At 42.7% G+C, this 282844-nt stretch overlaps 3 protein-coding genes across 6 annotated transcripts; 1 reads left to right on the forward strand and 2 right to left on the reverse strand.

The window, feature by feature from the left end:
* Window positions 1-724: 724 nt before the first annotated feature.
* Window positions 725-79663, reverse strand: MRPS28 (mitochondrial ribosomal protein S28). The gene is made up of 3 exons (XM_062641579.1): window positions 79455-79663; window positions 63626-63807; window positions 725-1022 (listed from the first exon to the last, which is right to left on the reverse strand). The coding sequence occupies exons 1-3, from the start codon at window positions 79629-79631 to the stop codon at window positions 878-880; spliced, it is 504 nt and encodes a 167-aa protein (XP_062497563.1). The 5' UTR covers window positions 79632-79663; the 3' UTR covers window positions 725-877.
* A 1793-nt stretch (window positions 79664-81456) lies between these two features.
* On the reverse strand, window positions 81457-123215 carry TPD52 (tumor protein D52). Of its 4 annotated transcripts, none has more exons than XM_062641578.1 (8): window positions 123108-123215; window positions 93439-93554; window positions 91686-91834; window positions 90682-90783; window positions 89636-89662; window positions 84465-84506; window positions 82987-83035; window positions 81457-81862 (listed from the first exon to the last, which is right to left on the reverse strand). In XM_062641578.1, exons 1-8 carry the CDS (start codon window positions 123127-123129, stop codon window positions 81746-81748), a joined length of 624 nt encoding a protein of 207 aa, XP_062497562.1. In that variant the 5' UTR covers window positions 123130-123215; the 3' UTR covers window positions 81457-81745. The 4 variants fall into 4 exon arrangements, with proteins under 4 accessions (XP_062497562.1, XP_062497559.1, XP_062497560.1 ...); XM_062641575.1 differs by lacking the exon at window positions 123108-123215 and adding an exon at window positions 100321-100803; XM_062641576.1 differs by lacking the exons at window positions 89636-89662; window positions 123108-123215 and adding an exon at window positions 100321-100797.
* Window positions 123216-228327: 105112 nt separating this feature from the next.
* ZBTB10 (zinc finger and BTB domain containing 10) lies at window positions 228328-254831 on the forward strand. The gene is made up of 5 exons (XM_062641592.1): window positions 228328-229593; window positions 236625-237522; window positions 249253-249426; window positions 250839-251014; window positions 253573-254831. The coding sequence occupies exons 1-5, from the start codon at window positions 228667-228669 to the stop codon at window positions 253876-253878; spliced, it is 2481 nt and encodes an 826-aa protein (XP_062497576.1). The 5' UTR covers window positions 228328-228666; the 3' UTR covers window positions 253879-254831.
* Window positions 254832-282844: the final 28013 nt, after the last annotated feature.

The raw sequence follows: 282844 nt of genomic DNA on the forward strand, positions 1-282844 counted from the left end.
TCCCTTCCAATCTCTAGCATACTGTGTGATACTGTGATTAAACAGGCTTTCTTTTGTTATCTGGCGATATAAATAGCAAATTTCACTTAACCTCAGCACACTGCCAGAGACTAAGCAGATGGCAAATGACTGCAGAATTCAGATTCAGATATACCAGAAACCAAAAGAAATGCTCTGATGGCAAATGCTCCAAAAAGATACGGGAAACACTATAGCGTGACTGTTTGGTTGTGTGTTCAAACACCTATTATATTTATCTTAAATATATTTACAGAAACCTAACACCTACACTTAGCCTACTACATTGAAATACTTTCTTTATATTAATAACCAGAGAAAATTTATTAATATGCATTGCAAATGAAAGCTCCAATTAAAGCAAAAAAATAATCTCTAGTTCTTCATGCAGACGGAGATTGCACAATGTATTGTAACAGAGATTAAACCCAATATCTGCAGTAAGCATTCTGCACTGCAATTCAGAAATCAGGACCCCTGATGTTGTTATGTTTGAAACACAGTACTTGAAGGAACCCCATGATCGCAGCTTTGGACTTCCTCCATGGGAGTACAATCAACATCCCTTTGGGATGGAAAGACGAACTCTGGAATTCTTTATATAAGAATATGCAAACATTCAACGAATATTACCTGAATTAACCTTAATTCATATCTAAAGGCAAAGAGCTAAAAAGATAAGTGAGTAAATATGGAGGAGCAAGAATCAGGTGCAATGTGCTTATTGTCTTTTATTGATCTCATTATTTACATACCCAAGCTGACAGAAACTTTTCATGTAATTCCTGAGTAAACATTTCATCTGTACAATTTGATATAAAGCACAAATGCATTTATTTACATGAAATTTACTCTGCTTTTATTTTGTTTGCTTGCCTTCGACAACCCCTAAAAGCACGGCGTCAGCTTCCAGCAAGGTGGTGTCAGTTGTTGCACCCAAGAACCTAGATGTGAGTTCAAGATCCACCAGTCTCAGGCGTACTCGGGTTCCTCTCTGATATTTTCTGTGAAGAAAAGAGTGGGGGGAGACAAGGTAAGTTTTGTTAAGCTACGGTCTTGCATCTCCTAAGGCTGTTCTCCTGTCAGCAGACTGAAGTAGCAGCCCCACAGAAAACAAGGTGCTGAAACAGAAGTCCAAAATGGTTGCAATACATCAGCACTAAAACTGCTGAGACACTCTCTGTAACATCACAGAGCCAGTCTCTTGTTGGTACAATCCTGCCCATAGAAGAGCAGATAACACCAGACCCCGTTGACAGAATGCAGGCCTTATAAAGAAGCAGTTCATTATTCAGGAAATTGTCTCTTCCATTAAAATATTTTACTGTATCATCTGCTACCATGCACACAATTATTTGGAGGACAACATACCATTAAAAGGGAGGACAAGTCATCATTAGAGCACTGGTGACATTGCTATTATCAAAAAGTATAATGCCAGCTAACTATGGTTTATATTTCCAACTCTGGGCCTTAGGCAAGGAAGCTTTTCTTGTCTTATCCCCTTCTCCAAAGAGTGGTATAATCTGCAAGTTTTTCTTACATATAATTAAAAAGAAACCCAACAACTACTGTAATGAACCATTCTGCCTAAGAGGTCAAGTTTTATTGTTTTACATTTTCTTTGTTTTTCCTTTTAAGTCAGAAGATGCAATTGTTCAACATGTTTTAAAAATGTGTGTCAAGATGGCCCTGCCAAATGAGTGAGGATTTCTGAAATACTGGAATCTTCATAATGTACTGATCAAAGTCCAGCAATGAAAATGAGAATTATTCTTCTTTATAAAGTTCAAGCCATACTTTTGGTTTTTTTTTCTAGTCAAAGCATAAAGAGCGGAAGATGACTCAAACTTGGCCACCTTGAGCAAAAGCAAGATACAGTTTGAAACATCCTCCAGTTAGCAGCTGGAGCAAATGTATCAGAGAAGTCTAGCTGCACCAGATTTCCACCTTCAGCTTGGGCAGACAATCTTTACTGAATGACAACTGATTGCTAGTATGAAGCAAAACTGAACCAGGTTTCAACTTGCATATCAAACCAAGATCCTTTTGGAGAATTAAACATCTTACAGAAAAAGACCCTGGACTTGCACTTGTCTTTTTTTTCCTCCATTTTCTGTCAATTCTATCTTACATGAATTTCTTGTGGCTCTTGGTTAATCCTGGGTAATATACTTGGTGTTGTTACAAACTTCAAAAGAAGATCCTTTGATATCTCCACTCTGAACAAATAACTACACTGGATGCTCTGCCCAGCAAGGTTTCTACTGACATTCATCCTAACGAATCCTGTGATGATCTGCATGAAGCAACACAGTGGAAATACCACATTAAAAACATAAAAGTGAAGCCCTTCATCTGTCCAAAATGCAAGTAACTACTGTTGCAGTGAAGAGTACGGCACAGCTACCAGAGACAGACACCAGGTTATGTCTGATTGTTACTTGGATAGCTGGAGAGGATCAATTCTGCCCCTTTCTCTATGAAATATTTACATTTAAATGGAACAGTTTCACAAGAGATGACAGCTATTCACAGAAGCTAATGTGCAACATTTCAGAGGAGTAAGACAAGAGTAAAACAAAATTAAAAGACAATGCATAAGACCTTAAAAATAGGCAGTATCTTCCCAGATTTGTTCGGCTTATTGAAAATAGATAGTACCCCAGAGAAGTCAGGATGTTTTGAGATAAGAAGGGGGATGAAGAGGAAAGTTGCTCACTGAAGAACCTTAACTGAAGATATCTGTGGTTTTAGTCATTTGGATATATGGGAGAAATGTCCAGAAAATTATCTAGCATGAACAAAACCTTTACCTTACTGACAGCTGCTGGCATCCAACCATGAAGTTATCATTATCCTGAATATCACCTTTGGTATAAATAACCTGCCTTTTCTGCCTTTATCAATGAGAGTGAGAAGTGGATGAAGCATGAGAAAAGACAATTTTTTTTAAAGAGAGAAAGGTTACAGTTTGAGAGAAAGTAAAATAAGAGGAACAAAAGGAAATCTGAGAGAGAGAATGGTCTGTGGAAACAGAAAAGAGGGAGCAGACACACTATAATGAGAAAAAAGCATGCTTGGGAAGATATGAAAGAGGGGCTAAATGATAAAGCAAGTGACAAAAAGCACTGAAAACACTGGGCAAATAGTGTAGAAATGAAGGAAACTGTACACAGAGTAGAGCCACACTGAAAAGACTACATAAAACTATTAATGCTTGAGTGACACTGAACTCATACCTGTGAACTACAACATTCTGTGCTATTTTTACAAGATGGACACATTATTATCCTAATAGAACTTAATACTAAACCTAGTGGTTCTGTGACAAATTTTAAGGCCACCCATCCCTTTGCCTTTTTCTCCTCTCCTTCTTCCTAGCGAAACAGCTCACCGGTTACCTAAGGCAGGAGACTCGTTTGAAAACCAGCTCCAGGGTCCAACAAACTTTCTGCAAAAGACTGAACTGAACAAGGTTTAAATTCAATTAGAAATTCTCTCTCTGTTTGACAGCACAGTGTGGGAGAGACAATTGAGCTCCATCTTTGTAACTGAAATACAAAATACTGCTTCCATCATCCAGTGGTTCCTTTTTGGGGTGGTTGCTAGACTACAGTGGTGTCTGGCAAGTGAACAGATGAAACTTTATTTTCCAATCAAGCCTTTAAAAGTGGTATGTAGAACCAGGAAAATCCATGAAGAAAATATGTGAAGAAACTGTACTTCTCGTGATTAATACATCTAATTTAATAATGCATTAATAATCTTAAGTGCAACTCCCCCATTTTAGCATTATGAAGACTTTGCTCATATTTCCAGACACAACTTCAGCATATATTTGTAATGCAAAATTCAACCAACTGAATTTTCATACGCCCCCCCCAATTTTCAATGCTGCTTCAGCAACTCCAACAGATTCCAACGATTCTTTAATTGTACTTCATTATTAAAGAAGGTTTTTCAGTCACAGCACATCTGCTTACAAAGAGATCCTGAAGAACATCATTTTAAGGAGCTGACACAACTGCCAATTTGTATGAATATAAACATTAGGGTTTGTGACAGATGTTCCCTACAGCCAACACACTTTAGAATTAAATGAGAAGTGGAAGATGCAGAAAAAGTAGAAACAAAGACAATATGCAGTGGTGGTCTCTCCACCACATTTAGAGCAAGAAGCAATGATAGGTTGCTCTATGCTTAGTAAGCATATTCTATCCATGAAGTTCTTTATCCTTAAACCAGATAAAACTATCCTACGGTTAAAGCAGAAGCTTGAAACAGGACCCAGAAACAAAGCAGGCATTTTATGACTCTCAGGAACAGTGTTCTTGGAGACACAGGACACCAGTGAAAAAGGAAAGAAACCATTTACTCCATTCTGCAAAAGAAATTGCTTTATTTTTAAGGAATAATGCTGGTATACAAGATCACCCTATCTCATGACCATCATCAGGAACCATTAACCTTCACCCAACCACCAAGTACTGTGTTTGTCAGGGTTGCATGCGTTTTCCTCCTACCACTTCCTATTGCCAGGTAGAAGTATTAAATTCAGTTTGAAGTAGACTAAGGAAGTTTAGTTGCATATATAAGTGAAGACATAGGAATTACCTATATAGTCTATATACAGAACTTAATTATTTTGCAAGTAGAGCCAAAGTTTTCTCCACTTCTATAGAATCTATTTAAAAGAGCTACCAATTTTAACCCCTTGGGAACAGCAGTTTTGCATGGAAGGATTCTGCCTAACACCCAGCTCCAGAGGTAGGAATCCACCAGCTGCTGTTGCTGAGCCATGACCCCATGTCAGGACAGTGTCAACAGAGCACCAACTGAAGCATCCACCAGAAACCTTCACCTGAACATCAGCCAAGGATCAATAGGCTCAAAAAAACTTTCTCTAGCTTGAATGAATGCTTGCAGGCTTCTCTCCATCTCTTTTGGAGTGGGCAAAGCACTGCGTGCAGGTGTGTCTTTCCTCAAACATCTGCTTCTACAACATGACTTTAAGTTACTTCAGTGTTCTTTGCCATTTTTGGACTGTCATGGAAAAGAATTTGAAAAGAAGCAAGATGAAACCCCTTCTTATCTGAACCGTAAATCTGCACAACCATGCATCACCAATATAATACAGTATGCAAGAACACAGAGGAAGCATACAGCACAGCCTTGCTAATGCTGCTTAAAGAAACTTTAAAAGCAAATACAAAAATTAAAGTTTAGGCCCTCTTATTGCATTAAAACTAAGATATTTTAACTGCATGCAAACTACTGTGTCTTAACTTACATAAAGTAGGTCTTCTCCTTGCTAAATACACATGAATAGCACAGCATTTACTTCCAGACTGACTCTACCTCTTTTATTGTAATTTGGTCTCTATGCTAATCCTTTTACTCTTGCACTGAAGCTCTAAATCTCTGAAAACATTCATGATAAATTAAAGGAAAACCCCAAAACTCTTCAATCAAGATTGCTAACTTTCAATTTTTAAAATTTACTACATCCCTGTAGACTATATGAATAAACAACACTCCCACCCTCAATATTTTTACCTAATAAAATTGGACGGGAGGACATGGAATGATGAATTTCAGCTCTTGCTAATTTTCAAGAATGCTGGAGGGGAAATGTTCTTTTTTTAATTTAAAAGTCATTTCAGGTTACAGCTAAAGGTTTACAAAGGGAGTTAACTTGGAAAGCAATAAGCGTGTAAAAATAAGGAGGATATAACTAAAAGTGGAGTTTTGATCCTAATTATACCATTTGCTACCAAGAAAATGGGGCAGTAGTTTTGCAGGTGTGCAATTTCACATGAAGAAGCAGCATCCTCATTACTACATGGCAGTATGGACTTTATTCAAACTCTAAATTTTAGGCGTAGACTTTAAAGCATTTTGTTAAACTATCCAATATTTAAAACTGCATGTAATCACAAATTAGCAAGCAGTCCTTTTTCTATTAAAACTACTAAAGTTATTAGTTTAAAATTTAAAGCAACAAACCTATTCTTGGAAACAATGCAACAAAAATAACAATGCAATTACAGAAATGGTGGAGTCTCACCAGGTCTTGGCTAGTATTTCCCACACATGCATTTACAGATACCCTTTATTCCATACTATAAACCCACAGGACTGATATTTTGAGACAAATGGAATATTTTATCTTATATTCCCTCTCTTTTGCTACTGGTTTTCAGTTTCCATTGCCCCATTTTGGAATGATAACCTCTGCACTGCAAAGCTGAATCAACTACCTAGGGCTGGCTCGACCACGCACACCCACTGTTGACTCTTCTGTGCCATCTCTCCCATCCTGCATAAACATGCATTTCTGAATGGAGTAGGAAGGCAACTATTAAACTTGGGTTTTAATTCCTATACAGAGGGTGTCATTTAGAGAATTTAATTTGAATTTTTTTATATACTTTGCATCATTATTTTTTAACATCTCCCAACACATTCTAGTGATGGCTTTTAAAAACTGCAATAATAGGAATTCCTGGATTATCTCCCATACATCATAGATTAATATAAACCAGTCCACACACAGGGTTAGAGCTGAGCCATGGTACTCTCAGAGAATGCCATGAGAGGTCTTGATGTCTTTCAGTTTTGTAGTGTGAGAATTTCAGAATGTTTTTCAGATCTATTATTCAAGATGTTTTGTTTCAGTGCCTTAGCAGAGTACAGAACAGAACAGTTTACAAGATTCTTAACTTTTTTTTGTTGTTTTTTTTTTTAATTATGTGGAAGACATCATATTATCAACCTCAGAAAAAATACCACAGTAAGAAAGGTAATGAAATAATTTTGGCCATCACTTTTTCTCCACATATTTTGTTCACCATTTTACTCAAAATCACCCTGTAGCTCCCCGTCAGTAGTACTGATACTGTGATATATCTCTAGAAGCAAGCCCACCTCCAACTGCAGCTGCAGTGCAGCTGGGATGGAACGAAGCTGTGTGCAGAACAATTCATCTTTTTTTCTCAAAAATGTCTTGAAGCATTCACAGATACTCCCGAAGTCCACATTGGTCTCAACTTTCTCAGCCAAGGAAGGCCACACAGCTGGCTTAAGGAGCTATCCTGGCACAGACTGACATGATTTTGTGTAGGTCACCCTCTAATGCTCTACAGGGAAGGAGCTCACCACTTCCCAGCAACTGGTTGCCAGTATATATAAAATTCTTGTTCAGAAGAAACATGGATGAAATTAGCAGACTGTTGTCAAGTTGAAGGCCGCTTAGTTCTGTGTAGCCATCTACAACTTGCTGAAGCAGGTTTTTCCAGCAGAGGTTCACACTGCAAATATAGTGATGGGGGGACGGTGATCCTGCTTCCAGCAGCTTGATAAAGCAGTCATAACACACATACCCCTCAGTATGAGCTCTGAGGCAATGCTGGGGAAAAAAAAAATCCAAATCCTACCTTTGTTTGTACAAGCAAGAGGGCAGAAAGTGGCAGTAGAAAGGTAACAAATTCAGCACAGAGCAGAACACGGCATGTAGGAGAGATACCAGGAGACTGTGTAGTATCCCATTGCCTAAATTTCTTTAAAGGCTATTAAAGAGAGGACAAAGAACATGCATAGAACTGAATAACCTTGTAAAGATCTTGATCTGTTATTAGAAAGATTGAGTTGTCCAGACCTTTACAGAAAGAAAATCCTGGTATTAAAAGGTGCTTAAATCTATGTGGGAAAAGCATGTAATGGGCAGGAAAGGGAAGTCCAACAGATGCAAATGAGAATCACAATTTTGCCAATAATATTGACGAAGTACTAGGAAAAAAACTCCAAGCGCTGAGATTTTTCAGCCACTGATGGATTCAGCTAAAGAGATGTGAAAACAGATGTGTTAGTTCAGTTCAGGATAACCTGCCGAAATGTCATGTCTCGTGATACAGTGAAGTCCTGAGAGATGACCTGAAGGTCCCTTCTGGCTTAAATTTTATTCATCCATTATTTATTACTACTGCATCCTGTCAGTCAAATAAAGAATGGATGCTCAAAGTAGGATTTTCAAAGCATTTCTGTTCTCTACAATCAAACACAAAAAAATGCTCCAAGGTTGCTGGTTATATTCTGCCAGAAAATGCAATCTTTCTTCTTGGGACTCATCAACCCATTGCCACTTCAGCTGTATTTGTTTCCTGCTCAATTTGGTTTCCTCTTTCCATGAACTAAGCAAGAAACATGCTCTTATTTGTTCTGAAAATCTACCATCTGTGACACCCACCTAATAATCTTTCAGAATATTTCTGCTCCTTGTGTCAAAGCCATCCTTTTATAAGGAAAAAGGCTATATACTCTGCTAGATACAAGCAGAGATCTAGATACTCTGCTAGATAAAAGCCTCTCATATTCCTGGAAGCATTTAGCAGAATGCTGTAAGCATAAGTGAAACCATCAGCTTAAACAACAGTCATTGTCACTTTGTGTTTTCGAACAAGAGTGCATAAGTAGAGCCTAGTCCAAGCACTCGTAAAACCAACAGGTGCTCTGTGCACTAAAGCCAAACCCCACTTTGCTCTGACCACTGCTAAAGCAGAAATGTGAAATTAATACCAGAAAGAGATTGAGGATATTAGCTAGATCCTGATGTCAAAAACACCCTGAAGCCTTGAATATAACCCTGGCCAACTGGAGCTTACAAAGCAAGCATACATGCTGGTGAAGCCCTGGCATATTTATTCTGTGGGACCCAAGTTCAGGGACCTTGTCACTGTTCCCCGTGTTTCCACTGCTGGCAGGTGACCAACAGTGGCACAGACGTAAGAGAATGAAACATGGAAGTTTCAGTCTGGACATTTAGACTGATCAGAACTTCTCAGTTGTGAAAAACTTCTAAAAAGTAACCTGCTTGCCATTAATTAAACTCAAAGTATCCAATATTTACTAGAACAACCCAAAAAAATCTCGCTGTAATTTTTGTTCTAGTCTTTGCAAGAATCAATTTTCATTCACTAAGACTTTTGGGACAGGATTGCTCCCTTTTTTATAGAAGGAATCCAGAGAATAATCTATATTTTAAAATGACTTCATAGCGCATCAAAGATGAATGCTATAACCTTTTCTGTGTGGCACGGTAAGGTAAGCTTTGACAAACGAAACTTGCAATAGGTGGCTCCTGCCATCTAAGAACTTGTATCAGGTATAGTTATGTCATCATATAGTAATTTATGCCAGTTGCTTTCTCAGTCCATAACGTAAAACATATCCTTCAACTTGAGAGGAAACATGACTCTAAAATAAAAGAAATCTGAGCCATTAGTCCTAATTGTTGTATTTTTTCTGCTGTTTAAACTATGCAATGAACTATTTGGTTAAAAAAATTCCTTTGTAATTACAAAATGCTAAAAAATAAAGATTATAAACTTAAATATATTAAAAAATTAGCCATTATACTGGAAAAATTAAAAACCTCATAGCCCTTCATCATGCTTATGCACTAGAAGCTAGGCAAACTGCTCAAAAGATGTAAGAAAAATAGAAAAAAAAGCAATCAAATTCATGTAAAGCATGCTCTAGCTTATACTCTTCTGTCCGTCTTTCCATAAGTGATCTCTATTGCAGCTCCTGACCCTTCCCTTTCCCATGCTGGGACTGTGCCTCAGTGAAATACTTTTCATGCACACAGTCATAAACCTTCATCCCTCCAAATTTTAAACAGAGCTTAGACAATATCGTTCAAGTTTTAACACACATAGTCTCAATCTTACTCTCTTCCTCCACTTACTCCATTTCCCTAATCATAACTTCTCTGATCTCTCACTGGCTGCCTCAGATCTCTTACCAAGCTGTTTCCAGTTTTCTACCCCAGGAAAAGCTGTTAGACACTTTTTCTTGTCCTCTCTTACTTACTGCCTCCTCACCAATCCTCATCCCAGCCAACCTCATTCTCCTTTCAGTTTCTTACCCCATCACAGTTTTTTCTTTCACCAGTACCAACTAAGTTCAGTTGTCTTCTTTTCTTGCAGTGCTTCTCAGTCTTCTCACTCATCCTATTCCAGTCCCCTTGCACTAGCCATCCTGGCAGGGCTCATATATAATAAAGGATTTTATACATATATATGTGATTAAAAATAGCAGGTTTTGATAATCATGGTTATCACCAAAATTCAAATCAGACTGTTTCTGCCCCTTGCTGTCTGGGTAACGTCAGTACCTATGGGAAGAATGACAATAAATTTAAAAACCTGCCCAGCCTCAGTGCTCAACCCTCAAGCTTTGTACTGCTTGGAGAAGCTGTCACACAGGAAAAACTCCAGCAAACCAGGAGAATTCCCATACTGTCAGCAGGTTTTTGTAGACATGCCTTCTAATCCTACTCTGAAGTTCCCGTCTGTGCTGATGGTGAGTACTGTTCATGTCCTTTCTTTGCCTTTAAACTCTATTGTCACCTTATGTTTGATTTATTATTCTCTTAGGAGAGCTGGATGTAGAAGATGGGTAAGGTGGCTGAAACAGCTATTCCAGTGGCAGACAGTACTAGTAACCATGTTAATGTCAGGGCTGGCATATGCAGACAGACAGAAAATGGAGGTGCTGAACAGCTTAAGCAGATGCCTGAACTCTCAGTTGCATGTGAATCCAACAGGAGAGATGGCAAAGTTGCTAAAGATGGGGGAAGGCTGGGCACTAATGGTTTGGGATCCCAGAAAGAGACTGAGAGGAGAGCGGGGTCTGGAGGAGATACAGGGTGAAAAATGCAACTTTGGAGAATGTGGGTGAAGTCTATGGAGAATACTGGGTTGGTGAGAGTGGGCTTCAGTGAAGAGGAAGAAGAACTGGATGGGGCTCTAAGACAAGAGGATCTGGAGTTCTCCTTTATCAATCCACTAAAGCTGATGGAGGCCTGCTTCTTCCCAAAGGACTGCTGAAAAAAGTCTCTTCCCTGAACCTCTCTTCCCATTCTTTTCCCCAGTTCTCCTCTTGGCTGTTAGTGCCTATGCGAAAGCACTGCCTGTAATATCTGTCCACTGGCTTGCTCAGTCACTCTTACTGTTCACCTATGGTAAAATACATTTAAGTGGCAGTTGGTCTAGAAGACGCAGCATATGCAGGTTGCTCAGACAACTGTAAGACAGCGACGAAGTAAACAAAGATTTTAGCTAAAAATATCTGACAGTATCAACACTATGGTCTTACAGAGCTGAAAGAGGATAAAACGGGACCTTGCAGGGAAAAAGCACCACCGTAACAGCAGATTATAAACCTATTTCCAGTGCACTCAAATCACCCTGAAGCATCACTGAGTGTGCAAATCTACAATACACACCTGTATTTAAATACCAGAGAACATTATCCAACATTTTAAGATATGTCAAGTAATACTTCACAAAGTTTCAGTTTCTTGTTAGTGCCCATTCAATCTGAGTGTCCTAAGAACAATCTCAGCTACTTAGATTATGAATGAACAACACAGACTAATACTGAACAGACTTCTTGATGAAAAAAGAGGTCATGGTACTCCTGTAAAAGCGACATTCTCAGATTTGGTCAGGAACATTTCCTTGTCAGCTAACACTTGTGTTATTCATTCAAATGGCTTTCACAGTTAATAAAAGCCTATTCAGAGGCAACATGAAAATCTTATTGGGGAGTGGTGCCTTAAAAATACAACTGGTTTGATGTTGTCAGTTTGATTTTCAGAAACTGGCAAGGAAGCTTCACAGAAGCACAGAAGCACTTCTCTGCAGAATGCCATGCACCTGTCTCAGTAAACCCAGGATTTGATGGTTCCACTTTCTGCTGAAAGTAACTAATAATAAGAGATCTTAACTGGAGTCTGGAGAGGGGCAGTTGTGTAAAAAGTGCATTTCAGATTTAAAAACAATATGTGCTTCATGAAACAGGAAAACATCCAGAGAATATCCATGAAGAACACCGTGGGCCTAGGCAAGGGGGCAACAGTGAGACAGCTCACCTAGCAAGCCATTCACCTATTGCACCAATGATATGTCATAGAATCACAGAATGGTTTGGATTGGAGAGGACCTTAAGATCATTTAGTTCCAACCCGCTGCCATGGGCAGGGACACCTCACACTAAACCATGCCACCCTAGGCTCTGTCCAACATGGCCCTGAACACCGCCAGGGATGGAGTGCAGACTGCTCATGGCAGCTTTTAGAAATACTAAAGGGAGGGGAAAAGTGTACAAAATAGCATGAAACAAGAAACTACCAGATACTATAAAGGTATTAGAAAAGACAAAGGTTAACCTAATGCTATAGTGCCTGAGGTTAAGGAAATACAGACTATCACTGTATATAACTATCAAAAGGAATTTAGAAAGAATGTCAGAAAATTTCATTTTGGAGGCAATAAGGAAAAAATGTACAGTTTCTATCAAAAGAGATATGCAGGCAAAACTGACAACTGCAGGTTGGAAGTAGACCAGGAGGGACCTCCAGGGAAAGCTAGGAAAGAAGCTGCGCTTCTGGGTACAGCAGCAGAATATGTCCTGGGCTCCTGAAACCAAGGTAGCAGAAGGGTAGGAAGGGTTTCCAAAGGGAACTCTGTTCAGGAGACACTGACACAAAAGCAGAAGCATGCCTGGAGTTTTTAAAGGTGGAGTGAAAAAAATAATGAAAAGCTTGAGTAAGCACAATCTAAGCAATTCAGGGGAACTGGAGAGACAAACAAGAAACAGGCCTCAGGGATGAAAAAAGCTTATCTAAGAATAGCAAAAAGTAGGTGTATTCATGACAGCAGAACTGCACCCAGTACGTGGAATACACTGGAAATCAGCTTGCAACAATTGTTGTGATGACATACAAGGAGAATAACCATCTTCCCGATCTACTTGTTTGGTTTATGCCTTCTTTTATAACTGTTACATTGTCTTCTGATCAATAGAGAAACACTGATATGTTCTCACTAAACACAATACACAAACGTAGACTTAGAAAACATCCCAAACAAGGTTATGTTTTGGGTTTGGGTTTTTTTGTTTTCTAGATGAGGAAAGATGGAAACTCTACAGAAAATTAAATCATTTTCATCAGTCTTTCTCCACAGTGAGGAAAAGTAGAGATAAATAAAAATATTTGGGGAAAAAAGGAAGGAACAGAGCTCCTATCAATAGAGGACCAAACTGATAAATGAAATAATTAATGGTAACTTTCTCCTCTATAGTCTCAACTTCAAATTCTCCCTAGAAGCAGCTTCTTCAAGAAATTTTTCATCTAAAAGCTCTTTCTTGAGCCATACCTCACTTTCTCAATCTTAAACTGCACATTCTTTCAACTGGATCTACACAGGTAGATCTTTCACACTAGAACATATTTATTGTATGGGTATAAAACTGCCAACTGAAAGAGTTAAAGTCATGACAATCTGTGAATATTTCAGGAACGGAGATAAAAAATAACATGATATGGACAAAAAGATCTTAATCCAGACCCCAAATGACAGGTCTGTGTTTCTCTTGCTTGGTACCATGAACAACAGAAGAGTTGGATAGAGCTTCAGGCTGGCAACATCATAAACTGTGCCCAAAGAAGCACCAACGTTCTCTGACAGGATGCAGCACATGAAAAAAACTGAAAGGGCTACATCCTTTTCTGTATGAAAATTCAGGCAAACACCTAATGCTATTAGCTTCTAATTTTAAGCTGTTTCTTAACACCATTATATAGAAAACCTAAAACCAATGTCCTCAATATTATTTAGAAGAAGGCACATATCATACCAGATCTTCATTCAACTGAAAAATTAAGAGCTGAAAGTACAACAGCTCTATTTTCACAGACAGACCACTTCTGTTAGCTCACCAAACATGGCTGGTCAGACTTCCTACTCAAAGCAGCAGAACCACTGCACATGCCCAGGACAAACCCTGTGATCGTCCCAACTATGCCAACCATACCTTGTACAACTGCTTGCCAGGCTTGGCTCAAACAATTCACTGCCCACAAAGCTAATTTAATGTACTGTCTCTACTGGGGAATAAAAACACAGTAATCCAACAATACATTACGATACTTTCCCATCACTGCAGCAGTTCCCACCACAGGCAACACTTTATCTCCAACAAAGAAGCTTCACATTCCGTGCCTGCAAAAAAACCTATCCACACTGTAGGGATGCCAAGAGGAACATCTGTGTGCTCAGAAGGACACAAAACTGGCTTTTTGTGTGCATGTGTGTGCGCCTGGGTGAAAGAGATGGGGGTGGGGAGCTCACAGACAATAGCTTGTGTGACTGCCTGGTAAGGAAATGCTCTTTCATTCCCTTCCTCCTTTAATTTATTTTTTAATCTGAATAAGGAAGTCAAAGAGCTGCCGCAGTTACCAACTACTTCTCCAAGCCCAGTGAAAAGGGTTAAGCTTCTCCCACTATCTAACTTTAGCCTGGATTTGGTTTTACCCAGAAAGGATTTCTTTAGGTGCTAAACACATATATCCACTTTTCATAAAATAATCTTGAGGATTCTGGGTCTACTTAGAAGTTATGATGACTGTAATGCAGATCTTATTCATTAAATGCTGAACTACCGATAGTAAAATGTCTCCTACAAGATGGATGCATTCATGGGCTTTGATTATGAACAAAGTGAAGTTTAAGAAGGAGAAGAAAAAAAAAACAGACAAAAAGAAGTACAAATACTGCTGCCTTCCTGAATGTTGGGTCAATCACTTGGAGAGCAGCAAAAGAGAATGTGAACCAGGAACTTGCAGTACCATGAAATTAAAACAATAAAGCAATGAAAACCAGCCCAATGGAAGCAAGTGATTATAGAAAAACCCTCTATAGAGGTTGAAGTCCATCACTTACTGATGAGCATTTATATTTTGTTTTTGTAAGACCTACTTAACCAGCTGTTTAAATAATTCAACAATTCTTTACTGATGGATGAAAAAATGCTGTGGAGAAGTACTTTCTGGTGGTGTGACTACCCTGACTCAATGACACTTAAATATATTCAGGTTCCTGGCTATATACAAAAATCAGAAGAAACTCTTAAGTGTTTTTCTGGAACTATGCTTATTAACACCAAATTCACCTTTTCTTCCTGCCTATTCTCCAGCTGCTCCTTCCCAACCTCTGTGGTGCAATTTAATAATCTGGCAGAGACCATCAACTCGGGCTGCTTCATGCCTCGTCTTTAATGCCAGCAGTACTTCCGAAACTGGGAACAAGTGGCCAAGGGAATCAATTAGCAGCAACTTATCTGTTTCCCCAAATATTTGTAACTCTTTAACCAAAGGTCTGAAATTACATCCCCTTCCCTTTGGGGAAAACGGAGCCACGAGATGCAAATCTGCAACAGAACTCAGACTTTCAATCAGCCTCTCAAATGTTCGCCTTGCTGGGAACACGCTTGAGCAAAGCAGAGGTTTTGACATACCTGTTGCATGTCAGGCAAAGAATGTAACATTTCCTGCTCACAGTATGCAGTCCTAGTGTGCCTTCTCCAGAGAGGAAACTCAGTTACAGGAATTCCTACAGCTCCTGCCCACAGGGAACAAAACAGCCCTGTCATCTGGGAGGGGTGTCCATGGCATTTTACTCTGGATTTGGAGACCCCAGTCCAGCGCTCCCAGTTTAGGAGACTCGGTGCAGAGAGGGCTGAACCCGGGCATGCAGGGCTCAGCTGCAGCAGGGCTCCCTGTGTGTGGAAGTAGGCCAAGCACTTTTACTGGGCAGACCTTGACTACCAAACCATGCAGATCCAAACTGCTTCTCTGTGGTGCCAGATCTGATACACCAGACTCCCAACACCAGGAGCTCCAAAAGGCACAGTGAAAGTGACTTGTCAGACTGTCTGCTAAGGACAAGGAAAAATTTTTAGCTCCTGTTTAGCCCTGAGCCTGCCAAATCAAGGCTGGTTACACATTTCTGCACTGGGCTGCAACTTCCAGAAGGTCTTATTGACCCAACTATATAGCTACCTGCATGGGAAGAGTCAGCTCCAGTTCAGCATTGCACTTTAGCCAGTATATCCTGCTGGAACTCAGGACAGCAAGGACCACAACATAGCACTGCAAGAAACCAGCCCACATCTGAAGGACCTCAAGGTTAGCGGGTGCTAACATCTGCATAGAACCACTTGGATGTACTGCCAGTGCATCCCATCATAGCCATGAGATCCTAGCAAATGGAATAAATTGTATATCTCCACCCCAGTCACCTTGGAAAAGAGGTGACTGCAAAGCACAAAATCTAAATGAGGACTCTATTAGATAAAACACAACTAAATACTTGACTAGCTAGAGAATTTACTTGAGCCTAATACTGTGTGAAAAATATCTCACCTGTTCTATGCATGAATAAAAATTATCAGAAAATAACAATCATTTCTTTATACAATATATGGGCACACACAGAAAATATATTTTAATTCTCATTTTGCCATTTTCAGTGAAACCCATTGACGTGAATGCTCATGAAAACATGATTAAAATGGTGATGTCAGTCAAATGTAAGAAGCACATGTGATATTTACAGAATTTTCCTTTTTCCTCATTGGTATTGCCAAATCCTCAACCCAGTTTCAGAGCATGACTGTGCTGGGCTCTGTGCAAACATGTAAAGAGACAGCAAATCCTGAAATATCTGCTTGCATTCTCCAACAGTTCTGTTTCCACGTCACTGTCATGGATAAGCTTACTGATCTCTGTAGGACTACATACAGCTGTACAATCTGGCTGCACAAGTGGCTGCTGAATTTGGGCTAAAAAAGCCCAACCCAACTAACCGAGAACAGACAGAACGAAATAAGGAGGCAACATCTCTCATTTGCTGGAATATTTTCAGAGCAGTAATTCATCTTCATGAATGTAACACACTTCTATTCTACTTTCCACATTCTCCTCCAAACTTTATGCAGTCAAACTGGAATTCCCCATGTAACTTCCTTTGGTACCCCTCTTCTCTTCATCAGCATTTATTTCATTTTTAAAACATCACCACAAATTTCTGTAGCTGGTGTCACAGGATACAAGCATTCAGTGAGAACATCTGCTCCTAGCTAATGCTCCCACCAACTCCTAGAAGACCAAGCACCTCAGCCTATATCCTGTATTACTGGAGTGGAAAAGGGAAGCTGTTAAGATGCTGTGTCATTTTCTCTCTGTTACCTACCCCTGCTGAACATCCTACACCCAACCCTTGATAATATGCAAAAATACTCAAACCCTGTACCACAATCTCCTTAATTCATCACTGCAGTTCCTCTGTAGTGCTTCCAAGTCCTGATCTTCAAGCCCTACTGCTCAATACTGAAGAAAGTAAAAGTCCACATCTCCTCTGTATCCAGCAATTCTGCAAGGGTCTTCACGTGTTCAATCAGAATTTATTTGTACTGTGGCTCTGAAAGGTTTCCCCCTTTATCTGCAAATCACAGGAACAGACTTCAAGCCCCCTCCCTATTCTTCTTTTATATGCAAAATAATTCTGCTGAACATTTAAGTCTATATTCTTAAAAACACTAAAAAGATATTTTAAGACTCCAAAGATTTCAAATAGTTATAAAATGCACTTTGCCCTTTTACAAACACAGGAAACCATTCTACAGCAAATTGCAATCAGATGTTTGTTATGTCCACCTTGGGTTCTGACAGGTAAGAATGAGTTTTGTATTTTAGTAGGTTTTAAAGCTGTTCAGGAATAATAAACTAAACACATCCTGACAGTGAATTATGGCAGATTCCAAGTTCATCTGGCACACATGAACAAAACCAAGTGGTTAGGGAAATTTTTACGAAGAAGCCCAGCACATCCACCCATCACCCTTCAATGCACATCTCCAGGACACACGCCCTTTAGTTTTCCATTTTTAACCTTTTATTCTCTTTTTCTTTTCCCAAGCTTCCTTGAAAACCTCGACTGCTTACCTTACCACCCTCAGACTCTGAGGAACTATGTTGTAGGGAGCTGTGGTAGAGGCTGCTCGTGCACTGGCTTTGCTATGGTAAATTACCTCCAAAGAGCTGAAGGAAAAGGCTACACACATGCAGGGCAGAACAAAAATAAGAGCTGCAAATGAATCAGCAATGTGGGAGTCTGTGATGCTGGGTCATGCTCACCCAGTACAAACCTGAGCTGTTTAAAGGGCAGCCTGAGCCTTCTTCAGCCCTACCTGCCCACTCCTGATGCTGTCCTTGAGACAGGACAACCCCTCAGGCTGCCAACTTGACCAGGAATACATTTGAAGAATAATAAAAGAAAAAAACGCAGTTTTCTTCTGCACCGGCTCCCTGACCCAGCTCCAAATGCAGCTGCACAAGGGAGATAGCCAGTGAAGGGGCTGAGGACAATACCAGCGTGGACACTGCCTGCTTCTGCTCACAGAAGAAGACAAGGATATGATAATGATTTGCAACCCCTCCATCCCTTTGTCCACTGCTAACTGAGATCAAGAGGAACAAGTTAGATTGAGAACAGGACAAGTGACAGCAAGCTTTGCCTGTGTATTATATTATTTCATTAAAGCAAATGAAAGCCAAAAGAAAACTCAGTTTATAAGCCTGGAATCAAATGGGCACTCAAAATGTTAGAAACCAGTCTGTAGTAAAGGCAGCCCTTGGCTCAAATGCCAACTCTGTACTAAAGATTTAGCAATACTAATAAAACAAACAACAGTTTTGTCCCAATCAATGTTTAAATAAGCTTTGTCATTGAAAGGGAGCTGCTTATCACTTCCATCTATCTCAGAAGCCAGAGCCTGTGGTTATATTTGTTAGCAGAAGTAAGAGAGATCTCAAGACTGCTTCCGTACCTTTCACTTGTTAAGTATTTTCTTTCTGCCTATCGTTCAAGAATTTCAGCTCCTGCTATTGCTTTCCTTCTGGTGATGTAGGGCACGACGCAATTAATCATGATAACAAAATCCTCTTCTCGTTTGTGAGTAAAACTAATTGTAGTACAGTATTTCTTTTCCATCACCTTAGAAGGTGCCTTACAGCTTTCCCACAGTATCAAGTTCCTGATACATGCACACACCCACAGAGTGCCTAGGTGACGACTCATTCCAGCTTAACCTACCTTTTCAACCAAACTTCTCCAAACAATGTATTATCTGCATTTTAAACGGGGGGTGAAATTCTACCACTTGCTCTATAAAAAGGACAGGCAGGTTTATTGTACTTCACAAAAGATTTAAGGGAAGTATTGAAGGTCCAAGCAATCTGTAATACTCTTGGGGTGGAAAGAATAGTTCTGAAAGTTTTCTCATGCAGGGCAAGGGAAAAAAACTACACAAATGATTTTTACCTATCGATACATCAATTCCATTGAAGTTTTTTATCAACTCTGAAAGAATTTACTTATGTATTTGAAAGATTTACGCCTGCGGTAAAAAACTTCTGCAGCTGGTGGTATTAGTTATAACAGTAATGAGTATACAAGGCAAAACCAGGCACTCAGTCACCCAGGTTCAATCCAGTTTCTCTTATAGTTGGGAATAAACTCAAATATGTGGATGATAAAACACCCACAAAGCCCAGAGTATGGTTGAGCACCTGAAAGCAGGTATGGGTATTTTGCTATAGACTCATCTTTGGTACCTGCTTGGTCATTTATCACCTGTAGAAATTCAATCTTCAACCAGGACACACAGCATACATCCCTCCACAGACAGACAGACATTCAGCACTGCTATCATCACCACTTGTCTATCTACCAAGCTCTTTAAGCACGTTGCACTTGCACCCTCTCAGACCCTGTCTCGGCCACATCTCATCTGACCCATTTCAGCATTAACCACACTTAAGAACTTCATGAACTATTAGAAGAAACTTAGAAGAAAGTGCGCTGTTTAAGACGAAGTTATTCAACCTCAATACTGATGGCTGTGCACAACTAACGCACAAAGAAAATTATGTCAGTTAAAAAGTTACTATTTACTCCACACTGCAATTAAAAGGTCTTAAATGGAAATGTTTAAATACTTTTAACTTTAGTTTTACCATGTGATCAAATTATTTTAGCCTTTTGACCATGGGCAGAACATAGGTGTAATTAACTAACCCTTAAAATAGCACTTTTTGCATAGCAATCATTTTAATATGTGAAAAGTCATGTTGTTTATAATATGTAAATAAAACTTATATACAGATACTTAAAAGGTAATATATAAAAAGATTTAACATGATTTTAGAACTGTATCACACTTAACATCCAGAAAGCCAGCAAATAAAAGCAAAAACGATGGCTTTATGGCTTTACTTCATCAACTGCAGTAAAAATCAGAAAGAACAGAAATTTTATAGTTCAGCTAGCATTGCAATTACTGTTTGTTAGACAAGAGTTAGAAAGCCATGACAGGGGACTTAGATTTGTCTGTACATGGGATTCTCTGCCCCAAGAGCAATGTTTGTAGCCAAGAGACACAACAGCAGCATATCAGAATGGCAGCAGGAAACAGGAGGCTGGCTCACCCTGCAGAGCTGGGGTAATGGTAAGGCAGCAGCTATTGTAACATCACCGCTACAACTGTGATAGTGAAGTGGCTCTGGAAAGTTCAAGAGTTCCCTTTTGCTATGTGAACAGTTGACTCCTCACACTCTTGTCATGTAATGATGTAGAGAACAGATTTAGCTCACCATAATTATTTCACTGGTTTTCTACCAGCTTCATCAGGTGTGATTCCAGTGTTTCAACCTTACTTAAGAAACCAAATTAAATTTGCTGGAGGGACTGGAGAAGAGACTGGAGATTGGAATACCATCATCACAGTCTGCATGCCAAATACACGCTCAGCCATCTTTGCAATAGAAAAAGAACAAAACATAACACTCATGTCATTTGATATTGCAATATAAGCACCACTCTAGCTACAACCTACAATTTATGTTCAAACATAACAATTGCGAAGGTAACACTGGACTAAAAATGTCTTATACTACTATTACTCTAAAGAAATTTGAATAAAGTATTAAAAAAAACCCAAAACATAAAAAAAGTGAAGACTAATAAAATTAAATAATTTTATATTCAAACACCTGAGTTTTATACTTAGTTCATGCCTTGGATGTTGCAAGATAAATGCTTCACAGCAAACTGCTTTGAGTAGTAATTGCACAGGCTGTGCAGTAATCTGCAGGCTAGCAGTTTGGTATCAAACACAGGTAACTAAACTGCATCCATCAAAAGACTGAAAATACAGTCAGGGTAGCAGTATATCGGTCTGAAAGATGCTATCCTCCAACACATGAGTTATAGCAGTCTCAATCTCAAGCTGCTAGAGTGTGCCATAGTAAGTGACAGAAAATAACTGTAATTCCAAGTTAAGAACTCTTCAGCATTATCAACAGGTATTTCCCGATTTTGATATCCAAATAACTTGTATGAAATAACCGATACATTTGGCAATACCAAGGTACCTTCTTAAAAAATTTCCTTTTCAGGAGTACACTGGTTTATGCATGTGTCTGCAAGCAAGCAGTCAAGCAATGACAGATTTTAATTAAACTATAATGTGTGTGTAGGTTCGTATTAAATACTGCTATGTGATGGTGATACTGGATGTTCACGTTTTTCTTTCCCCTAACATTTTCTAGTTTGAAAACAATACAGGTGCAAAGCTGTAAGTGTTATATTAATTCTTCAATAGAAACAGTTTTCATAATAGCATAGGTGAGATAAACAGGAAATTAGAGGGACAGAAGCTGAGAAGGCAAGTCACGAGGTTATTTCTTGCTAAACAGTGCAAGCTCGCAGTGAGCCAGAAAAGACACTATGTACTCAAGTTACAGTTTAGCAAAGCCTGCTAGTAAACTGTTTTAGAGATAATGTTGTGTGATTGACCACCTCAGCTCCTTCGAGCACTTACCGAGCTAATGGAAAGTAATAAGAACTGACTGAAATGCAGAAAATGAAACCAAGGTGGCAGAATCAATTCTGGGTAAGAGCTCCATCAGTATTTCAGCCAAATGCTTCCCTGATTATTTCACGGTCATTTACAAAGGAAGTTGAGCAGATTACTACAAGATTGTATTTTTGAGTATTTCTCATCCAGCTGGGTCACTTATAAGGGAACTTAAAAGACTCTGTTTTAACACGCAGCATGCAGAAATGTTTACTGCAGAAATCTGGAAGTGTTTATTGGCACCTATTGTATTGGAAAGCTGGATTTTCTACTGCACTTGCTTAAAGGGTCTCAAAAACAAGTCTTTAGTGACCAGCCACTTTTTAAATGCTTGACTTAAATTAGAAAAATTAAAGGTGGGAGGAGGCTTCAAGTCTTCCCATTTACACTAAAGGAGGCTACCCCTGAAAATATTTATCTAACTTGTTTTTAAGAAACTTCTCTGAAGGAAAGATTTGTTTAAACAGCCCCTAGGTAAACCCTCTCAGAGTTTCACTGCCCTAACAGTGGTACTTGTTTACCTAATATCTAAGCTAATTGTTTAAGCTAATTGTGTAAACCAAGCCAACTTTCTTTTTGTTCTTCCTCCAGCAAAGATCAAAAGATATGACTGCATCACCTTCTATGAATCATTTTCTATAGTGAAAGTAGGTTTCAAATACAAGCACTAATTGTTTTCATGTTGAAATGATTAAAACACACACACAAAAAATGTAAAACACAAGACTTCCTTTAACACTTTTTAATTCCGGTATATATGACATGAAAGAAAGCTGAAAGAAAGTTAAGGTGACAAAAATAAGCTTTCTAAAGCTAAAGATGAAAAATAAGTTTCTTCAACAGTCCCTTAGGTATACATTCAAGGTATTCAACTTCACTGGTTTTACTGCTATAGGCTGCATATCATAAAGCAGAAAAAACAGGCTAAATTCTCTAAGTCCCAGTTTAGTTTTCTCTTCTTCCCCTGAGAACATCAGCACTACTACTAGCTGTTATTCTTGGCACTAGCAGCAATCATCCTGTGTAATCTCTCTATTATCCAACACAAAAAGTAATCCTTGATTCTTAATTATATGACTGGTGACTGGTACAGTGATCAAGGGACTGTGAAATGCAAAACATTCTTTTACTGTCCAGAAGAAATATAACAAGAAGTCTAGAAATCACCATTTCTTCTTGACTAATACACATTCTCTCTCATTGGGCTATAGCACATGAAAAGCTGTCAGCACTTAAGTTGCCTTTGGTCTGGCAGAAGAACCAGTAGACACTAATGGAGACTGAAAATAACATGAAGATGACCATTGCCCAGAGAAACTGATGAATTAAAAAATCCTCAATAGAAGCACCTACAAAATCTCTATGCATATACAAACACCTACTATCTTAGCTCAGTCTATGTGGATTAGGAAACAAGTAGCATGAGGCACCTCCCTGGTGAAGGCTACTCCAGTCAAATTTCAAGGATCTGCCCCAAAGCAGGGCAGGATAACGCTTCATTAAAAACATCCACAGCAATGTACTTCCAGAAATGCTTGAAACATTTCTGTAATGCAAAAGGCAAAACAAACAAACAGCAGAATCAAGGAAAAATAACTTAACGGATAACTTAATTCCAAGCATTCAAAATCTGACAGAATTCAGCATGACGAGTAACAGCAGGTATAGAACACAGTGTACAAGGCAAGCTCGTTTTGTTAGCACCACAATCAGTTTTGCCTACGTAGGATAAACAGATGTACACATTTAACAACTGCTTGCTAATAATGAACTGCACTGAAGAGTTGCTTTGCTATGGGAACAACTGTCCCACATCAAAAGAAGCTCATTTGTGTATCAAAGGAGAAATTAAGCTCAATAATAATGTTTCTTTGAACTGTCACCCAAAAATAATATAGGACAAACTAAACTTTTGGTCTGAAGACTTCTAAAGGGAGAAGAAATTTTCATTATAACCCCCCAAAAAACCACTTCCACTCTGCATACTGCAAATACCAAAGGAAAGAACAGAAACTAATTTTAACTATGAGGCATGAGGAGGTGGGTGTGAAAAAGGGGAAGACTACTTCTTACACGTACTCCAAAACCTGTCTGCAACATCAAAGGAAAGCATGCCACATTCTTCCAAGAGGTGTTTGTTTATGCTCCAAGAGCAGCTTATGGTGTGTGGGACTCCCAATTGCATGGAGGAACACGCTCCCATCAATACTGAGATCCTCTCACGCTTTCCTATTTACTCCTCAAACACCTCCTTTATTTCACTAGCTCTATATAAAAGCTTTCTAGAGACTCAAGAGGTGCACAGTATTGTGCCACTGAAGCCTTCTTTGCCCACTCAGAACAGAATATTAAGTATCACCTTGTTCACTCTCTCCCTGTTTTCCCCTTTCAAGAAACGCTATGGTGCTCCCTGCAGAATTCTGCTACTTCATTCAACGCTGTCCACAAAGCATGAAGTAGCTTAGTGGTGGGCTTCATGTCATTTACCGATGACGGCATGGCTTTGTCGCACACAGCACTTCCAGGCTTTTCACTAATCCCCGTTCTTCTTTTCTTCTAACCCATATGTTACTTGAGAATTTGACAGAAAGAAGTTTCATATGGACAAGGCCTTCCAAAACCAAGCTGATGCTGGCTGTTGATGACCAAATGAAATACAGCAGAGTAGAGCTTTCATCTGTCAAAAGCTGCATAAACTGTAATGCAAGCATTGATTCTTTTTCTCTAAAAAAGGGCAGAAGTAAAAGCTCAAGGTTCAAACTCATCTGGATCTTTAAACCCCACAAAAGTACTGTGAATAAATAGCCAAGTGCTACAAGGAAGGATGGCCATGCACTAGTTTCTGTTTTACCTGTGTGTACGGGAATCACAGAAAACCATTAAAATTTTTGTGAACAGATCCTAACACTAATTGTACAATTTAAAGAGATAGTGTTACATGATTTTAAAATCAGTATAGAATTTCAACTCATGTGGTTAATATTAAGCAATAAAACCACTTTTGCTTAAATAAAATAAAAATAAAGTTACACAGTAACTTTGTCACCAGTCTAAAACCCATAAAAAGCAGAAGAAAAAATGGTAACTTCAACGTACTCAATTACTTCCATTAATTGTTTACACTTCCTAATGAAATCAAACAGTTTTGCAGCCCTAAGCAATATAGCTTAGAGATGAAAAAGAGGGCCATACCCTCCTTGTTTTGGAGCCTCTCTCCACTCTTACCAGCTGTTCCTAGTAGGAAACACCCTTCCTCCAGCTGTAAGGACAGACGAGCAGCTGCCTTAATAAGCAATGCCAGCTTCACATATTAATACATAAAAGCAGCTGCCTGCCTGCCTGCCTATCCAGCTGGAGGCACAGGCCAGTATCTAATACTGGCACTGACTGCAAAGGCAGCTGCTTGATTCATACAGCTGCAGGAAGAGTGCTAGGTATCAAAGTCAGATGAGAAATAGAAGATAAAATGGCTCAAGGTGTGCAATTGCAATTCCCAGAATTTATAATAGATACTTGCATCCTTAACCTCTGATCCTGAGCTGCGCGTTTGCAAACTGGGATAAATATAGCATAAACATGCTTCTCTGCTCATAGGATCCTGAAAATATAATGATATCTTACCAATGTCAAGAAGAAACAGGGAACTCTCATCTTCTTTACAAACTATTCAAAGCATGGTATATCTGTTTATTACATAAATACCATTCGTTCTATGCAGTAAACAATATAAAGACTTAGAAAAATTGAAGACAAAAATTGACGATGGATAGGCAACTTAAGCACTCTCCAAATTCTGAGCACTACCTAGATTCTGGAAACAGCTATAAGAATCTCTTTGGTTGCTTTTCAGGAATGTTTGTGCATAAGAAAGGAGTGCACGAATATACAGCACATACATACCAGAGAAACATACCCTGCTTTCCCTGCTCCCTGACTCAGCAGGCTTATGTAGCAGTTCATACTTCACTGCATAACCTAAATACTGCACATAGCTTATACCACTTTTGGAAAAAGTGATCTCTGCTGATATTCTGCAGCTGACAAAAAACACTGAACATATTCACAGAATCATAGAATGGTTTGGGTTAGAAGGGACCTTAGAGACCACCTAGGTCCAACCCTTCTGCTGTGGGCAGGACCACCTTCTGCTACACAACAGGTTTCTCAAAGCCCCATCCAATCTGGCTTTCAGCACTGCCAGGGATGGGTCAGCCACAACTTCTCCTCTATCCATCTTTTGTCTTGCCTCAAAATTGAGGATATAACCATATATATTAAATGTACATTGAAATGACTGGTACCATTATGTATGCTTGCGCTGCACTGTTTTAATTCCAAATAAATTTTAACACTGGTATCAAATTGAGCAAACTTATGAGGACAACTTGTCATTGTGCTGGTGGCTGTGTTTTTCTGTTTCAGAACTGAAGCACACAGTAAGCAAACCACTCACACCTCTCATTACAGGTCTGATTATATATAAAACTCCAGCTGATAATTACTGCTTCCTGCCCAACTCCTGTCATTCACACAGCATTTCTAATGAAAGTGTGCGACATGCTGCATTTTATCAATACCCTATATACAAAGGTAAAATTAATTCACTACCAATAATGTTACCTTCCACTCAATTATGTTATCTTCCAGTGCTCTATCAGTGAAGAACTTCCCTGCCCACTCTCCAAGACTTTGGTAAATGAAGAGCCTCTTGTAATTTCTTCCCAAAACGGCAATGGCATTTTCCTTTTTCTGTGATACATCTGTTGTGCTGAACACTAATGTACACTGAAATAGCTGAAGAAATCAAGGAAGAACTTTCAAAATATCTCCCAAACCAAAGATTTAGAGCAGAAGAGGAATGGCAAGGTACACAATATAAAAGAAAACAGCAATGGTAATCAGCATGTCAAGGGATGTAATTCCACCCCTCTACTCTGCTCTCTTAAGACCACACAGTACTGTGTTCAGCTCTGGGGCCCCCAGCACAAGCAACATGGACTTGCTGAAGTGGGCCCAGAGGAGGGCTATGAAGATGATCAGAGACTGAAGCACCTCTACCATGGAGACAGGCTGAGAGAGTTGGAGTTGTTCATCCTGGAGAAGAGAAAGCTCTGGGGAGATCGTCTAACAGCCTTTCAGTAAATAAAGCAGGCTTATTAGAAAGATGGGGACAGACTTTTTACCAAGGCGGGTGGAAGTCTACACGGCCTACTGGAAGGTATCCCTGCCCATGGCAGAGGGGTTGGAACTAGATGATCTTTAAGGTCCCCTTTCAACCCAAACTATTCTGTGATTTGATGATTCCTCTAGCTGAAGACTAGATTCCTACCATGACACCCACACGACACCCAACACATACCAGTGCTATGGAAAAGAATGACTTCTATCATTCACCCAAAAATACCAGTGAAGGATCTGGAGATTTTAAGCAAGTTAGGGTTCTCTCTAGTTTAGCTAGGTTTAGAGAAATAATAACTACACCATCCTGCTGTTAGGCACTCTCCTGCTTTCCTCTACATTTGATTGCTATTAGACAGGTAGCAGACTATCGTATCTACAGTACCAGAGGCACAATGGGAAGAGCGGCTGATGTGTAACTGGAGGATGTACGAGATAGGCAATAAGAACAAAACCCTTCTGCCTTTCTCTGAAACAATGTCAGCAGAAAACACAGTCCTAAATAGTTAAATCTCACACAAGAAATACTCCCAGATGCATTGCAGAGACGGGCCAATCCCCAACAACAGAGTGCACAAGCAGTATGTACTCTGGAGAAGATAACAGTTTTAGCTCTATTCCTCTATTCATAGCATAATAACTACGCTGCTTCATACAAGTTGTTTTTGTTATATTCCACAAGTGGCAACTCCAGTTTGTACATGGGTTGGTTGAAAATTTGACTTTCTTCATTTTCTTTCTCTAGGTACTGCAAATTCCCACATATCTCAGAGGAATTCCACACTCTTATTTAGCCTTTACTTTTCTGAGATGAAATCAATTAAGGTATTAACATTTTCCCTACAAACAAGTCTTACATAGAAAAAGCTCAGCAAACAATTCCAGTAGACAATAAATAATGGGATTATAGCAAAATCCGTACTTTTTTTTCTAAAACATGCAATTCTCTATACATCCTTATCCAAAACATAAGAAAAAAACCTGTTTACAGGACCATGTGCATCATTTTTATCTCAGCATTCAGAAATGTCACATTAAGCAAAACATCAACGTTTAATTCTGGCAACTGGCTAAGAGATGATGTAACTACTTACTTTTATGTAGCAATTACATGTGTTACACTATTAACCCTCCTAATTTATTCTTACAAATCTCAAATAAGCAAAATAAGAATCTAAATACTAAGGAAGAAGGCAGTGTTGAGTTTTGTTTCTCACTGCAAAGCCAAGTAGAAGAATCCTGCTGATGCCTTCCATTACAGCACAGTTCTGCAAACTGGCACGAGTAGAGGTAGAGGCTTCACTAGCTCCAAGCTGCTCTGCAGTCTGACTGTCACAAAACTAGCTGCTGGGAAGCCATAGCAACATTTATGCCATTTATCAGAAGCATCCTTTCAATTATGATGTGAATAAAAGAATTTCAGCCAGGAAGAATAACATCTTCTGGTTAAAACACAGAAATAATACATTCAGTTACTTCCTAGCCCTGCCAAGAAAGTGTGCATTCATGGGTACCTTATATTTCCATGCTAAAATTCTTTTCTTTCCTAAAATGGGAATAATAGTTTATTACGGCAGTGGGATGTTGAAAAACATGTTTTATTAATATTTAAAACATATATTGAGGATCCCAAAGTCAGCAACAGAAATCGGTAATTTGATATGACAACTTGTACAGAGACACATCTTACTGACAGTTACTCACAAAAATTAGGATATCTACATGTGACAGGCTGTTTCCCCTATAATGTAATTACCCCTTCATATGAGCCCAAGATCATGAACAGGAACAGAACAGGCAAGATGATACAAATCCTACACTGAAAAGCCTACAACCCTGTTTTTAAGGAAAAATTAACTGAGCTTAAAACAGCAGGAGGGAAGGACAGGTAAAGATGAAAAACAGGCCACGAGGTTACTGAGGACATATTTTTAAAAGTACAGATCACAGAATCATAGAATATTTAGGGTTGGAAAGGACCTTAAGATAATCTAGTTCTAACTCTGCCATGGACAGGGACACCTCACACTAAACCATATCACCCAAGGCTCTGTCCTGCCAGGAATGGAAGCATTCACAACTTCCCTGGGCAACCCGTTCCAGTGCCTCACCACCCACACAGAAAAGAACTTCTTCCTTATATCTAATCTAAACTTCCCCTGTTTAACCCGTTACCCCTCATCCTGTCACTACAGTACCTAATGAAGAGTCCCTCCCAAGCATCCCTATGGGACCCCTTCAGATACTGGAAGGCTGCTATGCGGTCTCCACACAGCCTTCTCTTCTCCAGGCTGAACAGCCCCAACTTCCTCAGCCTATCTTCATACAGGAGGTGCTCCAGTCCCCTGATCATCCTCGTGGCCCTTCTCTGGATTTGTTCCAACAGTTCCATGTCCTTTTTATGTTGAGGACACCAGAACTGCACACAATACTCCAGGTGAGGTCTCACGAGAGCAGAGTAGAGGGGCAGGATCACCTCCTTTGACCTGCTGGTCACGCTCCTTTTGATGCAGCCCAGGATACGGTTGGCTTTCTGGGCTGCGAGCGCACACTGCCGGATCACGTTAAGTTTCTCATCGACCAACACCCCCAAGTCCTTCTCCGCAGGGCTGCTCTGAATCTCTTCTTTGCCCAACCTGTAGCTGTGCCTGGGATTGCTCTGACCCAGGTGTAGGAGCTTGCACTTGTCATGGTTAAACTTCATGAGGTTGGCATCAGCCCACTTCACAAGCGTGTCAGGGTCCCTCTGGATGGCATTCCTTCCCTCCAGGGTATCAACCGAACCACACAGCTTGGTGTCATTGGCAAACTTGCTGAGAGTGCTCAATCCCACTGTCCATGTCACTGACAAAGTTGTTGAACAAGAGTGGTCCCAACACCGATCCCTGAGGGACGCCACTCGTTACTGGTCTCCAGCTGGACATTGAGCCATTGACCACAACTCTTTGCATGCGGCCATCCAGCCAGTTCCTTATCCACTGAGTGGTCCATCCATCAAATTGATGTCTCTCCAATTTAGAGACAAGGATGTTGTGTGGGACAGTGTCGAACGCTTTGCACAAGTCCAGGTAGATGACATCAACTGCTCTACCCCTGTCCCATCAGTTCTGTAGCCCCATCATAGAAGGCCACCAAATTGGTCAGGCAGGATTTCCCCTTAGTGAAGCCATGCTGGCTGTCACCAAGAACCTTGTTGATTTTCATGTGCCTTAGCATGCCTTCCAGGAGAATCTGCTCCAAGATTTTGCCAGGCACAGAGGTGAGACTGACTGCTCTGTAATTCCCCGGGTCATCCATTTTCCCTTTCCTGAAAATGGGGGTTATATTACCCTTTTTCCAGTCGTCGGGAACTTCACCTGACTGCCACGATTTCTCAAATATGATGGCCAGCGGCTTCGCAACTTCATTTGCCAGATCATTATAATTTGGAACAATTTTAAACAAAATAAATAAGGACTGAAGTTCATTCTAGGGATTGTCTGTACCACAAGGAGGTTACAATTAAAATTACAGGAAAAATGTTCCTAAGAGCAGTCAATAAAAGAAAGGTAGAACAATACTGAGAGACAAGGATAGGAAAACAAACAAAAAACCCAAAACCATTTGTTCTGCAGACAGGGTAGCCAGGCATTTGTCCTTAGTGTTCCTATGAATGCCTACTCATGTATTTCTGTACTGCAATATCTGCTGGTCTAATGTGACCTAAATATTCAGCAACTCTACCAGGTAGGCCAATGAGCTCTCCTTAGCCTCTTTCTCAGCTTTCCTCCTGGTGGGAAAATACCCCTGAACAGGAGCACCACTTCTGTTTGGCCAAGTGGAAGCAGGGGCTCCAGGCTGCATCTCGTACACAGCAAGTGCTGCCACATTTCACCTCCTGCATCCCCTCTCCTACTGTAAGCCATGCAGGTAAACATTTAGGCAAATAAAAAAGATTCTGCCCTTCAAACGTGGGTTGCTCTCCTACAGAAAGCTTCCGAAGGAAAGGATGCCAATGCATTTTGTGCAGTTTTAAAAGCTATTCAGAAAATAACTGGGTTTTCAGGAGTATTTCAGGGTGTGATAGGAATCACCATTTACAGTGAGACACCACCAGTCACAGGGGAAGGCAGAAGAGATCCAATGCTTTTATCTATTACAAACTTGCTTGACTTGGCTTATGCTCTCAGTGTGCTGGTGAGGCGGGCTGGCTCTCCTCACAGAATGGCACTTGTGTCTTCCCAAGACTCCTCAAGTTCCCACCAACATCTTACTCTGTGGGCGAGAACAGCAGCGCACTTGTTCACTTCAACATACTTTTTCAGTAGAGAAGAAATGTTGATTTCAGGGGATGCCTCAAAAATAATTATGTAGAACAAAAGCATCTCTTCAGTTTGGGATTACTACCTATGCAAATTATAAATTTTACTTCCATATGCCAAAACACAGACCATGCAGAACTATGGTAACACCAGATACAACACTTACATTACAAATCAAATCATCAAAGTACATCTGTGAAAACAGCACCAGTTCCCTGCACACTTTATACTAGAATAAACTGAAATTTAAAAACTAAATATATAAACAAATACTAAAACACTCAATCACAAGATCAGAATCAAAGTGCATCAGCCTGTATAAAAAAAAATTTATTATATTTTTGGATGCACCCTCCACTAGCCCCCCTACTATGTCTTCTCCAATTCCAACATATGTTTGTGTCTCTGCTTGAGATAATTTTTGATAGTGGGCAAACTAATTAAACATTCTTTAGAAGCCACAGGGCTGAAGTCACTGTGTGGTGACTAAACACTGCAGCTGTCAGGAGAGGCAAAGTGGGTTCCCATCCTAATCCCACGCTGACCTTGGAGCCGAGCCTGAGAACCTGTCAGAAAGGTGCTCTCACAGCACAAGACAGCGAGCAGCAGCTGCTTACACTCAGCAGGTTGCAGCCAGTCTTTTTCTTCCTCTTTTCTCTTTTTTTTCCTCTCCCCCCTCCTTTTTCTTTACTGTCACTCTGGATACAGGCTGCATAACACTGGCGCGTGCACATCCCTGCTCCTGGTGAGAAGAAGCTGCCTGTAAGCTCTGTTTTTCACATGATACTCAAGCCCTGATCAACACGAAACCCAATGTCTTAGTCAAACTGCAGGCAGAAAACTTGCACCCACCCTGTGCGTGGAACAGGAAGCATGAAACATATGTAAAGGTATGTCAAAAGCAGGCATTTGACAATGTTAATTCTGTTATGCAATTAACAGAAGTATTAAGCTTTTTTTCCCTTGAAAGCAAAGGAAAATAATCTTCAAGGTACATCAATAATATAAGCAAAAGGGAAAGAAAGCTTCTTCAATTATACTAAATTAGCCACTAAAGCATAAATATATGGCAGAATCACAGAATAGTTTGGGTTGGAAGGGACCTTCAAAGGTCATCTAGTGCAACCCTCCTGCAATGACCAGGGAAATATCGAAACTATATTCAATCTGAAGGTGTGATTTTAATTTTTTTTTTTAAATATAAGGTAGAAAACAGAGAGCAAGCAAGCAAGCAAACTTTTTTATATATTTTAACTGAGATGGAAAGCAGGTATAATATTAACTCACAGTGAAACACATGACAAATAACAGACCCAACAGAGAAGGAAAATCTGAATAATGCCTTTGAACTACCATTCATTCAAACAAGCAAACAAACCTCAGCAATTCAACTAGGTATGGTCTGTTCACAAAGGCTCAAATTACCAAACTGACTGGAGGACAGCAATATTCTATCTGCAAATCTGTAAAGGAGGTGGTGTATCAGTAGTGACAATACTCTGGTCATCATACTTCTCATCCCAGTGAGCAACTCATGGCACCTTAGACCTGCCTAATTTTCTAAAACAAAAAAGAAAGCAAATGTGGTCACTGTTTATGGAAAGCTAATTCTGACACCAAGAGACTGGAAAAAGACACCTTCTTTTGGTATGAGCTACTAAAACACAGTTCAAAGAATAACTCAGCATCTCAGCATTACTCAGCACTGCCTCCTCAGTTTAGCGCACAGTTCACTGCAGGGTCTAGCTCAATGTAATCCGAAGACTTGTTCTCATCACAGGTATCAAAAATTTTCCCTTAGTGCCATGAGCCCATCTTTCCACCACCAATTAAACAACTCTGCAAATTTCCTCCAGTTCAAACCTTGCACACATAAGGAAATAACTGAACAAGCCCATAACGATTTCAAGCCAACTTCTGCAAATTTGACCCATGTGTTTCCTGGGTTTGTACCAGGGGGACATTTCCTGACTAGAAGAGCCAGGAAATTTTGGAGCAATGTAGAGATATCCCAGCCGCTCCAGCCAACGAGCTGGCTTCAGTTGGAGCTCGGCTCAGATGCCTCTATACAAATGCCTGCAGCATGGGGAACAAACAAGAGGAATTAGAGATGTGTGCACATCTACGGGGGTATGGTATAAGAGGCATCGCAGAAACATGGTGGGATGGCTCCTACAACTGGAGTGTTGGAATGGAAGGTTACAGGCTCTTTAGGAAGGACGGGCCTGGCAGGGGGGGAGGGGGAGTTGCCCTTTATGTTAGGGATAGGCTGGAGAGTATGGAACTCTGTCTGGGGACAGGTGAGCAGTCAGCGGAGAGTTTGTGGGTCAGGGTTAAAGGGAATATAGCTATGGGAGACATTACTGTGGAGATCTGTTACAGACCGCCTGATCAAGGAGAACCTGCGGATGAAGCACTCCATAGACAGATAGGAAAAGCCTCACGCTCGCAGGCCCTTGTTCTCATGGGTGACTTCAACCACCCTGACATCTGTTGGAAGGATGGTACGGCCCGGCACAAGCAATCCAGGAGGTTCCTCGATTGTGTGGAAGACAACTTCCTTCTGCAAGTAATAGAGGAGCTGACAAGGAGAGGTGCCATGCTTGACCTCATGCTCACCAACAGGGAAGGGCTGGTTGGAAATGTGATGCTCCAGGGCAGCCTTGGATGCAGCGATCACGAGATGCTCGAATTTGAGATCCTCAGGACAGTGAGAAGAGCGTGCAGCAAGCTCACTGCCCTGGGCTTCAAAAGAGCAGACTTTGGCCTCTTCAGGAACCTGCTTTGGAAGGTTCCATGGGATACAAGCCCTAGAGGGCAGGGGGGCCCAAGACTCTTGGTTGATATTCAAGGATCATCTGCTACAAGCTCAGGAGTGTTGCATCCCAACCAGAAGGAAGTGCAGCAGGAGAGCCAGGAGACCTCCTTGGATGGATAAGGAGCTCCTGAGGAAAATTCAAATGAAAAAAGAGGCTTATAATAAGTGGAAGCAAGGACAGGTGGCATGGGAAGAGTACAGGGATGCTGTCCAGGAAGCTAGGGACCAGGTTAGGAAAGCTAAGGCTCAGTTAGAATTAAACTAGCTAGAGGTATTGAAGATAACAGGAAGGGATTCTATAGGTACATAGCAAATAAAAAACAGACTAGGGAGAATGTAGCCCCCCTCAGACAGCTCTCAGGAGAACTGGCTACACAGGATTTGGAGAAGGCTGAGGTTCTGAATGACTTCTTTGCCTCGGTCTTCACTGGCAAAGGCTCTGACTGCACCACCCAAGTCTTGGAAGGCAGATGCAGGGACTGTGAGAATGAAGACCTTGCGCCCACTGTAGGAGAGGAACTGGTTTGAGACCATCTTAAAAATCTGAACGTGCACAAGTCCATGGGTCCTGATGAGATCCATGTGCGGGTCCTGAAGGAGCTCGCAAATGAAGTTGCGAAGCCACTGGCCATCATATTTGAGAAATCGTGGCAGTCAGGCGAAGTTACCGATGACTGGAAAAAGGGAAATATAACCCCCATTTTCAAGAAGGGGAAAATGGATGACCCGGGGAATTACAGACCAGCCAGTCTCACCTCTGTGCCTGGCAAAATCTTGGAGCAGATTCTCCTGGAAGGCATGCTAAGGCACATGAAAAACAACAAGGTGCTTGGTGACAGCCAGCATGGCTTCACTAAGGGGAAATCCTGCCTGACCAATTTGGTGGCCGTCTATGATGGGGCTACAGAACTGATGGACAGGGGTAGAACAGTTGATGTCATCTACCTGGACTTGTGTAAAGCATTTGACACTGTCCCACACAACATCCTTGTCTCTAAATTGGAGAGACATCAATTTGATGGATGGACCACTCGGTGGTTAAGGAACTGGCTGGATGGCCGCACACAAAGAGTTGTGGTCAATGGCTCAATGTCCAGCTGGAGACCAGCAACGAGTGGCGTCCCTCAGGGATCGGTGTTGGGACCGGTCTTGTTTAACATCTTTGTTGCTGACATGGACAGTGGGATTGAGTGCGCCCTCAGCAAGTTTGCCGATGACACCAAGCTGTGTGGTTCGGTTGATACGCTGGAGGGAAGGAATGCCATCCAGAGGGACCCTGACACACTTGTGAGGTGGGCTGATGCCAACCTCATGAAGTTTAACCATGACAAGTGCAAGGTCCTACACCTGGGTCAAAGCAATCCCAGGCACAGCTACAGGCTGGGCAGAGAAGAGATTCAGAGCAGCCCTGCGGAGAAGGAATTGGAGGTGTTGGTTGATGAGAAAATGAACATGAGCAGGCAGTGTGCGCTCGCAGCCCAGAAAGCCAACCGTATCCTGGGCTGCATCAAAAGGAGCGTGACCAGCAGGTCAAAGGAGGTGATCCTGCCCCTCTACTCTGCTCTCGTGAGACCTCACTTGGAGTATTGTGTGCAGTTCTGGTGTCCTCAACATAAAAAGGACATGGAACTGTTGGAACAAGTCCAGAGAAGGGCCACGAGGATGATCAGGGGACTGGAGCACCTCCCCTATGAAGACAGGCTGAGGAAGTTGGGGCTGTTCAGCCTGGAGAAGAGAAGGCTGCGTGGAGACCTCATAGCAGCCTTCCAGTATCTGAAGGGGGCCCATAGGGATGCTTGGGAGGGGCTCTTCATTAGGGACTGTAGTGACAGGATGAGGGGTAACGGGTTAAAACTTAAACAGAGGAAGTTTAGATTGGATATAAGGAGGGAATTCTTTCCTGTTAGGGGGGTGAGGCACTGGAACAGGTTGCCCAGGGAAGTTGTGAATGCTTCCATTCCTGGCAGTGTTCAAGACCAGGTTGGACGAGGCCTTGAGTGATATGATTTAGCGTAAGGTGTCCCTGCCCATGGCAGGGGGGGTGGAACTAGATGATCTTAAGGTCCTTTCCAACCCTAATTATTCTATGATTCTACGATTCTAAGAAAAATGATTACAGAAGTCCCACCTGCACTAAGGTCTCACGTAAAACTTAAAATACTACTTTGTGATATCCACAACCAGGTACTGAAAAAATAAACGTCGTATCATGATTGATGCTGACTTCAGAAATAAATACATCTTAAACTAGGCAAGCAGGGCAACTGCCTTCTTCTGAAGTTATTTTCTGACACTGCTTTCTGTTTCTCAGGAGTGCTCAAATAACAAAATGACCACACGTCCTCTAAGAGGTGGGAATTGAGGAAAACAATCATATTCCACCTTCTCCTGTCAACAGCATTTTCAACCACCCAAAAGACATCAAGCCACCCAAAGACTCAGTTTCCCAACTGTCAGGGCAATAGGACAGAGGTAAGTAACAGGCACTTGGACAACAGCATCATCACTTCTCCAGGCACCAAGTCATTCTTGAGGAAACAACAGCTGTAAGTTCCTTGACAAAACAGGTTACCAGGAACACATCAAAGCCCTCCCTTTGATCAACATACCGAGTTATATAACACTGGATTACAAGATCTTCATCCCTTGGCCTAAAGAGGTATTTCAAGACAAAGGGTGGGGATACACAAAAGATCTAGTGGGCAGATCTCTATTACTTAGCGGTATTTTTGAAGCTGAAGCATGTGGAGTTATTTATTCACAAACCTAAACTTAGATCTCCAAGACAGGCTCTGAAAAGAGTGCCTGCCTACATGAAAACCACCCCTTGGCACACCTTTGTGTTTCAAGTACAAGCTGCATTCCTTCAGCCAGGGCTCCTTCTAGGAAGCAAATTTAACAAACAAGATACTAACTGAAATCTGTAAAAACAAAATTCCATATGAAACTTTACCCTTGGGAAAAGGAAAGAGACACAAAGAGCAGATTGCATGCGACAGATGTTAGCCATGCCTCTCATGGCATTGCTGGAATGTGCACATGTACATGGCGATGGGAGCAGGAGAGGGGACATAACCAGAATAAAACTTCACTGCCCTAATCTACAGTAGGACATGGGTGAAAGTTTGTTTTTAATATTCAAAGTGCAGTTGGGACCACTATCCTTTCATTACATCAAGTAATGTTAAAAACAACTAAAACCTTAAAGGAATACTATAAACTATGAGAGGCTGAGCCTGGATACATATGAGGCCCACTGCTATGAACAGCCCATAAAATACTTCTTAAAACTCTACGGGAGAAGTTTAAGGCTTGATAACAAGAGTGAGCACAGATGAGCACTGCTGAACAAAAATATTTTCTTGTCGTAAGTGAGAATTCTAAGTAATTATGCAGACCATTTGTTTCCAACCATGAATTATTAACAGCTTCACTATTACCTGAGGTAAAAGCTGCTTTTCTCATGAATCAACATTTTTACTCTTTTACACTTTTTTTTTTACACTTTTTTATTATTATCCTAGAAGTCATCTGATTTATTGATATGAAAAATGGGGAAAGATTTTATACTTTTGTCAGCACATGTCATACAGTTCACTATATAATGAACGCTTTCTACGCTTCCTGCTATGATTAAAGCTGGCTACAAAGCAACCTTCTGTGAAGTGACTGAAAATTGTACTTTCAAATCAAGAAAGGAGGAGTACCAGAGTAGGAGATACTCTGTTAGGGAAATGACTGATTGATAAAATGGTATATCTGCTGTATTGCCAGCTGGTCCAGGTGTTTGCCTTCAGAGGCGAGACTATACCACTATTCATATAACTATAATCATGCGCTGATGTATACCTGACAGGTGCCAATTTCAAGCCTGGTTAAAACAAAAGCATTCCTAAGAGCAATACCTCTGTGATCACATCATCCTATCAGCTGCAGGATGTAAAAAGCTAAAATAAACAATCCAGGTAAAAGCTATCCATGCTGCGAGACTACATGTTACATGCATTTATTGCCAATTTGCACAGCCAGAAAGTTTTAAGTATATTAAATGTATCAAGGAAGAAAATAACTAACTGGGCACAGGGGGCATAGATGGGAGGAGAGGTGTCTTTCCAAAATGCAACCTTCTGATTTTCTATTCATGGTATTGATTGGCTACTTACTCTTTAACACTAGTTCAAACAACAGTCATTCTTCATATTCACATAGAAACAGAAGAGTGTTCTTTTTCTCCATCTGCTGTCTCTGCAGCAGTATTTGACCATGATTTCCAGAATATTCTATAAGGCAGTGAGGAAGAGCAAGGAACCAGATGCAAAAGTTTTACGCTGCACCCCTTGCTATTAATATTTGATGAAGTTGTGCCTATAATGAAATGAAAGCAGACATAACAGATCCAAAAATAATCTCAGAACCAATCAGACAGAAAATATGAAGGTCATGACCTTCATTTATGACTGCTAAGAATTCACTGCTTTAACCATATTCATTTCTCCTGAGTAAAGTTACTTTAGACTGGAGATCTGGTAAGAATGCTATTTCTTTTTATTTGCCGTATTATGATAATTGTGATCATCATTGATTTATATCACTGACATGACATTATTGATCTCACATCTTATACTGTACCATATCCTGGAGCCCTTCTACTTCATCCAAGTGTTAACAGTTACCTTCAAAGTAATCCCATACACTGAGCCTACCACGAGAGCTGGTATCCAATCTCTTATTGACAGTTTCTAATAACCAGTAAACCAAGCTCTTCTAAAAAACTAACAAGTTAGGAGTTACAGATTTATAATCGCACCCTTGCAAGCATATGAGACAGACATACTCCAGCACACATGCTAGCACAGAGGAGGATACTTTAGAAGACAGACTTCTGGACAAGCTCGCCTAAAATGGCATCCAGGCATTGAACACCATGGTTTCACTTATCCAACAACCTCTGATGTGCAGTATGATCAAACTTCCAGTGGAGTCAATGGGACAATTCCAAAGAAAGGCTTCTCCCAGACAGTCCCATATCACACAACATTGTTTAATCTGTGAACAACGGCCCAGGCACCAAGAAAAAAATTACTTTTAAAGAACACTGTAGTGATAGGACAAAGAGTAACGGGTTAAAACTTAAACGGGGAAGTTTAGGTTAGATATAAGAAGGAAGATTTTTACTGTGAGGGTGTTGAGACACTGGAACGGGTTGCCCAGGGAAGTCGTGAATGCTCCATCCCTGGCAGTGTTCAAGGCCAGCTTGGATAGAGCCTTGGGTGAGATGGTTTAGTGTGAGGTGTCCCTGCCCATGGCAGGGGGGCTGGAACTAGATGATCTTAATGTCCTTTCCAACCCTAACTGTTCTATGATTCTATGATTCTAACACAAGAGGTGACTTGCTAGCATTCCATTTATGTTCTTTTAAGTTTTCACATACCTCATTTCCCACTCGCTGCATTTACTTCAAATTTGGGGTTCTTCTTCCCTTAGCTGAGGGCACCGGCTACCTCATAAAACTAGCACAATCTGGTTCACATGGTGGACCAAGAGCCACTACAGCTTCTACAGGGAAGGAGAGGCAGCCCTTAGGTGCCCTCCTGCCTCACTTTTTATTGAGGAAACTAAAGAGACTATGTAACCGAGTCAGGTTGTTTGGTGCAAGGCTGAAAGGAGCCAAACTACAGACCTGTATAATTCCCAAATGGTTTACTTGAATTTCCAGAGGTTTTCAGAAGGTCCCTTCCAAGGAGATCATAAAAACTTTACCCTGCACAGAACACCAAGCTAAGCTGTCATGAGGTAAGAAGGATAATCATCACATCAATGAATGGGCTAAGACAGGAAATTAAATGAAGAATAAAGTGGTTAATTTTCTCAATAAAAGGAAATCATTAATCAAGTCCCACAGGGCTTGGGTTACAACTCTTTATGTTAGTAAAAAAGCCAGTCACAAAGAGCTGTGAATGGGTATAAACTGACAAATGAAATTCAGTACAGGTAAGTGTGAAGCACTTCACACTGAGAGAAAAATGCCCAAACTTTACATGCATAGTAAACTATTTTCTATTGCTCAGGAAAAACATTGTGGGGTTACAAGGAAATGATTTTGAAGAAAACATCTGCTTCAGACTCTGCTGTAGGCAAAAACCAAACTCAGTATTCAGATACAAAAGAGAACTAAACCAAAAATATTTAAAGCTGCTGTACAAAATAACAGCCTTAAGAAGTGCCCCCTTTATTCATTCTCCCTCTTGTAAAAGGATATAGTTAAACTTCCAAATGTTCAGAGAATAGTTGAAAAAATATCCAAGACTGTTCAGCCTCAAAAAAAAAATAAAGGACTGAACAGTGTGACCGGTATCCCCTGCTTCTGACCCCCAGTAAACTTGAAATTTGTGTGACAAACAGAAATATGTTGGAGTCTTGAATCATGGAAAGCATTCAGTGAGTCAAATAGTTCATTGCTGCTTCTAATGCAAGAATAAGTGGGTATTAAATAAAACTGGCTTGATAAGCTAAGAAAGAGTAACTTCATTTACCAGACAGACTATGATACTCTGTCATAGAATCATACAATAGTTAGGGCTGGAAAGGACCTTAAGATCATCAAGTTCCAACCCCCCTGCCACAGGCAGGGACACCTCACACTAGACCAGGTTGCCTAAGGCTCTGTCCAACCTGGCCTTGAACACTGCCAGGGATGGAGCATTCACAACTACCTTCGGCAACCCACTCCAGTGCCTCACCACCCTTACAGTAAAGAACTTCATTAGCTACTGCTGATCCTGAAACAGTTGACAGAAGTTCAAGAACTGTTTTACTGAGGCATGAGAGTTGCAAAGGGCTACTAACCACAAGGACACTACCTTTTGCTCAGGAAGCCCCTCCAGTCCCAAGCAGCAGGAAGCTGAACAAATGTGCCACTTCGCTATTGCCCTGTCCCATAAAGCTTCCCCAAGCGCTGACTACTGCTGGAGACCAAGTACTGCAAAAAGTATTGCTCTCTTACCCAAAATAGCTGTTCTTACACCCTTCTTTCTGGCATCAGAAGCCACAGGCAACCACAATGAGAGGCTCTGGGGGTAGGAGATCAGCTCCCAGGCAGGCTGGAGGGATGTGGATGCAAAAGGAATCTGGAGTCCTCAGCTGGTTAGTCCTTTATTTCCTTTCAATTCTGTGTTCTGCATTCATTCAAAACACCTTAAAAACCTCAATTACCTACAAATATCCCCAAACAAGAATTAAACAGTTGTGATTAGAGGGAAGTAAAGTCTTTAAAAGCTACCCTTATACTTAATCCAAAATACCCAAAGACAAGGAATCTCATGACTTACCTGGAAGTAAAACTTAAGTCACTAAAAAATGAAAACACAGGTGCCCTGGAAACTTTCTGTCATTCAAACAAACATAAAAAGGTTTTAAAAAAGACTGGTTTAAAAATACTGATGCAAAAAGTAAGTCTGAATGCAAAATGAAGGCAATTCAGCAAAAAAAGTCCTTTTTTTTCCATCAGGAATGCTACCTTGTTTTAATTGATTTAAATTTTTTCAAATGGCTTATTTTTTTTTATGCTTGTACAGCCTCTTTCACTTGAAGTAATAAAAACCTAGGATTTGCCTGAGAATTGCATGCTGAGCAAACTGCTATGTCTTCAGACCTATTAAAATGCATGCAACTGACTCAGCGCTTCTTTTAACATAATTTGATCAAAACAAGAGATCCTCCATTAAAAACATACACTTTCAATCCCTGAATAGCTGTAGGAACAAGTTTCTCCAGAACAAAATCCTTTTATATTGAGGGAAACCGTTCATAACACATACTTTGCTCACCAAAACCACACTGCGACTGACTTTGATCTGACATGGAAGGAGGTCATGCAGCCTGAAAGACCACAGTATGTCTTTTGACCAGGAAGTAACTGTCCCAGCCACAGGACACCACAACTGCAACCTGACAAGGGCAGCTATGGTGCTCGACTCACCAAAACCAAGGCAGGTCAATGCCACCTTCCCAATATAACACGTTTTATGACACCTAAGGATTTGTCCCATCATGAGGGACAACAAGAGGACAGACTCCCTGGTTTCTCACATGACCAGAGATGGACAGGGAGGATGAAGAGAAGGGAGCTGTATGGATTACAAACATGGGAAAGGTGAAAAAAATTACCATAGGACTCAGAATTCTTTACAATCTGCACTTACTATAAATTAAGAGAGATTACCCTTTTCAAGCTGAAGGTAACCCTTCCTCATGTAGTAAGACCTAGGCAGGTGGCGTTCCCTGCAACAAAGGTCATTCTCTTCTGAAGTAGCCTGTGCTATGACCAAATGCTATGGAAAAAGGTCTCTTTTTTCCCTTTACAGGATGGACTTTCACTGCTGGAAGGTTCTGATGGCTTCCTCTGAAGTGATACATAATCTCAGGCATAATGCCAAACTTGTGAGTAGAAAGAACAAATTGAGAGACAGTCTTTCCAGGGCCTGTACCATCTTTTTAAAGGTGGGGTTTTATCAGAGCAAACTGCAGACTGTAATTCACATCTGGTATTTTAGGTTTCTCCCATATAACCAAAGCCCACTCAGTGCAGAACAGGTCCATAATGGTACCTGCCAGCTGGCACACACAAAGCCAACACTAGCATTGCCACTCTGCTGTCACTAAATGGGCAAAGGTAGAGTTAGAAACTCAATAAATGCTCCAGTGAGGTGCTAAAGTAACAATCTTGTTATGTACAGAACTGGCATGGATTAAATGGTCATTCAGTACCTAATTAGCAGGACTTCCACTCTGCTGTGACCTGCAAGTCTCCTCTGATGGGATTTACTATGTCATGCAGAGTCCCACTGAACTGACTAGTGTCTACTTGGTGGACATTCAAATATACACAAGTATGTTTTTGATTCGATCTTGTTACTTATTATTAAATATTAATACCAGTAAAGACTATTTTTGGTATTGCGGATTTGTAAATTCAGACTGCAATGCATTATTGATGTTGTGCCTAAATGGAGATGACTTTCAGACCTTCACAGACTGGTTTTAGGTATTTAATTTCCACAGAAATTCAGCAAGAGATAGAAGAGCTTAACTCCTGCTGGTACCTCTGAAAACTCCCTCAAACTTACAACACATTTTTCTTCTTTTCAAACACATTTCAACATTCACACAGACCCCAAGATGCAGTCTTAAAAAAATCTGTTGTTTGCTGGGTTTGGAGGTTTTTTTAAAAAACACATTTCTTTCTACACATTTTACAAACATACCAGCTTAAAGAGTACCTACCCCACTGTCTCTCTGAATATGTGTCTCTACATACACAATGCTATTAGCTCAATTTTATCACAAGTCTGTATCTATTTCTCACTGTAAGATCCAGCAACTTACTCCTGAAATTATAACCAGTTTTACTGTTTCATTTTAAGCAGTAGGTTTGATGTTCTGCTTTACATTTGATCTGTAGCATCCATTCTGTGGCAATATATGATTAATTGGACAACTTGGTAATATGTTTTTCCCCATCAGGACGGTAAATAACTTTGGGAAAGCAGCATTTATTAATAATTCTTACAAGGAAATCATCCTTATTCTTCAAAAACATATAGTGATTCCCAATTTCAAAAGCATCACCCCAGGTCATCAACATTTTAAAATCTTCTCAGACTCAAACTTCAAATTCTCCCATTTTAAGGCAAATACTGTACCCGTTCTCTGCAGTGTACAAAACCAGATTTGCCCTGCAGTTTTAACTAGCCCCTCCTTCAACTGCAGGCTGCTATGTGCAGTGAGCCACTGCACAAACTACTTTTATTGACAGGTATCTCCCCCCTCTCTGCATCCCCACATCCTTTCTTTTTAAGGCTTCAATAGTGAAGCTGGGTGGGAAAAACCTCAGCTGCTTTGTTTCAGGTCTGGACAGCATCATGCTTTCCCACAACAGGTAGGCACAAGGAGAGAGCGCTGCTGAATGCACTAGACCTCACCAGAGGCTCAAACCACTAGTTACTGCTGCTGTCTCAGGCACAGAACATTTTCTACTGACCATGGCTCTCTGCCAAGTTCTAATTAAGACACTTCAGTATGTCAGACAGTTAACCCTCTGCTGCACCCACCTTCTCCAAAAGCAACCAAGGTACAAGCATCTTCTTGCTAGAAATACCTGAGCAGCTTTCCCATCACCAGTAATGTGAGGGCTCCAAGCCCCTTCTTTGCATTTTTATCTCACCAGTTCTATAAATCAAGACGAATTAACCAGGCAGTTGGCACTACTGACTTTGAGCAGAATTTCTAGAAGCAAGTAAGTATTTCTCCTGCATGAATCTGGTGTGTACTGCCATGTCTATTTTCCTTCAAAGAACAACAGACAGATCTCAGATTAGCCAAGAGCAGAAATTGCTTTACAAAAATAAAGCAAGAATAGACTGTCAAAAATTCTTTACTCTCCAAACAGCTTCCTGTTTCATTCTTAAAGGCTGCAGAGCAGTAATGTTGTCATGAGGGAAATGAAGAATTCTGATTCAGAGCTGTATTTGGATTTTACAAGAGATCTAATATAAACACGACATTTGCTGATCTACCAATACTATAAATACAACAAATATAAACACATTTGCTAATCTATCAATACTATCTATTGGTCTCACACACTGAATGAGGGGAAGCTGTGACAATAGTCAGAGGGGGTAAAAGGAAGCCCATGTCAAGGCTGACTTGTATTGATTGTAATCTATATTTTCGTATTCTAAAACCCTGTTTAACCACTGCATCCTGTCTATACATGGAAATCTCCCCTAATGAAAAGCAATATAAACCACAATGTGACTGAGATTAAATAACTTAATTTCATTCTAATAACCAGGGGAAAAAAAATAATCTTAACTTGAATATGAGAAGTGTCTACGTGCAATAAAACCAACAGGAAAAATCAAACTGTTTCAACTTTTAAAGTTACAAAACTAGAAAATGTAGTTGACTAGCCAGCTGCCCTCGTATTACAGAGTATAACAAGGCATTTGTAATGGAGGTTTGGATTACTTTGGGGCAATAAATCTAAATTTCACACAGTCTAAATGAGGTAATTTGTAAACCAACACTGCTTTCTTTGCTTTTACTGTGCATTAGCCCCCACTGCAAAGGGAACTATCTTCCAAAGCTATTACTGACCCTATCTTGGTTGTGGACAAGTTTTCCTTTTTTAAAGTGAATTTCTCTGCTTTCGATAGTATCTTAACAAATAAGATATTTGATCCTCCTTATAGGTGTGTTTCTGTAAAGCAACATCTGAGCTCTTCATTTCAACACATCCAGAAAACTACATTACACGAACATGCTCACAATAAGGGAAATGGTTAACATTCAGCTGCATTGCAAGTTCACAGAACTAGGAATCCCTTCCCATGGCTGTACAAAGACAAGTACTAAAAGGAGTAGTGGTGACATTTAAGCCTTCATCTATAGGTACTGTCCATTCCTATGCTTCACTGCTGTACATTCTTTATATATCCACAGACACTATGTATGGGAAAAGGGCTGTCCCACACTGTGCTATCTGAACCTTATTTCTCGTACTCAAAGGCTGCCCCGAATATATTTTTAGAAAGGTTATTTCAGGTTCCACAGAGTTCTTTTCAACCTGCAGCGGCAATGCATGCCAAGCATACTGTTGTTTCTACACACAGGTTATGACATCCTGAGGCTCTCTGTTGAAACAAGCCAACTAATTTCTCTTATAAACCTTTTTTTGACTCACACTTCATTCTCCTTCTAAGAAAGGTTACATGAACTATGCACACTGAGATTATGGCTACTAATGCTTCATATTTAGCGCTGACTTCATGAGTAAGTATACCATTTTCAGAAAGAATATTATACGTTTCCATTTCCACTGCATAGATAGATAATACTGTTGAATTATGATTACTACTACATAAAAAAAAGTAAAAAGATATATGCAAAAAAAAAGTGCATTTTTTGTAAATGTATAATTTCTATAATCGTTTTTCATGTGATACATGCTGCTACTGCAAAAGACAAAGATACTAAGCAATGATCAGAGATATCTTGTTCCCTATTTAACAGTAAGCATTCCAAGTACTATCACCTCCAAGGAAAAAAATAAATAAAGCCACACCATTATTAATGACAACTCAAATTCTTTATGCTTATTTGCCTTTTACTTCTGCAAGCTACTACTGCTTCAATAAAATGAATTACATAAATGAAGTAATTATGCATTTTTCATTCTGGGAAGCCCACACTGAAGTTGTTCTCTGTGAAGTGTAGGCCTGGATGTTGAGTACATACATCACATGTGCAGGTAGTCAGTTTTCAGCGCCTATCCAAGCAGTCTACGTTCTCTGCCCTCTCATTTTGTCTAGAACTGTAGGAAGTTTGTCTATAATGCCTTGTTTGCTGAAGCATTAAACTAAGCTACATATACCATGAAAGGTTTCCCCCCGATTACACTGATGTTACTACTTCAACACTCCAATTCACTGAGCAAATAATTATTTCTGCATCTAGTTTTCAACCTGCTTTTCATTATAAAGAGTCACCTTCCAAACAGACAAGAATGCTGCCATGGTTAATATCTATGTCAGTAAGTTGGGTGACATATCTAAAGACAAGAAATCCTCTTTCACAGAATCACAGAATGGTTAGGGTTGGAAGGGACCTTAAGGATTATCTAGTTCCATCCCCTGCCATAGGCAGGGACACCTTCCACTAGAGCAAGTTGCTCAAGGTGCCATCCAACTTGGCCTTGAACACTGCCAGAGACGGGGCAGCCACAGCTTCTCTGGGCACCCTGTTCCAGTGCCTCACCGGTCTCACAGTAAAGAATTTCTTCCTAATGACTAATCTAAATCTCCCTCTTTCAGTTTAAAGCCATTCCCCTTGTCCTATCGTTACATGACTCTGTAAAAAGTCCCTCTCTAGGTTTCTTGTAGGACCCTTTAGGTACTGGAAAGCAGCTATAAGGTCTCCCTAGAACCAATTCTCCAGGGTGAAGAAGTCCACCTCTCTCAGCCTGTCTTCAGAGGAGAGGTGCTTCAGCACTTTGAGCATCTTGGTGGCCCTCCTCTGAACTTGCTCAAGTAGGGCCACATCCCTCTTGTGTGCTCTAATGTTGCATAAACATGTTCTTTACCACTCTGAAAAATGTAATCTCATAACTCTTTTTGAATTACCTAAAGAGACACTCAGAATTACAGCTGAGACATCACGGGAAACACAAGGCATCAACACTGAGGTACCAGAGTTAAAAGTCTGTTCAAGTTTTACTTATTGGTAAGTAAGGAGAAAAAATAACTTAGCCCAGGAGGCTTCTTGATCTCTGCTGGAAATTCTCACTTCAAGTTCTTCATTACTTTTCAGATTTGGAGTAGAACAGGTTTTCTTACTTATAGAATTAAAGTATTTTAAAGACTGTAACACATTTACAGACTTCTATAGAATAACTCTTCAGTCTCATTCACATCCTCTACAGCTAACAGAGCTGAGGAAAACACTGTTTTAGGCAATTGAGTCCTTCAGATAAATATTATTCTTTGGTATTCCCTTTACAGTAGTAAAAACAGTAGGTGCTGAAGACAAAATACTCTATTTTGGGTATTTTCTTCTTATAAGCACAAAAATGGCTGAATGGTTTAGGAGACAGAGCTACGTAGGTGAGAAACAACAAATTCAGAAGACTATGTCATATTTTTATGAAGCTAATAAATCTATTGGGGAAGGCATAAACAGTATCTTCTGCATATTTGGAAAAAAATTTCTTGACACACAGGCAGCAAAGAGATTGTATATAGCCCTAGTATATCCTAGAGAAGTCCCTAAGGAAATATACTCCTTCCTACACCAGTAAGTATCGAAAAGCCACAGAATCAGACAATTTTGAACAAGTAATTCAATTGTCCTTTGCCGGTAAAGGGACTTCATTCTTCCTTGCTGTCGTCTGCCTGAAAAAGATGCTAATGCCAACATATTTGGGGATACATTTGAAATATTTTTGGATTTCGCTCTTTCACCCTTGCTTCTTGCATAATAGACTCAGTAAATTCTGTAGAGGCCTAAAAGGAGTAAGAAAAGGAGAAACCTATAGAAAAAGAGAAACCTACAGAAAAAGAGAAAAAAGCTACTTGTGTAACAGATGCCTGTACAAGACCATTTCAGAGATCCACAATATAAGCAGGTCCCCATAAGCGTGAGCAGACCAGCTTCTCTTCCTCCCTGATCCATGAGTGAAGAGCTAGTCCCCTGCTCCAAAACAGTGGACATGTCTTCGCAGGAGAAAGTTTCACACTTTTAGCAATTACAATCTTCCCATAACTATGAAGAATTATATATATATATATTTGCCATAACCTGTAGCACCAACTCTCCCTGTTGCATTACACTCCACAACTCTTCAGAATAACTGGCTCCTAAGGATCAGTGCTGGGATGCAAATGCAAGGAGAAGGAGCTAACCATTCATTCCTGCAAGAGATCACTTAGAGCAGGGATTCATCTGCTGGCTGCACTCCCCTCCTGCCCTGCAGCCAGGGCTGCCCAGCACTCAGTGTGCTCCCAGCTCTGATGTGCCATGAAAGTCACCCAGGGCCCTGGAATCCTGTCTCCTAATTTCCATAGTGGTTGTTGCCAATGAAAGTTCCTCAGGACAGAAAACCACACTCTTTTAATAATTATGTTACATGGAGACCTCCTCCCTCCTAGGAGGAGGGGGGAGCAGAAGGGAATGAGAGAGAGGATGTGTCAGACTAATTCACATGCAAATACTATGCCTCGGTTCCAAAGTACATTCAAAGAAAAAGCAGTTGCCCTAAAACAATTTATGGCCAGCCATGTTTTATTACCCCTGTACACTTACCACGAAGTTTTGAAATGCTGGCCTACAGATAATGAAAGTTTGTTATCTGGAAATCCTGGCAACCTGGCCTCCAGGGACCAGAGCCATTGTAAGCTGCTTGGTTTAAGAAAAAGAAATAAAATTAGTTAATGTGGTGGCTGTTTGCAGAGCTGTTCTGCACATTCTGCCAGACAGGATGAGAAAAGTATTCTGCAGCTTCCCCCTATCTAAAACCACTAAATAAGAACTGGATCTAGAGCCCAGCCAAGCTCACAGCTATGGGAAAAATCTGATGCATAAGGTAGCAGAAATACCCACGCAACTGCACTCGGACTTATTTCTGCCTACATGGATAAAGTATCCACCTTGTTGACCTGTCAGTCTCACTAATCCACCCTCTATTTTCAGTTAATATCATTAAAGTTCAGCGCTTGAGAGCCTGGAGGGAGAGGCGAGCACCCCATCCCCTTTTTCCACAGGGCGGTAACCAGATGTCAATGGCCGCAGCTGTGACTACATAATTACCTGCTTGCATGAACGCGGACCGCAGTTTAGATTTAATAGGTCAGACGACAATGCAGCAAAACGCATTTAGCCCACGATTACCCCTTTTCAAACATTCTCTTGCTCGCAACTTCGACCCTGGGAACATTGCGGGCACAGACTCGGGTCAATAAGAAACATTGGCTGGCACAATGGGGCTGGCCTCAAACAGCGCTGTTGACAGACACCGGCACAAAGGCGGTGAATAGAGTCCCCCTCAGTTCTCACACAGAGCGAAGAATGAGTCAGTGTACTGCCGCTTTAGTGCTCTGTTTGTACAGTGTATACAGCTTTTGTCCCCCACCACTGTTCACCACTCAATGGGGGCTAAAGAGCCGAGGAAGTGAAGGCGGAAGAATGGCTCCACGCTCGCCCTGGCAGCCAGCGGTGTATCCCCCTGCGCTTGACGGCTCCGGCGGGAAGCCTGGAGCCACCGGTCATGCGGCTCCCACAGGCCCACCGCACGGCAGCACGCTCCTCACTTCGGCCTCGCGCCATGATGGTGATGATGCAGCTATGGAGACAGTGTGGTAGTTTTAAGGAACATGTTATATCCCCTTCAAAAAAACAATAACCTGCACTGTCTTCCCTCCCACCATGAGCCAGCTCATGGCTGCAACTTCAGCCAAGGAGCACAGGAAGTGGAATTACAGCTACATTCCCTCAAAAGGCATGTCAAAGACAGTAACAACATAGTGATCATTTTCATCAAATCACAGAATGGTTTGGGTTGGAAAGGACCTTAAGGTCATCTACTTCCAACCTCCCTGCCACAGGCAGGGACATCTTCCTCTAGGCCAGGTTGCTCAAGAAAATCACCACTGCAACGACTTTTCAAGGAACTGTAAGAGAGACGTTCCTCTCTTAGCAGGATGAGAGAAGTAGCAAAAGACAATCACATCTCTATTTCACATAAAACATTTGGATTCTATGAATAAAGGGTCAGAGAAAATTTATCAGATATACATAATATTGCATATACACCTGGATATTAGTTACTGATTAGCAGAGGAAAAAAGCAACCAACCACCAACACTTCAGATAGATTACCATCCTTATATAACTTAGATTACCATCCTTATAAGCATGTTTAAGAAACAAAAGTAGCCCTCTAGCACAACATCAAATCTGTTACCTTCACCTCCTTCCTATACAAGAGCATAGAACAAAATATGGATACTTTATTCTAAGGAGTGAAGTCTTTGCTTGCAAAAGGTAACAGACCAGTGCTGTTTAACACCTTTGTCAGCAACAGTGACAGCGGGAATGAGCACACCCTCAGCAAGTTTGCCAGTGACACAAAGCTGCCCCCCAGGCGGGGGGGCTGGAACTAGATGATCTTTAAGGTCTCTTCTAACCCAAACCATTCTGTGATAAATCACTGCAAAATTCCTTTCCAGTTTTCTTTTCATTTTTTTTAATCTTAAATATCTGCTTAACAAGTTAAACCTAGCCTAACCTGCTCCAGCCATACATGATTCCTTGCCCCTGGCTTCCTGTAACTTAGTTTTACCTAAATGGACTGCTGGCATGTACACAAGGCCAAAGCTTAGCATACTCTTAGAACATTTTGCAGAACCAGAGGAGCATTTCACAAACCTTCACATTACAGCAATGTGTGATTCAAGTCACTGAAAGACCCAGAAAGGGATACTGAATGTGCTGCCACGCATCACCACTGCTCTGCATCCCCCCCCCCCCCCAAGGCTGGCAGCAGTGGCAGCGCTGCCTCCTGCCAAGCAGAGGATCACAGCTTTTTCACTGAGCTCTGTCTGGAGTAAGCAGAGTGTGTTTCAGTCTTCTCTCCAGCAGCCCTGTCAAGCCAGCTGCCAAGAACAGTCTTGAAAGGCTGCAGAAGGAGCAAAATCTAGTACTTAGGTGGTAAAGTAAGCTGGTCAGGCACCAGGGACCCACAGCTGAGTGAGGGGGAGCAGGCACTACTCAATCTGAAAGATTAAAACACTTTGGGGTAACTTCAAATGTACAAAGTCATAGGAAAAGAACTAATTGAACTCCCAAGTGGAAGGTCAGATCAGCAATCAATTTATAACTACCACTCAGATTAAGATCTCTACCTGAATACCTGAAGTTAATGGGTACAAACTGCTAATTTATTAAGCTTGTGTGCTACTCACATTTCCTTAAGTAAGAAAATGAATGTATGGAAAGGATGTATGGAAAAAACCCTGAAAAGTTTGACTGGGATTTCATGTTGCAGAATATTATAGCTTAAATACTTAAATTTCTAAAATTAACAGCCCATTTCCTCCAGAAGGTTTCAAAAAGGGTTAAACCTGGGCACTCCGTATTTCTATAAAGACATGCTTTATATGAGTTTATATGAACCATGAAACTGGTTTAGAAGATCTCACTGCCTCTGGAAGAGCCTGCTAACTACTATGAAAATAAAGAATAAGAGGTTTCACAGAGGACAAGAAAGCAATCCTTCACTCCTTCTAATGAAATCATTAATCAAACAAAAATTGCTTAAGCCCTTTTCCCCTACTAATGGGAAGTAACCAAACACCAGTAAGTGATAGGCTTTTCTCATTGTACGCAATAGTTGTTTCACTGCCTTTAGTGTCGTATCTCAGTTTCTTGGTTAAGGGGGTACATGCTCACGCAGCATGAGCACATTATGTGCACTTTTCCGTGTGATCAGAGCCTGCCAAGTCTCAAAGCAGACCATTTAAAATATAGCTTCAGTATTTTTCGGAACAATCCCTTCAGGGATTTGGAGCACTGGGAGGTGTTATTATTTCTTGCCCAAGCTGGGTGGCTGGATTTTGAGCTCTTTAGATAAAAAATAAATGGTTGTAAAAAGCTAAGAAAGGAAAATAGAAAATTTGTCTCTCTTGACAGCTATCACAAGAGGAAAAAGCAGAGTTTTGGCTTTGTTTAAAAAAAAGTTCCATGATTGGATATCATCATACTTCGTATTTCAGTGTCCATAAATCATGGCTATGCTCAGCAAGTTCACAAAGCAGCAGACATCTGCATCCCTGCTTGGCTGCTGTCATGCATAAAATGCTGACAGAGCCATGGAAGCAGTGACCACACACAAACTCCAAAATCTATTAAGGCAAGTTATAACAGCTACCGAATACTCTTAGAAGAGTAACACTTTTTTATTTCTTGCCTTTTCTTTTTTTCTTTTAAAATACCTAACTCTTCACTTTCACTGCAGCTCTTCCAGCACAACAGAAACACCTGCCTAGGATCTCAAATTTAACCTTGAAAATTTGAAGAAAATCAGGCAAGCAAATACAAGAGCAGGGACAGCATCATCAGATGCTCCTTACTCAATACAGGCAATTACACACAACCCAAGTGTTGCTTTACTTCTTCTAAAGCAACTTCTAAAAGTTCTTCTGTTGCCTCTGCTTCTTCCTCAAAAACATCTGATACAAAAATGATACTGAATTGCTATTCCCATCCTAATTCCACACAAGTGCATGCGAAAAGTTAAGTGGCAAGACCTGTGATGGTTTTGTTAGCATACCGATGAACAGAAAAGGAAAATAATCATGCAATAAAATAGTATTTATTTCTGTCTCAACACCTTTGTTTTTATTCAAATTTGCTGAGCTGCTTAATAGTAGCAAAGCAGCTGGATCCCCTACACAGCTCAAAGGCATTCTGCCTTAAAAGGCTTACCTTGCTTTGTAGGTATTTACCTGCTTTTATCCAACCACGTCCTGGCTGGATAACGGCATCTAAATAAGCTGACAAGAAGTTACAGAAAGCATCAGGGGAAGAACAGCATCTGTCAGGGGCTTGGTGTGTAGGAGTAACAACTCATTTTATCAATCTTTTGGGCCTATTCCAAGCAGCAGTCAACATCCACTCCTCCCTCTGATGAGCAATCTCTGTACGGACAGTTGACTGCAAATACAAATGCGTGACTAAATCATCAATGGCCACAGGCAGCTCGTAAGTATCTCCAAGGACAGACTCCACAACCTCCCTGGACAACCTGTGCCTGTGCTCGGTCACCCTCACACTGAAAAAGCATTCCAGAGGGAACCTCCTGTGTTTCAGTGTGTGCCCACTGCCTCTGGTCCTGTCACTGGGCACCACTGAAAAGGGCCTGGCTCCATCCTTTTTGCACCCTCTCTTCAGGTATTTCTACACATTGGTGAGATCCCCCTGAGCCTTCTCTTTCCCAGGCTGAACAGTCCCAGATCTATCAGCCTTTCCTCACTGGAAAGGTGCTCCAGTCCATCTTCTTAGGGACCCTTCACTTAGGGGTCTCTTGAACTGGGGAGTCCAAAATTGGACCCAGCACTCCAGATCTGAGCGGAGAAGGATCACCTCCCTCCACCTACTGTCAGTACCCTGTCTAATACAGCCCAGGACACCATTCGCCTTCTCTGTCAGAAGCGCATATTGCTGGCTCAAGGTCAGCCTATGTCCACAAGAGCCCCCACGGCCATTCTTGCCAACCTGCTTTCCAGCCAGGGGGCCCCAGCATGTACTGATGCTTGCGGCTGTTCCTCCCAGAGGACGGACTTTGCACTTCTTTGTTGAACTTCATGAGGCTCCCGTCAGCCCATTTCTTCAGCCTATTGAGGTCCCTCTGGATGGCAGCACAGCCACCCTGTGCAACAACTACTCTGAGTTTTGTACTCTGTGCAACTCTGCTGAGGGTGAATTCTGCCCCAGCTGAGGTCACTATGAAGACGCTAAACAGTACTAGACCCAGTACTGACCCCTGGGGTACACTGCTAGTTACTGGCCTCTAGCTTGAGTAATCAGTATTCTATAGCAGACGGAGAAGAATTATCAGTGAAAAAATTCCATACAACATCTGTAGCTTTGCTAACACTAACAAGTTTATCGTATCTTTCCAGTATTTAGTGTCTTAAAATGTTGGTTGCTGCAGTCACACAAGAAACTCAGCTGCCTTTAAAAAAAGTTGGTTTAATTAAAAATTCTTATTCTGCCAAGTTTTTTTCTAAAAAAAAAGGAACCCAAAGCCTAAAGAACGCAAAAGGAAACAAAACAAAAAATAAAACCAACTTTAATATCATGATCTGTGGGAGGCCTGACTCATGCTTTCTAAAGAGCTCAAGGTTGATGTATTACCTGCAGTATGTTTCCCTAGCTGTGTTAATTCCCTTCCCAGACTTGCTTACTGAAACTGCTCCAGAGTGATGAGTAATTACCACTCCATGGTTATATGATAGCATTAATTTTCCTGAGTTAGATCTATGCTATATGAAGACTTATAATTCACATTTGGTCCAAACCATCATTAATTCAGTTTCTCAACCCAGAAACTAAACAGCTTCTCTCTTTGGGCAAGTCTACACCTCTCTGCCATGCACTGCAAGAGCCATGGGCTAGTTGACACCAAGCTGGCTCCCAAACTGGAATCAAAGGCCACATCAGCAGCACTGCAGCTCAACTCATTATGCTAAGAAGAGGGTTTAATGCACAGTTACACCCAACCTAATAAAGCAGTTATACTGCTTTGGTAACCTGGACTGTTTTTCCATCTAGTCCTTACCTGCGTTACAGGAACAGGTCAAACTGACCAGACTTTAAGCCAGAAACATCTGCACCTTGCTCTGTGGGTTAATTAATATAGGTCCCTGTACCCCTGAAAAGTACCACACACCTGTATAACTGATATGTCCCTACCTCATCTGCTGTCACCCAGAGTCCTTGGTCAGTGAAACATGTTGGGAAACATTAGGATTTTCACTAAAATTCATGATCATATGCATCTGGAATGGCTGAAGTCCCTTGAGTCTTGTCTAGCTATTGAAGTAATTGGACTTTACTAGAAGTGAGAGAGCTCCTCACTGCACATGAACAGAACGGCTTTCTCAAAGTGTGGGTGTGGGGGGAGCTAGAACTTGCAAACACACTGTGTACACAGATTCAAGTCATTTATTCTCATCAAAACAAAACACTAGGCAGAAGAATTGAAACTGTTTCAAGCCATGACTTTATAATTATAGTTTCTAAAGTTGTTGACAGCCAATGCCTGGGTTAGAGAAAAAGAGAGTTAACTGACCTCATCCTTCTACAGACTCAAGTCTTCTACTGCAGTAATAAGTTTCCCAAGCCTTTTTTTTTTTTCTTATCGTGTATGTCTGCATGTCCACATATGAGAAAAAGTGTGGCTTAAAGAGTTATTTACAGACTTTGACATTGCCAAAAAATCTCCAGGCCACCTATGGACTGCTTTGTTCTCCCAAAATGTTTTATACAGCATATTCCATGTCCCATTCATCATGATGCCCTGGGAAGACAGAGCTGGCACAAAGGTTTCACTAGTAAATGCTACAAGTTTCGTGAGGTTTTTTCCTCCAAAGGTCATCAAATCCCATAACTCTCTGCTACTTTAAACTAACAACAGAAGTGAAAACAAAGACGAAAGATTACCAGGCTCGCATGCAGAGCTGTGGCTGTAATCCTAGGTCTATGCTGTATACTCTGTACCAAATGCTGTGTGGGATGCCTCTTTAAGATGGATTAATTGTACTTTTGATAACTGACACCTGTCCCATGGCATTATTACATTAACTAAACTTCAATGTATCTATCTAGGACAAAGAATTTGCAGTATAGTCCAAGAAAAATGTTTACAGACTGAGCTCCAGGAACCCTGGAAGTACAGTCTTGTGTGTATTACAGAGCCACACAAAGCCAACACCTCCATTTGTGGTTGAAAATAACCACTGAAGAACGATATACAGTGGGTGGCAAAAGCAGTCACAATTGTAAAGAAACCATGCAAATAATAAGCTATGTCCATAGGGGATAAAAATGCTGTAATTTCCAAAATGCATGCTGCTATAAATAAGTTAGAGGTTATTTGCTGAAGTACAAAGATTAAGTTTGCAATCACACAGCTATTCTGCATGCCTGCTTTTTAGAAAAGGGAGCTGAAATTGTTCAAGAGCAGACAGAGTGGCACCATGTGCATTGTTTGGGCTTGGAGCAATGGCCAATTGCACTAGGGCTCGGAGCAGTGGCCAATTGCACTATACGGAAGCTTTGTAGAAAAGAGAGCTCATGCCACCTCCTTGAATTTAGCCCTCTTCAACATAAACAATAAAACTTCCTTTTTAAGTTGCAACGTTGGTATGTGGGAACAGGACATCATCATCAGTCCTGCTTAGCATTTCTCCGTGGAATTTGGGCAATGTCTGAGACCAAAGGCTGATCAGAGTGCCAAACCCCAAGTTTGTTGATGACTACTGCAAACCAGCTTGGTCCTCGGAGAATTTCAACATGGCATTCTGGTAATTTTAATCTCCACAGTGTGGAGACCGGCTGTCTGATTATGTTTTCCATAAAAGATACAAACTGGAAGAGATTCAGGAATGTGTGTGTGTGTGTGCACACTTCCTTTTATACTTCAGCAAATTTGAACAGGTCATAATTGTTCAACATAAAAATAATATAATCTAAGTTCATCTTTGAAAATGCAGAGGAATTTTGCCCTCCAATAAGTAGCTGCTTACCTAATAGGTAAAACAACTTGGAAGCTAACAAGGGTGAGGAAGGAGCAGGGAAGTATAGAGACTGCTTTGATTTCAGATAGCTATTTAGTACTACAAACATATTAGTCAGCAACATGGCACTGATGGACATAAACCATGTGAAGTTATAGGCAGGAAGGAAATCATTGTTATGTAAACTTACCAAATTCTCCCAGGTTGCTTACTTATGCCACTAATATTGCTGGGGTTTTGATAGGCAAGAAGTTCTTTCCAAATAAGCAAATATGACACAGGAATAGAGCAAATCTTGTGTGGAAGGCCAGGTAAATGTTCATGCTGACTAAATGAGATTATGGTAATAGGCATTTTGTGTAAGTTATGTAATTTCTGCTTTAATTATGTATAAGTGAGCAAAAATCATTTAAAAAACTTTCCAAAAGCATTATTAGAAGGAACATACACACTGCTGCAATACTGGCAGCTCTAGAACATGCTGACTGCTTAAAAACACACACCAAAACTGCAAATTCTAATGGTTCAGTGGGATAACTTTGGTTAAAAGGTGAGCAACAATAAGTAAGCTAAAAGTGCTTAATAACATATAATAATGAATAGATGTAATATGAAACTGCAGTTAATTATGTATGTAACTACATTATATTTGTGTTTGATATTAGTATTAGCAATCAGTATTGGAAAAAAGAATACAGAAAACAAGCCTGGAAGGAGTACAAACAGTTAACAATGAAGCACATAAACAAGGCAATGGCAGCAAAAGATGATGGAAGGAAGAAAGATAATGAATTCTCTAAGACTGGTTCCATATTTTCTCCATCTTCTTATGAGATTTTTTTACAGTGAACACATAAATAGCATGAGAAAACACTGCTAGTATCTTACACTTACCAAAAGTGGAAGTTAAAGAAATTTTCCTCAGCAGACCTTGAGCCTTTTTTAAGCAAGAATACATTACAGAAATCAAAACCAATTTTGCACCCCAATCCAGCATGGTGGGCATTTTATCGGTACCTTCAACATGCATCATTAAAAGAATAAAAACAAACAAACAAACAAACAACAAAAAAAAAAACAACAAACCACCAACCAACTAAGCTTCTACAGGTTTTCAGTCTCTTTCATACGATCTTGTTTTTCTGCGTAAGTTTGAAAATTGTACTTGCAAAAGCATCATTTATCACTAGTATTGCTGCTTGGCAATTTCCTTCTTCCCCCCGCCCCCCGCCTTGAGAATTACATATTATCAATGGATGCTATTTTACTGGCAAAAAACAGTAAAAAGGAGGTAGAACACTATAAAAGCAAACATGTAAAACTAAAATAGGCAAGAAATGTTTCCTTAATACATCACATTAATTACCTTTTGTCGTGGTTTAAACCCAGTCAGGTAACTCGTTCACTCACTTCCCCCCCTTTCTTGCCCTCCCCCTGCTCTCGGAGGGACGGAGAGGAGAATCGAAAAGAATGCAACTCCCACGGGTTGAGATAAGAACAGTTTAGTAACTAAGGTATAACACAAATCACTACTGCTACCACCAACGATAACGATGATAAAGGAAATAACAAGGGAAGAGAATACATCATCTCACCACCAGCCGACCGATAACTCGCCCCCCAAGCCCGACCAAGCTCTGACCGATACCTCCTCCAACCCCGCAGTCTCCCAGCCCTTCCGGCTAACTCCCAGTTACATCCTGGGCATGATGTGCTGTGGTATGGAATACCTCTTTGGTCAGTTTGGGTCAGGTGTCCTGTCTCTACTTCCTCCTGGCTTCCCCTCCTCCCTGGCAGAGCATGAGGCTCACAAAGTCCTTGGCCAAACCTAAACATCACTATCAGCTCTGTTCCCAAGCTGAAAGTCAAAACACAGCACTGCACCAGCTACCAAGAAGGGGAAAAATGACTGCTACTGCTGAACCCAGGACACCTTTTCTTTTTTTTAGCAGTAATAGTTTCATCAACATTCAAAGGTTGACATGAAAGCTGTAGGATGTGCCAGACTGCCAGAACCACTGCAGCATCACTCCAGTCAGCAGCAGTACAGGATAGGGAAGAAATACATACTCTAAGGAAAAACAGCATTAAGCCTCTCCACTGCCACCAGATCTGTATCCTACAGGTGGCTCATACTGCTAGTCAGACACTTTGCTCCCAGTTAGTCACAGACATCAGGTTAAGTGTGAATCTGATGCCTCTAGCAATGAAATAGTGAAGGCCCCAGGGAAGGGAAAGGGGTGTTGGGTCTCTCTGCTGGGCCAGTCTCCTGCCTGTTGTCTGATCCTTATTTCATAGAATGGTTTGTGTTAGAAAGGACCTTAAAGGTCATTTAGTTCCAACCCCCTGCCAGGGGCAAGGACACCTTCCACTAGACCAGGTTGCTAAAAGCCCCATCCAACCTGGTCTTGAACACTGCCAGGGATGGAGTACCCACAGCTTCTCTGGGCAATCTCTTCCAGTGTCTCACCACAATTTAATTCTAAAAGGAAAGAGTTAGAAAGGTTATGTCTTTTATATGATCTCTTTAAATCTTTCCATAATAATCCTGCACCATTATATACACAACAGTCACAGAAATTAGGGTTCAGCAAGCAAAGGGTGAATTTACCACACACTCACATCTTTCCTCATGCAACTATCTTTGCTCACACTGACGGCAAGGTAGCTTACTCATTGCTGTATGTGAGGCAGCTCATTCTGGTTGAAAGATGCACTAATTATTCAAACAGCATATTCGTATGTCATCAAAATGGGGCAGTTAACTTCAAACTCACCCTCCAGCTTAACAGGCAGTGACTTTGTTTAATATGCAAACTGCAAGTAAACCAAATAGTGTCTTACTGAAATCCTCCCCCCTGCAAAGCGCCTCTCTCCATGCACCTTTTTTTCCAGAAATTGTTTTTTTTAATCTTACAAGACCTTTTAAATAATTTCACCTATCGCTATTACCTTAAATTTAAGACTATTTTAATAAATTGAATGTGCCAATAAACAGCCAGCCTTATTCACATTACCTGGTCTAAAAAGACACGTTATTTTTAATTGGATTCCATTCTGCCCTTATCTATAAAATATTTAAAAATAGAACAAAAAGAGAAGAATTTAGAATGTTTCCCAAATAAAACTTACCCTGGCAGCCATTCAAACAGCGTAAATATTTTGGTACAATTTACAGAAACAGCATTAGGTAATGTTTTATGATGCACATTAAGCTGTCATGTTCTAAATCACAACCGGTATCAAATGATTTTTTTCCGTTCTCTACTATTTAAGTTTGGCAAATATGCACTGTATAAAAGGTGTCAAGTAAAATTGCCACAGGATATACTGGAAATCCCTGCACCAGCTGCATACTCAAACATAAAGGAAGTGTCTTTCTGATCCTACAGCCTGATAATACTGAAGTTGATGGAATGTTACAGCAGTTTTTGAAAATAAAAGCTTCATTACACTGGCATGGAGAGGTGCAGTTTAATCTCTTTGGAAACTGGTCCCACAATCCTGTATTTTAGAAAATTGCTGAAAGCCATTGTGCTTTTGATGGGAATTGGTCATTAACAGTACAGGTGCAGACGATGCAACAGGCAGTGTCAGCACAACCCCTTCCCTCATTTTCTGGTTATTCGGAATTCCATCTGATAATGGCAGAAGCAGGTTGTAACAGCACCTTTTTGCCATGGATTAAGTTGTTGCTCATTCAGAGATCTAAGACACTTTCCTCTTTAAGAATTTATTTTCTCTGCATGTTAAAAGGAAAAAAAAAAAAAAAGGAAAAACACACCACTTGTTTCCTACAGCTGAAAAGTTACTTTACCTTTACTTTTCTACAGACCCTTTCTCATTTGTATAAACTCTAACTGCTTTACAGAACTGCTGTATGTTGTTAGCATCAAACAATGTAAATTTAACACAGCATTTAAGTCAAAGTGTACCTAGAGATGTGTTTTTACTAATTACAATATATATTTAATAAGTACAACATATGTTAAATGAGACCTGGAAATCATAAGGGTAATAAATGCCTCTGTCACATTAAATAAATCCCAAACAAGAAAATGCTGCTGATATTTATAACCAAATACATCTTTGCCTGACTCCAGTCTGGCCTCTAACTACACTGATGCATGCTTCCAATCTCAATACCATGAAATACATTTTTGCAGCTCTCTGACACAGTTTTCCCAAAGAGGATGGGAAGAAGGGGTATGGGGGTGCTAGCTGTTGCTAGCAGGTTCTCCAAATGTTTATTCAATTTCAATTTTGTATCATTACTGTTCTAAGGTTTCCTTTACTTGACAGTTTATGGTGTTTTGTTTGGGTTTTAATTATTTGTTTATTAATGTCTAAGTTTGCTTTAGAACAACTGACAGGGGAAAAAAAGTATTTACAGCTACTCCAGATTTTCCAAGTGAGGAACACTTCTTTCATTTCTAGTTGCTCTTTTACCCGACAGTCTTGAGGGTGGAATCCTTTCTTACTGCCACCTGGTGATAGCACTTACAGGGTCTTTCACTTGGACACGAAATCTCAACTTCTGGTATCAGGATTGAGCAGTTTAAGGGAACATGCTTTACAGATACAAACCTCTTGCTGGTTTTTTTTCAAGAATTTGTGTTTATTTTCAAGTAACTTCTAACACCGTCAAAGAGCAAAGAATATTACATAAGAAAAACAAAATATGATTTCAGTATCATGAAAATAGCTGAGTTCTGCTAAGAAAAAAAACCCACAACACAACAGACCAAGGAAATATCAAAAGCACATGTCCTCATGGAAATACCTCCTTATATAAATGGCAAGAGAAAGGGTGATTTTCCTTTAAAGATGCTAAACTAGTATTTTGAAGGAGTTGCCAAATACCTGAAAAGGCAACACTAAAACCAAAGCAGTGGGTTCAGCATTCACAAGGTGAATGAATCGTAGTCAGGGATTTGAAAACAATGCACAAAGCTGCCTGCTCCCCAAACCTGGGAGCAAACATGGGACCAGGAAAAGGGGGCTGCACTGGAAGCAAGTAAGGAGCATGACTTCATGGAAGCCTTGCTATGAACCATGCAAGGAGACAGTTGAGAGCTACAGGTCAGAGTAAGAGAGGAGACCAACAAAGACAGTATCAGGGTGGATGCCTGCTACGGGCTGTCTGGTCAGGATGAGGGACAGGATGAAGACTCATTCAACCAACCAGAAGTCACCCCATGATTGCAGGCTTTGATTCTCACAAGGGATTTCAAATACCCTCATGTCTGCTTAAGCAGAAACACACATAGAGGGAAGTAAGCAATTCTGAGTGAGTATCCCGGTGACAATTTTTTGCCAGAGATGCCAGACAGGGTCTTCTTCTGGACACATTACTCACAGGCAGAAAAGAACTGTTTGGGAACATGGTAGCTGATGGCAGCCTCAACTGATCACTGATGACAGAGCTTAAATACTGAAGCAAAGTGAGAAAGGCAAGTGGCAGAAGAGAAATCAGAACAGCAGACTTTGGTGTATACAGGGTAGACAAGAAACTGTCCTGATGTGCAAAGGTGCCCAGAAGAGGCTACTGATCTATCAGGATAAACTTCTCAATGCTCTTCACCAGCATGCAAAAAGTGAGCAGGCCTGGCAGAAGGCTACCTCAGTTGAACTGGGAACTTCGGTCTGAACTCCACCACAAAGCCAAAATGATTGGTCATAGATTGAGATGAACAGACAAACACTCCTCAAGCATACAAAACTGGGACTGGGAAAGGCAAAGCTCGTCTTCATTTAGAATTAGTAAGAGATGCAAAAAGCAGCATCAAGACTAAGAATAATCTTTGCCTGCTGCCAGATGTGACAGGCACAAAGGACTCAGTTCACCCTAGAATTCAAAAACATGGCATTTTGCCTACATATTAAAAACTAGGCATCAAAGCAACCTGGAGGCAAATTAAGTAAACAAGATATCTTTGAAGAATACATAATCATAAGGCACTAAAGACACTTTAGAAAGCTTATAAATACTATTTCCACTAGAAGTCATTGCTTTCTTATCTTTTAGTTCTAACTACTACATTCCCAATACAGCACAACTCTTCTAATTCAGAACACACACTGAAACTTGCCACCAAAATCTATAAGATCTTCTACAATGTGGACTATTTTGACCACTATTATGAACTATATTATCAAAAATACTGTGTGAACTCCCCATTACATCACCTCATGTATATATATTTAACATAGATAGCTCCTGCCCAAGGAAGCTTACCACTTACATGGGATTAAAGTTCCACATTCACAGAACTGCCAAGTATTTCAATAAACAGTACTTGTTTTAACAGCTCAGATGACAATGATTTGCCTTTTCCTCACTGACAAAACACCCAGTAACATCCCTTGGTCATCTTAAGTTGGAATAATGTAGATAGCAGTAGTGCAAGCTTGAAAAGGAATCTGCATTCAAGACGTCCGAGCTACACAGATCTGTTTGTGGTCATACTTTCATTCTGCACAATATGTTAACTACTACAACTCAAACCACAAAATTCATACGAACTATGCAAGTTCAGTCCAGAAGATGGTCAAGACCCATTAGCTACGCATTTGAGTATGTCACTCACATATATTACCATGCTTACCATGAGTTTATTACTTACTTTCCATCTACTTCTGGTCTCTTGCACACACAGTGAAACTTTCCACCAAAATCTATATAAAGATCATCTTCTACAATATGGAATATTTGACCAATGGCAATTTTATCTTTGGCAGGTCCCATCTGAATTAAAGGAGAGCGTCTCAACATGGATGCAAAGGATTCCGACTTCCCTGAAGGGACCTACAAATAAATAATAAAATAAATCAAAAAACATTTCACAAAACATTGTATCTGAAGGAAGAATTAAGTTAAACATGCAAAAAAGCCTTCCTCACTAAATTATAAGTAAAGATTTCATGTGTACAATGCATTTTTAGTAAAACTTCTAATGAGGCATCTGGTCCATTTCTCCAACCCAAGCATTGTACTTATTAAATGTAAAGCTTTCACTAATTCAGTCACACAAAAAACATAACACTTTGCATCTCCTGAAATCATCTGCCAATTGTACTATTGGTTAGGTAAGTCGATTTCAAAAATGCAGTCCCAATATTAGGAGACACTCCTGAAAAGAACGTCCCCCATCTCTTTGTTATCTCCTTAGTGAAAACCAGAACAGAATTAATATCTTGTAGCTATTCATGCAACTATTAAAAAATTAATAATACTTTATGTTTTATTTTAAAGAATAAACCCAATTTGCCAAAGCAGCTGAGGTAGAAAGCATGCATAGGACTAATCTAACACATTAAACAAAACTGAACCATCATTTCTCTCATTTTTCATCCTACAATATCAAAGTAAATACTTAAATTCTGTAACTAGATAAACAAAATGCCAATTTCTTCTCATAGAGCTTTGGGAATACGAGAAAACACAAATCCTCCTGCTCTTCTTCACGGAGACGTCTCTATCCTTTCACCTGAGAAAGCTGATGATCTCAGGCTTCCGATCATGCGCCAGGTGAAAACACCCAGCTATACCAAAGTGAGACTCATTCTTCACATAAGCTTTCCCTGATATACTAAATTTGACCACTTTTTAAGATTCCCATCCTTGAAATACAATCAGGAAGAAAAGCCTTCTTGCCAGCAACAAATGAAAGGGAAGATGCATTTTGGAAGCAGTATGTATCTGAAAGTGAATCTAAGGAAATTATTTTATAGATGGATAAACACATTCAGAAAAAAAGAAAGCCTATTAATTTTCCCATGCAGTTAGTGGTAAGTAACTCATATAATAATTACTTCATGAAAGATTTCAGACTAGTTTCAAGCCAGCAGAAGAACTAAAGAGAACAAAATAATCAAGCAATTATAGGTTTAGAGCTCTGTTGGCTTCAGAAACATACTTCCCCACTGACTACTTCAAGTGGATGCTAAAAACCTATCTATATTTTATGTAAACAGAGAATAATGCCACAATTTTCCACTTGTGCATTTGGAAGCTTATTTTTAAATTAAAACATGAGATAGTTCTAAATTCCAACTCTGCTGGAAGGCACTAACAGTATGGATTGTTCTGACATGACATCGCCTTAGGAATTCTAAGCTAGAGATCTGACACATGGTAAATGTGCTGCTTCAGAAATGAACTGTTAAATGCAACATCCCAAGGACAAGAGCTGAACAAAGTGCAACATGCACACACACGCATGCATACACACCACAAAAAGAAAAGGGCTGGTGATGGTAAACCTCAACAATAGGATTTTACACAGGAAAGTCAGTATCAGACAAAGCTCCAAACACAGGAATGTTTCAATTTCACAATGCAGTCTAAATTCAAATATATGAAAACTAACTGCACAGGATGCACCAGGAATAAATGCAAAATAGTGGAAGCAATAAGAGAATTTATTAATTCTATGAATTATATTTCTCATATGAATTAACAGAGCAGCAGCAATCTAAATGCAACTATAAATCAATGTACAAATCATGAACTAAAAGTAAATACTTCAAAATCAACATCCGCTCAAAATGACTCCATCTGGGCAAGATATTATAAATCAATCCTCACACCAAAATGCTAAAATCTGTTTTAAAGGAAACTGAGGTACACCAAAGTGCAAAATTCAGTAGTTTTCCACTGCTTTTCTCACTGGGAACTCTCTGGGGTTTGCAGAATCACTTGGTTGCCTTGGAATTCAACTGCTTGCCCCTAAGAAGTAACAAAACCACTTTCCCATCATCCTGTATGCTCACAAACATTGTTTTCAAAGATGATGTGTCTCATCTTAGTTATACCTTGTGATTCAACACAAAGTTAGAGCTGCCAAATAGAACAAAACTCTATGCATCGAGTTGACGGTTCAATTCCCTATTTCTCTAGCCAGTGTTAACTCATTTCTTCACCCTTCACTCCTGATCTAACTTGATTTGTTTAAGGAAGATGATGCCAATGAAAGCAATCATTCAGAAAGTGAGAGCAGGAATGAGTAAGAAGACAACAAAAAATCCCACAAAAGAAGGCAGATGTTATCATTCATAGGCTAACACACGAATATATATACATACACACTCCAAAGCTAAGTTCAGGTCTCAGGTAAAGAGCAGCTTTGTTTTCATATTTCAACAGGATGTGAGGATGTCCACCTATGTTTTGAATTAATTTAATTCATAGACTCATAGAATCATAGAATAGTTAAGGCTGGAAAGGACCTTACGATCATCTAGTTCCAACCCCCCTGCCATGGGCAGGGACACCTCACACTAAACCGTGTCACCCAAAGCCTCGTCCAACCTGGTCCTGAACACTGCCAGGGATGAAGCATTCACAACCTCCCTGGGCAACCCATTCCAGTGCCTCACCACCCTAATGGGAAAGAACTTCCTCCTTATATCCAATCCAATTAATGCTTGTGGAATCAGACACTACACTGAATGATCCATTTCCAACAACTGAACTGCCTTTTCTTCTATGTAGATCATATGGAAAAAGCTTGAACTAGTAGAACTTATAAGTTTGGTTTGAAGATTTTCCTATGCTACCTAGAAAGATGGCATTAGTAATGGCCATTGAATTGAGCAACACTGAGCTTTTCTTAAAGTAATGACACAATTCACAGTAAATTCATCCACCTCTGCAATCATACTCATTAAATAGCACTCATCCCATTCTTGTTGCCTTCATACAACATCACACACAGAGGTTCTCAACTGTAAAAAAACTCATTGCTTGTGAAATCTTCATCTCCACATCATGAAGATGGGTACACTAACATCCTATGGATTTTCCTGTCTTTATCACCTAAAAATGGTCTATTATGGGTAACATTCCTCCTGTTTACTTTCCTGGCAGGAAAAAATACAGATACAAAATTGCCTCTGTGAAATAATTCTGCCTGTGAAATAATCTCCATACACAACACGCAAGTGCTGGCTCTACGCACTGAGAGATGTGCTCATTCCTTACTATAATGGAGTCTAAACTCACTAAGATACAGATGCTAATGTACAAAGAAATACCTGGCCATTCTTCATTGTGGACAGTTTTTCAAGAAGCCACTGGGGGGGGAATAGGTTTGAATTCTATCACAGGACTACACGTCTGCAGCATTCCCCACTCTGCTGCCAGGACAGGAACTTCTAAAGAGCGCAAATATCTGATTTACGTATATAAGAATCCTCAGGAGGCTCCACTGGTTACTGCCATCAATAACTCTTTTACGGGCAGTCTAAAAACAGAGGGGGCTAAAATACAGTATTTTCTCCAGTTTTCTGCATAATCTAGAGGAGGTCTCATTAACAGTAATTTATCTCAAGCGTTTAAAGAGATTTAATGACATCTGAAGTACTTTCCTCCACAACTTCTAAAGCTTCTTAACTGGACTGCCCACAGTAATGTGACAGAAAAACAGTAAAACAGTAAGATAAAAAGGCAACATCCTTTATTAAGCATTCTACTTTTCTGATTCTTGGGGAGTGTTGGCCATGCAGTTGTGACAGATATATCAATAACACATCAAGTTGCAAAAAATGGAGAATATTACAAAACTCAGAAGCACAAAGGGAACTTTCTTTTCACGTAACTGAACTGTAAAGGCTTTTTCCCCTCCTCCTCAAATGGCTAACCTATTTCCTTCTAATTTCTAGGTTTTATAATTTTTTACAAATATTTGGATGCCTTTCACTTTCTGTACACCTAGTCCAACAAAAACAGTAGCTCTTGCAACAACAGAATACTCTGCAGGACAATAGATATTAACCAGAGACTGGAAAAAGTCATACATTTAAAACCCAGTAAGATCCAAATGAAAGTAGTAACTCCAGTGGAGGAATGTAACATACCATTTCTGGAGCAAAGCCTAAGACTATACAAAAGCCGGGTGGTCTATCCCACCCACTGAGCAATAGGCGTTTAAAACCCTAGCTAGGTGTTTTATGTTTGCTTGGAAAGGCAAGCAGCTTGCATGTTAGAATGTGAGAGATATGGATGAAACATGAAGAAGTGAGATGGGAGATTCGTAATCTGACTGCTACAATTAAGGGGTGACTAACATATTAACATCAAGCAGCATGCTACAAACACAACCTTCTCTAACTATCAAATTTGTTTTTCTCGGCACTATCACCAATAGCTAGAAATAGCTGTCCAAAGATAGATACACAAAATAACAAAATGGGAAAACTGACTTGCAATAATAAGTTAGTATGATGCCACAATAGCTAAAGGCCCAATGGTTTGGAGATTTTCAAAATTTGAGTGGAAAAGGACCTGAGCAACCTGAACCAAGTTTGTCCTGCCTGGAGTCTGAACAGATGATCTCCTGAGATCACTTTCAATGCATACTATTTTATTTATGAAAGAGAGAAGACTGGGAGCCTGCTATAAAGAGTATTAAACAAAAACTCAATACATTAAACTACTCTCTGACCAAGTATATATTGATAAGGCATGCACTTCAACCAGCAACCTAAACCAGAATTCACTATGTACTAGCCCACGAGACCTTAACTTCCCATACCTTGTAGCTACTACTCAAAGTGTGCCTTGTTGCTTAGATATAAATCGAAATCCCAGGAATATTTAAAAAGTTCGTTTAGGCATTACTAGGGTATAACACATCACAGTGATTCAGCTACCAAATTCCCCTTTAGCAGAGAGGAAAAAAAGCTCCCTGCACACTAAAGTTCTCCCAAGAAACAAGGGTGAAGCCTCAGGATGAGCACTGTGAGGACAGATGTACAGTGATTATAGTGACTGAAATTTCAACATAGAAGCATGCATGCAATTACAGCTCACAGTAATTTCTCTGGGTGATGCCTTCTTTTTATACATTAAACTATTTGGTCTCCCTTCTCCATTTCCATTCTATCACTTGGAAAAAAGACATTTGCAAAGATTATCAAATTACTTATTATCCTCTTATTTGTGACCAGCAGTTGTCTCAAGCAGCGTTAAAGATGTCAGTCTGCAAACTGCTAGCTAATAAACGTTATCCACACATGGAGATACATACCATAGACACCAGCTCGATGCTCCGGTGACTAAAAGATGCACAAGGCTATTTTGAAGCCTGATTGAAAGCCAAGGCAAATATTAAAATGCTGTTATTTAAAAACCCCAAATGTTTATGGATAAACCAGCCATGCGAAACTATGCATATAGTAGAAAACGGGGAGATTATTCTTAGACTGCTCTGTGTAATGCAAACTAGGACACAAGTTTTAGCTAGTATACAAGTAATTAAATACCACTGCCATGAAAATCATCTACTAAGGCTCACAAGTGACAGCACAACATCTTCCCATTTACAGCACACAGTTATAATCAAAAATGTAAACTCAACAGTTTGTTCTAAAGTCCACTGCCTGTTTTGCATTTCCTCCCCAGCATAATATAGATCTTTTTCTTTTTCCTCCCTCATTAGCAGCCTGAGGTTTTGTCCTATAAAAGAAATATAAAAACAACCGGAGTTCATACTGCTTCCCAAAAGATTCAACTTACAACCCAAACTGGACAACCACAAAGACAAGGAAGATATCCCCAGTTTCCTCTAAATAGGATACTTTTCCTTCTAATTCTATACAAATGGATAAAAGCGAAGAACTAATAAAAACTTCTGGCTAACAAAGGGTTTTAAAGATTAACTACTGTATAAAGCTGAAAGAAAAGCAAGATTTGGGTCATGTAATAAAACTACTGCAGGAAAATAATCCAAAGATAAAGCATAAAAGGAGGAGCTGTGATTCAACGCAGAAATAAAAGCAGTGATTTAGGGGAAATATCTAAGATTAATGACTGCAAAGTCAAAAAGGAGAGCTCTGAAAGCAGTCAAGGAGCAAGCTGGAAGCTTCCCTGATAGTAAACAAGGAGATAATTACAAAAGCTTCATATGAATCACTTCCTACAGATTGTTACAAGGCCCAATTTCTGTAAAGACAGCACTTGCACAACAGCTTATGCTATGATGACCTGAATTAAGGTAATTATTTTAGTTATAAGGGTTCTAATATACATTTAAAAGTAATTATTTAATATCTACAGTCCAATAGAAGAAGTATCAGTATAGCTAAAAATTCCAGCAGATACCATATTCATTAATTTCTGTCCATACCTGAGTAATGCTTTGAATTGCACCATCAAAAGCAGCAGACCTCAAATTGTATAGTGTTGGAATAAACACAGGTGTGTCTGTACCCATCTTTTTTAAAGGTAAGTTTTGAAGAAAGCAGGAGAGAAAGAAAACAGCATCACTGTTTTAATACAATATGGCACTACAAAACTGCTCTTCAAAAAGAGCACAGTGAGCAATGAAAGCTTCTCCTAGAATCACAGAACAGACTTTAAAGATCATCTAGTTCCAGTCCCCCACCATGGGCAGGGATACCTTCCAGTAGACCAGGTTGCTCAAACCCCAGATATTATGATAGGAAAAAGCAAAGGAAAACAGCTTTTTCTGCCTAGAAGAGGAGGAAGAAAATTGACTGATATATTTTTCATTTTTATCTTCATGATATCTGCATTAACTTTCAAAAACCTTGCATACTTCGGAGTTTAACTGTCCAGAGTTTTTTCCCATCAAGACCTTTAAGCTACAAGAACCCACAATGAACTGCCAGAAAATGAAGCAAACCTCTGCTGTTTCAACCAAAAGACAAGCATCCATATATTCTCCTCAGCACAGTGCAGAAATGTAGTTTTATTTTAGAAAGCAAAACAAACCAAACTCTTCAGCCAAAAGGGCTGGAAGTAAAAAGCTGATACCAGGCATTTAAGCATCCCTTAGTGAGAAGCAGTGACTAAGTGTTTTGGCAAAGAGTCATTTAAATTCCAGTGTAGGTATCAGAATTTTTGGCAACTAATTTACTATGCAAGTCTAGTAGTATTTTGTAAAGACCTCTTTGTTTTAACCCTGATTCATTTTATTTTTTTAAACACACTACATGATTAGGCTGTAAGGAGCACAGGTATCAAAGCTAACATACCTCCATACTTCACTGCTAACCTGAAGGTAAAATCTGGCAGTGACTTGGCTGCATACAATTTGCTAGAAGTCTCAGTGTCCCAGTATGACTTAGGAGCACACCTGAACTGAGCTGCCTGGAGAAGAGCACCCTGTCTCCTGTGGAACACCTGAAAGAGCATGATCTACTCCATAAGCTTTCTGTGCAGCTCAGACAAAACAATCTGACAACATTACAAACCTTAGTTGCAAACCAGAGAACTTAACGTTGCTCTTGCCAATCCATGTGAAACCAGCTGAGCAATAAAGCTGGGAAATTAAGAATACCTTACTCTATTTTTCAATTTAGTCCCAAGTAAACTAGAATAACATTGAAGAAGGGAAAAAAAAACTAAAAACAAACAAACAAAAAAAAACCAAACAAAAACCACAGAACTCTAGAAAATCCCATTAAACAGATATCCAAGTTGCCCTCACAAAGCAGAAAACACCAGAAGTAGTACTGGAATATAAACTCTAATGTTGCTTTCTTACATACATGTATTATGATTGACACTTTTTCCATAGAATGGTTTAGGTTGGAAGGGAACTTTAAAGCTCATTCAGTCCAACCCTGCCCTGCCACGGGCACGGACACCTTCCACTAGACCAGGTTGCTCAAAGCCCCATCCAACCTGGCGTTGAGCACTGCCAGGGATGGGGCAGCCACAACTTCTCCGGACAACCTGTTCCTACCACCCTCTTTCAGACTAACACCATTGTCCCTTTCCCATCACTACTTGCCCTGGTAAGAAAGATGGAGGAATATTTTTTAGAAGCCCTCTAATACTGAAGGGACACAAAAAAGTCTCCTTGAAGTCTTTTCTTCTCCAGACTGAACCCCAACTCTCTCAGCTTTTCTTTGCAGAAGAGGTACTTTCATGGCCATCCCCTGGACCCATTAGGTCTTCCTTGCACTGAGGACCTCAGAACTGGACCGAGTGCTCCAGGAAGATTCTCACAAGAGCAGAATAGAGGGTATTTATTTATCTTTAAGTACCCTAATTTATCTGAAAGACAAGCTTGCTAAGGTAAGTGCAAGAGTCTCTGACTGAAATTCAGTGCCTTATGTCAAAGTCAGCCTAGATGGCCACAGTGATCCTTTCCAGCCTAAAAATCAACTGGTTAATCTTCAGTTACATAAATGTGTGGTTATACTGTCAAAATAGACATACCATTTTCCCAACATCATATGTAAGCAATAAAATCTTCTGGCACATAACTCCTAAAGAAAATCTGCAAGAGGTGTGTTGCTTCATTGACTTCCACCTAGGAAGAACTGTGTCTCAGAAAGAGGCTACCACACAAAAATATCTACAAAACTATTTTGAAATGCATGTAATGCACAGATAACTGATTTTCACTGAACATCTTCATTTATGTCTAAGTCACAGTTCCTATTTACCAACCTTTCTCATCCCAAAATTAAAAAAATATGGGAAGAACTAAACTTCAGTTTTACTAATAGGGCGATTCATATTTCACAGCATTATCCAAAGGGAAACAAACATAGTAATAGGAAGATATAAGGGTAATAGTTGTCATACTTGGCAAAGAGCATTGGAAGTTTTTGCTTGGCTACAGACAGGATTTTTAAGCCAGCCTCACAGATTGAAATTAGCCTTCTAAAAAGGCTAATTATATATATAATGTTTTAAATTATATTTTGATTGGAGATTAGGAAAAGATTACACTTGTATTTTAAAAACAATGAAAGTTTCACCATACATGATTTGGTGTCAGTTTACATTCATCAACATCCTTCCATCAAGCTCTGTGTTTTGGTACTGACTGATGAATATAGTATGTTCCACACCTAATTTTACTTTTGCATACAGAATAACTTCTAATTAAGAGTACCACAGCCATGCAGAGAACACGCAATAAACTTGTATGTATATATTTGTATATACATAGTCCTCATAATAACGAACAACATAATATTGTGAACTAAGCACATCTTTAAAAGAGATGCTAATAAGAATTAACCAAATACATGTAGCACAATCAGTAAAACATCATGATGAAAACAACTTTTGCCTCTCACAGTTACAGTTTTCAAGTAGGATCATGCAGATCTCAAGGAAAAAAAACAACAAAAAACAACAAAACCTAAAGAGAGATCACAGGAACAGGATTTGTCATAATATTCAACAGACTTTCCTCAACTGCAGTTTCAATGTTAGAACTTCTCTGTTGTCTAGAAATCTCTTTATGTTCCTGTTAAGGCTATCTGCAGCTTTTTTTCTGTATTTGAAGATGGATGTATCTTAGACTTATCCTCAAGATGCAGTACATGAACTGTTTGTCAAACTCATGAAAGAGAATAAGTATTTACAATAATAATGACACATATTATTGTCTAGATGTTGCTCATAGGCAGGTGACTTTTTTAGTCAACTATTTCTATACTCTATTTTGTCTGAGTCTGAATCTTCTGGTGTTACATACAGCAATATACATTACTAAAATTTAATACTACACTTCTTTTTCCTTTGACTTTACACAACTGAGCTTAGGAGGAATACCATAAAACACTAGAGTACGTCCAAGGAGGGGAAGGGCATCCGGGCTGGATCCGCAGCTGCTTCTAGACACTTTTTTGAAACTTCTTCATCAATCAATTGCCCATTTAAACCAGCAGAAAGCAGCAAAATCATATTGCTAGCACACTATAATGCTACCCAAACAATCAAGGCTTACCCAACATATCTTACAAAGGAACAACTTGCTGCACTGAGTGACTCCATACCAACTTCTTTGTGTTTGTAGTAAAAAGAAGGTTTTCCAGTTATCTTCACACTTCAATTCGGAACACAGTGCAGAACTCATGAAACAAGACTTCCATGAAGAATTTCAAATGCAGCTTTGAAAATACGCAGTTGACTAGCCAGAAGGATCATTTGCTAAACAATGCTGAGCTAAGAATTTATTTCCTAACATAAAATAGCACATGATTTGGTCACACTAAAGCTGCTTATTTTTCTTGAAATTAAGTAACTTCTGTACATAATTAAAAAAAAAAATATTTCCCTGTAGCTTTCTTTAAAGACTATAGGAAAAAATCAGGACACTGCTTGTTCTGCATTTCTTCCCTGCTATAATACAATGTATAACCCTCCAGTGCAATTCTGAACAGAAATCACCTACCCTCTAAACCAGGGAAAAGGAGTGAACCTACCACATGGATTACTTCAAAAAGAAAACTCTGCCAGATAAGCACACACAGAGCAATCGTATGTCCGTATCCTCACATTAGGTTGCTGTATAGGGTGGCCATGCTGAAATGGGACACTGTCAGCCCCGTACAACAGCACTGTCTTATCTCCAGACTGACAGCTTCTCCAGTTATCACCACCCCACTCTTCCAGGCACTTTTTTTCCAGGCTCCCGGAGGACAGACTGCTGCTTCAATAGTCATAGGAGAGTAACTGGGATTTCCTACAGCAACAGTGGATGTAAATATCCTGTTGATAACATTAACCACTAGGAGTATTTAAATTCCTATTTAACCTTTACATTACAGTTCCATGCACCTTCTTCCAGCTATATCGTCTGTAGTCAATCAATCAAGAGTGGGCACCTGATATCCTCTTGCTTTTCGCCATGATTTTGGTAGTCCCAAGACAGTTTGAATTTTGGGATTCTACCCTGACAGCCAGTCATTCAAGGCATATCACATAATGTCTATCACTCACAGACCTCCTGCAATGCCAAAGTGAGCACTTTCTAACCCATAGTTTTCTAAAGGAGTGAGTTCCAGAAGACAACTGCAACCCACTCTCCACCAGCACTGTGGTCTTCCTCATGCCAACCAAGGACAGAGCTGTGCAACGTGCTCAGGGTCTGCCTACATTGATTTGTGTTCCTGAGTCACCACTGCTTATTACAACCATGTACAATTTTACTATAATTACACCTTCAAAGGGACGGCATGCGTTTTTCTCCTGCCACCCCACAAGAGCACAAGTCCTGTTTTCTTCAGTGTTGTTCCAACACCATGCGAGTTTTACAAAATCCTGCCATGCAAGCACTTCTGTTGTATGCAAAGCAGGCCATCTATCAGGCCCAGCTGTGCCCACAGACGGGGCAAACCCACGTCAGAAGAGCCAAGTTTTGGTGCCTCAGCCAGAGCATTCACAAGTTAGAACTGCTCCTTTGCAGAGGTCAAATGAGGGACAAACAGGCTCATTCCCACTATAATGCAAACCAGCATTTCGAGCAGATCCAGCTGAGAAGATGCGGAGAAGCTTGTGATACAGTCCTTGTTTAGCATTAACCTGAAAGCACTAGCATGTGTCCACAGTGCAGCAGTAGCAGACATATCACAAGTTCCTCAAACGCTGCCGTACAAGGTGGCAAAGTAAGCCAAGAGAAACTTCCAGGTAAAGAAAACTCACTTCAGCTCCCACTAATCCCACAACTGGGAAGTTCAACTCTCAGTCAGCAGTTTTCAGTACCTGAATGCTGGCCAGAAGGTAACCTGCTTAAAAGAGCAACTTCTGTCCTTGGCATATAGGTTTTATATGATGTTGCTATATTTGCCATTAAAACAAAAAAAGTTCATAAGTTACTTAACAACGCTTGAAGAGCACTCCATCCATGCAAAGATTATAGGTGTCTGTCCTCAGAAGTATTACGCTACAAAATTACAAGTGAAAACTGCACAAAATATAAACAAGTATTTTCATGCTCAAGTAACTGCAACTTCAGTAAAATCATCTTTTAAATGTTAACTTAGCTGGGAAGATACACTGGGGGAAATATTTCCCCACCAATAATTACATTTAAAATAGTTTGGATTTTTTTAATGTTTGATTTCAAAACATCCAGTGTTACACACTATTTTGAACTGGAGTTGCCAAAATACTGCACAAGCAAGAAAGATACAAATCCTTTATAAAGCATATCCATGTAGCTTTCAGAACAAAGTGTAAAACTTCTTTTAAAATTCTCACTTTTGTGTTTTAGCTTTTAATCCCTCCCCTAAAACATAAATAGAGAAGGCAACTCTTTATATCACCTATTAAAATAGCTTGTATTTGCTCTAATATTGACGTTTTATTTATTTAAATAGTGACTTGAAATTTAAATATATGGACGTACTCCTGAAACCTCTGAATCCCCAAATCCTTTCAAGAAAGAACCTATAGCTGACTAGATTTAAAAATACAGTCATCTCTGGAAGAATAATTTCTAATCTCTTTCAGAAATTACTTACTACGATGTACTGATACCAACCCAGCCCCTTCCATCTGAACTTTGGACAAAGTCAGTTACACTTCTTAATGAATGCTTTCCCTTAAAAGACAGTATTCAAAGAACCAAATGCGAAATTCCTCAAACGTGCTACTTTTCCTGCGACATCTAGAAACAAGCAATGCCCTCTGCTGTGCCGGGCACGGAAGTGCACCCAAACCCAAGCGCAGCACCTCTGTGGGCTGGAGATCTCTGCTTCCCAAGAAAGATAACGTTTCCCTCATTTCACTGAGCTCCAGCACTCACTTGATGACTTGTCCCTGTTACTATAAAGTAAAAAGTTACCAGAAGAGTTTTATCACACCATGATACATATTACAGATCAGCAGTAAAGCTAGCATAGCAATAACCCATTTCTACCTAAAACTACATTTGACAAATTTACCACTTATTTTTAAAACACTTTAAGACTCTTTAGTCCATACTGCACAAAAATATGCCATTTATTCTTAATTAGTTGCTTCATTCTTACATTTTCTTCAAATGTTGGTAAACTACCTATGAACGTAGTCCAACAATCATTTCTCTACCCATATCAACAAGAATCATCAGCTCCATCCTAAAAAGCAAGTTTTTCCATTTTGCTCAGCAGGCAGCTTCAGTCTGCAAATAAAGGTAACACCTAAAGTATTTCCTGTCCTTCTGAAAGGTTTAAGCAATTCTACAGAGAAGAAAAGAACTTTAAACATGTCATTTTTTTGTTCATCTTAGAATGCAAAACTTAAGACTTTATAAAAACACAGACCAAAAAAAAAAAAGGCAGTAAGAAGCTGCCTGTTGTAGACAATGTTAAATATCATGTGGATTTAGCAGAATATTTTGCTTATAAAGCTGATAACTTTTTAACAATTTTAAGTACTATTTAAGTGCTCTGTAAGTTTCCCTATTTGCAAAACAGCAACAGAAGAACAAAACCCTAAGAAATTACCAACATGGCAGAGAGCACTATAAGGTACCTATGAAGCAAGTTGGAAGCAATACAAACACTAAAGACCCAAATAACATCTCTGTGCTCTTACAAGTAAACCAAAAGCCAGGTAGCACTTTGTACCTGTCTCTTTGCCACCAGATTAGGAGCAGAAACTTTCCTCTGGCTGCAGCTCAGGGAAGGGATGAGCAAGACCACGTTCCACCTGCTTGGAAGAGTAGATCCTGCAGATGTACGGTACCCCAGGAAGGGACTGCAGCGGAGCCACCACATCCTTCCCTGAGGCAAGCTCCTGAGTTGCTCCCCTCAGAGGGATTTTCTCGCAAGGTCTAATGCCTTCAGTTCTTCCAGCAGCATCTAGTACATCCTCCCGTAAGTATTACCCAGCTTTATGCTGGGTAATCCCACATTAGCATCAGGGTTGCTGTGGAAAATTTATTTACCAAGTAACATAACTCCTAGCATTTTAAAATCAGTTAAAAATGGTGAAAAGGCGATTTCAAGGAAACTACACAGAACTAAGAGATTACACTACAAGCCAGAGCACTTTTATTTTCCTCTTCTGCACACTCTCAAAAGAGCAATCACTGAATAATCATCAATCACACATGGGCTCACCAAAGTCTTTCCTGACTAGGCTAAGAACAGCATGAAAGTAGACTCATGGTAATCTTACTTCATCTCACTGTTACGCTTTTAACATCACCATGACACTGCAAAGCAAGCTACTGCTCTTCCTCTTTTCGAGGGAGCAACTCGACAGTGTTGAGAAATCCAGAGTCGTAGGCCAGCTCTTCACTTTACACTTCCAATTTGATTTCCGTATTGCATTGTTTATATTTGTGTATGTAATTCCACTTCAAAATGATGTTGTGGATACTATGTAACATCTCAGTTTAAAGTCTTGATGACTATTTATTTATTGATAGAAAGAGAAAAGATAAGATTTCTGGCTTCTTACTTCAATGGAAAGAAAAAGGGAATGAAAAATTAACCCCTCAAATACCTGAAGTAGCATTCAGCATCCTCTATAGCTAAATCAAGTGAATCCCTTCCTAAACCCTACCATGGACATCACCCTTGGGCACCACCTGAGCCAGCACCCTGGGTTAGGCAGATGTTTGCTCTTTGCATAGCCAGCCTTGCCAGTGCAGATATTCAATGGAAAACAGAGGCACAGATTATGCAGATTATGCAGTGGAAAACAGAGGCACAGATTTGCTCCAGAATCTCTAAGTGCAGCCTCAGTAAATAGCAGGCTGCTGCTCACTGTCTATCTCTCCATGTTTGTTTTCATGATGGAGTAACAGGAAAACAAATGGCACATGAAATACAACACAAGCCTATTGCCTTCCTGTTGTGGTTCAGAAACAGGGTGTGCTCTTGGTGACTCATCTGTGCTGCAGGTTATCAGAGTGCAGGCCTTGACAGCAACAGCAATTTCACTTCCAAAAACGGCTTCCCAGAAAACTGTGGTTTTCCACATTAATATACATTCTTTCTACCCCAGTCCTGCTATTTCTTTTGATGCCTTCATACACCTGCATTTCCATAGGTGTTTCGTTCACACCAGCCTTCATATTTCCACTACAAATCTGTAAAGTACTGGCCTGACAGGTCTTTGATTTGACCTGCTAAAATACTTAGCTAAAGATTTTCCACATCTTCCCTGCCTGCCTGTAAAAGGCAGAATACAGTTTTGCCCAGACAGTTGTACTCTGCATTCTACACACCCAAAACTACTTGTACGCTTTCTATATTAGACTTTTGTAGGAGTAGGTTAAAAGTAAAACGGCATGAAAACTGTCAGTATTTCTGTAGGACAGTCATTACGAAGGATGAAGAGGTGAGAAGCACAGAATGGTTTGGGTTAGAAGGGACCTCAAAGCTCATCCGGTTCCAACCCCCACTCCCATGGGCAGGGACACCTTCCACTAGACCAAGCTGTTCAAAGCCCCATCCAGCCTGGCCTTGAAGATTGCCAGGGATGGGGCAAACAGGACTTCTCCGAGCAGGCGATACACACACGCGGCAACAAGCACGGTGGCGGGCAAAGGGCTGTGCACGGGGCCAGCGTTTCAGGAAGGCTAAAGCGAAGCAGCGGGGACGCACGCTGCCTGCACCGGCCAAAGAGCAGAGGAAGGCGGCAGAAGATCCGCGGGAGGGCGCTGGAGGGAAGGCCCCACCGGGACGGCGGGGCCGGAACCGCCCCGATCACTGCCCTACCCGGCCTCCCCACCGCGCCCTCACCTGCCGGGGGCCGGGGGCCGCGGTATCTGTGCTCGGCCGCTCTGCTGTCTGCTGCGGGAGAGCGGAGGCACCCACAGCTGCCGCCGGCGGGGCATCGCTGCAGCGCCTCACCGCCCGCAGCCACCACGGCCGGAGCGCGGCCCGCGCAGCGAATAGCGCCCAGCTCGGCGCCGCCATGACTGCCCGCGTGCAGGGCGGAGCGTGAACTCTGACCCTGCGCTACGCCCAGGCGGGCGCAGGCGCATCATGCTGGGCTGAGGCGGAGCGGGGAAGACGCCGTGGTTGCCGAAGGAGGGCGGGTTGCCCTCCGCGGCTAGGGGCAGGAGGCGGCCGGTCCCTGCGGCCCTCCTGCTACCGCTGCGGGAGGAGACCCGGCTGGCCACGGGACAGCGCAGGGAAAGCCGCTGCGTGCCCAGCCAGGCGGCCAGCCCCTGGCAAGGGGAGGGGAACGAAGCCCGCAGCTGTGTCTTGGCTGGAGGAGCCGGTCCGGCGGGACGGGGCTGGGGACGGCGACGTTAGCGCAGATCGCAGCGAAAGTAAAACTTCAGTGACAACAGCCACCCTAAGGGTGTTTGCACGCGAGGGTGCAGCTGCAAGTCTGAGCGTAACAGCGTGCAGACCCAGCTCTGGACTAGGTGTCTGTTCATCAGTTAAATAACCGAAACAGAACCCATCCAAGAAGGATCACGTTCCGGAAGGACCTGCTCGACTTGTTACTAACAGTTGAGAGAGAGAGCTCCACTCCTGCTGTGTCATCAGTTCTCCATTCTGAGCTGTCAGAGGCTGAGGGTGCACGTCGACCCCTTTTCTGAACTTCCAAATGGAATCATGTCAGTTTATGTAAGTCACTAGAAGTCAACCTAGGCTTAGGCCCTAGGAACATCAAACTCCTCAGTGTAGATCCCCCATGTGAGTAGTATGTATCAGCACTGCTTTGAAACCAAACTTAAAAGCACTGTTTGAAGTAGAAATAAAAAAGTCAATTATCCTCCGTATTCACAGGACAATACATTCCTCACATACATGTTTTTATTAAGCTTCTCACATGTAATTAAGCATATTTACTACATGTGACACACAGGGTTGTCAGGAGCCAACTTTTTTTCCTCCAAACATTTGTGGCAAGTTAAAGTTTCATGAATTTCACACAACTGTTTTCAAAATTTGTTTCCAGTTCTAACCGTACCAACTCCATGTGCCAGAAACACACAACATACAAGAGACTTGAAGAGTACATCAGCTAAAACAACATGTAGGAGAACAGATCTTGTAGAAGAGCTACACTGTGCTATAACAGATTGCTGGACTCTTAAACAGGAACAGAGCTTTTAACATGTAAAAAGAGTATAAGACAGTCTAGCAGATGCTTCCAATGGTCAGCCTATGAAGGAAGCAGCATCAGCATTTGAGAGCAGTTCTGTTGCTGCCTAGAAAAGAACCAATGTCATTCTCAGGCTTACTGTTACAGTCCATGCTTTGTTAGTCTGATGCCACCATGTGTGGATTAAGATGAATTTATTCACAAGTGATCAGAAGTTCAGCAGTGTATCCTGCCACATTAGCATCATGGACAAAAAACAAGACTGAAAATGTTACTGTAACTGAACCAAACCAGCACTGCTAGGCATATTGCTTCCGTCTGTGATGGTTAGGAGCTTCCTTCCCAGGTGGATAATCCACAGACAAATGGGTAAGTTCCAGATGTTATGTATTACCCTGTTTGCAACTGTTTTATGAGGAACATGTTTGTAAGACGGCTCTGTCCTACCCAGGTGTAATCCTGCTACAAGTAACTTATTTAAAGCCTGAAGAAGTCCTGTCTTTAGCTGGGCACAATCCCCCTGGCCTGATGTCCTCTGCAGGCAACGCTTAACTGAAGTAATCATAAGCTTCAGTCTGGCAGCAGCAGCAGATTCATAATAATTAAATTTAGCAGTAGTTACAGAGTCAAAAGGAATTATGTATCCACAGTATATGTACAATACAATTAACTTCTCCAAAAAGGGTTTTTTCATTGCTATATTTTAAAGGTTGCCTTCAAATTACAAGTAAGTCCTTTAAACCCTTGAAAGGCATAAAAATTCCCCTTCCCACACAAAACCCCAAACAGTGTATTTTAGTTTCAAAAATATTTTTGAACCCACAAAAAAGCTTGGTATCAGTTAACCTGGTAAAACAGCTACATGCTAAATAAAAGCACATCTGGTGGGAAAAGCGCAAATAATGTTACAAGTGTGCTTAGTTTTCGCTTGCAGCATCTGGCAGTGGGTAGCAGGACAGCAGCAGGAATCTCAGTGGGTCTCCTCCTGTGTTTGTTCTGTGATCGTTTCTGTGGCACTGGCATTGGCAGCAGAGTTGAGAACTTCTCCAAAGTCTCCTCCAGCAGGTTGTCTTCCTCCAACTTTAGACTAGAACACAGAGAGCGCCTCAACATAAAACTGCAGTTATTTGACATGCCAAACATGCTGAACAGTGTAAACCAGTACCTCTGCAGGAGAAAGTTTAATAACTTTTCAGCAGAGCAGCTTTTCCAGGATGGAGCTACCTCTGCAATACTCTAAAGGCAAGTTTTTAAGTATCATCTGGAAAGCAACCACCAGCAGCAGACTAACATAGCAGTCTCCCTCTGCTTTCTTAATGCACGCAGCATGAAGCAGCAGCCCTCATTCCAAGGAGTCTGAAGGTTGGCATGCCCTCAGTTAAAAATGGATGTGGGTTTGCAGCCTTTCAAGCCATTTAGGCTTTGAAAGGTTCAGAGTTAAAACTCACTTCTGTATTGCTTAAAAAAGAACACTGAACCTCAAAAAAGAACACTGAAGAATTTTCATTCTCAACAGCAATTCCCAAGATCTTCAGTGAAGCACAGCAACTACTTTACTTTCTCTAGGTAATGTGTTTTCCTTTTCCCTCTACATTATATCCCTGTGGGAATGGCAGGAGTGTTAATGTCCATTAGTTTGCAAGGGAACGTCTAGTTCCCCATGTTATCACTTGCATGCTTCTCATACAGCCCAGTGTGCCCATGAGAACAGACAAATCTGGTTCCAGTTACATGTATTAGTGAGTTTTTTTAATCTCAAGAAGTTAATAATGGTTGTTTCTGGCACTTGAAGCTTTTGTGAGTAAATTCTAAATTAAGGTACAAAGGCCTTGTGTATTTTATGCCAGAAATAAGAGAAACATTCCAAGCTGTTCTCTTGTGTAGGGTATTAGCCCTTAAGAAGGCATGGAAATAAAAGGCTACACCATTTTGGATACATAACACTAGGTATGTTGTCCTAGCTGTTTGTGCAGGTTAGGTAGCTGTTAGTCCCCCTAGTTAAAGGCACCCTCCTGGAAGAGGTGCAGGAAACCCATTTTTTATCCTCAGATCATTAGGCAGAGAAACCACTTCCACAACACTTAAAAGGATGTCATCTAAGCACCTTCAACACTTTACCAGTAACTAAAACACAGGTTGCCTTGAGTCCACTTCTGTCTTTTCTCCACATCCACAGCTCCACAATTACCAAGGAGTTTTAATTATATTTACCTTCAAGTTTTCAACCTTTTCTTCAAAGGATTTGAAAGTAGGAGAATTTCTAGGAAAATAATAATAAAAGAAAAAGGAACCACAGAATTACAACCATATCTGTGTTTGTCTGTAAATATCACAAAACAAGCAGACAGTTGCTTTTTCTAATGTCAACATAAATTTTGCTTGGGGCTCTTTCCTTGGTTTAAGGGTAGCCTAAAAATAGTTTCTATCTGGATTTCCCAAATATTACATAACTGAAATTCAAATGCACTCAAGATACAGCTCATTTGTATCGCTTGCAACTGAGCACTGCCACGCTCTGCGATAGGATATTTCATCATACCACAGAAGGGAGAACTAGAAAGTATTTTAGGTTTAGCTTATTATTCCCAGTGATTTCAAACATGTTTCTGGCTTAAATGGTTTCAGAACAGCTTAGTCATCACTTCTGGTTAGACTAGTGTGTTACTGCTAAAGAAAGCTTGCCAGAGTTTTTCCACTTGTTATAGGAAAACTAGTTTAATAGGGCATGTGTTCAATTAACGAAATATGGTTAATAGGGACATTTTCTGCTAACATGTTAAATTTAGGGGACAATCCCCGTTGCCTTTGAAGTGCTGGAGACAGTTGTGATACAGAATTTACCATTTGCAATATGAAAAGCAGCATTCAGCATTGAATATCCTTAGATGTTCAATGCTGAGGGCCAGTGTATTATTTATTAGGGTCAGAAGAGTGGCTTAATGCTCCAACTAGCTAGCACTGCCATTTTGAAATTTGTTCAACAGCCTGTACATCTTTCCTGTATTTATGCAGAATGGAAAATGCTTGCCTTCAGCAGACCAGGCCCAAGGATTCACAGGAGACTAAAAATAATTATTAAAGATGAAAAACAGGAGGGGTTGGGGGGGGTGTTATTCGGTGGTTGGTTGTTTTGTTGTTTTTTTTTCAAAAGCAGTCTTAAACTTCCCTTCCCCCTTAGCCTGGTATTTGTGTCAGTCACCCACACTTAGCAGCACTCTTTCATTTGAGAAAGCACGCAGTGGCACCAATATATATATCAAAACAAACCCTCCTAAGAGATGGAGGGACAAGCAAGCAAGGGGAGAGAAAAGGCCAGCACTCCAAGTCAGCAAGAGCCCTGTTGTGAAACCACAGTACTTTTTACTCACTTTCATTGTTCTAACCCATGTGAGAAGCTAGTGCCTTTTAAACGTGGAGTCATTTAGTAGCAGTACATTTCTATTGGGTAGGGAAAAGTTGTCATAGTTCCCTAAACAGCAGGAAAGTATACTTGGTCACATCCCAGATGTGTGATAACTGCCACCAATAAGCAGAAATAAAAACAAATTTTGTTACATTCCAATTTACTACAAAGTTGGGTGGCTTTTTTGATTTTGTTTTAAATCCATGTGAGTTGACTTAAGTGCAGTTTTACTTGATTCCATAAATGAACATAAACAAACCCAACAGTTCCATTATGCATACATTACCTCATAATAGGCATGCTAATTGAATGTTGTATGGAGCGTATACTAAATGCCAGCATTAAGAAAAAAGAAAGCAAGAAGTTAGTTTAAGTGATAGACTGAGAAGCAATTGCCTTAGAGAGCTGACTTCTAAATACTGTCTTTGGTAAATAGCCAGTCTTATGTACCAACTGCTTGGTTTTGCTTTCACAAATTGCTTAGCCATGCACACACACAAGTACATCAGAGCAAAAGCTGCAACAACTTTTTTCCTTTTTAGCAAGATTCAAGTGCCATGCTTGGTAGTACATATTCTGCATAGCTGCAACGGTGTGTCTACTCAAGTTTCTCAAGCAGTAAGAGTCATGCTGCATTTACGGTTGTGACAATATCAGGTACAAAGTGAACACACAAGAGTCTTATCAATCAACTAATCTTCCTATGGAAAGAATTATTCCTACATTCAGAAGTCTTCAGTTTCAGTTCAGTGCAAGATTTCAATACTCACCAATACAAATTTTCTGGCGAGAACAGTCACATCAATCTATATAGTCAAGGTCAGGTTTATGCCGAGCGCAGGAAAAAGTCCTAGTCTCAACCCTGTTCTGATATTCTTGGAGGATTTCTATAACCTGCTGGTGTTGCCATTACAGTTATCTTTGCTTACTGACAACACGTACCTACACCTAGAAGGTGACTGGATGTAGATTAAGAAGCTCCGAAATACCTTCAAGACCACCTAATTTAGATTCTACAAAATCTCAGTTTAGTCTTGATACATATTAGTCTGATATTAACTTCAATGTTTCTTGTCAAATACCACAATATTAAGTTAGAAAAGTTAGGAAGAGTTATGATCATAGTTTTTCATAACTATATTTGAAATGTTAAATTTTGACTGGGTTTTAAAATCACAGAATCATAGAATCACAGAATCATAGAATCACAGAATCATAGAATCACAGAATAGTTAGGGTTGGAAAGGACCTTAAGATCATCTAGTTCCAACCCCCCTGACATGGGCAGGGACACCTCACACTAAACCATATCACCCAAGGCCTTGTCCAACCTGGTCTTAAACACTGCCAGGGATGGAAGCATTCACAACTTCCCTAGGCAACCTATTCCAGTGCCTCACCACCCTAACAGGAAAGAATTTCCTCCTTATATCCAATCTAAACTTCCCCTGTTTAAGTTTTAACCCGTTACCCCTTGTCCTATCACTACAGTCCCTAATGAAGAGTCCCTCCCAAGCATCCCTATAGCCCCCCTTCAGATACTGGAAGGCTGCTATGAGGTCTCCACACAGCCTTCTCTTCTCCAGACTGAACAGCCCCAACTTTCTCAGCCTGTCTTCATACGGGAGGTGCTCCAGTCCCCTGAACACCCTCGTGGCCCTCCTCTGGACTTGTTCCAACAGTTCCATGTCCTTTTTATGTTAAGGACACCAGAACTGCACACAATACTCCAGGTGAGGTCTCACAAGAGCAGAGTAAAGGGACAGGATCACCTCCTTCGACCTGCTGGTCACGCTCCTTTTGATGCAGCCCAGGATACAGTTGGCTTTCTGGGCTGCAAGCGCACCCTGCCTGCTCATGTTCATTTTCTCATGAACCAACACCTCCAAATCCTTCTCCGCAGGGCTGCTCTGAATCTCTTCTTTGCCCAACCTGTAGCTGTGCCTGGGACTGCTTTATGATTGTCTTATGATGCCTTTCAAGAGAATACTGTCCAGACAATTGCTGAGGGGGAAAGGGTGGGAGGAACTCTCATATTTGATGCATTTCCGAAACTCCAATTAGTATTTCAGCACAATGGAAGATACATTCACAGATGCAAAAAGGTTCCGTGTTCATTGCAGAACAAGTTTTAAGAGATTCATTGGGAGGCTCATCAGTAGAATACAGTGACAGAAAAATACACCACACGTAAAAAGTTCCCTTAAGGCTAGGATCCCTTAAGGCAGATGCACAACTGAAGGTTGGTTTGTATGTTAAGCATACTGAGAATCAGGTATGCAAAGGCCAGGTGCTGTCCTGACACGTCAGTAATCCATGCCACACACATCTCATCCCTTTCCTCAGCTGATGTGTTTCATCTTCATGGATGGTTTGGCTTCCACAAGCTTTTCCAGAGCATATAGAAGCCGATTGTCTTCTGGAGTGTAATTCATATTCCTCACTGTGATGTAGATTGCTACAAGTTTTGGTCTTGCCAAGTTTTAATATAGAACTAGGATGATACTAAAATAGTTCTCTTTGCCCAGTCATGCTCTGCAACTTCCCCCCACCCTGCAAGTAGTTTAAGGCTAAAGGGGGTGAAAACTACCTCCTTTTCCCATATATATTCACAATCTATAATCTGTTACACTGAAAAGCAGCAACATGTGTACTGCATATCTTTTTAACAGGCATCTAGGGAAGTTTAGTTTAATCTCAGAGAGACAGTTTAATGTAAGAACTATTCATAGATTCATGAAGGATTTACTTGCTGTTGTACAATACACTTATATATACTCAGCATCTATTTTGTAAAACGTCACCACAAGATAGTATATAGTTTTATCACAGAATGATCCGGTTTGTAAGAGAACTAAATTAGATAAATGCAGTTGATGTTTTTTTAACATCTAATCACTTGTTCTTCAAGTAGTGCAAATGAAAATGCCACATCAGAGCACTCACTCAACTAGGCCATCAAGTTGGGTGGTGTGAAAAGAGAACCCTTTTTACAATACTCATAAGCAAACCTCTAGCTTAAAAAAAAGGCACTGTAAATTGTTCTCCAGCCGTACGTGTATTTTTTATTGCATTAAAAGCTTTCTTATCCTTTACATGATTATTTTTTATAGCCACTACATTGCCTCACATTTTGGAAAGGCATAGGGAGATATGCCGGAGTCCCTGCCTGGAAAACATGGGCTTAAGAGTGCACAAGCACTAGTTATTTGCTTTTGTTAATAGCTGATATGCTGATACATGATGATGTTTAGGAATCCATGATCATATCAGATTTCCAAAGCAAGCAAAGAAAATTATTCTGCAGTCTCAGAACAGGGCACAGGTGGACTTCTGCCCCATAACAGGGATGCAGCACAAGAGGAGCCAAGTGCAAAATTATGATTGCTAAGGAAGCTTGCAGAGTGCTACATCTGGGTATTACTGCCATTTTGCACATAATACTGTGCAAAACAAGGTTGCCTACAAAAGGATGGCTAGCTCATCAGAAGTTCAAGATGCTCTTATAAAAGGAGAATAAAGTATTAGGAGAAACCTAAGAAGGAACAGAGTTCATTTTCAACAAAACAAAAAGTGGAGAAAACAAACACAAAAGAGAAGCAATAATGCACTGACTTCACATTACCAGTCCTCTCTCCCTCTGTTTCAGTACTTTCCAAGTTCACATTTCTGCTAGCTGCCTTACTCCCTTTTCCAAGTCCCTCCAAAATCACTTTGCAGTGCAAGAATGAAAACCTGCATGTGATGTTTGCTACATGAAACATGTGTAAATAGTCCAACACAGAAGAAATCATGCCATGACAGCTGAGAAGTCCCTAAGGTAAAACAATACAAGAAAAGCAAAGCCATGATGAAGCAGCTACATGAGATTAAGAATAAAACACACCTGCGTATCCAGTATTCATTCAATTAAACATCAGGCCCATGAGTTCTCATTTCCACATAATAACCTGGACCTCTAAGACTTCAGAAAGTTCAGACTTGTACAGTCTTAAAAACGTAGACAGCACTTGAGTAGTCACATAACCCTGGGACTTGAATTCACTGGTTGCATCCCAGACAAACCTGGTCCCCATGAAAGCAAGAAACAGAGGTTTTAAATCCCCTGTTTAAGTGCAGCTAAGATGTTGAACAGCACTAGTTCTTCCCACTTTTTGATGTTGTCTTGTTTTTAAACCCAGCTGCTCCAGAAATTATAAAAATACCTTGACTTTCCCTTCCCATGATTCTCCCCAAGAAGCACACCAACAGTGTGGACTCCTCTGGCCCTATTACATCATCTTCCAGTGGCCTAGTTTCTTATAGAAAGTACTCATCACTCACCTAGCCACTAACCTGTGTAATTAGACACTCTTCTTTTGAGGTATTAAGTTCCTGAACCCAGAAGAGAGCTATGAGTCTGCCCTTGTCAAATGCAATAGCCTAATACTAGTAGGGGAGCACTGTAGCCTTAAGGAAGAAACCAGCAGAACCCTGCTGAGTAAGCAGCTGAGCTCTGCATCCAAAAGGTATAGAGACACCTTCCAGGCTCCTGATGCTAAAGGAGAGATATTTCAGACAGGCTGCTATTCTTATACTTGAGCAAACTATGCTTGCTTCAGAGTCTGAGTTCTGTTAACATCTACCCTGTCACTGACCATCTCCTCCCCAGGCATTGCCCCTGCAGCTATAGCTCCTAGCTAGTATTCCACAAGCCGCCAGATCCCTGCATCTTTACAGAGATAATACTGCTGTCTTTAGCTGCTTAGTGGGAGAGTACAGAAAAGGCAAAGCCACACCCAGAGGTGCACAGATGGATGAGAGCAATAGACAAAAGTTGCTACACAGGAATTTTAACTACTTAAAACATTGAATATTTGCTTAGACTAGGCAGATAAAAGGCAATACAGACACCGTAACTAAAACACTCAGTCTGGAGCTGCTAAAGTACTTACTCAAAGATAAGGACTGTCCACTAGACAAACTATAAACAGAGAATGCATGAACTATTTTACACTCAGACTCTAGATATTTGAGTCATAATGCTAAACACCCGTTGTAATAGACAAAACAGGGAATATTTCTATTCTGTCAAGGCACAAACACTGTACAGACAAGGACAAGGAGGAATTTTGCAAGCTATTGACCTCAGAACCATATTCTGTCTCTTTACCAAAAAAAAAAAAAACAACAAACAACCAAAAAACAAAACAAAACAAACAACCTTGCAGAATCATTTTAACCGATTCCTTTCTTACAAGGAAGAGAGACTGATTAGTATGTGTGCTCAAGATTTCATGTTCTTGGATAGTTACCAGGTGAACATGAAGAAACATCTTCCTTGGCATTAAAAGATCTTCAGTTTTACATTAACACTGGAGGAAAAAAATATCTCTTACAGGCAAAAACTTAAAAATTGTAATGGAAACAGTCCGACTACATGCTTAGGTTCAGAAACAACTCTTGTGCCCACCTTACCTAAACGAATGTGAAAATGCCTGTAGTCTGCACAATGCCAGAGTAAGCATTAAAGAGAGAAAGGAAGTTCTGATAAATCTGAAGAAAAATATGTAACTGTGTAACTACACCTCAAAGTGTTTTCTCACTAGACTTCAAAAGCAAGAAAGAGGTGAATGGCAGCACTTGAAAACAGAGAGCTGATTTTATTACACTGCTTTCCAATGCAGTAATATTTTGTGAGAATGTGTGGATTTTTATTTGTCCAATAATTAAAATAAAAAAAGTTTGATCCACTATTCACAACAAATGACAAGCAGAGATGAATATCTGTGTATGTTCCAGTAGTAAAAATCATATAATCAAAGAACTGTAAGCTAAACATATGATTGGATTGCTTCCGGGAGGAGTTTTGCATGCAGCTCACAAGGGTGCTAAAAATGACCACCAAACTTACCTAACTTGCATGAAGGACTGTGTCATCTGACATAGTCAAAATATGTTGCATGCCAATATTTAAGAATTAGAAACTGCCAACAGTCTATTAAAAAGGTAATAAAATCAAGCCACTGCTATGAGGTAGAACAGCTTACAAGAAATAACACACACCTGAAAGGAATCCACACACAAGACAAGAAAGAAACCAAACTCACAAAACAACCACCAAACCACAAACACTTACAAGACATTAGCTGTTTGAATGTTTCTCACAAGCTGAGAAAGTCTAAGAACAGAAATGACAGTGCTCTATGTATCACACAGAGGCAGGCAGAGCTGCTGCCACCTGCAATACTATCAGAAACACAAAAGTAGCAGTGGATGTGATAGCATATGTTACTTTCCTTCCATACATAAATTATGCACCATAGAACTTTGCAGATTTTTTTCTGCATCAGAGAGGACATGCAAGATTTTGCAGCAAGTCACTCAGATCTCCTAGAACAGATGCTGAGGGTTCTTGACAGATTGACTTTTAGAAGTGCTAGGTATGTTAACAGCAGAAATTTATTTCAGTGATCACACGCTTACCAAAATGCAGCTACTTGGGAAAAGCTAAAGAAACCTACCTGACATCTTCAAACTTCTTGGTTAGGACTGAACCAACAGATGAAAAAGCAGCAGATGCCTTCTGACTAGCCTGAGAGAGGGTTTCTGATGTTTTCTTGTATCTGTAACAAAATTAAGTCTGTGGTTATTTTAACAGACCACATAAGGAACCTTTTAGCGTACATAGATTTGTGTCAGAGGTATACTTCACCTTTAGGATCAAATGGATAAGCTACTTAAGAGGTTATTTTTAGCCACTGCAGTCCCTCCTGGCTACAGCATCTCTGTCACCTCAGACTTCAGATCAGGTTCACCAATACAAACCTAACCTACTACCCCACCCACAGACCAGATGCCATCTGCTATTGCAGGACTTAGAACAAAAAAAAAAAAAAACAAAACACACACACACAAGAAAATCATACACACACACAAAAAAATCATACACACACAAAACACACACACAAAAATCATACACACACAAAACACCAAGAAAACAACACCCTGAAAAGCACACACACTGAAAAAGGACAGAGTATTAGTTTTTTGTGCGTGCCAAGTGCCTAAAATCTTGTACCAAATAGTTTTGTTAATAAATTTCAGCATAAAAAGTCTGAGGTATATCCTCCTATGTTCTGTGTAGTCATTAATTGCAGAAGACAGTTCACTCTAGACCTTAAGCTAACAGTTGTGTTTGGCAAGAATGTTATCTGACTTTGCACTCTTCCTGCATGAGCTCAGTTTACCACAATTTTTCAGGCTGGAAAAGAAGGGTATTCTGTTGGACTTGGGACACCATGGTATCTCAGCAATGGTATCTCAGGTACATCAGACAAAAAGTGTAATAGAATTGCCCATATTATGGTCAACTGTGCTTATTTTGCGTGAGATAATATGGCTAATAGTGACCATAACTGTTACCTTCACTCATCTTTTTCACAAGAGCAGAGGGTTTAGACATGACACAAGAACAACATAGTTGCCACCTCAACAGGTGAAGCAATCATTGTGAACCAGTACATACGCTGTGGTCGAGGTGACATCTTGCCAGCTTTTGGTAATGTTCTGCTTTAGTTCCTGTAATGAGTTAATTCCCAGCTTTCTCTTGATTTCCGCTAGATGCTTCTCTTTGGCAGCTAGCACTTGTGAGAGTGTCTGGATTTCCTCTTCCACCTGTTGCAGTAGAGATGGTGAGAGGTAAATTACAAAGCAATATACCCAGCCATTTATTTAACTATGTATTTATTAAAACATCTAACTAGGTATCAGTAATGGAAGGGCTAATGTTTTTAACACTGCCTCAAAGTTGTTTCTAAATACTAGAAGGGAAATCCAGCATAGTCTACAAGAAAAGCTGATGAGAAAGTAATCTACCTGCAGCTAGCTCTGTTACTGGGATATGCGCAAGGAAGCTGGTAACTATAAGACTGTATAGTTAGAAATCATTACCTTTAGACAACGTTAGTCTATATGAAGCTTGAAGATTAGACAAACCTGGGACAATTGCCAAGCCTGTATTCTCCTTCCACGTCAGAAGAGATACCAAGGTATGACCAGTATCAGGAAACTCAGAGCGTATCTGATCCATATACAAGTCTGCATCCTTGCTTGAACAGAAACGTTCTTTTGTGGCTTAAGCCAGCAACTGCAGGCTGGATCTAGCCAGAGGAGTGCCTTCCCCAGAACAGGGGTAGAAATGGTGGAAGACTGAGCAGTTAAAAAAGTAAATAAAAAAGAAAACCAAAAAAGCAAACCAACAACCCTCCCCCAGCAACAACAAAAACACAGCACCTCTTCAGCCACTAGAAAACTCTATTGGTTGTGTACTTCCTTCTTTACACAGGTCACTTACGCCTTTCACAGAAGCACCACTAGATCATGATCAGAGATATCAACAGCTTTACAATGTCATTCTGTGGGCTGTATAGATGTGACATAGGCACAAAGGCCACATGTACAAAGGTGAAGGCATACATCCAAACCTTCAACGCACTTGTGTTTGGATACTGTCAGAAGACCAGCATGACGTACCCTACCTAGCAGGACCAGATTTCCTTCACCGTCTTCAGCTGATTGGTTTGGCATTAAATAATACTCATCAGGACTACCAAAACCAAGACTGCATTAAATGTGCTTATCTCACAGCTGACCTTGGTTTGCCAACCTTAGGCTTAAGTTCGGGTCTTTTGTTAGGGTTCTAAAGAGCTACAAAAGAAAAAAGACTGGTGACTCAAAGCTTGACTTTAACAACTTTTTTAATTGATGAATCAGGCTTGAATATCTGAGTCCGTTTTGAAGAGTGCTTCCTTAACTCGCTCTTAAAAAAATCCTGCTGCATGAATTATAAACAATAGCTACATGGTTAGATATTAGCAAAACAGTGTTTACCTGAATATTACTACAAAGCATCCTTCATGAAAAAATTAGCTTCAGTTACTCCACATCAGTTAAGACAATACTTGGTTTTGGCTTCCAACCGTGTTGTCTTTGACACCCTATTTACCCCTCTCCCACTTGAGTTAAAAAAGGGATAACCATTCATGTATCTAGGTTTAAGACCTGTATGCTCAGCACTTCCAGCTTAATTCCCTACAGCCAGAACTGCCTGTTCTCCTTGACACCTTCCCTTACCCTCCCCACAATACACGTAAGTGTTACACTCTGCTTCAGACTCTCACAGAATAAATATGCAAAGCATTAACTGTATGTTCAAAGATAGCACTATCCCAGATTTTCATTCTCAAAACCAGTTTAAGAGCTATTTGCAAGAGATTTACCTTAGCAAGCTCTTTTCTTAGCTCATCCTGTTCTTCTTCTGAAAATGTTTCTGCCATACCAACTGTAGCAGCAGCATCCTCCCCAACCTCAGGTATAGAGTCACTTCTCAGCAGCCCTTGGGATGAACAAACCAGTAGAAGTCAGATCATTACATGTCTGCCAGACAGCAGCTAATGTTAATAATATATAGCCTTTTTGTGCCAGTGCACCAAGAAAACCGATGAGAGGACACCAAAGTCATGCTCTCTGAGTAGCACAGCATACAGAAAACCAAAGTTATTTTACTGCCTGTTTAATTCTATCAAGTGGTATAAAATCTCAATATAACTGCAACTGCTGCTATAATAGGAGACTGGAAACATGTTGAGAACAACACATCCCACAGCTCTGATAGAGACCAAGGTGCAAAACCCTACACCCTAACCAGCAGTTCCTACACAGCCTAGGAGCCCACACGCTCCCTGCTCCATCTCACTTATGCAACACAGAAACTCTGGAAGCACTGGAGGTGCTCAGGACCAAAACAGAGGCTCTCCCCTCACCGCTCTCCACATCAGATTACAAAAAGATGTCCATTCTGCACACTCTAGGAATGGTTACAGTGATAAGCAAGCTCAACAACAGCAGAGAAAAGGGTTGCACTGCAAGTACAAACTTCGCACATACCCTGTTCAACCTCTCCATCCCGAGTAAGCAGGACCACTGTGTCTAGAAAGTCACTGATATGGTAGAACTAGAAGTAAGCTGCTGTTTTGTACCTGGACAGATGATAAGCCTGGAAAAGGAACTTGGGAACAAAAGGCAATCGCTTCACAGAAAGTGATGGAGTACTGAAAAGGGACTGATGAGGATGTGTATTCACTCACAGTGCTGCCTCTTCCCAATCTAAATCCAGAAACCAAAACTCTGCTAAACTCCTCTGTATGGATCCCAGACATCCCTATGGCCATCCTCAGTTTTCACCTTCATAGCTTCAGGGACAGGAAGGAGAACAATATTATTTGTATTGCCATGATGTGCTCATTATTTATTCTTAGTCCTTGCAGTAAAATCACTTTGAACACATTTTAATGCAACAAACAAATCTTTCAGCTAAAGATTTACTATTCCAAATCTTTGTAGCTGACGCTTAAACATACAGTAAGGAATCCTGTTCTAATTGGCAAAGAGACCAGTTTGCAAAGAGGCTGCATGCTGGAATGGTTTGTGGATTCCCAGAACTAATTCTCTATTCAAGAGAAAAAAACAGCTTTATATATCATTAAATAAAAAATAAATAAATAAATAAAAATTAACATGAGAGGGGAAAAAAACCCCACACAAACCATGAGGACTGTTTGTAAGGAGAGAGTGGGTGTGTGTATGTGTGTATATGTATTTACATAAATATATAAATCAGATAAATTGAGGACATATTAAGTAATGTTACCTTACGAGTCAGTATAGTAATTAACCACATACAAGCCATCCTGATTTCAGCAGCTTCTGATGGCAGCCCATACTACCACTTGGTCTGGGAATTCAAGAACTCATTCATGTGCAATGAGACCACCACTATGATTTCACTGTGAGGCTTGGTATCTAATAGCTACATCACAATCAACTGAAAAGTCAGGGAGAAGAAAGATTCTGCGTGTCTGTAATTAGTTGTATGTATCCTATGAAGAATGCTCCTAGCAGCTCTCAAGCCTAAGAAGAGGCTTTGTTCTTGATCAAATTACTGTACTCAGGTAAAGCTCAATCCCACAAATTCTTTTCAAAACAACATGCTTTGAGCCTGTATTTGGGTCCAGAGATATACAGTAGCAGGCTTCTCCCTCTAGAAGCACACTGCTGCATGGGCAGAACATTTGTAAATGGTAAGTTACCAAGGAGCACAGTGAGAAGGAAGCATAGAGAAAACAAATAAATGCAGAATGGGGTTTAGTTTTTGAAACCTACATGTTTTCCCAGAGATTTATGTCTGTCTTCTACACAAACACAACATCATTCCTACAGGCTTCCCAATACATTATTTTCTGGCAGTAATCTAGGGCAGAAAAAAAGTTTGAGTCTAATGCCCAAACCAAAGCATAGCACTGCAGCATCAAAAAAAAAAAAAAAAAAGGCTTATGGCTTATATCTCAGAACAAATCAGGTCATTTTTGTTTTGCCCATGACAAGGGGATTAGAACTAATTCATCTTAAGGTCCTTTCCAACCCTAACTGTTCTATGATTCTATATATTCCTTTTTCTTAACATCGAACTGTTAAGAATGCCATACCTTTCTGTCAAATTGTTATTTATCCTACTCATTACACAGACTTGTAAGACTGAAGGAAAACCAACAATTTAAGCTGCATTTTTCCCTCGCACTCTATGACCCCTGGTACATCAGCCTCTGGCTCCTGGCCTTCTTCTCCATTCGCAGGCTTTTCAGGGACTACAGAGCTCGTTGTTGTAAAAGCCATTTCAGAAAGTTTGTTAGTACCAAAGACCACACTGACTCCAAGAGCATTAGCACATCCAGAGGAAAGCCTGTTCAATCTGGTTACAAAGAGTCATCTGGATTACACACCAAAAATAGATCAAGGGAATCCAGCAGCAGGAAACCATGCTGGACTGTCTCCTTCTGCAATAGGTTCTGCCTGGGGAATGTACTTCTTTTTTGGAAAAGCAGCGTTTTAAAGGAATTTGTGCTGCTGGTTGCCTACACTGAACTCAAGATACAATGTTAAGAAACAAGGGCATGATCTCTCCTCCCCTTCCCATTTCTAGATCCTTTAGGAAGAAAAGAATTCACTGCTACTAACAGTCCTCCATACCTCACCCTGTACACCTAACCATGCCTTCCTCTCCTCACTGCCTGCCCCGCTCCCATTTATAACTTTTCCTTTAGTTCCATTTGAAGTATGCAAATATCTGATCACTGTTTATCCTGGCACCTCCCTCTAACCCTGTTACTTTTCACCTTTCTGATCACTTTGCTCTCATTCTTCAGTTCACGTCAATACACGCAGGGCACTTCATTTTTGCTACATGAAGGCCAAGCAGCAGTTATCTACACAGATAACCCACACACCTCAACAATGGTGTGGCTACAAACCAAATATACCCCGTCCTAGTGACTGGACAAAAGATAACAGTTATAAACTAAAAAAGAGTAGATATAAGTAATAAATTCCTTACTATAAGGGTGGTGAGACACTGGAAGAGACTGCCCTGAGAAGTTGTGGATGTCCAAAGTTGTGAAAGTGTGCAAGGCCAGGCTGGATGAGACTTTAAGCAAACTGTTCTAGTGGAAGGTGTCCCTGCCAATGGCAGGGGTGTTGGAACTAGATGATCTTGAGGGTCCTTTCCAACCCAAACCATTCTATCATTCTACCATAAACCAGGGCTGACAGTTGACTCCTGGACTTGAGCAAGCTTTATACGGAAAGGTGCACAGCCCAAGTCAGGTATTTTTGTGGGGTGTGGGGCAAAAAAAAAGGGAAATGGCAGTCAGTCAACACATGGAAACACTTTAGCTCAATGTTATTAAGAGAGCATTTCTCATGTGTGGTCTTCTCTGTTAACCAGCAGAACTGTTGTTACTGGCTTTTAACTTGTCACCTTTTGTTACATTAGTTCTCTTGCACCTTTACGAGTTGCAAAGGACTTAAAATTTGGTATTCTGCAAGTTTAGCTGAGCATTTCACATCTCAAAATCTTTAAACAGGGTAAAAATTCTACTGGGGAAAAAACTGGGAAGACTTACCTAATATTCAGAAAACATACCTAGTTTTAAGGTCAGTTTTTAGGTGTCTGTAAGATTAACACATTATCCCAGCAGTTTATTAGATCTACTTAAATGAATCAGACATGAACAAGCTGGTTGATTAGGACTCCAGAGATTGCATTACGGAAAATGGCAGTTAAGTCCCTATTATTCTGCTGGCGTAGGCAAAGCATTAGAGTCATTCAGTTCACACTCAGGTTTTCTGGTTTGGGGTTTGCTGTGGTTGGTTTCAACCCAAGTTCGTGCTCTGTTATGACCAGAACTTCCTACCTCTTCCTGGCCTGAATTCAGAGATTAGCAGTAAACATCAGCAGTTTAAGGAAGTACTGGTCATTTCACATGAGCAGCTCTTGGTGTGGGGGAGGGCCAGCCTTCACACAGCTCTATCTTTAGACAGACATATTCTGTGTCAAACACTCAGAATGAGCATTTTAGCTATCACTACACATTTGGCAAAGCTAAAGAAAAATGGCACTTCTTAGAGTTCAGGAGAACAAGCTGTTACAAGATTATAAGATCCCTCCAACACTTGAGTAATGTACAGTACTACAGAGGATATTTATTCTGCTATATACAAGAAAGATCTAATTTAAGTGCTTCCCCTTTATCTCAGTGAAAAGGCCAAAAGAGACATATTTCTTGAGCGGAGAAAGTGCTCGGGCTTCTCCTAAACACCAATAATATAATCATTCAAACTCAATGAAAAATTTGATGACTGGAAAAGGGGAAATATAACCCCCATTTTCAAGAAGGGGAAAATGGATGACCCAGGGAACTACAGAGCAGTCAGTCTCACCTCTGTGCCTGATAGAATCTTGAAGCAGATTCTCCTGGAAGGCATGCTAAGGCACATGAAAAACAACAAGGTGCTTGGTGACAGCCAGCATGGCTTCACTAAGGGGAAATCCTGCCTCACCAATTTAGTGGCCTTCTATGATGAGGCTACAGAACTGATGGACAGGGGTAGAGCAGTTGATGTCATCTACCTGGACTTGTGCAAAGCGTTTGACACTGTCCCGCATGACATCCTTGTCTCTAAATTGGAGTGACATCAGTTTGATAGGTGGACCACTTGGTGGATAAAGAACTGGCTGGATGGCTGCACACAAAGAGTTGTGATCAAAGGCTCAATGTCCAATTGGAGAGCAGTGACAAGTGGTGCCCCCAGGGATCAGTGTTGGGACCGGTCTTGTTCAACATCTTCATCGCTGACATGGACAGTGGGATTGAGTGCGCCCTCAGCAAGTTTGCCGATGACACCAAGCTGTGTAGTTCGGTTGATATGCTGGAAGGAAAAGAATGCCATCCAGAGGGACCTTGACACGCTTGTGAGGTGGGCTGATGCCAACCTCATGAAGTTTAACCATGCCAAGTGCAAGCTCCTACACCTGGGTTGGAGCAATCCCAAGCACAGCTACAGGTTGGGCAAAGAAGAGATTCAGAGCAGCCCTGTGGAGAAGGACTTGGGGGTGTTGGTTGATGAGAAAATGAACATGAGCCAGCAGTGTGCACCTGCAGCCCAGAAAGACAACCTGGGCTGCACTAAAAAAGCATGACCAGCAGGTCGAAGGAGGTGATCCTGCCCCTCTGCTCTTGTGAGACCTCACCTGGAGTATTGTGTGCAGTTCTGGTGTCCTCAACATAAAAAAAACATGGAACTATTGGAACAAGTCCAGAGGAGGGCCACGAGGACGATCAGGGGACTGGAGCACCTCCCGTATGAAGATAGGCTGAGGAAGTTGGGGCTGTTCAGCCTGGAGAAGAGAAGGCTGCGTGGAGACCTCATAGCAGCCTTCCAGTATCTGAAGGGAGCCTATAGGGATGCTGGGGAGGGACTCTTCATTAGGGACTGTAGTGACAGGACAAGGGGTAATGGGTTAAAACTTAAACAGGGGAAGTTTAGAGTGGATATAAAGAAGTTCTTTCCCATTAGGGTGGTGAGGCACTGGAATAGGTTGCCCAGGGAGGTTGTGAATGTTCCATCTCTGGCAGTGTTCAAGATCAGGCTGGACAAGGCCTTGGGCGATATGGTTTAGTGTGAGGTGTCCCTGCCCATGTCAGGGGGCTTGGAACTAGATGATCTTAAGGTCCTTTCCAACCCTAACTATTCTATGATTCTATGAAAAAGAATGTCAAAAGACCCAGCAAAGGTTGGTGCTCGTGGTGATGCATCACCAGATACAAAGGATGGTTCCCCCACCTTTAGAAGAGGTGGGAGATGCCGTAACTGCAGAGGTGAAAGTAGCTGCTAGCTGAAGTTCACAGAGGGGTTTGGTTCACTTCACACAGAGGTCCCCCAACGTATGCACGTTTCTTAGGATGTTAAAGAACAAGCCCATCAAAAAGAAGTCAACACCTTTGTAACTTTGCTTTGCCACACCTGAAGTAGGGCAAAGCTGTCTACATTTTAAATTATTCTGGAAGATGACATCCGGGAACACAGAAATGGAAGAAAGGTTGTAAAACCAGACCATGATGTGTTGAGAAGCATAGCTGTAGATGTTCTGTATGAGAGGTTACTAGCCAGAAACTAGTGTGGTTAAGCAATATATGAATGCTGCTGCAGAACAGCCCCCAACAGCCACTTCCTCAAGAGAGTTCAAGCACAGAATCTGCATGTGTAAGATTTTCAGCATTTTAAGTGCTGGATGGAACAGAGTAAAGGTTTTAGAGAGCATTTTCATTAATCAGAGATATTTTCAGTACTAAGGCAAGGGCAGATATTAAAGAGTATCAGAGCTCTGAAGTCATACTAAGTATGCAATTCCTACCTTCCCCCCAAAAATAAACAAATAGACAAAATAGGCCAATTGCTTCAGTCTCACAGAAGTTGCCGTTTTGTTCCTAACCTTCTTTTGCTCACTTGTCACTCCCTCAAAATGCCTTTCCACTGAAATATCAAATAAGGTAAAGCTGGTAAATATATAGCACATGGGATATAACCTACCTGACATGCTGAAGCTAATAAGCTACCAGAGTTAACAGCAGGACAACCTTTCCCTTCATTTACACCTGCATTTCAGCCAAGTTTTACAGGTTCTTAATCTGGGAAGTTCCTTTTTACAGATACTGATCACTAAGCTTTCCATGTAGGATGTTAGAAAAGGAAGAGAAGGAAGTTACCAGACTTTGACAGCGTAGGTGATCCAGGTGGAGAAAGGTTTATGGTAGGCGACAGGTAAAGATAGTTTCTGTTCACTCCAACATTGAAATCAAAGGGTGATTTGTAATCCTCATACAGATCCATGCCAGAAAACTCAGAGCGTGCAGCCATCCTCTTCTTCCACCGAAGCATTCATCTTCGTGTTCTGGGGCAACCCAAGCAGCAGGATTCAGACACACTCCGGTTCTTCACATGATACTTGCTGCACCTTCTCAGAACATTCATCTCTCTTACCCCCCTGTTAGATTTGGGAGAGCTGTCTAGCAAGTGATTCCTTAGCCATCTTGTAGCTGCTGTTGTTTACATGGCTCAAGTTGAGTTCCTGTAAATTTATAACCAGGGCTGGACTTACATAGACTGTTCCTTTGACAAACATTCACAGCGCACTATCCGTGGCTTCTGGAAGAACCTGGTCCTCTGCAGAACTGCAGCAAGAACTTCCAATCATTCAACTAAAAAAGGTCAGCTGACTGCAGCTACACCAGGATATTCTTAATCTAGGACACAAAAGGATTACTAGCCATAATCTATCCTATACACCATCTGTGCAGGACTTTTTCCTCTGATTAATGGAAAATTCTGCATGTGTAACTATTTCTCCAGTAACCAGTTATGCCATGAACCGGCCATGCTGGAATGTGTTGTCCTTATGAAATGTATTTATGTTTCGACACATTTATGATAAAGAAAGATGAACTTACGTAAGCCATTTAACATTATGCTGCATATATGGATTTAGCCCTGGAAGCAGAAGGACTTCTTACCTAAAAGAAGCACTCAGCACAGCTTTCCAGTGTTTCACTACATTCTATTTTTTACTTCTAAGATCAGCTTCTGTCAGTGAAAAAACCAGCCAGTGCAGACCACCTTCACAGTGAACAATTTCCTACCAACCCACACTTTCAGATGGGCTCTTCACTGCTGCCTGCACACAGAGAAACATGACCAAATGAAAGTTAATCTTTTCCTCCATGGCAAGAGTGATGTTTTAAGACATTGCCAATGACAGACATTACACCAGCCTCCACTCAAAGCAGCAGAAGTGAAGGAGCCCTGCAGCATACCCATGTGGAGCCTGGCCAGTGTATTTTCTGGGGGCACGAGAAGAAAGCATATCACTTCTGAAGTTTTAAACTTCCCATTTCCACTGCAGTCACAAACAGACCTTCCAGATAATTAAAGATCCATTCCTTTAGGCTGCAGACCTACATTGGCTGCTGCTGCAGACTACCTGCAGGCTCATAATGATGACAGCATTGGAGCCTGAAACACAGGTCTCTGCTATTTTCCAAACCCCCTGAAAAGAAAATACAATGCCCCTCTGCACTTCTGACACATGGCTATGGCATCTGCCAGAAATACTTCGAAGTTCACCTGACAAAGGTCAAAGCTTTGGCTGCAGATTCTAGTTAAAGCATCCAGAGGCAGCAGAGAATTGTAACACAGCTACACTAATGATATACTCCCTATTAACCAAGCACACTAACATGAATAGCTACCAATTCTGCTTCGCATGCTCTCTTCACGTAACTCAGCAGATGGGGACTGCCTTCTGTACAAAAGGCTCAGGCAATCATTATACTAACTAGTTAGGTGAAATGATCGCTATCAGGTATGTTTTCTACTATCACTCGCTCAACAAAGAAAGAGTTGAAGTGAGGTTATCCACTAGGACTCTTTTCTCACCCCAAAGAGTCACTCAGTGTAACATCAGTCAACGCTAGCTGGTTATGACAACTGAAGTAGCCATTACACAAAAAGAACCCTTATGAAGATCTGCTCATCTGTGCTAGCAAGCAGGAACACTGTTTCCTGGCCAAGGGCATTTATGGGATTCAACATTTACATTCTTGTCATTTACACTAAATACGCTGTGTTCAGTTTTACCCCATACCAGCCATTCAAAAAAGTCTGGTTCTGTTCCTGCATCTTCATGTGCAAAAGTTGGTTTCATGTCTCCAGAGGCATCTACATTGCCAGTCTAAGACCACTGGCCTGGCCCATCACTGCTGCAGACAGAACCATGTATGAACAAACTCTTTAGCCTGGTTAGAGACAAGTGCAGGACCATCGCCTGCTGCCAGAACACCTTTGCCTTACAGGGAAGATTTGCAAAGTTACAGATCTGAGCCTCCATAAGAGGCCAAATTCTGCTTCTGCCCTGGCTTATTCCCAGCCTGAGCACAAGCCCAGAAGTCACCCAAGACAATTTTGTAGTTTTAAGAAACATTACTGTCCTAAGATCATTGCCAGAAGAGGGATCATACAAGCACTCCTTACTTCAGACTACCCTGTCTGCTCAGATTAATCTATTTTACAGTGGCAACACAGTTGGATTGCTACAGCGCCTCCCAAACAAATCAGCTTTAGCTTCCTGCTCTCTTCCCTGCAGCAGTTTATTTACAGGAGCACCCCTCCTTGCTCAGTGTCAAATCCTAACTGGTGATGAAGGAAGCTGTCTTCCTCAACAAGCTGCTTCCTCATCATCTAGGGAAGTTTTGTGGTCTTCACCCTGAAGTACAAGCCAATCCAGCTGTAAGGAGAAAGAAATGAAATCCGCCCTTCCAAACCTGCTGCAGCACAGCTTTTAGGCTGTTATCCCTAACTCCTCCACTTCTAGGAAGACAAGTACTCCCCTGCCAGTCAGTTTATTCACTTCTTTCCCAGTAGCTTCTTAGCATACCCAAGGATTCAGGGCAGAGCAGGGCAGCACTCCTATACTGCCTAAAGACAGTCTGAAGAGAGACTCTGCTAGCTGCTGGTGGTGCTTTCAGAGGAGGAATTAATTTCTCTCCAAAGGACTTCCCAAATTAAAGCAATGACCCCAAGGAAGCCCAAGGAAAGTACGACAAGGATGACAGCAGCCACATGGAACCAAAAATAACGGTTTTGCTCTGCAGTGTGAAGCTTTTTAGCGTTTGGTTTAGCACCTCTTGACAGTCTGAACATAGCAAGAGAATGGAAGGAATCAAGATTTCTCTATGCTATAAAAACAGGCTCATTATGACACCTTTCTAAAAGGCCTTCCCATGACCAAAATATCCCACTGCATGGCCTTCCTCCTTCTCCTCACAGTAATTCAGAGCACACACAGCTGGCATACCCTGCAAGATTGACTGCTCCCAGTGCAAGACATACTTTTGAGTGCTGAGGCTTTAGACTTCTGTGCCTTAGAGCACTTACTGTGCATCACGTACCTTTATTCTTTGCCCTGCATAGCAAATTCAATTGTTACAGGTGTACTTTGGTTGTTGCTGCAGGTCTCTCCTGCAAGCCAGTATTCAGAGATCCAGAAGCCTAAGGATGCACCTGCTCCAGAGACAGGTAGCAATGGGGTTTTGCTCACTATATAGAGATTAAAACTGAAGCTTTTGCTGTTCCAGAACAAGTATTTATTTGCCTTAACAATTCAGGATAACTAAGAGGTTGGTACTTAAGTCATCAATGCCATTTTAGAAGCTGGTGTTTGAGGCATGAGGTAGGTAGCTTCTGTCAAGGACGCCTGAACCAATTACTGCCAAGTTCAACTGAATGTCACCGACTGGCTCAGGAAAGCCTCAGCAAAGCGTTATCATCAGAACTCCTACCGTTAAGCATGTTGCAATCTCCTCTGTTAAGGTAAGAGAGTGTACTTAAAGCTTTCCCCGGTAACTGTTTATCATCAACAGTCAGCAATCCTGAATCACAAGGGTGGGAACTTCCTGCCCAGCCAGAAAAGCTGTTAAGTTTGAGCAAACACTATTAGCCAGGTATTTGCCTGCCTAGTCTCAGATAACATTCTTTCTTCAAATACCACCTGCTACCCAGGTCCACAGCTTCCACCTTAGCCCAAAGTTCTAGCAGCAATTTAAGTAAGGCAGGATAGTATTAAGGCACTTCTGCCTTCATGGTAGCTAAGCAAGGATAAGATGTTATGGTAGCCTTGCAGAGAAACTGCTTTTCCCACATTTAGATCTAGCAGAACAGTATTTTGTTTACACATGAAAAAGTTATATCCCTCCTTCCCTAAAGAAACCAAATCCAGCTCAAGTATGACTGAATACCATCTCAGGGCTTTGGGGAAGCTATGCTACGTATTTAGTAGTGATTCGTAGCAAGAGTTAAATACAAAATGGAAAGGCTACCACTAATGGCTCAGGATTGGAAGAATACAGAGGCTACCCTAGGCAAGATCCAAACAATACTCTGGTTAAAGCTACCTAAATAACCAATTCACAAGATCTATGCCTAATCAAGGCAGAGTTCTGCTGCTAGGTGGGCACCTCCACCATCTTGGACATCCTATGTTTGTGTCCAGTTTAAGCACAGATCTGCCAAACTCGTACGCCAGTCCCTAATTTTGGCAAGCCTAACATTACTTCAGCACTTAAATCAGCAGTCAAAAGAGGACAGGGAAGATGAGGGAAAGGATTTGTTGCCTAAGAGGAGGAAGAGGCACTTGCTGTTTGTGAGGCTTAGCAAAAGATCCAATCTCTTATTTCAAGCTTGATAGGTACGATTCAACTGCCTGCTCAGCTGATACCAGGTTTGAATTTGCATCTCTGGAAGCTTTCCAGCAACTGCAGCTGGGGTAAGTACTTCCAGCCAGGTCTTCCCCCACCCCATCTTTACCACATAGATGCCAATCAGGCAGCAACAGTCAGGCTCTTCTCCCAGCTCCAACTGAGTTTTATAGGACATAAACCATTTTAACAGCTATAAAACTACTTAAGCATCTTAAGCCAATCTAGGTTCTGTAGCACCAATTTGATCTTCAAAGTCTTACAGTTTACAGATGAGTAATGCTTTTCAGCACCTGATCCAAAGCTTTAAAACTGCATAAAGAGAGACAGAAGCCATGAAACTATAGGACAGAAGCCCTAACACTAAGCAAGCCTCATATTAGTACACTCAAGCTCCTATTTCCACAATGTGCTCTCTCACCTCCCTGTAACAGCAGATACCTCTTTCAGCCCCCAAGGTTTGTACACAACATGAACAGAGCTGCACAGCTACAGCAGCTGCTGAATAGTGTGAGCACAGGCTTCTGCAGCCCTGTTAGTAATGCTCAGTGGACTGTGGCTTAACGGCTTAGGCATTTACTGTCTCCTAGCAGAGTTCAACACAGCATCACCATATTAATCTCATTACTTCAACCTTCCCCATATACTTTTTCTGGACTAGCTCTCCCTGATGCAACAGCATTGTTCAACATAGTTCTTTGTATAGAAATACCTTCTTCAGCATTTTCTTAAGACTAAATACTGCCTTCCCTTACTCATATTAAAACAGACAAACAACCCCAACCAAACAAAACCCTCTTGGAATGATCAGTATCCTCCCAAGATGCATCACCCTGCAAAACAAACCCCTGTGAATGTTACCATTAAGGGTTACAGGGTTGCTGGTATCTTTTCTTACAAAGTCTCAGCCCACAGCACTCCTGACAGCTGATGCACGTCTTAGCAAAGGCACCAATTCTCTCCTCCTCAGACTAATTTCCTGAGATCTTGTGAGGGAGTAGATCCACGTTCCAGTGTATTTTGCCACTAGGCAAGCTGACACCACAGTAAGCCTCTTAACCCATTCTTATCAGACGAAAGTCTGTATTTCCACAGATTCTCTGCTACAAGACATCTGCTCAGCACTTCTAAGGTTTTTGTTAGGCCGAAATCCCTGGCTTATGGCAAAGTTTTGACCACTGTTTTCTCAAACAGTGGTCAAAGCAATCATGTTTGTCAGCTCCAGCAGTAAGAGAAGAAAACTGTTTCTAACCTATGGGAAGAGTCCAAGAGGACACAGTAGCCAGCACCCCAGAACCAGTGATCAGGTAGGGGATTGCATTGACTTTGGAGAAGTCAGGCCAAACTCTACAAATACAGAGGAACGCCTCCAAGCGAGACTAACAGAGACAAAATCCTGACAGGTAGATTTTAGAGGAATGTACTTAGTTGTTTGACTTATCCCAGTTAAGTGCCGCTTATCCCAGTTAAGTGCCATTCTTTATAGACTTTGATCCGTGGTAAGAGACTCAACCTATCAAAAAAGCTGGAGAAGCAGCACTGAGCTGAAGAAGCAGCACTGAGCTGGAGCCAGATGACACCTGGAAAAGACGAGGAAGAAAAGGCTGTAGTGCAGAGCAGAATTGTTTCAAACAAAGTTTTAGTATGGAACCTTATAGTTTAATTAAAAGCTTTACTTGAGTGAATTCAAGTAGAGCAACTCCCAGCCTCCTTCAGAAGGCAAGTCTGCTCTACTTTTAAAGCAAAACTCCCTCTTTCAACGCTGCATCCCAGAGCTTCCATTTCTGAAAAGCAGCTCCAGAAAAGCCCAAAATTCACACTCCACAATATCAGGCCCCACCATGAAAACAATACCGAAGTTTTGTCCCATAAGTCAGTCCCTTTTATACAAATACATTTTGCTTACAAGATGAATGAGTGAGCAACTTCTTGGGTCTGACACATGATTTCAGACCTTTAACACAGAAGCAGCTCTTGGCAAATGTTTTAGAAAGCCATCCACTTCTCCCTGACAATCCCCCTTCCCCAGAGGGAAGTGAATGTATGCTGCTGCAGCAGGAATAGTTCACTCTTGTATACAAAGAAAAGCTTGGAAGTAGACAAATTAGCTATTAGTGTCACCCTGCTAAAGCTACCTTATAGCAGAAGGCTCTCCTCCTCTTACCCTGTAATCAATTGATTAAATAGAGCCCAAGAAAACTAGACTGAAGTCTTTGACTTCCCTTCTCAGACTCCTCAATTTATTCTTTACCCACTCCAGTACAGCTTCCTTTAGTCCTCCAGCAACTCTCCCTAGTGCTTACTCTTGGGTTCTCCTAGCAAGGCTCCTAAATCCAGACAAAAGCTGGCACAAGCGCTTCCAAACACATATCAGTCCCACTACAGGCGTTAGCTTCCCCTTCAAAAGCACTGTGAGAGTGTCTTCTGTGCTTGGGACTTAGTAATTCTTAGCAATGTTGCACAAGTTGCCCAGAAATAGTCAGAGTACAGTAATCTGCAGGTGGGCTCCCAAAAAGGATGCACACAGCACCAACCGGAAGGGAATTATCAGAAGCATGGTTAATTTTACCATCAGAAGACAACGAAGTATGGAAAGCTCCGTTTTGTCAAAACAGCCTTCTCCTGCTGACATAATTCAACTCCAAACACCCCTAGCACTAGGGGAAGAAACAGCTAGCTGGCTAAGCTCTCCTAAAATCCCACCCAATTTTCCAAATGCAGGCAGTGTTCAGACAGCTTCAGCTCTCGCCACCTCACTGCAGATTTGATGGGACTTAACAGAAGCACCGCTTTGACTTCCATTGTTACACATACCCACACTGCTCAGTGGCAGCCTTTACACAGAAGCTTGGCAATCAACCTTTTACCAGATTGTTTGGATGCCTTACTAGGGTTTTTTCTGTTTAATCCCTTCATTGAGCTTCCCTGCCCTCCTCCAGGGTCACAGCATCAGCTGGCTTAAAACAGATCCAAACAATGTATCAGAAGTCAATTGAAGGTACTTGATGCTAGCCTGGAGGCATTTCAAGTAAGCTACATGGACAAGAGCTCAGGCTTCTAACTTATTCTTTTCATCTTCAAACCCTTGAACTTACTGCAACTTGGGAGAGAATTACATCCCTCTGATAAATGCACACTAAAATGTGGAAATTAATTTGAAAACTTACAGCTGAATCTTACCCTTGTTATACACACTCTTATCAAACAGGGAACTATGCACAAGTTCCTAGGACACAGTTACTTTCAAGTGGTCCCTCCTTCTGAAATGTCCCACAAACATTTCTAATTTCTCAAGTCTCACAGATCCTTGCAGTCACATCATGTTCTTGGAAACTGCAGAGCTGTGAAAACGTACATTTTTTAGCCTGAATTTCCACACATAAGCTAGTGGATGTATGGTTAAGCTGCACCCCTGCTGCAGTCTGGTTACTTACTCAGTTATCAGTGACAAAAGATAAGTGCTTAATAATTCAACATGATGGCAACCACCAGGTTGATACGCTCTTTCCTTCTCAGGCCTTGACTGACCTTTAAGGTTTAGACTGGTGCTGTCAAACAAGTGTAACTGTATAACACAAAGGGTGGTTTCTCCACACAAGCAACTGCAAGTAGCAAGCTGCATGGAAATCCTATTAACATTTTTGCTTTGGCTTACCTGAAAACATCATATGAAATATCCATGAAACTTCAAAACCCTGCCTAGCCAGCAGAAGTACTGCACTGGTACAACAAGCCTGCAATCATATGTGACCCAGGAATCTCCTGTATCATAAGAACATGCTCCTGATCCCCTTTCCCCAGCTGGTCAAATCACACCTTTAGACTAGCAATGTTTTCTGCCACACACCCTCCAGAGAACCAGCCTGTCCATGAAGCACTTAAAAGCCAACAAAAGACCTTGAGTCAGTTACGTAGCTTATCCAAGCAGAGGAGCCAGTAGCAAAGACGAGCCCACATTGTTCATCTACGTTTCTCACCCACTACAGAATTTTGGTGAGCCCATCTAAGCTTAGGAAAATAAGACCTAACATAGGAGTGCTAATGGCACACCAACAGATTGCTAGTATGATGTACTCGCAGCAGTTCACTAACCCAGAGTAAGCTGTATTGTTTTCTCTGCAACATCAAACAAGATACCTTTCCTATTCCTCCACAGTCCAGCATTTTATCAGTCACCCACTGTGATAAACACATAAATGTATTGGCTTTCGCAAATCATAGGTGTGGTTATGTGGATATAACTGTATGAGTTTACAATAACAGAAACAAAACTCGCTAAAGACACAAGACTAGACAACAAGTTAAAAAGGTTCAGATTTCTTGATCAAAACAGAGTCACATAGCAAAAGAATTTGTAAAGGTAAAAGAAAGAAGGGGGGGGCTTGATGTAAGGTAAGCTAGTGCCTGGAAAAACATAGAGTTAAAGTACTTTTTTAACTTAACTTAGGTTGTAGAAAGAGAACAATGTTTATGTTGTAAGTCTGTGGAATGTAGTGGCCCCACTAAACATGAATTAGTTGTTTCACACCAGTCTTCTAAAGTACCTTTAGTTTTAAAGAACAACGTCGGTGTTGTAAGTCTGTGGTGAGATAACAGGATTTAGTGGCCCCACTAAACATGAATGAGTTATTTCACACCATCCTACTTATCAGTTAGTTTAGAGACAGAGCCTCCCAAACATCTGCTAGCTTGAGATACTCCTTGTCTGCCTATCCTGCAATAAATTTTCCAGGAAGGCTACACTGTTTTAAATCTTTGCTAGTGATCAGAATAATTACAGATATAGCTGGTTGTGTGATTACTGGGGTGTCGAACTCTGCCAAAGGTGAAAAGTGCACTGTGACAAAGACTGCTTACTTCATCTTGAAGACCCCTACTCACAAGAGGAAGACTGTTTACTTCATCCTCAAGACCCCTGCCCACAATCACCGCAGAGCACTGTGCAGACGCCAAGAGGAAGAGACTTATGATAATAATTTCTTGAAGCTAGTTATAATACCCCCCGCCTATATGTGGGAATTATGAATATGAATGTAACTAATGTAATAGTGAAAGTATATAAACCTGTAACAAATACTAATCACTCGCGCCTCTGGCTACGGTCACGTGCCCAGTGCTGTTGCTTTTGTTTTATTGACTTTGTCCCTCAATAAAACCTTGTTATCTTGTTTAGAGGAGTGTGTTCGTATTTCACACCCACCCAACCATGTAGTGCTTGAAGTGTTCTATTCCAGATGGAGTTTGGCTGCTACTTGCCCCTACAGAGCATACGCAGCTGTGCAGCACCAATTCCTGCAGTGCTTCCAGACAGATTTGGAGCAATGGCTGTCACTAGCAAAAGGACCTTGAATCACATTCTGCCAGGGCTGCAAACTGGTTAAACTCAAGATACAGGGCTTGAATACTTCTGCACTGCTTTTAATTTCATTTGAGAGATAAGAGGGAGAATCCTGCAACCACCCACACAATGAACAAGAGCAATTCACTAATAAACCAACTGCACTGATGGGTTTATTTTTCCCTTACATAATGCAGATAATGCATCTACCTTATGACCGCTGAAGTTCTCATTATATTAATAAATACTCCCAGATTTTATCTGATTGATATGTCCTTGACTAACTTTTAATGCTGCTTGAGCAGAGTAAATCCTGTTAAGAGACACTTGCTCCTACTCCCAAGTCAGACTAGAACAGAAAATTAAATGAAACTGTTAGCCTGGAGAGATACTGCTGTCATGCAAATCAACAGACAGTCATAAAACACTAATCATTCTAGAAGCATAGGAAAAAAAGGGTCATGAGAGTTTGTTCAGAGATGATTCCCCCCAAAAGAGATAAAGCTTTTACTGATTTCCAGGTCTCAGAAGAACCTGAACATACCCTCTTCCATCAGACCAGACTTTGGACATGAGAGATCACTTTTCACCTCTGGGTGACATTACAAGCAATCTGTATTTGTTTTTTTTTTTTTGCAACCTACCATAAAAGTATTAATCTCTCAAGATTGCCAAACAGTATTCCTGTATTTAAGCATGATGTAGTTGTGTCCCAGTCAATTCCACATGAAGGTAAGTTTTCCTAAACATCAACATGCTTGGGTAAACTAATCTCCAGGCTCCTCACTTCTACTGTACAGCAAAGTAAGCAGAGCACGTTAAACCATTTATTGTACTGAAGTATGAGAGTGGACAAACCTGGAAAGACATACCTAGATGCACACAAACTCAGGCAGACAGTTTGTCTGATTCTAGTACATCTGACATGATGGAAACTACAGGGGGAGGGAAGAAGTGCAGCGTATCTCGAAAGAAACCAAAATTCAGCTCTATAAGTTGGGGGGAAGAAGGAAAAGGGTTTTTGTTGGGTTTATGTGGTTGTGGTTGAGTTTTGTTGTTGGTTATTTTTTTTAAGAAATCACACGTCCACTGCTTTTAGTGAACAGCTGGCACAGAACCACATTCAGTGTTTCTACAAGTTGCCTTCTTACAGTGTTTGACCTGGAACTGAACATCACTGCAAACCCTAAGAATAAAGCCTTGCATTACTAAGTGAAGTCTAAGTTCAGCAATGTTGCCTATTGCACAAGCTAACCCAGCACACACCCCATTTCACAACTATAAACATCAGACAACCAAAAATACATATATCTGCAGCCACCCTAAGTACTGATCATACTCCACTCTGAGTTTAATGGATCAGTTCTTTCTAATGGATTAGCCTGGTAAACTTTTCAGACTTTATGCTCAAGGACTGGTCTAGTTGATACCCAGCAAATTACTGTTACATCAGGTTTGGCACATTACAGGTCAGTCATCAGCACAAAAACTGCTCAGAATAATTCAGAGCTTAAATAGGTATGAATAATGCAATTCACCATTCTTCATGCTGCTTTGCCAGATAGCAACTTGATCAGGATATTGAAGAAGGGGCAGTCCAAGCATTGACTTGCATACTGCTGTCAATCCCCAAGTGCACACTTCAGCTAGGGAGCTGTATGGCGCTGTTATTAAGAAGCCATCACAGCCCTCAGACATGCTGCTGCCACCACCTTGCATGAAGGGGAAACAGGACCTCTCAAGTGATACTGCCTTGGAACAGGCAGAGTACAGAAGTCTAGTTATTTCACTTGATACTTGCTTTGTCCTCAACTTAGCAGCTCTCCCCCTCAAAGAGCTTAAAAAGTCTTCTCAGCTCCTCCTGACAATTCACAGAGGTCTTCCTTTGACTTCCCATTCTGTATTTTTACTTTCTCAAAAGATGCTTTTTGTATAGGAAGGTACTTTTCATTGGGGATAGAAGTATGTTTCTGTCATTCACTAAGGTGAAGTTTGCTCTTGAATTGTAAATAAGAAACAAAAGCATATTAAAGACTTCATGAACCAATGTGCTAGAACAGAGTTAAAAATAACTGTGAATTTATCCCAGTAAAGCTCTCCCCTTTACATTTCCTGAAAAAAACACTCCCTTGCTACTGCTGGAAGCACTTAACAGGTTGATCTGCAGATGCTGCTGACACTTGAGTTGCCTTCCTTCTCATACTATCTCCAAAAACCCACCACGCCAAAAACCCTTCTCAGTGACAGGCACATAAGCCAACCAAAACCATTCAGCTTCAGAGCATTAATTCCAACTGTCTTCACATGCTACTGTTCAGAAATGTGCAGGAACAAATTCTCCCTGTTCACCCCTGCTCCTGTCAACCACAGCACTCATGTTCACCTGCAATCCACACAGAAAGGCATCAAACCAGGACACCCCAAATACTCTTTAAGGGTTGAAAGTTCCCCAGTTATAGATTCAGACAGTATCTGTGATTTATCATAGAATAGTTTGGGTTGCAAGGGACCTCTAAAGGTCATCTAGCCCATTCCCCTGCAATGAGCAGAGATGTTTCCAGAGACAGGGCATCTGTCACCTCTCTGGCCAACCTGTTCCAGTGCCTTACCACCCTCATTGTAAAAATTGTCTTCCTTGTATCCGGTCTCAATCTACCCTCATTCAGTTTAAAACCATCACCCCCAGTCCTGTCACAACAGGCCCTGCTAAAGAGTCTCTCCCCATCTTTCTTATAAGCCCCCTTTAAGTATTGGAAGGCTGCAATAAGATCTCCCAAGAGCCTGCTCTTCTCCAGGCTGAACAAGCCCAACACTCAGCCTTTCCTCAGGGGAAAGGTGCTCCAGCCCTCTGAGCATTTCTGTGGCCTCCTCTGGACCCTTTCCAACAGATCCATGCTGTACTGAGAGCTCAAAAGCTGGATGTAGGACTGCAGGTGGGGTCTCATCAGCGCAGAGTAGAGGGGCAGGATCACCTCCTTCTCCCTTCTGGTCACACTTGCAGGATATGGCTGGCTTTCTGAACTGCAAGCACACGCTGCCAGCTCATGTCCAGCTTTTCATCCACCACTACCCCAAGTCCTTCTCTGCAGGGCTGCTCTCAATCCATTCATCCCCCCAGCCTGTACTGATACTGGGGGTTACCCTGACCCACAACAATTTTCCAGAACAAATTCCACACTTAACAGTGTGCATAACTTACAACTCAGAAGCTGGTGTTTTAATCAACGTACCCAGGCAGATGCATTAGGGAAAAGGCTCACCTACCATTCCAGCTATACTCTAAGAGCACCAATTACCTTCCCTGCAGGACTGCTGGACTGCTAAAACCAAATCTTCACCACCATGATTCATGGGGAAACACACTGAACAAGTACCCCCATACACACGCCAGCAAAGCCAAGAAATGCTTCTTTACAGCAGTGCTCTGTACTGTCTGACCAGCCCAGCCAGCAAGCAGTTGTGTGGCCCTGCACACAGCAGCAGTATCCTGCAGCCTATGCAGTGTCTCTGGCAGATGCCACATGCCCGGTGATCTTCTGTTTTTCCCTTGATGGGAAACACAACTGAACAAGTTTGTACTGAACAGCAGCACTGGTGGTTGCTGAAACTGAGTAGTAAAGGATGCACTTGTGGTAGACACATTTCTCTGAACAAATTAACTGCTGGATACAATGCAGTCCAAAACTGAACACTGCCCCTAACAGAATACTCAGAGATTCCTAAAAAAAAAAAAAAAAAAATACAGTTCACTGACTATTTAAAGATTAACATTTAGCCACTGCATATTACTTTTCCAAAGAAGTTTACTACTAACTATCCACACTGGTTCTGCTAGACTGAATAGTGCTAGCAGCGTTTAGCAAGGCAGTGAACCCAGAAAGGACCATTACTTAGACTGACCTGCAGCCCTGCCAGAGCATCAGGATGGAACAAGAACTGGTAGGGAGGATAGCATGCAAGGGTCAAAACATGGCCTGACACCTGGGAGAAGTAGGGAGCAGGACCCACACTGTGTTCAGTCTTGCTCTGTAAGATCAGGAATGGGCAACCACTTGGCAAGGAGCAGCACAACCCCAGCTTGCTCATTTCAGACACAACACCCAGCCTTCTTCAGATGTCCAGACAGTCATGGCTTTGGGATCCCCACTGCAGTAACTTCTGCTCCCTGGCCCTTCACGTGATTCCAGAGGTGGTGATAGCCCACATGGTAACGCTCTAATTACAGTGGGCAGACACATCCCTTGTTCAAGGGCTCACACACTACCTATAGCTGGAGTGCTGTAGCTGCATGGCACCCAAAGAGTCTTCCTAGGCAGGTGACATAAAGGGCTGTCACAACCCAGATGACAAGAAGCTAAAACAAATACCCGCCAGGCAGGCACCAGAGTGATTCTGGGAGAAGAAGAAAAACTCACTGCAGGTCCATCCTTTTACTCAAGCTCAAATCATCTCCAAAAAATTTCTGGAGCACAACAGTGCAAGTGGCTTGTGAAGGGGATGAAACACAGCATGAATGGTGCTTTCAAGAGCTCATGCCTCCAAGCAAAGCACACTGCAGTAATATGGCCCATTTTCCTTCTGCCAAGACAGGCACATCTGACAACAGGAAAGTCAATACTTAAACCTGGCTCCTTCCCCAGCTGGTTCACTAGACTGGTGCTCCTCATCCCCGAAGGCCCATCGGCTGCTCAGCAGGCTTCTTCAAGGGCTGCCTAGCAGGCTTCTTCAGGGGCTGCCTAGCACAGATTTGAGTGGTGCCATGGAAAACAGCATGCAGCAGCCTGCAATCCACTCACACAGACTGAAGCCTGTCTATGTTCAGGCACAAAGCTAAGCTTTGCAAACAGCAATCAAAGAGTACAGAAGAGTCAACAGCTTAGTTATAAACAGCGGTAGATCTGGGCATTTCTGCTCTGCCTTCAGTCTGCTCTTCGAGACTCCTCAGATGTAGGCAAAACACTTGGGAGCTGTGCTGAAGGGATGTGTCTTCTACAGAGCAATACAGCGACTAGTGAGCAAGACACACTTCAGCCAGCATGAGCTGTGCTCATTTAATACCCCCGACCTTTCTTTTGGGTTGGAAGTACTGGTTCCTACTTTCAGGACAGTTTATTTAAAGACACTTACAGGAAAGTCCCTGTATAGCTCCAGTCCTGGGAGCCTTTGTGAGAAAAAGCAGGGGACATAATCAGGACTCAAACTACACTGCAGAGACTACAGAGAACCAGAAGATCCAAATTTAGATAAACGGCCTTCTTCAAAGACAGCCCTCCCTTCCAGGTGCTGCAGATTCCCAGCAGAGTATTCCCAGCATCTGGACTGGGACATCAGATAGCAATGACTCCAGAAGCATCATCAGAGGGGTTTCTTTTAAATTCAGCCATCCTGATAAAGTTAATCAAGAGTTTCTAATGCCATAATGTGATACTGTTTAAGCCAAGAACAGCTGAAGAGAGGGACAAGTTGGATCGCTTTTTGCTTATCACAGGACTTCTGCTAGCAGTTTACTTTAGAAACAAGTAAACAAAGCAAAACAGACATGAGCAACATCCCCAGTGCTGACAGCTGAAGCATGCTGTTTGCCATGCTGAAGAGCAGCTGAGAAGCATTACTTACAAAGCTTCTTTTTCAACATTTTCTATGTCTTTCCTCATAACCCAAAATCGCTGTCAAGCATAGGTTCTGATCCTAGCGAAGCACAGGAGAAGCACCTGACTGAAAACAGCAACTCCAACCCAGGTCACCTCCCTTGGCACATCTTTCAGTCTGGCTCAGGGGGCTCTGATGAAACTCCACTCTCCCCTAGCTGCTACAGAGAAGAAAGCAAAACAGGAAAAAAACTCTGCTTTTCTGCCTCTGCTGGCCTCTCCCACCACCCCCAGCAAGCTGCAGCTGCTCGCCAGCCTCTTTGTTACCCCACAACACCATACTGCCACTGCTAGAAACAGGCCATAAGCTTTAAACGAAGTCTGCAAGTCCTCGGGACTAGAGGCTTGTCAGGCTTGCTCTGTCTAAACTCTTCTTGATTAGCCTGCAGCTTTATTTGGTGTACCTCAGAAAGCAGAGATGGGATGTGACAGTACAGACGTGGTATGGTAAGCAATAGGGCACAGGGTTGACATTGGAGACCCCATAGCTGTAGGAAAGTCATCAATCACCAAAAGAGATCTGCAGCTGGACAAAACTATTTTAAAGGTAACAAACAGAGCAAAGAAATAATATCTAACATACATTATTTATAGAACAGATTTGGACATAACACAGAGGTTGCAGAGCAATGAAAGAAAGAGCAAACATGTAAAAAGCAAATATGACAGAAGGATCCCAGTGGATACTACAGTGAGGAAGAAGCAGCCATCAATATCCTATTACTCCAGCAAAGGAGTTACAATGCTGACAACATGCTATAATATCCTTGCCACCACCCAGATGACACTACCAGTTTCAGAAGTCAGGGGAAGGATGAATATAACACCAGGAAGAGGTGTACAAAGTAAGTAATAATAAAGGTAATGTTGGATGCACTAAGACTTCATCTGCATAGTCTTTTTCTGTAGTAAGATCTAAACTAATACTCATTCTTGAATTAAATCATTAAAATTTCAATTGAAACAACTATATGTTTTTTGCTTTTAGATATATAGATAGATACACACACAAAGCACGCTTCCTGTCTGCCTATGAAGTTTTTAAGCACAGGACACATTTATTGTGCTGCTGTTAGGCTACAAGCAAGAGAGGGCAGTTCAAAACCTGTCACTCTGAACATGTGTAGCACAGCATGTTCCTACAGACCTCAGTTTTGCAGGAACTGCTGACCACCTCTCCCAGGCTCAACCAAGGCAGTGTGTACATTTGCTGGACCACTGTCAGAGCATCCGAAGACACTTACTGCTCTACTCTCACACTCTGCAATGGAGAAGTCAACTTGTGAAACAGGAAAGGTGCTTCTGTCAGTGACAGCATTCAGACCTCAACAGCAGCACTGGTTTCTCACTAGATAGCATCAATCCACCCTTTCTGTTAGGAGCGAGTAACAGCACGACTGTTTTTCCACACACCAGCATTTGCTGGCAGCCAGTGAACTCCCTGCTGTGTCCCCAGACCCCCCTGGGCAAGTGGCTGCAGACTCAGGCAGGCAACTGACACCACTTGTAGCTGCAATAGAATTAAAACCCATAGAGCTGTCTACACCTCTACCAGAGGTGTTTTCTTAATGGGGCAACCACTTTATCGTCGGTTCATGATACCACTCTGCCAAAACACCAAAGCCAACACACAGCTACATATTCTTTCAGCTCCCTTAACCAGGGAAAGAAAGGAAAGAGGAAGAGTAGCAAGAGGAAAGAGCAGGAGTGACACTGAACCTTCAGGAGAACCAGATCAGAAAGTTATGGAGAGCTGGTCTGCTACTGCTGCCCTTTTCCAAAAGAAGGCTTGTTGTTGAAAGCCTGCCCTCCAGTATGAGGGGTTTCTCTCAAGGCTCCCAGTCTCAATAAGACACACCAAAACATGAGGGGTTCTGAAGATGCTTGCTACCTTTAACAGGAGAGAAAGCTATCCCTCCAGAGTCTTAAATTGAAGCTGACAGACTGACAGTTCTGGCTGAACAAGAGCATTTCAATTTAGTGCTTAATCTCACTTAATGCTTGTTTTCCCTTTCAGTCACTCTTTGTTTGACATTTTTCTGCTTACCCACTGCAGGGTATTAAAAGCACTATGGCAAACACCTCCTTTGCTCCATGTAGCCAATCTCAAATCAGAAGCACCCATATCACAGAGAGGCAACAGCAGGGTTATCATCATCATGATTCTACCTGGATGTGAGCTTTTCTTAAAAAGATGAAAAATCCCACATCCATCAGATGTTGGCTGCACAGGCTGAAACAACCAACACTGTTGTTCTTTCCTATTAAACTAAGAATGAAGTTGTTTGGGGTTTTATTTATGTTTTGAAAGCTGGTCAAGAAAACACTGGCTTTCAAGATGACTCCCTGCAGTGCATCTGCTGTCATGGAAACATCATTTTTTGAAAGAGACAGCCAATATCCTTCACCTGCAGCGATGTCCAGCACCCTCGGCAATCTGCAATCCACAGTCCACAAACAACTCACTAATTTCAGGTGGTGAATCTCATCCCTTAACTTCATACAAGGCTTCTCTGTATTGGCTGACAGGATCCCTCCCCATAAAGGGGACCTGTTCCTGTTAAAGGAGCAAATGCTTGTGAAGGAAGAGGAAAAGCCTACCCAGCACCCCAGCCTTCACAACACTTGGGACAGCCAAAGGTTTCAGGGTGCACTCACCCAGTGCATGGCAGAAAGCATCAGAAGCCCACTTCCCTTGACACCCAGTTTCCCCCAGGACTATGCTGAGATCTGGCTCATGAAGCAGAGGCTGTTAGTTAAGAGCTACTGTATTTAGCAGCTGTAGAAGATAAGGAAAAGAAGATGCACATACAAGACAGACAGGAGCAAGAAAATTAATACAAATAGAATTTCCAAGGAAGACTAGGGCAGCACATGGTTACTGCGAGCCCCTGCAGATGGAAGGGGCCGTACTCAGAAGTTTCCACATGCAGCTGAAAGCAGCTCAATAGCACCTGTGCCCAGACCAGCTTTAGGAAAGGTGTTAACATATGGCAGCCAACCTCAGCCATAGAAATCAGCTGTTCCCACTTTCCCCACAAAGCAGCCAGATCAAGCAGAGCCAGTTGCCTGCCCAGCCTGCAATAGTGCAGTTCTTAAACTGGAGCCAAGGCACAACACTTTGTTTTGAGCCAGCAAGCCCAGACATAGCCTCCAAGGTCTCCCAGTGCTTAGGTGGGCATTTGCAGTGGGAAAAGGGGAAGTCCATGAGCTGTTTCACACGGCTTTGAAGTGTGGGAAACTGGAACAGGATTTGTATCAATTTCATGTCACTGGGATTTTAAAAGCCTCCAGCAGTTACAGCTTGACCTCAGCTGGAGGATCAAAGGAAGCAGATCCTTAACCAAGCTCTACCTATCACAAAAGGTCAGAGAGCAGGCTTTAGTCTGGCTGGGTGAAGCACTTGAAGTCATGACTGCAGGCAACAGTGCTGGTTATAGGAAACAGGGACAGAATATCCACAAGCAGCAGACTCTTTCCACTGCTGAAGAGCAGTGCAGGCTCCCCCTTCCACCTCCTCCTGAGGCGGGTGCAAGCATGAATGAAGAGTTCAAGTCACCCCTCAATGCCCAAGTTCTGGAGACAGCAGGAACAGCTGACACTGCTCCAGCCTCCCACCCCACGCTAATGCACGGGCAGATGCTTGTGCATCAGCTGCTCCAGCATGCCCCCAACACAGCTCACCCATCCCCTGCATGTCAGCACCTCATTCCTGCACCAGCTGACAGGAAGGACAGCAATAGCACTAAATAACACACGTAACACCACTCTGTCAAGCCAGGACCCTCAGCCTGGGTCACAACAACGTGATTGCCACACCCCCTCCCCAAGTTTTTCATGCAAGAGAGGGGCAGACTTGCTATTGCTCAAGGGACCTACTGATAGAACTGATTTGCTATTTTTTCCTCTTTCATCTTCAACTTGCTGCTGCAGACAGTCAGCTCAGTGAAACCATTCTTCCTTTGCAGCTCCAACACCAGCTGTCCACTCATGTTTACTTACAAGTCTCTGATTTCACAATTGCATGTTAAGAAAATAAAAAGTTTCTCACCTACAGTACTGCAAGTACCCAGTGATAAAGAAAGCAAATAAAGCAGCAGAGAAAGGTGGAGCTTCGTCCATTAGGACAGTGGGAGAAATCTTGTCCTACTGCCAGCAACAAGACCTTTCCGAACAAAAGGAACACTAAGATCCATTTTGTCAGGCCCAGAAACGCAAGTCAAGGCGTCAAGGAAAAGAAAGGCTTATCTACTGTCTCAAGGAATCATGTTCAGTGGTTTGGGACTCCCAAGTCTCACAAATCCAAAAGACTTTGAAAGACGCCACGTTACATAAGTGAATTGCTGCTGAACAGTAAGAGGAGCTTCCTAAACACAACATCAGAGGTGCAGTATTTACCAGGGAACTGTTTGCGCTGTGCTACACATGTCCATGAGACTAAGCAGCAGTCCCCTCATTCACAGGACACCAGCACATTGTTTCTACTGTTGAGGCAGCTTCATTCTTGTTTTCCCAACGGCGAACTGCACCAGCACTAACAGTGCCAAGACACACAGACTCTTTTTGCAAGCAAAACAAGGTACAGGATTTCTTTGGGTCTCTTTTGGGGTGGGGGGACAGGGACACACTCTTCATCTCAGGAAAATATTTATTATATGCATTTGGCTTGAGCCAACCCTACTGCTTTGGTGCTTGTAACCACAAAGCAAGAGACCCCAAGAACTTCCGACCAGGCTTCCCAGAGCAGTTGGAATGCACCAAGCACCATGTAGAGGCACAGAGCCAGGCCAAACATCTCTCACTGTAAACAATGACAGTTCAAGTGAACAGTTGCTCACCGGTCGCAGGCTAGTAACAACTATTTAAGGACTGTTGCCATACCTGACTGCTCAAGAGAAAGGGAAGACTTAAACACATTATACACCTGGATTATCAGCCTTGTACTAGTTTGGCTGCAGTCTTAACTACAACGTGGATTTTCTTCCCACCTCCTAACTTTGCTAGCCAAGACAGCTGTCATGGTAACAACAAAAAGTGCAACCTCTGACTCACTTTTAAACAAATTAATTTCTGGTTAGAGGAGGCAATACAGGATGTTCAAGCCAGCCCCAGAGACAGGACCTGGCACCCTGGATTTTAGCCAAGTACGTGGCTCTAGTGAGTAATACCATAACATCAAGCACAATTTCAAACACCAGCACTCCAGTTTCCCAGGAAAATGGGTCTCTGAAGGCTAACTAGCAGGGTATTAGTAGCCACTGACTGAACAAGCACAAGTGTATTGGCCAGTCTAGATTTTCCTGCTGTACCTGCAGGTCTCCACCTTACCCAAAAGAGAAAATAGCATAATCACCTCCAAGAAGAAGGTAGAGAAGGTGTTGCACCATGTTTGATCCACAGCAGTCACGTCACACCAGATACACTGTTCTGATCTACCTCTGCACCTGAGGTGTGGTTCTGAGGTGCAGTTTGGATGAACCTTCTTCATCTAAAGCAGTATTCATACAAAAATGAGTTCACCAGCAAAACAAGCCTCTAGAAAGCATCAGCATTGTCACTAAAGCTTTTCAAATGATAGCAGTCTTCTACTCTCCCATTATAAGTTGTACAAGACCCTACAGTTGCAATAAGGGTGCTTGCCTTTTAACAGGCTCAAACACAGGGAAAGAACTCCAGGACAAATACTGAAATCTGTGTTAACACTCCTGCAGTTGCAATTAAAATCTTGATATAACTGACAGTTGTGCTGTTTTCTAGCTGAATGGTTCCTCTTGTCAGTCCCCAAGAATACGGGTTGGGGAGGGAAGGGTATCCTTTTTTGTTATTGCTGTTTTGGGGGGGTTGAGTTTGTTTGGGTTGGTTTAATGTCTATAAATTGAAGATAGATACACGATTTCAGAATGGCTGAAGGAACCTCCCTGAAGAAGTTTAAGCCCCTCCACCAGATTATCTTCTGCTCTTGCAAAAATAATCTGTATATAGAGAAAAAGGCAAGTTAAATCAGAAGTCATTGCTAATTGCACAGATGTACTACAGCAACCTTAAAACACTTAAACAAGAGCATGGACAGATGAAGGATGGTGCCTGAACCAGCTCACCGGGCAGAGATGACCCTGCAGAGTCCCAGTACCTCGTGTGCCTCCAACACTGGTGCTGCCACAAATGAACACTTCCCACCGTCCCGGGCATGCAGAGCAGGCAAACGCTGAACAGAGCTAGCCCGAGGGCACAAAGGCCCATCAGCCCTACCAGCTTGCTCAAACAAAGCAGCTAATTGACCCCGGCTTGCCTTACTTCGGCTGGTGGAAAGCAGCTCGTGTGCAGTTCAGTACTACACCATACAAGACTCAAACAGACACACGGATCAGTAGGATGTATGCAATACACCTCTGCGGGAGAAGCTTTTCTAGCAAGAAACCCTGCTCTGCCCGCAATCAGGTCAGCCCTCATCAAGGCACCAACTACTCTCTTCGGCAGCAGCCCCAAGGGTTTTTCCTCTGTTTTAAATAAACCATTAAGGCAGGCTGTTCCAACCGCGGCAGCCTGCATAACGCTCTTCCCCAGGCCACAAGCACCTGGTGAGGGAAGCACCACCGCCCTGGGCAGCCGCGGAGCCACCCTGCCACCGCTGGGGAGCGGCGGGGCAGCCGCCAACGTGGAGCTGCCGGGCAGCGCCGGGCTGGGGAGATGGAAGAGGAAATAACCCTGCGAAGCGCGCCAGTTAATCACAAGTTGCACACCTGTAACACGGCCTTGTTCTACTTCAGGGGGCAAGCACAAAGTTTACTCTCCCCACAATCCCGGTCGGGAAGGCCGGCATACACCGCCGCGGCCCGGGGAGCGGGCGGGGTGAAGGCAGCCGCTCCGCCGCTCGGTTCCGCATTTCCCGCGGCAGGAGGCGCAGCCCGCGGCAGGCCGGGGGACCCCTTCCACACTGCCCCGGGCCCGGCGGAACTGCGTGGCCAGGATCTCCTCACTGCCGCCGCGGGAGATACCTCATGAGGGGACTTCCCCGCCCGGCGCGGGGCACGGAGGGGGACATAGGGTAGGGCGGGGAGAGGTGAGCCGAGCCGGGCCCACCGCTGGCAGGGCAGGGCAGGGCAAGGCAAGGCAAGGCAAGGGAAGGCTGTTCCCGGCCGAGAGTGCCGACAGCTGCGAGAGAAGCCGCCGTCGCCCCGCGCAACGGCGGCGCCAGGCACCACCACCCACCGCGCGGGACCGCCTGAGGCGCTGCGACAGCCCCCGCCCTCCCGTTCTACCTTGGTCCCTCGGGGGCTCCATGACGAGTCCCTAGGCCGGTCCCCGCTCTCCTCAGCTCAGCCGCCGGCTGCTGGCTGGCGGCAAAGGCACCGCCCGGGCTCCAGGGGGCGGGGCCACTCACGTCAGTCAACGGCGCGCCCCGCCGCGCCCAGGTGAGCGTGGCCCGGTCACGGTCCGCAGCCGCGGCACGGCGGGTGCTGTCCCGGCAGCCACCGCCAGCCGCCCCGGGTCACCTGCTGGACCGGCGGGGCGAGCCCAGAGAGTCTTCGCGTTTCGTGCACGCAGCGCCTTCAATCCTGTGCTAGCAGTGCTAGAGATGGACCCGGGCGCGTCCGGCCGCGGGCTCTCCATCGGTCCAGATGCACCGGCTGTATTTGCCGCTGCCGGGCAGCGCCTGGTCCCTGCAGTGCTCCTTGCAGCTCCGCGTCCTGGGCGGCTCCTGCGGCCATGTGCAATCTCTAACGCGACCCTGCGCTGGCTGCGTGAGAAAAGTGAACAGGCTGTGCCTGTAATTAACACAACGAGCAGGGGGAGGCTGCCGAAGCACAACGAGGGAGGAAATCCAGCAGTGCCGCTGTGGAAGCTGCCCGTGCTGGCGGTTCTCCGGTTTATTTTATGCTCGTCAGCAAAGCATACGCACGCTCACAAATCACACCACATTACAGAGATTAAACTGTGATTCTATTTTCACTTTGGAGATTGCGCTGCAGGGCTCGCTAGCATTGCACCAGCCAAGCCAGTGCATTGTGTGTTAGTGAGACTTGGAAAAGAGAACCACCACCGTCCCAGCTGCAATCTGAGCCCTTTCCATTAAAATAACATTAAGAGAAGAGAGGTTTTCATTACATGTTTTGCACAGCAGGCTGCTTTACAGGACCACCCAGAATATTAAGCTACCAAAGAGATATTTTCCTCCACCCTTTTCAAATCCCTGGCCTTGACATCTATGGATTTAATTGTTTGAAAAGATCAATGTTTGTGCAGACTGAGCAGCAAGGCCTTCACGGCATGGGCTGTGTGAATAGCTAAATTGTTCAGCATTTGCGGTCACAAGGCAGAGCACAATAGAGAGTCAGGAGGTGCCAACTCAGGATGGCTTGGCTTTACATAACAAAGAGCAGCAGCAGCAAATCCAGGTATTTTTAAATCTACAGGACAGCTGAGGAACGTGAGCTTCTGCTAGGGTAAAGGAATGCGTGCTGATATTCTAGGATCTGCACAGCTGCAGATGAAGGCTGTTACAATGGTGCCATAAAAACAGCGAGTAGAATATATCCCTGCACGTTTATACCTTGTTCCATCTCATAGCACAGAAATGAACTTGCTCAAATGTATGATTCTCACCGCAGGCTCATCCCACATCCCACATATCTCAGTTATGTTTTATGCCTGCTTCAAAGCTCAAACTCAGATATTTCAGAAAGTACATCAGCTTCTTTTAACAAAAAAAAAAAAAAAAAAGATTTTTCCCACAGTACTCCACTTGGAGTCTCAAGCTTTCCCACTGAGCAGCTGTTATGTGATACGTGATCTGTAATCACAGTGGAAGAATATCAACAGCATTAAAGTTTGCCCCACTTTGCATCTACTTTAACAGCAGTCCTGGCAGTGCTGGTGAGGAACCAACCTGCAGAGCAGTGAAGCTGTCAGCATCTCACTGCTCTGTTACAGACAGGGATATTTTACTAGCACATTCCAAAAAGCAAGAGCTAGAGACCAGGAGAGGAGTATGACCTGGAGAGCTGGTCCAGGACCCTCTGCCAGTGATACTCACCAGCCCACCTGAGTGGATCAGACCACTGCTGATGCACTCCCCACTCACCCAGCTGAGGAATGCCCTGTTCAATGCAGGTGTGGCCTTAATGTGCACAGTCGTGCACACATTTTGCTGAGCTCAGTGTCCAAGTTAATAAATGCCCCTTCCCAGTCCCCTTAGGCACTCCACAGTGTGGTTTCCCTATCAGCTGAGACTCACTCACAGTGGCAACGGGGCTATTTGTGGGATCAAATCCCAATCAAGTCCCCAGCTGTCCTGTTCAGAAAGATTTTAGATGCAAGAGAGACATGAAAAACCTACATCTCCAGATACAGTGACATATTCCCTTTTTACACTGGCTAGAGAGGAGATGGAAGACAGAAAGTGCTAAGCCCCCACCACAGCCTCTGGTTCCTTTCCCCAGAAGTAAAGAATTAGCACTTTTTCCCTACCCGCATTGTAAAGCAGCATTAGTTGCCCTCTGACTTGAGTTCAGAGCTGGATTTAGCCACTCCCTGGCAGGCAGAGCAGACTTTCAGTCTGCAATAATTAATGAAAGGCAAGAACTAAGCAAATCAGCTCTCAAACTTCAACGCCTCTGCTTCATTCTTCCCTGGCCTGTGTCAGGACAAGCTGCCAGAGCCTGAGAGTGATTTTACAGGGGAAAAAAGCATCCATGGGGGTGAAGCAGCCCCCAGTAGACAGACACATCTGTGTGCACACATGGGAGACCGGTTCCCACAGCAGCCAAGCATGCACAGGGGAAGGGTTGCAAGGCAGTGACCAAGGAAAGTCATTGGGTTGGACAGAGCTGCTAATAATAGTATCATTGCCAGAACAGTCTGGAAAGAGCTTGTCCTGCCCTGCACTAGAACAGGAGCCCACACAACCCCACCAGGCATACCTCTCTCCAAGCTACAATCCCAAGCAGCTCTTGAGTCTTCAAGCATCCCTGCTGACCTTGCACTGGGGAAACAGGAGGAAAACCATGCTGATTGTAAGGATTTGTTGTTCTGAAGTAGCAAAACAGTTTTTGCAGGTTGCTAAGCTTTTCATTGACCAGGGTTTAGCTGACACTGCAGCAGTCAGACCCTGACCTGAGGCTGTGCAGGAAACACAGGCTGGCAGGAAATAAGTACCTTGCTCCACAGCACGTTTGAATAGCAACGAGTTCTATGGAAGTGATAACAATATTGTCTAGATTTCCTTGCTGCATATTGAGTGTAAAAATCCCTGTGGAAGGGTCTCTTGCACCAGCAGCAGACACACTGGTGCACTGCATCGCCAGTGCTTCCCCAGCCTTGAAGTGACTGCTGCTTTCAGAGATCTCACAAAACAGCTCTCTCCTCACCGTCTGCATTCTCATAGTAGTAAGGGGTACTTGAGCTCCTTCACATCCCATTTCTCTCTTTATCTCCCATCTATACTACAGCAATTCCTCAAATTTTATGCAACAAAAAGCTCTACAAGTATTACTTCATCCTGTTGCAATCATAAATGCTGGTGCAAAATGTACTTCTTGAAGTCAAGTCCAAAGGCAGCAGTGTTTGTTAACGCAAATACCTTGAACTGTCCTTAAGTCTTCAACTTCCCTCCTTCCTGCAACTGCAATGCCAATCTCGGCATCAAGAACAGCTTTAGTACTTTTTACATTTAACAGCCCATGTAAATCAGTATTGCCATGGCTTGATTGGTTCAGGAGCAAAGGAAGTAAGTTGCTGTTTAGTTTTGGTTTATGTTTTTATTTTTTTAAAGGCATGTTGTGGAAAAGAAGAGGTGCTCTTGGAGAGGGAACAGATAAGCATGCAATTAAAGGAACACCTTCCTTTGCAAGCCACATGGGAAAAGTATGTTTCAATGTCCAACAGCCTCTTTGATAGGACAAGATGGGATTAATAGCTATTAGCTTCCTTAGTGCTGTCCAGATTCACACTGTGGCATTCAGTCCCACACTAGACCAAACACTAGAGAATATATCTGCACAGTCAGGTCATCAGAGGGATTTGCACTAAGACAGTGGTAGGGTACAACAGGTTCTAAGTTGTGTGCTTGCTAATAGGCAGTCGCAGCACAGTTCTCCCCCTTCCTACACACCCCTCTCACCACACACAGGTTACCTTTGGCCAAGTAACATCCCCGTGCCTTTGTTTAATAAGGGATGATGTTTAATAAGCTTGTTAGAGCTCATCCCTGAAAGCTGTTGCTGGGCATCACCTCCACATGGTGAGCACTGGAACAGGCCAACCAGCATTCACAGCACATTCATACGCAACCCAACCCCAAGAGTCTCTGATCCCTGCTGAAGTGTGAGGCATATGCGGAATAACATGACTCTAGCACAGACTTTGAGAGCACAAAGCTGAAATGTGTATTTTACAAATCTAAATTGCATTTCACAAATATTTTATCCTTGCATCAGGTTGAGCACAGAAACTGAAATTCAGAGAACTGGAAATACAGAACTAGTGCAGGAACCTCTCTAGAATTCATAATACCTTGTGAGATGCCTTTACACAAGTTAAGTTCCATTATAGAGGTGGGGAACTGTGACAACTATATGCTAGAATCTCTTGTGCTGAGCAAAATAATGGCATTGTCTGTCACATTCAACAGAGCACATGAGAAGATATGTATATATTTCTCCAGAAGCCTTTCCAGTGAATAAAATGGTCCCAGACTAATAATACTTGTTATTTAGACAGAGCCATCCTTGCTTGGGATCTCTTCTAAACAGACTCTAGCAGCAGCATAAGGAACAATATTTTTTTCCAGATATATTTGAGTCTGATATAAACATAGGTATTTTCTACAGAAAAACATGCTTCAGTTCTCTCATTTATATAAAAAGCTAACGCAAAATTTCTCAGCTGCTTCTGGGTAATACATGATGGTAACTTGGAAATAAAGCAGTTTTAGAGGTTATGTATGATGTATAAAAACATATAAATATTACTTACTGTCAGATGATCAAGTTTCTGGTACGTAGGGAGAGGATGGAAGGTATTCCAGCAGTCTTCCCTGGTTTTCCTCTAGTCTTGCTCTGGATGATCACATGCAAACAAGAGTAACAAGGCTGAGGAAAAACAATCAAGAATTGACAACATGAGGCCAGCAAAAGCATTACTAGAGTGGTCTAAACATTTTTGCTAATACAATCCAGCATCATCAAAGCTCTTCAAAACATCAGGTAATGCCAACAAGATGCAAACATTTTGGAGAGTGTGCTGGAACCTTGAAAAATGGCTTTAGACACTTTCGTTTCCCCCTATTTCCCTTTGTACTCTTATTTTTACTGTCTGTGGAGGACTAGTGTCACTAGCACACTCTTGTCACTACAGCACAGAATGGCTGATGCCTGTGTAGCTGACTCAGGTCTGAGGCTGGAAAGGACTATTTGGTACTTCGGTGGTAGCTGCTTTCCAAAGAAACATAGAGGGGGTTAAATAAAACCAGTAACTTGGGAAACCCAGAGAAGCAGAGAAATTGCTAATGTTCCTGATTTACAGGCAGGGAAACTGAGGCACCAACCACTGAAATCATTCCAGAAAAGCTCTAAGGGGAGAGATGGGGAGCCTGGAAAAGACCCAGAGCAGGGGTTCACAAGGACACAATCTGAATTTTCTCTGATCTAAAGACCCAAGATGAAGGTTTTGCAGGAATATCCCTGCTGAAGCAAAGAGTATCATAGTTAACAAAGCAGACTTTCCTTATCCTCTCTGTCAAAAGGATTTCTGATCCATTTAACAAGAGGTAAAGGCTTTTTCTGAAAGACACAAACCTGTAATACTTGGCATATTCTGACACCTACTCTAACCATATGGAGGAATATTTATAGTCCCAGCAGGTAAACGAGTTGTGGGCAGGGAACACAACTAATTTAATAGCATGAGTGATTTAGACACACATTCAGGAAAGCCATCTTGCTCCACTGCATGCCCAGCAGCAGGGGTTATTCTTTTATAATTCCACAACAGCTTCATTCAACAGGACGAGGCTTCTGTAAAACACCAACTGTGGAGATACAGGAAATACATTGCCAGCCAGAAAGAACATCAGGATTCCCTAAGACAGCCTCAGCCAAAAGCCAGCCCCATCTCTCTGAGCAATCCACAACATTCATCACCTTCCAGTCTGCATCCAGACACACCTACTTGTCTACTGCACATCCTGAAGCAGGATTTGCCTTTAAGCTTTGGTTAGCTTCCAAAATAGCACCACATTCCTCCCTTTGAGAACAGCAATGCCAACACACCTTCCTCTCTCAGCCAGCAGACACCCCAAAGGGAAAATAGGAGAGGCATTTGGGGGTGGGATGCTGGGAATAACAAGATTTGATGGGAAGCTGCTGCAGAATGTATGGAGGAAAGGAGGGGACTGGAAATACCTGAGTAGAGAATCACAGAGAAGGGAATGGGGCATGGAGCACAACTACATAGGGAGCCTACAAAGAGTCAGAGTGGAGGTTGTGGCCATGGGAATTTAGGCAAGATGAGCCATGGAATGTAGGGAGACGCATTGGTCCAATTCCCTCTGGAAAAAAAAATATAGATGATAAATCTGAAGGGAGAAACCTGGTCAGTAATGAGAAGTCTGAAGGCTGGCAATAGGTAAGAAAGAGGCAAGACTGAGCATGGGACATGCTCCATAGTGCCACTTGGCAGCTTTAACCAAAGCCTATAGTTAGGTGTTTACTTGCCAGAACCCCCCATCATGGTGTGCAATGCCAAGACACAGGTTTAGAGAGGCATGGGTTTTCCTCAGTCTAGCTCCCAGCTAGATGCCTCACAGTTTTAAATCCTGATGGTGCGTTTTGTACCATAACAATGGTACCAATGGCCATGCTGGACACCACCTACACATGGAGACCTCTGGAATAGTGCTACCAACATGGCAATCTGCCTTTGCTTTGCCACCTAAAACTCCATCTGCTTAGTGCCCCTCTGTGGAGCACTCTCCAGTGTCACGGAGCACAGCTTGCAGAATGCTAACTTGGATTCCCTACCTGCCCATGACCCATGGCTTGGCTAGATTCCTTGCCTCAGTATCCCCATGGCACTGTGTTGTATGCAGCATCCTCCATTGCTGTGCTGTCACACCGTGAGGTAGTGCACAACATGGGGTCCCAGCAATCCTTTATATGCAGCCTTCACTTTTCAGCTGTGTCCTGTCCCCTGAACTCAACTGGGTCAGCCCCAGACTGCTCACTTTGAGCCAGTTCCTTGGGCAGAAACCTTCAGCCTGACTTCCAGGAGGTCCCAAGCCCCTGCTCTCCAGCACAGGGATGCAGGCAGAGGCAGTGTGTTCCTACTCTGCGAGGGGCAAGTCACTCTGCACAGTTTCTGGAAATTTGGAGGTCCCTGCAAGCCGTGAGGAGCCTGAGGAGGGGATAGGTTTCTGCAAAGCTGTGGCTGGAGCTGACCCAGAGTTTCCCAGTGCAGGTTTCCTGCCGGCTCAGGGTTTTCCATGCCTTCCTCCCTCCCTAGATCTCCCCAGCTCCTTGTAAGGATGCTGAGTTCCCTTGGGTCCCTTCAGAGCCGCCAGAGGCCCCTTTCCCTTGCAAGGCAGCTCAAGGGGCTGGCATGTGCTCACCTGTTCTGCTGTATTTGAAAGGCTCCTTCTGGGTGACCCTCACTCATTCTGGGTTGATGAGCACCTCAGAGTGGGGCTGAGCCCTGCCCTGGGGCTTTTAGGGGAGCACAACTGCCGGAGCTCAGCCAGCTAGGACGCAGGCACAAGGGACACTGTCACACAGCCTCTCTCCTCGGCTTCTCTTGCATACGGGCAGCCTGGGGCACCGAGTGGTGCTGCCCAGCACCAGTGGGTCGAGACTGGAGCAGACACTCCATCTGCCACCATTGCTGACAATGGTACCCCGGCCACCACCGCACTCGGTGAGAGCAGTCATCAGCTGCTGCAGGCTGCCACTTGTAACACCAGCAGCCTCTGCAGCTTCTGGAAGTGTGAGCAACTCGGCCATCATCAGCACAAGCAGCAACCAACAGCAGCTTCTCACAACTGCTGCTCAGCTGCACCATGTCTCCAGTTACAGCAGCAGAGATGCATGGCCAGAGACCTGTCAGCCTGCCCCACTCAGGTCCACAGTCTCTGCTCCCACAACTAAGAGCTCAGGGAGCACAAGCACAGTGCTGCGCAGGTACAGCACTGGAAGCCGGGGACCATGCCAGCAGCCAGCAGCATGGCAGGAGCCAGCACAAAGCAGGGCTGCAGGGACACAAGCAAGAACAGACGCTGTCCGTGCAGCCAACAGCAGCAAGGCCCCAGCCACTCAACACACACTGAGAAACACTGGGCGAGCAGCAGAGCACCTGACAGCAATGCCACCAGCAGGCAGCAAGGGCAGCCTCAACAGCAATTCGCTAGGAATGCACCAGAAGGTGTTTCCCCAGCGTCTGCCCTCACTGCCCCACATCAAGGCTTTGGAGCAGCCAAAGAGGAGCTGCCTGGCCAGAGCTCCTGAGAAGTACCAGGCACCTCTCCCTCCTGTGGCACCGGCACAAGGTTCCTATTGCTCTGGCAAGCAGGAGGCAGCAGCACAGGGACAGAGACAGGCACCTGCCCTGCAGACCACCAAAGTAACGGACACAGCTCTGAAGGTGACAGCCACATATAAAGAGAGGAAGCCACTTGTCTGGTCTGTGGCTGTGGTCAAGAGAACCAGCCAGCAGCGAGTGGAACAGCAGGACACATCCCAAAGCCTGCATGTGGCAGTGGTGGCAAGACAGGCAAACACAGGCTCTATACCATGCCAATCTGTCCCCTGGTCTGAGCCACTTCTGGAGGAGAGAGAAGAGGATACAGATCCTCATAGAATTTTTCATTTCCTTGCAGGAAAAGCAAATGGCTTATGGCCATTTGTCTTGGGTGGAAATGTGGGGTGGGGAGATGTGTTAGAAAAGGAAAGAAAGGCTGAGATGTGGTCACATTGAGATGAATATGGGATGAGGAGGAGAGGGAGAGGACCATGAATGACAATTTCCAGCTGAAAAAGCCAAATAAAAGGTTTGGTAACATCCCTTATCATCTCCCTCTGTCATCGGGACAGTTTGTCCCTGGGCAGAGAGCCAGGATAAGATCCTGGCCCTGTGTATGTCTGGTAGACCATTGACAGTGTGGAATCTCCTCCTGTTCATGGTAGGGAGAGATGGGCAGTAACTTTGCTTCACTGATTGTCACTGCTTCAGTGACAAATCTGACCCAAGGAGCCCTAAAAGTCCTCCCCAATTCACTTCTTCCAAAAGTCCTCCCCAATTCACTTCTTCCCCAGACTCCCCACCCAGGGATGATTCTCACCCCAGTTGTGTATGGCACAAGAAAGGGATTGTATGGGACCGCATGGCTTAGAGGTGCAGATACCCTTGGTGGAAGCTAGTGGCTTTCTGTCAGCTTCATCTTCTTGCTCCCCAGGGCAGGTGAGCTCCTGCTAGCCAGGCACAGTTGCTGGCCCAAGGGGCCGTCCTTCAGGGAAGAGTGTGTAAGCCCAGGAAAGAGAAGGGTCAAATGTGGATGAGGCTGCAACCAAGGAACCAGCCCTCACTTTTATGCCCCCCACCCCGCTGAACTGAGGAGCAGCTAATTCTCTGACTGCCAAAGGAGGCAAGGGAGAGGATCCAGGAGATGGGCCCTTCCAGAAAAGCATCCAGCTTTCAATTGCTGCAGTCTTCAGCAGCTGGGAAGTCCACGGACTCCTTCAGCCACTGGCTCTGGGGAGGGGGATTGTCTGCAAAACCACAGCTCTGAAGGGAAAGAAGGTGCATTTTGCTGCCTGCAGTTTCTGTTCCCATTGCCAATGAGGCTGACCTCCAAAGGGGCAGCAGAGCTGGACCCTGATGTCGCTTGGCCACAGCACCATGACACCAGGTTCATCCATTTGTAAGGGTGACACTGCTGCTCATTCTCATGGTCAAACTGCAGTGGAAAAGGCAACAGAGAAGGTCCAATCTCAGCTGAAAGAGCTGCTAGAGCTAACCAAAATATGGCAAAAAGTGTTGACAAATTTATTATTTAATTAATTTCCTAGTGCTTTCCCAGTGTTTTTTTCTAAAAAATCATTCTTGCATATCATGCCAAAAATTTAAAACCTGTGTGAGAAAGTTCTAGTTACCAAGTTTTTTTATTACTGTTGTTGTTTTTTTTCCCTTCTCTCTTTTACCTCTCTCTCTTTCTTTTCTTCATTTCCCTTTTCATGCTGTCAAGGGAAAAACCAAAAACAGGACAAAGGGAGAGCAGGCTTGCAAATAAAGCAAAACATTTTCCAAGTGTTACAGTTGGGGTTTTTTTGCTTAGCCTTCACCAAAGTGCAAATGTTTTACAACCAAATGCCATTTCTGAAAGACTAACGTGTTTCAAGGAAAGTAAAATGGCTGATGAGTAGCTAGACCAGTACCTTTCCATAACCCAACCCACCCAGAGGAGCAGATGGGGCTCTGTCCATGCCACAGTGCTGCTGCTGTGCTCTGCTCCAGAGCTGGCTGTGTTGTGTTGGAGGACAAATGAAGTTAAGGAAGAAAGCTAAATGAGAAGGGCATTTGCCCTGCTCAGACCCACAACCTCTGAGTTAGTACAACAGGACACAGCCAAGCTCTGTTGTGGAGTGTGGAGAAGACATGGTGTCTCCCATGTCTGGAGAACATCAGGAAGAGGCCATAACAGTAGATGTCTACCCAGCTGCTGAGGAAGAGCAGCACCGCACACCTCTCACTGCTGTGGCACAAGAGGAGGAAGTTTCAACGAGTAGGAGGGAGAAGAAGAGGCACAGAGAAGAACATTTGCCCTGCTCAACCTCACAGCCTCTGAACTGGTTCAACAGGAAACAGCCAGGCGGTTCGTGAGGGACATCCTGCGCAAGGCCTTGGCTGTCATACAGGAAATGGACGAGCAGCCTCTGGAACACCAGGACATGGCCCAAAGCATGGATGTTTCAGTGGTAGCAATGACACCTGCAGCAGTTGAGGCCATCAAGACTCCTGTGGCTGCACAGCTTCAAACAGAGCCCAGCACAGCCCCTCTCATCCCAGCAGCAGGCAAGGCTGGAGAAGACATGGTGTCTCCCATGAGAAAGTTGGGGCTGTTCAGCCTGGAGAAGAGAAGGCTGCGTGGAGACCTCATAGCAGCCTTCCAGTATCTGAAGGGGGCCTATAGTGATGCTGGAGAGGGACTCTTCATTAGGTACTGTAGTGACAGGACAAGGGGTAATGGTTTAAAACTTAAACAGGGGAAGTTTAGATTGGATATAAGGAAGAAGTTCTTTACTGTGAGGGTGGTGAGGCACTGGAATGGGTTGCCCAGGGAGGTTGTGAATGCTCCATCCCTGGGGGTGTTCAGAGGTTGGACAGAGCCTTGGGTGACATGGTTTAGCGTGAGGTGTCCCTGCCCATGGCAGGGGGGTGGAACTAGATGATCTTAAGGTCCTTTCCAACCCTAACTATTCTATGGTTCTATGATTTTATGCCTGTAAAACATCAGGAAGAGGCCACAACAGTAGATGTTGGCCCAGCTGCTGAGGAAGAGCAGCACTGCTCACCTCTCAATGCCATGGAACAGGAGGTGGAAGAAGCACCACCACCAGCTTCCCCTTGTTTTGATGAGCAGGATTCTCCTGTGGCTGCAGAGGCCCAGGCAGAGGCCAGCATGGACAAGCAGCAGACACCAGCACAGGCACCTGCCCCAAGGCAGCACATACTTACTGAGGGAGCTCTGCAGGTCTCATTCAGGCACAAAGTGAGGAGAGCACTTGAAAAGCATCAGGGAGACGCCAGCACAGCTGTTGTCTCCCCACCATTATACAAGGATGAACTGGCAGCAGTTCAGGACACCGAGTATAAGCCAGGTACGTCCCTGAGCCGAGTGGCACAAAGGCCAGGCAGGCAGCAGCATGTGCACGAGTTTGGCCATGCCCCGGCCTCCCCTCCCTGGTCGAGGGCTGAAAGCCTTCGACGGAAAGTCCCTGGGGTAAGCTCTCAGTGGCGGGTGGCAGCAGGAGCTTGCCCGGTGCCTGCCCAGCCCCACGCCTACAGCTCTCTCCTTCCCCCGCAGGCATTGCTGCCCTCTCTGATGCAGGAGCAGCCCAACAGCGACGACCATCCCGCTTCAGAAGGGTGCTAAAGGCTCTGCGCAGGGCTTTCCGCTGCTCCTGCATCAGGCTGCAAGCGCTGCCTCACTGCCAGCTCCAGGCCCCAGGGAGCTGCACTGAGGACATCGTGCTGCAGCCTGTGCTTGCTGTGGAGCCAATAAACCATATCCCTTTCTCCCCAGTGCTCGCCTCTGCGTGCTCCAGCGTTTCCCTCATGTTGGTAGGAGAGAAGCCTGCGGAGCGATCTCTTTCCTTGCAGCACTTCCCAGCTGCTGAGCTTGCAGTCCTGCTGCCTCTTGGCAGCACATGTTGGCCAAGTAGGAAAAGCGCATCCCGATGGGATGAAATGGTGTGTGATGCAGTGGCACTCACGTCAGCTGGCTTTTGAAGGCCGGTGCGTGCTGCAGCCCAGTGACTGGAATGAGAGTGGTGTAGAAGGGATGGGAGGAATAAGGAGCGAGGCTTGGAGTTGCTAAGGCCAGAGATAAGGGACAAGAGACTGTGATTCTCCTGGCCCCTTGCACGTGGAAGCACTGGAGCAATGCAGTGAGGAGCTGGCAGTGTTTCCAGAAGAACTGTAAATGGGCAGCAGACAGGTGGCCCTGCTCTATCCCCCCCCCTCCCCATCCTGCAGCTTTCGACCGACCGAGCGTGGGGGATCTTGCAGCTGCCCCAAGCCATGGGCTTGTGTCCCTGGCGCTGCAGCAAAAAGTCAGGGAGGTGGGCCTGAGGCTGCAGATGTACTTGTGCAGGAGTGCGCACACAGCTCTTGGTTTGTGTTTGGGGTTGGGAAATCACCTTGCACTCCTGGACGCCCTGTGTGCGGCTGACACGCAAAGCTCCACAGTGCAACTGGAGCAAGCAGAGAACAATTGATCTTGTTGGAAACCAACTCTAAAGACTGTGTCTGGGAAGCTGTAGTGTAGCAGGAGCACGTGCGTGGCCTTGGCTTCCCTCCCTGACTCCATGTGCCAGGCTCTTTCCTCACTAGGGGACTGTGGTTGTGAAGGCAGATACAGAATGCATCAAGAGAAGATCCCAGAAGTTGGAAAGGGAAGTCATGGGGAGGGGCCTGTAGCAACTTCTCTTGACTGACTGCTGTGTCAGTCACCCCTGGAACTGGGCGAGAGAAACTTCCAGAACTGCAGGAGCTGGGGCCAATAAACAGGGGCATGTGTGAGCCCTGAGGCACTCTCCCCCAGTGGCAGACCAATGATCTCCCAATTTCTCTGCCTCCCCACCACCCCCCTTTCTCCCTCTCTCTCTCTTGTTTTTTGAAAGCTGCTAAGTAACACAAGGTCCACCTCATCTTCTCATGAAGCTGCACAGCTCCGGTGGAGGATAACTGTGAGAGGGTGAACATTCACAGAATATTTGTTCCATTAAAGCTGGTGTTTCTGTAAGGACCTTGGGTGTTATCTCAGCTGAATCCACACAGAGGGGCTTTTGAGGGAAATTCAGATTAGACATTAGGCAGAAGTTCTTCCATGTGTGGGTGCTGAGGCGCTGGCACAGGTTGCCCAGAGAAGCTGTGGCTGCCCCATCCCTGACAGTGTTCAAGACCAGGTTGGACAGGGCTTGGAGCAACCTGGTCTAGTGGAAGGTGTCCCTGCCCGTGGCAGGGGTTTGGAACTGGAGAAGCTTTAAGGTCCCTTCCAACCCTGATTTCTTCCGCCAGAAGGGACAGAGCATTTACCACTTCTGTGGGCAACCTGTTGCAGTGCCTCTACTTTTCAAAGCAGAATCTCCTACTGCTATCCAGTGCCACTGTTTCTTGGCTGCACTGGCATTTTTCCTCTTGATTAGTGCAGCAATGGGTTGCTCCTCTGTTGTGGTGCTTTTAGCCATACAGCCCTGTCATGGCCAGGAGAGCTATATTCTTTTCTGGGTTGGACACTGGCTGGATGGCTGAGCCCCAAGAGCAGAAGTGAATATTATGACATCTAGTTGGCCACTGGTCACTACCGGTGTCCCCTAGGGCTCGGTATTTGGGCCAGTGTTGCTTAATATCTTCATAAGAATCATAGAATCACAGAACCAGATCACTGATGATCTGGATGAGGGAATCAAGTGCACCCTTAGTAAGTCTGCGGATGACACCAAGTTGGGTGGGAGTGTTGATCTGCTGTAGGGCAGGAAGCTCTGCAGAGGGGTCTGGACAGTCTGGATCAATGGGCTGTGGCCAGTGGTATGAGGTTCAACAAGGCAAAGTGCTGGGTCCTGAACTTGAGCGCATCCTGGCCTTGTGTCCAGCAGAACCAGGGCAGTGATTGTTCCCCTGTACTGGGCACTAGTGTGGCCACCCCTCAAATCCTGTTTTCAGACCTGGGCTCCCACTACAGGAGAGTCATCATTGAGGTGCTGGAGCGGGGCCAGAGAAGGGCAATGGAGCTGATGAAGGGCCTGGAGCATAAGTGTGATGAGGAATGGCTGAGGGACCGAGGTGCAGGGGGGGTTAGTCTGGAGAACAGAAGGGTTAGGGGGCACCTTATTGCTCTCTAAAGCTGCCTGACAGGAGGATGGAGCCAGGAGGTGCCTGGTCCCGTCTCCTAAGGAACAAGGGATAGAACAAGAAGAAACGGCCTCAAGCTGAGCCAAGGGAGTTCTAGACTGGACATTAGGAATCATTTCTTCAGTTCAGGTGTAGTCAGGCATTGGAAGAGGCTGTCCAAGGCAGCAGTGGAGTCACCGTCCCTGGAAGTGGGACACAGAGTGGTGCTGGCCCACAGCAGCATGACAATGCAGGAGCAGATACTCCATCTGGTGGCAATGGTACCCTCGCTGCCACCTCATTCAGAGAGAACTGTCAGCAGGTGCTGCAGGCTGTCTCCTTTGACAGGGACCCAGGGACCCGGCCAGCAGCCTGCAGCTCAGCAGGAGCCAGCACAAAGCAGGGCGGCAGTGGCAAGAACAGTAACAGGCACTATCCCAGCAGCCGACAGCAGCAAGGCCCCAGCCACTCAGCCCACACGTCATTCCCACACCCATGGTGGCACCAGTGCTTCCCAGAGCAGGAACATGGAGCAAGCAGCAGAGCACCTGCCAGCAATGCCGGCAGCAAGCATCAATTCCTGCATCAACAGCAAGATCCTTGGTGTGCATTACAGGCCTCTTGCAGGCTGCCTCCTGTGACACCAACAGCCTCTGCTGAGCACCCCTGGCATGGGGGAATCTCTGAGCTGCTCCCAGCCCATCATCTCTTAGCTCCATCACCTGCTTTCCATCAGTGCTGGCTTTTTAATTCCTTTTGTGCATTTTCTGCAATAGGATGTGCTGGGAGAAGTGATGGTCCTGTCCCAGTTCCTCCTACTGCAAAAGTAGCCATCAGCTCGTTCTGTGGTTTTTGGGAGAGCAGAACCTTGCCTGGAGGGGAAGCATTCCACTTCTCCAAAGAGGCCACACTCTGGTTTCCACTAAGACTTTCCAGAGTGGCAGGAAGAAAGCTGCCTCCAGGGTGCAGCAGATGCAGAGCATGAGCAGACCCACTCTGAAAAATGCTCCTTATTGGGTGGGTTGGTTTGAACTCTCCAAAGGGCTCTGGAAGTTTCTGGGAAGTGAATCTCGAAACCTTCTTGGGTTGTGCTCGCTCTCAACAAACTCGGGCTGAGAGTGAGGACAAGGGTGTGATCCCCTAAGGATGGAAAACCACACTGTGGCTAGTTGAAAATCAGAGCTCTCATTTGTCACGTGCAGCCAGGGCATAGGTAACTTCTCCTGGAGATAAGCTGGCCAAGGTAGCTCCTGGAATTTGGAGTAGAACACAAGCCCAGACCTTCCCAGCACTGCCAGTGCCAGCACTGCAGTGCTGGGAAGTCACCAATGGGGTCTGAGTGAATGGGTCCGCACCCAGGAAATGCCTTGGATGGAGATGTCTCTTCTCCTTGCAGGTAGAGAGCTTGAAGAGCTGTGCCCTTGCTGCCTTCTGCTGATGGTGGGTGCTGCCTGCAGGGCGCTGGACGACCGATGCTGTCCAACCTCTTCTGGGCTCACCTCTGAATTGCTGAAGGGCTGAACCCCACGAATATTTTTGTGTAAAACCCCAAATTGGGCTGTTCCTGTGCTGTCCTGCTCCTCCCCTGGCACCGTGCACGTCCCTGGCAGGGCTGGATGTGGCTGTTGTACTCCAGAGCTCCAGACCTCGCCTGGCTTCCTCCAGAAGCCATGTGGGCTGAGTGCTTGTGGGTGGGCTGATGGTTCTGGAAGGAGGCACCATCCCCACTGGACGGACACCTGGTCCCGGGAACGCTGGTGTGTGCTGCAGTGCCAGTCCTGCCTCCCCAGGGCTTGGGCCCCTCACCTTGGCCTCCTGGAGTGCTGTTGTGTGCTGTGCCTGGGACTTGCCAGGGTGGATCAGGGGCTGGGACCACGGGCATTCTACTCAGCTTGGTCCTTGGAAGGAGGGAGAAGGGCAGGATTTTGATGTCATGTGACTGGGGAGTCCAGGAGATGTGTGAAGGTGGCAGGGGATAGAGCAACAAAGTTGTTTCAGAAAGCAAAGCTCCCCATGCGGGTGTGTTAGAACCACAGTGTGCCTGGAGGGGAGATGCCCCAGCCCAGCTCCTCTGTCTTCCAGCCTTGGGTTCTGGCCATGCCTGGGACATCCTCTCCTCTTCCAAGCAACTGCCACCTGTGTTGTGCCTGTGCTGATGTGAGCTTGTCCTTCCCTCCTGCGCTTCTGTGGGTGACGGGAGGTGATGGGAGGCTTGGTCTTGTTTGGTTTGGCCAGGGCAGCACTGGTCCATCCCTCTCCTGTCGCTTCCCTTCACCAGGCTGCTTCTGTAAAGCTCTTCTGGGCTTTGCTTGTGAGGAGGGTGTTATTTGTTCTTACCGTGGAAATTACTGGAGAAAACTGGACGCTCCCCTAGGAGCGCTGAACCTCACAAAATGCCTGGACTGATCGTGGGGCTTGGGTGTTCACACCCATCGTTCATTCCAACGGGTCAGCTCCAGGTCCAGCACCTCACTGAGCCAGCCCCCAGCCCCACTGCGGGGTGCAGGCATTTTGGGTGCCTTGGATTAGCTACTGGATGGTCACATCTCTCCCAGGACAGCTGGTGGCCTGGCGACATCTTGCTCCAAGGCACTGTCAGCAAACGGAGAGTGACACAGGGGGATGTTTCTGTTGCTTGTGTCTGCTTCTTCTGCAGCAAAAGGCTTTCCTGGCTTGAGGAGCAGTGGGTTTCCCTCTCTTTGGAGCAAACAGGAATGCAGGCACGTGATTACAGAAAATACTTCATTGAACCTTTCAGAGTTGCCTGTGAATCATTTTGGAGATGTTTTGGTGTTTTAAGGTTTGCTGCTACTAATAAAAGTGTGTGTGTTATCCCTGTTGATACTGTTGTGATCTTCAAGGGTGGGAAATGACCCCTCAGGGGTACCCAAAGGCTGCGGCAGCGCAGGGATGTGCTCCCCGCTGCTGGGCTTTGGTGGGCAGACCTCGGGAATGCTGTATTTCCGCTGATATCCAGCATCCCCATCCCCTCCCTCGCCAAGCAGCCCAGCTTCTTCTGCAGCAGTTGCAGCTCAGGGGCTGAGTTGGCTTTAAAACCAACCCACAGCCTTGCTCCTAAGTCAGGTGAGGGTATTTTTAACTGGTATCAGTGCCCTGAGTCACTGGGACCTGGCACGCAGCCGCCCTGGCACGGCCAGTAGTCCCAGGGGCAGCTGGACGGGGCAGAGGATGCCACCCGGGTGAGACACGGCCAGAACTGTCTCTGGGCTTACCCTGTGGGGGCATTTCAGGGGAGGTCTTAGCTTCAGGTTTCACCTGGTGGCCCTTGGGTTTATGCAGGTTTACGGAGTGTCTGGAGTCAGAAAAGCCTTCTCTAGGCTGCAGGAAATACCTTTGTGCATCTAACAGCTAAGCGTGGTGGGGAAAAATAGCCTTTGTGAAAGGTAGGAAGTATATGAGAGTTTCAGTGTGTCCTGAGCAAATAGGTTCCTGCTTCTGTATGTTGGAGCATGTCAGATGAGCCAGGATGTGCCTGTGGAAGACATGTTGCAGCATCCAGCTCCTCCATGTCCTCCTGCTTGTGCCCTGCTGTCCTTCCTCATCGTGTGCCTCTTCCCCTTCCCTGGGAAGCCCTGGCAGCTTAAGGAGCCCTGCACCTGATTAGCACAGCTGTAAGCATCAGGCTGGGCTCTTCAGTCATTTTGCTGTAGAGGGTAGGCAGGACCTGACCAAACACCCATCCTGAGCAGCACAAGTGCTTTGGCCTGCGCGAGTATGCCAAGAAAACAAATTACTACTGGTAAAGCAAGTATTTATTTCAAGTTACTACAAAATTACTTCCAGAAAAGCAAGTGTTTATATAGTTCAAGCTACTACAAAAATTACCACTTCCTAAGCAGCAAGTATCTATGTATCTATATACCAGTATCAGAAGTATGTGTATCTGTGATTTATCAATATTAGAAGTACGTGTATCTATTATTAATTTCTTACACGAATTCCTATATATATGTATTGTTTGAAATGTGCTCGTCAAACTGATCCCAGGAGTGAGGACACTTGATGCTGGACAAAGTCTCCCTGCACGGATGATGCATGGCTGGAAATCCAGAATCAGGCAGGCATCCTTTGGCAGGGATGTAGAGTACTTCCTACAGAGAGAGGCTCCATTTGGGGTAGAACGTGAGTAATTCTTTTATACCATAGCGACGAGAGAGGGCGTTGGACACCACTGTTTGGAGCAGATGTTTCTGTTTTGCCCATAGATCATGTTCTTTCCTGGTTTTCTCAGACCAGTTTTGTTTTCCCAGGCTGTTTCACTCTCCCTCCAGCTGAAGCAGCCAGTACCTTTTTCTGATTCCTGTTTTCCCAGACTGTTTTTCACCTTTTTTGACTAGTTTTCCCCTTTCCAGATGGTACGTCTGTGACTGCTGTTTCTTGATTCTGTGGTTATCGAGGGTACCTTGGGCTGTTCCAGGTTCTTGGTACCCAGCTGCAGTCCTCAGGGATGCTCCTGCTCCCAGGACTGCAGACATCTGCTGCTGGTTTAGCATACGTTTTCTGGCTATTTTCTGCACTAAAACCTTCAGGGCTGCTCCCTTCAGTTGCTCACACTGGTGCTCACCCGTCACTGGTACTGAGTCCTTGAGCACTGGAGTTGGAACGGGTTTATGGAAGATAAGAGCTTAATTCCCTGCCTAGAAGAGCTAAATCCCAAAGCATTTCAGACCTGAATCATGTAGGTCATATACCTAAGCCCTAGAAAGTGCTAAGAAACCTGTCCCGAATGCTTTGCCTTGGCAGGGTTGTGGTACTTTAGTTGGCACAAAATGTCCTCTATTCATTCACAGCCTTGAATCATCTTCTGGGAGAAATGTGTCCTAAGGAGCATGTCTAACATTTTATTTCAAAATGCAGCAAAGGAGCACCAGCAGCCTGGCTCCTCTGAAGGAGGATTTTATTAACATAAGCCTAAATCCAACTAGCTCTTCTAGGCAGGGAATTAAGCTCTTATCTCCCATAAACCTGTTCCAACTTCAGGGCAAAGCACCCTGCCATTGGTTAGAATGACGTTCAGTCCCTCCAATGGGACTGTTCATGGGATCAAAAGATGCACCAGGCGTAACTCTGAAAGTATGTACTGGATCAAAGCCCTAGCAGCCTAAGAGGGGCATACACTGGATCAGAAATCCTATGCAATATGTCCCACCTAAAGCAGCAATAGAAATCTCTGAAAGCAGAACTGCCTTTGCTCAAGTAACTGTACCATCAAAAAGAGACACAGAACACATAAGTGTCTCTTTAAGGCTGGGTATCAGCTGACTAGCAAGTCAGAGAGTCTATAGTTTTGACTCATGCATTTTCTGCTAAAGGTCTTTTGTGGAAAACATGTCACGCCTCTTAGTGTTTCCAGGTCAAGACCATAAGCACTGGGGTAGATTAGCAGATGCCTAGTAGGATTCTAAAATCTCATAGGCTTCCACCGCACGGCAAACTAAGTGTGGTATGTTGCTGAAAATATCTGTGGATGCCTTTCTACCTCTTTAGATGCCTGAGTGTCTCCAAGGCCACATTCGCAAGTGAGAGTTAAATTCTTTGTTGGTTTAATGCTTTACAAGAAGATTACCCCACAGCTCTCATCATTTTGGGTACTGATATATTTAGGGCAGGGCTGTTGGAAAGGTCTCCAAAAGAACTTCAGCTGAATAGTCCATCACCGAGAAGCTTCTATGGTCATTGCACAGTGGTAACCTACCTATAAGACAGTTATTTGTGTTGGGCTAAATTCCAAACTCCTTACAGGAACTAAACCTTCCATCAAAGGACCAGGCTTCAGGACACCCCCTACATGAAGCTTTCCTGTAACCATGCCTGGGTGCATGCAAAAGGCTGTCAGCCGGGAGTCAGCCTCCCATCAGCAGCAGCAGCAACTGACACCCACTCTGTACAGCCTCTACCAAGTGTGAGGTGCACAGCCTTGAGGGCAGGTAAAGATACAAATAATAATCATTTTTACAAATCGACCCCTGTGTTAAATCAGCCACAGAGGCACTAGAGGGGGAGCTAGAGCACCCCATGGGTCTGAATGTTTTCTGTCTCCTGGTCGTTTCGTCATTTCCCAATAAAGTAAGAGCACCTCTGTGCTTACTTTAATTAAGACCTCGAAACTCATTATCAAGGCTTATTTTGCATGAAATTAAAGAAATTTGGCATAGATGTGCTCACAGGTGCATGAAAGCTTCATCACATAAAAAACAGTGATGTAATGCAACTATTAAAGTGATGTTAATGTGACTACTTTTTGCCTTTGAAGAGTTACTAAAACCTGTGTATATCTAGGAATACTTGTATTTCTCCTTCTCCTGCCCCTTCCCACCCTCACTCCTGGTGAGCAGAAGAAATGCTTCTAACTTCTCATTCAAACTTTGGACCAACTTCCTTTGATAGCATTTGCTCAATTATAGCTCCAGGAATTATGTGATAAAGTGTTCTCAAGCCTCCAAGCTGTTTCCACTATACTGATTGGCAGCACCGTCCTTTCTTTGCCACAGGCATTATCATCTGCAGCAAGCACCTTTAGTACTGTAGTAAATATACTGTAGATAAAGCTTTAGCTAAACTACATCAGTATCAACTAAATGCTGCTAATTAGTCTGTCACAAGTGCTCTATTCCAGAAAACAGACTAAATGGAATATTTTCATGTTCTGAAATTTGATACTAGGAATAAAATGAGCTCATGTCTCCAGTAACTCAGTACTAAATTATTTTTAAGGCTGCAGTGCTGTACAGTTACTACATAGTAATTAAGAACCAGAGGATTTAAGATTGCTTTTCAAATTGTAGCTAACTTTCAGTATACTCTTGTGAGATGACTAGGTATTACCAGGTCTACTTTATTACTGGTAAGCCAAAACATAAAGATTATTTATCATTTGCTAGAAGCAGACAAGAAAAGCAGAACTAGAGCTAGCAGAAATATATAGGAGTCCAATTAATAGGTTGCAAGGGAGGAAAAAAAGCTATGACCCAATTAACTGAAACTGCTGCAAATCATTTGTGGATTTAAAGGCAAAAAAAAGACTATTGCAAAAGTCTGCTTGCTTGCATAACACAAGCCACACAACTTCAGCCTTTAAATTCCCTCAGCAGACATCTTTTCCTTCGCTATTTTGCAAACAAAAAGCCAAGCCTCATAGCTCCTTGATAATGTAGGATCTAGCCTCTTGAAGAGAAAAAAAAATCTTTGTTTCAAGCTTCTAAGCAAATGGCTGCTTCCATTGATAAGGCACTTCACTGAGCTAGGCGATGTAAAGTGAAAATAAGAGCAACAAATTAGACTATAAACACTGAGATTAAAGATTTATTCATCTCATTAATCTTTTACTAGTAACACTGTCGGCTCCCTGCTGCCATTACCCAGCCATGAGGCAGTTCATCACAATCTCACTTAGAAATGTTTCCAACATACAAGATGCACAAATCAGATATCATAGAATTGTAAAATAGTTTGGGACAGAAGGGACCTTAAAGATCACCTAGTTCCAACCGCTCTGCCATGGGCAGGGACACCTTCCATTAGACCAGAAAGTCCCATCCATCCTGGCCTTGAGCACTTCCAGGGATGGGGCATCCACAGCTTCTCTGGGCAAACTGTGCCAGGGCCTCACCACCCTCACAACTCATGGAAGTTAGATTTTCCTTCAGACTGTTGTGAAGCCATTTATACTACATCTCTTAATGTACTTTCTACCTGATCTTATAAAGCTCACTTGAAAACTCCTTGCAAAAATCCTGCCTTGGAATTGTTAGAAAAAGAGTGAAATTTCACCTTAAAATGATTATATAGAGCAAGAGAAATTACTATATTTGAAAAGTTTTCGAATCAATAGTAGACTTCTGTATATTAAAAGAATGCTGTAACTTTGCTGTGGTAGCCTCAGCAGTAGAAACTAACGTAACAACGAGAAGGATACAGGATGCCTGGCCTAAGACCCTGTAGTTTAGAACAGGGAAGCTTTGTCAAACTGTGCGTCTTGATAATACAGACATTCATAATTTTTGTATTGCTTACAAGGAAGCTTTGTCTAGAAATGGAAACCATGTATCTTAAGCAGCAGAAAGTTTCATCTCTGCAATATTGGTAGCTTTGTGAAATCATTGCAACACAAAAGGACAAGCCAAGCGAGAAAGTGAGAATGCTGACATCCACATAATGGTTGGGGCCTGTCCAAAGAACAGAAAGGTGAAAAGAATAAGGGGAGGAAGACTCCTTACTTCATCGGGACGACCACCAGAGGGGACTGCGCAAGCGCAGAAGAGGCTGGTATCGTAATGGACTAATGAAGTAATCCTTGATGCATATGTATTAGTTACGAAATTTTAGTGTATAAATTGCGAACACGATGTGACGGGGTCGAAGCCAGATTTGGGTGTGTGCCCCTGGTTTCCCAGCGCTGCAGTAAAGCACCTCACATAACCATTCCAGTGGTTATGTGTCAGTTCTTGCGCTAACAGAATTTCCCCAGAGAAGACAGACCGTCCTTCCAGTTTCAGCCACAACAGAACAGATAAAGCAGGCTTCCTCTATTCTTTTCATAAAATCATAGAATCATAGAATAGTCAGGGTTGGAAAGGACCTTAAGATCATCTAGTTACAACCCCCCTGCCATGGGCAGGGACACCTTACGCTAAATCATATCACCCAGGGCCTCGTCCAACCTGGTCTTGAACACTGCCAGGGATGGAGCATTCACAACCTCCCTGGGCAACCTATTCCAGTGCCTCACCACCCTAACAGGAAAGAATTTCCTCCTTATATCCAATCTAAACTTCCCCTGTTTAAGTTTTAACCTGTTACCCCTTGTCCTATCACTACAGTCCCTAATGAAGAGTCCCTCCCCAGCATCCCTGTAGGCCCCCTTCAGATACTGGACGTCTGCTATGAGGTCTCCACGCAGCCTTCTCTTCTCCAGGCTGAACAGCCCCAACTTCCTCAGCCTGTCTTCATACGGGAGGTGCTCCAGTCCCCTGATCACCCTCGTGGCCCTTCTCTGGACTTGTTCCAACAGTTCCATGTCCTTTTTATGTTGAGGACACCAGAACTGCACACAATACTCCAGGTGAGGTCTCACAAGAGCAGAGTAGAGGGGCAGGATCACCTCCTTCAACCTGCTGGTCACGCTCCTTTTGATGCAGCCCAGGACACGGTTGCCTTTCTGGGCTGCAAGTGCACACTGCCTGCTCATGTTCATTTTCTCATCAACCATCACCCCTAAGTCCTTCTCTGCAGGGCTGCTCTGAATCTCTTCTTTGCCCAACCTGTAGCTGTGCCTGGGATTGCTCCTACTATGTACCTACCTGTTTAGAAGCAGCACAGAGTTTATATGATTTCTCAGTGAACCTAAACCTTCACCAGAACTTGTCAAAACTGGGGCAGCCACTTCCCTGCTCACCAGCAGCATGGAGGCACAGATGTGGTTCTGCGCAGACAGAACCATCCCCAGCCTGAGTAGGTTTCCGTTTTATTTTTTCTCTCTTCAAAGAGGAAATCCTGGTACCTGTTTCATTTGCAAAAACCTGTATATTTTGTGCATGAATTATACACCGCTGCATGTGCTAAATGCAGCCCTGAGGGTGTTCTTACTTGTCCATGAAGTCACTTAGGGAGTTTGTGTGGAAGCCACAATAAAGCAATGCCACTGGCCGATGGCAGGCAGTGTACCTGCACTACATAACCTGAAGTAACCTAAAGGAGAACTCACGCCTCTTAGAGTAGTATTCTGCCCTCCTACAGCACTAGCTGGGCTGAATTTAGCTATTAACACCCTCATTCCAAATTTGCATCTCTCAGCTCTTTCTTTCAGCTCAAGTTTGCTCAGTTGATGCTTTGAGAGGTCCAGTCTCTGTCCTTGCTGCAGCAGCATCTCTCTAAGTCAATGCATAAATGCAAACTGGGTAAATAGCTGTGAAAATTCTGTTCCTGAAAAATTCCCCCGCTCTCCCCAAGTGGTATTTTTGTATTACACATTTTTCATTTCCATGACTTCAATAAATTAACAGTCTGCATTTCTGGTATGAATCTGATTAATAGCCAGGCTTGGTTTCAGTACAGATTGTGCTCCCTTCATGGCAGCAGGGGCTGATGGGCATTCCTAGTATGCTGTTAGCAAGGTGGCTTTCCTTTGCGATTTTGGAGGAAAGTCGTGTTGAGATATGTTGAAGTACCGTGCTTCAGGGTGGCTGCCTCTTGGTGCTAACTGGAAGTGGCTGGAAGATAAATAATGTAAAGCTCTTTCCAGAACTCCTGGTGTGCAGTACAGCAGGGGATAGAGCTACAATATGCGTTTGTTTAACCTCCATGTCTCCCTCTGTAATGTAACTGTTCACACATCCATCCAGCCCCTCATGTGCACACTTGTTTGACCTCTTTCACATATGCATCCAGTCCCTGCTGCTCCATTTCTCCTTCACGCAGCCATGAGCACACTTGGTCACTCCAACTCACAGTTATTATTTCCTTCATCCTCTAAGACGGCAGCTGGGGGATCTTGGTCAAGTTCCCACAGGCAGGACCCTGCAAGGCAAGCCAGAACTTTGGTCACAGCCTTGTCCTTTTAAACCTCTACCAGGTGAGTACACTGGGCTCCTGGCTGGGTTTATGTTTATTGCCACTCACTTTGCACTGCAGTAAGGGGCTACATCCAAAGGCAAAAACTTTTAATCTGTTCTGTAAAGCCCTGGGAGCATGCAAAACACAATAAATAGCAACATCCTCAGCACCAGTAAGGAGGTCTCAGAAAACAGATGGTTGTCTGTTCTGCTGAAAGGATTTGTGTGTACCCTCTTCCACACAGCCAGAAGTCAACACATGACAGCTCCCTATACACACAGATCTTGAGGTGCCGTGGGTTGAAGGTATAGAAGAGTGTGATCTCAAAAGTCGTGAGGCAGCATGTCCTGCAATTCACCTCCTAACACATCCATGATAATTAATCATTTGATCAAGGTCTTCACAGTAGTTTTATGAGCAACATTTGGTTTGCTGTGAAGGCAAGAGGCATATGAATGGTTTTGCTGCTCAGCCTGGAGCCAGTACCTTCTTACCTGGGTAAAGAGCTAATATTTGTGGCTGTTCTCTCTGAACACTGAACTCTATTTTTATTCCTCCTGTGACTGCAGTACACGATGGTGTCTCCAGTGTGCTTTCCACTTAATGTATTATCTGCTGCTGTCAACTTAAAACAGCCTAGGACAAAGTATGTAGCTTCTTTTGCATCTCTTCTACGCTTTAACTTCGGGGTTTAGGAAGTAAATCAGTATGTAGCTCTGTGTCTCCAGCCAATTTCAGTGTTAAGAGAAAATATCAAAGATAACACACCTAATTCTCTTCTTATGTTTACCAAGATACAGTCAGAGTGAGTTCACTGATGTGAAGTTTTCACTATCATCAAAACAGAAAATGAGAGGGGAATCAGGCTACCCGTGTAGCATGCATCTTGAAGAAATTAAAGATGTGCTGCACACTCTTTCTCCTTATTGAACAGAGCAGTAATAAAGGTTATTTAATTGAGAATAAGTAATTATCTTCTAAAGATGTTTCCTGCTTCTGTGAGGAAGCTTGATTTTGTGCAGCATATTTCTTTCAAACCGGAATCTCCAAGTACCTTGCAGTATTAAATGTGTCAGCTGAAGAACTAAATAATAAATAAGGCCAGGGGAAGATAGACCTCTTAGCAAAGCTTCCTCTGTCTCTAAGTGGTCATTTCTTTCATTTTTAAAGAGGATGCACAATCCCCCTCCCCCCTCAAAAGAACACACAAAAAAAACCCATCTCAAACTGGCTGATGATAAATACTCCACCTATGTACACACTCCATCTATGTGCCTACAATAGGAGGTGTGGATGTTTAGGAAGTCCGCTTACACATGGATGATTTCCTTGGCTTTTACTAGCCTAATTGCTTGGCTGTTCAAGCAACCTGTTTCTGTAGCAACTGCCACCTCACTGCAGTTATGCTGTCTCACAGCCATTGGACAACATTTGGAAGGCACACGTACTCATTTATCAAAGCCAGGGTAAATGCTGGTACCTTCCACTTGATGCTTATAGGATTCTCCCCAGAGCACCTCCAGAAGCTGTGCAGTGAACGGTTATAGGAGCTGTAGTTAAACAGCCTGGTCTGCTGACAGTGAATTCCCTTCTCGCTGCTTATCATGTGTTGCTTGCAGCCTCCCAGCCTGCAAACCATATGGTTCCCTCACCCAGGGCAGAGGAGGAGGAACAGCAGACTGGAGGCCAGAAACAACCCATGAGACCAGCAGCCAGAGGAAGGCACCCTGAGGTGGCTGTTAGAGGGAAGAAAAGAAGACAAAGCTCCAACAGTCTTCCTTTCTCATAAGACTTCTCTTTATTTACCTTATATTTTCTTCTTCACAGATTAACAGGACTATAAATACTAAAAGGAATTGGCAAGAATGTCCCCTTTCACAGCCCTAATGTTCTTGCATGCACTGGTCAAATGAGCAGTGCAGAGTGACCAGGATCACACGCTCTCCTGTTTGCTTCCTTCTTATTGCCACTGTTGAAGACAGGATAAAACTTCCAAAATCATGAAAATGAATTTAAAAATGGTGTTTGATATGATTCTGATTCTTTTCACTTTCTTTTCTGATCCAGAAGGTTGAGGGAACACACTGATCATGTCTTCAGACTCATCTTTCTGCCTTCTGGGAAGTTTTAATGACACAGTGCTGTCCCTGTCTGGATCACATGTACATCAGAGTCAAAACAGCTTAATTAGCCCCGCTCCATTAAGAAAAGAAGAAAAATCAAGGTGAATGGCATATATAATCAAGAACTGCAAAAAAGTGGGACTTACTTAGAGAAAAAAAACACCACCACTGTGGCTTACACATCAAGCTGCAAGACCTAGCCATGCCTTGTGCTCAGACCTCACTTTCCAAACTCACGTTTGCTATCATCAATACTGGCAAAACAATGCCAGATACAAATAGAAACACGTTTCACAGGCCCAGTCAATCATGGTGCTCTATTGCTGTTCCTCTCGTTGTCCATCACCCTGTTGCGTCATGGCAGTCTGAAAGCCCCTCAATGCCACATCACTGTGGTGACTCCAGATCAGCTTCATACTACCTTAGCTTTGGGATTTTCAGTAATGTAGCTGTAGTGCAAGGAATTGAATTGTAGGCTGTAAATACAGCATAAATACAGACTGCAGTATGAGTCCCAGGCTTGCACAGCTACTCATAACCAGTCCCTGAACTAGGCAGGGTGTACATTCATGAGGCAAGCTTTTGGTGGTGAGTCCAGTATGTAGAGATATATCTTTGCTTATTGTGAGGTACATACTGCAATAGGAGATGTCCGAGTAATCTCCACATAATACATCACAACTGAGCTCAGGGCTGAGTTTTATAAAGGAGGTCAATCTGACAGCATTTATTCACATGAGTGAATGGATTGAAAATGGTGTCTCTAAATATTTGTTTAGTACCTGATATATACATCTGGAAAGTTAACACTGCTCTCATAAAGCTATGCGTCTATTCTTATATCCTGTGCTTATGCCTCAGGTCACCCATGAATCAGGAGGGGTGGATTTGAGTTTTAGGGTCCCATTCCCTTCTCTCTCTGCTTATGTGGTATCCTTATACTCACTTCAAAAGTAACAGTAGAAACAGAGACCATTTGCATATATGACATTGCTTCACCAGAAACTTGTGAGGATGTTTACATGTGACATTGCGTGACAGCTGAATAATACTTTAAATAAAAACATAATTTGGTGTCTTCAGCCTGCTGACTCTGCTTTTCATAACATGCTTAATTGATGACAAGAAGCTGTCAAAAGCGATAAATGGCACTGAGGGAAAAATGCTAGTGTCATTTCCCAATTCTGTGATCTGCATAATGGGAAAATGTTAACATAGAAATATTAATACAAGATATTTCTTGTTCTAAAGGTGCAGAACACTTCAGAAACTAAAGTGTTTAGAAAATGTGGACAAATTTTCCAGCCAGCATGTATTAGAGTAGCTTATATTGACTTCAGCTTAAACAAGCTGACTTTTACTGAGGATGCAGTGTAAATATTGACAAATCTTCTAGTACTCAGTGGAAATAATAAGCTGGGCAGAAACAGCATTATCACGTGGCCACACAAGGCCAATTCAGTCTCACTTGGGTTTTGAATTGAAAACAATGAGTAGGGTTAAATTCTTCTCTGGGAAGCTCAAACACGAGTCTGGGTGCTGTGAGGACTGCAGTGCTGCTTTGTGGCAGCACTGCCAGTGGGACAGAACTCTCACCAAGTGACCAGAATGCTGAGCAGCCAGTCTAGGTCAGGATCAGGTCCACGGTAGTCACTGGATTCAGACACAGCCAGCTTGTCATCAAGTAAGTCCGCAGCAGCAAGACATGTCCTAGGGTGAGGCAGGAAGCTGAGCCAGTGGAGCTCGATCAGGGCCAGAATCACAGGAGCCATGGGACATCACTGGGGAATAGTAGTGACGGGCCCAGGGGTAAAGCCTCAGCTGAAAAGCAGTTCCCATGAGGCAGGAGCAGCAAGCCTTCGCTTCTGTGCTTCTTCACAACAGCCCTTATCAGCGGAGGAGCCGACCTTGGATACAGCCAGCTATGCTCCAGAAGGGGATGTGCCCAGTGTCTTGGCAAGGACCTTCAGTTATTCCATCCCCGTTTAGACACATTATTTTCTTCACCTTCTCCTCATCTCCTTGGACAGATAGCAGTCAGGAGAGAACTGTGTGTCATTAGTGTGAATTCAAATTTCCCCAAATCTCCAGCAGGCTAAGTGCTGAGTGACTTCATGATAAAAGGAGCAAGCAAGTGTATTTTAATTTTAAGGGCTAAAACTGAGGGATTAGGAGAAGCCAGGTTTAGATAAACTACTGGGGAGAGCTTTTTAACATACTGTTCACTCTTCTTTGCAAGGAGAGTGAAAACCCAAGGGGTTATCTTTGTAGATTAATGTAATCCATTTAGAGGAGCTGGTCTGTCCTTGACAAAATACTCCACAATTTACATGCTATTGCTACTACTGCTCCCACTACTAAACACATATGCCACCATATCTGGACCACATGGAGGGGCTGTTCTGTTAATGCGGCTTTAACATGGTGTGAGAACAGGTATCTCAGGAAGGCTTGAGTTGGATGAGCAGCCCAGTGGCTTCCCTTGCCGCTTTTGAGTTCTCTGTACAGACACCACAAGGAACAGCTCTGAACAATTGTGCTGGGGCTGGATCCAGCAGTACTGGATGGAAATTCATACAGAGCAACCTCTCCCATTCTTCCATACAAACGGTAGCGCCTGTCAAAGGAGGCAGAAAAGCTCCTATTAATGTGGTTGCTTTAATTTTATTCATTCTGTACTATATACTGGCAGAATTAAGAAACAGTAATGGAGAAGAACAGGTACATTGAGAGCCAGAGGGGGACACATGATCCAGTTATTCTGTATTAAATACAGAAACTTTTTAGTGTTTATTGTATTACTTAAATACCAACAATTTGGAGGTGAGCAGTCACATAGAATCAGACACATGTTGTAAATGAGGTGGAGCCTAAGGTAGGTCTGAAGAAAGGAGAGAACAGAGAGAGCGCAGAATCAAACAGGAAAATCCTGACTCAGGGGGTTGTTTTGATGTTTCACAGGACTTCCCACTGGCAGAGCAGCCCTGACCTACTGCTTCCCAGTGACTGCCTTGGGAAGAAGGAGCAGCCTGCCTGGTTTTGGAGGCAGCAATTCCCTCCTCAACCAGCAAGAATCTGATATCACTTGTCTGCCTCTGAGGATGAGAAGAGGCATTTACAGGGACCTAAACCCCGCAGAGAGCAGTTTTTCAGCCATGGTGCCCAGAAGGGCTTCAGTGACTCCTGCAGGGGGCAGCAGGCAGGGCCCTGGGGTATATGGAGCAGACTGCCTAAGGTGGTGTTTGAAGCGATTACTGTCAGAGCATTTGGATCTGAAATGATGGAATGTCCAGGGCTGCTATGTTCCAGACATATCAACGGACACGTGGTTTGTGATGGAACAGGAGATCAGGAAAACTAGGGACGTTTTTCCCCATCTTCATTCTACATGTTGCTAAGATGTAACAACAGATGCCCACAATCAACTCTTTCTCAGCATCAGATGGTACAGCCTGAAACCTGCACATTGACATTTGATGTTCAGGTCCCACAGGGATCCTACATCTGTGGAAGTCAACATAGATATTTAGTCCATTCTGGCTTTTATGTGAGGTAGGAGGGAACTACTATGTAAAGTAATAATTCAGAAACAGTTGATTTTACATTATAGGTAAATGATACATGCAAGTGTGTCCAACTGTTCAGTTTTCAGACATTCAGTGAGTTAGACCTCTATTTCTGTGTGCAAAGCTTAAAAACCAGACTATCTATATTTATTGACCTATCAGTTTTCATCCCATGGGTTGGCAAACTGCTGTGGGAAATGAACAGTTCAAATTTTTCTCATCCTAACTCTCACATACTGGTTGCTCTGAGCAAGATTCAGGTATGGCAAAGAGGCTTATCACTGCTGCAATCTCACATAGAGAATATGTGAAGAAAAAAAGAGACAAGTGTGTGCAGGGAATTTTGCACAATTAGGTACCCTTAAAAGAGACTTGGGTCTCTTCTTCTATACAGTTGTTGGCCCTGTACATGAAAGAATGGAAGAATAAAGGAACGTTTAATGAAAGGCAAATAATTCACAGTAATTTGTGTCCCATGTTTCCATCTTCTCCCACAGCAGATGCTTTTCCAGCCCATAACAGGAAATAATGGTCCTGAAGAGAGGGGAAAGGAAGAGGGGGAAGCAAAGCTCCTGTAGATAAAGCTGTTGTAAATGCTGCTCTGGCCTGCAGTTGGACTCACCTCTTCAAACATCTCAGAGCTAATCTGGGCAAGAGTTCCTTTGGTTAACTCATGGGCAATTCAAAGAAATCACGAAACCAGCCTCTGATTAAATTCAAGGGGATCAGGTAATCTGATGCTTTGAACTTTATCTGCTCTACTCTGGGCATCCCACATGTCTTATGCGGGGTTACAGTAAGCTCAGGTTGCTTCCTCAAGCTGTTGGAAAGAGGACTGACGTGAGAAGGAGGCAGATCACACAGAAAAGACTCCAAGGACCAAATGTCAGGCCACCGACTCTGTTCAGCTGAAGGGTGCTAAAATAAGACATTCCAGGCAAATTCCTAAGGAGTAGCAATATGTTAAAGCCAAGAAAGAAGTGAGTGCAGGGATCCCTCATTTCACTTGACCTACATGTGTATGTATTCATTCTTTGAATATTTTATACTGCTCTGGCTTGTTGTATGCATTCCACTGCTGTGCCCTGGTTTGAACATTGTATTTCATAAGTTGTTTGCAATGGTCTCAAGAAAGAAAATATATATTAAAAAAAAAAAAAACAACCTTTATGAAGAAAAACCAAATGAGCAAAGTGGGCATTTCCATCCCTAGTATCTGGGACAACAGATAGGCTGGTGAAAAAAAGTGCCTGCAGGGCAAAATTCTGCTCCAATCACTCTCATGCCCACAGCAGACAGTTTTAATTTAAAGCATGAAGGATTATGCGCTATGGAGCTACACTTTGTTATTATTCCTCATGTTAATCCAGTGTGTCAATCATGACAACAGGCAAGGGCATAGCAAAAGATGTAGGCTGCCCTGCCCTAGCAAGCAAGCAGAGTTAGATTAGGAGGTTCAAATATGCAAAACCATTTACATGTCAATTCAAAAAACTCCCACATTTTCTGTGTTAAAATACCCCAGCATCCCAGCATCAGTCTTTCAGAGACAAGGCAGGAACTACAGTATACAAAATGGAGAGAGGGAAAGTTTGATAAATAAACTATTTTCAGTATCAAGACTCTAAGAATTCCTGAGGATGAGACAAAGTTCAAACTTTCTGGCTGGCCATTTTTAAAGTGGCAAGGCTCAGTCAAAAAAGAGAAGTTTTACCTCTGATTTCAAGTCAGGTGTTTCTTCAGACATGACAACCTGGCTCAGGAGTCACATGGTGATCTCAGAAAAGTGTGCAAAACCTGTTCTTTGAGATGCCTACTTGGAGATACTGGAACTGTGGAACGATAGGGCTATGCGTAAATAAGCTACTGGATAACAGGTAAAGTTATTCTATATGAAAACACCGTGTTGCTGGGGGCACAGTTCCTGGATGTTTCCTGCAATATGTGAGGAATCCCAAACCCACAGAACCACCTTTGTGGACAGCTGGTTTGCAGCCACATAAGGAACTTCTGCCAGATCATGTAGAGTGTAGTAATGGTTGTGTCCACCTACAGATGGATATATTATCCAGACATACAGAGTCCACCTATGGGTGGACAAATTACCATGCATTCAAATTCAAAGGCTCTTCTCCTTGTTTGGGGAAGATGAAAACAGGAGCTCCTGCAATGCGCTATGCATAAAGGAAGTATTCCACAGAGGTGCCAATCAATAAGTGATGAATTGCTCCAGGCACATCTCAGCTGTACCAACTGTGCTCATCTAATAGGAAGACTTCACATCAGTGAAATCTGTATTCACAAAGTGTGTGAGATCCCTACAGAAAGGCTGGGGGAAGGCATGTAGTAGACAGCAAAAGTAATTAGAGATCTGGGTAGTGTTCAAAAATGTTTGCATATGATTAGAATAATAATAATAAACCCCCAGATTTTTAGAATAAACTGCTTACACATAAGGCTTACTAACTCTTCTAGGGGAGGTGGATCAATGAGTGCAGTGTAAGAGGTCAAAGGTACCTAAAAAATGTGGTTTATCTCTGGGCTTCATGCACCACTAGTATAATACACACCAAACCATTTGACTGCCTTGGGCAGTGTGCTAGAATTCCCGTGACCAATGGTTTGAAAAAACACTTGCTTCTTCATTACTAAAATTTCAGTCCAGTACTCTTAATTTAATTAATTGTTTGCATGTTCCTGGAGGCAGACATTCCCTTATATCTGAGTAATAGCTTTCTAACTATTCATCTTTAGTTGATGGGCAGGCAATAAGTAGGTGATTCACTTACCCACAGGTCACGGTCTGATTTATCTAGGCTCTAGGTTAAAAAATAGTAAGATTGCATTGCCCGGAAGTCTTTATCCTGCATTCCCCTGCTGATGTTTGGAGCAAGGGTAACATCCAGTGGTCAAAATGTTAATTGCATTACATGAGGGCATTGCGTGCAGGCAGCACTTTACAACTGGCACCTTCCTTGCAATAAAAAAGCAAGTGAGAGCAAGCCTTGAAAACTCAGGATTGCGCTTACAGTGCACAAAAGTAAACTTACACTCAGTAACATAGCTGTCTTCCTACAAGGCTGATTGTTTCTCCTGCTCATGCCCAGTGAGATGCACTGACCTTTGAGTTTGTAAACACTAAGACTTTTCTGGATGGATGAATGTCAGTGCACATGGATGCCATACACCAGGTCATATTATAAGGAAACATGGAGGATGTGGGACAGGGGGAAGGCGCTGTGGCCTTGGGCTGATGTCTGGGGAATGAAGCCCCGAGCACAGGACACTGCAAGGTAGCTGGGCTGCAGTCATGGGACTTGTCATCAGCGCAGGGACCTCAGGCACTGTGCACAGCTCTGGCACCATGCACAGCAGCTACAAGCTCTGACCTAGAAATAGGATGCTGTCACTGAAGGGGAGCATAGGTGGAGTTTGACTCTTATAGTTAGGGTGATAGGAGAGGGGATCTCCTTAGAGAAAGCAGTAACCCACCCGTTCATTGGTGAGGGCACACAGTTTGAGGGGGATCTGCCTTCCATCTCCCCATATGCTTTTTATTTTCACCTGGGCTGGGGAGTGAGAAACAAGGCCAAAATATGCAACCCACACCAAGAGAACAATCCTTGCTTTCACTTTATGTACTACTAGAAACAAGCAATCACGGATAAAGGCTCTGCTTGTGCTCAAGTTCATGAGGAAAGGAGGTTGCTTTCTGCTCTCACCCAGGAGAAGAGGCTTCATTGATTGCACTGCAAGTGAGGGAGCTGCCAGGCATTTGTGGAGGAGAGATGGGTTTAATCTTCCCAGCAACACATATACCAACCAGAGCATAGGGAGCACATTGTCCAGTGAGGAAAACAAGACCTTGAAGACAAGGCAACTAGACCAGGATGTCAGAAATTTAGCAGTTAGACATCTAGGGATAACTTTCCCTTGAACAGCAATAAAGGAAAAAAAAAAAAAAAAAAAAAAAAATTAAAGAAACAGCTTTTAGGACATCAATTGCTCACATCCTCGTGCTGTGTCAGCATCAGGAATGAAGAATGCCAGAAGTAAACCTGGATACAGCTTTATAGGTGTGTGCAGAGCTCTGCCTTTCATGGACAAGGTGCTCTGTTTCTCTCAGCACTAACAGAGTTGTTTTGCTGCACTGCTGCAGTCTTGCAGTGCACTATGGCTCTGTGTCCTTGAGGCCAGCAACCTTGGCAGGGGCAGTTAATGATTCTCTGAGCCCCACTGATGTCTCCCACTCCTGTGCAAACAGCACGGGCAGCAGCTGTGAGGGCTGCCTCACTTTCTTTCCCTCCTCCTTTTTTAACAGCAGAAATTCTGCAGTTCTCACACAGAACCATGTTTGCCCAAGGCGCTGCAGAGAGGAGCTGTCCCTCACCATCCTTCCTGCTGTGTATGCCTCCCACAAAAATACTGTGAAAGGGTCAGATACATGTGGGAGAGCCCACCCTGAGGGCAGATGTGTTGCTTAGATTCCAGTCTGCCTCACACACCTGCATAGATGTGCTTTCAAAATTGTTTAGTTCAGGTTCAAACTATCTGACATGAAATGGAACATCTCTCAAACAACAGTCTTACAGAAAAGCTTTTCACTGCTCCCCTGGGAATGCACTGGTAAAAGGATCCCTTGCTGAGTGCCAGCAGGATACATGGCATCCTGACAGGATACAGGTAACTTCAGCCTTTGGGACAAAGTGAAGGGCTCTTCTCTCCGCACCCCATCTAGATGCTCAGTCAGGCTGACATTTTCAAACTGCCAGCAGACAGCTATGGGCATGGCAGCTCTTTATGCCATGGTGGTGTTAGGGCAGTAAATGGCATTGCTTGTGCCTTCAGATCTCTCTTTCAAGGGAGAAGGGAGAACAAATGCCACAAACAGCAGGCAGATGCAGCTGCATGAACACAGGGTCATGTGGACCTCTGACACATGGGCTAGTCCTCACTGCATGGAAGCTTAAAGCACCATAATCTCTTCTTCTGTCTGATGCATGTTAACAGACTCAGGTCTTCTCCTGAAGCACCCTGTGCTCTCCTGCATAAAGCAATGAAGCCTTCTACTGCCTGACAGAGCAGAACTTGTTTAACTCTCCCCTCTTAAGAGGACTGAAAGTGGCTGGGAAGATGAGCTGTACACTGTAGCTGTTAAGAGGAAGATTAAGGCAATGGAGCAATACTTGTTTCAAACTGTAACTGTTTCTGCCTTCCCATGCCGTGGCTGGGACATGAAGACTGCGTGGCTTTCCAGAGGTTTTGATGTCCCTTTGGAAAACTTGACCACACAGGACACTTTATATGAGATGCCTAAGTCCCATGGTGCACCACATTTGGCTGTGTTATGAACCATCCATGGGGCGTGCTGTGCTTCTGGTGCCCCATGAATATTAAACACTGGGGTTCAAGGCAGAGGTAGATTCATAATCTGTACAAAGGCTTTGTGCTGCAGATGCTTTGTGGATCTTGCATGGGAAATGCCAAGTGTTCACAAAACCATTCCTACACTTAAACGAAATGCAACTTTGGTATCCCTCAAGCACCCCTACTAAAAGAGCAAACAGCAGTAAATGTGCAAACACCAATAACATGTACACATGGAAACACAGAAGTTTAAGTAAGTTGATGGCTAGAAGTGATTTACACTGAGATGGTGGAAGTTTGGGAGAAGGCTCACAGCTGCAGTGGGCACTTCTCTTTCAGACTGTGCAGTGTGTCTTGTGCCTGGACATAGGCCTGAGGGATAACAAGAGGTGACTCATTTGCTTACTTTCTGTGGTAATGACTCTAAAAATCACATCACATCCAATTCTGGAAAGCTGTGTTCCAAGGACACTGCACAGATATGCAAGGCCGTAGATACAGGGAGTCCTTTTCAGATATTCCTCTCAGGTTTGTTGGTATGCTGATACAGGAAAGCACCCTGGTACAAGCATCTGGTATCTAATGGGCTGCATACTGTCTGCCTGCTGCTTTGCATTTATTGATTCCTGACAGAGGCTTCACTGGTTCTGCACCTATAGGACTAGAAGTCTAATGAGCAGCATAAGCAAGAGAGGTCTAAGGGACCATGTGGGTGAGAACTGCTTGTGAAGGCAGGCAAACAGGTGTTACATGTTTGCACTCTGAAAGCTTTCTTGCCTGTTAGGTATCATATTTTGAGCTGCATAACAAGCAGCAAAGAAAGCACATTTATGAACAGCCATCAGAGCCAGGCATGGTGCAGAGCTGGTGCTCTTCACAGCACTGCCTGCTGCCACTGTGCTTAGCCAAGGGCAATGCAGGCACCTCTCCTGACCTAGCAAAGGGGAAGACCTGACTAGCAATGACAGCACCTTGATAGAGCCCTCTCTGAACCTGAAATACCACTTCCACTCCCCTGTGACCATGATTAGATTCTTGTCCAATCATCAGTTCTGTCTTGCAAGCAGTTCCAGAATCAGAAGGGTTTGTGCCTTTGCTTTGCAATGTGCTCCTTCCTCTTACTTTGCTTGTTACTAAAATAAGGCCAGCAGTAAATTTGATACTTCATAGGAAAGGCTCTGCTATCAAAAGCTTCTTAGCACAGTAGTATTTTACAGAAAACAAACCAAGATCCTAAGACCTGTGAATGTAATAAACTAACTCTGGCTTCCTATGCTGATTTCCTACAGTAATTCCCAGCACAATTCACAGCTCTTTTGTCTGTAAACACATTTCAAGGCCACTTGAGTAGAATGAGGTGTGGGTGTTCAGACTGATTTGTTTAGTGTTTCCCAGCTTTTTTTGTCCTCCCTTCTGTCCTCGAGCTTCCTAGTTATATCTGAGATGAAGTGTGGTTTCACTCCGAGATCTCATGCCAAAGTCTTGTTGCAGGGAGGACAGCAAGGGCTGGTTTTGTCTCATAACAAGTTATGTTCCAGAATCCTCCTGGGCACTTGCAGGTGTAACCAGAATAGCCTGTGAGTGTAAAGTGAAGTCAGAAAACACTTGTAGTCAAACCAAACAGTGTGGTTTACAGGTACCAGATAGATACATGTTTTCACTTTCTCCATCATAAAGCTATTCCCAAACCAAATAGCAATAAAATCGCTTGCCAGGTCTTCAATTCCACTGATCTCATACCTTTGTGCCTGAAATGCAAGTCTTGGGTCCATACAAAGTGCATTTAAAGATAAGCCTCAGGCCTGCAGGTGGAGCAGTAGAGCCATTGCGTAAGAGCATCAGAGCCTCCTAACACTTCCAAATTCCTGCATATCCTAAAATACAGCTACAAAGTAGAGACCTCCAAAACAGGAGGGCAGCTGCAGTTTGTTGGGAAATAAGGTACAATTAGTACTAAAGAAAGAAGAGCCAAAGAAAAACACTCGCTGCAAATATTAAAAATACTTCCCTGAAGTATGACTTTTATCTAAAAGCCTTGAAAGTAACATTTAATTCCTCTAAAGTTTAAAGTTTTCACTGAAGTAGTCATGGGAATGCAACACAAAAGTTTTGTTGTTGCTTGTGATTCAAAACAATGTACAGTTGTTCGAAATCTTTGAACCAGCCCAGGATTTATAACGCTTGTAAAGCTGGTTTAACTAGACTGGCGTAAGGTCAAGGTCTTGCTTTTAGGACTCAAATTCGAGTGTTATCCTGCACAAAGACATTCCTTCAAGAAAGGAGACTGTGGCAGAGATTAAGGTTGTTGCATTTGCTTTTACAAGGAGACCCTTCATGACTGTGTGTTGTGCTAAATACACCTGGAAGGATTTCATCCACCTCTATTTTCCAGGTCATCTGTTCCTCAGGGAAAAGAAATTAAGGAGGCAGAGGATTTACCGTAGAATCATAGAACAGTTTGGATTGGAAGGGTCCTTTAAAGGTTGTCTAATTCGACCCCCCTGCAACGAGCAGGGACATCAACTAGCTTATACCAGAGTATGATAAAATCATGACTGATGCAGCAAATAAAACCAGTGAACAACTTTCTCTTATGACACAAAAAATCAGGAGGCATGAAACAAAAGTTAAATAACGGAAAGTACTCCTTAGCACCATACAGCGTTAAGCTGTGAAGCTCCTAGTTACAGGACACTAGGAGTCTGTGAAGTTCCTGTAATTTCAAGGAGCAAGGACAAAAAAAGCAGAAAAAGCCATTAAATACCATTTAACAGGAGTCCTCCCTTCTATCTATGGTGGTCACAAGCTGCAAATGGCCAAGAAAGTACTTTATATAGTATTTCTGTATTTTTCCTGGGTTTATATTCTTCCTTAAGTATCTGCTATTGTTCAGTGTTTTGCTTTTTGTAAAGAAGGGATTGAGATGAGGATCAAAAGATCAAACCTTTAAACGACAGAATTGCAGAGCTTGAATACCAGCATCCTCAACAGTAGCTGTTGTTCCCTGTCAGTGAGCTCCTGAAAACTACCTGCTGGTGTACTAGCCACTGCTAGTGGTTTCCCCTTTAAGGATGCCAAGCCCTAACAACATCAGAAGCCCTCTCCTCACCTTATTCCACCCAAAAAGGGGAAAAGCTGAATCACGGCAATTCATAGTAGATGACAAACACTGGGAATTCTTTTATTTCCTTTCCCCTTTTTATTTCCTTGTTGAAATTTTCCAGTTTCCTGAAACATGCAGTGGGGACTCCCAGAAATTAAAATTCTTCAACTGTGGTTTGGGGTTTTTTTTGGAAGAGAGAAAAAGGGCTCACTCTAATGGTCTGTAGGCTTCTCCACCCTCTCCTCTCCCCTGCTTCTGTGTTCACTGAGACCTGGAGTTGCAAAGGAAGGTAAATAGGGATGGGATGTCACTGTAATACATACAGGGCATTCTGTCTGTATCTTAAAAAAGAGAGGAGGAATTACCCTAAGTGCAACTAAAACCCTTAAGATTTTATTACCTTTCACAAAACTATGCCCTTTCCAAGACTGGTCCTTGGCTCGTTTGCAGAGTAGCACTACACTACCTGGGATCAGTGCTCCTCACTGCAGCACCTCATTGCAGAGGTACCCCAGGACAAAGCAATAGTGGGCTTTCATTGAACAAAATCTAGCTCCTAAGACTAACCTACAAGACAACATGCAGAAATTGTTTCAGGTCCTTCGTTCATACGGGTATCTCCAAGAGCAGAATTCAGTATTCAGACTGCCGATGGGAGCTAGCACTGGAGAAGAGATGTGTGAACTCTCCACACCCTATTCAAGGTGACTGCAAAAACTATGGTGTATTTCCTCAGAGTGGTGACCTCAGCCAGTATCTCTCATTTGTCACAGACGCCCTGTTCTCCACAGTGGTTCACAGCTGGTCTGTGCTGTGCCCAGGGAACTTCATGTGCAGAGCACATTCCCCAGCCTCTCCCCCTGGTGCGGGCAGAGGTTGGAGCTGGCAGAGAAGCAGACCAAAGGCCAGTTTTTCTCACTGTCAGAGGTAATTATCTCCCTCCCACCACAGCCTCCACAGTTTTTCAGGGACCCACTCCCTACCACTGCTCTGGCATCACTTCAGATTGCAAGATGTAGCTAAAGGCAGAATTTGGCTCATGATCTATTTTTGTTCCTGTTTCTTTTCAAGAATATAATCTGTTAAATGAAATCAAACATTTCCTCCTGAATAAACAAACCACTACATATTTTCCTTTTGCCTCCAAGTGTACCATTTAATTACAACAGAAGAGGGCTTGGCAACTCCAACTTCTCCCCCCAAGCAAACAAACAAGCAAGTAAATAAAAGGGCTCTGCAGAAGCCTATCTTTATATAAAGGACTACTTTTTAACCTAATTGTGAGATTAAGTTTATGTGTAAAGTACCAAAACAGCCGAGCAGAGAACAATGAGTATTCTGAGGTTAGCAATACCACACTCGGAAATGACAATTTATAACTGAAATGCAGCAGGGGAGAAACTTAAAAGGATCTGATGAAGCCCATGGCACAAACCCCCAGTCCTTGGAATACCCCCAGATGACTAACTGCATGAGAAGAGTATCAGTGTTGTCTGAGAAGGTTGGGGTATTTCCAGCTCCACATTTCTTTTTCCAGAAGAACAGATATAGCTATAGGTACTTTTTGCTTTAAGTAGCTCTTACAAGCCAATGAGATTTGGTTTTGAAATTCTATAGGATGTGTTTCAATCTTGACTGTTTTCTTTAAAGCTTCCAGGAGTTATTTGTTTGTGGGGAATTTAAACCTTGACAATAAGATTTTAAAGCAAAGTCTTCTTCACACTTGAGAAGGCCTGAAAACGAGAAGTCTCAGCCACTGGAGTTAAAAATTTAAAATTCTTTTGTCATATAAAGACCCCAAACCTCCTTTTATCCCTCAAAATTTATGTGCTGATTTGGGGAGCAACAGGTTTCAGGGTTCAGTCATTGTTTACTTGAACTGAAAACCAAGGTATTTACCAGTTCTTCTTGGAAATGATTGTACGCTTTTCCAACAGAGGAATCTATTGAAAATGATAAGAATAAGAAACATGTGTCATGAAATAATGAAGGAAAACTTACAGTTTAAATGCATTGCAGAGTCTGTAATATGACTCTTCCTATACATATTCCTAAGAAAAAAATATTTTCAAATGCAGTAAAATCTCAATAGCTCTGACATTATAGGGAACAACATTTCCTTTGTTTAGAGAACAATATTCTGAGCTTTTTCATCAGGCCTTTTTTGGGAAGTCTTTTTAGCAGTTTCAGCTCAACCTGCGCACTACTGACTGCAGGACTCAGCCCTTTCTGGAAAAATAAACCAGATCCTCACTGGCTCCAGTCACCATCATTACCCAAAGCACTACTGGGAAAAAGACTCAAATGATGGCAGTGGGTTCCAGTTAAGCTGTTTTTCTTTAATTGTTCAAATTATTTTTTTTGCCTTGCACAGGTAAGACTTTCTGTTTTGTAAAATAGCTGAAAGAAACCAAAAGGGTGATTATGTGCTCCTGAGCACACATAGAGGAGGAAAGAAGGAAATTCTTTTGTTACGTTCCAAAAAGGTACGGCAGAGTTGGTACAATCAAGCACAAGATACGCCAAACAGTAACACAAGCTACTTTAAAGCTTGAAACAATCCATGCTTTAAAATGCTGGGCTTTGTGGGAAAGAGAAACAAGGAGAAAACAGAACTCAAGTTCTTCTGCTTTGAAATAGTTCCAGTAAAGGTGACTCCCTAACTTTGCCTGCCAGAGATAAGCAAGGATTTAATGACTTCATTAACTCACCCTTCCCATGAAAGCTATCAAGTGTGAAATTTCCACAGCCGACTACTGAGCTTTGCTCCAGCCCCAGGAGCCCTGTCCCAGCCCTGCCAGGGCAGGCTGCAAGGAGCAGCATGGGGGACCAGGCAGGAGGGAGACGCGAGAGCCCTGCACAGGGAAGGGGCAGCAGAGGGAAAGGAGGGTGAACTGTATCAAGTTCAAATGCATAAATAAACTAAACGGGCAGTTATAAGGGAGAGAACACCACACACCAGACTAATGTCACTCCAGTTCCTTGTTTGCTCTTCCTTTCACCTTAGACATGACAGCATGCAAAGGTTTGCACAAAGTGAATGCTTTTATTACAGTGCTTGAAATGACTGGACAAATAAATGACTTTGTGCTTCAGAATAATTCCTCTCTCCCTCATACATTACCCCTATTGTATTTACTACAGCTCTGACACCGCTACCACTGCAACTCTGTGAGTCAGTATCTCCTCCAAACTTCAGCTCCCAACAGCCCTGCCCTGCATGACCTATGGGGCCCCACAGAGCCATGTCCATGTCCATCTCCCAGCCAGTCCCCATTCCCAGGAGGTGCCCAATGACCAGAGCTGAGGCTGCACTGGTGTCCCCCAGCCCCCTGCTCCTGGCTGTTGTGGTGGGACAGGTCCAGCCAAGCGAATGGGTGGGCTGTGAATCCACCCAACAGGGGGAGGAGCTGGCTACTGCATCTGCCGTTTTCTTGTGGGCTGTGAGGAAACCCACCATACCAGGGCTCCAAGGTGCCCGAGTCAAAGGGGATCTTTGCCCCCTTCCTCCAGGACAATCTGACGTTTAAAAGCTGATCTCCTGTCTTGCCTCTTCCCCCATCTCCTGCTGTTCCCAGTGTTTTCCTTCCCTGCTGAAACTCTTGTCACTCATATCAAATCTGTCCTCTAGTGAAAACAAAGCTAAAAAGTCTGTCCCTTCTGGATTTACTTTTCCTTCATGGAAACGGAATTGTACATTAGCTACAGCAATGGAGCCTTAGATGTTTTTTTAGTCTTTTCCTCCTTATGTAGCCCAAAGGAATGCTTGCTGCCATCATTAACCACTATAAAGACCATGCTAAAGGAGGTTCTAATATTCTTCATGGCTTGGAAAAATGAGAATGTGAGATTTTGTTCAAATGAAAGTACTTGTAATTACTTCAGATTATCCATTCTAGCTGCCTTTTCTTTGCTTAGTGGCTTTTTAATAAGAGGTTGAAGGTTTACAATGATGGTTGTCACCTCAGATATAAATAAGCTCTCCTCTTAGCATTCTCAATCTCCAATAAACATGTTCAGCCATAGCAGGATCATGTTTCCACCTTGGATGCTGTGACCCATTTACCACACTGAAGTCAGCAGAGCATGCCTGAGAGATTCGGGAAGTACCACGCTGAAGTCTGATAGAGGAGGAAAGAGTGGGGATAGCTGAGAGATCAGAAACGCCTTCCCAAATGAGGGTCTGGACACCTCAGAAAAGGTTGCTAAAGGAATATAAGAAGAATGCTGCTCCTCTGTATTTCTCCTCCTTTGTTTGAATTGTTCCCCTCTTTCATCTGCAGTTTCTCTACTCCGATTGTTTTGTTTTCTTAACAACACCCTTTCCTTGGGCGTCATTTTTTCTCTAAACCCACAGTATTATTTCTTTGAGAACAAAAGCCTTCAGCTTCTCTAGGCTGGGTTAATAAAGATGCAGCTTAAATTACCAAAAGTGCTATTTCGTTAGTACATCTAACACCATTTTCCCTATTCAGCTGTGCCATGAGATAACTTTCACTACCCCTGTGTAAGTCCACATTGAAGATTTTGCAGATGCAAATATGTAAAGTAGTATGCAGCCACACTTTCAGCCACAGCTATGCCAACACAGTGCTTCTGATCAACCCGTACTTTGCATGTCATATTTAGCATGGCCTCGTTACTCTATCCCATTAATGATTTTTAGTTAATTTCCCATTTCCCAGGAGATATGGAGACTGGCTCTCTGAACCTTCCCTGCAGTGCAAAGTGAGGCCCTTCCCTTCCGTGTCATAGAGTCACAGAATCATAGAATAGTTAGGGTTGGAAAGGACCTTAAGATCATAGAATCAGGGCTGGAAAGGACCTTAAGATCATCTAGTTCCAACCCCCCTGCCATGGGCAGGGACACCTCACACTAAGCCATCTCACCCAAGGCTTCGTCCAACCTGGCCTTAAACACTGCCAGGGATGGAGCATTCACAACTTCTTTGGGCAACCCATTCCAGTGCCTCATCACCGTCACAGTAAAGAATTTCTTCCTTATATCCAATTTAAACTTCCCCTGTTTAAGTTTGAGCCCATTACCCCTTGTCCTGTCACTACACTCCCTAATAAAGTGTCCCTCCCCAGTATCCTTGTAGGTCCATGTGCTCTAAAAGTAAGCCTTTGCAACATTTAAAGCAAAAGTGTCAGAGAACAGACCACAGCCTCCTCATCAGCTCTAATCAATCCCTGCACTAGATCACAACCCGCACAGTTATGAGTTGATACAACTGAAATCCACACCTGATGAGTACAAAGGATCCTCAGTTATTATCGAATGAACAATGAAAAGGTGATGGGTGTCTTTTATGATATCCAGAACTGTGGGGAAAGAAGACAAATCTGTCAGTGGGTTTTCCAGCTGAACCTTCAGAATTAACTTAAATTCTTTTCCTTTGTATGTCTGTAGATCTGGTCTGTATTGAGATGTTAAAGTAGTTTCCTTTGGTACCCAAGCTCTTAAGAGCTCCGATTCTACAGCAAACTTCAGGGTGCAACAGAGACATAGTCTTAATCAGTGCCCACTGCCCACCTGTCTCAGAAACTTGGTTGTATGTGGTTTCATCCTGTAGGTGATATCTCAACAGAGATGAAGCTTCACCATTCTCTGTTGCAGGCAGCTCTGTTAGTTTCTAGCTTTATATGCCATCAAGCATGTTTCTGCCTTTCCCTTCCCATCTCCCTGTGCTCCATTTCAAAGCTGATGCTTGTGCATGGAGAAACCTTGAATAGGATGAACCCAGAGCAGCAGGTTCCCTGCAGAAATCAGAGGCAAAGGTTAAAGAAAAGGTAAGCTATAGTCCATACCTTGTTAAGCCACTGTATTCAGGTCTTAAAAAGACTGGGGTTTAAGTGGGATGCAGTTTAAAGGTCAACTTGCTGGGCTGCAGGTCTTCAAAGCAACAAGTGATGTAGCTGAATTTGAGCTGTATGTGCCATAAGAACCTCCCCATCACTTCCAGTTTTCTGAAGCTGGATAGATCATAGAATCATAGAATAGTTAGGGTTGGAAAGGACCTTAAGATCATCTAGTTCCAACCCCCCTGCCATGGGCAGGGACACCTCACACTAAACCACGCCAAATCCTCTCAGAAGTCTGTGTCTGCAGAGGCTTTCGGCTTGGCACAATGATTTAACTGTATTTGTCTATGTAAGTTTTATCTTCTGTTTGTTTGTGCAATATTTTAATGGCTTTGACTTTGTGACTTTCAGGTGCTTGAGGTGCTGCAGCAAATGGGCACAATAAAGTTTTTATTAAAAAGCCTTGCCGATATCTGGGATTTAATTCAGACTTTCCCATCTGCTAATCTGTGGTCCAGTGACTGAAATGTATATCCAGTGCATTTTCCTTTATATGGCTAAAAACAAGAGGATAAATCCCATGTTCTCTGTATGGGTCCAAGCTATGCCTTTGAGAGCCCATGTGCAATCACAGTAACATCCCTCTAGAAACATAACTCCTGTGTAAGAGCATAGTATGTGCCCACCAGTGTGCCTGATTCATAAAGTATATGAACACCCAAGCTTTGTAATGTGCTTCTTTGCTTCCAGGTCCCTAAAAATGAGTCTTGCTGTATCATCACTATAAAGCCCCCCAGCCTTAGCCCTGAAGCCTGTAAAGTGGGCACTTGACCAGGGAGTGTACAGGGACCTACTCTGTTCCCTTACTGACATGGTATAAATGACAAATAAATGCTAAGCAGCTTGAAGCTGTAGCAACAGGTTTATGCATGCTTTCTTCACTAGAAATACTCCTCTTATCAGGCTGGCCTGATACCACAATGCCCTGGAGAGTTTGAGCTGAGGGAGAGGAAACCCAGCACTGGATGGTTTCAGCTACCATGATCAATTTTTAAGAGATTCAAGCTAAATTGTCCAGTCCTACCTCACAGGTCCAGCTTCAAGGAGGTATCATGGGCCTCCACTTTTATTCAGGCGTCACTTCAGCTTCTACATTTAAAAACGTTTGCTGAGCTAATACTGTTAGTTTATGTAGGCTGTCAAGTCTCTTTTTGTGTAAGGGATTATTCAGTTTTCTCATTAGCATCGCTGCTGCTAGTTTTCCAAGCAAAATTGGTTGCACCAATCAAAGTACTTTTTTGACTAATATAACCTCCAAAATTATGAAGTTCCCTGGCCTCGCTACATTTATTTGAGTATGTTTATGTGTCCACATCCCCACCAGTACCATAACAGTGATACACATATCAGTGGCAGAGCCAAACTTCAGGCAAGTCTTGCCGCACTTACCAGAATGTTTGTAAATTCTCTGCAAATTCTTCCTGTTCATTGCAGCAGATACTGCACTGCAGGGATGGAGAGCAAATCAGGTGAGCACATTAAGATTCATCTCTTTGTGCTTAACTTGGGTGCCATAAAACATCCCTCTTTGTTTTTCAGTTGCTAGCTAACATGATCTGGTAACTTAGTAAATTTTTCATGGATGATTGTAAATCACACTTTGCATTTATTCAATTATAGTTTTCTTTTTGGCAAACAGCTGCTCGATAGCAACTTCTTACAAGAGGGCACCCATTTTTTAGGACAGGTTGATATTTCACATGTACACGAGTGCAGAGAATCCCCTCTAAAATTTCTACCAGAAAGAGAATAATTTAAAATCATTCAGCTAAAGACAAAGCAAGTTTAAGAGTAAAGCTAAGGGAATGACAGGAAATAAATTAAACAGCATGGTCAGCTTATTCCTCAGCATTACTGTACAATGTAACAGTGTCATAGCAACCCTGGCCCTGGCATTTGTCAATGTTCTTGCTTTGTTCCATATTCTGCAGCAGTATTTGCTAGTAAAGCATTAACAGAACTCACATTCCCAAGGCATGGAAACACTTTTTATAGCTCCTGACATCATAGATGTATCTTGAATCAACAGAGCTGGCCACGTACTGTGAAAATCAGAAATACTGTGGAAGGTAATTGCTTTACAGCAAAGGACTTCACACAATTTGATAATCACTAAGTCCCAGGCATTATTCTTGCTGTTAACCCTTTGTGATATATTGACCATTTCTACTCTATCATCACATTATTGTGCCAGGGTTCTTCTTGATCACTGGTTCTCAGAGTCCAGATGCACATTTCATTGTTGGCAGTTAAAAAAAAGAAGTTAGATTAAATATCATTTGAAATGCTATGGCCAAAGAATGTGTTTCACCCGTACTGTGTCTGGAGGGTTTCCTGAGCAATCCTCAGTTATCGTTCCATTTTTCAGTCTTTGTGGTAAGTCAAAGGAAGTATGTCACTAAAACTCCCCTCTCTGGAGTAATAATGGCATACAAACACATAGCACTGCACCTCTTTATGGTGCAGCTGGCATTTATTGAACACGTGTCAGAATGTTTTGAAAATACACTATTATTCAGTCCTTGTGTCTAACACGGTTCTTGGGTTTTAAGTGTTGTCAGAAGGAGGAAGCATTTCCATGAGGTTGGTCTAAATGACCATCAAATCTGTAGGATGCTATACTCCATCAATCCCAAAGCACAAGCAGAATCCTAGCCTGAGAGAGACTTGAGTAGTGAAGATCATTCACCATCCCAGATGGTGACGTGGTAGCTGGACTATTTGCTAGGTTACTCAGCCAATGGGTTACCTCTCATGTTACAGGAGGAGAAGGCACTTTCTCTCTTGTGCTTCAGAACGGCAGGTTTGCCACTCTGATGCTTCATTTCCCTTTCTAGTGAAAGCATTTTTCCTCTTGTTGCACACAAACTCCTGGCCTATGTTTAGGAATGTGTGGCCATTAAAGATGCCCAGAGAAATAGGTAAAACTGTAGGCATTTGTTTTGACAGGGATACTTTATGAGTAAATGAGACCTTTGTTTCAGCTGACAGTTAACAGAAGGGTTGACTGTGCTTTACATGTTTTTGTGGCTAAAGCCCATTTTACTTGGTAGCAATACATCATCGGGACAGTACCAAGCTTTTTTCCTTGACCATCTGTACTTCCTGTTCCCATTTTTATAAGTGATTTCAGACATTGTTGCTGGTTATGTTCCATTTATACTCACTGCTCCACACATCACTGTTGTCACTCACACTGGCTAGCTATGAAACTGAGAATCAAGATTTTTCTTCTTCAGTGAAAGTGCATTTTAAGCCTCCTTATTTATCAGATATTAATTGGAACTTCAGCATTACCTGCAACACACATTTCCTTTTCCTGTCTTTACTCACTGCTTGGTTTATGCAAATTACAAGCTACTGCTGAAAAGGGATTTTCCTACAGTACAGTCAATGATAATTTGTGACTTCTGCAGATGTTGGGTAAAGCTCCTGTCTCTTTCTGGTAAAACTGTGACATAACAATCAGAGTTATGTGATTGCATCCACAGCCTCAGCTGTCCCTGTGGCTTTGCTTTCTATCCCTTTTTGAAGCAAATGGTGTCACAGCCATGGTGTCACCACTTCTTGTAGGATGCATAGATTTTCCCCTCTCCTTCTCCTCTCATTTCTAAGCCAAAGATGCAAAGCTGCTGGAAGAACTCTTCCCCAGGCCTGCCTGCCAAAAGCTGGTCTTGTCACCACTTGTTTTCTGCAGGCTTGATACTATTTTCCCAAGGAATGAGAGTCTAAAGGTGACAGTTTCAATTACACAGAGACCTCCAACTGACAGGCAAGTCTGTCACTAAATATAGTGGTTTATATCCTCTGCTATAGTCATTATTTTTGCCATAAATGTATCATTAAGCAGAGCATTAAAAATGGAATTCATTTATGTTATAAACATATTTATTGCTGTACATGGCAGAGACCTTTATGGAGCAGTGAACACTATCACTGTTCTTGTGGATAATCTGAAGGGCCTCCACAGGATCTGGAGGAAACAGAACCTCCATCAGCTATGCTCAGGGCTTATTTATGTGAAAGAGGAACACCCTACTTGATTGTGTGCGTCATCCCTCCTTCTCCAACCCCCATTTCATTTGTACCCCTTCCAGATGGTGAGCGGGCTTGGACTGCGTTGCGCCACTAGTGTTAGAGCCCGTCCCACATGTAACAGAAATGAGTTTGTTACTAAGCAGTCTTCCCTGATGGACTTACACTGTTGGGGTGAGTAAAGCACAAAGTTTAAGATCACCATGGCAAAGTCTGATCATGAGAATTTGCTGCAGCTGACATACACCTGTCAGAGCAGGTGACACACCAGAGGAGACTGGCTTTGAGGGCTGTGATCCTGGTCTAGTGGAAGGTGTCCCTGCCTGCGGCAGAGGGTTGGAAGTGGATGATCTTTAAGGTCCCTTACTACTCAAAGTGATTCTATAACGAACTACACAAATACAGTTGACAGGAAAGAAGTCTGGAAATAGCTGTCTTGGAGATACGTATGTGAAAATGAGCATCTGGTCCTGAGAAGGACCACCCTGGACTAGACCCATGTAAAACTTCCCAGGTAAAACCTGATTTGTCTCACTGAAGTTACTACATTTATGTAGGCATGACTTTTCATTTCCTTTGAAATAGCTGAGGGTTTCCCAAGATAACTTACTCATGGCCAAATGACAAGGGTTCTATTTAGGGCTACACTGAAAGTGAACAGGTAGTGATATTCCTTTAGAGCATGTTATATTATGACTGAGTTATGTCAATAACAGTTTGTGAATCTGAAACTAGGATATATTTTGCTTGGGCTTGTCAAGATATTGCCCAGGATATGATCTGCATAGTCACGCCCGAGACAACCAGACCTATATGGCTCTCTAGTATGTATAGATTTGGACTCTATTTTTAAACAAAGCTCTAATTTTCTTCATGCTTTCTGAGCGCCAGTATCTTGATAGTTTGCAGAGCAGTAACCTGGCACTAAATGGAAGTGCACCTAAGGAAACCTGTTGCTGATGAGCATTGTTCTGAGCATATCTATAGTGCTCTGGCAGGTCAAACCTGAGGTGCCCCTTCGGGTGCTGCATGAAGCAGCACTGAACTTACGCACCCACTGCAGATCCTGGGCTCTTTGGCATGACGCTTTTCTTGTAAACCTTTGCAAGCTGCCCTGCAAGGCCCTTCTTGTATTATCTCTTCCACCACACTGATGTGTTCATACCCTACACATAGAGTGATGCAAAGGCAGGCAATACCCACCAAATCCTTACAGCAATACAGGGGGAAAAGGAGCTCTCCCATACTGGCAAGGAGCAGCCTTCCAGTGCAGTCCCCCCCAAAACCTGAATGCATTTGACAGGGGTTCAGCCTAAATCAGAGTCTGTACAGATCAGAAGGCTCCAGATTTCCCATAGGAGACAAGATCCTATCTCAGGCATTCATAGGTATGTGGTACAGGTACATACAGGAACAGGTATGTTTGTAGTACAGCTTTGGTATGACAGAGTTCCCCATTTCCACCTCCAGTTCTGGATAAATGCTCCTGGGGTGCTCAGAGAGGGTTTGGGGGTTTTCTGTTTTCTAAACACAGAAGACTTTGTCCAAAGAGACCACAGTGTGAGCACATCCCAGGTACCTCCATTCCAGGGTGGACGAATATGCAGCAAGAAATATGTTCCCTGTGGCAGTAACACTGGCAGGGCTGGCAGTGACCGGGAGCTGGCAGCAGGCTGGCAGGCAGTGTGCCACCTTGGCAGGCATGAGGACAACAAAGCGCGCAGAGAAATACTCTGACACGGCTGCCCCAACTGGTGCCTTTCTGCCTTGATCACTTCTTCGGCAGATGGTGCTCAAGCTGCAGCTCCTGTCCCTGGAAGCCCACCTGAACAGATGCTGTACCAGCCTTACCACCTGCTTTCAAAAGCTGACTGTGCAGAAATGAAGGCTCAGGGGACTGAGGCTTTGCAGGGACTAAGACTAAGCAGTAGCCAAAGGTGGCTCCTGGTGGGAGGCAGGGACTGAGTGAACGGGCCATGGCTGGTCATGGAACCCAAAGTGTGCGTGTTTGTCCCTGAGACATGACCTTGTCACCCTAACACGACCTGCCCTGGGCTGCTTCCGATATGTGGTCGCAGCCCAGCTTTTCCATGATGACTTGGGTGTGAAATTCTCCTGAGGTGCACAGGAAGCCCCACTCAGAGCCCTACAATATTGTCAGTGTATCCTGTTCAACAGTGAACAAGGCTATGCCTGGGTCAGAGCTCAGATTCCTGCCTGTGCCATGAAGATCAATAGGTGTGTTGTGGCACCTAGAAATAGTGACCTTCAGGTGAGCTTTAAAGTCAAGACCATGTGGACTGTCAGGAAGCTTAGCCTCAAAGGTACTGCTGCAGGAGGGTTTTGGGATTTTATAAACAGGCTGAGTCCAGCCTTCTGCTATCATAGCAACCACCTCACGCAAGTCCCTCCACAAATTCAACAAGCTTACCCCTGCATTAGCTAGATTTCTGTTCCCACCCTTCTGTTGTAAAAGGCTGTTGTAAAATATATTACATGTCATGCACCCAAACAAACCAGCCCTAACAAACTCAGCTTTCAATCAGAAACTGTCTGCATCTCCCACAGTTTGCTCAAAGTAACATTTAGGATTACACCTCCAGCACCCTGGCTGGCCAGGGAAATATGTCATTTGTAAGGAGCTACAGGGAGGATCATTGTCACAGAAATTTTCCTCATTGTCTTCTCTCCATGGCTTTAAACTGAGGTGGACACCCTGCAGAAACACACACATGGTTTGCAAGGCTTCAGGAGAAGCAATAGGCAGGATGCTCAGTAGCTGACTCTGTAACTACAGTACAGCTGTCTCAGACCTTGCTGCTTGGCTGCTTTCTGCTGGATGGAGACAGACCTGGACATGGATATGCAATCAGAAGCCACCAGTTCCAGAGCTAAGATGCTGCTTAGAGGTTGAATGATGACTTCCCAGACATGTCTGCTATGGGACCCTGCTCCACCTGGATTCTTGTGCATGAGGGCTCAGCTACAACAGCACAGCTGATGCAGCAGGAGCCAGTTTTCCAACATGCTCCTATTATAACTGTTTTGTTTCAGTTAACTCATACTCAGTGGCACTGTGGGTTTACTGCTGGCAAGAGGAGAAAATGATTATATGACTAAGGTTATTCTTGGTTGTGCAGTCCTGTTTGTTTACAGGGAAGTCCATGCATGCCTATGTCCCCAAAACAATCTGGAAACAAACAGTGCACAGTTGTGTTGCTCACTCTTTCCAAGACTGCTTTTCCTCCTGGCTGTGCTTGCCCAAATTCTCTGTCTCCAGGAGATCTGTCCCAGGGCAACTCTCTCCATTACTTTTCTTATTTTTCCTGGCTTCCAGCCTCTAATACGCTTCCAGCAGCCAACCTGCTTTCCTTAGCATTTGCAACTCATTCCATCAGGTCAGGTTTTAGTTCCTGATACACTTTCATGCCATGTATTACATAAGTTTCTACTCTTTAACTATCACATCCTTCATATGCTGTTTTTCTCTTTCCATTTAACTTGGAGAAACCCTACACAGATTACCCACTGTGTCTGCCTTTTGTCTATAGAAGGGTATTTGATTTCAGGTTGAAATACCCCCTACTAGGGTAGTCAGATACACTTTTAATCAATTGTGTGAATGGTAACTAAAGGCTAGATCCAACATGACTCAGGAGGAAGTTTACAGTGAAAAATTATTGTGAAATAAGCAGAAGTATGTACTGTTGCACCCTAATTATTCTGTAGCTCCTCCTGTGTTGCTCTTAACATGCACTGAGTTCAAAGAGATTCCAGTTTTGAAACTTCAGGTGCCCTAAAATTGTATTTACTGCAACCTGCTCCACCTCCATAGCTCCACCTAAGTCAGAAAATTCCTTATTTCAGGAGCTGCTTCCATTTTCTTTCCTACACCTGAAGTGCTGCTTCAGAGCATGATGTGGTGTAGCTCTGCCTTGACAGTGGAGAGCAACTCAGCGCCTACCTAATGCTGAAGTGCCTGAGTTCGAGACACCAGGTTCTTCACACCCATACCTGTGTGAGGAACAGCATCTGCTCTGAGCATGCTGAGCACACTCACAGGACAGGCTCTGCACAGAGGCATTCCTGCTCCCTCTCACTGAACACAGTTCTCTGTGCAGAAAATGATGACTGGGCCAGGAGAGGAGGAGGACTTGCCAAGCCAGGCAGCAGGAGGGCTTAAATTCAAATTGTTTGTTGAACTCTGATTCACTGAGCTAGACAGAGGCATTTGATTATGTAGTGTATTGATATCACTAATCATATAATGGTACCTCATAAAGGCCTGACTCTACTGGTGCTAGGTAGTTGGGATTTGCCAGAAATCTGTTCTGCCGTGTACTCCTGTGATAACAGATCGCTGGGAGAGTTGAAAGTGTCAGTGATTAAGTAGCTAAGGGGAAGAGAAGCAGACACATGTTCAACTTTTTAAGATGTATTTATTGCCAGTCAATAAAGTAGAAATTCTCACTGCCTTTTCCATAGCTGGCTGGTTATTCACTGCCTGCCAGTTATCTGCTAATGTTTGATTTGCACTTCACAGAGATAGACTTTATTTTTTTGTGTGTGCAGCTACGCGATGACTTCTGAAGAGGCAGTTGAACGCTGGTGAAGGTGAGAGCTTGCTGCAAGCCAGTGGTAAATGGGAAGCAGGAAAAAATGTCAGTCCAAGCAGCCTGCAGTGACCTGAGAAAAGGGCTCTGTCTACATCATGAGTAATGCAGCATGATAGGAGTGGATTAGCAGAGTGAAACAGTTCATGCTGAAAGCCTGACATCTACATTAGGTGCCTTTTAGGAGGGTTACTTAAGATGAGCTCTTTTCTGGTCCAATGGACTGAACATGTACGTGTGGCTTGAGCACATCAGACTTGCTCCTGGAGCACATCGCAAGGTTTAATTTAATCTGAAAGGAGTCTTAGGTTGCAGACTCCAAGCATGCTACACTAGATGCAGTAAGAAGGGATGGCTGGACAATTTGTTTCAAAAGCACATTCCTCAACTAATACACCAGTATAGATAAGGCAAAAGACTGCTTGAAATAGAGTAAATGAAGCAATGTTTGCCCCTTGTGATGTGTAGAAACAATGTTGCAGGTTCACAATAAACTGTAGCTGACAAAAGAACCCCAGATGAATATGCAGTTTCTCCTTTCTGCATCCCTCTACTTCTTTCCTGATATATCACAAAGGAAGCTTGGGTGCTGAGTTCTGCATTCTGGATCTCACCAAAGAAGCTGGACATCTAGAAGTTAGATATTGCAATGCAACCTTACAGCATCTAATAATAAGTACTTTTGTTTGAATTAAATATTACCCACTTCATATTTTAAACAGTGAAGAGCCAGATCTTTCAGTTACGCTGAATGTGTACTGGAGCAACATTTATTCTATAAATATTTAAATAAAACTTATTCGTTAAATTAGTTTTCCTCCCAGTCTTTCTATTTACTTCTACTTGCTATCGAAAGTTCCATTATGGATTCAGCTCAGGTTCTCCCTGGAGGCGGTAGCCACAATAATATTGTTTGATGTAAATAGGTTGTGGTGACTGAATTTTTTACTCCAGTAAGCATATTGCCTGGAATATGCTGCTCACTCCCAGGGCCCAAAAAACTGTGAAGGTATGACTCATACCTGACAACTGCTACTGATCTCATTTCCCTTACTCAAACTTCACAATTTATGTGCAGTTCTATTTTAAACAGTAGGATGCGTGAATGTGTCCCCAGTCTTTGTTTATTCAGCCTTAGGAGCAAAGAAGGGTCTTACTTTCTTTTAGTGTAGTGCCCATCTCACTAGTGTTGACTGCATTTACAAAAAGTTTTAACTTCTGTTTATCCCACAGCAGCTGCATGTGGTATTTTTAGAACTACTTTCTGAGCATTTTGAGATAGATGGATGGCCAGGTGGATTCACGCTAGCCTAGGTTTTAAGGAGTTATTTACATGTATGCATTACACACACTGAGCTGCTTGCCTCCGTGCATAAAGGTCTACATACACATGATGTGCTTCCTTCCTGGGATGTAGCAAGATCACTGCTGTGGTCTTCCCCTGCTCAAATCAGCCACAAAGATTTTATGCTGCAATATTCCTCTTCTGATCATGTTTAATTCAGTGTTTCTCCCACCGCCTTCCCACGTGGCTTTTGCATTGTGTGTGACCAGCTGACGCACTGGCCTGTGTGCAGTCCAGCTCCAGGGTCACTGTAACTGAATTCAAGGCATCATGCCAGCATCAGCACAACTGCTGACACAAATGCAAGTGCATACTTCTGCCTTGGGAATGAGCACGCTGGACCTTATCTTCTCCCTTGCCCTGCATTTCCGTATTGTGTTTCTGCCTGAAGCCACTCAAAGGGCCTCAGAAAAGGAGGTGATGCAGGGAGCTCCATGATCCCAACTACAGAATTTAGCATTTTTAAAGAGAAGCAATAGAGAGACTGGCCAAGCAAGACTGTAACTGGACTCCCATGTGGTGCCCTAATAACCCAAGGCTATGGAGGTGACTTGGAAAGCTGAAGGGAAAACTAGTGATGGTTGCGCCCATATTATGCGCTGAAATGGATTTACTAACATGAGTCACACACTAATCCTCACCTTAAGCCTTCCATTTAGCTCTGAATGTTTACTTTTCAGTCTCCACTGTCATCCTATTGCTAAGCAGTTGTTTTCTATTAAGATTTCAGCAAAATCATTAGCAAAAACTTTCATCATCCATGTTAAGAGAGGTAAACAGGTTCTCTTAGAATCAAACACTGTTAGCTGGTGCTCCTTATCCCACATTGTTCACCATGCTAGCAAAGCAAGACACTAGGGGAAAGAAATGAGCATTCATGCATTTTCTCAGCAAGCAGCATTAATGTTATTAAACCCAACAAGACTAACTGGGCTTTCATGGAAAATACCAGTTATATGATAGAATCATAGAATCATAGAATCATAGAATAGTTAGGGTTGGAAAGGACCTTAAGATCATCTAGTTCCAAGCCCCCTGCCGTGGGCAGGGACACCTTACGCTAAATCATATCACCCAGGGCCTCGTCCAACCTGGCCTTGAACACTGCCACGGATGGAGCATTCACAACCTCCCTGGGCAACCCATTCCAGTGCCTCACCACCCTAACAGGAAAGAATTTCCTCCTTATATCCAATCTAAACTTCCCCTGTTTAACTTTTAATGCGTTACCCCTTGTCCTATCACTACAGTCCCTAATGAAGAGTCCCTCTCCAGTATCCCTATAGGCCCCCTTCAGATACTGGACGGCTGCTATGAGGTCTCCACGCAGCCTTCTCTTCTCCAGGCTCAACAGCCCCAACTTCCTCAGCCTGTCTTCATAGGGGAGGTGCTCCAGTCCCCTGATCATCCTCGTGGCCCTTCTCTGGACTTGTTCCAACAGTTCCATGTCCTTTTTATGTTGAGGACACCAGAACTGCACACAATACTCCAGGTGAGATCTCACAAGAGCAGAGTAGAGGGGCAGGATCACCTCCGACCTGCTGGTCATGCTCCTTTTGAGGCAGCCCAGGATACAGTTGCCTTTCTGGGCTATGAGCACACACTGCCAGCTCATGTTCATTTTCTCATCAACCAGCACCCCCAAGTCCTTCTCCGCAGGGCTGCTCTGAATCTCTTCTTTGCCCAACCTGTAGCTGTGCCCGGGATTGCTCCGACCCAGGTGTAGGACCTTGCACTTGGCATGGTTAAACTCCATGAGGTTGGCATCAGCCTGCCTCACAAACATGTCAAGATCCCTCTGGATGGCATTCCTTCCCTCCAGGGTATCAACCAAACCACACAGCTTGGTGTCATCGGCAAGCTTGCTGAGGGCACACTCAATCCCACTGTCCATGTCAGCGACAAAGATGTTGAACAAGACCGGTCCCAACACCGATCCCTGAGGGACACCACTCGTTACTGGTCTCCAGCTGGACATTGAGCCATTGACCACAACTCTTTGTGTGCAGCCATCCAGCCAGTTCTTTTTCCACCGAGTGGTCCATCCATCAAATTGATGTCGCTCCAATTTAGAGACTATTCATATTCATATCAATGAATATGACAATTCATATTTCATATCAATGAAGTCCAAGGTCTTGCACAGGAGAGGTGCCATGAAAATATAGTTTCAACAAGCTATTCCACACAAGCAACACCATAAATAACCTCATGAGGAGGTCACAGACCTCATTCATGCAATGACATTTGTCATTTCATAGAATCGTAGAATAGTTTGGGTTGGAAGGGACCTTAAGAGGTCATCTAGTCTAACCCTCCTTGCAAGGAACAGGAACAGCTTCCACTAGACCAGGCTGCTCAAAGCAATGTTGACTTGTAGAGCATACAGCAGTGAGCAAACTCCTTGTGTGGAACAGGAAATAAAAAGAGCCTGAGTGGTGATGGGCAAAGCTTTCTGAGGGAAAGAAAGACAGAACTAGAAAAGAGAAGAAGAAAGAAGAAATGAAGAGGCAGTAAAGAGGACCTAAAGAAGACAATGCACTGAAAACTGTGCTGTAAACAATATTGAAAAGATTAAAGAGAGCTAGCTTGAAGGTCAGGCTTTAGAAAAGTATCTGCAGAGTCCGTGACAAGAGGTAACAGAGCAGAGGGAAGCCACATTTTAAAGATTCATGATGCTGTTAGAAGAGATATCCCAGTCGCATGGTGTCTATTAGATACCCAATTTTAGACTAGTGATAAGGTCAGACATTAGTACCCAGCTCCTATGCTAATATTTAATACCTATTGACAACCATTCTCTGGTTTCAGGGGAACATGCTGGAAACTGCCATAACCTCTCCATGTTAAGAGAGGCAAACAGGCTCTCTTAGAATCAAACACTGTTAGCTGTTAGCTGGCAAATTATCTTACAATGTAATATAATAATATGATAATGTATTCAATAACTAAATAAAATATAATAGTAATAATATATGTTAATGTTAATGTTAACATGTTAATGTTAAAATACAATATATGGGAATGGCAATATAATACTATTAACATATGATTATACTAACAATAGTAATACTAACGAGAATAGATATAACAAGAACAACAAAGAAGAATAGCTTTTCTCTCATCTGTGCAGATTCATTCCTTCTTTGTTGTTCTAGACATAGGAACAGCCTGCCTGAGCTTTGTATCTTTATTCTTCCTTCTGACTTTCAAACCTAAGAGCAGGTTGAAGTCATCTCTTTTAAAATGCAAATGAAGCTTATGGAAGTCCTGCTCTTCATACTGTAGCTCCCCTGCAGATCTGGACAGACACAATGAGATCATAATGCATAGTCAGGAGCACTTACAATTTGTCCTGATGTCTTCAGTGCTGGATCATTCATCTCAACATCAGCACAGAAGCACAGAATAGGGTCCCAGTTGCATCTCACTAACCAGGAGATGCTGCTCATCAGGGAGCATCTCCGGCTTCTGGAGGAAGTCTCGGTGGCTGTTTCCAAGGTGGTTCCGATGCGAACAGCAGGTACTCTGGAGTCAGCACTTCCCTGGCTTAGAGGAGCAGCTACCTGTGTCCTAGCAGTGAGTGAGCTCCTGTTCCCTCATGGAGTCAGAGCTGCAGGTTTCTACACACTTGAACACAAGCGTACACCATTGCTCCTACCTTGGAAATCATAGAATCATACCATCAGGGACACCTCACGCTAAACCATGCCAGCCAAGGCTCTGTCCAACCTGCCCTTGAACACCGCCAGGGATGGAGCATTCACAACCTCCCTGGGCAACCCATTCCAGTGCCTCACCACCCTCACAGTAAAGAACTTCTTCCTTATATCCAATCTAAACTTCCCCTGTTTAAGTTTTAACCCGTTACCCCTTGTCCTATCACTACAGTACCTAATGAAGAGTCCCTCCCCAGCATCACTATAGGCCCCCTTCAGATACTGGAAGGCTGCTATGAGGTCTCCACGCAGCCTTCTCTTCTCCAGGCTCAACAGCCCTAACTTCCTCAGCCTGTCTTCATACAGGAGGTGCTCCGGTCTCCTGATCATCTTCATGGACCTCCTCTGGACTGGTTCCAACAGTTCCATGTCCTTTCTATGCTGAGGACACCAGAACTGTGCACAATACTCCATACTCCCTAGTACTTCACAAAACACACAGTTCTGGTGTCTCCATCCTGTGATTTTACAGCACCTCTCTATTTTTAATTTACCCCCTTTTTTTTTTTTTTTTAAACACAATTATCTCCTGCCTCTGGCTCCTGGAAATAAACGATTAGACAGAATGTCAGCTTCCACTGAATCTTTTTTTTCTTCATCTTCACTATAAAGAGTGTGAAACATGACATCAAACACTTGAAGAAATGAGAACAAATAAGCTCAGAAGTTCCTTACATTTTTGAGATCCTAATAACTGTTTTGAGATCTGATTCATTATTTGGGGCTGTTTGAGGTTAGAAATTATGAAACCAACAAACCTTTCAAGTCAAACAAGTTCTGCAACTAGAAACTTGTACAGAGTTCACCCTCAAGTTAGGTACATCGATTGTGAGGCTTACATACATGTATATGTATATATATGGATAGATGGACAATTTTTCATAGAATGTCACTTCCACTGAAATCAGTCAGAGTCCTTTTCGTCAGAGCAGCCTTAATCATTATTTTACAATCAGTGTGGTTTATATGGGAGTAGTTACCCATTCTGTACTTAGAATAGGAATTTGTAGGGAGTAGCTGTGTAGCTGTAGGGAGTGCAGTACTAGATGTAGCTAACTCCCGTGCGTGTGTGTGTGTGTGCAGGCACAGTTTACGTGTCAATGGGACCCCCACTTGGCTTTAAACAATGGCCATTGTTCCCCTCTGAAGGCCTGCAAAGTGCTCATTGACTTGCCCATTCCGCAGGGTCTCCTCTCCAGGGCTGCCTGCTCCCTGCAGAAAGGGAGTCCTGGTTCCTTTTCTTTCAGGTGAATGCTGATAACACGTCGTGGGGAATTGCAAGTTAAGCACTTGTAAGAGAAAAGAGACAAAAGGAAGCCTCCCGCTGATAAAAGATAAAGGCAGCACACACACTCTGCTGGGTTTACCTTATCTTGTTATCTCTTAAATTAGCAGAGTTCAATCTAATTAAGTGCTCGCAGGGAAGAAACCCAAATTGTGGTGTGATTAATCAGCTTGAAGGCTCTTCTAACCACAGCTTTGATAGGGCTCTATTGTGCTGGGGGCTGAGAGAAGATACAATTCATGCCCTTAATGGTTTGCAAGCTAAAGCCTGGCCTCCTCTCAAAAAGGTCGGCAGGCAGTCATTTTATAGACCCAGTCTGTATCTTTAAAGGGTAATTCCGCCAGGTTATTGCAACTCTTAAAGCAAGATCAGCATACACTTGTGTCTTTTTTGTTGTTATAAGCTGCATTTATTATGCCAGGGCTGTTGCCTCATACACTTAAACTGATAAGTTATATCTAAGACAGAAGCTTCTGTAGTAGATAAGGCCTAGGGAATCAAACTGTATAGTTTATATCTCTGTTTACTTATTATACCACAAGGTTTATCAGCAACGGAGTAGTTGATAATTTGCTTTCTTCAGAAATGCCCAAGGACCAGCCTAAAACGCAAGATCAGGAGCAGATTTGGATCACAAAGCTGTGACCAGGTAGATTCAACTGTCAAAAACAAGAGAGCAATATGGTGTTGTTGCATTTGCATCTGATGATTTATTGTTTCCTGCTCCATATAGCTGCATGCCCCCTTCCACGCAGGTGGTCTTTTGTGCACGCCTTCAGCAAGACCTTGAAATCACACAGCTGGATCTCATAGTAAACTGGAAGCACTGCCACCGTGCCCCAGTTAATCTGTACAGGTGGATAGCACGCCTGTTGCATCGAGTCACATTGTGTGGTATCAGTGAAGCTACCTGTCCAGTACTGGTTTATGTTGCATTTGTCTAAATATTAATTGAATTCTCTTTAGAGTAACACAGGCTTCAGTTACTTCTGCCGAGGTCTGACAATGATGTAGATACTGAGAATTAAACCGTGACACAGCATGTCTAGAGTAGACCAACACACATGAGGTACAGGATGGTGCTGGTGAACATCATCTGCAGTGCAGCAGCAGACGTTTGCTGACAGGTTGCTGGCCCTTGCTGTCTGGTCCATGCAGAATACAAGCCCCAGGGAGGGTGGGAACCAGAACTGGAAGGAGAGCAAGCTGGGAAGCAGATCAAGCTCTTGAATTTCTCTCCTTTTGCCTGGAGGGGGGAGAATGCTGCCAGTGAAAAAGTCAACTGGCTCCTTCATTTGAACGAACTACAAAAACAAGAAGAAAGAAAAAATAAAAGGCAGCGGTAATAGCAGCATGGCCTCCCATGCTGGTTCATCTCAGCTGCTGAAGAGAGGGAAATGGGAGAAGACAGACAAGCATCTGGTCTTCCCAATTATCTGACCAGCGAATTTAAAACCCTGTGAAATTCAGAGGTGGGAGGGTTTCTTCCAGGGAACTGTGCAGCATCCCTGGGAACAAAGAACACCCAACACCCAAAGCAGCTCACCTGCAGAACAGTTCAGCTATTCATACCCCTAAGTAGGTGAGAAGATGACAGCTCCTTTCTGCACCTTTTCTCCCTCATATGGGCTGTACAGCCCAGAGATTCAAAGCCCTTGCCTGCGGTTCAGTTTATAGCCCCCTTCACAACCCTGCTGCCGTAACTGACTGCTTTCGTGTTGACAAACCTCATGTGCTGTCAGGGGATCTTGGTACCTGCAGGGCTCTGAGCACCTCCTGGACTCAAAGGGAGCAGTGTTGCAGCCAAGGACAGTCCCATTTCCCATGCGCAGCCCTACAGAAAGGGGTTTCAGCCAGGGGCTCAAGGCTGCCCAAGCTGAACCTTACCCATTGGAGCTCTGCTGCTGGGGTGTCTACTGCACACCTCCAGTGGGCTTCACTGTCTGCATCGAGCCCCCTGCTACTGACTAGTGCAGGGGCAGGTACACACGGGTACAGGGTTGTTTTAATTTGAGCTGCAGGTGAAACAGAAGGGATGCAGACAATAGAGAGGTGCAGCAGACAGAGCTAGTGATGCCTGGTCACAGTTAGAGTCCAACCCCCAGCTGCTGCATCTGCAGAAGGTGGCCAGGACCTTTCCTGTCATGTATTGAAAGCCACAGGAAAAAGATAATGTCTCTCTATTCAGTGTCCTAACAGCTGCTTCCCAGATGGGAGTACCTGGGCCACAAACATCTGCATCATGCAACTGTTGGCTTTCAGGAGTCAAAGGAGAGATGGAGGAAGGGATGGGCAGAAGCGGGGCACCCACCTCCCCACATTTATTTGTTGCCTCCTTCCCTGACCCCTTCCAGATGAGAACAAGGCATTTACATACCTACAAGGCCAGATGGTGTTACCAAATGGTGAGATAAGAGTTTTGAGTAAATAGAGGGAAGAACTGCTGGGGTGGCTACAACATGTATTATGGACATACACTCATATACACATCTGTTTCTTTCTTCTTCTTTTTAATCAGATCTATGAGATCACACACCCTAAAGGATCCTCTTAAAAAAGAGGAGAGAAAAACAGGACCAAGTAACATATTAAAGAAGGGACCCTGTGTTGCATCAGCTGGAGGACATACACCCAGACCCCTTTACAGTGGGCACATAATTAGACGGTCTCTCCACCAAAATCTTCGGGACATTTAAAGCAAAATAGACCAGTGGAATTCTTCACCCTAAAGAAGTTACTTGGAGAAGCTGCCTAAGGTATATGTGTGCCACTACTTCCTATTGGAAATTGACAGAACTGTGAAGTCACAGACTGCCAGTTTTGCTGCCAGCACCGAGCATCGGTGGCATTCAGCATCATTGCCACCCAGCATTGCCAGCCCTGCGGGCTTCCTGGCACTCAACACCTGAGAGCCTGGGGAGCCCTGGGAACCATGTCTCTCCTACAGTAGCAACTTTTACCATGTCACTCTTCACCTGTGGAAAATTGACCATGTACACAGGTTAAACCCCATGCTCTTGCTTTGGGGCACAGACCCTCCAAAAAGGCACTGTCAGATTCTGTAGAGCTTTAAAGCTTATGCTGTTACTGCTCACCACCATAAGTGTACGGAACTATTTCAGATAAAACACGTCATGAGTGAGCTACTGTAAAGTTTCATCCATTTAAATGTCACTCAGTGTTAAAAATAACAATGCAATTCATTTTAGATTTACCATACCGTGGTTTAAACAAACAGTGCCAATATTGAATAAATTCACACCCTTTGTGTTCCACGTTTAAACGAAATGAACCGTAGGGTGCTGGCACTTGGTAAGTCTGCGATCTTGACAGATTAACATTAAACATGCTCTATGACCCAGAGACAAGCTCTAGAAGCAACGGCTTCAAAAACTCTCCACCCCTTGGCTGTCATTTTTGGCTGGTGAGCACAGACCTGGGGCTCCTGGGCAGGGCTTCCAGCTCTTTTGTGTGCTACACAAAAGGTTATTTTCAGCCATGAGCTCTGTTGGTCTCCTCATTGCCCTCAACCTCTAAACACACAGGGACCTGGAGGTCTGTGGTATTGCCAACAGTTGTCCACTTATCATGGATGAGCGTTGTTATCATCATGAGGGGCTATGGTTGCTTCTCAGACACGTGAAGCTGCACAGGATCATGGACTGGCAAAGCAGCAAACACGTTAGAGAGCAAGAAATTAAGACCCTTTGCCAGCCGGAGGGCATCTCACAGTGTGCTGCAGATAAGCTGCTTTGTTTGGTACATGATAACTTGGTAGAAATCCTTAGAAATTGTAGTACTACAGAGAAGATTCAAGGGGGAGTAAGAACCTAGGTAAATCAGCTTTACACTATGTAGGTTTACCTGCAAACACAAGCAAATTCAGCACTTGCAAAGAGGCTGGGACTAGCTATGCCAGTCTCAGAAAGCCAGGTGTCTTTGGCAGATGCAGCCAAAACTAGAGCTGTAATACTGGTGTGTATACTGCTGCAAAGCCTGAACTGATTCCTAGGATGAATTATTTCCTCTCCCTGGAAGAGTGACAAAAATTGTCAGCCCAAAACACACAGGTAGGTAACTCTCAGTGTAGCTTTACTGAAACGTAGAAGACAAAACCAAACCAAACAATCACAACATGAGCAAGGAAATAATACAAGCCTAGTAAGGAAATGTCATGTAAGATAAGTGGATTCAACAGAAACTGAAGATTTGCAGTCTAACTCCAAACATGCTACTTCTAAGTTTTCTTAGAAATGACTGTTACTGTTGGATGCAAAAGCATGTGAGTTGTTCCTCTGCCCTCCCCAGGGCAGATAAGCAGTCAAAACAAACACATTTATCTGAGGAATCTCTTAATCCTCTGCATAAACATTTCACCATGCAAGTCATAGTGGGCTTAGTGTTCCTTGAGCATTGAGAAGCTTAACGCTGCAGTTCAGTCTTTATCCTATGAGCACAATCACAAAATCCAAGCCATGTTTGCATGTCCTAAGGTTACCCAGGAGGCAGGGATAAAGGCCATGCTTGGCCTCTCTGCACGAAATGCAGTCCACCAAAATCGCTGTTTTCTGCTTAAAGTGAGTAGGCACAGAGTCTGAGGTAGACAAAGGATGTATATTCACTTTTCCTTAGTTTAGAAGGAATATTCATGGGGCTCTTTCTCTCAAACCAAAGGAGCTTCTTAGCTTGTTCTTTCGGTGCTCTAAGATTGGAGTGGCAGATCCCTGCATAGCTGCCTGGCAGAGAAGGGTGAAGTCTGGCACAGGGAGAGCACATGCCCTTAGGGTCTCCAGGCAGGAGAGAGGGAGGCAAAGCTTTACAGGGGAAAGGTAAGCAGAACCCGTTCAGAAATGCTGCCAAACCTGAAAGTTCAGGGGATCCTCTCCAGAGCATGCCTGATGGGCCCAACCTGCTGCTCACACCGACTGAAGGGTCTGAAAGGTGAGTAAGGAGGGTGGCCCTGCTGGGAAGTAAAACCATCTTCCCCCAACAGCCTTCCCAGGGGGGTTCTGCCCGCTGGCCACTGTGAACCTTCCCGGCTCTTGCCCTGATCTTCCCTATAGGTGTGCAGGTTCTTTCTGGATATAGGACTTAACCAGGGAAGAAAAGGTCACTGGCTGAATCTGTGGCCACCCAGACACGAGCAGTTTGTATTTGGAAGCATATTTCTTTGTGTTGAACTTTGTGTCAGAGGGGCTGGTTTTGCAAGTTAAACTGCAAAGTGCTGGAAGAAAAAGGAGCTGCCAGAATCTAGAAGTGCTTTGACACGTGCTCTCTTAGATGCAGAGGGTTTAATTCTGAAAGAGAAACTTGGAAAGGCTGGTAGGGAGGCTAGGGGAAAGGAAAAAAATAAGAGTTTTTCCCTATATGCTACATGGTAAGATAGTAAAGGCATTGCTTAGGGTGTTATTCAGAAAGGAGGAGTTGAATAAGCCTTTAGGTAAATCTCTTCTCCACTGAGGGCACACTCGGGATGGGGAAGTTCAGGCAACCAAAGGATGCTCTCTTCCCTTCCCTTGGTTGAGGACCTTATCATCAACATCTCAGTAGGAAGTGGATCTTCCTCTGAACGAAAGAGTTGGCTTTGATCCTCTGGTCTGGACTAATCTTCCTCTGTCAGGCAACTGCTTTTATTTATCCCTTCCTTCTTAAATGCCATTATCTCAATCACAGCAAAGTTACATGCTGTTCTTTGAAATACTTGTAGGGGAAGGCAAATTATTTTCCAAAAGTAGGAAATTCAATACCAAGTTTGGGAAAAAGATGTCATCCAAGGTTTTTCAGATTTTACAATGATTAAGAAACGTTATTTATAGCTACCAAAGGTAATTGGTGATAAAAGGTATCTTTACTCCAGTTTTATAAATGAGGTAACTGAGGCATGGAAAAATCAAGTGACTTGTTCAGGACTGTATAGAAAGCCTTGGCCACGGCTAGGAGCAGATATATTGTGAGCCACCAGTCCCAAGCCTTCTAAGTGTCTTTTACTAGTTTTTCCTGACAAGAAGTCAGCCTCTGTTGAAGGTGAGAACATTCTGTGAGAACAGCTTCAGAAAGATTCCTGTAAGCAGCAAACTAATGAATCCTGCTTTTCCTGTGGATTTGCATCCTGAAAGCTGAGCTTCTCATACTCAGCAGACTCCCATGACACCAGCACCCTTCCCCCCAGCTCCCTCCCACCTCAGCTTGTCTCCCCAGGTCCTGCTGCTCCAGAAGAGCTGCTGGTGATGACCATTCTTCTCTTGGGGGAGGAGGTGATTCTGGGTCTCTCTTCTGCACAGCAGTTGATCTTCATGGAAAACTCATCAGAATCATTGTTTCGTTGCAAGCCCTTCTTTGAAATGCAATTGGATAGGTCAATGGCAACTGGGAGCTTACAGTTTATTTAGGGAAGCAGACTAAAGCACAATCAGGCTTGAGCTAAAGCACTGCCACTATCTGGAGCTGTGGGAAGCACTGCAAAATTTCCCTTTCAGTAAGCTGCTAAGTGGGGCATTTTGGAAATAGTGTACTTTATTAGCGTTGATCCTCTGGGAAATCACAGCAAGGATGACAGCGCTGTTTTGTGGATGTTCCTGAGCAGCACACCAGCTCCCCAGTGCATGTGTCACTGCCGGGAGACCACAAACCCATGACCACCCTCAGCCACAGGCTAGTGGCTATGTGGTCGAGTGCCATCTTATCCCAGCACAGACCTTGGGGCAAGCTTCTAGCTGCTCTGAGTTTCCCCTCTCACATTTATAGGAGTGGCACTAAAGTGCACTGACAAGCAGGATTTTATAGAAGTCATTAAAAGGTTGCTAATTTTCCTGTGGGTGGTTTCCACTACTCTCCACAGATTGTCTTATTTCCTGGCTGAGACAAGGATACTGATGGGATAGATACAAAAGGGAAAAAGCAGCCCAGATTTATCAGCCTGCTCTACTACATTTGCCCACTCCAGTGGATTTTGCCTCACCTTGGATATGACCATGGTCCCTGGAGAACACACACCCTCTTAAAATTTATGAGTGTTACCTATAGGTACACTACAGGGTTACAGGTACTATGATGTCTTTTTATTTCATACATCATTCTATATGGTCAATTATATACCTTAGTCTATCTGATGCAGGAAGCACAGAGTAGTGTGCCCTGGCTGTTACAAAAAAAAAACCAGGACATTTAAACCAAGCAATAACAGCCTGAACATGAAATCTCAGAGTCCATCTTATGTCATCAGCACAGATGCCCTTCTTAAGGTCTTTTTGCCTACATCACATGGAAAATAGCATACTGTTTAGTGCAGCCCAACAATAGAGACCGTGCCAGCACTTCAGACATGTTTTCTGAAAAATAAGGAACTTCTTTCCATAGTAAAAATCCACGTTTCCTTCTTTCATGCACTTCAGTAGTGACAGCAATTGCAACAGCTGGAGAGCAGGGTGGATGGCTGATTGCCAAAAGCTTGAAAAACTTTAAACCAAAAAACTGACGTGGCACCTGAGAAGCTGGGAATGATGGAGCAAAATCCATACACAGAAGTCAACAGAACCCTGTGAGACATCTCTGTGAAATGATCATGGAAAAGGCAAACCACAAACACAGGATGCAACTACTGAGGTATGTCTGGGAGGAGGGAAATGTGAACGCCACACTGCAAGACCTTACTTAGGCATCCTCTGAAACCTTGAATACGATTCTTTTCACCTGTATATATGCAATGTGATTTCGTACTAGAACACACAAAGAGAGTAACTATCACAACTCTTCAGGTACAGCAGCAGAACCTCTAGATTCATGGAAACGAAACCCATAACCCGTAATTTGTACAGCCTGGCCATGTGAGGCTTTATCTTCTTTCATCTTTTATCTTTTTATCTTATTCTATGCCTTTTTCTGTTCTTTGTTTAATCTTCTGGTTTTCCACTGTCCTCTTGTCTTTCCTCTTCCCCTTTGCCTCTCCACTGATTGCCATCCCCTCCAGCAAACAGTGCTACTCCTCACCTCCTGCTCTATTTGGCATTATTCCCCAGCAGGAAGCAGGACACCCAAACGGCAAAGAGACCTCCATCATGCAGAAGGACCAGTTTAGAGATGGGATTCAGGGAACAGAAAGTTCAGAACAGGCCTCTGCTTTGGGCTGAGTGGGATACTTGATGTAGGACAGCTTTGACACAAGCATGACGGTGCGGTGTCATTGCACATAATAAGCAATAAAGCAGAGACTCAAGGAAGGTGTATGGACCCCTCCTTTGGAGGAAAAAACTTTCTGAGTGAGCATGTGATAGGGTTGCCTATGATAGAAGAGGTTGGACTCGGTGATACAGGCAGTCTCTTCCAGTTGCTTCACTACCTCTCACATACCCTCAATACCCCTAGATTTGCAGTCTAGGACTTTAACATGGCAAAAACAAAGACTTGGGTTTAAGAGGCTCTGCCTCCAGTTATTCAATTACTAAGAACAAAACAAAACAACAACAAAACCCCTACTTGCCATTTGCTATAGTTGTTGTGGGTTTGTGGTTGGGGTTTTTTATTTTTTTGAAGCATAGCTACTTCTCAGATCCTTCTGACAATCAGCTCATTGCTCATGTAGAGCTTTAAATATCACCACTAACCTTTTGAATTGCTCCTGCCAGTAGAGCAGAAATCCAAGCCCCAGAATTATGCAGTCATCCTAAATTGTAGTGTCATAGTTGGGAAGGGAAAACCTGTCTGTACCAGACCTCATTTCAAGGCTGACTTCAGTAACTTCTCAAAGTTGAAGACACTGTAGCATCTAGACCCACTCACCTTAAAGGAGATGGCTCCAGTCCCTTGCCCCATCAAAGCAGCTTCAAATGATCATGATGAATTCAGTAGGACCCATCAGCTGTCATCTATTTCAAGGGTAATCTCAATATATGTCTCTGAAAGACTGTTCATACAGAATTAGGTTCACTCCCTTTTTCGTTTTCTTGGGTCATTTTTATTTCAGTCATCCATATGAGTATCATCCATATGAGTATCTTAGCTGGGTGTTTTCTGTCAAATGGAAAGACAGTGCTGGACTGAGTATCACTGCCTTGCTTTAAATTGCAGAGGCAAGGTAACCACCTACACATCTCAGGCTGATAAACAGTTGTATCTGCCTGGAAATAAGATGGAAACCATGAAGGGTTTCTATACTCTGCTATTGGCAAACAGCACTCATTGTTTCACTATAAGAGATTACTCCAGCACAGCATTTACTAATGTGTAACTCCTACCCCACCTGAGAATGTCCAGAACTACCCATGAAATTTGCCTCATGGGTAGCCTCATGTGCACATTAAATGGCTTGTTAATGGCTTGCGCTGCTATCCAGCCCACTGCCCTGGAGGTTTTCCATCTCAGAAGTAGATGAATCTAATATGTCTTTCCACTTTGAAAAAAAGAATCTGTATTAGAAACAGAAGACAAATGCTTAGAATAATGTTTCTAATTGCTGTTTCAACATACTATAGTTTGTTTTTTTTCATGAAACTTTCACCAGATGTGTCTTCTTTCTTAGGTAGTCCTTTATGACATTTCCTCTTTAGAAACTTCAGTGCTATTTTAGCCACAGTTTGTGGAAAATATTTGTTCCCATTTCCTTTCATTTCATAAATAAAAATGTTCGTTTGTAATCTATTTAAAAAAAGAAAAATGTGAAAAGAAGCTGGAAGCTGTAGGCTATCTCAAAATGCATTTATTTTTCAGTGTTTCTTTTTCTGAACACCTCGTTTCGTTATTTACTCACCTTCCAGGGTATTTAACAAAACAGGGATAAGGTGGCTATTTGCCAGGCATTTGGGGGAGGTTTGGGTTTTTTGTTTGTTTTCAGTGTTAGCTTCCTCATCATCTGCAGGAGATGCGGATAAGACATCACCACAAAGCCAAATGGATCATCTTTTGGCTTAGGCAGGTTGAGCTTTTCCAAATTGAATAGATGCATCTTTTTTGTTAAAGCATCTTGTGAAGTGAGATAGTTCTATTGGTTTAAAGGCAAGTTCTTTGTAAGAACACTTTTAGCAAGTGTGGAGAGCACACAGCTCTCCCTTTTCTTTCACCCACTGCAGTTGTGTACAAAAATCCGTTACTTTTGTTCATTCACTGGTCAAAGATTCACTGGATAACAATTTACTGTTGATGAATTTTTAAGCCATTTGCTGCCACTTACTGGATAACTAGACATCCTGCTTCATAAAAAGGCAAATAGAATCAGAAACAGGCTTACAATGAAATTCACAGTAGGCATTGCCTTAAGCTTGTGTCAGTGTAAGAAAAATGTCAAGGGCAAAATGAACATTAAAGTTGTTCCACTCACTGGAGACTGAGCTCTTTGTTAATGAATTACAGCTATAAAATGCTTGTAAACTATACTGCCTTATTTCACTTCCTCCTTCCCTGTGCCACTCCATACTTGCTGCGTGAATCTGTGAGTTGGAGCAGGCAATCAGAATACCTATGCGAAAGGAAATTGAATCCATTTGCAGAAAAGTGAAAGTTACACATACCAGGAAGAGAGAGTACATTCTCCTACCTTTTTAGTTTTACCTCCACATGATTTGATTTCCTGAGGATAAATGAAGCAGCCAGCTCTCAAGCAGGCAAAGAGAAGAGAGAAACACCACCAGCAGCCACTTTGAAAATACTGGGTTTATCAGCATTTATGAGGTTTCTGTGACAGAGCCAAGCATAGAGCACCATTCTGCACCGTAACACCCATCTCCTTGGCTATGCTTTTTTCAGCTCCCTATAATATGGCCAGTCCAACAGTTTCCTTCAGCCAACAGGCCTGGTCCACCCCCAAAACAGGTCTATGACATCCATCAGTTGAGCTGGGATCTCAGGACAATACCAAGTGATCACATTTTTAAAACTTATGGACTGGATGTCACTAGACAGATTTTAAGGCTGGAGCAAGAAAATTTCAGCTGCCCAGAAGCCTTCCTGACAGGTCATGAGATGCCAGGTCTGACTTCCTGAAGAGACAAACCAGTTGAACTGGGCAAGCAGAAAAGATCTTAAGTCAGTTCAGAATGCCCCCCAAGTCATTGCCATGGCACCTTCTGATGAATTACAAAGTATAAAAAGTGGAATATGAAAAACAAGGACTTTGTGGTTTAATGTTTCCTGTTGCACATAGGGATTTAAAGTACAGGTTGAGACTTCACCCTCATGATGTGACCAGTAACCAACCCATTCCTTTACATTGCTTTCTGACTTTCTTGCCAGTTCACCTAAGCATTTTTAATAATTATGATTTGTTGGTTTTAGCCGCAGAAAATGTTGAAAAATAAAGAAATGAGAAATCTTGTTTGTCACCAGGGTCACCCCCTAACACCAAAGCTGCCTCTAGTTCTATGAATGCCCAACTTACAGAATGTTAAGATACTGCCAAAGGCAAAGCCTGATGCAGAAGGAGGTATGAGCTTATGCATGCTAGACTTCTCCCAGACAGGTTTACATCCCTCATCTCCACAAAGCAGAAAAGTATTCAGAAATGGGGCATAACCAGTGAAGCAACCTCCAGGGCAATCGTACTGCACTCACTCATTAATCGTTTCATTTATTCACTGTATATATATATATATATATATATTTTTTTTTTTTTTTTTCAAAACCAAGCCCAACACACGGTGTTTTGCTGGCGCTGTGCACAGAGCTGGCTATGGACCAGCTAAGGAGCGTCCTGTGCCCCATCCCTATTCCATGGCCTTCGCAGCAAAGGCTTGTCCAAGGAGCATATCACCTGTGCTGCCTGCATGGTCAGGGTAGAAATGAGGAATGCTGCGTGTGGCTTGGGGACAGAAGACTGGGAGATAACAGCAGGTATGTGGGGTGAGGGAGCTTCCTTTTACTCCTTGCTGGGCTCTGGGCAAGGACAGCCTGGTCTATGAACAGGCCTGGATGTTTCAAGAGAAAAATCTCCATGTCCACTGAGGAGGAAGGTGATGTTTGAGCTTTGCCTGAAGGCACAGCCATTTTTAACATAGCTGCTGGACTGTTTTCTGGTCATAAAGTGGGGTAGGTCTTTCAACATGGCAAGCTTTATCATTTGTTGGGCACAAAGAAAGCTGCACAGTCACTGCACAGGATGCTGCACTTCATGCCTCACTTTACATCACCTCACTCATAGAATGATCATGAAGAAAAAGAAAACAAATCCAAATCCTTGACCCTCGTGAAGTGTCTTCTATTTACCTTTTCTTGTTGCTTTTTTAAGTAAATCTTCAGTGAAAAATACATTGCTGCATCTCCACTGAGCTTTACCTTTTCCTTCTGCCAAAGATGTAACAGAAAACTGGCTCTTAGTGGGGAGAGGCCACAGTGTCCCAGGGGAACAATATGCCCATTGTGACTCTCCCTCTGAGTTACCCTTAGGAAGTGTGTTCTGCTAGCAGATGCCAAAGGTAAACCCTACCATATACTGACACTACATCCACCTGGTTAACATATTAGGATCAAAACAGAAAAGACTGCACATACTGAAGTATGTACACGCACAGATAGAAAATGGCATTAGGAACAACCTAACTGGCTGATCCCTAACTGGGCCTCTATTCATCAGCTGTGTTTAAATTTTAGATTAATATGCAGGTACACTAACACAGAGGGACCACTGGAAGGACGCATTACTTACAGAAATCACACATGGTACTGACTTTTAAAGAAGCTTGAGGGAGACGGTTTCTGTAGTGATATTGTACACACCACATGAAACCACTCTGAAACCACATGAGGTGTGAAACTGACAGCTTGTTCTGCAGCTCATGCACCGGTGGGAGAGTCTAGCTGTTATTAAAACTGCTGACATCAAATTGGCTGCCATGTCTGGTAGATTGTGTTTTAACAGCCCTTGACAGAGGAAGGTCAGCATGAACGAGGTTGGACACAGATCTGGTTATGGACATGCTGTGAGCTCCGGATGCAAGTTGCTGTGAAGATAGAAGCAGATGCATTCAGCCCTTCCCACGGCTGAGCTTGAAAGGCAAATGAAAAGACAGATTCAGCCATTTAGCTGCTCCATCTTAGCAAATGGCAACCAGGACTTGGACTCAAACCTCTGGTCTGAAAGAGGCCCTGCTGGTCAGCTGTCAGCACACACCAACATTTTTGGCCAGATAGAGCCAGGAGACTCTGGAATACTGCGGCTATTAGGAGCCAGGAGTTGGGCGCTTGTCATTCCCAAGACCTCCAGGCCTCTGAAGTTGGTCCTGTGCTCCTCTGTCCTGGGACATTATGTGAAGGAGAAATTTTACAGAAATGGGACATCAATGTGCTTTGTTAACCTGTATGACTAAGATTGTGATTACATTTTCTACTCGAGATAACAGCTTTCCTCCAGCAACTGCTTTCCTTTCATTCTAGGTGGATTGGTTTGACCTTAATAAGCAAAATATAAACAAAAGTTATAATTTCTCAAAAAAATTTCTTCTGCCTTATTTGCACTTGGGGTTTCTGCCTTTTAAACAACTTTTCTACCCCAATTTGTTCATACTTTGTTTTCTACAAACACGTGCATATGTATGTATCGATAAGCCATCTTTAACAGTTCAGGGACTCAGGTGGCATTTAAACCACCTGTACATAACTGACTGAGCCAGGTCCTTTGCTTCTCTAAAACTCATTTCTGCTACCCTGAAGTTGCATCAGTACTGTAAGACAAGCACTGAATCTCTGAGAAACACTGATGTTCAGCAGGAATATCATATAGCACAGGACATGGGCAGTCCCTGAAGGCTGCACACTGGGGATTACCTATTCTGGCTACTATTTCAGGTGAACAGTGGCTGAAGTATGTTACAGCGTACTTATGGGCCTTGGTTCTTCAGGCATCCAGACTGAGCAGTTGCTGAAGCACACTACAGCTCACATTTAGCCCATATATTTGTGCCTTTCCCCATAGGACATGACCAAGATGTGCACACCTTTGCAGGAACTTGAAAGCACACCTAGGTGCCGCAGGTTAGATGGAGCCTCTGAGGCCATGTCAGGGTAAAGAGATATGACTGAGGCGTCCTTACTCCTTGGCAAGTCGCAGCTAATTTATTTCATGTCAGGCAGGCTTCCAGTCCCTGCCTAAATGTGAGTTCTGCAGCGCACAAGGACTCTGAATTCCTCCTTCGATGGGTGACTCAGACAATAGGAACTTAGCCTCACCATAATTCACACTCAGTTGCCTTTATAACTTGTACTTTAATTAACTGAAGCATGCAAGAAACCTGTTCTCCTACCTATTCAATATGTGGCTATTCAACATTAATTTATGGTCTCTTACTGTATCAACAGTCACCTGCACAAATTATTGCAGCTACCAGACTCAGATCAGTTTGGACAGAAGTGAAGTCACTGTAAATAAAGTTACATTTTTCCAGACCAGCCTTTCCTATGAACACAATTATAGATTTTCAATTCAAAACTGAGTTCCCAAAACATCATGGGATACTGAAGTCTACTAATTACCCACATCCTGAGCTGATAAGAGTGGTTATCTTAAAGAACAAACAGGTTTATTTTCTTGAGCTCTGGTGGGAGTATTTACTAAAATATGCAGCCCCCACACAAGCTAGTGAATAGCAATATACCTAGATAATAGACCTGAGAATCTTCCTTCATGCTTCCTTCTCTGCTCTTGTGAGACCTCACCTGGAGTATTGTGCGCAGTTCTGGTGTCCTCAGCATAAAAAGGACATGGAACTGTTGGAACAAGTCCAGAGAAGGCCCACGAGGATGATCAGGGGACTGGAGCACCTCCGGTATGAAGACAGGCTGAGGAAGTTGGGGCTGTTCAGCCTGGAGAAGAGAAGGCTGCGTGGAGACCTCATAGCAGCCTTCCAGCATCTGAAGGGGGCCTATAGGGATGCTGGGGAGGGACTCTTCATTAGAGATTGTAGTGATTGGACAAGGGGTAACGGGTTAAAACTTAAACAGGGGAAGTTTAGATTGGATATGAGGAGGAAATTCTTTCCTGTTAGGCTGGTGAGGCACTGGAATAGGTTGCCCAGGGAGGTTGTGAATGCTCCATCCCTGGTGGTGTTCAAGACCAGGTTGGACGAGACCTTGGGTGACATGGTTTAGTGTGAGGTGTCCCTGCCCATGGCAGGGGGGGTGGAACTAGATGATCTTAAGGTCCTTTCCAACCCTAACTATTCTATGATTTTATGATTCTATGATTCTATGATTAGTTAGGCTCTTCCTCTCCTCCTAACATCTGCTTTTGTACAGTGTTATGGAATATTGTTAACCACCCATTGTCTTTAATTCCTGAAAAGATTGCATTTTACTCATGGGTGAAAACCATAATGCTATAGTTCCATGTTACCTTTTATTCTCCAACAAAGCTAGCTGACAGGCCTGTCCAGAGCTGCCTGTTCCCAGCTCTGCACTGTTACTATGCTGCCCTCACAGTTGTACCAACACTGAGTACGAGGCTGTCCCGTAAACTGGATCAGTGAACTGATCTTCTAACTCAGTTAACAGGACTCCAAAAAGCCCCAAACCAAAACACATCCAGGGCTGCAATGCTCACAAAGAAAATGTAACATGAAACTATGGCCTCCCTCAACCCCTCCTTCAACATAGTCTCAGTTCTTGTTGCACTGAGTTTTCTCTCTGTGCCTGTTCTAATTGAGGATGGAAAATGTCAGCACATCAGACTTTTATAAAGAACAGAAATTCCATTTCCTTACTGGGGTTAATTAGACAATTGGGGTTCTTTCAAAGCAGGAAAAAATATTTTTAATGGCAAAAAATGAAGAAGATGATTCTTAGTGGTTTTTTTGAACCCTACACTTTTTTTTTTTCCCTTGTGACTTTCCCTTTTCCTTTCCTTCATCTATCTTGTGGAGGGAAACAAAAGCTTGAAAACATGCAAGTATAAGCTACCTATCAGATCTGCTTTATCTCATCTTGAGGGTTTCCTCATCTTTGGCAGAGCTGAACACAAGAAGAAGCCATGTGCCTCCAGCTGCTCCCCTGCTGCCTCCTGAGTAGCCAGGAAGAAGGATGCTGGTACCTCACAAAGAGCCAAGCACAGAGAGATCTCAAAAGTTTCTCACCTGCCATTGGTGAGACTCCTCTCGTGAGAGGAACTCCTGTCTCCTCTTTCTCCTGCATAGCTTCCTTCAGCTCTCTTGTGCTCCTGAAATGATCACAGACGGGCTCCGTATCTCCATCCTGCAGAGTGACCCAGCCACAGAGCCTCACTCTCAGTCTCCAGCACATTTTACCTCTTCCCCCCAGAGCTGCATGTCCTTCCACCTACTCAAGATCACCATGAACCAAGACTTCCTCTTGCCCCCTCCACCTACAGCCAGCACCCTCAAAATTGTCTGCAAATCCTGGCAATTTTTCAACTAGCCCTTAGGCAACAAACAGAAAACACAGAAATGCCAGATGCTGCAGGTACCCACACAAGCCCAATACACCCACCCTTCACTCAGAATATCCACCATCCCCAACTGGAACCCATTCCTACTCTGCTTCCCCAAACTTCACGACTTTGGGCAGCCAGTTGCCTGCCATGGCTCTGGAAAGGTACTGACTGCAAGCAGAGGCAGATTCATATAAATTATTTGCAAATCCGCACATTAGTTCAATCCAAAATGAGCATAAGAAAACACGTGGAGCTGTGCAGAATTTAGCAGTCAGATAAGCAATAGCAGCTTGCCTCTGCAGACAACAGAAGCAATAGGTCCAAGTGAACTGCTTTGGCCATCTCTGCTTTGACATCTGCTGCCTCCTCAGGGATGGACAAAGCTCTCAGCTGGGAATGAAGCTCAGCACAGGTAAGGAGCAAGTAGAGTACCAAAGTAGGGAGTGCCCTGGGCTTTGCTTTTATTCAGACTTGCTGAACTTGGTTTTCCACAAGTCCTTTTCCTTCAAAGATGCCTTTACTCCACCTACTTCTGGGTAAGAAAAGAAAACAGATCCAAAGGCCAAGCTTTTCAGTGTGTTTTGCAGAACAGGGATTTCTACATGAAGAGGATTGACAGAGCTTGGAAGTACATCAACACTGAAACAAGGACCTTTTCAGCAAGAAAAAACATCTTCCAGAGAAATATTTAACTGCCTCTGCCTTCATACAGACAGTCCAATATGGGTGAGGATGTGCTTATTTTGGCAAGATGCTCCCAAATTGAGTGTTTTCTGTGTGGTTAGGAGTGCTCAGTAATTTGCGAGTGGCATCTTGTAAGCAGTTCTTGCGAGGAGGTTGACTAGGTAGCCAAATGTGGGTCACCAGTGGGTGGAGTTCACAGCCTCCCAACTCTGCTGAAGTCAGGATGCACAGCTTACTTCTCCCACAGACTGTGCAAGTCTTTCTTGACACAGTCTGAAGGCTTGGCCACTAAACATAAGCTTTTAGGATGATAATTTAATTGGCTATAGGTGTTGGTATATTATGCCCAGTCTGTTCCTGGGTTACCTGTTATTTAGGAGAACTTCAGACCATATGCAAAGATATGGGCCTTACTCCTGTTGTCGTTTAAGGCCAGCCGGCAATCCAGAACCACGCAGCCGCTCACTCACTGCCCCTGCCTCTTCCCCCCCTTCCTCCCCCCCTGCTCCCGAAGGGATGGGGAGGAGAACTGAAAGAATGTAACTCCCACGGGTTGAGATAAGAACAGTCCAGTAACTAAGGTATAATACAAATCACTGCTGCTGCCACCAATAATAATAATGATAAGGGAAATAATAAGGGGAGAGAATATAACAGCTCACCACCCGCCGACTGATAGCCTGACCGAGCAGTGATCTAGCCCTTCTGGGTAACTCCCCCCAGTTTATATACTGGGCATGATGTGCTGTGGTATGGAATACCTCTCTGGCTGGTTTGGCTCAGGTGTCCTGGCTCTGCTTCCTCCCGGCTTCCCCTCCTCCCTGGCAGAGCATGAGGCTCAGAAAGTCCTTGGTCAGAGTAAACATTACTGAGCAACAACTAAAAACATTGGTGTTATCAGCGCTGTTCCCAGGCTGAAAGTCAAAAGCACAGCACTGCAGCAGCTACTAAGAAGGAGAAAAATGACTGCTTCTGCGTAACCCAGGACAACTCCATAGGGTTTAAATGTGCATGGGCATCTGCAGCTGATACATAAACCAAATTTGATAATACAGTTGAAGATCATATTTCCAAAAAGTGTCTCCCCTGATTGCACTTATGGCAGTTGAGAACAATCTTCTACCTCTTAGACTGCTGTTCAGCTGTCAGGGCTTTACAGCAGTAATGGGTGACAGCCATGAGGTTCTCCATCCATTCCTGTCTCTCAGTTGCCTGGCCAATCATTTAGCAAAAGCAGACAGGGGAGTGCACTAGTTTCTCAAGTGGCCATTTTAAATAAGTTCTATATAGAAACATGCCAGGCTCTACCCTTCCTGCTGCACATGTTTCAGAGAAGAAAAAAAAACCACCCAACAAGACCTAAAAAAACCCCAACTTAATAATTTTTCTAAACAAAGAAGCCAAAACAACACATCCTTTTATGTTTGCACACCCTCCATAGCTGCCTTAACTCCAGGCTAAACCACTTTTGCATATCTGTATAATCTTAAACCTTAGCAAATTAGAAAATAAATATATGTGCATGCATTTGAAATAGCACATTCTCCTCCAGGCTTCATCTTTCTTGTAACAGCTGAAGCTGTCTGACAGGGATATTCCTTGGAGTCCCATCATACAGATCTGTGGTGAAAAGGTTTCAGCAGTCTGTAGTGCACATGTACCATCGGGATTGTCACCAGGATGCTGTGGGGAGATCTGTAGAAAACAGCTGCCCCTGGATGAGATTGTGGCATGTGAGCAGGTCTCCTCTGCATACACTGCCTGCACAGACATGGAGTTTTTGCATGTAGCACCTGCGATACATCAAATATCACACTTGCTACCTAATAAAATGGTAACTTCAGTTGTCTCTGCCAATAGGAAAACTGACCAGGCCATTTAGAAAGTGCCTGTGCGAAGTCTGAGACATGTTGGTAGGATTTATGACACAAAGCTGGTGAGGATATCGGGTGCTTAAGGCTTTAAACAGGCAGGACTTTTATCCTGATCAAGTAACATAAACAGAAGCTTGTTCCATAGGGCTTCATGTTTGTAATCTGCTACCCTGTGGGGAAAGGATTGTCAACAAAACTATTTCATGTAAAGCAAGCACTACTGGCACTAACACTGGCCCTGTAGCAGGATACATTTTAATATGAACGCCTGTCCTTGCTGCTGACTCCGAGCGGTCAGCCTGGATTAGGCATAATCAGCTATCAGACTGGTCTCTTAGAAGGGCAGGAGTGCTCGGGTCATGAGCCCAAAGCTGGAAATAAAACAGAGACAAAAGGCCCAGCACAGAGCCAAGGGGTGCTCAGAAAATAAGAAGTTATTGGTTACTACAGGTGAAAATGCAGGTGTCTCAGATAAGGTACGTACTGCAGAATGAGGAAGGTTTACTGTCACTTGGGTCTAGGATGCCAAATTCCACCTGGGATGCATGTTAGGCATGTGATTCCTTTTCTGGATTGGGCTGTATATTGAACTTACACAGGAAATCTGTGGTGGAGAAGGAGACTGATTTTCCAAATCCCAGTCCACTGCCTTAACCACAAGCTCCTCCTCCACCAGTGGCTCTGACCTCACACAGATGCTACGGTGTTATCTGCTATCCCTATTTATTTCACTGGAGTTGTTCCAGATTAACATTGATACCAGAACAGGAATAGGGCATTTGAGCACAAAATAGGCACGAATAGTCCCTATATGTTAATGACACAATGTGTCACTTTGGTGAGTACAGCCTCCCACCCCCAAATGCTGGCAGCTGGAGTTTCTTTTGTCTGAGACCAAACATTGATTATTTTAATGGGCTTTATCTCAGTAATCTATTTTAACATTAGGGTTAATACCTGATGATTATGCTAGATTAACATCCAAGAGTAATGGGAAGACAGAGGTAAATGTACTCAGAGCAGAGTCCTCATGAAGCTCAACCTAAAGATGTTGGCTGTCAGAGAAAGTTTTCGCATTATAAACAGGTATGTTATTAATGCTGCTGTAGAACTAGAAGTAGGAAGTGGGCAAAAGTAAATGCAAAAAGTATTGGTTCTTCTCACCCACCCACCCACACACAAAGGTAGCTAAAAGAAGAGCAAAAACCTGCAATGATCTGCCTCTTCTTGTCTCTCCATCACAGTCCCGGCCTTTGTAGTTGCCCTGCCTGTCCCTTCAGTACATACATGTCCAGTCAAAGACTGAAACCAACAGAATCAGATTTCATAGGATGCTCTGGTATCTAAGGAATGATGCAAAGGTGAGACAAGGTACAGAAAGGAATTTAAATCTCACTGAAAAATAACCGTTCAGGCTGAGAACACACAGCGTGAGAAACAAGGATACACAGATTTTATTTATACACTTATGCCCCATTAAAATGACATTCATTGAAGTACATCATTAAAAATCTCCCCAAAGGTTCCAGGTTCCTTAACTAATGATGTTTCTGCCTCACAAAGTACAGACACTGAAACACTGAAGAACTTCCACTGAGCTGCACTCAGGAAATCACTGGCACAATACACATGTAGTATTTTAAGGACTATGTTCCATAACATCTTTTTTTGACAACAGTTTCTGCTGGTTTCACTGCTTCTATTTCATGAATGATTAAGCAAGAAACATAGTTGTCTGTACAAATACTGGAGCCTGGGACAGTGGCAAAAGCACAGATTTCTACTTCAGTTGTATTATTTTTTTGTGTTACTAGTGATCAAATCCCACAGCATAGGGACAGAAGAGATCTGTGATCTGTTGTTAACCATGATTCTTCATAAGTTATTTAATGAAAACACATCATTAATGCAGCATTTCCACTGTGCACTGGTGCCTTTCAGATTCAACCTATGGCTCCTAGACTTCCAGCTTTTACTGGAGACAATGCTGTCAAGGCTGCCATATTTCATCTCCGTTGGAAGTGGATTTTCACAGAGCCACATAATCATAGAGATCATCCAGTACAGCCCTCTGCTCAAAGCAGTCACCCAGAACCTGTTGCATGTTTGGGGATTGAATAACTCCAAGGATGGAGATCACAACCTCTCTGGGAAGCCTGTGTCAGTGTTTGAACACCCCCACAGTAAAAGAAGTTCCTTCTTAAATTTAAACAGAATTCCTTGTGTTTTAATTTGTGCCTATTTCCTTTTGTCCTTTCACTGGATACCACTCAGAGAACTTCTACGCTGTCATTTTTATTTGTAATTATGTCTTATGTCATATTATAACATAATGTCACAATGTTATTATGTGATTATTAGACGTGTTATGTCTTATGTAATATTATTATGTCTTTCTTATTAAGTCCTTGTTACACCCCCAATCAAGTATTTCTCTGCATTGATAAGACACCCCTCACCACAAAACCCTCCTATTATCACAATCTGTTTATTTGCTTTCTGTGAACTTAGTTGTTTCCTAAATGCTGGCCCTAACTCTGACATGCATTTGAACTCAAGGACTGCCCTTCTCCTTAAAATGAATGCTCAGTGGGACAGCAGCACTGCCCTTATAAACACAGTGCTGGATCAAACCTCAGGATCTACATGATAAATAAGAATACACTGGGTTTACCAAGTATCTTTTTCTCCTCACACTGAAGCCCGTACGTCTTTTAAATACAGAAAAGGAAACTGCCTTCTCCTTTTGGCAAATCCTGGTAAGAAAGGTTCTGTAGGAAGATAAAAAAACAAGAGGTGGAATACAGGTGCCACTTCACCAGAATTTTAAGCATTTGGCCCTGGGAAGCAATCCAATCCATATGACATGTTACTCAGACACTCTATACAGTCACTGGAGAGTAATCAAGTTCTCCATTTCCCCCTCTCCACTGACAACATATCACAGGGACTATATGCACCTCAGCAGCAATTCGCTCTTCTCGAGTGTGCTGTTTACCTCCTTCACTAACAACATACAGAACTGGGGGAAAATTATGCCCCTTCTTTCATTTGGCATCATGGCCACAGATCCTCCTTTGATGACAGGCACCAGGAAGACCACAGCTGGAGATTATATGGAAGTCCTTTGAGGTTTAGGAATTAGAGGCTGTATTTTGAAGTATCTGTGTTGCCCACAGGCTGAGCCCCCAGCCAGAAGAGAACTTTAACCACCTGGGCAGGACACTCTGGATGAACATGGCTGACCTTTGGAAACCAGACAGCAACTGAAATCTGCAGGACTCATGGTAGCATGCTAGTGGGGTTGCTTTGGCTATGGCAAAGGAGAACTAATATTCAGATACTGCTTTCTGCATCAGACTACCGACCATGGGATAAAAGATTGTTTCTCTTCTGCCACTGACATGATGTCCTGTTCTCCAAATGCATCAATCTTATAAAAACTGAAAGCAGCCTCAAATCGCCACCTCCGGCTGTCACTGCTTTGGCTGTAAAGATTCCTGGCACCATACTCTGCCTTTTTCTGATCCCAAGAGCTTTATAAACTGCATTGACTCAGTATTTAAAGCTATTTAAAATATGAAGCTATTTAAAAATAATGTTGTTTGGATATCAAATTCAGGCACTTAGACGTTAGGAAATACTGGATCTGTGCAACTGCAGTTTTGCTCTCTTTTAAATTCTGTGCTTTTAAATTCTTCTCTTTTAAATTTTGTGCTTCAGTGTTCATTTGTGTCAGTGAGTACATAAGTGACTACTTTAACTGCGGTTTTGACGTTAATGTCAGCACCATCCTAAGCATACACAGAGGGGAAATAATTATGGTAGCCCAAGCAGTAAAATTATTTTCTCTTCAAGTACTTGCCTTGGTAACCTAACAGTAAACTGGTCTTCCTCCCACCCTCCCTCTGCCCCTCCTTTCCTTTTTCTTTTCCTTCCTTCCTCTCTCCCTTCTTCCCTTTTCCTTTCAGCCATAGTTCTCTCACCATTGAAGTATCAGCAGCATTTGGAGCTCTGACCTTTGCATATTGCATATTGAACTGAGATTTAAGACTAACTCCAACTAGCAAGAAGAAAAGGTTTACTTTTAAAGCCATAGAATCATGAAATCATAGAATCAATGAGGTTGGAAAAGACCTTAAAGATCAAGTCCAACCATTACCCCAGGACTGCCGAGCCCACCACTAAACCATGTCAGAGGGCCTCATCTACACGGTTTTTGAACACTTCCAGGGACGGTGATTCCACGACTGCCCTGGGCAGCCTGTTCCAGTGCCTGAACAGCCTCTCTGTGAAGAATTTTTTCCTAATATCCAGTATAAACCTCCCCTGGTGCAGCCTGAGACCATTTCCTTGTCCTATTGATTGTTGGGAAAAGAGACCGACATGGAGAGTTTGCAGAGCCCCAGATCAAGACTGAAGGAGTGTCAGTGTAAAGTCTGACCTATACTCTTTCTCCCTGTGCAAAAGTCAGGAAACTTCTGCTGTATATCATGCTGCTGACATACACAATAATTAGGTGCTTGGGCCATGCACCATGTCCACTTGATGTTAGTCTATCTGCTTCTTTCTGCTTGGGAGCTAAAGAGTGAGAGAAGGATTGGTGCCTCCAGTATCATGTTATTCCCGGAGAAACCCTAAAATAAGAGCATATATGAAGCATGTGTGAAGGAGGTAACACAAAATTTCCCTCTCAACCTTCTTTTTTTATCCCTGAAAAAAATGGAAAAAAGTCTGCATGTCTTTGCTCCACATAAAAACCCCCAGTGCTTTTTCCTTGGAGAAGAAACACATTTTCAATTGACAACATATGATCTTCATCAGTAAAGAGGTTCCTGAGCACTTATTTTCCTGAGTAAATTGGTTAATTAGTTTGGCTTACAATTAAGTACATGAACACTTTGAGCGCCTTCCTATCTCAAAGTATGTTGGGGATTTTACAGGTTAAAACCTAAGATCTGTGAAAAGCCAGACAGTTTTTAAGAAAGTAATTATAATATTATAAACCCCAAATATTATAACACCTACTGTTCACTACATTCATTACCTCACTTCAACAGGTTCCATTTGTAGTGTCATTACTGAAGTCCTTGAGGATTTTTGTTTCTTGATTGGCTGCCTTGTGTAGGTAAAACCTTAACACAGTTCATGGCACATATGGTTGCCAGCCACATGTTTTCTGCCAAACGCAGCTGTGTGACCCAGACATCCGGATCAGAAGTCACTAGGACAGATCTTGTGCTCAGTCACACCCAGTTCTCTCCTCTCCCTGGTAACATTTATACTGGACATGAAGGAAGTCTGAGACATATACCCTTGTATCAGACGTGGTCAAAGCTGTAAGTAGACTGAAAGATGTTAACGACAGGAGAACACAGACATAGAGGAGATCACACAGTCCTGCTTCCCTAGAATTGGTGGAGCATGTTGCATGCTGGTGAAAAAAACAGATGGAAAATACCCTCCGAGAGGCTTAGCATTTGATTGCTCATTTGCTTCCAGGGGTGTTACACTCAGCAGTGACTCCATGGGGTGCTAATTCCACTGGGAAGGCTCCTGCTGGCAGCTCAAACGCATCACAGCCGTCTGATGAAAGGTGTTGAAGTGGTGCAAAATCTTTCTGCCAGTTCAACTGTGTTCAAAAGATGTTTGAAAAAGCAGTTTTGTCCCTAAAGACCTCTTTTTTTTTTTTTTCCTCATCGTGTGTAATCTGTCCTCGTCCATATGGCCTTACCATTACTGTTACGGATAATTCACAATTGTGAGTTCACATCAGACCTGCATTAGGGTGGTTATTGGGTGGTTATCCAGAGTTCTAAGAGTGCAGAGCCATGCCCTGATATGGAGCATAGTGCCTGTATGTGCAAAGGACTCAAAAGTCCTGAGAAATGAGCTCTTACTTCAAGGTCTTTCGACAGTTGTCTGCTTTGCCTTTGGCAGGTTGCTGAATCTCTTTCTCTCCCTTTTCTTAGCAGCAAAATGGGAATGATAATTACTTTCCCATGTAATGAGATAGGGATGACAAAAGGGAAACATGGCTGTCATAAAAACAAGCCTTAGCTCCTCAGTATAAATTCACATCTGTTATACCACATATATCTATTATTATTATGCATCTATTATTATTATTATCTATTATATCTGTTATTGTGAATGCTCCATCCCTGGCAGTGTTCAAGGCCAGGTTGGGCAGAGCCTTGCTTGACATGGTTTAGTGTGAGGTGTCCCTGGCCATGGCTGGGGGGTTGGAGCTGGATGATCTTAAGGTCCTTTCCAACCCTAACTATTCTATGATTCTATGATTCTGTTCAGGATCAGCTTGTTAGTCTCAGGAGTTGCAAAATTTTTGCTTCTGCTGTCACATGTATGACAGTAGATCAGGGTTAACTATCCTGAAGTTCATGATAAAGCTGGGCTGAGAAAATGCAGAATCAAACCCTCCCAGGAATGAAACACCCTAGAGCCACTCTCACAGGAGCTGAACTTTAGCCATCTTCACTATCTTCCCAATATCCTGTGATAAAAGACACCTGTTTCATGCTTTTATTCCTCCAGGAATCCATACAGATCTAATGGTTCTAAATCTGACCTGCTTCCCAAGTCAAGAGGTTAATTTTCTCTCCAGGAGGAGCAGTTAGGTTAAACAGGAGCAGTTAGGTAAACCACCGATCTTGATGTTTTACTCCCATGCATACACTTTGCAACAAGAAGCTTTCACAACCTTTACCAATGATGAAGACCATACACTGAATAAATCCAGCCACTTAATCTCTGTTGTATCTATTTTGCTCAACTATTACTGAATGATGGCAATGATTTCAAGCAGAGTCCGTGACTGTTCAAAGGACAGTGGGCACCAGCTGGAACATCTTCACTGTCCACATAAAGCTGATGTCTGAAGAGAAGTCACCTTTAGCATACAAAACATGCCTGGAAGAAACTGCTTAGAAGCATTCATCCTCTCAACATGAGGAAGACATAAAACTGCAGATTTAGGTGCAGCTATATTACATTGCTTCAGAGAGATAAAACATAGTAAGTAAATCTCATATACATGATTCCCACTTCTTACAGATCTTGAATAGTTTGTGGGGGGTTGTGTTTTTTTGTTGTTGTTGTTTTGTTTGTTTTAATGTGTACTATAGGTCACATCCCAAAATTAAGGAAATTTTCTCTGCAATATTTTGATGTCTTTTGTAGACTTTTTGCCCAGCCTTATGCTCAGTAAAAATGTCTCTGCTTTGGTGTAAGGTATTGTCGTGGTTTAAACCCAGTCAGGTAATTCGTTCGCTCACTTCCCCCCCTTTTCTTGCCCTCCCCCTGCTCTCGGAGGGACGGAGAGGAGAAATGCAACTCCCACGGGTTGAGATAAGAACAGTTTAGTAACTAAGGTATAACACAAATCACCACTGCTACCACCAATGATAATAATGATAAAGGAAATAACAAGGGAAGAGAATACATCATCTCACCACCAGCCGACCGATTACTCGCCCCCCCAGCCCGACCAAGCTCTGACCGATACCTCCTCCAACCCTGCAGACTCCCAGCCCTTCCGGCTAACTCCCAGTTACATCCTGGGCATGACGTGCTGTGGTATGGAATACCTCTTTGGTCAGTTTGGGTCAGGTGTCCTGTCTCTGCTTCCTCCCGGCTTCCCCTCCTCCCTGGCAGAGCATGAGGCTCACAAAGTCCTTGGCCAAACCAAAACAACGTTCCCGAGCTGAAAGTCAAAACATTGCACTGCACCAGCTACCAAGAAGGGGAAAAATGACTGCTACTGCTGAACCCAGGAAGGTATGCTTTATTTTCTGGGAAGAAACCAGGTAGTCTGTAGCTCTGGACTCTCTATACCTCAAAAAGGAGCCCTCAGGACATGTAAGAGGATAGGGGCTGCTCCAGAGTATGGATGCATGCAGAGCAACTGTGACCCCACATCAGGGACAGCAAACTTTTAGGGTGACTTGTCACCTGATATATTTGAGAAAAGACTGTATCCTCTGGTTGCTGGGTCCAATCCGAATCTGTCAGTGACAAAAACGGCTCCAAAATATAAGCAGCCACAGCACAGGCTAAGGGTGGAAGACAGCAACTTAGATGCGTAGTTAAAATTTAACTGCAAATGTGGTGCGGATCCTGGCTTCCCTGCAGCAAAGAGACCACCACTGTAGCAATGCTGATATTTAATTCAGCCTCTGCTGCTGCCAAGAATTTAGGTTCCAAAATACTTTTCCCTCTTTCTCCCTCAGGTACAATTCAGTCTTGATGCCTTCTGCACGGTGGCTGACAGGACTCTGAGCTCCCCCTTGCCTCAAACGTCCCAACCCTGCTCCAGCATCTAGGTGTGGGCTCCCACTATAGTCACCTCAGCCAGCCCCCGTGACCTATTTCACCTAGAGAGGGGGGAAATGAATGTGGGGAAGTGTGAGGTTTCTCCCTCTGCCCACTTCTGCACAGCAGCAGAACATGGATCATCCCCACTAACATTGCCTCAGCCACCCAGGAACCATTGCCTTATAAAGACCATTTGTCTGTGCCTCACACCCATGCCATGTATGCATAAAGACAACTTGAAATGTTCCAGACTCCACTGTCATCTTATGAGCAAAGTAGTAATAAATAACCCAGCACCTCCTCTTCGCTTCAGTTGGGCTTCTATCCCTGCACGTGGCTGAAGTGGACATTTGGTGAGAGGCTGTGCGGGCTGGGGCAGCACCAGCCTGGCTGAGCCTGCTGCCATGAGGAACTGCCTGGGATGGATTGCAGTTGAGGTAGGGTCTTAAAAAGTTCTCAGATTCCTGCTACTTAGCAATAAACTGGTAACAGCCACTCATCCTTTATCAGCTACCAGGTAATAAAGTTGTACTGTTTGCCGGAGAGACTCGTAGTGGAAGATTATGTCAAAATCTCAGCCAGGACAGCTCACATCTTTCCACCTAAAAACCTGCAAGAGCACAGGAAGACCACCGTTTCATCCTCAGCAGCTCATCACATGATTCATGGCAAGAGAAGGGCAGCACAGCCGACCCTCAAACCATAATTTACTAAAACAGCTCAGAGCAGCAAAAAGGTTGGTGCCACTGAGAGAAATGAACTGGGTGTAATTTCTGTTCCAAACAGTGCCGCAGCTGAGACTCTGGCATGGCAGGGTCGGGGTGGGGATAACTGATTCTTGGCCCCTCTCCTCCCTCCCCTGCAGTTACAGGGGCTTGAAAGGAAAATCAGGCTCGAGGGCTTTATGTAGAGCCTTTTCCAGTAAAAAAAAAAAATCATGAAATTCTTCATTTATTTACAGAAAGGCTGGCCAACACCTGTTTTGGAAACGAGAATATTTGGCCACTGGTGGTCCATTCTACCCGTTACCATTCAACCTAGTCGAGAAAACCTTGTGAAGTTTGTGACCTAAACCTCCCTCTTATAATGAGAGATTTAGACTAAATACGTATTATTCCCAACAGATATATTGCTTTGCGTGTGCCAACATATATCCTGCATTCAGTTCTAATTATATGAGTAGTGACCTCTTCTATTTATAGAAGGGGAAGCTGGTCACACAAGCTTTTTTTTTTTTTTTCCTTTTTGGCTACATGAGCCCTTCTGACACAAATATGCAAAAAGCTTCTGGTTAGTTGATTTATGCTGAAAGCCCAGCTTTAGCTTCAGGCTTGTGTTAACTGATTCCTATTGAAGCCGTTCCTGTTAGCCCATCAGCACTGTATTTCCTCAGCAAAGACATGTCACAGCAAAACACTACTGTAACTTCCCATACGATCCTTCTGTTGCTCCCAAGCAGGGCTCTGCTCCAGGACTGATACCTGCAGTACAAAGAAGTGGAGGACCAGAGGCCATCACAGCTGACCACACTTTGCTGCTTTGCTTTCACTTGACCAGGCTAGCAGGGGCTTTTAGTGCCTTTCGTCAGTCAGGCTGGGAGATGGCCATCATCTCCAACCCGTTCCTGAGTGCGACAGAGAGGTGGGCAGACCAGGCCAGAAGGGTCCAGCTCTTCTTTCATGGCAGATAGTGAGGAGGTATGGACCTAACATGTAGGTGTAGGGAGAGATCTTGACATGACACACCAGCAAACATGCTGCAGTCCTACAAAGACTGAACCTGGGACAAAACTGTGCGTGCGTATGTATGTGTATATATATAATATATATTATTTCAGAATATATATATTATTCTAGAATATATGTATTATTCCAGAAATAATATCTCTTACATACAAACATATAAGAGGCAAAACACTTTCAGGTCATTTACAACAGATGAGCTACTTCTTTGCTCAGAGGCCTCCAAAGATCTATGTCATCTGTAGGAACAGGAAGGAGAGGATCAAGACAAAGGAAAAACTCCTGACTTAAACTGGATATTTTCCCCCCCCCACAAAATAGGCATGTGTGTTCTGCAGCCTGGCAGAAGCCCAAGAGCAAATTCTGGAGGACAAAGGAGATAAACAAACAGTGGTTTAAATTAGCAAACCACAGATTGATGCACAGCATACACAGCTAGAGCAAAAGTGAAAGCTTAGGGAGAGGCTTCAAAAGGCAAGCAGTCTGTTTTGCCAGAAGCAGGATAAAGACTTGCCTGCAGCCTGGAAACAAGCTCAGATCGGGAGCACCTATCTCCCCACAGCTGCCATATTTGCAAGACTAAAATTATGCCCTGCAAAACTTCAGTCAGGTTGATGTGGTATCTGCAGCTGTTGTCCAGACTTTGCAAAGAAAATCTGGGTGTGACAAGTAATACCTTTTAGAAAGAGGAAAAAAATAGTTATTTTGGGAAAAAATAAGTTTGCGTCATGTCAGCCAGTGGGAAGGGTTGAAAAACATGGATTTGGTAATAGGGACTCAATTCAGTTGCCTAAATAAGTAATTTACTTCTCTTAACGTGCCCTATAGAATACTGTCTGACCCCATGTGCTGCTCCAGTAGGGCATGGCTGCCCTGTAGGCCCCATGCTTTATCCATCAGTGAGCATCAATGTTTCACACGCCAGTCAGGACATTCTGGGGTACCAGCTACTGGTGTCCAGCAAACTGACCTTGATGCCTCAGCGTCATTAGCAAGAGCACTCACAACAGTCAGACAGGCCCATGAGGACGAAAGAAAACAACACTAAACACAAGTATAGAAATCATGGGGGGGGGGAAATAAATAAAAATTTACAAGAAGTAGACAAATAGCGAATGGATAAAATTCTGCTACTACTAAGTGTGAATTGAAAAAGTTAGAGCAAAAACCAGAATCCAAAGTTGGGCACACTAATGTACTAACAAAAAGTATTTGCACTGGTGGATGCAGATTTGTCCCTTGGGCACAACCTGAGCTCAGAGGGCTGTGATGAGAGGCACAAAGCTTTGTGGAGGCCAGTCACTGGGAGTACCCCAGGGGTCCTGGCCAAACTGCTCCAGCTGATCCCGCTTTGAGCATACAGTTTGCAGGGGGCCTGTCTGTTCAGTGATTGCATGTGGAAAAAGGTTCTATTCTGTCTCTCAGTTATGATTTCTTCTGTCCAGAAATATGACACAGATGACGACCACATAATTGATGCCGTAGTCATGGTATTTGCCAGGAATAGTATACTGATAATGCCAGTAATAGACAATGGACCCCAGCTTGGTTCTTACAAACTTAAAAATCAAAGCCTTTGCAAATCATGCAAACATTTTACTTCAAGTGTAGGATATTCACAGTGTAAATGTATCATGGATAGTGGTGCTACAAGAGATAACCACCTAAGGACATTATAGCATGCAGATTTTAGGGAAGACATGTTTTGTGAAAAATAACCAAAAAGAATTAGAAGAGCTCATATGAATGATAGAAAAGAAAGGAATAGTCAAGTGCCGGCAGCCTGTAAAACAGCCTAAGGAAAACCTGGAGTGAGTTATACCAGATGAATGTCTGTGAAGGGAGGAAAAGAGAGGGAACAAAAAATTACCAGTGCAGGCCATTCAGAGGGGCTAGTCAGAAGTGTAAGATGGGTTCTAGGAAAAAAAGATATTATCCAGCTAAGGAAAAGGTGGACATAAGCAGCCCATGACAGATGGTAGCGGCTGAAAGATTGAGAAAGATATGAACAAATGACAAATTTATTTCAGGAAGAACTCTAAAGGAGATGCAATCATGTCTTCAGCAAAATGTTTTGAAAGAAAGTCTTACTCAAGGGGACCCCCAAGAGGAAATGGCACAGAAAAAAAGATTGAAACCTGTGAAGACTCTAACCTGAAAAGGAAGGAAGATTAGGCAATGATTGTTCAGCCTATGACAGATTTTTTTGGAAGAGCTCATCATCCCACTGTGTGAAGAAAAGACAAGGCAGAAAAGATTCAGATGCATGTACAAAATAAAGTTTAAATTTTGTAGAGGGCATGTCTCCAGAAAAAGGAAAGGTGTAAAAGCATTTGTAGTCTGTGGAGAAAAGAAAACTGTCACAGGACACATGGCAATGTTCATCTCTGCATTTGAACTGAGCTGGCCAGAAAACCAAGAAGGTGTCTGGGGAGTCTCTCAACTGTTTGAGCAGCTGGGATGCAGTAACCACTTCCTGACAGAGGTTTTTGTGCCAGGATCCCTTGCAAGGGACAGACTGTTACTGGGACTGTTGCACTGACTCTGCCTGCTGAACATTTATTAGAAGAATTTCTTAAGCAGCTGTAGGTGGTTTATGATTACCTTATTCACACACTGGATACGGGACCAGGACAACCTGGTAAAATACAAAGGACAAATTCAGTGGTGTTGGCAATAAGCAAGGACAAGAGACCAGACAGTGAAGGATGAGTAACAGCTAAAAATGCAGCAGAATGCATCTGTACAACAGGAGACTGAAAACGAAAGAAAGACCTTGGAAAAGAGTAGAAGAAAGGTTTCACAATTTTTGTGAAGATAAAAAGTATCACCATAGCAATTCTGTTATCACTATCTTCATTAGCCAAAAATAAAAGCCAAACCCAAACCTGCAAAGATGGATTTGATTTGAGGAATAAGGCACTCGAGAGATGTCTGGACTTTCTCCAGCTCCATTCAACAACTAAAGGTGTGAGCAAGATGAAAAGCAGAAACCAGTCAATGCTAAAGAGTGTGACAGATGCCAGAATGTGAAACAAGAAGACTGAAGACAAAGAATTACAGTGGTGAGATGCACAAAGTCCACAACCAGCTCAGGGGTAACACTCCCTACCCCAGGTTACCATGTTATTTGCAGGAAATGCTAGGACAATGGGGTTGATGAAGAATTTAATAAGGAAGTTTTTACAGTCTGTGGTAATGTCTAAAAGGAGCTGAACCAAGCATGGGCTGATTCAACGGCCAAAACTCTTCTCAAAGACATAAGGCATTTTGTTTGTGACCCTGCAGGCCACACGTCCCCAGTGCAGACCAGAAGCTGACTGCCACAGACAAAACATAGTTTGCCAACTTTGATTAAGACATTTTGCAAGAGCCCACAGTGAAAAAACTAAAGGGGTTGGGAAGAGATTTTCTTTCCAGCTGAACTCCTGCTTCCTTCCTATGCAAAATTACTCTGTTCCATACTTGTCTGAAGATGTTACTAAGGAAACCTCTTCTTTGCAGAATTTACTGGGACAGGCTAACAAGAATCTACCCTAGCTGAACTGCACAGCAGCCAGTGTTTGCCATCAGTCACAGTATCTACTGGGACTTCTGGAGAAAATATCAATGCTCACTAGCAATGAGCTAGTGTACATTAGGTGTTGTGAGGGAACTTGTCTACACTTGCTGATCCCAGGGCAGAAGGCTCCTAATGCACCAGTGTTCGCTGACATGCTCTGCAAGCTCATCACACCTCTCCCCTGCTGCCCCACATGGATCCAGAATAGGAAGCTGATCTGTTCCCATATTTAGGTACCCTGATAACTCACGAAGATTTACATCAGACATACAGGACATGAAGAGGGCATGTCAGCAATAATACATGATCTCTGAAGGCAAGTTTTCATAGTGCAGTCATGTGGGCTTGCTGGTGATGTGACAGACCGAAGATACCTGATGCAGGTTGTGAGATTTTTGTCCATGCTATTTCCTAACTTTGGTGCAGGGTCATAACTTCAGAGAAATGCATCTCCACTGTCCTGAAAGAGTTAACAGCATCTCCAGAGCTTAGAAGTGAACCGTATAACCCATGCATCCAACACTGGAGGGGACTATGAGGAACACTCTCCCAACTCAAAAGCAGGTTCACACACTTAGTGATGGTGCTTCACAATCACTGCAGAGTGAGAACACCCACACAGGGATCAAAATGCAGCTTAGGCACTGCCTGTTTACATCTTAGCTTGTTTGCAGTAACGTGAACATCTGCCTATACTTCATGCCATTGAATGCATAATTGGAACAGGGCACTCAAATTTGCACTTTATTTCTCCTGAACATGATGGAGGGTCTATAGTAATAACACTACTTATTATCATCACCAGCAACAACATCTGGGGATATATGTACTCGGAGGGGAAGGGGAGTTAAGGGTCTATAGTCCTCTGCATGAGCACTACCTGTTTTAACATGCACTCCAGACCACATAACACTAGAACTTTACTGTGCCTGTGCTTCCAGCTCCGACAGCAGCTGCATTTAGCCGCAATTCAAAGGACTGAGTCTGCATCTGTGTTTACTGGGTTGCACACACTGGCCAAAACCCTTCCAGCAATAAGTGTGAAACCACCTTTGCTGGTAGGTGAAGGAGTGACAGAATGGAACTTCATACATTTTTAATTTCCATATAACTTGACAATAGGATTTATTTTTTTAAGATGAGGGTAAAACCAAAATGATACTAGATTTCTGGAGCCATTCAGCAATGACTCTTTTTCCACAAGTCTGAAACAAAATTTAATTGCATAAAACCCTACTAGTATTGATTGTCATTTACAGATTAGTTATGCCACATATAATGTTTATTAGACTTTCAGGAGCAGTCATGGTTACTGTAGTTGAAAGTAGGTTGCTCTGTCCTAAAAACACTGCAGAAGCATGAATGAATTCATTCACTCAGAAGAGTAGAAAAATTCATCAAGTGCACATTTGTTAATGAAGAAATATACCCAAAGAAGGGTAGTGTTGATGTTTTGACCAAGAATTTCAGAACAAGAATGACATGTTTCTGTAACAGCCATTTAAGCACTATGTTGACTCTCAATAATATTCATTTATTTCTTAGACATACTTCTAGAAATACTAGGGAGTCATAGGTTTATGCAAACTTACAAGGAAGATATTGTTTTACATCAAGCTCAGGAAATTAGGAAGTGTCAATATCTGTTTTTATCCTGGTTTATGATCCCAAAGAAAGTTGACATTTCAACATTTCCTACATAAAACCAGCACTTAGTCACCACCAAGAATCAGGCTTCAGCTATAGGCAAGACATCAATTTGTTAAAGCTGGTCCAGAGGAGTCAAGAAAATGATCAGAGGGCTGAAGTGCCTCTTCCATGAAGAAAGGCTGAGAGAGTTGGGGTTGTTCAGCCTGGAGAAGGCTCAGAGGAGACTTTATTGCCAGGTTGGATGGGGCTTTGAGCAACCTGGTCTAGTGAAAGGTGTCCTTGCCCATGGGAGAGGGGATTGGAACTAGATGATCCTTAAGGTCCCTTCCAACCCAAACTATTCTGTGATTCTATGATTCTATTAATAGATGCAAATTCTGCTGCAGTTTTATTTATTGTTACACTTGTCAAGCAAGTTTATATTTTTCACCAATGGTTACTCTCCCGCACTCAAAGACATTGATAGCTGCATTTGACTGTTTAAAGGTACTGGTGCAAGGTATATCCTGGAGAAGCACAGAACATAAAATTCCAAAGCTTTTGGTTAGGAAACATCGTTAGAGAGAATCATGTTGAAAAAATATTTTAAACTTTCAGTTTGCATTGTGGTGTAGCTCCATAGCTTAAAAGAGCTGTTGTTTCAAGTAAAGATGTCCCATTCTTTCCCAAAGGCATGGCAAGCTGGTCAACTACATCTCCTACAACAAACCAGCCAGGGCAGTCAGAGGGAAAGCACTGTGCTACAGTGAGAGATGCAATTTCCTAGAAACCTCAGTCAAAAAAAGATATAGCAAAAAAAAAAAACAAAAAAAAAAAACGGATTGCCTATAAAAACACAATTTTTCCCCCAGAAATTACATTTCTGATGCAAAACACATGTTTCTAGCCAGCTCTAATCACTGCTAAAACCTAGAGTCCTTTCCTGTCATAATCAAGAAAGCAATGAATGAAGTTAGCCTCTTCCTATTCCCACATGCACCTTGAAACTGGGTGAGTAACTTGCTATAAATGATGTGGGAGCATACAGCATGTCTTTCCTAGTACTTCCCCTTGTGCAAAGGACACGGGCGGAAAAATTCCTGACTCCAGGTCTGTCCCAACTGATGCAATGAATGACTAGGAGAGTTAGCCAGGCACCAGTGTGGAATAAACTTGACCCTTCAGATAAACTAGTTATGTACCTCCAGGAAGTCTGGGATTCACCGGCTTGTGTATCAACTGCATTTCTGACTCAGAATACTTCTTTGAACCAATTTTGGAAGCAAGTAATTTAAAGGTTCACCTATATTGAGAGTTGTGCTAACAAAGCAATCCAGCTTTACTGAAATATGACCCAAGAAAGCTTCTTGAAGTGAGCTCAAGAAATTGGCTTATTTTACAGCCACACACAGCTAGAGTCAATGATTTATAGTAACTTACGGTTCCACAGTCACTGAAGGAATTTACTCACAGTGCCACTGCAGAAGGAAGAAGACAATAGAAGAATCCTAAACAAGCAGTATCCAATTAAAAAAAAAGAATGTATATGCCTGTTGACCTGAAATGGACATATAATTCTCATTGGTACAGCTTTTTAATAGAGTAGAAACATGCTAGTCTATTCACGTTCTCACTCCACTGCAGCAATATCCAGTTGCTTTCCAGTAGCGCATTAAGCAACACATCGTTTGTTCTCCCTTCCTCTGCCCCAGGGGAGAGCTTTGTAGAATGATTTGCTTTGATAATTTGGGTGCTTTTCTTTAATATATATGTTGCAATGTATTTATGTCATAAAGGCAGGTTAAAGAAATCTTGTTTTCATTTGGATGATGATGTTTGTGATAGCTTTAGCTCCTAAGGGAATTCTTTCCATAGTCCTGGAGCAGACTTTGAAAGTCTTTAACCTCCTGCACAGGGTGCATTAGGGCCAAAGAGTAAATATTTTTTTTTGGTCTTTGTCTTCTTTTTTCGCCTGGAGCTTTTGCCTGTCTTCTAGGTCACTGGTTTTGAAAGTGAGGTGTGTGCACCCAAAGGGTTTGCAAGAAGACAATCCATGCAAGAAAATACATTTAGTACTGTTAATAAATAAAACAATTAAATTTTAAAGGTGATTATTTTAGCTTTAGTTTACCCTTTTGTAATTCACATTCTGTGTGCATGCTTTATAATGTACATATTAGAATAATATTACATGTATATAAATTATAAATTAAAAAAATATGCATGTATTGGGGGGTGTGGGGTGTGTGCGTGTGCTCAAATATTTTTTAGTGATCGCTTTATACTATCAAAACAGTTTGGAGACCACTATTCTAAATAGCAGTTTCCTAATAACACACACTGAGATCCTGAGTTTTGATCAGTATTCATAAGTCAATGCAAAAAACCCACAAAAATATCTGTCAAACATACTTAGAAGAGCCCCTGCTCTTGTGGAAAGCTGCTACAAGCCTGCCATACCACATGGATTTGCCTGGTTCCAGGAATCTCCTGCAGAAACAGAATGTAGCTGCTGTCTAATCAAGAGGTGGAAGGGCTGTGCAAACAGGGCATGACAGATCTGCCAACACACAAGTCTCCTGGCCAAGCAGAGATGATTAAACAGTGCTGGCTTCATGAGTTACTGTTTGAGTATCAGAAAGAAACCTAGAATTGTTCCCAAGCTATGGACTGCACAGACTATGGGTTTGTGCATTTGCACAACAGAAACTGCAGTGGATCATAAACACATCAAATTTCTGTGAGCACCTCTTCTGTTTTGCTGAGATTTATGGCCCAAGAGCTGATACCATTATGTGTGTCCTTAAAAATTCATTCACACTGCTGAAATGGGTGTGTTGATGTAGTTGGGTGACCAGCAGTAAGTGTTAGCATTAGCACTTGGTTTGAAAATGCAGTCTCCCCAGATTAAATCAAAATGTTACATGGGTGCCAACTGTAATTTTAAAATCCATTTGCATAGATGTGTCTGCAGGGCTTTTTTTTTGTTTACTTTAACATTATTAACTCAATTATGATATACGCCTAATTTCTAGGAACACTTGCAAAATACGCTGACAGAAAGTCAAGCAGCCACTCTGATTTAATGTCAGCAGTACTACACCTCCATCTATTCTCTCACACACAAAAACAGTTCAATGTTTTCCAGTTTACTTACAACTTCCAGAAAAGCCTGAGTAGTTACACTGAGGTAAAACTGAAGTTTTCCTGACTAAACTGGGATTTTACAAAGCATTAGAGTTCACATTTTAGCAGTATTATACAAACAGGTGGGTTGCTTTTTTTTCCTGGTTAAAATAGACATGCCTTTCTGAAACACCCATTTGGTAACAAGTTCCCCACAGCAACACAAGGCTGTTAAGAGTCAGTAGATTTGGACACCAGCCTATCCATACCACAAAGAGGAGGAAGAGGAGGAAAACAGGAGGATGTTGAGCAAGAATACTTCAGACAGGCACCAGAGGTCCTAATGCTTCTGGTGCATGCTCCAGCTCCATGCCATAGTGAAAGGAACAGCCACCAATGTCTAGGCAACACTTTCCTAGGCCTTACTTAACAAGGTATCTGAGATGACCATGGATATTATTATGATTTGGAATGCAATAGTCATAAGGTCATCAACACTGGATGTTAAGAACCCATGCAGCACTCTGTGTGGAGAGAAGTATGTTGGCACGGCTGAGGGCTTTGATGGGAAAACTAAAACAGGAGCAGAAAATGACCTAAAACAGGTCAGCAAATGTCTGCTGAAGCGGTCAGGGGACTTCAGTAAAGACAAAACTGGGCTAACTGGACATATCAGGGCCCTGAGCCCCCTCCCATCCTCCCAGGCTCAGGGCCAATTCAGAGATAGTGCAGCTGGTGACCTTGGGGAAAGCTCTTCCTGAAAGAAATGCAGGGAGGCTTTGGCCAAGGCTGCCTGTCCTTCCCTTGGGACCTGCTTTGAAGTTGAATTGATATTTTCCCCTTGGTCCTTGCTTGAGCTACACTGCAGCTGCACTGCAGCCATGCCAGACTGACAGAAGAAAAGATTTGTGCCATCATGTCTGGCACTGGCAAGAGCAGGAACTGCAGCATCCTATAAAGTGTATGTCAGTAATAACAGACTTACTGTTCCTTACTGATCTGGCATCTGTATCTTTGCTGACATACAATACAATGTGTTTAATTTCTGTTTAAATTTTATTTTCTGAGTGATTAAAGATATCCTGCAAAAGTATTTTTAGCAATGCCTTGAATTCCCTCCAGCAAATATAATTATGGATGCTGTATAGAATTAAAACATTAGCAAAGTGCGCCAAAATAAATCAGTTTGTGCTGTTTCCTTATCTCCTCCCAAGACAGGGAGGAGGAGATTTTAATAAGCAAAATTCTCAAGTTTCACTCTTGTTCACCACTGCATGGACTAACTCTGCTCAGTTGAGACTCTGCAGCCCATGGTAACTATAGAAAGTGCTCAGTAATTAGTATCAGGAAGGTTTAATGGTGATAGATGCTTTCTATGAACTTTGGTAACTTAAGACAAAGAGAATACTCTCAGCACATTGACAGACCTAGAAATAAGAAAGCTATAAGAACATCTAGGAAAACAAGAGATGGAAAGTAGTCTAAAAAAGAGGGGGCTAAATGGTATTCCCTGAAGTCAATAGTCAGAGCATTAGGGGGAGGCTGTAACCTCACAAACACTGATCAAAGCCATGGGAAACATGCAGTTGTTTAAATACCCAGCAGAGAAGCTACATTTGCCTCCTGATTGATTAGAGTGTATCTTTCACAGTTCGTTCACTCCCTGATAAAGCACATCTGTTCTAGCTGCAGACTGAAAAACACAGGGCTACTGTGGAGGACCATCAAAGAAACAAAAGACATGAAATACCAAGAATGGACTACTTTTTTGCAGTCAGGTAAAGGCTGAAATCCAGCCTGCTTTCACAGCTGACCTCCATTCAGAGTAGATGCCTAACTCAAAGACAGCCAAAATGATCAGCAAAATGTGAATAAGAAAAGACTAACAAGTCTTCAGTGGAAACAAGCTATGTTACTTTAAAAGAGGGCTGGGAATAAAAGGAAACACCTTGCATTTGTTTGGGCTGAACTGGCAATAGCTGTAGCCATGGGAATACAGAAAAAAATCCCTACCTCTTCTGAGCAGTTGGGCCTAAAGAGTGAGCAGATTTCCACCTCTTGCATCATGCTTCACATCAGCTCTTCCAGTCCTACTTCTGAAAAAATGTAACTCTTTAGCAAACCCCTATGTCCTTTCTTCCTGGAAGCACATGAAAACACACTTACCTAGAGGTAAACACATGCTCAAGTGCTTTGCTGGGAAAAATAATCATTTTTCATGTAGGCTTCAGGTGACTGAGGAAGCCAATAGCAGTGCTGGCCATGTGCAGGGTAAAAACAGGAAGGAAAAACATAAATAACCAAAAACAACAGTGTGAAGCTACAACATTCAGATCAGACTAAGCAGAACTTTCCAAAAGCAGCCATACAGGTAGACGTCATAATAGCAACAACAGTAGTGGATAAAGCACAATCTCTTGGCAAGGATGTCTAGAAGCCCCAACTTGAAAACACAAGAAATTACAAACTAAAGAGATTAGGAAAATGCTGAAAAGGAGAATAGAAAACAGGAGATAGACTGCAATTAATCTGGCAGAGCGCAACAGTTTTCCAAAGTCAGCTGGGGGATCTGCGACAAGAAGGAGGACACTGCACATCCCATGGATCTTTTAGTCAAGGTGATGATGCAGCCAGAGAATGGTCTACAATGTGAACAGATATACGGAAAGATGGGGACAAGGACACCTGTGCACAGCCAGGCAGACAAAACTCTGGTTTGTATCTAGTTTTAAGAGTAACAGAAGTCACACACACCCCAACCATGAGAAAATGCGCAAACTGGGAATGAAGGCTGAACCCCATTCTGCAATGTGAATTTCCCACAGTAATCTAAAATCGATGTGACACAGCCCCGAAACAGCCCATCCCTTGGCTGAGGGGCAGCAGTGCCACCCCACATCCAGGGCTCCCTGTGCATCTGGCACCCTTTAAAGGAATAAATAGCTCAGGTTCTGGATGAGAAAATGACAGATTTAATTCTGCAAGACCAGTCACTGTTATTCACCTGTTGGACCTTTTCACATTGTTTGGCTCAATAAGAAGTCTTTAACTTCTCTGGATGCTTTGAAATTGTTTTGCATTGCCAGAGTGATATAAAAGTATTTACTATGAAAGAGAATTAAGCCAGACACATGTAACAGACAAGGCATGGGCATGTCTGGGAGAGGTGTCACACCCACAGCGTGTGCAGGACTAAGCCATGCACTGGCACCCAGCTCGCAGACAGGTGAGCTGGCCAGTGACATTATTGTTCCTCCAGTTGTTTCTTACCACTCCTCTGCAGAGAGCTTCCACCCCTGCAGCTCTGCTGACAGAAGGAATCCAATGAGCGTGTGCTTCCAACAAGACAGATGGATCCGGCAACAAAGAGGGCTTAAACCAACCTGCTCGCTTTGCCTGAAGCAAACCAAAGCACTCTTAAAGAAAGCCTTTTACCAGCAGAGCTACAGCAAAGATGGTGTAGGTGCAAACTGGCAAAATCTTCAAATGGCAGAATTACATCTGGAAGAGTCTGTCTGTCCATAGCTTTACAAGTATGCAGAAGCATCTTACGTGCAGAACACCTGTCTATGTGTATGTTTTATTCTGCAGCAAATACAAAGTTAATGCAATTACACTGAAAATCCCTTCAGTGTGGGCCAGGTTAAGGCACGTAAATCTCATATTCACTGTGTTTTAAGAGAGTGAACAGTTATCAGACAACGGATGGTTAAGTTTTAATTCATGATACCTTCCTATCCTGTCAAAGGTCACAAGGTGGGATTGTGCAAAATTAAGTATTTGACCTGAAAAATGTTGTGATTTGCCTTTCCAAATATCACTTAAAAGGCATTCTAAGAGGAGTAACTGCATGAACTCAATTTGAATTCAGTTTACTACAGAAACAGCTACTGACTGTAGTCTAAACATTCTGCTGACACTTTACAAATGTGTGAGATACAAATTATCAAGAATTACACTTTCAAAAGCCTTCTCTAATTGTAATCTGAAAGGAAAGCTTGTGACATGAATAGATATGCCTGTGCCAGGTTGGACATCAGTGAAATCTCAGCACATAAGCTTTCCCAGGGCACTCCATGCTCCCTATGCAGCTGAACCTGTGCCACCAAACCTTCCTTGGTATACCTACTTTAGCAGCACCTGAGCATGCAACATAAGTATAACCGCAGGCTAGGGATGGCATTGAGGTTTCCAAGTCCTTCCTGGTGAGCTTCAATCACTGTATTCTCTTCCTGGTACTTGCTCTGTGGAGCAGCACAGCACAAAGTGACAGCTTATACTATTTATTTTCTGTTATGATCTATTTATCCACTTTTGGAATATCAGAACAAATACATGCTTGTTCCTGCCTCAGTAACAAGGCTCTGATTCTGACATGGACACTTTGCTGTGTGTTCCACACAGCAGATCAGCCTCTTCTCCAGAATAATACTTTCACGTGAGAGAGAGAAGAGCCTCCTCTCCCAACAGTCAACTTCTAGCTTCCAAAATCTCTCAATATGCAGGAGCATTTGAAATGAAACCTTCATATGCCCAGGAATACAGATCTCCAGTAACGCAAACTCCATGTAAGTGAAAATCGAACTCTCTTTGAAACAAATCTTGAATCTATTGCAGAGATGTGCTCTAGGGTATAGGACCACAACCCATTGGTTTCAGAAGCTGTCTTGGAAGAGTCAGCTTCATCGTGAACGTGTTTCTTAGGTCACAGCAGGAATTTCAGGACACAAATCTTTCTAGGCATAACGTGCTGTTAGTATCAGGAGCATTTTTCTAAAAATGCTATGATTGGTATACACTGGAACTGCATGAGATGTCTCTCATAGCATGATCTACTTCTCACTCATTTCTGTAAGGGTTAGATCAGAATTTAAATACTCTCCTCAGCTGCAAGAAAAGGAGACACTGGATGCGCATAACAAGCTCCCTACCCCTACAGGTAACACACTGTCCCTAATCAGCAGGGTACTCTACATCAGGCATCATATCAGTATGAGAATTTAATTCTCAGTGTCTTGCACAAATGGTTTGATTATCTAAAAGCAAAAGATCCTACTCTTTGTGTAGGAGCTTGAAATTTGTTCATTGAAGTCCAAATTCAGCGGAATGTATAAATGCACATTTACATGTTTTGTTAGAATGGACTTTAAATAGTATTAAACATGGAATTTGTCAGTGATGATATTCACCCTCACAGGAGTTTTAAAAGCCATTCTCCCCAGATACATATGCAGGTGGAATGATAAAGAGGATTTTATGCCATGTTTGCTCCCTTTCACAGCATTATGTCCATTTACTTGTGTTTAAATATAATTTTTGATCCTGGAAAACAAAACTAAGTGGCAAGTGATGCCCTGCACAAAGTACTACCAGTACTGGCAAATGCACAATTTAGATTTGGGTTAGTCCAGATTTGGAGCAAAATGGCACACTGGAGCAGTGTATGTATCATGATGCACCAATTATTAATTCTGCTATCTGGTGTGAGGCACTGATTTTTCATTTGCAGGCAGCCAAATCAGTTTATGATTCTTTCCCAGTGAACAGTGGGAGATTTTTATGTCTTTCTGTAACACAGCAGAAAGAAGCAGAAATAGCCAAAAGAGTACAAGAGAAATGAATCTGCATGTTGCATCTGGAAAATTTGTTCAGACTGAATAAAACATCATTTGCTACCTACAGGACGAGGATGGTTAACCACTATGGGTGAAAAAGGTATGATGAAAAATTGCCATGAGGTGTACATCAATGACTATTTTTCAGTTATGTGAAATATAGCATGTGGGTTTGACAGGGGGACTGAAGACCAGTTGATGAAGAAACAGCAAATTAATGTTTCTGCAAAATAACTGCATTTTTATTACAGCAGAGACTTTTTAAAATATTTAGTCCCATCATGAATATAATATAAAACCTCACCTGCAACAAATCAGTCTGAAAACAAGAATTTCTGCAGTGAAGATCAAGTGGTTTGAAAAGTTTTGTTACACAAAAGTTAAGACACTCAGTAAAATGGAAGTATTAAACAGACCAATACAACCTCAGTTCTGATGCGACAGAGCTACGCTGATTGTAGATCAGTTAAATGAGGCACAGTGACTCGGTTCAGTTCCCTTTCTTGAGTGCACTGCAGAGCAGTGGAAACCCTGCTAGCAAACTGACAAAGCAAAACTCTGAGGAGATGATCTGGGAAGAGGTATTACCAAAGGTCTCAGCCAACAGCCCAGGAGAGTCTGAGACGTTGCCCCTGAGCAACCTACTGTCACTTTGAAGTTGGCCCTGAGTGAACTCTGGAGGTTTCCTCCAATCTAAATTACTTTATGATTCTGCATTGAACTGTTAGCACTCTGGGTTACCTGCTGCAATGAAGTAACATTTCTCTGCACTCCAAGATAGGGACCTATAGCTCGTTAGCCTACCATTCCTCTTAAGTATCTTATCCCACCTCATTCCTGGATGTCCACTGGGTAGGGGTGAAACACACCAGTCCTGGGTGCAGGGTATGTTCCTTGAGATCACAAGTAATCCGTCCTGTAAATGTGAATCCCAGTAGGGATTCTTAATGTAACCTTCCTGTATACACTTGCTGCAATCTGTGCTAGTTTAAACATATGGTGAGAAACAACCTACAAACGTTTCTTAAATGTAATATAAAACGGGTAAGAAATTCTGATGTAGGTAAGTGCTGAGTCAACTGTCAAACAAGGAGCAAGTGCCTCAGGAATGTAAAAACATCAATACCTCACAAAGCTCAAAGGTTTATGAAATATGGGTCTGTTTTGTATTTTAGGGAGGCTGCACTGTGGGAACCCTTTGCTTTGATGGACCCAGATGTGAATTGCCATCTCCATCCTGTGCCCCAGTGAGGCACAGCAAATTTCAAAACTCTTCATCACCCATCACTCCTCTGATCCCTTGCCTAAATTTAAACCATCTTCACTCTTCTCCTGGAGATCTGAAACTGCCTTTAGAGTTTGTATTTCTCCATGACAGATTCTTCCCTCCTCTATCCCCCAGAATTTTAGAAAAGATTTCCTTAATCTTTCCAGAATATCTATTTTCTATCAAAGTTCTCCTATTCCCAAGGAATTTTTGGAAGGAGGAAAGCATTCTCCTTTACAGCAGATTTGCAGCATTTATAGTATTTTTGCAAATTCCTCTCCAAAATTTAAGCCAAAGTCAGCTCTCCCAGACCCCTGCGTATATTTCCAGGCCAAGACAAAGAGGTGTACCTTTACTGACAAATGCAGTATGTACCTGCATTATAGGACTGTGACACCACCTCACTTTATCTGGAGGACACCATGACCCTCTCTTTCTGCCATCACTTGTTGCCTGTTGTCCTGACTCTGGCTGGGATGGAGTCAGTTTTCCTCACAGGTGTGCAACATCTGCAGCAGCACTGGGAGAAGGAGATTTAGGGAAGTCAATCATCTTTTCCTCAGCAACCGGCTGGGCATCGATCTGCCCGTGTAAGGCGCGGAGTGACTGCACCAGCACCGCTCGTCCCGTTTCCCTTCGTTCTCCTCCCCGTTCCTCACTCATTAAACGACGATACAGGGGTTTCCCTGCGACTCCTCTCGCCCTCCCCGAGTGAGGCTGCCAGCCGCGGGGGAGCTGCGCAGGATCACCACTACTCTCAGCCGCCCCGTTACCGGCCGCGCCTTCGAGCCTTCGCCCAGCGGAGGGCCCCGCCCCGCCGGCACGTGCGGGCTGCGCGCGCCGCGCCTAACGGTACCGCTGAGCCGCGCCCCCGCCGGGCCGCCCCGGGAACCGGCGGCCGGTCTCACGCTGCGCTTGCGCGGGGGACAGAAGCGGGGGCTGCGGGCCCGCTGCGGGAGGGCGAGGGTCGACGCTGAGCCCCGTTCCCCCCTCCGCCGTGCGGTGGGCGGCGCGCGGGCGGTGCAGGGGTGCGTGACGCGCCCCATGTGTGGCTCCCGCCCCGCCGGCCCCCCGCCTGCCCGCCCCCCGCTCGCGCTCCCCCTCCCCTGCGGCGGCTCTCCCGGTGCATTGTGGGAACAGCCCGTTGTTCATTTGCCATTCGACCCGATCCGGGGCCTGTAGGGACGGAAGCGCCGCCGAGCGGGATCCATTGTGGGCAGCCTGCGGCAGTGATCTAGGCCGGAGCCGGGGCCGGGGGGGGGGGGGGTAGACGCGGCCGGACTCTTGTCTTTCTCGCGGCCGCCACCCCCGCCCTTCCTGCACGGCAGCCGGCGCCTCCTTCCCCCGTTCCCGCTGGCAGAGCCCTCGGCCGGGCGGGGAAGCGGCGGGGCAGGGGCGCGAGGCGGCGGCGGGCGGGGGGCGCGCGCGCGCCATGTTCGCGGAGATGAACCGGCGGACGCTGGCGTTCCGCGGCGGAGGCCTCGTCACCGCGGCGGCGGCTGCTGGCGGCGCGGCCGAGGCCTGGGACCGGCAGGACCCCGAGCCGCTGAACGGACGCGGGGCGGACGAGGAAGTGGAGCTGGAGGGGCTGGAGGCCGAGGAGCTGGAGGGCGCCGCCGACGAGAAGGAGCTGCTGCTGCCTCAGGACGCCGTGTTGCCCCCCGCCGCCGGCCCCACGTTCGCCGAGAGAAATCGCCGGACACTGGCCTTTCGGGGCGGTGGGGGGCTCCTCGCCGCCCCGTCTGGCGCTAACAATGGCTGCGAGGCCTCGGCCTGGCCGCGGAAGCACTTCAATGGGCGGGGGGCGGACGAGGAGATGGAGCTGGAGGGCGCGGAGGGCTTGGAGCCGGAGGGCCTGCTGGAGGGGAAGGAGCTGGTTCAAGACGGGGGCTCCCTGAGCGACAGCAGCGACGACGAGGAGGACGGTGAAGGGGGCAGCCTGGGCGACGGCAGCGGGGCCGAGGGCGGCAGCTGCAGCAGCAGCAGGCGGTCGGGCGGCGATGGAGGGGACGAGGCGGAGGGCAGCAGCGTGGGCGCGGGCGAGGGGGAGAGCATCAAGCACTTCCCGCTGGCCAGGCCCAAGTCCCTTCTGCAGAAGCTACACATCTCCTTCCAGGGCTCCTGGCTCAAGGAGTTCCCATGGCTCTACTACTGCCAGGAGACCGGCCTCATGTCCTGCGCCTGGTGCACGGCCGCCTTGGCTGCCGCCGCGCCTCCCGAGCTCATCATAGCCGGGGGGCCCCTGCCTGGGGGACACGACGAGCTCTGTAAGGGCACCCGCAACTACAAGCGTGCTCTGCTCCTGCGGCACCACCTCTCCGCTGAGCATCGCCTCAACGAGCCCGTCAACCCCGAGCAGGTAGAGTTGGGGCGGGTTAAGCACGGGTGGGATGCCGGGCTCCCCTTTCGCTTAGGTGGCTGTTTTTTTTTATGCCCACGTGTGTTAACTTAGTTGAATGGCTTCCTGCGTGTGATGTTGCCTGAGGGGCTCGGCGCGGTGCTCTGCTATCCCCGGCGCGGGGGTCGAGGCGGCTCTCGGTTTGGGGTGACGCTTCCATGGGGTTTGGGCGGTCACAGCGCTGTCAGCGTTGTCGTTTTGCGGCCCCTGAACGCGAACTATTGTTTATGGCTGTGCCTGGTTAACGTTACCCGTTCGAAGGGAGCGAGTGCTGTTTTCATTAGTTTATGTTGTGAAGATAAATCAGTAACGTGGGAAAAAAAGTTGCGTGCAAATAGTGTCGCAGCACTGATTTAAAAACACTCGTTACAACTTCCTCCTGCGGTAACGGGGAGGAGGGGGTACTGTCCGGCTACCGACTGCGTGTGAAATGGGTACTTGCCAGCGTGAAGGTAGAATTATTTTGCTGTTCTTAATGGTGTGGTCCCCGCGCACTGATCGGATAACTCTGGGTAGTCAATCTTCTATTTATTTTTTTTTTTTATTCTCGACTGTATTGCTTTAGATTGAGTTACTGAGCAAGAAGTCTGCAATTGCTTGGTGTGTGTTAGAGATAAACATGTGGTTTCCTGAAAGCCATGTTAATATGCCAGCTCTCCTAGATGCTTTAGGACTAGTGAAGCTCTTCATGTTCCCTGCTAAACTTAAAATTACTACGTTTCCTGGTTGCTCTTACGAATAAGGCAGCGTTAACTCCACAACATACGTGGATGGAAAGCTCCTATAGACTACTTGAGCTCAATCGCCAGCGTTCTGCAGCCTTTCCTCCTAAGGAAGGGAAAGGCTGCACCGCAAAAGTTCCCTCGGATCGCCTACCTGGCGTTAAACTTTTCAGCTGGCACAAACCGACGTGCTTCAGGTTAGGCTAATACGAGAGCTGTTGAGCTGATCTCGATTTGTCAGCTGTAATTAACCCTCGATCGCTCCGTTTTTCGCTGTTTAGAGCTAAGTTGTAATTAAAACACTCACCACCTTGGTTGTACTGCTGTATCTGGAGTCCAAATTGTAGTGCAGTAGTTAAATGGATCTTATTGCTTGAGTGCTTTAAGGAGCTCGGGGTACCTTGGACAAGAGCTGCTGTTCTGATGTTTAGTTAGGATATCGGGATGGCAGATAAAATGTTAAGTGGGACATACGTTTTCTTAGAGCTAGTTGAAAAAGATACGCAAGTTTTATGTGAAACTGCTGCAGGACCGCAAGGAAAACCTTACAGAGCATAAATATCAGTTATCAAATATTTTTGGATTTACAAATGAAACATTCATGTTCAAGATGAGTAATTACCTTTTTAGTAAGTGTATCTCTTAAGGCAGCTATTGTTACAGACGTTTCGTGGCAGTAGGTCTTTTTATCAGTTTCCTCCAATCTGGGATTTGTTTTTTAGCCAAACTTGCTTTAGATAACTTGTTTCTAATTTTGAAACTTTCATAATTAGTTTCTTTTGCCTCTTTGTATCTTTGAAAATAAGATTTTTAAAAATGTTTTTGCAGTATATTCCTTACCACTTTGTTGCCTAGTTTCTAACTTTTAGTCTTGAAGATATGTCCCATTATAGCGTAGCCTTAACTGTTACTGGATGTGGCTAGTTCATACCACACTTCAGAAGTTTCACTCACAGTAAGCTACAAATAAACAAAAAAATTTGAAATCTATTCCAAACAGTTTTTCCTATTGAACTTAGTAGCTTTTTCGTTGTGTTCCTATGCCTAGTCTGTTGTAAGACTGCTAAATACTGGGAGGTCGGAAGGGGGATGAAGTACTATTGGCTCGTGTGCCACAGTAGCTTGAAAGTTCATGCAAGTATTTATTTGAAGATTAGCCTTCCATTATCATGAGTATCTTTATAAACAATAAGCCTCAGCCTTTATACCACTGAGAGTTTAAGAAAAAGTATTTGTAGTAACTGTAATAAATGAAACAGTAGGGCGGGTGAGATGCATCAGTAGTTCTTTTGTGCTGTATTAAAGATAAGCTTCTGTGAGGTAGCTGTACAGAGATCGGTGTTTTCAAGTGGGTAAACTGCTGGATGCATCCCTGTGCAATTACATTTCAGTTAAAAATTTCTGGCAAGGGAAAGAATTGCAGTTTTTCGAGAGTCAGTGTAGTTTTCTGTCTTGAGGTTACACTTGGTTAATCAAAAATGTGATCAAGAATCTCTGTTTCTTTTGGCTTTTCTGTTTAATTTCCATATGCTTTCACACTTTTAATAGCACTTGAATTTCTTGATACATGTTTTAAATAAGTACCAAAACAATAGACCCATTTTTTCCTTAATGCCATGATACCAGATACTTGGAACAAAAGTAGGTAATTTGTACCCTGACCATATTTCCAATGTACATAATGAGGCAGAAAAGCCATTTAGATTTAATGAAACTTAGGAGAGATCTTTCAGCCTTTGTGTTTAGAGACAACACACATGTATTCTTGACTTGACAAGCTTCAACTGCAGGGCATGTTTAGCAGCTGCTAATAAACATATGGCATAATGCCACTGTTTGAGTGTGAAAAGGAAATTGTAGGTGTTGAGACAGTAAAACAGTGGGAATTTCTATAGGTCTGTTGGATATTACACTCATGAAGAAATGAGTGATGATTTTGGTTTATTTTTGGGATACATTTAATTTGGAATGCCAAAATACATCACAAGTGGTTGCAGCTGTTGTAATTTGAGGGTATTGAGCTGTCAGTTGGTGCCTCTTTCTAAGACAAAAATCTTGACTTATTTTTTCTATTCTAATTTTTAAAATGTCTCCATTTTAAAGCTTAGCAAATGATACAATCTGCTTGAAACTACCTTTTTTTTAATAAACTATTGTGTTGCAAAAATCTTAAATAAACATTTACTGGGAAATCACTGTAAAAAAAAAAAATTAATTCTGTGATGAATTTAGATCCCCAGATGCAGATTTATTGGCTGATGTGGGTTGCTTCTCTCGAAGAACCTTCTTAAAACGTTTTCTCTCTGGACATAATTTGAAGCTGAGCTTTGGAAATACTGCCAGAAAAGCTTTCTCCAGCCTAGCAGGCATGTTGGTTTAAAGCAGAAGCTCTCCAAAAGGAGGAAGGCCTTTGATGTGTTATTTTTATCATGTGAACTGTAATTGTTTGGGTTTTGTGAGCTGTGATGAATAGAAGTCATGCTTCAGATGTAAGAGTTATGCTGTAGTATTCTAAGTTAAAATCCTGAATTACTCTTAGCAGAGCAAAGAAGTTGAGGAGTCGGGCCATCAGAGTAAGGACTGTCATTTACTGTTTGTTTGGTTTTTTACATGTTTTTTTACTCGACCTCCTCGAACTACTCGTTTGGATCTTAAGCACTTAATGGGATAGTTTGAAATCGCTTACATGCCTTAGCATTGCCCACAGAAATGCAAAGGCATGCAAAACAGTAGAAGAGCATTATGTGTGCAGCTGATAGGACCATATTTTGAGATAATTTTCTTCTGTAGCAGCACGTGCTCCCGATACTCTTTTGTTAGAGGATCCATTTTTCAGGATGAGAATTAATTTGGGGGTGTAGGGAGCTGCTGTAGAGTAAGGTGTGGTAGTGGGGAAGGGATTGCAAAAAATGTGGCATAACTACTTTTCATTCTGTCTGAGATGGAGCTTACGGTTAGATTGGTTTTGCTGCTCTTTTTCTCTCTTCTTTCACCCCTCACTGTTCTTGCTCCCAGGGACGGAGTATATGCAGATGTCACAGGCAGAGAAGGAAAGGCAAGTTTCTAATAGCAGAGATTTGTCATCTCTTTCTGCTCCTGTTAGCTTTTAGGCAAGTTTAATTAGTGAGTTATACATATGAAAGTAATTTAGGTGTATTCAGATGAGTCTAACTTAATTGAAAATGAGGACAACATTGTTTCTTTGAGTGGTCTCTGTTCTGTTAGATGGCTTCTTGATCTCACCAACAGGAAGAAGTTTTTCAACTTATAATGCTGTAGATTCTACAAAAAAAAAAAAGTTGAAATACTCCTGATTTTTAGTCTAGATATTTTTTTATTAAAGTATAAGGTAGTTTGGTGTTGGAAGAGGAATATTGAGTGATGCTAGTATTCAGTTTGTATTCTGAAAAATACAGTCTAAGCGAATGTCATTAGTTTGTACTCTTATGATGTGCCATGAGCACAGCAAAAGTAACAGAAGCTTAAAAATACATTTTTGATTTTCTGTAATTGTTTTTTGAACCTTACCTCTTATTGAACTGTATTGTACTTGTTTTGCGCAGAGGGGAGGTGCTTAAAACTCTCAAAGGGACATTGTTTATTTCGTTTTTCTCACGGTAAATGTCAGTTTTACTTGTCAGGCTTGCTGTACAGAGGCTTGGTAACAGTTTCATTTCATTTGAGGTGTGGTATTAGGGTTAGCTACTTCCATACCCGCGGGCAAACAGTTGTTTCCAGTATTACAGTTAGTTTTAAAAATCTTATTGTACCCATTTCTGCAAAGCTGTAATGTCTATCTCTTTTCGCCACCACACATACCTATAGATTGGACATTAGTTGAATAATGTCTCTTATTTTTCACTTGGTCTTGTGGTCTTCTCATAATGAAAACTTCAGTCTTGAATTTCTGTGGCACTTCTGTGATCCACAGCTCCTTTTTCCATGATGGCTTGTTTCCTTCTTAGGAAAACAACAAAACACCCCCATTGTAAAGCTCTGTTTCTCTTTCTGTCAGCTTGACTGGATACATACACATGCTCAGTTAAAATGTTACGTATCTCTCTCAATTTTTGAATCCAACATGTGTAAAAAGAAAATGGCTGCAGATTGTTTTTAAATTTTATGTGGTGTTTAACATGTTCTCAGAGAATCAAATTGTCAGCTGTAATAGCATCTACCTAACATTTATTATATGAGGTGCAAGTCACTGATGATTGACTTTGACTAGAGTGACAACACTTTAGCATACGGTAATTTTATCTTAATCGGATCCAAAGTCAGTGTAATTGATGTTTTGAAACTACGCAGTACTCTGTTGCTGGAGTGACGGGAAGCTAGTCCAGATCTGAAATCTGTTGAGAACTTGGAGTGATAGACATAGCTGTCACACATTTGGGATACACTCTGTTTCAGAGCTCTGATCTGGTGGAGTACTTGGGTATGTAAGGAAGTACACAGGAAAAAATTAGGCCAAGGTTGGACAAAGATCTGTTGCCTTTTTTATTTTTTTTTCAGAAACTAGTTGCTTTTATTTCTACCTTGTCACTGAAGTGTTTTTCTGAGTAGGGTAGAGATTTAGACACAAGTTCAGTGTGACAGCAATCTGAAACATCTCTGCAGGAGATGCTGAAATGGTACAGTGTCTGTTGTGGTTATGCTGGGCATTATTTGCTGCCTATAGATGCAAGTATCATTTTAGATGATGTAGTTGCAGCTTCTGTTGTCATTCCAGGGATCCACATTGAAATTATATATTGAGGTGAGTATTAATTTAATGCACTAATTCCTGTGTGATGGAAAGTGAGTTTTTATTTTTTAACATACCTGGTTTCTGCCATAGTCCCAGATTAAGGGTAGTGCTTATCTGCAACATATGTTTTAGCTCCACTATAGATGATGGCTCATGACAGCATTAGCATTACGTTATTAATGCTGATTTCAACCTGAAATGTTGAGGCAGTTGAATTTTAAGGATACCTCTAGCCCCCAGATCTGTGATTTCCTGTGTTTTAGGAAATGAGAGGTAAAAATAATGATGGAGTCGGCAAAAGCTCATCTCTCATCCGAAACTGTATTTGAGCCAGCCAGTTCTGTTGTTATTTGCTAGGGAAGAAGAGAGAATCTTGGAGATCCAGCATAAAATAAAACACTCATCATTGCGGCTCTTGATGGCAGCATGTGTCAGTGAATGTAAGCATGGTGTCAAACCTGCTAGTTTCTGTTGTCTTCTGCTTCCTCCTAGCTGTTCCTTTGTAGCAGCTCTGAGTTATCATTGTCTAAACTTCAGTTTAAAGTTTTCTAAGTGCTCTAAAATCCAGTTCAGATCTCTTGTTACTTACCAGCCTCTCACTGTCTGAACTAATCTTTCATAACAAGTAATTTCCTGGTGTTGGTTTGTCTGATAGTGCTTTGAGCAAAATCTTCAAACCACATTTGAGATCACATCTTAAAAAGGTTGTAGAGAGACAAATAAGTACCTGTTGTCTGTGTAATAAGCATGTACTAGTTAAAGGTGTTGCTACAAGAAAATTTCAGTGGAGCTTGATTCAGGAAAATCACAGATAAATAATGTAAGGAAGCTTAAGTTTTGTTTGGTCACTGCAATATTCTGTCACTTGTCATGTAATACAGCTGTTTAATCCTAACTATGCCACAATTAGAAAATAAAGAATAAATACTTGATGTGTAGAACTGTATAAGAAATACATCTGCTATTATAACTGCTTCAGTGACATACAAAACATACAAGCCAGATTGGGAGATACAGACCTAACCTTTATGTATTCATCTTTCATCATGAGAAAATGTTGAATCATTTATCAGGGTTCTACTTGCCTATTTAAGTGGAGACTTCTAGGGAAGAGCTGGGAGTTAGATATGTGAGAACCATCTATTTAAAAACTTTAGAGACTCCTGGGTCTTTAATATATGTATGTGGGTTAAGAAAAACAAGTACTTTACACTCAACTAAATGTTCTTACTTTTGTCTAAAATGTCATTTCCTTTGCCCTCAAGGAATTCTGCTGGTTCCGGTTTTGTGTCAGATTTGGGGGCAGAGGGTGCAGAATGAGATCGTGATACTTAGTTTTCAGAAGTGTATTTTTTTTAATTATATATCCCTGCCTGCCTTTGTGACCAAGAACATAAATAACAAAATATCGTTTAAGTAAAATTATTGTGAGTTTAGTTTCATATCCGTATTATAGTGTTGGAGGACTAAGGAGAGCGTTCATTAAGAGGTAATTATGGTTGTGGTTTTTTTAATTGCAGGAGTCAGAGTTACCGGCAGAACTGAATAATGAAGGATACTGTGATTTTAACAACAGGCCAAATGAGAACTCTTACTGCTATCAGCTCCTGCAAGAGCTCAACGAGCAGAGGAAGAAAGGCATTCTTTGTGATGTTAATATTGTGGTGAGTGGGAGGGTCTTCAGAGCTCACAAGAACATCCTGGTTGCAGGCAGCCGCTTCTTTAAGACTCTGTATTGCTTTACAAACAAAGAAAGCCGTAACCAAACCACTGTTACCTATTTAGACGTTGTTGCTGTTCAAGGTTTTTCTGTCATCTTGGACTTCTTATATTCTGGTAACCTCGTGCTTACGAGCCAAAACGCCATTGAAGTGATGTCAGTGGCCAGCTACCTTCAGATGACGGAGGTCGTCCAGTCCTGCCGCAACTTCATTAAAGATGCCTTAAACATAAGCATAAAATCGGAAGCTCCGGAGACCGTTGTAGTGGATTACAACAGAAGATCTGTTAGTAGGGATGGTTTGTCTCCAAGGGATCAGAAAGTTGCCAGCTTCTGGGCAACACGAAACCTTACCAACCTGGCAAGTAGCATAAAAACTGAGAACGATGGTTACTCGATTGATGAGGGCCAAATGGAAAGTTACCAAATGAATGACTGCAGTTGGGTCCAGGACAGCTCACCTGAAATGGCTGAGAATGAATCACAAGGTGAAGGAAAAGTTTTTGTATGGAATGACATGGGTGCACAGGGACAATCGGTTCAAGAGCCTGGAAAAGCAAGAAGGAAAAACCAAACTGCAAAGAGATTTATTTATAATATACCACCTAATACTGAAGAGAACTCAGAAGATTGCTCAGTGTTGCAACCATCAGTCCCATATCCAGAAGAAGATTTGTCATTTATTAAAGAAGAAGCAGGTAAATTTTGCTTAATGTCAATTGTGTTGTTTGAATAAAGTATATGGCAATGTAACTTTTATAAGGGTGTGTTGGATAGGATCTTTCAGTAAAGGTAGCACACCAGCCAAGTTACTAAAGTAGTAATCTGCTTTAAACCTGATTCTGTGCCTTAGGGCACAGCAGTGTATCTTTGGCTAGAGAAAGAAATGGCACTCCTGTGCCATGCAGTGTGTAACATGGTGTTTTCATGCTTGTGTTGGGGATCGTTACCAGCAGTAGAAGCTAAAGTTCTTACATTTACATTTAATCTGTAGTCACTAGTAGGCACAAAATTGAGGAGTGAGAACTGGTGGCTGATGATGTTAACTGGTTGCGCAGGGAGAAAGGGCTGTTATAAATTCCTTTCCTGCACTAGCAAAAGGGGCTTCTACCTCCATCAATTTGTGCTGGAAAATAGCTACATTGGACAGGATTGTGTAACTTTTATAGCTTTTAAAAAATGTTACACTGCTAGAAGTGTGTACAGGTTGGACCAGATGATCCTTGAGGTCCATTCTGACCTCGTGTTCTGTGATCCTTCTGGTGGTTTTCCTCATCTGAGTGTTACACACAAATAGAAGTCAAGTTTTTATTGCTGTTTATGGTAGGGTATGTGGGAAGCTACAAAATAGAGCAATCCTCGTTAGTGTAATAGAAACTCTTAAAGCAAACATGTGAAACTGATTGGAAAGAGATGCCACAATGACATATAGTAGAGGGAATATATTCTTATTGAACTATTGTTTAGTCAAATCCAGAGAGTAAATTCACAGGATATTTTTTCCCTTAAAGATCTGTGGTTAATCTAAATGCTAGAATAAGATTAAATATGTTTTCTAAACAGATACAATTACACAAAGAATTATAAGCAAGACTGTTCACAGTATAATTGGGATTTAGGGCAATATAATTAAGTTCAGATTTTTAATTTTTTAAATTATTATTATACTGTGTGAATAGTTGAAGTATCTGTTTGAAGTGCTGCCATTTACCTGTATTGCTTTTAGATGAATTATCAATTTTGAAAATGTACTGCAGTTCAGGAGTCAAAGGTAGGTTTGAGACATACGTGGAACCAAGTTCTTTGGTTGGAACCAAGTTCTTTCTGTTGGAAAAGCTTTTTAAAACATATGCCCCCTTCAGACATCAAGGCACTGTAGATATCCTCTGCTTCTCAGGCTCAAGGGGTAGAATTGAGAGGGGAAATAAAAAAAAAAAAGCAAAAAAGCACTCTCACCTGTGGGTATGAGTATTTCTGGATGTTTTTGTGTTTCAGTGACAAAACAGATTTGAAAGCAGCCTGAGTTCTGGGAGGGTTCAGGAACCTCTATTTTGGTGGAAGGAAGGGTGACCATTGTTTCCTCCTGTACCCCCAGAATTGTTCAAAAACAAGGCTGAAATAAATGCTTTCAGTAATGGCAGGGGCAGGTCATTTCTCCTGGGGCCTTGCAGTGCCTCTGCCCATGGTGGTGCAAATGCCCATCCACGTGGCTGGCAGTACCCAGGTGCAAGCCCGCAATAGCCAAAGAGCAGCTCAGCAGAGGGCATGCGATCGTTCCACTCTGTGCTGTACCCTGCTGTGTATGTGCATGAGCACCAGTGACTTGTGACAACATAGAGTAATGAAGAGTGGAGCTATGGATGTATACATCTAGCATGTGAGCAGGGAAAGCCAGTACAAGATGCATCTGTATAGCTGGCAAGCAGTGTGGCACACCAGGGAGCAGCTCTGGAGAAGCAGCTGTGCTGAGGAGCTACCATTCATTCTGTAATTGCTTCAGGGGTTTGCTTATCTCTGGTCTTCATCTCTGAATGCAGTGGGTAGATCTACTTTAGCTTTGCAGTTCAGCTGGAGAGAGTGCACTTCTAGAGCGAGTTTCCTGATTTTTCTCATGCCATCTAAGCTTCTTCTAAGGTTTCTTCTGGCCGAAGTGAAAATAGGAGCTGCCTTTCAGAAACATGCTTGTTGTGTGCTGACTGCACACAGATCCACTGCCAGGTTAGATGTAGCCTTAACTAAAGCACCTTTAGATGTTGAGTCCACAGCACCCACACAAAAGACATCTGCCCGTGCTGCTCTGTACTACTTGCTAATACAAACTTAGTTGCTGTGACATGTAAAAGAGCAGCAGAAGGACTGGAGTAGGAACTGAGGACCTGTATATTAACTACACAAACATCAGTTTCTGGCACAGTTTAGTATGTGTACTTGTGGGGTAGATATTCAGCCTCTTTCTCTGTTGGAAACACCACAGAGATTATATCCACTAAATGATGTCAGCAACAGAAATAAATACATGTTTGCATACTGCATAATTCGAATATGTGCTGTGGAGCTTCCTTGAAGAAATAATGGAGAATGCAGTTAAACAAGTTCAGTCCTTGTTCAGTTCTTTTGGACAGAAGCGCCAAGGTTTCCATTAAGTCACTGTGCTAAAGAAATTAAATTACAAAATACATCCATGCAACATCTTAATGGAAAGAGCTGTATTAGAGGCCAGGAACACACTGAATTTGTGCTGTGCTGTTTGTCCAAAACCACTGAAAGTTCCATGATTACAAGGGAAGTTCATTTTATTGTGTCAACTCATGATCTCTTTGGTACTCTTAGAGAGCAACATAATTGGTCCTAAGTTAAAAATTATATGTCCTGTTAGTGTTAGAGCTATTTTTGGAAGCCATATGTAGCATTTTTGTAAGACCTTTACTTTTATGAAGTTCTTGTGTACATGCACATTGTTTAAGACAAGAAGAGATATTGGAAGCAGGTCTTGGTATAGCTTGACTTTCGCCCGTAGTTTGTGCTTTAGCATTCAGTTTTCTTTCCCCTATGTTCTGGCAAATTTTTCTTTGCTCTGTGGATAGATTCTACCGTTAAACGCTCTGCTTTCAATTGCTTCCTCTATGCCCAAGAAAAGGTGGAAGAGGGAGGAGTAAAGAACTGGAAGAATGACAAGAATGAGCTGTAGAGTAACCTGCAGGTTATACGGTAACTTTTTAGTTGTGGATTAAATTTCTGGTGGAGATGAAAAGCTACCAAAAATAATAGGAACTGGGAGTTAAAAATGCATAAGAAAATCTCTTCTGGAAGAGATAAAAGACAATGGTGTGAGAAGAAAAAAAAAGCATAGCAAATTCTTATGATGAAAGCTAAGGAGTGCACTTTTTGGTAGCTAAAAGGGAAAGAATGAGCTGATTCTGTTATGCTTTGTCATGGACTGATGGGGGAAACCAACACCAGCTGTGGTTATATGTCCTGCTACATGCAAAGTGAGTTGCTGTGTCCTTGATTATAGTTTTGGGTTGTTTGGTGGTTTTGTGAGAAAGGCTTCCCTACTACCATACCTATGGTCTATCTAAGAACACTCTTCTCACTGTGAAATTTTACCCCAGAAGTCCCTACCGTGTATTCTGTAGTAAATGGACTTTCCAGTTGGGTACTGCTAGGTAAGTATTAGATAATCAACAATAACAGTGTTCTGAAATATCTGCTACTGCTCTTGTCCCAGTAAAACAAACATATTTTACTGCTTCTTGCCAAATGTGCATTTTCCTCCAGGTATCCATAAGGAAATGTCACCTGCTCCTTCCCCTTACCTTGTGCTGTCCAGTGAGTTTATATTTAACACCTGCTCTGTAAAAGTAGCACTTTGGTGAGCTTGAGAAAACTCCATGAAGTTGAGATGGATTTTAAATTACATGTAGTGTCTTACTTCAGTTACCTACTCTTGCTGGAGCTTTCAAGCCTTTCTTCAGTTTTAGCTGTACTGATTACAATAGCCATGTTTCTTTATGTTGAAAGTTACAGCTATCTTGCTATTTTCCCATCCCTAGCAGTTGATAATCTGCTAAAAATGTCTTTATTGTTTAGAGCTGTGGTACATCCTGCAATTGACCATTTACCATGGTGAAAATAACAATTGGCATCTCTTGGCTTCCAGTTCACAAAACCTCAGTGATTCTAATTCATTACATTCTTAATGTCCATTCAAAGTTGGCTTTTTATAAATGTCTATCACTTCTTGAATTTGTTTTTCATTTGGGTCTGTTTTTTTTGGAGTGCAAGTGTCTTATCCCCAGGCTTCAGAACACAGTTGAGAAGTGTATGCTTATGCTTTCTGGAGCTGACAAAGGAGACTTGTATGTAATATCCCAACATCTTTACAAAGCTACCACTAGATTAATTGTTACCATGATTTTTAGGCTAGATAATGCTGTATCATACTGGGGGAGATGGGTGGAGAGTGGGGGGGGGGGTGCTGGTGGTTAGGGAAAGGATACCAAGGGCAGGATGAAAACAGCCCTTTTGTGGAACAACAAGATTTCTGAATGAGTTTGTGAGCATTCTTAAAGATTTTAATTCAACTTGTTATAGAAGCAACTACTTTTCAGAAGGATACAAGCATCAGGTAAACCTGCTTACAAATAAAGTCATGACCAAAACTGTGACCAGAACTACATGAGGGGGCAGCATAACACATATAGGAAAGGTGGATGGGTTGGGGAAGGTTATGTGGTGTCCACATGCCTTTCCTACCTGACAAACCCCTTCTTGTCTCTGTGCTCATGAAGTGCAGGGAATACGTTCTCTTTGTCAATCTGAAGTGCTGATTTGATTTTTCTGCTAACTCGTTTATCAGATGATGATGATGATGACAGCAACTCCATTAAAGAAAAAAAAAGAAAAGCCTTTGTGTCTTCTTAGTTAATTTGAGGGCATAACTCCAGTCACAGAAGTTAGCTGTACTATTTCTTCAGCTAGCTTCCCTTCTGCATCTTAGAGATGTAGCCCAGTAAGTCAAATCTAATTAATTTTAATTAATTTTATTGTTAGTTGAGCAGTGGGATGTTTCAAGTCCTGTTGGATTGTAGCTGATTTTCAGAGTAGTGTGGAGCTTTGCTTAAAAAACTATCATGAAAATTAAAATGCAACTTCCTTTAAAAGCTTTTTTCCAGATAGTAATTACCCTAGAAAATAGTGTATTTATCCACAGCCTCTTTATCTCCTACTACATGCTTGTCTTCACATATCTGTCCATTCCCATATGATATTTATGAAGCTAAATGTCCACTACAGTGTATTTTTTAAAATACGCTTTATGCTTCACTGATACAGTACAGAAAACCAATGGTAGGTACCCTTCAGGTTTTCTGCGTTGGAGACCAATTCAGTTACACTACCGTAAGTCTTTAGAGAGCAGTCCTAAGCTAGAGTCATGTTGTCGTGAACATAATAAAAGTATAAATTCATCAGTTCAGTTACTCTGGGCTTGTAAGGCTTAGCGTGTTTTGAAGTTTTGGGTTGGTTGGTTTTTTGCCTGCTCTAAATTTGAGAGAAGGAGTAGGTCGTCCTCAGTGTTGGTAGCTGAGTAGAACAGGTTTTAAGTGGCAAGTAACTTGGCTAGAAGACTTCTCTTCAGCTTCTCTTTTTCAGGATCTCTCCCTGATGAGTTGTTTTGCTCACTGCCCAACCATTTATTCTCTGTGCACATTCTGGAATTACTGTGTGCATAACTTGTAGTTATTTTTGGGGTGGAGGAGAGAGGTAGGCAGCATTTCTTACTTGTGCCAGTTTCTGACAGGTATCAGTAAATGTATCCAACCAGAAATGTACTCAAAGTAGAAAGTTTATGTGAAATGTTGGAATACTATAGCATAGCAAGCTTACACTTGTGTATTTACCCTAAAGCTCACTGTAGTGCTTGCGGTACATGTGTTCTGGTAGTACAGCTTTAGCAGTCAATTTCACCTGAACCATGCTAGCCTTCATTGCTGCGGCTTTTTAAGTTGCAAGCTTTATTCTGTTATACTGAATAGTGGAGAGGGAATGTAGCAAGATCAGAGTTGCCATTTTTAGTGTAAAAATGTAGCCACAATTGCTGAACTTTAGTCACTTCCGGTAGTACCACTGCTGGGGGTGGGGGTGGGGTGAGGATAGGGTGGTATTGAGGGGATGTGATCTTTAAAGCTGGAAAAAAAAACCCAGCCCATTGTTAAGCAGCAGCTGTCTTTTGTTGTCAAGTCATGTACATGCAAAGTATGAGCTACATAAATAAAGTCAATCTCACACATTTGCTTACTTATGACTTGAGTTGATCCCCTTTCTTCAGGATGTAATGTTGCATGTTACTTTGTGAGGAGAGCATGGTACCAGACTGAATAACTTATTTTCCCAGGTACTCCCAGATTTTATTATGCAGAGTTCTTGAGGAAGTATTTGTGATTGGTTTTAGTTAGTTTGGTTGGGGTGTTTTTGTTTTTTTTTTTTGGTTCATTTGTTTGTGTTTGGCAGGTTTGTTTTTTTTTTTCCTATATTTTGGTCTTTTTACAGGCTTGTGCCTCTGTCTTGTACCTGGCTTAAAAGCCTGGTGTAAAGACAAAATTCCTTGGTATTTCTGGACACAGTTAGGCTTTGGCAAAACAAGTCTAGAATAAATGCTGCTGAGATACCAGTTCAACACAAGGGGTTTGGTCAGTTATGATACTGCTTCTAAGACTGTCTGTGATTAGAGACACTAAGATGAAGATCTCCTTAACATTTCCTTTCACTGTTTTAGCATAAAAAGTTGTTTGGATTGAAGCAGTCTCTATACAGCAATGGTATCTGTGCTTATCTACTTATATAAGTACAAATGAAAACCTGTATCTGTTCTCAGTGTACTTGTGTCAACTACAGTGACATCAGTGATCTTCAGTTGTGACGCTCTTCCATTTCTTGTCATTCAAGCTGACATTTAATTCTTCAAGAAAATGTGTTTGTAAGCTACAACAGGTAGCTTATAGAATGGTAGCAGTAGCAGTTCTCTAATGCTGATGCACAAAGGAAGTAATGGCTTTACTGCGTAGAAACCCCTTATATTAGGGCTAAGATGAAAATAAACTTAATTTTCCTATTTTCTTAATTGATGCTTTTTTACCCCCCTAATTAGGAAGAAGCTGACAGCTTTGAGGACAAATCAAACTTATTTCCTTGGATTTGTTCTGCAGTCACGCTTCCAAAGAATTAGCAAGGAAACAGGAACAGAACATGATGCCAAAACATTTAATTTGGTTATCAGAGTATCTAGAGTGGTTGGTGGCTTTTACTGTATTGAAGAATCTTAATTCTAAATGGCAGTCAGTTTCTAGGAGTTTCATGCAGCCTTTCAGGTGTTATCTCCTTGAAAGTCCTACTTATATTAACAGTTAACTTGAGGTACATCCTTAAATTGACTTGTTGGCAGTGTTCGTGATCTAGCCCCTGAGCTCCAACTTAGTCCTGAAGTTTATTGATGAATTTATTTTCTTGACAGTGAAGTCAAGGAGGGCTCTTTTCCTGAAAATAACTAGCAGAGTCTCATATTGTTTAATATCTTCATCAGTGATGGGGATAGTAGTACAGAAGATGCTGTCTGCAAGGTTTGCAGATGACATCAAATTGGTGGGAAACGTTGCTGTGCTGGAGGGCAGGGCTGGGTGACTGTTCAGATGGACCTCAACAATCTGCAGGAATTGGTGAACAGGAGCCCCAAAGATGCTGTGCAAAGATGAATGTGCAGTCCTGCATCTGGAAGTAACAGCCTAGTGCATCAGTACAAGCTGAATGCTATGTAATAACTGTCAAAAAGAATGACAGGTATTTGTGGACAGCAAGCTGAACATGAGTCAGTACTGCATCCTAGGAGCAATGAAGGCCAGCCTCATGGTGGTGGTATTAGCAAGAACATAGCCCACAGGCTGAGGGAATACTCCTCTACTCGGGACTGGCAAGACCACATTAGAAATTCTATGCCCAGGTTAGGGCAACCCAGAGCATGCTGGCAAGCTGGAGGGATTCCAGTGAAGGGGCACTAATGTGGTTAGGGGGGTGGAGAACATGAGGAACTAGATTTGTTTAGTATGGAGAAGGTAGAGACATCTACCTGCTATCTTTTACCACCGTAAGGTGATTAAAGAGAAAATGAACCTAGCTGCCTTTCAGGAGTGCACAGGGAAAGGCCAAGAGTCAATTATCAGAAGTTGAAGCTAAGGAAATTTCAGTTGTATATTAAGGAAACTGTTGGCCATGAGAACAGTTGTGTTGGAGCAGATAGTTTAGAGGGTTTATGGAATCTCCCGTCCTTGTAGATTTTTAGAGCTTGACAAGGTCCAAAGCAACATACAGTCCAGCTTTGAAGTTAGCCCTGTTGTGAGCAGGAGGTTGAAACTCAGTGACCTTCAGAGGTCCCTTTGGACTTAAGTTTTTGTTTGAGTCTGTGATAGTCCCTGGAGAACAATAACTCCCCCACAAATAAATGGCCTGGATGAGGAAAACTCTTACTATCATGTGTTTCACTGATTTAGCCTTTGTGGGGAAGAGAGCAACAAAATAGTTTTCTAATGTGAATGGCACTCCTTTCTCAGGAAGGAGTTTTTCAGGGAATAAATGATAACTAAGTGGATGGTATATTTGGCATCAGTTTGGTGGTGTCAGGGTTCCATAGTGATAGGTCTGCCTCCGTAGTCAAGGCAATAAAACTATTTTGTTTGTTTGTTCTCATGAATGAGAAATAGTGAAAATAAAGAGCAGTTTGGATCAGTACGTAAGATTGCTTTGGCAGAATGTCTTAAATTTGTCTGAGCCTTCTGTTGCAAGAGGCAGTTGAGAAGTAATATGCTTTGACCCCTTTTCAGAAGCAAGGTTAAAGCTGTGAGTAGTACTCTGGAAACAAACAGAGTACAATGTATTTTCTTTCCCCCACCTCCCCAGTATGTCTGTCTGTGCAGTGCTGTTTTTTATGTCATGTTACTTAACACAAGCAAAGTCATCTGACAGGAACAGTTTTACAAGCAGATTTCAGGGGGCAGTAGCTTGGGTGGGAGGAGGAATGGGAGCAGATGTTACAAGCCAGAGGGGTCCATAACATCTTACAGTTGGCTCAGCTACAGCCAGAAGCTTGTCTCACTGTAGGTTCTGTGTCTACTTGGGAAAAACCTAGCAGGGGCTGGGTATTGGACTTCCAGTTCCCAGTCTATAGGAAAATCATGTCTTTCCTATATGGATGAGCCATTAGGCATTAAAAAAATACCTTTTTCTTGTTGTTTTGGACGCATTGTATGTGCACTTAATATAGAAAACAGGTTTTCTAGGTCAACGAATTATTCTAAGAGTAAGCATTAGGTTTAGTTATCTGCTTAGTCCTGTATTGTGCAGAGACTGAAGTGTCTGTAGCAACCTCTTATCTTTTGCGGTATCAGTGCCAGTGTTCTTTCATGTTATAGCAGGTTTTCTTTTAAAATTGGAGGTAGAAAGATTTAGAAGCTATTATCTACGCTACAGCTCTTAATTGTTTGGCTCTATGCCGAGTCTTACATTAAGATCTAGACCTGTGCGGGGATTTGAGCTCCTAACTTCCTTCAGACTTCAGTACCAGGTGTGAGTATGAATGTTCCTAACGAAATTCAGTTTGTGTTCTCTTGGATCCAGAAGAGCTGTCAAAGTGACAGTGTTACAAATGTGCTCAGCTTGGTACAACTCTTATTTATGGTCAGTCTTTGATGTATGCTTATTTTGAAGAAATCTACGTGGTATTTGCTACGCAGAGCATATACATGACATCTGTTTATCATAGATAATTCCTTCCATAAGAGAGGTGTGTGTGATTAAAATATTTTGCTCATTCATCTTCTGGTCAACTAAAGATGGAACAGTTCTATTAGAGGGGAAGACCCTATAAAGAAAATGTCTAATATTTAATACAGATTATAGAATATTTTTGCTTGGTTTTGTTTTTTCCTGCTAATTCGTGAAGCCCGCTTTAATTTGGAGGCTTTTAGCCTTGAAGTCATCTTTGCTCTTGCCCAGACTGTATCACTCTTTCTCACTAATCCTTTCTTGTGTGTTGCAGAAGGAAGTTTGACTGCTCACCTCAAAGGAATGTGTAGTTGGCATGTCTGTAGGGTATCTGTGTTCTATTCCTTGAGCTGCTCTGTGATGCCTTTGCTGGAGTCCATAGCTCCAAGTTAGTGTAAGGAGTTCTTGCCTCTTTTGGACATAACAGCTATTAGAGTCAATAATAAAAGAAAAAAAAAATTTCCTCACTACTTTGTTTCTTAAAGGAGGGGGAGATTTATTCCCTTCTCTTTGCCCTTCTTCCTTTCTATACCAAAATAGCTAGGTGCGTGAGCTAGAACAGTGGGATTTCTCTTCCTTCGACCGCTCAAGCTCTGCTTTTTAAAAGCTCCAGTGGAATACTTATTTTGGAAGTCATGATACAGCTTTGATCATAGTTTGTCATTGTCTAATGGATAGGATAGAATTATAAACTTCCTATTTGTTAATTGGTATCCTTTTGAACTGCCATCTTATATTGCAAATGAACCCACTGCTGCCAAATCTAATGCTGCCTGAGCAGTAAATGAAACTACTGTATATGTCTAATGCTGTAAGGATTTGTAATCTGTACTTTTTTCAAGTAAAACTAAGCTGGGAGGGAGTGTTTCAGTATGCAGTTTACCATGAGCTGCATGTAGTTTACATTAAGAGAATTTCCTTTCCCAGGAAAATCCTTGAGCAGTATAGGGACAAAGGATAGAGTCTTTGGAATATTAAAATGTACAGTCTCAGACTTTAAAGTAAAAATGTATCTATTTGCTGTGAAGCCCTTCTCAAGCCTTCTCACATGGGTGACATTGGGAACCGGGTGTGAGGACCTGAGCACCATGCAGACAAATGAAAGGAAATCTGCCAGTTTCCACTGCAGTCTGTTTATTTAACAACTGTGTGCCTGTGAGGAAAGTAATGGATTTATAAGTTCATGTTTTCCAACAAACTTCTGTCTGGGGGAGAGAGGAAGAATGATTTGCACTCTGGCCAGAAGAGTCTTTGCCCCTTAAATACAATTTTGTCAAATGCCTAGTGTAGCTTTCTTATGTACTATTTATAGTTCTCTGTGATGTGTAGTAATGATTCCATGTTCACGCATACAATTCCTCCTTGTTACAAAAGTATCGGATTAAACAAGCAAGGATCTCTTTAAGGCGTTGTTCACTTCTGAATTATTTTGTTCTTTTAAAGTGGGGAAAAAGCTATGAAGACCATGCAGACTGCATGAAGAGCTTGTCTAAAGACCAAATGTAAATATGCAAACTAGTCTTTTAAGATGGTATATTATGAGTAATTGTGGTCTCTTGATTTGATGTGGTTATAGAGTAATGGAGATGATTATTCAGAAAAGGGTTTAGACATAGCTGTAGGATACTTCATACAAATAAAGGTACTTTTAAGCACTTAATATACCACTGAGATATTTTAAGGCAATAAAGAAAATTACACCTCCATTTGAAAACGTTTACTTTTGTTCAGCTGACTGCCTGTGGTAGACCAGATGAAGTCACTGCACAAAGTAGTGGTAAAGAGCATTCAGTGGAAAACTTTTTAGCCCTGTCATGATGATAGTGAAGGAATAAATATCCTTACCATTGAAGTTCCTGTAGTATGAAAAAGGCGTTGAATTTTTTGCAGGACAGGGAGAAAAAATGATGCTGTTCAGAGTAGTTCAAAAGTCTCATTTAATTGAAATTAGGAATGCAGTTATTCATTTCAGTATTGAAGATTGTGTGCAAAAAAAAGATAAGTACTATTTTTAGCTTTGAAACTTTTTTGTCACAGTTTAAAAAGTGTATGTATTTCACTAAACATCATGACTGATTAGAACCTGGGAAGCTAAAGTAAGACTGTGTCTGTAATAGGTACTTCAAGTGACTTCAAATATGGACTGATGCCGGGTACTTCAAGTGACTTCAAGTACGGACTGCTGCCGGGTACTTCAAGTGACTTCAAGTATGGACTGTTGCCGGGTACTTCAAATGACTTCAAGTATGGACTGCTGCCAGAATCTTGGCCAAAAGAAGCTTGGGAAAATGGCAAGTATATGTGATGGAGAGGAGGTTGGTTTTTTGCCTCTCATAGGGGTTATCTTCTGTCACTGCTGCTAATATTTGATTAATTTGGTTAGAGATTTATAAGATCAAGTACTTACATCATTATCTTCCACTTCGTTTGCCTTTCTGGGTAACGTAAATAGGAATACTTCCTTGGAGGGAGAAGAATTCAGATGTATGGAGAAGTAAAAACAGAACATGACTTAGATCAGCTTTTGTGCCTGAATAGGAAGATATTTGAAGTCTTTAATGATCTGATGGCTTCCCTCCTCCCTTCCCCTTAGTAAGCTAGCTATAGATAAATGGGCTTTGAAACTCAACACTTTGAAGATACAAAGTTAAATATAATTTTAAAGGTAGATCTCTGAACATACTTCCTGCTATTAAGAATACTTCATTGCAGTAAAGGTTTTGAATTCAGTACAGCCATAACTAAAGCCCTCTTCAGCAAAACCTAGTTGCATCTTCTACTCTTTTGCCATTTGTGTGCTTTTATTAATAGTTCAAACAAACAATTATTGGAAATTATTTTTCCGTCTGAAAACAAAAGCACCATCAGATCTAAAATAATTATTGCTAGATCCTTAAATTATATAATCTTCAGTGAAAAGAGGATCTTAGGGACTGGATAATAGTAATGCCTACATCTTCTCTGTAACTTTGAGCTGTTACTGGGATGTGGTTTATGGTTTACTGTAAATATTTTGATTTTTATAGAGGAAGAAATTGGGTTAGAAGGTGAAATTCAGTAGCAGGCAAGGGATTAGACCTTGGGTTTTAGGAGGTCTTCTTGGTCTTAAACCATTAAATTTCCATGTATTTTACGGCCCTGATGTCAGCCTGTCTGTCATATCCCTGTTGATGTGTGTAAGAGTGCAGTGTACCTTGATAAACTTACATTTCTTCATGGAAGCACGTAACATTATGTTGTCATGCAGATTGCATGAGTGCTCTGATACACCAAAGCAAATTTTTTAATATTAGCAAACTTAACTTCCATGTTATGATGGGTTTTGAAACTGGGAGGCAGCATCTTGGATATAGGCATTCTAATCCAGAATACAGTGTTTTCTGGTATGAGTGACTTCCAGAAAACAGAATACTGCTAATTTGTAGCTAACTTACATAAAATTTCTTTTCGAAGAATTGATCTGTAGTTGTGTAGTAAAAAATCCCTGGTTACAAGTAGTTATTTTTCTAGCAAGATCATACATGCAGGACCTACCAGTATTTGTGGTTTCTGGATGTGGACATTGCTGTGATTTGGCTGATGCAAAGTCATGTGGGTGCTTTATTGTTTTGGCACCTGTTTAATTTTGTGCACCAGACAGTACATACTGAATTTATTTTTTTGTGTGTTTCTTCATCTTTTCTCCTGATGGCTTATCTTGTAGGTGATTCCTCTGCTTTAATCATGAACAAGTTGAAGTGTCCACACTGTAATTATGTAGCCAAATACAGGAGAACACTAAAGAGACACTTGCTCATTCACACAGGCGTGAGATCTTTCAGTTGTGACATCTGTGGGAAGCTGTTTACTCGAAGAGAGCATGTAAAGAGACATTCCTTGGTAGGTAACCTCAAGTGTGTGTATGTGTGCACATGTACAAGTGGGTTTTGCATTTGTTACAAATGTTTTGGAAGTTGGAAGAAACACTGTTCTCTGATCTGCCATAATGTAAATTGTTTTAATCTAAAATGAGTGAAGATAAACATCTCTTCATGTTAACTACACCTCTAGTATTCTATCTCAATGGAAAATGCAGCATCAATTAAGACAGTTGGAAGTCTGATAAAGATGTGATAAAGAGATGCATTATATCTCAAGTATTCTATGGGTAATGAAAGGGAGTCTTGGCTTAGTGTTACTGCAGTAGAATAGCACATCTTGTTTTATAATGCTGCATCACCGTTTTCTGTGAGGACACTTAATCAGCAATTGCAACATATCTTGGTGAAGTTCTGAAATACTTCACAGCTGGACAAAGCTATAGTATAGTGTCTGCTCTAAGATTTAGGAAAGAATGAAAAACGCAGAAAGTAAATGTCCTTCTGACTTGCATTCTGCCACTACCATAATCAGCAGTTGAGCTTACACTGTCCTGTGCATGTTGCATAACTTGGGATTTGACTTGAGCATTGTTTATCTGGGGATCCAGAGACAGTATTGTCTGCCTTGGGTGTTGTGCAGGTACTTTGTAGGAAATGACTTCATTATGATATTAACATAGAAAATCCAAGGTATATTTTACGGGAGTAATAAAAGCAAGATCACGTTGGTGATGAGAGGGAAATTACATTTCTCTAAACTGTGATTTTAAAAAAAGCCCTCATTTTGCAGATACTCAGTACATGGAATGGGGTAAATTGCACTACTCCATTTTAGTAGCTTTCCTCAGTCCTTTGAGAATCAATGGATCACCTTGCTCTCTCATGAAGGTGTTCCATAAGTTTCCGTAATACCCTCATAACTGGCTTTTTGTTTCTCAGCAAGCGGGAGGAGTGGTGGTGAGCTTCCAAATTTTAATGCAGATGCAGAAAGACTTCTTGTGCAGGTCTTCCTAACTTTATTTTTTAGCTTTTGCTATCATGAAATGGACGTTCTGTTAGCCAGTAATATTATTAAAAGTAAACAATAATCTGAGTCATATCAGGATATAATTCTAGCAGGTATTTCTAAGACCACTGTAGTAATTTTAAGTACTGCTTAAACTGCTGTACAGGTAGGAAAGGCATATATTAATAGCTCCTATGTAAATTTTAGAACCAGCTATACATCTTTCCACCCTCCTACTGCTGCCTTTCTTCACCAGGTGGTATAGGAGGAGGAAGGCTTAGGTGCCTGAAGGAACAAGAATACCTCTGATGTCCGAAAGACATTCTGTTGTGTAGCATGCATAGATGACTGCAGTGATGGAGGTAGCAATGGTATGGGGAGGGTAGATAAATACCACCTTATTGGTGGTGCAGCAGCTACTTTACTTTTTCCTTTGTGGCTCACCACAGATAATGGCAACAGTGGATAGTAGTCAGTCTACTAGGAGGTGTAGAGTGGGACGTCAGGTTTCTGTCCTGCACTTTATGACTGAAGACTTCTCTCCAGGAAAGGAGTTGGAGTCATACAGGGTGAAAGCTATAGAGTAAGTTCTATACGGCCCTGTGCTTTCACTGAAGTGTACTCTCCCTGATGGAGCTGGAACACCTTCCTCCTCACACCCCTCCAAGAAACACATTAAACATTCTGCTTTATGTGAAACATTATCATGACAAGTCTAGAGGCTGAGGGGGGGGGAACATGTTGTAAAGATTACACAGCGGGACTAAAGTGACTATTTGTATCTTGACCTTGGGGTTTGGGTTTGTTTTGGGTTTTTTTTTCCCCTCATCCAGGTGGGAATTTGTTTTATCTAAAATGGCAACTGTTTCAGTGTGACCTCAGGTAAGATGGTTGAATAAATAGTTGTAGTCTGTTGTGAGGACACCAGATAGAAGAAAGAAGTTTTCAACTCAGTTTTTTTCCAGGATAACTATCGTCTGTGAATTGTATAAGTAACATATATACCTGAGTTCAATTAAAATTCAAGTTTAGTCAAGTCAGCCAACAGCAGCCTCCTGATTTTACACACAACCTCACTCTAAATACAGGACATAGAATTCCCTAGAGGAACCTGGAAAGGTGACGTTGGGTCTGCTTATGTTGGGAGGGGAGGCTTCTTCAGCTCTTTGAATTCACACACAATTTAACTCCTGCTTGTTCTTGAAGTTTCTAGGACTTAAAATTGTAAAGGCAGTTTTCTAGATGAGAGATGACCCTGTGCACAGCACAAGTGCTGGCTTTGAGTTTTGTTCTGTACACTGAATAGTCATTAAATGAGCATTCAGTTGCTTATGAACCAGGCAGTTATTCAGCTTCTTGCTGAACAGTAAGCAGTTAGCTTGGTTGTAGGCAATAGATTATGGAGTCAAAAAGGACCTCTAGCAGTACTTCTTTCTCTGAACAGTGCTGGGTATCTTTTGGAAGAGTTAAAAAAATGAATTTTTTTTAATTAGCAATTACTGGTTTCTAGTCCTGTATACCAGTGCAACCTGATAGGCATATTTTCAGCTGTTAATATCTCTCTTCCGTAGGTGCATAAAAAGGATAAAAAGTATAAATGTATGGTGTGTAAGAAGATTTTCATGCTGGCAGCCAGTGTTGGAATAAGACATGGATCACGACGTTACGGCGTTTGTGTAGACTGTGCAGATAAATCTCAACCTGGAGGGCAGGAGGGAGCAGACCAGGTACAGGACACAGATTTCCCTAGGGATGAAGAATATGAAGAAAATGAAGTGGGAGAAGGTGATGAGGAGCTTGGTGATGATGTAGAAGAACAGAATGACCAGTCTCGATGGGATGAATCTGCAGAAGCTTGTATGCCTTTAGATGACTGACAGAGCATATGACTTCAAGGTGCCACAGATGGACACTATATGAATTGACTATTTGAATTTTTTGGACTGAAGGCTTGCGAAATATGGTACAGGCTGGATGGTAGTTATGTTGCTGTGAAAAATGTAGGGTCAAAGCCTTATAGCAAAAAAAGGATTATTAATTTTTTTATGATATTTGCACAGGACTGTACAGCATACAACCATTTGGTTGAATTATACAGAGTCCTCACATCTACAGTCAGTTATCAAAAGAAAAATGTATTTTTTATTATTTATAGGATATAGCTACTTGGGTCCTATTCAGACATAGTAGTAACTGTACGTATGTTACACATTCATGTATCTGTTAACATGAATGAAGAAAATTGCAACTTGGTATGGAAATACAGATTTCCCAAATCTACTCCTACTTTGTCAGTGAGCCAGAGAATCTAATTTGGGCTAGTGGCTCTTGTTTCCACAAGCATGTCTTTGCCATACAAACGTTACCTCTCCCATATGCTGGTAGATGAAAGCCAATAATTTAAATATGCAGCACAGGTAATGCCAACACCATATTGAAATTGGGTTTTGAAACTTGTGGCTCTGTGTTGGCAGATGGTATAGGTGATAAGCACTGGAAAAGTTAATAATGGCATTAGTTTAGCATCTGTTTCTTCACAGTTTTGAGTTTTCAAGAAGGTTGTTACTGATGTGTCAGTTCCAAAATGGTTTTGCAGAAGAAATGACCAATAATGGAAATAATAAACTGATCACAGCATGGGTAGCTCTTCTGCCAGTTAGTCAAAAGAGATAGTCATGCTAAAAGGTATCTGATGTAATAAGGTTTTCTTCCTCCTCTAAGGCCCCCTTCTCTCAGACTTTTTGACTTCCCTGGTGTATACCTCAGTCCCGTAGAATAAAAATACAAGAAATGGAGAAAGTGTCATATTAAACAACTTTTCAGTTGATAATTTCTTACTTGTCCAGTTTTTGGCTAGTTTGTGATGTGAATTGGACACTAGGCTATTGTACCCATTGTTCGTCATGAAAATGAACACAGACTTTTTTATTCTTTTGTACTTAATGGGGTTGTTGCTAGTGTTTAGTGTAAACCAGTTACACTTGTCCACTTAATTTGCTGCAATTATTTTTTTGTTAAGAAAAAATGGAAAGTCCAAAGCAAAATAATGCTCTTTGAGTTTCTACCTTTCCAGGTGACCTTTCCCTACATTCTTTATTTCAGATTTTCTTGGAGGCATTGAAATTTGCATTTCTGTTGCCGCATGGATTTTTATTTATTCCCCCCCCCCCAAGCTTCTAATATTGTACTGATGATTTTGGCCTCTTTCAAAGGGAAGGGAGAGTGTTACACCTTCATCTTCAACTCCTCTTGTGTTGTCTAGTCTAAGGCAAATGAAATCAGGCTATCATTGGAACAATGCATCTGATTTACTATGTCACAACAGTAAATATGCAGAGCATTTATCATGATGCATAGCTAGGCCAGTGTGACAGTACTGTATAAAAACCAATTGAGGGTCACCATATTTTCAGCTTTGTTTAATTTTAAAATGAGTATATTTTTTCCTATTTTATATCAAGTAACTAAATTATGTTAGTTGTGTGGATGACTTTGAACTATGCTTTGACAGACGGAATCTTAATGGTGTTCCATCTGAACACAGTTAGTATGTATTTAAAGAGACAAGCTTTACTGTTGTCCTTTACATCATTAGAACAGTAACATAATGTTAAGACATTGGTTTTGCTGATTGAAGCTGAGATGAATTTGAACTACAGATAAATGGGAATTAAAATGCTTCTTTTTTTTATCATCCACTTGTTTCATTGGTAGTTTCCACATCACTGTAAACCTGAGAGATTATTAGTTTCTTGGGGAGGGTGGGAGGGTGGGGTGCCTTTTTTTACACTGAAAAATACATTTTATTCTCTCTGTTCTAGACTGAAATGAGTAACGTGTAATTCTGGTGGGGTCCAAAGTAGAAATTAGTTGGGCAAAGATGATATGAATGAAAAAAGTATTTTAAACGTTAATGTTCTGCTTTGTGAATATGTAAGTATAGCATAAAGATTTTTTCCATCCCATTTATCCCCTTTAAAACCATAGTTTACAATTGGTAATCTGTCTATATATAAAAATATATATATCTGAAATTCACCTAAATCTGCTTTATTAAAAATACTGCTCACTTAGTGCTTAGGAACTGGACCTGGCTCTACATTCTTCATGTATTTTTCCTTTTCTCCCCCCTCCCCCTTTTTTTTCCCCTTTTTTTTGTTTTGTTTTTTATTTGTTTGTTTTGTTTTTTTTTCCCCTCCCCTCAAGGTATGATCTTATTCTCTTGGAACTGAATCTTCTTTTACTACTTAAATCATTTATGTATATCTGGGAAATTATGACCAAATTTGTTGTTAGACTGCATACAGTAAATTGAAATATACACTTGGTACACTACAGAATTGTTGTGCTTTTGTTCCGGTTATATTTGGAAAAGCAAGATTTAATAGAAATTAGTGTTGTTTATAAATAATCAGTTATTATTCACTGGCCTTAATAGTCTTTAGCATTTGCACTGTGACAATCATTGTTTCCGTGGTAATACTTAACTCCTTGCTTTTAGAAGTCACATTTAATTGCCCTTGGGATTGGAGGGCAAGGGATGGCTGTGGAAATGTGATACTAGCTTTTAGCAAATGGTGTGAAACAGTTTAACAGACATCCATTGCTCTTGTGCTGCAGAACCAAAAGAATTTGTTTGGATGCTACCTGCAGTCTGGATTTTCTGAGCTGCTTATTCAGAAGTTATTTTAAATAAGTTACTTTGATTGGGGAGCTCTAAATGAATAAAAACAAATTTCTGAAGAACTACCTTAAAAGGGACAGCTTGAGTTTCTTTGCTGTTGTAAAAAAGTAGGAAGACATTTCTGATTGCACTAGAAATTGTCTTCCCCTTAAGATATGCTGGAGCTATGCTGTGGCAGTGAATTTTTGTTGGGCTACTTTGGGTTTTTTTCTGACGTTTTTTCCCTTTCTAAAAGGGGGACTAATGCCTTTAAACTGACTTCCTTATCAACTTAAGATACCCAGGCTTTCATTTGTCTTCTGATGAACTACTGCTCACACCAAATGTCTGAGGTTTGCATATATGGGGCAATGCCACATGAGAGTAGTTTTATGAAGAGAATCACGGAAGTTATAAAAATATATACAGTTCTGATGTTGGGTTCCCCCTTTCTGTGGGTTGGTTTGCTTTTTGGTCTCTTCAAGCAGTGGTGGTTACCTTTTGCAAATAAACTTAGCACTTTCTGGCAGGACAAAACTGATACAGGATGAAATCAAATCAGTAAGTTCACTTTGAGTAGAAGTGGATGAATTAGTCCATGTCAAGGTACATGTCATGTAAGAAAGACAGACAATGTAAAATGTGTTTGCTAGTGTTACTACAGTCAATAGCAAGCACTTTTCAATTGGCATGTCAAATGTATCTTTGTATTTTCTGAAGTGAGACCAGTTTTGAAAACCAGAAATGGTACTTGGTTGTCAACACAGTAATGCACCCACAGAAGTAAGACTTGAAATTACTGGTCCCCATAGTATACTCTGTCAACTTTTTGAGCTGCATGTACTTCTGCAGTTGCAGTATTCGGGCATTAATACGTGCCCCTCTTCCTTCTGAAAAGAGTAAGCATTATCAGGTGAAGAAAAGTTTGGAGCCAGGACACTGGCATGTGGTAGGCTTCTAGTAGTGGGTCACAGCAGTAATGCTGTTAGCAGAAGATGCTTTCTTTGCCTAGCTTTAAGTTGATAAGGCTTTTAATAGGATTTTCTTTAATGAGGCCAATCTCTGTGGTTTGCTTGCTTTAAATTTTGTTTCACTTGACTTTTCCTGTTCGCACCACGCAAGTCTTCACCTATACTAGAATATTTCTGTGCTCTGCTGACTCCACACAGATACAGAATTCACTTTGCAAGAACTGTACCATATTGTCTGTTCCTTTGTACTTTATTGTATTTAAATGGCTTTGCAAAGTAATAACAGGAATTAATGCAAGATAATTGACACCACAACCAGCCTGGGAAAAATCCCCAAAACTTGTTGTGCCAAAAGGAAGTGACAAAGGAGACAAATGTTGAATGCAATGTGATAAGAAAAAGGCTTTGAATTAGAGTTGTTACAGTTCCTTTGGTTTGTTACTTTGATGTTTTGGACAATTCACTGTATTTCTCTCTAGCATAATTTTGTGACAAACTTCTGATGAAGAAGCTATGCAAGAAGCCCACTTGAGTTTATTCGGTGTCCCCAAAATGTGTTTCACGTTCTGCAGAGGTAGTACCACTGAGTAGTTCTCTGTAGTTATTTTACCATATCCCTCTTCACCATGTAATGTGTTACCCATTTTTCATTTGAGTGTTTGCTCCTTAGAACTGAGATTTGTCTTTTATATGTTTTAATACCACATTACTGTGTTTCACTAACCAGTATGGTAAAGGTTAAATATTGACATAATTGAGAAAAAGAAGTTGGGTTTAATATCCTTCAACAAATCTGTAATAAAATATGTTTGAAATTCAGGGGCAGGGGCATTGCTGAGCTGAACCCTTTGAGGTATTGAAAATTCCACATACAGTTAATTTGCCATGGGGTTTTAAAATACTTTTGTGTGGAAAAAAAAAGGTAAAAAATATCTCGGAAGGATCCTATGGCTTAGGCTGGAATATAAAATTGGCTTTAACAAGTACATTGTATTTAATATTATTGCAATTTGGGGCAAATGTTTAAAACAAGCTGCATATATGTTTTCTTTGCCTGAATTTATTTGGATTAGCCACTTCACAATACAGACATCAGTAATTTCTCATTAACATATTTATATGTAAACACAATTTGAAGAGTTCTAATAGTCTGTGCACCAGTCTTTAACTTATCATGCTGCAAATAAATTTTAACACTATTTCATTCTAGCAATTTTTATCTGTGCCCTGCCTCCTCATCCTCCACAAGTAGGTGCAGAGAGATTTCTGTGGACGGATGAGTGTTGATGTACAATCATTTTCTGCAAATGACTAATTTCTGCTTCTGACATAAAACAATTTATAGAAAATAGAATCTATTTTAAGGTTGTATTTTAAACTTCTCTCATAAGGCAGATCAACTGGAGGGATACTTCAAACACAGTCTAGTGCATACCAGAAGGATTGCATCCCCTCAGAAATGCAGTTGTACCATGTGTGCCCAAAACCTTTGCTTTGGTGTTTAGTTCTCTTCTTCCAATCCCGCCAACCTGAGGTGTCGGGGAAAACCACTTTCACGTGCGTTTCTCAAAGCTGCTTGACTGAATAAGGCTGCGTGTGTGTGTGAACTGATCCTTTGGCTCCTGTTATCTTCCTAAACAAGTGGGGGTTTTGGTAGCTTACACGCAACTGGGTTCCTTCAGTTAGAAAACTATCAACTCTTTGGCTTAATTCTTTCATATCCAAAACTCTTCTGTTTGCCCTGAAGAGAAAATTTTCAGTTCTGTGACCTGAACAGGCAGTTCTGCTTGTCTTGACTTGATACTAGCGGTTTCTGAACAATAAGGTCTCTGTCTTGTCAGCTTTCCCTGTTGGCTCTGCACAGCTTTTTATCTCCTATATAGGTAAAGTGCGTAAGAATGTTGTCTTGTGGGGGACAATAGCTCTGGTTTTGGGAGAGCCTGCAGGATAACTTGTAGTCGATTGAACAGACTTCTGCATTTCTTCTAAAATAATCTGAATGGTGTTTCTCAGGCTTGAATATGTTTTCAGCCTGTTGAAGTGCTATATAGTAATATGATGTTTGTGTTAAATTTATGTAAGCTATTCTGTTGCATCTGAGTATGTTAAGAAACAAGTTCTAGATTCCATACAATAGGGTTAACTTTGTAGCTAGAAAGAGCAGCAGAAAAAGAAACATGTTTGTTGACATGTTTGTTTGTTAAAATTCAGCAAAATGAGTTTAATTAGGAAGAGTTGAATAAGAATTGACAGTGGGACAGTAAGCACATGTAGAAGATGAGCTACAAAGTTTGTAGGAGGGTCATGAAAAAAGCCAGTGCAGAACTGAAATGGTCTTTAGCAGCTTGCTTAGTGGACCTGAAGTCTAGCTGCCTACATCTAGGACAGGAAAAGATGCTTATCTCTGCAGCAGACTGAAGTTGATGTTGCTGTAAACCCTTAAATCCTGAAATGCTGGCCTTTAAAGGATAGACCCAACATCGCTTTTAAGCAGTCAGCCTCTTTCTAGCCCTTTAACTTGAAAACAGCTGTAGGGTTAACTGCTAAGAGATGACAAACTTACACTGAGAAACAGCCCAAATTATTTTAAAAACAAATGAAGAGGGTTTTTTCAGTGTATATATATATATGTAATTATACCACAGTGCATTTATTTCCCAAATTTGTCCAGTGAAGACACATCACTGGTTCAGTTCATTCAAAGATTTTATTGATACTGAATGCCAAAACTGTCAACTTGATAGCAAATGGTAACTGAATCCTGCTGTGATTAACTCCTAAAATGCCTCTGACTTGGAAGGGCTGCTTTTATCAGTAGATGTGCGCCACATTCTCCAAATTTGTAACCTGCCTAGGTTACATCTTGTTCAAACAAGCCTCAAGTTCCTCCTTCTGGATATAGGTTGTGAAATCTTCTCTGTGAAGAATGCTAAACTGCTAAAATGTAGGAAGTACTTTTCTGAAGGGTTCTTTAACTGAAAGATCCATTGACTTCAACTAACTCTTTTTCTTAAGGAACACTGGTTTGGTGAGTGACTTGCATGTGCTCTTCCAAGTGTTGTCATACCATCTTTTTGCAAGTTATTCTCTACATTCACTTGGAAAATCAGGTTACTGTGGTCATAGGATATAATATTCTCTATGCATTTTTGTCATCTTTCTCAGAGATCGAGGTAACTGGAAAAGAGGGGGGAGTGGGAAGGTTTCTCTTTAACTTCTAAGTAACTGCAGCTTAGAAAAAGGTTTGCTTTTAAACCTTGCTGAGACTTGATATGCCAAGGTGTTCATAAACTGCATGGGATGGATAACATTCCTGTGGCTAAGTTGGCAAAAACTACCATTGCCATGTTTAATTACTGGGTGTTTTTTTGAAACTATTGGAGTTGTAATCTCAAATTTACTTTTATTGTTATACCTGTAATATAATTTACAGCTTTAGAGGATCTGCTCACTCTCTAGAGACAGCAAGATATGAAAATACAATGTTCACAATGAAGTTGTCAGCGGCTCTTTCTGTTGAAAAGTATTATTCTGCTCTGGGTTCCTCTTTGAATGATGGTTTTTACTGTTTGGAAGATGTGGAAAGGGGCACAGTGCCCACTGTATGCTCGGGGGGGACAGAATGTTAATCTACAAAAAGGGCATATATTTGTAGGGGAAGCAGAATTTTTCCTTGGAATTTCTTGCATTTTTCTCTTGAAGCATTTTAATTTTGAAGCCTGACTAGTATAAAGAGACTAGTAGTCAGTCTGAACTGCTATGGTAATTCTGGTGCTTACACACCATTTATGTTAAAAATGTAATCTTCTTGTAGTGCTGCACAGGTCTTCACTGCAGCTGTTACTTTTTGCACTGCTTTAATAACGGTGGCTATCAAAGTGGTGTGGTCTGATGGCAGTGTTTGACAGCCCTTTTGTCATCCATTTGTGCTGTGGCCTCTCGTGATCTTGGCGGGGGGGGGGACACGATGGGACGGGGACAGGAAAGTGTTCTGTCCCATATGTGGCTTTCCCCAGTTCTATCATTGTCTCTTTTTTTTTCCTTCTGCTGAGATGCTTCATGAGGCTTTCTTGGAGTACTGAGAAAAGCACCATTCAAGGGCCTAAGTACTGGAGTACCTGTGTAAGTCTCTGGTGGTTAACTGGAATTATTGGAAGTTCCTCCTCTTTGATGTAGGCTTAGAAAAGAATCTAAAGTGAATGTGGTTTTAAGTTACCACATCAAATGATTTAACTTTAGAGTATATTCATTGTGATGGATGATGACTCATTTCTTTATTGCCACAGGCTAGAATCTCAAACAGCTGTTCTCCAAGAAACACTTCTACCTGTTTGTCTTGCACCACATACTTGTCTTATTTATTTTCTCCTCACAGGCTGGAATGCTTCAATTTTGCTTGTCTTTTCTCTACTCCTGTTAGCTGGCTCTGAAGTGATTGTTCCTCTAGATCTATGGACTTCCTTCCTTGCTGGAGATACAAAAACTCTGGAAAGGAGCAGTGTAGGAAGAAAGCCAGGGGAGTCAGGGAGAACTGGGTCTGCCTGACATGAGCTGATAGTTGCACACTTGCTACTCCTCAATGGGATTATAAGAAGTAAACAATGAAAAAAGAATAACAATTATTTCGCACAAGGATCTTCTGCTGGGCTAGGTGGGTGTTTTCATGATGCTGCTTTGTTTTTACCTCAAGAAGGTGACTGGCTTCCCCCACACCTGTTGAAGGTAAAATAGTTACAAATAATGTGAGTGCATGATGGACACTGGCAAAACAATTCCCTGCAAATCTGGTGTATCCTGAAGACTGCTAGCATGCCCAATAAGGAAGCAAGCAGTAGCTTTTAATTGTGGATTTGATGGCACTCTTAAAACATTTTAGGTGAAGTATCTTGAAATGTAGTGGCGGGGGGCGGGGGGGTGTTCATGTAACAGTATTTTGAACTACATCACACTACTTACATTACTGCAAGTCATTTGTATTTCTGTAACTTGATTCCAGGCTTTCAAAGTAACATGTTTGATATCAACAAGTAACAACCTGATTGCTGGAGTAGACACAGAGCCTGCAGGTCAGTTCTCATGAAGAATGGCAGGGAACAACTTGAAAACATCTCGGGACAGGGAATCTTCCACTTCAGCACAGCAGGGAAGAGGACTCCTGCTTTTAAGAATCCCTTTCACAGTAAAACTGCATGGAATTAGATTTATGTACTTTGGAAGGCAGAAGGACTGAGTCAGCCTTGTTGGAATGTGAACTTTTGTGCTAGGGTGCTTGGATATTTCAAGTCTGAGCTTACACTGCAACCCTTTTACCAGTATATGAGTTTTCTTAGTATAATGTCGCATGAAGCCTGCAACCTGTTGTTGCCATGTGAAGGTCAGATTCTGTTTTTAAACTGATTTGCAACTTAATTTTTTTTAAAGCTGCTTCTGTGTGAGCATTTGAGAATCCGCTATTTGATACTCTGTGTGTAGTCAGTATTTAATGCAACTGATACATAAAAGAAAGAACATAGGGTACCTTCTCGCATGCAACAAGGTTGCATGCTTTGTGTTTCATCTTGCAGTTGCTGCTTCAGATAAGCAAGCCTGAGCTCAGGCTGCCTTCCTTTGTTTCTATAGGGAGGCTAGCTCTGAATTTCACTTTGAAATGCAGCTGCTCCCCACCTCTCAGCTGCTTTTCCTGTACCAAATGAAACATCAAAGTCCTCATACTGTGTTTAGCTTATTTGGTAAGCACATCGTTTGAAACTTGCTATTTTTTCACACTCTACGTGAGTTCTAAGAAAAAACCCTGCAAAGTTATTTTTTCAGGTGCTAAAATAAAGGTTGTTCCTAACATTTGGCCTGTGTTCAGGATGGCCCAAGCAATATCTTATTAATGCATTTAATATTAATGTAATAACAACTTTGCCTCAGAGCAGTCTCTGGTGGTTCCATGCTGAAGTGTGTGCCTTCAGGCACAACTACTTGTGAATAAAACATGGTACAGAATGCAGCTGTATTAAAGAAATGCAGTAGATCTTTTGGGCAAGTTAAGTGGAAGAAATCAAGGTATTGCTGAAGCTTGAGGTACTAGGGCACAAACATTGCCAGCAACTTTGTGTCACTTCTGAAAGGTCATGTCCTCCTTGCTTGCTTTCCACCATGAAGTGGTGTTTGTCCTCTGTAGCATGTGTTTTTTCTCCTCAGAATCCTCTCTGAGGAGCAAATGCAAGTACATCAGGTGCCCACTTCCTCTCCAGGGAGAGGGTTATTCTTTTGAGCTCGCTGTAACTTAGTTTACACCTTCTTTTAAATAGTGTTAGAAGAACATGACAGTTGCTGATGCTTGGTGAACTGCCATGAGAGGTGGTGTATCTTCAGTTCAAGTTTGATGCTGAGCTCTCACCTTTTAAGAGAGATCACATGTTATGCAGGTGATGAGGATGACAGGCTCAATACTGACAAATTTTATGTCAAGTCTGTACTACTCTTGCTTCCTGACAGTTTTAACAGTGTTGGTGACTGATGCAATAGATTCTTTGGTATTCTCTATTTTCTGCTGTTAACCAGCTGAAAAGCAAGGGGCAGGGATTTAGTTTGTGATTTAAACCCTTTTTATGATGTTTGCTGGTTGAGCTGCCAGTGCCAATAAGCTACTTTACTTGTAAGCATCAGTTTTCTACTACTGTTGTTAAATCTGAGTATGGTACAAATCAGCCTTAGCACATCATTACAATTTAAAAGAAATAATGAGGGAATTGGAAGAGATGCTATAAAAAGGACAAAAGGGACAACTCTGCTGTTACTTGAGTCTAGCTTGGTTAGAATTTACTGGACTTGAGCATCCCTATTCAGAGTAATAAAAATTACTTTCTGAAAGTTTATCCACACCAAGTTTCTCTCATACTTGCGACTTTGTTGGTAGTGGTGGCTTTTTTCCAGCAAACTATAAAATAAACCACTTTTTCTAGTCCTCCCATCTTTTCTTCCCCCCATTTAGGCTGAATGAACTTGCTTTAATAAAGGACACATTTCAGTTGCCTTCTGCCTTGTGGTATGTGAGACTGCAAAAGCCCAATTTCTATTGTTAGGTGTCCACCATCTTTTTGCCATTTTGTTGCATGGACATTTTTCATTGTTGGAAGGTTCTTAGTTCTTTGAGCTGCTTTCTAGGGTTTTTTGCTTCCTTGATATATATATATATATATACTTAATTATAATGTATTGTTCTGAAATATTGCATGAATCACTCTCATTAAACTTCAAACTTCCAAACATAAAAAACTCCCCACAATTGGATGCATTTTATTTTTACCTTGCAAAAGGGAAATGCAATTCATTGCTCAGTTCAAAAAAACCAAACCAGCCAAACAAAACTCTACCACTACTGCCCCAGATTGAGCATTTTTGCCACTGTTTAATATTTTGGGCCCTATCTGCCTGTTAATAACACCCAAACCCAAAGGGCTGATGAGGCAAAGGCAATTTAGTATTCCTCTTAAAAACATTAGGGATAAAGCTGCTTATGAATGCTCTGTTTGCTGAGCATCTTGCTAGAAAGCTGTCTAGGCAATGGCTGTCACCATGATGGAAACACTTACTTTGCTTTTCCATTGCTGTATGTACAGTCCTTGAAATTGCATTGACTGAACGTGGGACCATGTCATTCTACTTCTTAACTGGTAGAGTGCAGCTTTGGTTTTACCTTCTGCCAGCAGGGCAAACAGAAGCCCGGTGCCACACACACACACAACAGAGCAGCTGTTTGTTGTGACTTGGGTGCCTGCTTTGCTGTTTACCACAGACCGGGTTGGGGAATGTTGCAAAATAAATTGTAGGCACAGAGCTAAAGCAGTCTGAATTCAGCAGCTTTTTTTAATGATTATAAAAGAAACCCCTTTCCCATGAACAGAGCTAGGGCTGGATTGAGCTGCCCAATTTCAGATGCTTCAGGGTATCTCACTTGTTCTCCAGCTGATGGTCAGAAAGCATGGGGGTGACTTTATAGATGCTGCCAGTCCCATGTGGATGTTTTGACGAACTGAAGTACTGAATGGATTCTGTAGGATGGAGTTTGGTTTGATGCCAAGACATCAATGCAGGTGTCTGCATCTGAGGTCCATTAGAGACAGTGGGGAGCTAGTCACTGCACTTGACTGCACTGGAAGCTCAGCTCAGGTGCAGGTTAAAAGCCATTTAGTGGACAAGCTATCAAGAGTCTCTCTAGGGGTAAACAAAGTCACTTTATATGGAGTCCACTGAGCCTACTTAGACAGGTAGGCACCTGAATTTAGGTGCCTTGATCTGGAGCTAAACCTCGCCTTGTATTTGGTCAGATAAGAACTTCAGTTGATGCATCTATTCCTTTCTGAAACTTCATGAGGCAAAAAAAGAGGAGATGAAAGCTGAAAGAGAACTCTGATGAAAAGCCAGAGCAATACTGGGTATGTGACCTTGAGAAAGATCTGGAAAAGGCTTGTTGCCAGCTAAATGCTGTTCTCTGCTGAAGGAAATGGGCTTTGTTAAGTACACAGAGCTGCACAGGACTCCAGATTTTTGTTAGCTCCTTGGGCCAAAGAGCAAGACTTATCTATCCTTTATTCTTCATTTCACAAAACAATGTATTACAGCAACTTTCACATGGGTATGAGTCAGCCGTGGCAAACAGCACCACAGAAAGTCAGGGAAAGCTACGTCTGCCAGGGAAATCCTCAGATTGGAATCCAATTCTTTAGATCAGAATTTCTTTAGAAGTGGCTGCTGCTTATGATTATATTCATAGAATCATAGACTGGTTTGGGTTGCAAGGGACTTTAAAGACCATCTAGTTCCAACCCCCTCCTATGGGCAGGGATACCTTCCACTAGACCAACTTGCTCAAAGCCCCATCCAGCCTGGCCTTGAACATTGCCAGGGATGGAGCAGCCATGAATTCCTTGAGCAACATGTGCCAGTGTCTCACCACTCCCACATTAAAGAATTTCCTCCTTATATCTGACCTAAGCGTCCCCTATTTAAGTTTGAAACATTGTAATATGTGGAAAATATCAGACTATCTGTTGCAGGAGAAGCTGTATTATCCACTTTTGATAAATTCACAGAGTATAATAATTAAAGGGAATCAGGAGTAAAGCAAAAGCTCAGCAAAACAAACTGGTGCTGACATACACAGATAATGTCAACTGATAGCTGGTTGGCTTTATGAATTGTTTTATAATTAGGTAATTAAAGCAAGTCTGGACAAACTTTAACTTTCAGGAAACTAAAAATACATGTAGCTGTAAAATTGTATTTAGCCATTAATTTCTTGTCAAGTCTGTCATACCTGCTCATAAAATGCTCAATAAAGAAGCTTAACCATGCACAGTCTCATGCGTGTGCTGCAGTTCAGGCCTATGCAGCATCAAGGCTATTGATACCCTGCAGGAAGGAGTGAATCAGAGAAGCTGTGACTGCCCTATCCCTGGCAGTGTTTAAGGCCAGGTTGGATGGGGCTTGGAGCAACCTGACCTAGTGGAAGGTGTCCCTGCCTGTGGGAGGGGGTTGGAATGAGATGAGCTTTAAAGTCCATTCCAACCCAACCCATTCTGTGATTCTATAAATCAGCCACCCTGCTTTTTAGCCAATGCAGCAGAATTGCACTGAGCCCCGACTGCACCACCACCCTGACTCCTGCAGTGAATTTACAGAACTCACTTCCTCCCTGTGAGCCATTTCTAGCACGTTCTCTGACCTGATTGCGAGGTTAGGTATGGTTTGTTGCTTGTTGGGTATTGATTTGGATGAAGATTTTTGTATTGTGGCTGAAAGGCTCAAGAAGGTTGGCCAAATCCAGGCTAAAATTAAGTAGTTTTGTAGTCAATGCTCGGTGTTTTACTTCTGGTTTTTATGTTCCTACATACAGACACAATTTACTTTCTTCAAGCACAGGGAATGACAGTCCTGCTCTAAATGCCAAGAAGCATAGGGGCTCGTATGCCTAATGACATGGCTCTACAACATCAGCATATTAAGTGCAGACAATTCCATACAATTTGTTGTTTTTTTTTTTAAGGTGGCTTTATACAGGAGGAGGACAAATGATACCTGAAATTCTGGAATTAGATCAGTGTAGGACATTGGAAACAGTAACTGATTTAGCAATGACAGGTACAACTCTGAACTTTCACTTCTAATGGGTTTGTAGTGGTTTAATGCTTGGGGTTCTGCACCTGCAAATGTTTCATCTGTATCAGATTCTTTAGTGGAGCTGTAGTCTGTAAGCTGTGCGGCACAGAGCTTTCTGTAACCTTTTTTTGCCTCACCTGTGCAGGTGGCAAATAGAGGCATCACTGCCTTCACCTGGTTTTGAGCTCTGCCTTCCTTAGAATCTCAGTATCTGACACCAAATTAAAATATATGGCCCATACATGAAACTGTCAGTATCACAAAATGGAGTTGGAGATACAAAGTGCTATCTGGGACCATGGCAGAGCACTGTAAGCACGGAAACTGCTATGAGCACACTAGGGCATATTTGAAATAGAAAATAAATGTAACTGGGATGAGGCTGAGGGAAAATCTGTTTTCTCTAGCAATCTTCCTGAATGTGGTAGATTGCAATGTATTTTTCTCATCTGCACCTCAAGAAAAGGAAAGGAATGAATTCTAGGTTATTTCATCCAAGGGAGTGGAAATTCACTGTGTGTGCTGGAGGAAAGCTCTTACTCTCAAATTCTTGACAGAATAATAGCTTTGTAGCCAGAAGTGTAAGAGCAGTAACTGTAATAGTTCTTGAATAAATGAGGCCAGTCAGGCTGGAGGGACTGGAGGTGATTGTACTGCCTTGTCAAACTGGCTGGGGTAGAAGGGTGCAGCGCAGAAAAGAGCAGCCACAAGGGAATCCACAGCTCCAGGGGAAAAAAGGCCCTCATGTATCAGGGAGCTGTGGGGTCAGCTTCGGAGGTGTCATGCAACGAGGAGCTCCAAGTACTGAGAATTAGAGAACCCCCTTCACCTTCTGCAAGAGCTGATCTGCATAAATGGTGGGGTTTGGTTGGGTGCTGGTAGCCTTGTTGGCCTGACCTCATAAATTACTGTACAGGAGTTGATGGCTTGGGCACAGAGCAGCGCAGGCTTTATTTTTCCAAAGGACACATGATAACTGGAATCACGTAATAGCTGCAATTTTCTTACTTCAGGCTAGAACATAGTATTTTGGCACAACAATTAATACAGATACCTACTCTTTTCACCTTGCAGCAAACAGACCACCACACCACTCCTAACCTCCTGCCTTGTTCCAGTAATGAGCAATGGGGCAGTGCCAGCTTCTGTCAGCTGTGTTGCAGCTTACTTTATACTAGATTTTCCTCCTCAAGATTTGAGTTGTAGGAATAGAGTGATTGCAATAGAACAGAACTTTTCCAATGAGAAAATAAAATAAGCCGCAGAGCTTGCATAGCAGTTGGAAAATGTGAGTCAGGCCCATCCTCAAGCTCAGAAACCCAAAAGCATATAAAAGGAGCTAACAATGTTGCCCAAAAGTAATCAACCACAGAGTGGGGGCACCTGACTGGGGGGTGTGGGGGAGAAGTTCTTTGTGTTTGTTAATCTTCAGGCTTGGCACATTTGCCACAAACTAAATAAACAGATTGTTATTGGAGTCAGGAAAGGACAAGCTAATGTGAAACAGGCTGAGACATAAATGAGTAGCCATAGTAATCTGTCACAGGTGAGCGCTTCTCAGAGGAGAGACTTGAAATGCCAAACCAACTTTCCACCAAAACCCTGAGAAAGTGTTTATCCAACCACTTCATTTTAATCTCAGAATTAGTGACAGCTGCTATGAAGAATGCCTGTAGAGAAACATCCACACTGCAAACTGTTGTAAAACATACAAGTAAACTTTCCTCCGTGGCTTCTCTGCCATCATAATGCCTGTGTGACTATGTGCAGCACCCAGCAGTCACACTAAGTCAGGCCTCTTTAAATCATAAGTCATGAAATCTTTAAGCATGGCTTTTCCTTTCTAAATTCCAATATTTTGTGGAATACAATTTCTTCTTTTTCTTTGCTACCATTAGAATTATCAGCAGCAAAGAAAATAAAAGGTGAAATTCCACATAATCTTAACTCCAACAATGGAGTTTATGATTTTATGGGAAAATAAACAACCCCATGGTGCAAGACCAAGGATAAAACAGTAACAGCTGGTGACAAGTAAACGTGCTCATCTTCTAAAGGCTTTCATGCTCACAGCAACTGTTAAAGCCAACTTTGCCAAAACTTGTCAGGAAATGCCATATTATTGCTTTCTATTTGTTCCTTGGGTTAGCCCTGGTTTGTGACATTTCAGTCTCAGGATGGAATGTTAAGCTAAGGATCAGACAAACACTGAGGAAACTGGTAAGTACATGTCAGAATTACTGACCTGAATGGACAAATAATTAACACTCCTCACTTTGCCCAAATGAGCAAACCTAATACAGGACATACACAAATGCATACTCTGAAATTAACTGAATGGCAACTGTTTCTGGAGCAGCATTATGGCAGTATGTTTGCTCTTGCAGTTCATCCAGCCTTAATCATCATCTCATGTTCCTCACTTCAGATTACAACTGTCTGAAAAGTTACTTCTGTCTGAAATGCTCTTAGATTTGGAAAACAATGTGATGGGTTGACTCTGGTTAAACACCAGGTGTCCACCAAAGCTGCTCTATCCCTCCCCTCCTCAGCTGGACAGGGGAAACAAAACGTAATGAAAGGCTTGTGGGTTGAGATAAGGACAAGAAGAGATCACTCACCAATTACCATCACGGGAAAAAAACAGACTTGATTGGGGGAAATTAGTTATATTTGTTACTAATCAAATCAGAGCAGGGTAAGGAGAAATAAACCCAAATCTTAAACCACCTTCCCCCCCACCCCTCCCATCTTCCTGGGCTCAACTTCACTTTCAAATTCTCTATCTCCTTCCCCTCAATAGGCACAGAGGGACAGGGAATGGGGATTGTGGTCAGTTCCTCACACGTGGTCTCTGCTGCTCCTTCCTCCTCAGGGGTAGGACTCCTCACACTCTTCCCCTGCTCCAAGTGTGGAGTCCCTCCCACAGGAGACAGTTCTCCATGAACTTCTCTAATATGAAACCTTTCCACAGGCTACAGTTCTTCATGAACTGCTCCAGTGTGGGTTCCCCACAGGGTCACAAGTCCTGCCAGCAAACCTGCTCCATGGGCTGCAGGGGCACAGCCTGCCTTACCATGGGCTGCACCATGGGCTGTAGGGGAGCTGCTGCCCTGGCGCCTGGAGCACCTCCTGCCCTCCTCCTTCACTGGCCGTGGTGTCTGCAGAATATGTCTTCTCTCAGATATTCTCACTCTCCTCTCTAGCTGTAATTGCACAGGTTTTTTTTTTCTTCTTAAGTAAGTTGTCCCTGAAGTTCTAACACCATCACTGATGGGCTCAGCCTTGGCCAGCAGCAGGTTCATCCTGGAACCAGCTGGCAATGGCTCTATTGGACATGGGGGAAGCTTCTGGCAGCTGCTCACAGAAGCCATCCTGTAGCTCCCCTGCTTCCTGCTCAGGCTCACATTGGTTTTATCAGAACTCAGTTTCTTTTTCATGTGTAAAGCTGCAACAATGTCCCTAGAGGCTTTATTGGATCTTTGTGATATGGGCTGTTCGGGTATAACAACAAAAACAGGTTTATTTGATGCCTGAACAGTCTTAACAGAGTTAAATAGCTTAGATGGCAAATCTTTATTTAGATTTAATTGCAGCAGATTTTAATTAATAGCTGTATATTAAAAGACTTGAGAGTCTCTGATCTATTTGAAAATCACTAACACTGTCAAAACTGCAAACTCATAAAAAGTGATTTACACTGTGAAATTTCTGCACTGAAGTCATGTATGCAATTTCTGTGGAAGGAAAGTAATAGCTGTCGTTCAAACCCAACAAAAATACTAAAGGGATTTAAAGAGCCAAACCTAGGAGAAAACGTGAACTATCGGAAGAACTGGTAATGAAGAGACTTGCCCAGTGAGAGCAGCAGGCAACTCCAGTATCAGTTAGATACTGCAAAGTTTCAGAGGTTTCTGTGCTAGCATAAGGAGGAATCTAGGAAACATATTTATATTTTAACTACAGAGTTATAATGGCAAAACTGTGCCCCTGGCATGGGTGGGTGCAGCACTGCTCTGCCTGGCTGCCAACTGCTGGGGTGGGCTATAGCACAGGCCTCCAGGTAACATGAGGCTGCAGCTTATTTCTCAGGTTCCTCTGCAGCAGTGCAGACACTCTGATCTACTTCATTGGATGTGCAGACAGGGAAAAAAAAGAAGCTACAATACTCCACTGAAAAGGAGGGAAGCAAGAGCTAAGATCACCTACAATAATGATTTAATGTCTCTTCTCCCTTCGAAATCCTTGCCTGCTGCATTCCTTCCATTAGAAGAATGTTCAGAAGTAAAGACAAAAAAAAAAAAAGCATGTGACTTTTTCTTTTATTGTCTTTTCCTTCCTACAGCTCCCCTGCAGCTGACTAATTTCCCCTCCAGGCCTCAGGGGGGACGGGCAGTACAGCACAGCCCCCAGCTACTTCAGAAATGGCTCTTCCTTTTGGCAGGAGAAATCTGCCTGGATGCAGAATGTGCAGCCCATGCAGTGTCCCTACTGTGTCTTTCTTAGATGCAGCTACTGACCACATGTGCAATGTGGAAGTTAGGCCTACAGCTTCTTTTTTGCAGGTAACACAGTACCAAAACAGGATGAAGACTTTGTAATTTCTCTTCTTCTGTCCCATAAACTCTTTAGGTCTGGCAAGGACATCTGACTGCAACTGTTGGACTAGCAAGCAGACTACTCCACTTACCTGTTTAACTTCCTTCTGCTCTTGCAAGCAATAGCATCTGCCCAGCTTCCACCACCTGGCTCTTTGGGTGTGTAGGTCCCCTCCAAGGAATGACACACAAGGAGAAAATACACTGCTCAAAAGAATACCACACAAATATTTAATGCAATTCAGGAAAAGTCAAACAGTTGTTTTGTATTTGACAACAACTTTTTGGTGAGCAGTGAGCTGCAGCTGTACTCTGATACTGCAGAAATGGAGAGATCTGAAGTGCCTACAGGTTAATGAGACCATGAAAAATGCAAACTTAGGGATCTTTCCTCCCACATGGAATTCTGATGTGTTTTCTATGGCTTTTCTCTGAATCTTTTTTGAGTTCTTTGACACAGGACAGCTGGGAATATTAGCCCTCCAGAAACAAGTTTTGCAGGGAAATCTAATTACATACACTGTATTTCAACCCAGAGCACATTTTATAGCCTACTTTGAAAACAAAGCTACTAGTTATGGTGCTATAATGTTATTACCTATGTTATAATAGGGATTTTGTGTCTGACCTGACTCCTATCTCAGCACTCTATCAGAGTGGTCAGCTTTTGCAAAGTCTGATTAAGCATTAACTCAAAACATAAATCCTAAGGAATTTTCCCAGTCACTTTGACATGTTCTAGTTTATTGCCATGCATAAAACCCCCATTCTACCAAACCCTATGCTCTCGCTCAAGTGAACGAATGCTAGCACTCTTGGAGCCATAGTAAATACAGACTTTCACATGGAGATACTTAATTTATTCCAGCTGCATTAATTTCTTCTCTGTTGCCACATCCTGTATTTTCCTAATCAAACCACCTGTTGTTTCAACTAAACAGCTAAACCTACTATCTGCCTGGTTTGAGTTTATAATTCAAAGAGGATGTAATAACAAGATGGTCATTCAATCTGTATTCTCCAAACTGATAACTAAACTCAATATTCAAATGAAAGACAAATGTTCAGTTGGACAAAGAAGCAGCTGGAGCAGCTTGGTAGACTGCATTCCTAGTGGGAGGAAAGTCCTCTGCCTTTAAAATCTGGGCTGTTCTCACAGTTAGGAACACACCCTTAGGAAACAGCAAACAGATTCTCCCAAACAGGGGGAACTGTGCACAGTTTCCAAATAAGGAATTCTCCATGGAGCCTTAAACAAAGGAAATCATCCTCTTTTCCTACTGTAAGTGAAATGAATCATTTTCCCCTAGAAGAGACTGAAGTATACTTTCCTAGATGAACACATTCACTTCAGCATTTGGAAGTTCCTATGCTTTCAGTTTTGTTTTTGCAAAACGACAGAGGAATGATGTCTCAAGTTCCAGAAGACAGACTTATTTCCCTAGCTTCTTTATATTCTCTGCTCCAATTGCACTTGGAGAGCCTGCCTGTCTGTAGAGACAAAATGAAAAGCATTTATTTTAAACACAAACTATCTTTCTGAAGTCTGTAGAGAATATGTTCATATGACAAATACTTGTTACTGCTCCCAGAACAAAGGGACCAAACCCAGATGTGTGTAACTCATTTAGGAAAGGGGGAAATAAAAGAAGTCTCAACAATTGTCTCATCTGCTTCTCCTCCACTAGCCTTTTGCGGAGTGTCAGGCTGTAGGAACCTCTTGAAATCAAGGTCAAAGATTGCCACGCTTGCATGGATTTAAAACACCACCACTGAGGCTGTAGCTGATGTGCTTTTGCCTTCCAGATCCAGCAAAGCCACTTCTACCTCCCTGTTACTTGTGAGCTCTTGGACAGATCTGACAATGTCAGTTACACGCAGATCTACAGTTCCTGTCTGGATTTCAGATCTTTCTCCTACACTAGTGCTTTGTATCAAGTTCTTACTTGCAACTTTCTGAGAGCTGTTTTAGCCCACAGGCAGACCTCTCAATTACTGTTGCAAGATCTCCCAATAAAATCAGTACATAACTATTAGTGATTTTTTTTTCCCTCTGAGACATTGGTAAGAAATCAAATTTAGTGAGGGCATGGCCTCTGACCAGCCTACACCCTAAATATCTCCCTCATACCTTGTGGGCTGCTGGCTGCTCCAGCCAACTCAGTCCTTAGAAGGTGCCAGCAGGCCTTCTAGTGATGCTCCCCCAGAACTGGCTTCAAGAACAAATTACAGCAGCGTTAGACCCTATAAAGAAGGCAACACTGCTGGAATTTCCATGCATGTCATCTGACACTCACTTTCCATCTCTACGCTGAAGGCTGAGTTCACAATGTTTTTCTGCTCCAGCAGAAACTGGAGTTCCTCAGACTTTTTTGCTGGTAACAACTACACTCAATAAACACTGTGAAAAGAATACTACGAGGAGTGAAAAGATTGGTTTGGCTTCAAGGAAAAAATGCCCTCGTTCCATAAAGTTTCCTTTTCTATTTGGAAAGAGGGGAAAGATGGAGAGGAGTAAGAGGGGAGATGCACCCATCTTCTATTTCACTTCTCTGCGACACAATGGAGGGAGTTGGCATTCTACATGTGGCCTTGAGCGCTGGACAAACCCCACGCCAGGCACTGCTGCTCAGTTACCTTCTTTGCTGTTACTCAGCAGCGCTCATCCCTGGGAAGGTTTGCCAGGCATGTTCTTGCCTCCTCCTTCCACCCACCCAAGTTTCCCTGGCAGCTGTGTCTTAGCCTTGCTCCAGCCCTTAGGATGTCTCCACCTACCGCTTCCTGCTATGAAAACCCTTCAGATTTATACCACATCTGCTAATGTGGATAAAGAGGCACCGAGTGCTGAGCTGTATCACCTCTCAAAGGCACAGATGGAAGAAGGGATGCAGAAGTGACTTAACGTCACTTGGCAGCTCTTTTTTCTGCTTAGATTCTAGGGGATCAGCACACTTTAAGAACTAAAGCTATTTTAGCAGCCCTTGAATTCCTTGAATCCATTCCAGCAGGCCATATAGCACAGTCACCACAGTGAACACTCCCTAAGCAGCAACTACTGTGTGGGAGTATTTATGACTGTCCCATACAGCTCTCCAGATATGACAGTTCTGCTGTCAGTTGTGATCATTCATGAACTCTTCAGCTGTAATAACCTGGCCTTGATGTGATCCCCAGTAACTGTTAGGGTCCTTATGCCATTCCTGTGAGTATAAATATCCAGCTGTAGTCTAGCTAGGTGTGGAAGTGTGCAAAGGCTTTTAAGAGAGAAGGAAGTTGGGGGAAGGGGCAGGAAGGTGAGAGCTGTATAGCTGTGTGAAGATCAAGAACAGGAGGTGTGAAGAGCTATGCTGTTTTGGCAAATGTTCCACGGGAAGCTCAGCAAGGAAGAGAAGTCTGCTTCAGACTCTCTCCGACTTTTTTCCTGTGGAAAAGGGAGTGAATTAGTTCAATGCATCATTATTCAAGAGATGGCTTGTTCTGTTTGCTCCATTCCAAGTTATTAAAAACACAAAAAATGAAATAAATTTTCCAGAATTTCACTCCATCAGTGACTTAAACAAACATTGTAACATTTTATTTCTAGCAGGTATGTCATTTAATGTTGCAAAACTGCAATGTGTGGGCTGGAAATGCTTCTGGGAACTTGAAAGAAAACTGTCCCCACTGGATATTAAAACACAGAAACATTTCTATTACTAGGAATTTCTCCCACTTGTACAAAAATGAGCTTTGATGTTTTGAAATTTAGCTCTTCTTATTTACCTCTTAACATTACAGCATGAAAGGATTCATAAATACTGAGTATTATACTCCAAACAATGTCAAAACAATGACTGTCAAGATTCCTAAAAACTGTAGCTTTATGACAGTAGGCAGCAGGGACAGAAGAGAGAGAGGGAGAGAGACAAAGAGAGCAGCTCATTTATTAAAAGCTGAACATTATACAGAAGCAAATATATGACGCTATTTCTAGTAATGTAACTCTCAGAAAACGTATGCTATGAATCCTTTTGAACCCCTCAAGACTTGTGTGTGGAATGCAATATGTGCCGGGGGCCCAAAACAAAGAACATACAAATTTTTCAAGGAATTAATTTAAAATACTATAGGATCCCTGCATGTGGTGTAAATTACTCTGATTGCAAGTTCAAGGTTCTTTATGCTTGAGATGAATAAAAGCAAGTTTCTTCTATTCTCAGAATACAGGAATAGAGCTGTGAAATGAGTGATGTTCATCAAAATAAAGGTCATGTGAGAATTCTGAGATTCTGCTCCACTACATGATAAATCAGGCCTTTCTCTCCTCATATTTACTGACTTTCTTATATTAGGAAAACCTCATTGCTGACCAAAAGCAAATTGTTGTGGGTTGTTTTTGTGTTTTTTTTTTTCCCAAGAGACAAATGATTATAACATTTCCTATCTGCCCTACATTTCTACCTCTTTTTTCCTGGAGACTATCAGAGTCCCCACCACACCAGCCTAATTGCCATTATAATAAAACTATGCCCTGCTCAGTTTCTGCAAGACAAAACAGGATTCAAATCCAGGAAAGGGTTCATGGCTATGAATCAGTTAAGGAGACTTCCTCCAGTCCAGAGTTAGTTAAGTAAGACTCTGAGCCTCAAAGATTTAGATGTCTAACTTGTATTTAAAGGTACCTAATTACCTTTAAGAATCTGAGCCTAAGTCCCTTGGGGTTAACTTGTGGCTCCCTCCTTAGCATTTCCTACAGCTATTTCAGAGAGAACCCTGTTCAGTTTGCTGACACTAGGCCTCTCAGGAGGGAGCTGGTCTCTCATTTCAAACCCGTGGATGCTTAGGTATCAGGGCAGTTAAAAGGTAAGGTGCTTCAGAGGAACTGCTGGCACCTTTTAAATCACCAGTGTGAATTTAACTTTTTGTTCCCACTGACTTTGCACACACCCAAAACCTACCTCCTGTCCCCTCTTCTTATGCTTTCCACCTTCTCCATGCTTAAAGACAGCAGCTTCTTCCATGAGCCCTACATAACAAGCTGCCTTCCTTTAAGAAGCAGCAGGCTTTTTCTTTCCACTCCTGCTTTGCAAAATCCTTACTTTGGAACCCATCCAGTAAGCTCCTTAAGCACACAGTCACAAGTACTTAGCACAGAAGGGTATTACATTAATAATAACAATAACAATAAATAGCCCATAAATGGAACCTTAAGGGGTTTCTAATCTTCACACGTGCTTGGAAAACAACTTTCCAAAACGATTTCATTTGGGTGAGAGTTCTTAGCAGCAACATAATAAGCAAAATATCAAACAAGTTTGCACAATTACACAGCCAAGTGGGCTCCAGCACAAGGCAGTACGTGTATATAGTTCGGCTGTGGCAGAACATTGCCCATCCCCAGATTCCTGAAGCTGATTTTTAAACAAAGTTTGCAGGGAACATGTAGGATGTGTTACTCTTCTGCACTACTCACTTGAAACTGGGTGCCAGGTTGGATGAATGAATCATTTTGGAAGAAGTGGGCTCCTTTACATTTCCTGGAATAATAAATGACATAATGTATGCAGTTGCACACACTAGCAATACACCGTTGATGCCTATTTTAAATGGTCTTGACTTTTTTACGTTAAATGATGTCATGTATCATTTCAACAATGCTGGTGTTTGTGAGGACATTTTGTTCTCCATTTTCGTGGAAGATTTTAGTATCAAAGTTGTGAGCACAATGTGCAAAATCAACAGTGCTGCTGGAATTTCTGGTCTCGTGGCTGAAATGCTGCTTATGTATAAAAAATAGATATCCTTGAATAGTGATTTTTGCTTCAGACCAAATTTGACTACATTATCCCCCTGCTGATCAGCGGTGGGACCTTTGAAGAGATAATAATCACTGAGTCTTCCATGAAATACATGTATTTTAGTAAAAACCTGGATGGTTGGGAGTGGAGTATTGGCTGTGCTCATGAAAGAGCTGTCCCAGAAACCTTAAATCCCAAAAGTGGCTAAGACACAGGGCACAAACCCTGTCCCTGACACAGCAGTAGTTGGCTACTACTTTCCAGTTCCAGCACCTTGCTTTGCAGCCAGTCTTGGGAAGCCACCATGATGTTTTCCCCAGGGACATGGAAATCTGGGGAAAACCAGCCTCCCGTTGGGAAAACCAAGCTATTACTGGGAGGAATGGGGAAAACTGCTGGCTTGGAAATAGAAGCACCGAGGTATCCCTTGAGGCTGCCCCCCTCTCAAAGCCCATCCCCAGATCTTGTGTGTGGGATAACAGAGGATCCTCTGGGGTGAAAAACAAAAGATTAGCCCTTATCAGCCCTTCGTTTGCCTCACGTTTTCTCTCCTGGCTTCTCCGAAAGGTCTCCTGGCGGGATGAAAAGGCCGGGTCGGCGGCGTTCCCCCTCCACTTCCCCCCCGGCAGAGGGACGGAGGGCGCCATTGCCGCCATTGGAACGCCATTCTCCCCAGCGGAACCGGGGGGCGGTGGGCGCGGCGCGGTCGGCGGCGGGGGAGGAAAGCGGCCGAAAGCCGCGCCCACCACCCCCTTCGTCCCGTCCCGTCCCGCTGAGGGCCGGAGAGAAGGCAGCCCAAACTGCACCGTCATGGGGGCTCTTTCGCGCCGCCCTGCGCTGGCTGTGTGTGTATGTGGACGGAAATTTGTCCAAATTTAGTCAGAGCACCACTTCTTGTATTTATTTATCTTTAACAGCCTCGGAAAGCGGCAGCGGGCCGAGCTGGTGGGGCGTTTTTCCTGGCTGGAAGAGGAGGGATTGTACTTGAGGGGGGAGAAAAGGCGCTGAGGGGAGGCTGGCAGGCGGGAACTGACGCGGATGGAGGGGTTGGTGGAACAGAAAAGGAGAGGTCGGGCGGGATCTGGTGTGGATGGGGAGGCAGATAAAAAAAGCCAGAGCGTAAAACAAGCAAAGGCAAAGAGAAAGAAACACATTGGGCTGAAGCTGAGGAATGTGAGGTTTGCTGGGAAAGGCAAAAGCAGCAAGGCTCCTACTCTTCATCAGCTGCCATTCCCCTCGCAAATGTGGAGGAGGTTCCGTTGCCCCTCAGGGTGCCGGTTGCCACAGATGCACAGCCTTCCACCTCCACCTCGATCCATTGACTCATTCCTTCCCTGTGCTGCCCTCTGCTCATCCTGCCCAAAAATCAGGGCAAGGAAGCAGAATGGTGGACGGGCTGGTCACTATGGCAGAGTTGGTGCGAATGGGATGTCCTCTGCTGATAAACCAGCTGGGCTGGAAATGCGGAGCTGCAGCCACGATTTGCTGTTCCTGTGCTGTCAACAAATAACAGCAGGAAACCATCAAGTCTTATCTGTACACGATGGCAGTTTGCCAGTGGCAGAGGTTAATCCTCCAGCTCAAATGGCAGGACATGTTGTGGAGTTACAGTGTTCACCAAGTCTGCTAATGATCATGAAGTAACATACATGAATTCACGTGATGGGATTAGTGTCCTCTCTTTGCTTTTAATACAACCTGCAAAAATTATGATGCTTGAATTAACCTCTTCCTGCATGTATTCATAGACTCATAGAATAGTTAGGGTTGGAAAGGACCTTAAGATCATCTAGTTCCAGCCCCCCTGCCATGGGCACGGACACCTCACACTAAACCATGTCACCCGAGGCTCTGTCCAACCCAGCCTTGAACACTGCCAGGGATGGAGCATTCACAGCTTCCTTGGGAATCCCATTCCAGTGCCTCACCACCCTCACAGTAAAGAACTTCTTCCTTATATCCAATCTAAACTATCCCTGTTTAAGTTTTAACCTGTTACCCCTTGTCCATCACTACAGTACCTGATGAAGAGTCCCTCTCCAGCATCCCTATAGGCCCCCTTCAGATACTGGAAGGCTGCTATGAGGTCTCCACGCAGCCTTCTCTTCTCCAGGCTGAACAGCCTGTCTTCATACGAGAGGTGCTCCAGTCCCCTGATCATCCTCGTGGCCCTTCTCTGGTCTTACTCCAACAGTCCCATGTCCTTTTTATGTTGAGGACACCAGAACTGCACAGACCTCACTCGAGCGGAGGTCTCATGAGAGCAGAGTAGAGGGGCAGGATCACCTCCTTCGACCTGCTGGTCATGCTGCTTTTGATGCAGCCCAGGATACAGTTGGCTTTCTGGACTGCAAGAGCATGCTGCCCACTCGTGTTAAGTTTCTCATCAGATTCATCACACTGTAGGTTTAAATGGCATGATCGTATTTTTTTTTTTTTTCCCCAGGATGCCTTTCTTCCAAAGTACATGAGGTGGATGATGCTCTAGGGATGAACTGTAGCTAGGCACTTGAAGGGGGATGTTACCCAGCTGGCTCCTGCTTCAGTTTTGCAGAAGCTGGAACACATACAGCGAGAAACATGAGGGAGGTCCAAGGGATGGCCTTGGGAGCAAGGTATTTAAACACCACTTAGCAGAGTCTGCATTCACAACAGAGCTACTACAGAATGTTGGGCAACAACTTAAACTTCAGCAGGATTGCCACTGCAGGTGTGTGCTCCATTGCTCATATATCCAATCTGCACTGTCACAGCTACAGCTGAGATCACCAGACTTCTAGTCCCAATAAAGTGAGTGCAGCAAAAGGCTAAATACTCTGTAAGAGTAAGTGAAATGAAAGTTAGAGGTGCCTGGGACTGAGAATCCAAAGTACCTTGTCTCTTGTTCATGTTCTTTATCAGACTTAAGGTTTATTTAGATTAACATTTTCTGTGATATCAAAGCTAGACACTGTTTCCTCATGTCACATCTGCTCATATGCCGCTCCCTGCCTCTGTGCGGCAGCTACTGGCTCCCCAAAGGCACTAATGAAACTGTTTGTGGGCCTGCAGTGCAGATGATATACAGGCCAATCTCATAAGTGATTGCATCTGCGCTGCTGTGGAGGCAGTGAGCTTTGCCGCCAGAGTGGGACTGGGGAGCTGAAGATGGCGCCACTGGATTGTCTTCAACGGTCTTTGCCATGGGAGGAAACTTTCCTACAACTACACTCCAAGTCCCCCATCGCTCGAGTAGTAATGATGGCGTGGAAACTTGCCCCTCACCTTCCAATGGCTTATAACAACATCTGCATTAATGCTGGGGAGTAACTTTGCCATCTGAGCCCCTGAGCAACATCAGTGAGTAATTCTCTGCCCAGAGCAGAGTTGTGGCAGCATCTTGCATATACGGACACACAAGCACAGGCAGAAAAAGGAAGAAGTCAAAATATTGACCAGACTCTCACCAAGTGCTCACTGGTTGTTCTGCTCACCAAATGATGCCAGAATCCTACAGCAAAAAGCCCACCCCACTAATTTGTTTTGAAATACTCTGTTTACCAAAAGAAAAATACCACTCTCTTCCCCTTTAGATCTGTTCAGTACAGCTGTTTCTCCATTTCAACTTGCCTGTGATGCCTGTGAGGGTGCTGCTGGTGGTGAGCAGTACCCTGGTGCCCAGGGAGCAGCAATGAACTGACAGGGGTGTGCTGCCAGGGCAGACCACTGTAGTCCTTGCCCTGACAGGGGCTGCTGCATTCATTTCCTCCCTCTGAAAGCAGCATGTGAGCCAAGAGCTGTAAGGGGGGAGAAAGGCAGCCTGTGTTCCTCAGGGAAAGACAGGCTTTGGGGTACGTTACTGGCTTGCTGGAGGAGACTCTTGCCAGAGGACAGAGAGAATAGATCAGCTGGGCCGTGTGAGAGGATGGCCTGCCCCACCAAACATCAATACACTTAAGCAAACTGGGGAGCAGGCACTGCTTCCAGAAGTTAGAAGGGCAGAAGTTTCCTTTGTTCTGTTTGTCTTATGGGAAAAAGAGATGAGGAAATAGGTTTAAGGATTCTGGATATAGAGAAGGGAATGACCTCTTTATTTCCACAGTAGCACAGCCCATTCAGCAGTGACAGTTTTTGAAGACAGTTTTAAGCTTCTCTGTAGCTGAGGAAACAGTGACTGGTAGGGGTAGGGAATCTAGAGAGTTTAGTGCATGTTTGTTGGGTTACTTTTGGTTTGAAATAAGGGCAGCTTCAAGGACAAATGACCAAGTTCCCAAGCCAGTATTTTGTGGTTTTATAATCACACTTTCAAAAATGTTTTCTCCTTCCTGTTGCTGTGTGGAAGATTCACCAAAATAGCCCTGAAGATTGCCAACGCACCAGGCAAAAGAAGAAAATATTTCTAATAGCATCTGTTTTGCAGTTTGTATGACATACAACACCAGGAGACAAATAGGTTTGAAATGCTAGTGTGTTTTCTATTGGTTTTGACAGTGACTCTTTAAGAACATAACATTGCCTCCAGAGTTTATTTTGCAGTCCCCAGTAAGTAAGAGTTAAGCTTCCAGGCATGGCTACTTTGGAGTTTTTTTAGTTGTTCCTAAAATCATGGTCTAAAATCTCCTAAAATGCAGATGGAGAAGTTGCATGTTTTTGGAAGGACTTGTTAATTGCATTCCCTCAGTACTCCATACTCTGCTTTCAATACC

Source organism: Pezoporus occidentalis, unplaced genomic scaffold (genome assembly GCF_034315485.1).
Source record: "Pezoporus occidentalis ecotype Australia unplaced genomic scaffold, CSIRO_AGI_Poc_V1 ctg69, whole genome shotgun sequence".
Taxonomy (NCBI): Eukaryota; Metazoa; Chordata; class Aves; order Psittaciformes; family Psittacidae; genus Pezoporus; species Pezoporus occidentalis.

Coding starts and splice junctions, on each gene's coding strand:
- MRPS28 (XM_062641579.1), bottom strand. CDS start 79,631: ATGGCGGCGCCGAGCTGGGCGCTATTCGCTGCGCGGGCCGCGCTCCGG. Junction 63,808..79,454: donor CGGCCCCCGGCCCCCGGCAG/GTGAGGGCGCGG, acceptor ATTTATTTGTAG/GTCCCTTCAGGGAAGTCGGA. Junction 1,023..63,625: donor AGACCAGAAGTAGATGGAAA/GTAAGTAATAAA, acceptor TTTTCTTCACAG/AAAATATCAGAGAGGAACCC.
- TPD52 (XM_062641575.1), bottom strand. CDS start 100,492: ATGCTTCGGTGGAAGAAGAGGATGGCTGCACGCTCTGAGTTTTCTGGC. Junction 84,507..89,635: donor GCATTTTCACATTCGTTTAG/GTAAGGTGGGCA, acceptor GCTGGCATTTAG/TATACGCTCCATACAACATT. Junction 83,036..84,464: donor ATTAGCATGCCTATTATGAG/GTAATGTATGCA, acceptor TTATTTTCCTAG/AAATTCTCCTACTTTCAAAT.
- ZBTB10 (XM_062641592.1), top strand. CDS start 228,667: ATGTTCGCGGAGATGAACCGGCGGACGCTGGCGTTCCGCGGCGGAGGC. Junction 249,427..250,838: donor AAAAGAAGCTTGGGAAAATG/GCAAGTATATGT, acceptor CTTATCTTGTAG/GTGATTCCTCTGCTTTAATC. Junction 251,015..253,572: donor ATGTAAAGAGACATTCCTTG/GTAGGTAACCTC, acceptor TCTCTTCCGTAG/GTGCATAAAAAGGATAAAAA.